We start from the raw sequence: 288,053 nt of genomic DNA on the forward strand, positions 1-288,053 counted from the left end.
TAATTTTAATTTTGCATTTTACTCCCTTTGTTTTATAATGTGCGTATTTTATGGCTTTTAGTTTTAGTGTGTTTTATATGTGTTTTGTTTTTATTGTAAAACATTTTGTAACTGTGTTTTGAAAGGTTGCTATATAAATAATGTGTATTATTATGATTACGATTATTAATATTTTTTTCATTGTTCCCTAAATGAGTGAAACAGCACTCCCCTAGGTTGTAATGGCTCTTGCATGTCAGTTAGTCTGTGGTCAAAAAAGGGTAGTGTATCCTTATACAGTTAGCAGGTGAAGCTGTAATCCGTCTATTAAATAAGATAGTAAGCGGCAAACAGACTGATGCAGTCATTGTCTATCATGCGACAGTGAAACTTAAAAGGACAAGCGTCTGTAAAACAAACTCTTAGCTAAGTTAACTGTGAAGCTTGCAGCACTGTGGCCTCACAACAAATAATATCTAGAAAGTTAGTAACGTCACTTAAGGCTGGAGTGCAGTGAAAGCAATTACAAAAACATTGTCGACACATGCCTGCGTCATAGGCTACCCCGTAGCCTACTCAGTCACTACTGTTGCGGCTGTAAAATGGTAGATAAACTGCGCGAGTGTCACACAGCCGCCGCGAAATGACTCGTTTCACTATCTGAAAATGATCCATTAGGTCCGATAACATTTGGAATGTCTAGAAGAGCCGCACGATTCAATTATTTTTATCCCCATTCAAGTTAGCAGAGGGCTAACCGGAAGTTAGCCAGCTTGGCCGGCGGAAGTCTCTGAGTGTACGTTTAAACAGTCAGCGCGGGAATGTCTTTCCCGACATGAGATTTAAAAACGCCATATACTGAGAAATACAGAGAGATTTATCTGGCCGTGGTATGCTTAATCTGCATTGTATGAACTCGTTTGGCAAGGGCTTGAATGTAACGGACGTTCATTCATAAGTAAAAGTTCTGCACTGCAGGTTTAAATGAAACACCCGGGAGACTAAGCTGGCTAACGTCATTTTTCCAGTGTTGCCGTATGATAACTAGCCAGCAACTGAGTTTTGTCAACAAACCAACCAAATGACCAACAGCAACAGTGCAGTTCTATGACATGGATACTTCATCTCCATGAAATTAAAGAAAGAAGAAAGCGGGCTTTGACATCAGATAACGTGAGTCAGATATATCCTCTCTCTCTGTCTGTCTGCCTGTCTGTCTATTTGTATTTATCCGTCTCTTTCTAGCTGGTTTCTTTCCTGATGATTAAATGTCCCGCAGTGTGTACTTAACTCCTTGCTGTCTGTCTTCTTGTTTATTATTGAGATTATATTCTTGTTTACCTGGGCACTGAGGCTGTTGTGTTACCTGCTGACTACATAGCCATACTGGCAGGGACAGAGCCTGCAGGGCTTTGAATAATTCAGAATTTCTCCAGTTTTGCACTTATTTGTAGTTCAGTCACCTATTGACCCTGTGTGTTGTGGATAAACCTGGCTGAAGCTCTGCTCGTTGCTTGGATTTAATCCTTCATTCTTGTTTTGTTTTAAAATGAGTTACAGTGTATATATTCCTTAGTGAAAAACTAACTAGAATACTGCCAACCATCTTGGCTATTTTTCTATTACAAAAGTTATTCAGTTTACTATGACCAAAGAAAACTGCAAAATGATCACATTTGAGAAGGTGGCACCACAAAATTTTTGCCCATTTTGTTTTGAAAATGACTACAACAATCGATTAATTCTCAATTTCTGTTGAGTGACTACACCTTTCAGCACTAAATGATGCATTGTCCTAGTTTACGGCATATTTATTTAGTTGACCTGTCTGACTCGGCATCTGAACATCTCCACTGCTAATAGTGTGTTTAGTATCTGAGTTAATTAAATTGGCCCCTCTAAAAGAACAGCTGGCCCCAGTCTGGCCCCTGAGGCTGACATGGGCTAGAACTGACATCACAGTTTACAGATTGACTGCCTGCTTTAACTTTGACCTACTGTTCTTGCTGTAGTTGTGTGCACCCACATGAGTGCACATTTTAGGTGCACTTCGGGTTTCCCTCAAAATAAAGTGGTTCCACTAGTGTTCTCAGATCACTGCAATTAACATAGTGAGTATAATGTTAGCCAAAACCCTCAAATTGAAATAAATCAGATTATCCTTTAATTGAAAGAAGGAAGGTGTTATTACTGAACTAACAGCTTAAAATAAAGGCGGATCATTAACATTGCTGTGGGCTGACACATTAGTGGATGAGTCAGTTTTGATGAGATACTTACATAAATTAAACATACGAGTTCCCCTTCGAGCTGTGATCTTTAAGAGTAATTATCAAACCAACATCACCATGATAAAAAGTTTTAGTGTCCTCTGTAGCCACTTCAAGAACAAGCTAACCCGTAATGGCCAATAGCTTTTAAAGAAGGTTGAGGATTAGCATTCATCTCCCTCTTTGCACAGAGTAATCCAGTGATAGGTGAGGGTGATCAGATTGTATCGCTCGGGCTGAGTAATCCACTTCACATGTTCCTTATAATAATTTTAGGCAGGTAATCAGCAATTTGCAATGGATTATCTTTTGAGAGTAACCTCGCCAACCCTGTTAATCTATTACGATTCACCCTCGTGTAATTTCATATTAAAGTGGGTGACAATTCATTAGGTGGGTGCAGCGGCTCCCAAGTGCTCAACGTGCTGCAATTACAGCCCATAGTGGAGGGCCCTGACCCTGGAATGGACCTGCAGTCACAATGACCAGTAATGATAATGGAAGTAGAGGACTGAGGGGACAAGATGGCGCTCATACTCTCAGCAAAGGGCCTGACTGCTCTGACTGGTGAGGACGGGGCCCCTTGTAATTATTTAGCAAGGACACAAACTGGAACATTAGGAATGACCAGAGGAAATGGAGATCAGATGAATACTGGTTGTAGACTGTACATCTTGTACAAGAGGACTTTTTTTTTTTTTTAAAGTCCAGGTGTTTAGTTTTGCTTGATTTTTTAACATAACAGCCTAATGACTTAACGGCCAAGATGAATGAGGCCAATACACGTTTTATAGCCCAATAAGATTAAGACATTACACCACCTAACATGTGATAATTTACTTTTAAGTATAGCAATATTCCATGAAGCCAACGTGTCATGTTTTTGTTTTTTTTTATGTGGACTGCAGCCTTTAATTTCAACAGCTGCCATTTTTTTTTCTCTGTTTTCTCAGCTGCATGACCACACAGTGTTGCATTTCACTCCAGAAAATTAAGTGAGATCAGTGTTTGGAGAACTGAATCCAACTCTTCAGTGATGAATTGCATACTCAGTGTTAAGCAGGAGACTTACTGAAATTAATAAACATAGGAATGTATTCAGAAGATTAGAGTTGTCATGACGCGAGAGCCTCGACCTGATCTGTCTGGTGTTTTTTTTTTTTATCATGATGCTATTTGATTTATTGATAGGGTTAGACATTCCACAAGATGGAACATCTACGCATCCCCCTAGACGGGGACACAGATGCACAGGCATTTACTTGCAGGATCAAGCCTTCTGTTAAAATACTGAGGGAATGTGATGCTGCATAGTCTACCAGCCAGAGAAGAGCTACAGAGTCTGTTGGTGTTTTGAATTGTGTCTCATGAGTGGAATATAGATGACATCCTTGGCATTATTCCAAAGTCAGACATAAGGAACCCCATTGAGGTGGGATGAAATGGGAAGGAAGTGGCCCAACACAGGCCTTGCAGGATGCTCTGTATATCATATCATCTTCGATCTGAATGGGATCTGTTTCTCTCTCTCGCCTTGTGGTTGCCACGTTGATCAGCTGGCTGTAGAGAGCAGTGACACACAGCAATATGTTCTCTCTATATATGTGTCTGAGGATATTTACAGGCACAAAAATAAACTGGAAAAGATCTCCATCTTATCAAGGCATATCTTTGATTGAGTCCTAAAGCCTTATTAACCAAGTGAGTGGTTTTAATCCACACTGAAACTTATTATTTTATTTTATAATGAATCATAAGTGTAATATCTGTGAATCAAATTCCAAAAATCCAAAATTCATTTAACAGCATAAATGTTGTAGACAATTGATTTTCCTAAAATAAGTTCACCTTGTCAGAACGTATTTGCATAAAACAGGAGCAAACAGCTGATGTTCCAGTTGGTTTTACCTCCTTGTTCTTCTTTTCCTTTAACTTGTTCCTCACTTCACAGTTTACATTCTCCTCAAAGCACATTTTCTCCTGCGGTGATTGTGACAGACCACATGATCAGAGCTGATACCATGTACACTCGGGTCTGTTCGGATCCACTCTGGTATTGGACATATTGACATACAGACCTGAGACCAGATCCGATTAGACTGAGTACAGACATTCATGTTCTCCTCAAGATGAATCGTCATTATGTTTGATAATTTGGTGATTTGGATAGTAAGCATGATTTGTGACATCTCAGATAATTTGGTAAAAAGTCCAGTATGAAATTTTGAAGTGTGATGTGTAAACTTGAAGCCTGTAGTGAACATACACTGATAATTGACTTTTGAGTGAAGATGGAGACGTCTCGTGTCCAGCAGTGAAACTTTTGAAACTAAATATATTAACATATTCATAAGTCCTGGATTTTTTTTAATGAGGAAGAAGGAATATATGTACTTAAAATAATTTTTAATCAGTGAACTGAATTTCTTTTTCTTTGGAAAACTCATATCAGACACAAATTATTATTCCAGTCAGAGTATTTTTATATTTCTGCAGTCTAACATTCATTTATATTCAATAATAATATACAATTCATGAACAAAAAAGACTAATTATCTTTTGCTATATTTCTCTTTTGATGTATTATATAAAGCACTATGAATTACGCGTTTGTGTGAAACGTGCTGTATCAGTAAACCTGCCTTGCATTGACTCTACATGATAGGATTTGCTCTGCTGTAGAGAAGTGAATTGTCTAACTTTCTGAAGACAATATCGCTGTAGCAAAAACGGATAAAATTATTCACCAAATAACATAATAAAAAAAAACAAAGAACTGAATTCTGAGAATATGGCATCGCCGACTACCAAGAGAATAGAGAAAGAACAAGAAAGCTGACTTCAGTCATATCGCTGATGGCAGCAGTTACTGACACAAGTTTAGTTTTCACCAAAGTTTAATTATACTCAAGCAGGCACCCATCGGGAGAGACGTGTCACAGCACCTCAGGGGGTGTTGAATCTCACAGGTTAAACATAGAGCGAGAAGCGTGGGCCGCCACTCCACCTGCTATTCTCCATCACGCTCAGCAGAATGTATCAGAGAGCGAGCGATGGACAGACACTGGCGCAGACAAGCATGTGTACATACTGTATATACAAACATTTACATAGACATATGAAGAAAAAAAAAGGATTTGTCTGGAAACAGGTGGGAGGCTGCAGCTCTCTGCTTTCATGTCGCTCCAGGATTCTCAGTGCTTAACATTCAGTGATGGAAAAGGATGAGATGTAACTGCCTTCCCTTCTGACACCCCAGACCTCTGATGCCTGTCACGACCACTGCATTGAACATAAGAGCAGAGAGAGCGGAGGAGGAGGAAAGAGAGACACAGAGCACAGCCATGTTTCCATCCGCTGTCAAGTAGATGTTATGTTGCAAAAACAAGCTAAAATGTACAATTTCTCCAGAGCTCAGTAGTGTTGTGACACTGCTGTCACTATATATCACATTTAGTATGTTGGTCAAATTCTATGCTACTATCTTAATGCAAAGCAGACTTGAAACTCTTTTGCTGTGAGAGGACTACCTAACCAGAGCTTTCTGGGGAACACATTCAAGGCAGGAGAACAATTAATGGCACTGAGTAGTCAGCGTGTATTGAACATTTTAACAAAGAGTAGAGGAATATTGGATTAACAGCAACACTTTTAGGGCTGCGGTCGATTTGTTGCTTACTGCCACTTCTGTCAGTTACTGAAGTTGTAAAACAGCGTCTGGGGCCTGGTGGAGCTGCTGTGGCTGGTTCAGTTAAGGCAAACGCTGCGATCCAGCTGTGATGGATTTCCTATGTTGCCAATATTGCACACATTAAAAGAGTAAACATTACTGAGATATAGAGGAAAAAACGAATTGATTACATTTCTGGAGAGAATTTGGGAATATTCTGATTCTCGCAAAAGCAGCAGGCATCGCAGTATTTATTTGCATCTAATTTGTCACAGAAACTCTCTGCCATTTTGGTTGCATGAACCAAATCCTGATTGGCTTACCCGCACCATGTCTGATTGGTCCTCTGTACCCGAAATCCTATCATGGATGCAGTGACATCACACTCTGGAAATGATGGGAGACAGCAGGAAGTAGCCAGGATAATTGGATTCACATACGCCTTTGGGCACAGTCTGGTTGACTGTGTCTACTTTATTACAGGTCAGTGATGGAAACCCAGCTGGTGGGACAGATAGAAGGCAAAGAGGAGAAGTTTCGGTGAGTTCACACCTAACACGTTCGGGGCAGTTTATTCAAACTCTGAGGCATTTACTCCTCCACTTGAGTTTGACTGTGCAGGTGACAACACTCAGGTGGCAGCCAATAACTGCATCAAGATGCGTGAAAATGCTTGCCAGGCTTTGCCCAAAAGAACTGTGCTGCAGTGAGGAGTGAGTGAGAAGCAAATCCGAGCCAGCTACAGGAAACAACCCAAAACACAAGTTTTTATGGGTGTGAGGAGACAGATGTTGCCATCTGAGCTAGCAGTTAGTTGTGTTTGGATAGTCTAGCATAACAAAATGGACTGAGGGAAAATCTTGACTCATGCTTAGTCTCAGTTACTTTCTTTCAAAAAAAAGCTAAATTACAGCAAAGAATGCAGGTAAGTCCATCATGCTTATAATCATGTGAGACAGATGGGGGGGGGGGGGGTTGAGACCGAAAGTGGGAGACACCGGAGCCGATGAAACTCCTTCTTCAGTGATTCTGAGCCGCACTTCGTCCAGACTAGGAGTCATGCGGAGGGCTTAAGGCTAGCTGCTGCAGCTAAGCTTCTACCGCTGTTGATCTGTCGAACAGAAACAAGACAGCTGCACGGAGAAAGAGAGAGAGAGAGAGAGTAGAGAGAGAGAGAGAGAGACGGAGTGGGGTGGCAGTGAGGGGGAGTGAGCCAGGATTAGGAAGATGGATTTGGATGCTGGTGAAGCGTAGCCAAATGGTGAGAATTAAGGGAAAACAGTGAGCAGTAAGGCTTATCAAGGCAAGTGAGATTTAGCAAGGCCTGAAAGCGGTCCTCTGCTGGATGCTGGGCAGTAAAACCTGGCTGCTGCTCCAGCTGAGGCCCAGTGTGCCTGACTGCGAAGAAGACTCACATCTAACCTCCCACTAAACACAGTATGCCTCAACATTTTGAAATCTGCTCAATTCAAGGCCCGTATTTGTTGAGAGCAGACAACTAGAGCTATAGGAGGAATCTGAGCTTCCTTTATAAGAAAACAGTGAAGTGGTGTGTTCATATGATGAAGGAACATCCTGAATATATATACAACCTTCCAAGGTTGTTTGCCTCCTTGTTCAAATCTGCCTTTAGTGCAGTTTGGCTCCATCTCTGAGTGTCCATGGTTACAGCAAGAAAATAATTGAACCTATGATTAAATAATCATGTCTGCCTATTGAGCACGTTGAGGGTTTATCTTGAGACATGGCACTCAATGAGATGCACATGGAAGTCTGTTTAGGGATTTCATTTTTTCATGTAAACAAACTAGCATTGAAAAAATATGTTTGTGATTCTGTCGCTGGCACGCACACAGACGGCTCACGAAGCGAAAAACACCCGGTGGAACACTTTTATAAATGTAATTTTAAACTGACAGCCCTCCTGCGCTCTTCAAAAGATTTGCTGAATTTCCAGACATCACTGTCAACCTCTGGGTATTAGTGTCAGGGCAGCACGATACGGAACACCGACCCATTCTTTCCTTTGGCATAAAAAATGGCAAACATGCAAGATTTGTCTCATTTTAATATTTAGCACATGCCCCGTCTCCTCATATGTGTGGCCAAAAACAAACGTTTTCCATAATTCAACCAAGCGTAACCGAGAAATGATCCGTGACCATGTTTCTTGTGAATCACCATAATACCACCCCAGAAAGTGGACTGATTTTCCAAGTCAAGTTAGAAGACTTTGCTTTTTCATCTGCAGTCTGAGTTCATCCCTCTTTACTGAATCACTGAATGTCCCCTCTCATTACTGTTATGTTTGTGAGATCAACAATGCAACGCAAAGCAATGCAAGTTTTATGTGTTGTACATTTATCGTTGCACAAATTTAAGTAAATGAGAGGTTAGTAACGAACATAAGCCGTCATACATATCATTCTTCTCATGCGAACCGGCATCCCTTTAATTTTCACCTCGCTTCTTTACTAAATAAAGAGTGTTAGCTAATACCTAGAGGCACGCCGCAGAATAATTTACACTAGTGAGATGAAAAGGGTGTCAGGGAATTAATTACAGCATTAAAGGTGCAGATAGCAACAGTCTCAATGCCTCTGAGAGACGAAAACAGAGACAGAGAAGAAGAAAGAAGAAGAGAGAACGGTGTGTCGAAAGTTATCTTTACCCTGCAGCATAATGGGAGTGTTAAACACAGCTAAACACTTCAAAGTGCGATTCGGTACACAGAAAAGAGCTCAGCGGAACGACCTCTCCTTTACGTCTGGATGCAAGTACGGTTATAGATCACCTCTGCTCTCTCCCTCTCTTGCTTTCTTTCTTTCAGTTCCAACTTCAGCAGATGTTGCAGAGTTTGAATTCTGTTTGTGTGTGTGTGTGTATATGTGTGTATGTGTGTGAAGGTACACAGGAAGCCAATGCTCTTTCATCTCCAGCTGATTGCTGGGACGTTATTGCTTTGACTGAGGGTGACAGTAGCTGTCACGGCTGTCAAACGGCTCGGCCTGCAGCATATCAAACCGCAGGTTATAGTGTGACTGGTGACATGCTCAATCAGCCATTAAAGAGAAATCACTGTCAGTGGTACATGGCTGCTGACAATCAGTCATCACAGGGAGGAGGCTCATAGGTCCAATTGGACTCAAGGTGATGGCAAGGAAAATTTGTGGTTTAGACAAATATATGAGTTTTCTGATGTGCAGGAAGAGTATTGGTCTCTTATTAAATATTGGATATCAGCCAACCATGCGGTCCACTCTCAACATGAAATTTTTTGATTTCTGTCTGGTTTGTGACAGCTCTCACTCTTTGAAGGTCACTGTACGTGTTCTATGTAGCTCTTCCCTATAGGATCCTGGGGGAGGAGTTCAGGGCCCTCTTAGGAGTATGTGACACCTGTTCTGGCTGGATTTCAACCTAAAGGGAGTCACCATACACAGTAAGTCGCTACGGTTACTTCCCCTGAGTGGCAAACATGCAACAGTCAAGTTTTGATGTTGATGCATGGAAATAAAAAAAAAAAACAACAACTGCTAAATGACACAGAGATCCTGCAATCTGATTGACTTTTTAATATATGTTGTCACATCAAAGATACATTTCCATCATGTTGTGTTGCAGTGGCAGTAATCTAAATCAATCCAAGAGACTGTGGTAGCAAAGGCTGGAGATCGTGCGTGGTGCGGCATTAATGGTTTGTACACACACTTTTACAGTGTTGTGGCCTAAGTGAAAAAATCACAATTTGACAGACTAAAGTGTAGAGATTTAATTTTACACCAAGATGGAACAAAAAGATGAAAAATAAAGGTTGTGACAAATTAAAGTGTTGATTTTTGTAGGCCTGTGATGACATGCTTATCTCCCCATTTGATACTATCATGATACTTGGGTGCCGATTTAATTCAGAATCAATTCAAAACCGATTCTTGATTGAATGCATAGAAAAGGGAGCTCTATTATCAGTCTCTTGCTCCAGTATACTGTGTGCCAAACCACTGACTGGTGTCCTCAGTACACTGGAATACAATATGAAACATAATTGGCAGATAAGATAAATGGTCTGCAGTCTTTTCATTTTAAAAAGTTAACTGCATTAATGAATGAATGAATTAATTTGAAAGCATCTCACAGTCTCCTGCCTGTATGAGAATAACAAACTGAGGGGGAGGCGGAGTGCTCCACTGTGTTGTTATTAATGTCATGTGTCCAGCAGTGGAGAGCAGCCTCTCTGCTGCACCGTTAGCTCCAGGGAAAGCCATCGCTGTCAAAGATTCTGAGCGGGCGCAGGGTTTTTGAGGTGAAACAGACTGAGCACTGAGTTATTTTCCTCACCTCAGAGTTGGTTTAAGTTGTTAAATGCTGCAGTCTGTGTTGGTCAGCGGGTCTTGTTTGTTACTGCTGATCGCTTCACAAGTTCACAATATACTTCACGTTCATCTCCCAAAGGTAATTATTTAGACAATCAAAAACCATGCTTGCAACCGCTGCATATTTTGAAGATGAACTACAAGATCAACTCTAGCGTGTTTGTGCTGTAGACTGTCTGGGTGCTGCACCGTCCTCGCAGCTGAGTTCTGCTTTTTTTGTTTCGTCAACAACATGTGCCAGAATTTTCAACAAAGGAGTTAGATTGGCAGGAAAAACTCATCATCACCCATCTGAGAAGTCATCCGTGGAAACTGTTTGGAAAAGGGCAGGCACTTTCAAAAAATACTTGGCAGGTGATTGGATGAACCATCTGTCCATCATGAGCTAACTTCAACCCATCAGATCAATGACACATATGACATTGTAGGAGAGCTTTTGCCAAAGCCAGTCAGGAGAAGAGTGAAAACATCTTTTCCATCGAGAAAAGCCCTCAGTTCTGTTCTTTGTATATAACTGATAGCAGCATCCACACTAACCTCTTTAAGAGTCGCCAAGTTGTTTTGAATGAACAGTTGCCTCTCGCTGTCGTCACACCTAAACCATGCCCGTAGTCACCAGTAGCTCCTCATAGGATCCTGATTGGGCTGAACCACTTGTGGTTTGGACACAAGTGCGAAACTTGAAGCCTGATGAGATGGATTCTTGTGTGGTCTTGTGATCTTGCGAATCCCGCTTCCTCGCAAGGTAATCTGCTACCCTCTATTACCCTGAATTGGAGAATATATGGAAAAACACATGAAAAAATAAGTAATCTTCTACTTTACTAAAACACAGTACTTAAGTAAATGCACTTAGTCACTTTCCACCACTGACCAGCCAAGTCTGATTTGTTGCTGTTTTCCTCCTGGTATCACAGCACAACCCATAAAGCACATAGTGACCCATTACTGTAAAGAGCTGATAAAGAAAAGTTACTCAAGAAGAAACAAAATAGTCTTAAATCCAATATATAAATGTCTTATCTAAAATGTTCCTTTGTAAAGCTAGCCCACTCTTGGTTTGGGAACAATAAACAAAACAATAAACTTTTCCATAAGCACTCCATAAAAGTTTTACATTGAAGGCGAAGTGAAAAACTTGGGGTCACACGTAAATCCAAACCAGTGCACACAAGACTGATGTAAGAGACTGAAATAGTCCCCAGAGAAATACCTTCAAATGCCAAGAGCTGTAGTCAGAGATTGAGTCCAGGTCTGTCCACAGTGGAATATTACAGTTATCCTGTAACACTGCACAGAGGGCCATGCTCCTCATAAAACATCAATTGAAACTTTCCGAATCACCCATGACTTACCCGATAGGTCAACTATAAACCAGCAGAGAGGGGCCTTTGAAATTGTGGGTTTGGTGTTTCAATTTAGGCCAGCCATCACGGAAACTTTTCAAACATGAAAGAGGTTGTGGATGGAGCCAGGTGGAGTGTCACGTACTGTTGCCGTGCCACTGGTCAGTGAAACACATGGAGGACGAGAGCTAATGTGGAAAACAAAAAAAAAAGTGTCCAGTACGATGGAAAAAAAAGAAAAAAGAGAAGAGTATGAACCCTAGGGTAAAAATACAAGGTGTCTGTCAAACATATTGCAAGGCTCATAAAAGCTCATTCCAGGGGTTAACAGCTGGCTGGTGGAGGAGGAAAGATGAGTTAAGGTGAGGGTGCAGGTGGAACAGAGGGGAAAAGCGACTAACCTTAATCCCCTAAACATTCTCCTGAAGGAAGCACTTTTTTAATTCCAGACTCATCCTTCCCTGGGGAGGGACTGTTATCAGCTGATTCTTTCTTCCTCCCCCTTCCCGTGTTTTCCTTTTCCTCTCCCCTCTCTGCGATGCATCTGCCAGGTGTGATAAGGCAGACAAACGTTACCTTTACAGGGCTATTAAAACCATTTCCCCCCGCAGTTTTGAAATGATTATCGCCTTAGGCCCACGGTTACAGGTTAGCTGATAGCTCACCTCCATCTGCCCATATCTGGGTGACTCTTTGAGGCTTAGGGCTGGCTGGGTGGTTGAAGATTATATGCGTTTCCTAAACCGCTTGAATACCAGGGGAAAACGGCAGAGGTGGGAGGGAGGAAAAGAAAAAAGGGGTGGAAGAAATGAAAAGAGCAGGAGTCCTGACATCCACAATGCTGTGGTGGATGATAAGGGATACAGTGACAGCTCTTCCTCCCTCTGTCTGGGGCTTGGACTGACTTTATGTGGGACACATTGTCAGATAAAGGGCAGTTGCAGTCATTCTTGAAGTAAGGCGGGTGATCTTGTTGGCTTTCAAGAATTTTCTACATTGTTCAAGGATATATCCTTAATTTGTTATAAATTGGATTACGGTAAAATATCAGTCTTGGTTCGAAACACCTCAGGCAGCAATTGTTACGCAGAAGAGTTTTTTTCATGCAAAAAAGAACCAAATTCCTCAAAAGACTGAAGCCGTCTCATTTACAGACACTTAAAAACTGCTTACAGTAGACATTTGTTAGCCGCTGAGACAGCTACAGTATCTATCCTCTAGTGTGGCTGCTTCCTGCCAGCCAGCACTGTCTCCCAAATCCTCTCAAGCATCACATCTGCTCCATAGAGATATCACCACCAACGCCAGCCACCGCTGGCTTCCTCCCATTACCTGCTCCTCACTTATCTGTCTGTGGTTGAGTGATGGTCCTCTTTATTTCTGCCTATTTCCTGCTGCTCATTAGAACATGTCATTTATTGGCAGTCGATCTGGGTCAAATCTGATCTTTTTTAGTATCATATTCAAAGATGCAGACACAGAGTGCAAAAAAGACAATGCCAGTTCAGATGTAATGAGGAACACTTTTCTTTTGAGCCATCAAGTGAGTGATTGATGCAGAGCTGAAGTGTTCATTTACTCTGTAAAGGTGCAAGCAGCCCTCTTGTAGCCACTCCGAAACCTTCCTAACAGACTAATCTGACAGCTGAGGCACTTAATTGAGGCAGCAACGACTATATATTAACATTAATTTAATTGCACTTAGAGAATTTCCTCTCTAATTGACCTTGGCCCCTTTACAGCATAATTACTAAGACCGTCACTTTTGCTCACCACAGCCAGACACGTTGTGTTAGGTCAGTGACCCTGCAATCTGCATAAAGAATTAAACAGGTGATAAAGCAGGGCTTACAACAGCCTAATGACGAATTATCAGCCGGTAGAACCTGCAAATTCATTTTTAATGTAAACCCTGATAACAAGTCATGTGGGAACCAGTAAGTATGTGGTTAATAAGACCAACTGGGAGGCATAAAGGTTACTGAAATAAAAACCAGCTGTCTTTTGTCTTTTTGCATTTGCACACACACATTATGCCAAATCGAAACTACCGAGAGCTGAAGCTGACATGAGTTATGGATACATGTTTTTATGGTCAATGCTAAATGCCAAAATCACTTGTTACTTTGGCATTTAAGATGAGAATAATCACTCTTTTGGGGGCAGCTAGTTTGCGCTTACGGAGGCATTTAAGACACCTAAATAAAGGCTTGGTTTATGATCCAAGACTCCAATTGTAAAAAGTATAATTTCAAAAATCAATCTGCTATTGAGCTAAGAATGGTTGAAGATGAAGAGTTGCTTCTTAGCAGTTTGAGGAGAATTATTTATCACTGGAGATGTCCACTGCTGTTTCCCTTGACCTTGCGGCAGACACTAACTTGTTATTCTATACAATAACATAACAAAGCACCTTTGACTCGAGTAGCTCCTTTAACCGGAGGTTCTTGCCAGTGGTTCACCGGAGGTGATTGGAACTGGTCAGCCATGCAGTCGAGAGCCTGCTGAGAGCTTTTCACCCCAGCGTTTAATGAGCTATGTTCAGGTCCACTCCACATCCATCCTAGTCCATTATTGGCTCCAAAAAGCTTTCAAAATGTCATTTGAGCACTCAGTCTACTTAACCAATAGCCTATTCATGAGAGTGCCAACGGTCCTTCTCAAAAGGGCCATTTGAATTGTGAATTCAGATTAAACAATAAAAAAAAAACTATATCTTGGCTTGGTAACTTGGCACACGGACTTGATTGATTGCTATGAATACTGGTGTCAATGTTCTTGTCACAAGTCAAAATATACTTCATAGGTGTTATTGTGACTGACCTGCTTTAAAAAACCTATAGGAAGATGACCAGGGCAATAACATGGCTGTAATTTAGCTCCCATCATCATTCTCAGTGCCCCACTTTTAGGTTGGACACTTTTTTTATTAAGAGAACAAAAACTGAATCGGTAACATGCTCTCAGGATTAATTGGAGGCCTCAAAGGTGTTTTAAAGCATCCGTTCTCCCCCGTCAGAGCCCCCAGGGGTGTTGTTTTCTCTGCCATGGTGTTATGAGGAAATTTCTGGTAATGAAAAAAACAACAGTGTGAACCTAGCCTGCAGTCCTGTGCTGCCTCCCTAGGGAGATGAGAACATCTTATGAGTGAGGCCTTTCAATAAAGGAGTTCACTATTAATCATCTCCCTCACATGTCCGCCCTGTCTTTCCTTTGTATTTCACTGAGTTGCCATTCTTTTCAGCCTGAAAAAAACCCTCTGCCACTACCATTCAAGTAATTCTCTTCCTTCCTGCCTCATAATATGGGATTATTGGCAAATGTATCTCTGCCCTGACTGTGAATGCCTTGAATACATGGAGTCCATCAACAATTAAACGGCAACATGGCACAGAATGGCTCTGTAGCCAAGCACTGATGCTTGCCTTGATACAATTATTTCATTTTGAAGAACCGATGCAATTAGATTTGGAACACGGTTTTCATGAAAATGGGAGAAATCAATGGCCTGGCCAAATGTTGGCTCTGATTCAGTCAGCGTAGTCCAATTATATACATCTTCATAGACATGATGTGTCAAACCTCATGTTTTCTAAGCAAACCAACAGAATTAGAGGGGAAGTGGTGAATGTTAAGTGGGGCTTTACACAAAATCATAGAAGCATTTACATATAAAGAGGAACACAAAGCTTAAACGCAAGAGTCATGACACTCTGATCTTAATCGGTTTAAAGATGTTTTACATTAAAACATTTATTAATGTTTTATTTTAATGTGAAAATGTAAGCAGAAGATGACAAAGAAGAAGTTTCAGTCATTAAATGTTGAAAATAGAGATGTACTGTACATCTAGTCTAATCAAATTTAGGGTGCTATTGTTGGTTTGTTCTGAATCAGTGGATGAGTTTGTAAAGCTGTATCCCGTTTTCTGTTGATTCAATTTCTTTTTACACAGAGAAAAATCCAAGCAAACCAAAATGCATCACTAAAAGACACGTGAGAACGTTCACTCCACTCATTGATTCGATGTGTCTGTGGCGGGAGCAAGAACATAAATACAGGAAGTAGGTCCTGAAGAAGGTCCTATCTGCCCAAATATCTGGAATGTAATGTACTTTGTTGAGCTAGTCCAGGCTGTATCTTAATTCACTCTGCAGCTAACTGCTAGGCTAGCAACGGTTGATTTCGCTCATCCACATTCCAGTATGCAAAGTACACCTGGATACAGGAGCATGTTTAGTAGTTGTAGTTTTGTTGGATCATGTTCCCAACACAAACAAACCGTTGCAGAATTCATTTGGGGCCGGACGACACCACTTCCTCAAAGGGTCTTGGTATGGTTGCTTTGGTCCACATTCAAATACAATTCCATTGTTCAGACCTGCCCAAATGAATCATACCAAGGGGAAAATGAATCAGAGGCTGACTAGACAATGCAGGTTTGGAAATGCCATTACTTGATTTGTAGATGTGAGAACTATGTGATGGCAGGTCTTTCTTTGTATTATGAATAGACATGAGCTCCCAATGAATTTGAAGAATTATGAATGAATTATATCCTTATTAGTAAATTTCACACTTCAGAATTCATGTCTAATGTAAACTTCAGTGCCAAAGCAGGTGACTGTGTGTCCTCTATGTTAGTGAGATTGGTGTGGAGGTTGGGGATAGGTGTGTAGAGCGTCAGACTTTCATGCAAGAGACCAGAGTTTGCATTCCATTACAGACCTGCAATTAATGTTAATCTTTGTATTAACTGTAACCACAATCTTTTTCTAATCTGAACCAAGTGTTTTAGTTGCCCAACCTGAACCATGGTTTGCCATAACCACAGTCTGTCCTTAACCTTAACAGTTGTTGCCAAGCACAGATATTGTAGAAAGTAAGAATTTTAAAAATGTTGGACATTTATAAAAAGATTTTTTTTTTTATTCATCAAGGGTTTTGCAGAATTGTCTAATATTGACGTTCTTGTCTGGTGATAGAGGTGGCTCCCAAACACAAGACAAATAGATGTGTCAGTGACAATAAAAGTCCTCTTGTGAGATTTCCTGTTTTTCACTGATCAATTCAAGCCATCAAACAAAAGATATTCAATCAGATAGATATATTAAACTGTGTTTTTAAGCAAAACTCAATCTGGCAGCACTTGAGTGGCAGCTTTGTAATTAGCAAGCATCCAACCTTGCTGTCTAAAGAAACCCAGAGGAAATATATTAACTTGTTTGCCTGAATATGATTGGAAATGAAACATAATGGATAAACACATCCACAAGAAGAAATCACAATCATTATCATTCACAATCATGTTTGACATGGACTATGGTTGATATTTGCCAATCTCAAGTGTGTTTGGAAATGGTCTTTATCTGGTGTGTCCTGGTGACCTACTGGTTAAGACGCATGCCACAAAACCGCAACATCCGCGTTTTGATTCCAGAAGTGGACCTTTGTTGCATGTCACCACCCCAGTCTCTTCCATCCCCCTGCTTCCTGTTGATTCTTTCTACTGTCGCTATTGTAAAGGCATGAAATGCCCCCAAAAATATATGCTAAAAAAATCTTATCTTACTCGCTTTAAACTACATAATAAAAGTAACAATATAAAAATCTTGAACTTACAGTTTACTCTTTCTCTTCTTAAACAAATCAGGAATGGTCATCATATTGACCTTGCTCTTAGTGATCAGTGGCAAAGTACTCACAAAAAGTACTGAATCCAGTCACTGTATCAGTTTCTAAGTGCCAACTGTTACGTGATCACTGTCTCCACTGCTAGACGGAGGTTTGCACTGAATCTTACACCGTGAGGGTGTTTGTGTGAGGGTGTGCCAACAAGTCCTGGTCATCATGACTTATTTACATTGTTTACTCTGGCTGTTCCCCAATGAGGCAAAGCAAGGGCACCACTGAAGGTGGAGGTGGGGGTGGCTGAGTGATTCAGAGGCCCGGAGCTCAACGGGGGCCCTGGAACATGCCAGGGATTTTACATATTTATAGAGTCAGAGGTGTTGCTTAGTGGTTGTGGTGCCCCAGAGGTCAAACTACAGTCAGATCATGGCATATAGTGTTACCTCATGCATGCTTTGTTAACCTCTACAAGTACTGAGAAGCAGAAACACATGAACGGCTCATGTCTTTGTTACACTGTCACCCATGCTGAATACATAATAGTGCATATGGATAGCATGTAAATCATTTTAGGATGTCTGTTTTGGGCTACTACTGTGGAAAGAAGAATATTTTTGTCAAGTGAAAATTCCTAATCTTTTCTTTGGAGGGTCAGACTTGGTTTTTGGAAAACTAAACCAAATCTAACTATATCTGCAAGAGCCAAAAGCATGTTTGTGCTGCCAAAATCTGAATGTTGTGCTATCACATTTAAGAGGTTACAACCACAGATACAGCAGTTTCACATATGCTCTTTATGTGTACAGTGCGTGCCAACAGTTAATCGCACTATTTCCTGTAATTCCAGTCCCCTGGTGAGCAGATGACTGGTGCCCGAACAGCAGACTTTTTAGAGAATGAAAAAAAAAAGAAAAGCAACACACAATATCCTAGGCTCCACTGATGAAGAGCACATTTTCAGAAAGATTGATCTTGGGAAGAGGACCCGACATCAAAAGCTTTACTTAATATTTTAGGAAGGAGGAGTTATATATGTAAGGATTTCAAAGTCCTATATGTCTTCCGAATATGTTTATCTGGTCACTGTCCAAAAAACTGGATTTCATCAGGAGTGATTGAGGTAATTTTGCACGAGCTGCTTGTATGGTTTTGCATGTCTTAGAAAGGAAGTCATCTGAGCAGATGCCCTTTGCGTGTTGCTTCTGCAGGCTTCAACTCAAGAAGAACAGAAGAACTTGCAATTTAAATCTATTTTCAGTTAAATAACTTCATTTGCATGTGAAATGATGTAGTGTTTCAATGCCTGAACAAGAGCTCTGCACAGTGTACCAGTAAAAACTTTGTTTGGTTTTATCAGCTGACGTCAGTCTACATTGGTATGTGTTTTTTACAATTTATTATGTGCTGAAGTGTGCTTTTACGTTGTGTTTTTTTTAATTGAATTTATTGTGTGTGTTTATCGTTAAACCATGACTGTGAGGCACATTTTCTTTACTGGAAAATAAAATTTGAATTAAATTTAATTCAAATGTTTTGTTTTGTTTTTAGGACGGCTAGCTTCAGAAGTTAAGTGACTATTACTTAATTCGTAAGGAGGCAACTTGAACAGACCTTTCCAAGCAAAGTTCTGTTCAGATCATATTTCCTAATTATCCTGACATACTCCAGACTACACGGTGCTAATCAGTAGTCGAGAGTGTTTGGGGCATGAAAGGGGCGGGAAAAGAGCATGGCGGATAATGCTCACCTTCTTAACCAAAGGTTTATTCTCAGTTGCTGTTGCCTTGGTGAGTCAACCCCTGCTGCGAGTAAAAGCGTGCTACATTATCAGTTCACCAGGCTTTGAGAAGCTGCAGCATCACACTGAGCTCAATGGGCTCCCCTCTTAGCGTACAGACGGCTGTGACGAGGCCCTGGTGGAAATAACACTAAATAAAATTCTTAGAAAAATTCTCTCTGAGGATGTGACAAAAGAAAGTGGGGCTACCTTGCCACCTGCAACGTCTGGCACCTCACTCTCATCTCTGCCAATTAAAAGGCTGAAAAAATAGCCAAGCCTCCAGGCTTAGTTTTGCATAATAACATTTGCATAAAATGAGACCATCTGTTTTGCAACCTTTAATTTTTTGACTGTGACTTTAATGTGTTAATGCTGTGAGCTCTGATTTGCTACGCTATTGATTTCCTTGTGGGCAAGGCTACTGAACAAAAAAATGAAAGAGGTCTAGATCCCTATTAAATAAAACACAGCCGATGCCACAGCTCAGTTTGCAACAGCATGACAGTTTGGCACATAATCCTAATAAGACAGTGACCTGATTACTTATATGCAAATTATGTATGTCAATATTGGCTGTGAGAAAATGACATGCAAGTCAAGATAATAGTTTTTTAAATTGGCTGCAGTTTTAATCTACTGTATGGTTAAAGGATAATTCTGGTTTATTACAATTTATGTTTGAAGCTTCGGGAACAATTTCAATTGGTTATGATAACATTGTACTAATCAAAGTAATTGTTGAGATCCGGGTCTTTGCTGTGTCCAATGGGGCAAGGTCAGGAAATCAGACCGGTTGGAAACAGGCCAACAGCTTAGCTTAGATGATCTAAAAGCACTTTATTTGGAGGCAAAACGAAAAATGACCACACAGAAAATTTGGGTAAAATCTTTCATTCCTCGTACCGTACAGTATATTATGTTTTTCTCATCCAAATATGAATGGTTAATGTGGCATTTATGTGGTGTCAATATAATTGGAAAAATGAGTTCCTGATTGGGAAAATTAACCTTAATGGTCCCTCAAGTCAGAACAATAACTCGGAAAGTCTAAAGTTGCTAAAGCAATATTTTAGTGGTTTTAGGGAATGTACTGGTGCAGCATCAAGTCTGAGACAAAATACAACACATCTTTCAGTGTAGCATCCATGTTGTTTCCACATTACGACTTAAAAGCTCATAAACCCACCTGAAGTAGGAAGAGCAACTTCCCAACTCTCGAAATGGGACCATCCGAGGAGCACATGAATGCAGCATCGCCTGAGGGCCTATTCAAAACCTGTTAAAATGTGTGACTGATCATGTTTCTTGCCCTGTCTGACTTCCTTTTAGCAACGTTACCACCTTCACAATTCTCAGCAATTCTTGCTTATGAGTGAAATGTTATTAGTATCAATAGGAATGACAGCCAAGACTATGTAAATGAGTTATCCTTTAGGAACATTCACAGTGAAGGGTCAGCCATATATAGCCAGTTTGTCTTTGCAAATGGCAAAGTGATGTAATACTACTTTGGCATTGTGTGTATGTGTGTGTGTGCATTCATTGTGTTTGTGCAGACTGGTATTTGTTGTCATGGCATGGAGTACATCCATACATCCATGGTGTTTCGTACAGTCTGCCTCAGATAGCGCGTCTGCTCTCTCCTCGTCTCGGCACCGCAGACTCGTGTTTAAAACCAGCCAGCACACCACTGGTGCAAAAGGGATGATAGATTCACAAAAAATGAGAAATTAAGCAAACGACAGAGCGTGAACACTTCCGCAGGGGCTCGATAGGAGCTGATGACCACTCAGCAGAAGCTCACTGCCATGCGTGTCTCTGCAACTGCCAGGCACTATCTAAATGTGCCTCGTAGGGATCTTCAACAGATGGTGGACATGCGGGACAACCCTGCCTCAGAATTTTATTTTTATTAAATGAAAGAAGGTTATAACTATTTAAAAATTTACTGCATCTCCAGGTTTTTGATACTCATTGTTTACTCTCCCCTGCTCCGATTCATAGTATGGTCCTGGTCCCTGGTGACCCAGCATGCACTTCACCTCAGGTTGCCATTACTACACATCCTACAGCAAGCTGCTCGGTTGATTAGAGAGGCTCACCTAATTAACAAAAGATCTGCAATGCCCGTCTCACAGTTTGCAGAGGAAGGATGAGGGACCATCTTCGCCTCTGAGGCAATCAAGCTGACAGCCTTCTTGGTGACTCCTCGACCACAAAGCTTGTTTTGAGATTTAACTTTGCATTTCTTTATTTATTTTTTTTATCACAACAAAGGCTCAAGTTAAGCTCTTTACTCAAGAAGAGGCATGATTTGAAATAGCTGGCGGTTGTCATCACCACATTTCCAGATCTGCAATCACTTTTCTTTTATCTTCTACGAAACGCTCCTTATAGGATTAAAGCACCATATATTTGAATACATTACTGTAAAAAGTCAGTCAGAATGATATGTTTAATCTCATAGCTGCCCCTTTATGTTCATATTGTTTTCTTTGCTATTACAGTTATTCATATTAATTTTGGACACCTCTCCAGATTCACACAATACTAAATTATAATAATCAGAGAAGTATAATTAGGCCTACTATAATTAGGAAATTAGAATTCAAATAGTAAACCCTACGGTTCTGTCTCTGCAGCTCCAGCCTGGTTGTACCGTCTCTATTATTGACACCGTTTACCACCGAGGTGTCTCACTTTTTTAATTCAATGGTGTAAAAACAGCTGCAACACATTGCTCATAGTCCCCTGCAAAACAATTGTTACCATTCCAGTAATTATAATAATAACAATTAGGCATGGGCTTACTGGGCAGAAAATAAGGATGCAGGCCATACGGTGAGACTTCATCAAAAATTCTGAATATGAGATTGACTTATCAGCTGGCCTGTTGGGTGCAATTCAATTATCTCTTTGTTTTGCTGCAGGGAATGAAGGGAGTAGATGGAAACGCAACACAGAGTGAAATAGTGGGAGACTGCTGGTACCGATAAAAGGTCACAGCGTGAAAGAGAAAAGTGATTAGCAGTAAAACTAATAGTTTGTGGAATATTGTACTAAGGGAGCTATTTGAGTTGTTTTGTTTCAGTTGGAAATGGGAGTTTTTAAAGTATTTCTTTACTAGTGTCTTTTGGAAACAACTTCTCTTCATTTCTAATGGGAAATTGTGGTCTCCCTGCTGTGTTTCCTGCATTTTGATGTTCCAGATCACATATCAGCAGTTTTTTTTCCCCCATTCTTTTTTTGCAAAAGCTTCTTTAGAAATTAGTTCCAAATTGTTTTGTCTACAGAACACTAGTGCTGAATCTGACTCATTTATCATATTGGTGTCCATACACAGGCGTAAATATAAAAAAATTTTCTCATGAAGCGCGGTGAGGAGTAGAAGTTGTTTGAAAACAGTGAGAGATTAACGAGGAGCTTCATTTTATTTTTTCTTTGCACTTCCCAGAATCCCGGTCATCTTCCAAGAACCTCTGATGTTATCTGAGTCCACTCTCCAAATGCAGATCTCATTCAATCACCCTGTGATCGTCTCCTCTCGCCTTATCTCCTAAAGCTTTTTCTCTCAGAAAACCCACAGGAGCCGACTCTGCAGCGCTCACAGTGATAACGGGGAATAGAAAAAGAAGGGGATGAGTTTACCTCCGCTGTATTGTGGCAGTGTAAGCGCATTCCAATTGATGTCTTGTCTGAGACTGGAAAAGGTGGGCATATGGGACACCCTCCTCTGCAATGCAATATTCAAAGAGATCTTACATAATTCATCTTTTTTTCCGTCTGTTTTTGGAGAGCCATCCTCAAAGTGTCACTGGTAGACCCTTTTAATTTGACAAGCCTGTGAAGCTGGAGTGCAAAATCTTGACGGCTTGGCTTCTCAACTTCTCGCGGGACGGGTTGATATTGGGATGATAATGAGGCACTCTTTTCAAAAGAATGGATGAATTAATAACCAGTCATCTGTCTGGGAGGAATAGTTCAAAGGCCGTCATAATCCAGTGGCTCATATAGCCTCGCTTCCAAATGAGAGGAACCATGATTTATTCAGGTCATGGACACTCTGTTAGTGAATAAATAGTCATATTTTTGTAGTCTGGAAACAAACAGAAAACAACATAACTCAGAATAAGTTCAGATGAGAGTCAACATTCAGCAGCTGTGATTGGCTTCAGTTAAGTGACAGCATATTTATGACCTCCAGGAGGAATGTGCACATGTATGTTGATTCTCTGTGTGTGTATTTCAGATGATTTAAGTCCCTTTCACACATGCAGTCTATCCCTGAAATGTTCAGGAACATTTCCTGCATGGGGTCATGTGTGAGCAGGGATTGGTATTCAGGGAATTCTGTGTCGCCAGTGTCCCACTTCAAGAACTAGTTACATTTCAGGGAAAATGCCGATACAGCTGTTGTGAATGAAAGTAACATTGCAGGAACAATCACATAAAAGGTTACGCCTGTCTGACAGAAGATGCTTTAACGTCGAGCGACACTACTGAATGTTTGTATCTGCGACTTGTTTATAGTTACCTTGCCAATGCTTTCATGGGAGATTTGTCTCTCAGACTTGTTGAATATTAAATACATCACAAGAACATTGGCGCTGGATAGAAACAGCTCCGCGCCCACCTTGTTCCTGAAAGTAATAAGAGATGTCTTCTGCCACATACATGGACATCCGGCCTTGCCCCATCTTCTTCTTCTGTTAAGTTTTATGGTGGTCGGCATCCATAAGTGTTGTATTATCTCCATCCGCTGCACTGTCCCTTGCCCTATCTATTCCATCATTGCCATGGCATGTGTGAGAAGATGCAAGACGGAAATGTTCCTGAATGTAGCTGCATGTGTGAATAGTGAAAATCACTAGCAGTGCCTGAAAGGTTATCCCAGTAATTTACTGGGAACTATGTGTGAAAGAGGCTTTAGATGCCATCATGCCCATGTGGCATTGTCATGCAATATGCAGATTTTTGCAGTAAATATAAGTGAGTCTGTGTTTTGGGAGGTAGATAAGATAGATGTTGACTTGTTAATTCTCAAGATTCTTCAACATGGTGCATTAGCATTATATGTGTTTAAAAGACGTGTTGACATGAGATTTCTATGTCTGTCACTGATTTGAAGTGGGCTCTGATGGAAAAAAATGTCATGCTTCCATGTACCAATCAGGATTTAGGAACATTTTAATCAAAACCTGATGCCAGCTGATGGCTTGTTTGACCACTGTCATTAAAATCTGATCAAACCATCCCCACATAGTCCTGATGAAGGAGCTTTTGAGTGTTTAACTCTTTATAAATAATTCCTAAGAATGTCTTTTTCCCAACTTTAAATTTGTGAATGAATATTTAATCTTACAGTCCATCTATTTGTAAGTCTTATTATTAAGACTTATTTGAACCTCACTGTTTCCATCTGTCTGGACAGTTCATGTGACTTATTTGAGAGGTAAAAATGTGGCACGTAGTAATGACACAAATGTCTTCTGGAAACTTGTAAGGCTTACAAAGCAATACATGTATACTGCTAGTTTCATTCTTTGTTTTTCAGATTGTTAGCACTGAGTTACTTTGGGTAGTGGTCCTCTATTTATATTATATTGTCAACCAGATAGAAATTCACTTTATATGAAATTATGGAGCCAGATCACTAGACAAGAATGTTTATTCTGCAAAATGCTTTAAGTTCAAGGCATTGTTGTTATTGTCCACTGTGATATTTATAATATCTGCAAATGTCAATGATATGGTCAAATATTTTTATGTAAACAATAGATCACATGACTACATGTGATGTGATGCAAGTTGCTTGCAGTCAGGAATCCATGTGAGAATAATCACCAAGTCTGCAGTTTTCCTCGGATCTGTTGAGTGTTTTAGTATCTTTCGGCTCATTGTTTTGGTTTTATGGCCAGTAACTTTACTGTTTTGGTTCACCCTCACCACTCTCATCAACTGCTTTTCCAGCCACAGCAGACAGCTGTTTTCAGTGAAAAAGGTCTGATAAACTCACTGTGTGTTACTGGCCCAGCATCATACAGCAGGCAGATAGAGTTAACAACCAGCTTGTGAACATAGCATTAAGCTGACAAAGAGCCAGACATTTCCCTCAGGAGTTGGTGGAGACCAAAACAGAGCTAAAAGAAGAGTGAATATTGGACTCACATTCATCGGGTGGCCACACACACAACTCCAAATGAATTACAAGGCTGCTTTCAGACTGAAATCCACTCTGCTTTAAAATGATGCAAGGGGCTGCATTGGTTGGGGTGTGTTGTTTAAGGTAGCTGCGAGATAGTGAAATACAATCCAGGGAGTCCAGTTGGAGCTACAGATTAATGATCAGATCGGTCTAATCAGATGCCAAAACACACAATGGTTTGTAATACTCACAGACAGGACTTTACAACTCTGGAAAGTTATCTCATTAACACATTAGCCATATTAACTTTATAACAAGACTATGTCAGTGTTTTCTACAACTTGTTGCACTGCCTCAGGGGGTGCCTTGGTAAGGTCAGGGAAAGACTGTGGGTTACAGCGTGAAAAAAGGCAAGAGAACATTAATTGCAGGGATGCAAACTTCGGCTCAACATGAAATTCGGACAGGCCTACGCACCCCAACCTCCAACATTATACATGATGGCCACACTTGCTGTGTTAGCACTGAATATTGAGACTAGATGTAAATTATGAGGTATTGGACCCACTTTGCCAAGCGGATTTAATTCGGATCATCTACAGTATTCTTTTACAGTATGCCAGAGTCCCATTCTACTGTCTTTCTAAATCCAGGCACTCTGGTTATAAGGATTGTGTTGGCCACAGCACTGATAAAGATGGTTGCAGATTTTTTTTCCTTTTGATGATCTAGCAGTGATATTTATTTTTTTATTACTAGCTTGGATGTGCTAGTTATCATTTTTATTCCCATCACCCATACACTCTCTCCCCTCTCCCTCCCAGTTTTTCACAGCTATAATTTCTAGGTCACATTGTGGTGAATTGCTTGTAACTGGAGCAAATATATTTTCAACTCACCCAACTTTTCAATCATGCATCTCCTTGATAGAGAAGGCTCAGCACACTGAAAATACATTACATGTTTGTTAGCCAACACCCAGCTGGATCCCGTTCCTTCCCGAGCGGTCCAAAATTAATTTGTTGTGGCCAAATAGTGTGCAAGGGAAAAATGTGAGCTGTTGTCTGGATGCTGTGGTCCCCACATGAGCCACCTCTATTTGTCTCAGCACCCCCAGACAGCTGCAGCTCTCTCACATCTGGGAGAGAGAGACCATTAGCAAGCAATTTCACCCCTCCACTCCCTCATGTCTATCCTCCATTAGACAACTTTCATGCTTTCCTGATGGACTTTTTTTAACTTGTGCGTCCCAGGTATGGAGAGATTTAAGCTGTTTGTTTTTCAGGTCAAGTGGTCCAATACAAATAAAAAAGAAGGTGATTAAACATACTTGGTGTGGAAAGGGTTTTATCCATAATCCATCCGCCCACTTGGAATTACTTCAACTGTATGAAGACATACTGTGGGACTGTTTTGAAGCTCAGGGAAGAATGGCATCTTCCTTATTAGACCACTTTAACAATTTACTCGCAGGCAGCAAACAATAAGCCAAAAATAAACAACCCAATAGGGAAGAGCGACAGCATTATGCGCACTAAGCCGTCATTCAATCCATCATAATTGAATATCTGCAATATCAAGCACATTCATCCCGCATTCTCATTGTTGACTTATTGTTAAACTCAGTGAATAAATGTTGTTGATACTGCTGAATTTTAATTCAGTGCCATGCTCATGTATAGCTCGTGGATAAAATTAAAATGGATGTGGCTTTGCGAGTTGTGAGATTTGGCTCCAAGCTCAGTGGCAATCATTGGGCCTCTCTTGGTTAATCATTTCCTTGGGTGTGAAGCAGGATACTTGGCCAAGTAGGCAATATGAATGGCTACTGGGAAGATAAGCTGGAAAGGCAGTTCCTCTGTCACTGTGTACAATAATCCCAGTACTGCATCTATCACGTCTGCTATTGAAATGAACAGATGGACTCCCACATATGCAGCACAGAGGGGATAGATAAAGCATTTTTCTACGTGCTGCGACAGTTATTTATTGACTGTTTGGTACACAAGAAGTGGCCTGTACAAACATGTAATAACTGTACATATTGTAGGAAGAATATGTCATAAAATATAAGTTACTATGAAATTTATTACATCATGTATTGATTATTACATTATGACTTTGGATGGTACAGTAGAACAGCAGCCAAGACGTTATTTGGATAAGGATGGTGGCTGTAAGGAAGTACCTGTTGAATTCTATTCAGTTAGTGTACGTGCAACCTTGTCGCCTACACAATATATATTGATATTTGCCTTGCTATGTCTAAGGAGAACTATGATTGTGATGATGATGTGATTGTGCTAGTTATGTTGGGTGTGCAGACCATACAAATATTAATTCTGTGCTAGTTGCCAGGAGCTGATATTGTAAGAGAAATGCATTGACAGTGAGCATTTTGTTCAATATGATTGTAAACAATTTGAATTTTGTGTTCAATAGAAAGATTTCCATCTTATGTGGTTTAACAAATGTAATCTGCATCAGAGAAAATGTACTTGCTAATGCAAATAAAACTTGATTGATGCAAGGGTATAACAGTAGTCCTGCTATCTATGTGTGGCGGCGTAGGTTTTAATTTACACAATAAAAGCACTCAATGGGTGTCTCATGCATCATCATGCCATATCATACTCTTAATTTTATGCCCCACAGTGACTGTTTATAGTCTCTTAATTCATTGTGTGATGTAGAGCAGTGATGTGAAGGTTCACTCTGTTTCATTACTCAACAGGAGACTATTCTAATTCAGACTGTATTTATTAACTGATAGAGAACAGAGATTGCTGTGAGCAGAGGGTTTGCGGTCGATGGCTTTGCTTGAAACGCGTCACTGAAAAGCAGATTACTGAACCACTCAGTTTATTTCATTTTGTCCACACTTACATCCACATCAACAATCTCTGGCTTGGAGACTTGTTGGAGAAAACACGAGTTGCACGAGCTGACCAGTCACAGTTTATGTTGTCTCCACATGGTTTGTTTGGAGCCATCATATCCCTGAAGCATTACTACATTTTTGAGGTGATGGACATCAGCTACAGTGTAACCTACAGAATAGCTACGACGGCCACATGTGTAGGCTCTGTAGCTTTGCTATTAACTCCTTAACTATGAATCCACCTTTAGCATATATTAGATTTATAATATGCACTTCAACATGATAGTGCAGCCATGATTGATCTAATACAAAAGTGCAGCTATGTATTGTGATATAATGGGAAACTGGCTGTAATTGCTAGGCTTAGTAAAAAGAGGAAAGTGTAGTGTAATTTCATTTATTTTTCTCCGTCTATATAGATTCTCTGGATTGAAGGCCAACAGCCACTCAGCCTTCCAACATATTTTATATGTGACCCATAAACACTATGTTGCTATGAATCACACCAAACAAAACAGAAAATCAAAGAGCAACATGTTTTCAGCCTCCATCTGTTCTGAAATTTTAAACATAAGTAGCATCTTCTCATCGCCACTTCAGCACGAACCTCAATGACTGAGAGTCTCTTTCACTGCTGTGCTTTTACTGTGGCCCAACCACCTTTTATACATGATGTTATGATGCAGTATTGCTTTGATGAAAGATGTCTTGCTGAATGCACTTTACCTCCAGATCAGCATTTCAATGGATAGATTCTCAATGTGCAATCTTTGACCAGTGTGCTTCTATTTAAATGGTGTTGAAATTACACATAAACAGATTTATGTTCAGATGGGAGGTTGATGGGGAAAAAAAGAGAATAATTATCTTCCTTGCTCTACTCAAATCTTAAATATGAAAAAAGACAGTTTAAAGAATATATATATGCATAGAGTATTACTGCCTGGAGGCATTAGCTAAATAACCATAACGCATTTTCTGCCATTTGTACTACATCTGAGTTGACCTCAGAGAAACACAGCTACTTTGCATATTGTGGTTGCAAAAACAAGTTATTGTTCTTTGGTCATTAACATCATAGACAATGCTGTCTGTGCATCAATGCAGAAAGATAAAATAATATGTTTCCAGATCATAGTTTGTATGATTCAGCAAATGTTTAGATGACTTTACCACATAGTAAACTCCTAGATATCACAGTTTTGTCATTTCCTCATCAGTCAAATGCAGTATATACACCAAAACAGAGACAGTAGACAGTCCCAAGTATCACAGCTGCATAACATAACAGTTGAATCTCCCCTACTATGTGATATTGTGGTGCGTTTAGTTGACGAAAACTGCGTTTAAGATGAAAATAAAAGTGCTTGCAGTCTTCTAACAGCTCTTAGATTATAGCTGGTAGTTTGCTATCAAACATTTTGCCAGAGCCTATTAGTGTAATTAGCTCCTGTGCTGATCTCCATTGAAGATAGGTCTTCAATGGAGCCATTGACCTAGAATAATGTGGATGTGCTGCAACATAATGAAGCCGAAAACACAGCGAAAGACTACAAGGCACTGAATTTGAAGAAGGATCTTACGGCTTCTGTTTCCTCTCAGCTCACAGCTACAAAAAGTCATAAAACCCTGTTTTTGTGTGTATCTGGATTGTTTGCCCTTTGATTTTTATTGCTAAATTAGATTCATTGTTTGGTAGTACCACCCTAGAGGTCATCTGAAGAAATAATTTAACAAATTATTCAATTAAACAATGCAATTGGCTCATATTTTTTAAAAATGGTGATGGCTCAGTGGGTAAAAAGGGACTAGTGATCACACAGTGACATATTATTCCTTCTCTGAATAAACAAGACTTGGAATCAGACACTCCACTTAAATAGCACAACTCTTCATTTCCTTGCGGAGGAGACACATGTCTTATAATCAGTGAGCAGCACACAATCCAGACATATGGCGCTTTCATTGCTCTGCTCTTGTGTCAGCACTCATGCAAGTGGTGATTTCATTGTTGTGTTTCCCTGTTATTTTTTTCTCCTTTTTTTTTTCTTCCTGCAAAAGAGAGAGTGGCTTATAACATGAATAATTAGTGACTGTGATAAATTGCAGAGAGCCTCATCCCAAGAGGCCAGACTAGAAGTCTTACTCAAAGAAGACAGCCTTCCACTGTCTTTAAATGAGCTATTTTTACTCTACCAGTCAACAGGCAGTTGGGGGATTTCACTATGTTCTGCTTAGTCTTTGGAAAATACTCTATAATTACTTTGTGGTACATCTGTGTGCAAATTAAGATATCATGTCTAATTAAACCTCGCAAAAGGCAGACGTTACAGTACAAGAGTTTGTAGTATCGCCTCCTAACTGCAGAAGTGTACATTCGCTGCTTTAATATTTCAGCTGTACTTCATCTCTGTATTCCTGCAGTACACACTCAATTATTTATTCAGTCTCTAAATGAGCTGCTCTTGATTTAATGCATAGAAGTGATGCAACACATTGACAGACATTGAACACTAATGATGACTGCAAGGATACAGATGATCATGATGGTGTATGGAATATAGAAACCACTCTGCTCAGCCCAAGTGCTCCACTGGATAGCTCAAGTTGTGACCTTAGGACAAAGTCAATCTTAAACCTAACTCTGCGCAGATATTTGTTGATGAGATACAAATTTTGTCCTGAATTTCAAAAACAACACACTCTTTAGTTAGGGGGTGGGCTGTGATTGGTTGGTCACGTTGGTGCATTGCAACATAGAAGAAAAAAATAAGGTACTTTTACATTTTCCAACCTTTGCTTCTTAAGGAAAAGCTGCACATCAAACATGTTTTTTTTCCTTTCAGATAGGAGTCAATAACGGTTGATGCAGACTTGCAGTGTCCAATATGTTTCAGCCACAAAATTAAGGGGAAACTTAATTATTTTCAGCCTGGATCCTATTTTCCCAGCTTTTTGTGTGTAAGTGACTAATGGGGACCCCCATGACTAATCGAATAGTTGAAGATTATATACGATTTTAGTCGACCAAGATTTTCTTTGGTTGACTACAGCCCTAGTTGAAATCAACCATGACTTTGGAAATCTTTTTGCTACGCTTTCTGTACTCCAACACAATAGACTGCTCTATCATGGCTAACTCTGTCATGGCTGAATATTTAGCTGATTTTGACAATAACTCACCTCTTGCAAGATTTCAGAATGAGGGTTCAGGTTTAAAAATCCCAAAGTATGTGGGGTAAGGGCCCAGCCATGACCCTGATGAAGGCCACAAGCCGAAAGGCGTCGGTCAACTAATAAAGTTGTTCTTCATACTACAAGTGTTGCTGGAGTTCTCATCTCTCTAAGGGCCCAGCCACACCAGCATCTACAAAAGCTGAATTTCAGACTCAAATCAGTTAATTTCAGTGGAAACATAGCGATCAGTGGATTTGCTAAATAAATATGCCCAGTGCTTTACATGTAGTCCAACTTTGGTGAATCATGATGTACAAATTCATACCATGGCCAATTGCAAACCATCATGACTGTACTGACCTTTGACGGAACGGAGACAAACAGACCAAAATAGAAGAAGCTCAAAGATGTGGTGATGGAACTATTCAAGCTCCTTCCTTGTACAGAGAAATAGTGCACCCATAACCTTTTCTTAGGGGTTTTTCACACCTAACCTGTGGTTGGTTGAAACAAACTCTGCTGCATTTGCCTGTTTAGCTTGGTTAATTAGATTTTGTTTGAAAGCTGTGAGTTGATCTCTGTTGCAGACTAAACAACTGGACAGAGACCGTGGGCCGGCTTCCAAGCGGCCTCTGCTGCGGTTTGTTTGTGGAGTGAAAGCAAAGCAGACCAAACATAGGCTTTTCAGATAGGGGATATATGATTCAAGCATAAACTCAAGAAACTGCAGTTGAAACCATGTGCTGATCGTAAGCTGTCAAGGATCTTAAAAGTGATCTTATTAGCAATCAGTATAAAAGGTGCATGTCCTACAAGATAATTTGTAAAGTTAGTAGCATGCGCTTCACTACAGGAATGCAGGAATTTTCCCCCATCAGTCAGAAAGTTAAAAGTAGATGAAACACAGGTGTGTTGTGTGATAATGGCCCAACAGTATACTGTATGAACAAATGTTTTGTTGAATGCAGTTCTGATGCGACCCACAAAACATCCAGCCGTGACGTCAGACTCTGTCTGGCTGTGAGTGTGCGATGACAAGCAGAAACTCTCAAACCGAGTCCAAAGGTTATGCAATGACTCATTGTCTCAGCGAATGTTATTCTAGTGGATGATTAGCTCCATCTGACGTTTGCAGTCAGTCCCCTTATGTTGACCAGCTAATTCTATTAATTCCCTCTTTGAAGTATGGTGAGAGGAACTCCAACGTAGCTCATCAGAGGGCCCCTTCATCCAGGCATTTTCATTAGTTCAACCCTTGATGGCTTAGTGAGCAACCCCTGGATGAAGAGAGGGGGGGGGGGGGTTATGTATGAGAAATATTTGTGAGAACTCACTTGCTTTTTTTTTTTTTTTTTGGAGTTCACAGGGGAGTTGAGCATGTTTGTCTGTAATGACAGGGTGGAGGCTGGATTGGATGTTTCCTAACCGCTTTCCTTTGCGTTTGCATCTGCAGTTTTGGGGATTTAGTGTGATTACAGGTATTCTATGCTGGATAGATTTGGATGTGACAGATGAAAACAAAGACAGTGAACACAAACATCACCGCGCCAAGCTGCGTGTGAAGGCCTGACTTTGTTGCCATTTATCACTTTAGCCTCGAAACAAAAGAAACAAAGCAACAACAAGGTTTATGCAGGTGTCAAAGAAAGAGAAATGTCAGGCTAATGTGCCAATGGCTCCAGGCTTTGTTTTGATTACTGCAATTATTTTTACCCTCTCGTAGTTTATGCCATGTATGTTTTTCTTTCCTTTTTTTTCCCCCCTCGGCTTTCACATTAGTCAATTATAGGCCAGGATTTCCTGGGCGACTCATTAATCATATAAGTATTTGCAGACTCAGTATTATGTTCCTTACAGTATGCCCTGCAAATGTGATCCGCACCATAATTGCATGCTAACAACATATTTAATCAGAGTGTGTCCATTTGCATTACCTCAGTTCATTCGGTTATCGCTACAATTCACCGATAAGCAGCACAAAGGAGATAAATCAGCCCAATCCCATTCACACCTGGGCACAGCAAGTAGGAAGAATAGGAGGGGGGGGAAAAAAGCCAGGCTAGTGCCACCTGACTGATGAATACACTCATGCATGTGGACACTTGGCTGGCGCACGGAGAATAACAGGGAGGATCTGGCACTTCATCAAGTAGACCTACTACTGGGAAATCGCTGTGCGAGAGCGATGAGGATGATGCGTTTATCTAGCTTCCTCTGTGATGCATAACTGGCTCTGCTGGCCTCGCTCTCACAGCGCACAGTATGCCTTCAAAACAGCAGCTCGCTTGCATCAAGATGCTTTTTATTCACTTGACATATTGCAGTAGTTTTTGTGTTTGGTTAAAGCAAACAAAAGCATGCTTTAACCATGACCCCTTTCTTTCTCCATCAGCAGGCTGGGCTTGTTTTTACAGACGTGTTGCAAGGTTCCTCCTCACTTAAGAAATAGTGTCAGAGTAATCCGCCTTAGGTGTGACATGACACTTTTTCCCTCAACCACCACAATCAGAGACAAATCTGTGTTTATGAAATGTCTTGGAAATCTGAAGGCAAACCATTAGAAGATGCACAGAAATGAGGCTTGTACACTCCAGTCTGTAATGAGATTACAGCTCAGGGCGCATGCGAGATCATTTGTGCGTGTGCGAGTTAATTGGCAGCCAAAGAGCCTAAGAGGGAATGTTCTGCGAGCCCAGCAAACAGTAACTCAGACCCAGGGCAACACTAATTATTCCAGGCTGCCCGCCAAACTCAAAATATTACAGCTTCACAAAGCCATCTAGTGCTTGCTTGTGTTACATGGTGTGACAGAGATTCTGTTTTGAGGATAAATTGTCCAGGAGAAGACAGTCTACTCAGGGTAGCAAGTGCATTAATAGAGCAGTACTAACCCACACACCTCTTGTAGATTAAGTGGTTTTAGCAGAGTTGTAGATATTCTTGACTTCATCTCTTCTTGACTGTTCACTGTGACTCAGTCTGTTTGGTACAATTGCTCGATGAGCAGAAAATGCAGCTGCATGTGGACAAAAGTCAAAATAATCACAGGAATTACAGATGCATGTTGAGACCTGGATCGAAATTGTAGTGAATAACTTTATCTCTAGTATCCTCAGTATTGTTAAACCTCTATTTCACTCCACTAAAGAACATATTTATTCCCATTTTATATTTTAAAATATCTCATTGTAAAGAAGCAAACTTCCTAACTGAACACTACTCACTCCGTTTGACCAAAAGCATGCTCCTCCTGCTCTCAAACTTAGTCACATGATGATATTTGTTATATTATTCTATCCATTTTAATCAAAAAAAGTCCTTTTAGTTCCTTTTTGATTGGCAGGGAACTGATGACAAATCTCCATCCCTTCAATTCTGCAAATGTCTGTGATCTTCAACTACAACAATCATTGTACACAGCCAAGCACCTAAAAGGCCCTTACTCATTGCATTAGCATGATTGCTGAGAGGAAATCTGGGTGAACAGACAATAGTGAGGAGAAAAATCATGAAAGGGGCATAAATATGGAGGTGGGGGATAAGGAGGGGAAGGGGGGGGGATTGAAAACCCAGTGAGGTAAATAAGATTTGCCTCTATTTCTGCTGATGGCTGTCAGAACACCAGCACTTTAAGCTGCAGATCCGGTGGCAGCTCGGGGTGTGTGTGTGTGCATATTTGTGTGTTTTGGTCTGTATATGGCAGGGGCTAATTATCATGGAGGAGGGAGGGCAGGGTGGGGTGCAGGGGGGGATGGGGGGGGTTCTGTTTTGTAAGGAGATGAGTGAGAAGAGAAGAGAGGGACGGGAACAACAACCCACCCACCCTCCATGCTCCCAGCTCCCCATCCCTCCTCACCCCACCCCTCCCCACCCCACCCCACCCCCCACCTCAGTCTGACATGCCTGCCTTACTAATAGAATAGCAGTGGAGCATGCTTGAAAAGGGGGCTGGTTAGAAAGCCTTTGATCAGCAGTCCCCTGTGACATCAATTAACCATTAATGTGCAGCCGCAGAGCAGGAAGATGGAGAGCTGTCCAGGGTCACCTCCATTCTACAGCCACCCAGCCTGCTAATGACGGCTATTTAACCCCAACGGTCTTACTGTACAGGGTTTTGTGTGTGTGTGTGTGTGTGTGTGTGTGCTATAAAAAGTCTGCATGAGAAGATTAACCCTGGATTATTGGGCTCTTATGAGTATGATGTACCATACTTCCAAAAGAGAAATTATTTTCAGAATTAAGTTTAGAATTAACCCGGGTCATGGAAAGTCTTGAACATACTGGAATGGATATTTACAAGGCTGTAATGATATGTTTGTCTATCTGTTATTGTCTCCCAGCTCCTCCCCACTAAATGACTGTATACTGTGTAAAGTAGCTAGCAAGGCTGACAGGGACAGGACTCAGCATTACCACAGACAAACAAACAATCACAACATTTCCTGTCTCACCCCTCGCTGTCTGCTGATGCATGCGTGACTGTTGACTCCCATCTTCAAGCACTCTCTGCAGCGTCAGCCCATGGGAGTGACATTAAAAAAAAAAGGCATGAAACCTTCCACAATGTGGCCAAAATCATAAATGGACAACTTTTCCTTGTGATAAATTGACATTTACATTCCATCCAAGCCTAATGAGCATTCCTTTTTTCTTTGTTTCTCATTACCCTCTTCCTACTCTCTATCATCTGTCTTACTTGTTTGGCATTGCCGTGTGACATCTGGCACTGGCCAGACATTCCCAAGCCGATGACCAGTGTCCTCCATAACAAGGATATATGGCTCCATTAGCCTGCAGCTGATTATTTAATCATTTCTTAGATGGCTTTAATTGAAATGGTATGATGAATGGTGCGGGGGTTCACTCCCCACAGAGAGGTCTAATTGAGCTTCTGTCCTGGGTGTCTCACCTTGGATCCTGTCACCCATTGGTCACTTCACTCAGGAAACAGGTAGGATAGAGTCTGAGCAAAAGATGTTTGGGTTTAGAACAGGACAGCATTTTATATTCAAGACTGACTGTTATGCATACTGTACATTGTCACATGAATAAGCATTCTGAATAATGACACATTTACTTTCAAGCTTTTCTCCTAGAAATGACGGTCATGTACTACAAATTTGTTTAGCCATTTATGTTTAGAGGGAAATGTAGTTTCAAGGGAACAAAGTACTACATTCTTGTACTGTTTGGAAGTAGTAGGGAGGTGGTTGAGGTTGATGGTGGGCATACAAGGTGTACAACTTGACACCTTACTTTGATTTCACATCCTGAGTCCCAACAAAAAAGTACTTCAATTGAGTTTAAGGAAATAAAGTACTTTTGGTTAAATGTTATAAGGGTCAACACGTCTTGTTTAGCAGATACGTTCAGCATCAACATTTTGTGACTTGCCACACACATGAATTAACGTTTTCCTAATTATGCTGATAAAAAGGTAACCTGGGCGGCATAACTTTCCTTTCAAAATGCCACTAATTCACTGTTTTGAATTAGTGGCATATAAACATAATTTCTAGGAGATAAGGTTGTTTTCAACCCATTCTATCTACTTTTCCTTTTGCTTTCAGTTTTGAAAAATGAATGTCCATCTCATATGAGATATCAGATTTGAGCTGTCCGTCAAAATATAGCCAAAATACCAGGAAACAATCAGATATGATACAAGAATGACATTTATAACCGTTTCAGGATAGCAACACTGATCTACAGTCTCAGACCATTACATTACAATCTAGAAGGGTATACCTTTTTATTATGTAGCCACAGTGGTTCCATAATAGCTGTACCGCAGTTTAAAAGATAATAGACACCCAATAAGACATTAAAAGGAAGACTTTAAGAGAAAAAAGCAATTAGAACCAAGTATGTTTTACTCCATGAGGGTCTCAGAGCTAAATGGTACTGATACCAAAACACATGGAAAACTGACACTATTAATTATGGTTACTCGTTCATGACCCATATTAGAGTGAGGAATAATTACAGTTGGAGGGCAGAGAGGAGTGATGGCGCACCATGTGCTACTGATATGACTGTCGTTTTGCCTTACGAGCGCTGCAATCTAGCTCACTAAGATTAGTTAGGTCTCTAATCTATTGATCCCATGGGAATGTTTCTCCATAAGTCTCTCAATGGCTTCCTACTTAAACCCTCATCAAAGGCAGAGGCAATGCGCCCGGCAAGCTGTTTATGTCAATACAGTTAATGTGATGCACTTCACGGCTTCCCTCTCAGACACCAATGGCGGCGCAAATGAATATATAAATATCCAGCTAGAGACCCAAATAAAAATGAAATAAATAGAAAATAAATTCTTCCCTCCAAGGATGATAACTGGGAGCGCTCAGGGACAAGATCAGGGAAATGTAAGACAAATCCCAGTGCTGAGCTTCAATTCTCTTGCTGTCATTTCATGATCCCCTCCCTCCCTTTCTTCTTCTTTCCCCCGTAAACACATTACCATCTCACCATTCAGACTGCCTCGTCTTTGTTGCCTGTCGTCTCTGTGTCTTCCGTTAATGGTATGGATAACCTATCATGGCATTGTGCATGTGTGATCCTAACTGACAGTAAAAAGGATAAATGCCATGAATAAGCACTCCGCTGAGCGTCAGCCATGACCTTTGCCACAAGAAGCTCACAGCGGTAGGTGGTTGGTACACATCAGTAAATGCAAACCTTCATCAAACACCCACACTGTGGACTTGATTCAGGGATGAAAGCGATGAAAATGAGACATGATGTCTGTGTATATTGTTTTCATAAAGGGAAGGTATGTGATGGTTGATCTCTAACTGTTGGTGCCATATTGTATCACATTGATAAATTGGCACCTTTGGTAGGAAAGCTTTGATAGTCCGATTGGAGCTACATAAATGCTAGCTAGCTGGTTAAAATAAAATGACAAGTAACGCAAGATGATAAAGCTGTTTTTTTTAGATGTTGACCATGACATTCATTATGTTAGAAAGTCAGCATTCTAGCTAACTACATTATGTATGCACTGTAGTACTTAGCTAGAATATGTATGTATGTTTATTCAAAGGCTAATGTGGCTAATTTGCATTTTGAAGTCTGCTAGTTAACCTAGATAATTTAGTGGTAACAATGTTTTTTTCTTTTAGTGAGCAGTATGGATACTAGACTGGATGCATCGAGCCATGTTTTTCAGTCACAGCAGTTAAACTTATTTAACTAATGAGGCTGTCTATAGTGGCCGTCTAATGGCTTGAACTTTACTTGCACTTGAACATGCATGTGAATTTGAGCCAAAGTTTCTTTTTACGCTCACATACACTGACTTCACTTTTTCAAAACTTCACAGTTCTCTTACTAACATGCAGTTCAACAGAACAGTAAATCTCTCATTCAAAATGAACTAATGCAACCAAAACACTTCATCCATATCTCAGGATCAACTCTCGTACAAAAACATTTGTCTCCCAACAAAGAAAGTTTGTCACTCGTGATGACACAGTGATTATTTCACATAAAGAATGGCACCTCACAGCATATGAAATGCTGCAATATGCTTCAGTAGGCTTCCGCATTTGGCCACAAGTTCTCATCCACATCACACTTTCTGTGCTTATGTCCTCTCTTGCCCCCTTTCCTCACCTTCACAAGTCTTTGCAAGTCTTTAAGTATTTTTATCTTTCAGATTTGCAGTAGATGTAGCAGAATGTAGCAAACCGCAGCTGGTATTTATTTTGAATGCATGTTTGTTAAATTGTTAAATTTGAAAGATGTGATCATTGAATGCATTTTGTGTCAAAAAGTGAAATATAATTAAATCCACACTGACTGCTGTTGTGCTGACTATGTGAAGAGTTTTGAAAATGTGAACTCAGCAATAAGTTGTTAAAAACAAACTGCAACAGAATGTTATGATCTTTAAAATCACTGCCAGAAACACACAAGGAGAAGTGAGCTTGCCATGCCATTGAGACAAATTTCTCAATGGCTTAAAAAAAGTGGATCTTATATTGTAAGAGAGAAGTTGGAGGTTTCACTTCCATACTGCCAGTGTCCGGTTGCCTCTGCATTAAGGAAGTTACATATTGACTTCATTCAGCTAGGCAAGTTACAGAATGGCTTTAATTTACTTTTTTTAAATGGTTCTGTGGTTCTACCGTTTGAGATTTACCACAACATTTAGATTGTTCCTGTCTGCTGAGCAGCTCTACAATACCTGTGAGATTTCTTCTTCTATGTGTCCTTGCCAGGGCTACTGTATCATGCAGTACTTTCCTTTGAGTCTCTGCATGTATTTCCATGTGTTTACTAGCGTGTTTGGGTGAAATCAGGTCAGAGAGGAAATAAGAAAGAAGACTGCCTGGGGATTTGGTGGAAGGGTGGTGGTCAGCATTGAAGTTATGAATCTCACTGGTTATGGAGAATCAGAATGAGTATCAAGACAGAAGGCAAGAGTGAAATAGAGAAATATGATGTATATTGGAATTCCCAGTTCAATGTAGTTTATTGTACCATACAGTACAAATCTGCTGTTAGCTAAGCCTCAATGGAAGCAGTGGGCTCACTGCTGCCTGAAGAAAAAAATCTACTTAAAGCCACTGAACCATGAGCCACAGTGTGTCCCACAGGTGGAAGCAATAACAGACTGAGGTCAAAGGGCCTGACAGTTATCATGTTGTATCTGACTGAATCAGTAACAGAATATTCCCTATAGAAAAATAAATGTAAAGCAGTATAAATCCTTATCATCCTTAAAGAGCATCTTAAAAGGTAGACACATCAGCGTATAGAATAACTTGATGAAAGTTTTTTTCTTTCTCCTTTTTCAGTGATGAACTTCTGATGAACTCTCATATTAAAAAAACAAAAAACTCACATCACAGTGTCAGGGACTACACATGTAACATTATTGTTGTTTATCTTGCCTTGTAGACAGAGCAAAGCAGAAAAGGGGAGAGACAGGACCTAGTAAATTGCCTGAGTTGCCTGAAACAGGTGTGAAGGTTTGGACAATTTCAGATGTTTGGTCAAGTGGAAAATGTAAGGTTAGACAAACCCTGGTGATTACTATTGTGCCTCCTCTCTCTTACCAGTGTGTTTACTCCAGCTTTTTCAGTGTCTGAGGTCCAAAACTTGAATTACACTCCAAAACACATTGCTAGTTAGGATTAATGGAAACCTTTGTGGGGGATAATATGTGATTGTTTACTGATCCGTAGAGGAGTATCCTTTTTTTTTTTTTTTGGCTGCCCCTGTTCACTGATTGGTTGAAAGTATATATAGAAAAGTGTCCTGTCAGCTGGTAGTGATTCAGTTTCTTGTCCAAGGACACTTCAACAGACCAAATGCTTGCCAGTATCCAGAATTTAAACCACGTAGTTGAGTTTAGCAATGCCTCCATGCCTATCACACCACCCTCCCGCATATTTTTTTTTTTCCCCTGCACTGACACTCCTTTTTGTAAAAAGAAGTCATGCTTTTATTGTTTGCTCACCTTTTTCTCCTGCCATTATTACTGTGTGTTTATGCTAATCATGAAATTATTTCTTTTATGATGTACTCCTCTGATGTGATGAAAGAATGTATAATCACACCCAATTTCATACCGTGGAAAAGTACATATTCCATCTCTGCCTACCTTAAATTGAAACCTCACCAATCAGAGATATGCCTAACAGAGTCCTGTTAATGCACAAAGCAATGGACGTCGTGGTCTTATCACAAGTGATACATGACTAGAATGAGAATGTTGAAATTAGATTACCTCTGTAAGCATTATCAACACTAATTCAAAATTATATACACTGTATTTTAGGGGTTTTGACTGAGCACCATTACCAGTCGTTCCACTTGAGCAGATGTGATTTATTTGGTCAAATTTAGTCTGAAACTGCACTGCACATATCGTTGAACTCATGCTGCCGGAGCTGTGCTATAGGGAAAACACATAAAAACACATTTCAATGTCACGTCAAAGCTAAATAATGAACATAATTCTCTGAACACAGCACTGACCTACATGATAATCTCAGTGCAAACACAATAATGATTACATTGTGATAAGCAACCTCGTGGACAAATTAGGCGGTGTTGTTATTTTAACGGATAGGAGTTTACGGCCCATTTATCAGCATGTTTGGTGACTGTAGGTTATCTCGGACGGAGAAAATGGCCCAATAGAGCCAGAAAACGATATCATTAATTGGGTTTGTTGTTCTTGGGAGTTAGATAATCAAAAGAATGAGGGCTGAAGTTTTGCTTGCATTCTGAGGCCTCACTATTGATTTTATGCTCTGTTTTTCGGTTGTTGTTGTTTTTGTTGCCTTTTTTTTTTGTGAATTTGCTTCAGGAGCAGATTTTTGTTTTCATTTCCTGGCTGCAGAGAGGTGGGCGTCTGGAAGCTACCTTGTAATTAATCTGGCTAATCAATGGTTTTTGCCTCGGGCACAAAGAGTCAGCTCTTTCACAATCACCTGTTGTCTTTCAGGAGGTGGTCATTTTCTTTGTGTGTTTGTGAGTGTAGGCATGTAATTGAAGCCATGACAAAGAAAAAGAGTGCATAAGTTTGACATTTGCATGTTCGTGTGTGTGTGTGTGTGTGTGTGTGTGTGTGTTAGTGCGCGCGCGCAGGCATAGTGAGATAAGAAGAGCAGAGAGTGTGAAACTCATTTTCCAAAAATCACACACTTTGATACAAATTCCTGTTGAGGACAGAAGATGAAGGTATTTCTGAGCTCTGTGATGAAAGTTGCCATGTATCAAAGCTGTTACTATGGTGACACCCCATTACTTTTGCTTTGCATAAATGAGTCAGGATAAATTAGAAATCCAATTTGTATTGTTTGCTATGCTCAGAATAGATTACAAATGTATCAGCCAGCTGATGCTAATTTGGTCGGCAGCCTGTGTTGTTCTGATGAGAAAGGAGAGGAGTGAGGGGGCGGTATTGGTAGTATGTGTTTGTCATCATCTTTATTTACCTTGCAGCTACTCCACAGGCTGCAGGCATATGGCTTATGATAATAAGAGTCCGTATCAGGGCACCCTGAGTCATTCTCACATCATCTGTGATCCAGAGCTCCTCTTTATTCACTTCACTTTCAGCCTGCACTTCCAAATCTGATACTAGTTAGATCATTCAAATTAGCATATAGCCCAAAGGTGAAAAATTCCTTTCTTTTCTTTGCCTGTTCTTATTTTTCTTCCAGCTCCACAGAGATGCTGTGTGGGGAAGAGGTGTTGTGGATGTACTGTTTGTAATGTTAATTTTATATCCCAGTGGAATGTGATACAGCAGTTTGATTGTTATTCCTCTCTACATCAAGGACTCACAGCAAGTGCAGTGATGTAGAGAGAAAACTCACTGTACCTTGCATGATTCTCAGGGCAAAACATGTTGACTGTCTACCTACCTCCAGCGCTTACATGACAGTATGGTAACACATGGCCAGCTAGTTTACAGAAGCCCACTCATCTAGCTATAAAGGAAGGAGTCTCTGTCTGTCTGTCTGTCTGTCTGCCTGTATGTGTGTCCTTCGCATATCTCGACAACCGTTCATCTGATCGACTTCACACTTTGCGGATGTATTGCTGAGGACCCAAGGAAGTGCAGTGTCGAGTGTGAAGTTGTTTGGATGAGCAGAAATATATAAAAATACCTCATAAACAACACTGCTTCTGCGTCTTCTTCTGCTTATGGAGTCAACAAACCGAAATACGCACAGCGCCACTCTGCCATTGCAACCCACACTGTGGTCGAATGTGGGGTTACATCCATAGTGTTAACGACGAAGCAAAAATTTAAGAGACTTAAGCTCTACTTTTTGAACTGTGTACTGTGAACGAAACTTGGCATGTACGTTCAAAACCTAGTGCTGGATGTCTCAAACATATTTTGAATGGGCACTGCAGTTCATCTAACTAAAAACCAAGGAATCTCTGTGTGTCCTATGCATATCTTGAGAACTGTTCTACTTCAATCCACTTCACACTTGACGGGTGTATTGCTGGGGACTCAAGGGCATGCAGTGTTGAATTTGATGCAGTTTGGACATGCAATGCGTTTAATATTAATATACTTTGAATAAACGAGCGAGCAGCGAGCCACTCAACTCCATGTCTGAGGGCAGCAGGGTCTGTTTGATATAAACACCCTCACATCACAGCGGGGCGGGGCTTCTGGGCTCTGACTCGACTTCACACTTGGTGGGTGTACTGCTGAGGACCCAAGGAAGTGCAGTGTCAAGTATGAAGTTGTTTGGACATGCGACACGTTTAATTAACTTTGAATAAACAAGCAAACGGTTAGGCACTCATCTCCATGTCTGAGTGCAGCAGAGGCTATTTGATATAAATACCGTCACATTATAGCGGGGTGGGGCTTCTGGGCTCTCATGTGCTGAGTGGGACAAAGACACGCACCCTGCTCAGTTAAACTGCCAGAGAGAGAAGAATGAGTGCACACAGGAAAAAAAAAAAACAGAGGAGGAGGCAGCAAAACTAGCCAATAGGAGTACAGACATGTTTGATTGGCGGCAGAATCAACCAATGGAAGGCCATAAACCGCTTCTACGGTTCGACCTCAGATTAGTCTCACTGGTGAAATTTTTGTCTGGATTTAATTTATTTAATTTATTAATTCCTTATCATTTCAATTATTTTTTTGTTAATCAGTTCATTTATATGTGGTTGCGTCTACGGTTCAACCTCAGTTTAGTCTCACTGGTTAAGTTTCCGTCTGGATTAAAACCATTTCATTCATTATTTCCTTATAGTTTCTATTGATATGTTGATACATATATATGCGGTTCTCAAGAAATAATAAGTGATCGGTCCTTTCCAAACAGGCATGTTTTGAATGTGCACTGCATTAGTTTGCACAAAATGGAAAAAAACTTAAACGAGGGATTAACAGGGCATCTCTCATAATTGGCTACAGTGCAACCTCATTTCCCCCAACCAAAGATCCCCACTTTCATTGTCCTGCTGGTTAAAAGAACACTAGTCTTTAGAGAGGCGGCTTTAAGGGAGAGGGACTGCACCTCCATGTCAGAAAGCTCTGTGTGGGCTGAGATCTCTGAGAGGAGACAAACAAATGCCGGGTTGGTAATTGGACTTCCCCAGAATTCCCACACCGTGAACAGCAGTGCTCATCAGGGGATGAGATCATTCACAGGTAGCAGTGGGACTCATGGTTTTTTTAGACTGCAGATCAGTTGAGGTTTTGCCAAATATATGGTAGTAGACAACACAACCCTTCACTAGAATTGCAAAACCTTTATTTTCACATACATTTTGATTAATCCAATGCTTTCTTTCCCAGATTGCGATGAGAAAATCAATATCAGTGTCATGTCTGATTGTCAACAAAATCATAAAATGCTCAAAATCAGCACCACAGTGATCTGACTAACAAGTATTGGCTGTGCAGCCAAAGCCTGATGTGTCTTATTCTTCTCTGCTAAAGAGCTCCATTGTTGTCCAAAAGCAATTAATAACACATTAATGAGCCACACTGTTGTGCAAGGCGACATTTTTCATCATTACCATGAACACACACTGTTATTTTGACCCAACAAATACACTATTTACTCCTGTTTGGGTAACATTTGTTAAAGTGTCCAGATGTTTTAGGAAATTATTTAGCCTATTGAAAAAATGACCTTTTCTTTAAGATTTCAATATGCAGTACAGTGTTTCCCCTGGGTTGACTGCTGTAGGGGTGTACTGAGCCAAACCTAGTAGAGACTTAGCAGCCAGACATTTCTCTGTTTTTTACAGTAGGAGCAGCTGAAATCGACACTAAAATGAGAATAGTTGGTCCACCTCAAGGTCGGTCCACCTGTGAGCGTGGTCAGGTTAGGCTAACCCATTGTTGCTAACTTTGGGGCTAACCCCTTCACTTTTCCAGCAGTTGGGGAAACAAAAGACGAGACTTTTCTTGGTCTGGAGAAGCTGCAGCATTTATTAACTGACACGCTGTACACTGGACTGTGTAAACAACTGATCTAGATGACCCTAAAGTGAAAAAATGTATCTATCAACAGCCCTAAAATGGATTTATTCATACATTGCTACTTGTTACTTTGATATGTGCATGAGCAGAAAATGACAATTTGTGATTGGAGGGAGAGTTAAATGTACTATTTCTTCACAAACATTATGTGTGGTTGATAATGTGTTTTACTGGTGTTATTGAAAGATGAATGGTCCACTTGTGTGCCTAGGAATTATGACTTAAGGTTATTTTCTCTATTTCACTACTCATGCTACTACTCCTCTTTGCCTTTGTAGCTTCTTTTTATTGTCCTTATTTAGACTGTACCGGCAGGGGTTTCTTTACACTGAACACTGGCATTAATATTTCACAAACCATCTTTTTCACTGCAGGTAGACATAAGCAAAGTACAGTGATGAAATTACCTGAGTGCATGACCCTTGTATGGTGTTCATCAAAGTATAGAACCAACCTTCTTATTCACACAGCCAGCCATGAGCAATTGCCAGCACTTATTTGGTGTGGTTTTTTCTTGCTTGTTTGTTTTGGGTTTTCACTTTTTTTGAAGCTGTAAACCTTCTGCCGACCATAAAAGCTGGTCCCAAAATTGCAAGGTTTCAAATCATTCTGACTGGAGAGAAAACTCTACAGCCACATTATCCCGTGGCCATAGCTCCTTCAGTGTGTCAAACAACAGGTCCTCTGTCAGTGCCGGCTGCCTGGTGGGGCAGGAAAACCACCGAGAAGATGTTAGGACCTGCTATCAGAGCAACTCGTGCTCTGCGGTCTGCTGTCTGGTCACATAAAAAACACCAGGGAAGCTGTGGATGAGCCTCTGGACAGGCGCCAGACTGAGGCGGGAAGCAGCATTTTCCTTGGTTTAGATCATAACCCAGCGACCTCGGAGGTTTCCTTACTCTGTGTCTCTCTCTTGTTAGTCTCTTGGTCTGTCTCTCTCTCTTTTTTCTCTGATTCTCTGTTTGCTTTTGTCTCCCTCTCCATTTTTTCTCAGTTTCTCTGACCTGGTTAGTCTTTCTACTGCAGAGATTTGAAATTTTCATATCAACCAGTGCAACCAGCGTTGACAATAACGTCTAGAATGGTTATTTTTAGATGAGGCATGACTTGCCACATGAATTGGCAAACGAGTTTAGCCGGGATCAAATTAGGACTTGGAATTGCACGCTAATTGGAAATTACGAAACCCAGTACAAGTGCTGGCTCCAGAAGCCTGTCTGAGCATGTGTCGCTCTGCTCAAGTGGGATTTCATAAGCATCGTATCAGGGTTTTTCATTTTTGATTCTATATGAGGGGAGCAGCCAGGCACTCTCACAATGGATTGGAATTTAGACTGAACCACATATGAAAACAATTCACAATGTGCCGCACATAGACACGTACAGAAAGTTATGAAAATTACATGGAATTGCACGCTAATGATATTTCCAGAATACTTGAAGTTTCCTGTCTTTAGTCTGCTTTGGTTTTCTTTAGTTGTGCTGTGTAAACCCAGATCTCAACACACCTTGACAAACATAAAATTTCCATTTAATCAGAGCAGCTGCACAAATGCCAAAATGAACTATGGGGCCAAACTCAAAACAGTTGTCAGTGGAGAAGTTACTCAGAAAACATACAGTATTGTGCAAGCATGTCTAATCAAAACAACCTTCAGGTATGGTTTCACAAATGTTGACCGGCCTTGCTTCATGACTAGGCTTTAAATTCAAGCCCCGGCTGTCTGAATGAATATCGGTCTTTAAATCCTGTATTAGTTCGCTATTTCTGAGAGAAAGAGTATATCTATATTTTAAGGGAATCCCCAATCACAGACTTCGGTCAGTGTGGATAAGTTACAGGAGGCAGGGGAACCATCGTGTGAAAACAACACCCTCATGATCTTAGTTGTGTGGGAAGCGTTTGCATTTCAAAACAATTTTAAAGTCTGTGTGATTTATATGAGCACTACTGACGCGTTGCTCCTCTAACCACATCACTCTGTTTTCCTCCCTCTCCCTAATGACATTTTTCTGAGGAGGAAAAAAAACTGTCCAGCGTAAATCTCTGTGCCATATGGGTGGACTGATAGAGGCTGTGATGCTAAGTGGCTCACTCAAACCGTGCTGGCACAAAATAATTATAATTTATGAGGCCAAACCTTCCGATTCATCACAGACCATGCCTTTTTAGGCAACCACGACACATCATTATGGGGTATCGCCTTTCCCTCTCATTGGCTTCCTAATCCAATAGAGGAGTGGTTTTAGCCAAACCTACCTCGACACATGCGATTGTCTTTGGTGATGCTGTGTAGTAATGGCTTTGACCTGCCAAGAGCCGCCATCGGGATGTAGACTGAGGAGGACTAATGAAGGTTTATGTGACATGGTGAAGACGTCAGTCAGACGCCATTAGGACATCTTTATGGCACCATTGCTATGGCTTAGCAGGAGACAACTTCCTGTGCTGTTAAGGCTACAGGATAAAAGTTTCTCTAATACAGAATTAGTTTCCATTTTTCACACTGCTTCATTTGAAAAGAAGATTCCAAGTCAATTTGCAGATAAATCAGTCCCAATTTAAAAAGTAACCATTAGCTCAGAAGCCATAAAATTAGAAGGACAATATTTCATCCTACAATCTTTGTGTACCACAAAGTGTAACAATGGTCTTTTGCCTCACAACAACAAATTTGTTCAAATATATTAACAAAAGGAATCTAATTTCCTATTAAACTATGTTTTTGTTGCCAATTATTCATCGTTTTTACAGCAATAAAGGCATATTATGCTAACTTGGATCTTTTTTTTTAAAACCATTATCTTTGTGTAACAGGACAACAGTTAGGATAAAACTAAAGTGACTGTGTTCATTACCCCATTTCCACTTTCTGATTAGTGCAGGATGCAACAGAAATGCTGCTAAACACTAGAATAACAACACTGATTTGTAATTTGTTTTTTGGCTTCAGAATGACTTTTTTGCTCCAAAACACAGTGTGGGCCAGAAAGTAAGTTAAGAAGGCCAGAAATCTGCAGTTGAAAAAGTATCTATTAAGTATGTTGATCACCAATCCTATCAGATCCTGCCAATATACTCTCTTATTGCTGCTTAGATTTTTAAACATTGCAGTAATCCAAAATGATCATAAACAATTAGATAAGTCAATTAGACAAGTCTCTATTGTAAAACCATAGCTTCAGTTAAAGCACTTTTTGACACACTACAGCCAGGATTCCAAGTCAGCTGAATATAGCAGGACAAGCAGAGGGCGCGTCAACACTCTATATTCAAAAGTCACTGTAGCATGCCAGCGACTGTCACTTATGAAGAGTGCAGGCGCTCTAAAGTGTTGGAGGACAGACCCTGCACTTGTTTGCCACTCTAACCAGCTGCCATGCAGGTGCCACAGACAGAAATAGCATCAGTTGGCAGGATATGTATGTCATGTACCAACCTGCTAACCTTCTAACCCAGCAGGGTGATGCCAAGGGAGAGTAACTCCACCTCTGTATGACCTCCATCACATAGTTAGTCATCCGGCCAAAAAAATTTTAAGTTGTGAGAGGCTGTAGAATATTCACAGAGGGAGGTTTCACATATTTGACTTTTATTTTATTTGTACTCTTTTCCGTGTTGCGTATGTTACGTATGAGCCGCTGCAGTGTCTGAATACATGATACCAGGGTGAGACCTGAGACCCCAGTGGGCTGCAAATAGCACATGTGGTGCAGACACGGTTCCAGTATTAAATTTCTTATAAAATTATGTTAATCATCTCTGAATTTTTGAAACCTTTTGCCCTTTGCAGGGTGCTGGTTTCACATTAGTTACAGCAGCACAGGAGCATGTACATATCTGTCCTGCTGCCACCGAGTTCAAACCTTTTTATCTTAACTTCCAGTCCATATAATATATGGAAAATATGCAGTTAAGGCAAAAAAAAAAAAAAAAAAAAGAAGTGCAGGGCTGGGACATCAGCATGAAAAAAAGCACTCACTAGTGTGTGTCCAATTCTGGGTCCCCTCTGAGCTTGATTATGTGCAACGCTCACTTTCATATTGAAATCAGACTTCATTTTAAGTGTGGGGGTTGCATGGGGTCCGGGGGCAATTGCATCAATTTGATTGAAGAGCTGTTGAGAATGCTGAAGGCTTCAGCCGTCAGCGTGCAGGCCGGTTTTACGCATCAGTACTTCTTGTATTGCCTCAGTCCACTGTGTTTTTAGCATTGATTACATGTTCCTCCCCAAACATCCAAAAAAGAATGAACCCAGACATCCGCGGCCGGGCCGTCCTCCATTTGGCTTGGAGTTGATGTGCTCGTGCTAATCTTCTTGAAGGACAGAAGGGTCAGCAGAGATGAACCGTGAATTGCCTCCGCCCCGTCCCACAGTGCTGCATGAAATAGGGCCTCTCTTTTTTGGAATGGCGGCTATATTTCCATGTTAGGGAGCACCTGTCTCCATGGTGCATTTATGAGGCGCTGCACAGCTGTTTCAGATGTTCCAACACACACGTTTTCTATATGATTCATGCCTCCCCTCTCTCTTCCTCTCTTCAGTGATCCCCTCTCCTCTCTGCTACCAGCACTTCCTACCTTAGCCTTTTAAATGGAATCAAACACTTTCTAACCTTATCTTGACCAATAAACCCAGATATAGACTTTGCTCTCTGCGCTCTCTGTGTGTCTCCTTGTTCTGCCAGATGGTTTTCAACCTGTAGTAACTGAGTGAGTGGAGTCATGTTCAAATGTAGGACAAGACAGGGGTGAGAGGTGGAACTTAGGTTAGTGTAGTCTGACACCGTCTGTGACTACTAGGATAATTGTCTCCTTAGGTTGGTGACATTATGATCCTTTCAACATTAAGACTCTCATACTCTTATCCAGGGGAGGAAATATTAAATATTAAAACTATTAAAGTAAAACACACGCTAGAGCGGTTACACCACAAAATCCCACTTTTTGACCACTAAAAGGAGAACGGTGCCAAGAAAAAACACAAAGGACATGAGAAAACGCTTAAAAGGTTGAAGAGAGCAATTGTTAGAAGCTCCAGAGCTTTGTAATTTCTTCCTGACTCTGTTATCTGACCTATTGTGTAGTCCAAGTGTGCCTTCATAGAAAAAAAAGCCATTAAAGCATAACTGCCCAAAGCTGTTCCGCATTCAGAGTGGTGCATATTCTTATATATTATTCCATAAATTTCACATTTCAACTCTTAAATGATAAAGATCTACATGGAATTGTCATGCTCACAAGAAAATACTCACAAGTGCCATTTTCACCGTTTTATCGGTCTTATTGGATGCATTGTTAATTATGAAAACAAGCGGTACTATATATACAAAAAGAATGCCTTTTGTCTCCACCTTTGAGAAATGTATGCCTGCCCAATTACAGAGGCTGTCCAAGCTGGGGCTGCAGTATTGTGATCAACAATTACTTACCTCCACCCCCTCCATCTCACCCCCAGCTCTCCTTCTGGTGTGTCCTTTCTCAGCTGTTTGAGGCTAATAGAAATTAGTTACCTTGGTAATATGGGGCCCGTTCTGCTTCAGAACAAACCCTGGCCAAATGAAGACTGATTGCATTAATGGAAAGGCCACTCTCAACTACGAAGTAACATTGGTTATGATTTGAACTCCTTTATTTCATGGTTATTTCCATTTTATCATGTGCTCCTTGTTTACTTCCTCCATCTTTTCCCATCTACTTGTAGGTACCTTTTCAGGGTTACATTAATGGGGTTCTGTTGTTATGGCTGCATGCCTCGTCTCATCTTGGAAATAGGCCTCATCAGAGATTTGATGAGACCATACTAATAGGACAGATGTTTGGAGAAAAAAAATCAATAGAGCTTAGCTATTAGGAGACGGAGGGATGAAAGATCGCTCAATGCCCGAAATAGCATGAGTGCATGGAAGTAGGCAACTCTTGTGTATGATTAGCTGCACACTTCTCTCAAAACCATTATTTTTTTCTGAAAAAATGATTTTCTAAATTTTTACTCTGTACTTTCACTCCAGTAGCAGTGTTTAACTTTTTCAACTTTTATAATCATCTCTGAAAACAATGAAAGATATCTTTAATTACAAAAATATCCAAGTTTGATTTCAATGTATATCTAGATCTATATAATAATAGGTTTAAGTTTCTGTGAAAAAAAAATCTTAGTCAAATCCAATTTTCATATTTGGCATCTGTGTCTGTGCACTGGCCTTATGTGACAGAGTTTGAAGTTGAGGCAAAAGGCCAAATCAGACAGCGTGTGACTCAACAGGTGCCTGTCTGATTCATAACCAGACAACAGCATAGAAAATCTGAAAGGATACTGCTAAAGATTTCCTGTGTGGGCTTAGCAAGCGGTAATCTTTTGGAACCAGATTTCAGACGCACAAAAAGAAAAGCCACAAAAAGCAAAAGAAGCAAGAGAGACAGAGAGATGACAACAGGTGACGACTTTGCTTTCTCATGAGAAGAGCGATCACACAGCCTGCACCTGCAGACAGCGTTGAGTGGGTGAGATGCACTACTTCATGCTACTGTATCTCCTCTGAACAAACTGAATAGACCTTTTAAGATTTAGAAAAACTGATGTTCTTAATTATTACAATGGAATTACATAGAGATAGAATCAGCCCAGGGTCCCATCAAGGCACAGTGTTCAGAACAAGTGTTAAGTAAGAGATAACTCACCACTGGTGATGCGAGTGGGGCTCATGAATAGACCAGAGGAGTAGGCTCAGATGTAAAATAATTGGCCTATTTTGAACCTTAATGTTACTTTTAGAGCACGGAGAAGTGACTCCTCTGCTGAAGTGCCTGAATTACAAGTCATGCAATTTTAATTCTTTTGAAATTCTTTCAGTTTACGCTGAAAGCCCCACGGACAGCATATTGTGTGACTGTTTATTGTGCCTGGCTTGCATAAAAGTACTTATGTTTTATCTGTCTGTTTATCTGCTATAGGTGAATTTCTTTACAGCACAAAATAAGTGAAAATTACAAGAAAACACCTAGATATGGTTGAGACTAACAGGCTGAGTAGCAACAATGTGCACCAAAGCCAAAAGTTCTGACAAAATAGGTATAAAACCTTCTGAAATGACCCATGTATGTATTTTATGATCTGACACCCGTATCAGCAAGATGACATTGTTTATCAGAGCCATCCAAAACCATTACAAATAATAAAAACAACTGTTTTCTCATCTGCTACTGCTATGGTTTGGTTATGGTTGGTATGTTGGTTAAGTATTTGGCACAAAAACTACCTGGTTGAGATTGAAAAAGCTATCTGGTTTAGGCAAACAGAAAATAACGGTCATGGTTTAAAGAAAGAAATAACAAAGAGCAACCTCTCCTGTCAGAGTCACATGCTTTGTTGATCCATGCTTCCAACCCAACCACCAACCACTACAAATTATGTTTTTCTTGTCAGGACAGTTTCAAACCTACATGTAACTGCAGTAAACAATCAGTGCTCTAGATTTTTGGTGAAGACAGTCTTTAACAGAGGCAGGAGAACATTTGAGAACTACCTTATCTACTAGCAATATTTGACTTGTTTATCATCAGCCATCCAGCACACTACATTATAACCTGTCCTAATCAAACCTTTTTCACAAAAACCCACAAACACAAATCTACAACATGCAGCTTTTACAATTTTCATTTCAACCTTTATAACCTCATTGCTTTTGAATCAAACATTTTTTCCCTGCAACAGCGTGGACTTATCACTGAGTCCATATCAGAACAAAAGAATAACTTTTACTCCTTACTTACCCAGCAGGAAGTTGCCTTTTTAGAAAATGGATTTAAATGACCCTTAATGTACTCAATATGACATCTAATTCTATGATTTTAGTTGCCAACGGTGATTGGGTTTAGCTGTTTGAAGGTCACTTGTGGGCCAGGGAGAGCAATGTCTATGGTGTGTTGAAGTGTACCTTTTGATTAGAACCCCAGAGCAAGTGCAATTTGAGAGTCCTCACTGCAAATTTAAGCAAAATTCCATTCTACTGAAATTACGCCGAAGAATGAATAGGACACTCAAGTCATTTTCTCCTTTTCTTCTTGCATGGAGGTAATTTTGTTATTTGGAACTTCTTGAAATTATGCACAGGACTAAATGAAGTGTGAGGTGGTGAATAAGGATAAATCAAAAAGTAAGTCAGCCTATTCTGTTCTTTTCATAAAACCAGGTAAAATGCTTGCTGCCACACACATTTCTCTTTCAAAGACTCATCTGCTTTTTAAATTCCCAAACACATTCTGTGATTACATTTTTGGTTTGATCAAGGTAAACCTCTGAACATACTGATTTCAAGGCTTAATAGATTGTAGATGTATAAAGGTTTGCCACTTTAGGAAGTCGTATCAAATTCAACTCCGTTGTGTTTGGCCAAATTGATCAGCAACTTCATGATGAATACCTTGAATCTATTAACTGAATGCAGCTGAAGAATTTCTCTCTACCACTAAAATAACTTAAATGGTTGTGTTACCATCAAAGTTATGAGTTATGTGTTTTCATTGGTCTGTTTTTTGCTGAATGGAAAATGTGCTGATTACTGTAAAGCATCAAAATCCATCTGAAATGGATTAAATCCATTGATTGATATGTTGTTATGCCTGCTGCAAATACCCAGTACAGGCACACACATAGAAGTGAATTTTCTTCCCTCTCTTTCTTCTTCCACATCATATTGTGTTTCCCTTTGTTCAGCTCCATGCTCCCTTTGTTCAGCGTTCATGGACCTTGGGTATTCAATCACCTTCTAGCATCCTACCCAACCCCCAGACTCTTTACCAATATCATCTAGAGCTAGTAACATCTCGCTAACAAACTCCGTCATTAACATGTTACATTCTGAGAGCCTGTCAGAGCCTGTTAGACTTGTGTCAGAAGACCTGAGAACATTGGGGGAAGGTACCTGGTGTCTGGTGTCAGACCTGTCAACTCAAACCAACCCCCAATCCGCTTCCATTCTTAATAAATGCGGACAACCTGGGCTTCAAGTACCCAAATCAATGGAGCATGGCAAGGTCAAGATGCAGACAGCTACTTCCAGTAACAAACTGGAAGAAGTGGTTTATGAGGGACTGGGTGAAAGGGTGGAGGAGGAGAGGGAGCTAACAGCCTCCACTTCACCTATTACCACTCTGATGTACAGGGTCATAGTGCAGTGATATGATAAGGTCAGTCAAGTAGTGAATTATTCAAACAATGGCATCCCAGGTTTGCTTTCAGTTCACCAACTCCAACATGGTTGGACCACAAGTTGTAATAAACTATAATTTTCCTATAAATATACAAGTTCAGCATTTGTTTCCAAACAGATCAATCTACTAATTTCTGGCGGATGCATATTCCTGTGAAATTTCCCATATTTTCTTTGATGTTTAAGTTGAATTTTAAATTTGTAGCTCATAGCTGTGTGATTTTTGTTGTGTGTGTGAGTCTTTGAGTGTGCGTCATCTCCAAGGCCCCATCCTCTTCTTCTCTCTGTCATCCCTGTCTGCATGGCATTTTCCATGGGCAAGGTCTCAAACTGTCAAATACTGGGAGAGGTGGTAAAAGGCAGTCAGACGCTCCTTTCTTTGGCTGTGGCCTCTTTGTTTCCCCAGTTGAAGCGGCTGAATAGGGATATGCACTGTGATACTGCAGAGCACACTGCCCCAAGGCAAGAGCATTATCATTCATTCTTGCATCAGTGTGCGTTTCTCAAATATGTAAAAAGAGAAATCGGGGTGCCCAGAGAACGGCCTCTCGCAGCGATGTTGTCATTTGTCAGCTACATATGGAAACCTGATGGAACAACATACAATGGCACATTGGAACATCTCATCATTTCAGCTTTGCTGGTACAAAAAAACACCACAATACAAGCAGTATTGTGTGCCTTGACAAAAGATGAAAGGCGTTTCTTTGCGCTCAGAGGAGGCACACAAGGCATTGGTATCAATAGAGCTATAATAGGCAAGGCTCTGTTTCCTCACTGTTTAGACACCTCTAGTCACTCATGCAAATTGGCAATCGCCACAGTTAATGCTTTCACATAGACCGGATGGGTGAACCATGTGGGTTTATTTGTCACACGATGATATATTTTTCAAAGGCAGTCAAATGGAAGGGTTTGTAAAATGTTTGTGTGCAGGCTGATTTGAAGTGAAATGGGTTTCCTTGGATAGCCAGTGGAATTGCTTTGATGCCTGACATGTTATTGTGCTGTGTTATTGTATGTAGGTTACAAAAAGCTGTTCAGTCCTCTCTGGCGACTCCATCTGACAAGTGTGAATATATATCACCCTTATGGATTCTTGGGTGTTGCATGACGGCGGCCTTATTGCGTGCACTGACAGCTTACATGTAAATTGAAAGATGTGGGAGAGGGATTTTATTCATAAATTAACAGTAGAATTGAAAGTTCACAGACAAATTATTTATCAGTGTGAAGACATGCAGCAAAACTAGGACTTCATGTCCCATGACTGTGACTGTCAACACAAGATTTTAATATGTATGGCATCTCATGAACTCATCCGTTGTCAGAAGTGTTGTTTAAATTCAAGACTTCTCTACTTTTGTTTATTTGGGACTTGCAATCTGTGCAAATGAAAACAGAGGAGGAGGGGGAGCTCGGAGGAAAAATAACAAATGAGAACAAGCGAGACGGCGAGCGATAAAGACTAAGGGACAGAGAGATGATAAACATGCAGAATGTCTATACGGTGAGTGCGAGATGACCGTGGGAATGGCAGCTGCGGCAGCAGAATAAATTTGAATGCTGATCTCGGTTAATAAATAACTTTGTGAACCAGAGCACCTGGCTCAGTCTCCAGTGCAATCCTGTGTCATGGCAGGCCTGTGCTTGATTATTCACTAACCTTCCCATCAAATGAATAGGACTCCCGCTTCTACACTTTGCTTAGATAGATGGAAGTATTCATATTCTATAGGCAAACAGACCAGGGCTAATTGAAAGATCCCATTCGAGCTGGATTTACAGCAGCATGTCTTGTGGGATACAAAATGGTCTCAGACTAAAAAGAAATGTGGAAGATAACAAGACTACAAAGCTGAATGCAAGAATGAAAGAAAGTATGCAGAAGCTAAATGAGATTTCCTTTAGAGCAGGACTCTGAAAGCATATGTTAGTGACAGGAAGTAGCACAAAAGCACGGAGACACATTGTTTTTGATTCAGATGGACCCCAGATGATATCATGCTGCTTGGGAATAAGATCTGAGCATAATGTCGTGCTTACGATTCTGGGTTAGACATTAACTATATAAATATCCCCCTAGCCTCACAATTAAACACGCCCCTCCTAAAACACAGCCTCTCATTTGTGCTTGATCCTGCGCTGACTCCACCTCATCTCTATTTGATTCTCTTGTTCTTCTTCCTCTCAATTATATTCCCAGTATGCTCTGTCACTTTCCCCAGGCCGCGACTCTTGCTCTCAGGGTAAACCGTGCCCCCACTGGGAAGGATGAAGACCGGAGGCCTCCCTGTCATTAAACTCATTTCCTAAAACAACAGGGTGCACTAGAAATTCTAATTAATATTCTAATTATTTTTATAATTGCCTGTGCCAAGTGATTATGTACAGGACCAATCCTTAATTCCGCCTGAGCTACAGATTGGCAATAAGAGCTAAAGTTCATATTCTTGGTGTTCTCCTCAACATGTTAAAACTATCAAGAGTAATTAGAAAGTCCTTTGATGATAAATAGTGCCCTCACAACTCATTTAGCTTAAGTCTACATGATGTTCTACCTCATTGTGCACATCATCATGCCTGAGGTCATGGTGGAGTGTTAAAGGGATTGAGTTGTTCTTCTATGTATATATGTTAATGATCAGGGTTGTTTATAGGGTCGGTTCACACTTAACTCTAGTAGTATCTAGCCAGTAGGTAGTTTTGATTTCATCTACTGTACTGAAGTTGTGAGATATCTGTCTCTATGGTGTCTGCCTCCACAAACACAATGAAGATGACTGTAATATTGTTTGTAGTGCTTACTGCATTGAAACACATACTGTAAATAGTTTTCATATAGGGACTATTTCTTAGAATAACTCCATTGCCGGTGGCTTCTTGACCTCTCCTGTCACAACCTTTTTATTTTTATTATCTGGATTTTATGCAGTCTTATGTGTGTGCATATAAAATAAAACAAAAAAAATCCAATCAAATCAAATAAAACTGTTTGCAGTGAGATTTGTGGATTTTCCAAAGTAACTAGGACATTGCTTCTGGAAAATCCCACTGCTGTGGAATTTTTTAAATATAATTCTTCAGTGCTGTGAGAACCGCATGTTAGAGGTCAGTTAGAAATCTGTGTGTACTTTTAATGAATCAGTCGGTCCTTTCATTCTGATTTATTTAAGTCACTGGATTTTCAACATTTGTGGTCAGATTCCCATGCTGCAAATCACAACTGGGTTTAGCCTTGGCTTTTCCCAGCTGCTTAAAGGATAGGTTCCATTTTTTTAAAAGTCTATCTTTTTATAATACTCACATGCCATATGTACATACTGTGCCAGGAAGTGATTCCTTTGAAACACAACTTCACTGTAAGAGATGAGGGACAAAATCTACAGACCTTGTTGTAAAAATATATACTAGAGTTGAGTTGAAACTAATATGAGGCTTCAGGAGTCTGACTTAGCAAGGAAACACTGTCAGGGGAAACAGGAAGAGGGAATTTCATGCTAAAAAAAGTAACTTTGTAAGATCAATTTGGCTTAAAACTGCTCAAGTCTAGCTACAGTGTAGTTACAGCAAAACAGGATCTCTTCACAGACAGTATAGAGACAACCATAGAGCTCTCAATGTACGTACATATGGCATTAGAGAATTGTATTAAGATTGACTTAAAAAGTCCAAACCTATCTTTAAAAACTGGTTCGAGTCAGGTGGTTTCATCAAGCAATTAGCTCGCTCGAATCTTAGGTTCACACAACGATTGTTGTTATTTAGGAGGTGTCCTCTGCGAACCTCTGTGATTTACACCCTAAAGAGACGTACATGTATCTTTGGAGAACCATCATATCCTAACCCAGCAGCTTTGCATCAGGGCTTGGTTTTGTGGTATGTTAAATAAAGAAATGATGTGTGCCACTATAGCATGTTATGCTACTGATCTGTATTCCTATTTATCTGTTTATGTGCATGTGTTTATCCATGTCTGTGAGTGTGTGGTACTATATAGAGGATGCTTTATCTGCTATTGCCATGTGCATGACTGCTGATAAGACCCACACTTATAAAGCCTCAGGGGACTTTGTTAAAAACAGTCAAAGACCTTAAAACCAGACTCAACTAAATGTGATGATTGGTCATTTTGCCCAAAGAGAAATACTGCATGACCATATTATCCACAGTCTGGAGCACTACAGTTAAAGCATATTTGCTTGGAGCAAATGGTAATGGTGAGTCGCTCGCCAGGCTGTGGTTGAATCACTGACAGCCATAGAAGCTCCCTGGAGCCATATAAGGCGTCCTACCAGGCAGTGTGTCCATGAAAGTCTTCTAGGCGTGGGCTGGGGGAGATCCGTAGCAGATGAGACCTTTGACCAATTCATCTGGGCATGGAGGGTGTAGAGAGGAGCCAGAGACAACCCAATACTCCCCTCTGGGAAAACATCATGGCTTGGCATGGATATGGCAAGAGCCGGGGCTATCTGACGCACAGTTTCCCCGGAGGAGATAAGATGAGATCAAAGGAAGGGAGAATATTTCAAATGGACCATTTCCTTGAGGGTTTTGTAGCATCACCTCATATTGACTGCTAGATTAGTTTATGCTGAGCTTGGAGGAGTAATCAGTCTTTGTTGAGTCCACTTGTTTTTACGTGCAGACAGACATAACGTATAATTTTGTGCTCGCTTAATGTGATTTAACACACTGCAATTTAACTAAGCTCTGGCCAGACTTGTGCATTACTTTGTCAACAAGCAGTGGTGAAAATGAACAGTAAAGATGTTGAACACATTTAACTTGCCCAGTGTGATAATTCCTCCCAGGGTCAACTCCGGCTATCTGCTTTCCCGCAAGCTGCAAACATTCCTTGCAGAATTTCACCTAATACTCTTATTTTCCCATTTCTGTTTTTTTCTTTTTTTCAACCATTCCTGTATTTTTTTGCATTTATCTGGGGCCCGTGTGTCTTGTTTGTTGGAGGCACAAACTGTTTTGCATTCGCAAAACATACACAGAGCATAAATATTGGATTAAGTAAACAAATCCGAGGGGCTCACTTCTGAATGATATCGCCGAGTCGGCCTTTGGAGCCAGCGGGAATGCCACGGTCGCAGTCTTTACTTGAGACTCGACACATGAAAAGAGAGAGAGAGGCAGAGAGAGGTAGAGGGAGAACGGGAGAGAGAGAGTCAAATGGCAGTTTAATCCTCCCTGAGTGTTATCTCGCAGGTGTTTTGCAGACTGTGCTCTCTTTGGAAACTTTGAAATCGGGCCAGGCTTTCATGTGCAGGATAAGGTAGAGAGTCTGTGCCTGGCTGTTTGTGGGCAATAAACATCAACACAACAGTGCAGGACTCTAGCTCACAACTCCACTTAACATGTTATTCCCCCAAGCTCCTTGTTAGGCGGTGGGCCATGTTGTTAACTTAAAAACAATCCCAGCAGTTTCCTTTGCTTTGTTCCTTTTGTAGTAAAACCGAAAGAGAAAAAAAAAAATAGCATCCTTTAATGGAGCTTCTGTTTTCCTCAAACAGGTAATTACAGTGTGCGATGAGTCGCACTAAAAGCTGCAGAGTTCTCTAAAGTAATTTGAATCGATGTCATTTTACCTTCAACAATTAGCTCACAGCAGTGTCCCACAACACCCATATGGATATAGAGTTACATTTCTCCAGCTCATTCACACACATGTTCCTGACTTCATTAGAATTGAACCCTGCACATAGATTTCCTCCCTAGAAATTAACCAGATTGTAAAAGCCGAGATGAGAACAGACCCCCGGCCCCCTGCAGGCATCCAGTATCGGGTGTCGCCGAGTTTTAATGGCTCAGTACATCACCGGGCTCCGGCGACGTCGGATGGCCTGGCAGCATTCGGTTCCCCCAAGACAGTGTGCTGTTTTATTGGCCTCCTCAGCGTTGAATTGTCCCCTGTGCCCATGTAATACAGCAGCTAACGTCAGAGAGGAGAAAGGCCCCCTCCCTGATTAATCGGCAGTGTATGTTTCTCAACGCTAGCTTAGTGCTCATATTCCATATTTTCTAATGGTAATGGGCACAGTCATTTAGAGTGCTGCTGAGGGAGCCATCAGTCAGGATGTTGCATGGCTGAAGTGGGCCCAGGCTTAGAGCTTTATCGAGCGAAGCATGTGCGTATGAGAGCATGTCTGGCAAGAAGAGGAAGAAGGATGAGGACAGAAAAACAGATGCATGGTGTTCATGTATCTGTGTTGTTCTGCATCCTTAAATAGTAAGCATCAGTTTCTGAAAGTCTTGTCTTTCAGCAGCATGAAGCAGCTCTACTGAGCCACCCCACTCACTGTCTGTTGTGAAAAAGCTGTTTAGTGACATTTAGCACCTCTCACCAGGTAACAGCTAAGTCATTCTGACAACAGCGTGGGGCACACATTAGATCCGAGGGAGAGGGCCATTCAGAGCACTTGACTCCCTGTGGCCCAGCATTATGGGAAACGGACGTGGGGGCCAAATGAGACAGACCATAGCGAGGCGCAGTTTTTTCATTACGTTATAAATCCCACAGAGCCTAGCAACTCCACTGTCTCAACATAATGCCCAAATTCAATGTGGCATTTCATAACCGTGCTCTCTTCACGGTACTGTAACTGTGCTGGTTCTGGCGGACAGAGCAGCTTACTGTCTGATAGGTTGGGGAGTTATACATATTAATCAGTGCCTTGAAGATGATGTTTTCTGGATAATATGCAGGCAATGTACCGGTGACACTGCAAGCAACAATTTGTGGGAATGTCAACATTAATGTTCTCATGCTAAAACCAATTTACTGTCAAAATGTTGATTTGAAACATATAAAAAGCACAGTCACACCAGCATTTAAACTGCAAAATTTTGCAGCAAAATCTATTTATTTCACTGGATCAGTCAATTTGATTGCAGGGGGAGTTAAACCATCTATGAACTTTGATAAGTTGACCAATAGCAAACCATGACAGTGCTGACCTTTGAGGTAACAGAGAGCTGGAGAGTCCATAACACAATCAGCTATTGTAGCTTTTTAACTGTGTTGCACAATCCACTTTTATTAAACCTCCTCTGGTGGAGTACAAACTGCTCTATGAAAGAACCATGGTTTGTAGACAGTTTTGAGACAGGAGTAGATTGTACAAATATGCTTTTTGAAAAAACTTTCTGAAGTTATTGTCCCACTAGCGACCAAGCTAACTGAGAGGTAAGAAGCTAGCGCGGAGAGCTAATGTGGCTGACTACTACTAGCATGTTCCTGGCTGGCTAGTGTTTTAGCAGTTAGCCTGACAGCTACATTAGGTCTTTCTTAAACTTTATTAACAGTAATATGTACAGTACCAGACCTGCCAACACTGCTGTTTTCTGGGGTTTCTCCTGCATTTTCATCCCGTGGGAAACTTCAGTAATTTGCCTGGCTCTCAACCTTTATTATGAATAATCGTCATAAACACGGATCCAAAATTTTTATATGTTTGTCTAATGTTACCCAAGTTGCCAGATCATTTATATACATAATCTGCACACACAATCGACAAACAATTTGACCACAGTCCAATTCAGCGGTCGTATGCACAGCTGCTCTCTGCGCAGGCAGTCTTTCCTCCTGTCCTCTGTCCTCCTGTCTCTGCTGCTGTTGTGATTCACTGCCTGTAGATACTGCTGGTAGAGAGGAGGGGCTGGTTTGTTTCAGCCCACAGCTAAGTTTACAAGAATTTGCCAAATTTTAAGATACGTGGCAAAGTTCAGATAAACAGGCTACACAAAGACGGCTTTCGTGTTATTAGCTTAACCAGTGTGCTGTGGTTGTGTAAAATATACTGGCGATGGATGGGACACTGCAGGCAAAGCAGTTGAAAATATCGCTTTTCTACATGTTTATGCTTGTTGAATAGGTGGTTTGATAAAGTATTTATCGGCTTTGTACTCGTGATGGTTTTGTTGTACTTATAATAACAAGTGTAGTTCTCATCAGCTCGTCAATTCGAGTAAATGTTATCTTTCACTTCATCCCCCCTCCGCTGAAAAAAAACCTCCTGTATTTTGAAACCTAAATGTTGGCATACAACATATGAACATTTAGAACATGAAACTAATGATAAAATCTATCAAAATAAACACATTATATTGGAACTTAATTTCTCATGAGCATGGTGAGCGAAAGAAAGAATGCAGTATATAGGCAGAGAGCAAGAGATAAAAATTGGCTGTTCTTGAAGGCAGCAGCTAGGTAAGAAAGAGGATGACTGAATAAGATTGAGAAAGGTGAGTGACAGACAACCAGGTGGGGCTTGTACTATACTGCATGTGCAAAAAATAATAACATTTGAACTGAGCAAAAAGGGTAGATTTGACATTTCAGTGGCGTAAGGGGCAAAGGCACAAGCACAGGTTGTACACCCTGGAGACCCAGCCTACCCGCTTCACCAGTCCTCGCAATCTCACCTTCCATCACCGAAAGCAGGTTTATACATTTCCCCGCTGCTGCCTTTTTTCTTTTTTTCCCCTTACTCAGATCAGCAGAAGCAGAGTCAATAGAATTCCAAAAACATTGGGTCCATCCAAGCAGAAAATGTGCTCCAAACACGGCCCTGCTTTGGCGAGCGGTGACATCGGGGCCCTGCTTTGTGAGAGGTTATCAGTCAGAGCAGAGATGGCCATAGTTGAGACCTGTTGGTCATCCAGGGGAGCAGCTCAGAGCGCCAGCGAGAGAAAATGTGGCTGATAGATATCTGTAAATTATATCTGGGAGACAGTACCTATGGCTGCTTCAGTGAATGTTACTGCTGGTGTCCAGTTGCAAGGAGCGGTCTTCACTACTGGTTTCTCATTTGTTACACTTAATAGATGTCTGTACTTTCATTAGTCGCGCTAGCGGTATGGCTCTAGGGATGGCAAGGTCAGTCCACCACTTTGGCTCAGACTGAAATATCTGGACAGCTATTGAATGGGTTCCCATTCAATATTGCACAGACATTTATGGTTCCCAGAGGATGTATCCAAATTACCTTTACCTTTAGCACCACCATGAGGTTGATGTTTTTTGTTAAGAGTGAAATGTTTAGACAACTATTTGATAAGTTGCCATGAAATTTGGTATAGACATTTGCATTTCCCACAGGAGTTGATGATCACTTGTAATAACTTTTGTGACCCCCCATGCAAAACTAATGACATTCCTATCAGCCTCAGCAAATGCATGCTAGCCGAAAGCACTGCTTTGCCTAAGTACAGCTTCACAGAGTTGCTAACATGGCTATAGACTATTGGTCTTGTATAAACTACAAATACTTACATTTGAATTTAAGCAAAATCATGAAATATTTGCTGGACACTTTGTTACTTCCCGCTTTTCACTGTTTTATTGCAAATTTAATATCTAAATTTTGAACTCTTAGTCGGACTCTGGGAAGTTGTAAGGCATTTTTCACCATTTTGTGACATTTTGCACATATAGCCAAAGTTAACTGACCATTCGCTAGATCCCGCAGTCGGCATTTTGATTTCTAGTGCACGTGTGAAATGACTCCATACTATGCACTGTGTTATATGTACTGAAATGCGTTTGTTGTCTCCTAGTTGCAAGTCCAATGCATGTATGTTTCAAATAGAAAATATTAATAATTTATTTTTGTCATCAAATAGCACAAACTTGCATTAATTTTAGGTTTACTGAAGTTAAATTCCAGGAAACAGTACTTCTTCTTAAGTAGGACATGTGGCTCATCTTTCCACTGCTGCTCTTCCCTCATTTCTTCTTCCCCCTTCGCCCCTCTCCCCCACTCTGTCTCTTGTTGTGATTGCTTTGCCTGCTATCTCTGGGCAGCAGTTCTGTTTGTGCAGTGCCTCTGTATGTCAAAAAAAAAGAGCAGGCTGTTAATTTTATGATCTGTCACACGTCTGCCTTTCTGCGACGGGCAGTGGGCGACAGGGTCTGGACTTCCTTATCACTCCGTTCATTCCTGTCCACCCCTGCCAGACTGGAGTCACATCACATATCAGGAAAGCAGGACTGAATTGGTTTCCACAAGCCATCGAGAATAGGTCAGCTCACAGTGGCGTAGATTATTTCGATACTTTGACTTTGAATGTAGTTCAAATTAGGTTTGGGGGCAATAGAATGCATGAGTAATGGCAGCCATTTAGGCTGAAACTTTAACAGCGAGAAATAGTTCAACTTTGGTTATTATATTCCTGCATAATCTAAATGCGTATTTGTATGCAGATGATGTTGATCATTCAGTTGCAATGTAATTCAGTTTAACAGTGGTCTAAGAAACAATTCAGAGAATGTAATATCGCCTTGACAGCTATGATATCCTGTTGAGCGTCTTCATTCACTCCAGTCACTTTAGTTTCTGCGTTCAGAGAGGGTGGGGGATTCTCAAAACAAGCTTTCATCAAAAGGAAAAATGAGAAAATGATCTACGTGACACTTCTTCAGTCACTAAGCCTCCCGGGAAATGTTTCATAAAGCCGGAGGAACTGTGTGTGTGTGTGTGTGTGTGTGTGTGTGTGTGTGTGTGTGTGTTTTAGCGTGTGTTTTTCACGTGCATGTATGTGAGTGTGTGCTTGTGTGTACTCTCAACAGGAAATGCTAACAGAAATTAAGATGAAAAACAATGAATAAAGAGCTCACATTTGGAGCAATAACAGGTCTCTCTACATTCAGAGCTGGGGAGCCAGATACTGGAGAAGCAAATTGTGCATTCCAGAGTTAATGGAGACCTTTCCATAACTTAAAGTATGTTTATTGGAAACTTATTGCAAATGTTTGTCTTGTGCTTCCTCTAATCATTATCCAGAGAAATCTACTGTAGCTTTTACAGATAGCTTTATTTACATTATGCTATCTACTTACATCAGCACAGGAATAGCAACTCAAGATCTTTATAAATCCAAAAACATGGAGCACTCAAGTAACCCAAGCTTTGTAAGGATGAATTAGTAATCTTCTAATCAAATCTACAATCTAAAACAAAGACACTGTATCCGTCTCTCTTCGCTTGACAAACACAGAGCAGGTGGGCCACTCCGCTATGTAAATCTTAAGGCTGTCTGCCAAAATTGCTCACAGACGCAGAAATTAGAGGGACGCTTTGTCTTGGAGGAACAGAGACATATTCAAAGCATACAGAACAGGGACTTCAAAGCCAATAGGCACACATAGAAAAACAATCTTCACTTAAATAACTGCAGATGAACGGGAACATGCGCACGGCAGTACAGGAACGTTTCTGGTGAATGTTAAGGCACTGGACAACTGCCAGGAAGCAGATTTTCAGGAGTAAATGGCGACTGTGGTATGTTGTTCTGGGTTGTGTTTGTGGAACAGGATGACGATCTATAGAGGATCGGATCAGAGCCTCTTGATGACTGCCTGGGGAGCCAGGGTGATGATGTATTATGGGACCTGAGTTTTTCTGAGATTGCTGAGCCGCAGTCACCAAGACAACAAAAGGACCTCCATGCCAGAAAGCATTCCTTCTTCCTCCCACTCTCATGGACTGCTAATAGGAGACAGTGAAAAAGCAAAGTAAGCTACAGAAGGAGAGATGGGAGGAAAGATGAGAGCTCTCCCACCCATTTTAGAACAGTTCCCACATACTGGGCTTTCAGTGGGAGGACTGGGCCATTACAGTAGTTTGCCAAGTGTTTTGTTTGGATCCATTATTGCATCTCGGTTTTCCCAAAACTGTCGAATTGTTGGAGAGCAATGAGACATGATTACAGAGAGTTCAACGCAGACACAATTGGAAAATTATTTTCAGGCTTTCATCAGGTGCTATAGACAGCTTCATTCTTTTCCAAATGAATTATAGACAGAAGTACAAGCTAATGGACTGGCATTGTTCAGTTGTTTAATGACCAACCACAAACTACACTATGGGCCTAATGTCTCCAATGGTTTCCAGCCTGGCAGGACTGAATATTTGCTTTTTCGCATTAGATGAGATGTCAAACCAAGAAGCCTCTATTTTGAAATCCGGCAGACAGTCATGGCAATCATAACCGAGGGTGTCCTTGCCCTTGGTGGCCTTATCTTGTTGCATAAGAATGGTAAACATGAGAAGCGCACAGGCCAGGTGTGTATCCTCGACACAACCTCACACATGAGAACAGGAAGGGAAAGTGATTGGAAGACTGGTGGAAAGAGTTGTTTGTCTGGGGCACTTCTTTAGACTCTGGACTGAGGGTGGCACACTATAGAGGCCAGATGGAAAAAAAAAAAGTCAGGCAAATAGAGCAGAAATTCTATTGTTGTGGGTAATGACTTTCTGCAGGATTCATGCTGAGAATATGAAAGGCAACCCCCACCCCTCCTCAAGAGCCACTCTCTTCTTCTCTCTCCTCTCCTGTCCTCTCCAGACAAAGCCTTCAAACTGCAATGCTCACAAACAAATAGCCTGAGCGCTGCACAGAAATTCACTGTAACATCCATTACATGTATATATACTGTGTATGGTTAACTTATATTAGCACCTACAGTGACTAAATATAGCCCTCAGTATGTAATAAGCAGGTGCTATCCCATTGGGGGTGGCATTAGGGCTTCTTATTATTCCATTATGCCCATGATGCACTTTTCCTGGGGCAAAGCAAACAATTAGCATCATTATGATGCTGCCTCACAATATTTCCACATTGGCTTTAATTAGGACTCCAGCCACAGTGGGTAACCATCAGTGGTTTGAGCACAGACTCCCACAACAGGTGACCATATGCAAGAGAGACTAAATAGTTGTAATAGCACTGGGATTAAGTCCATGTCATTTTTAAGCGGCCCAGTGGATAAATATCTGTTTTGTTCACCTCTATGAATTAATACAAACCAAAAAAGTAAAAAACAAACAAACTGCTCAATGATGACAGACTGGTGAAGCTAAAATGACCTCTAAACCAAAGGATTGTTGAATGTCAATGTCAGACTTAACTCTGAAGAAACAGTAAGAATCAGGGTTACATATAAAAGCATACAGACAGACCAAAACACAGACAAGGCTGTAGAAAATATGAGGAGAAAGTAAATATTAATTTAACATTTGATACACCTAAACATAAAACTCTAAAAAAAAAAAATGTTTTATGTTCCTAGCAGCAGCAGTATTTGGTTTGAAAGGAACTGTGTAGTTATTGAGCAGACACCAATGAGAGAAACTCCAAAAGTTCAAAGTGCAGTGCAAAACATCTCTCAATGGCTGCTTAGTGCCAAAGAAAAACAGAAGCAGATCTTATGAAATGCAACTGTAACATTCAATGTTTAGGTGTCCTATGAGAGTAATTTCTGCTGTTAAATCTAAGACAAACTATGGTTTAAAAGATTTTCATAGTCCATGCTGGTCATTTTACCATCTGGATTACAAGCATGTCCCTTTGCAATGTACTAGGAGTTCTGCATTGTCAATGGAAGGAAGCATCACTACACACATGCATATTGACTCTACACAATACTCCACTGTACAACCCAACCTTCATGACCTCCTTTCCTGTGATGAGTAAAAGCAAAGCACCAGAGGCAAGGATGGAAGAGGTTGTCATTACATTGGGTGGGGTGTTTCTTTTGATTCGGAAGAAATAGGTTCTGCATTAATGGAGTCATTCTCTGGCTCGTCTCCTGCTTCAAAAGGGGGAAAAACAAAGGCTGGGGAATGATAGCCGCGAGCACTGTCCTCACATAGGCAACGTGTGATGGCTATACATTATTCTACAGAGCGGTGTACATGATATAGAGGTACTTATTTTGCTATTCAAATGAGATTCCGGTGCCTTCTCCAAATTCAAAACACGAGTCAGTTGGTAACAATGCCATTAATGTTAGACATTCTTGCATGAATGTGAGGGGAACAATACGATGAAATATTTACAATGTTGCAGCCTCTGGTTGCTAGGCACCCCCTGGATACATTACAAGGGTTAGCATTGTATGAGAGAATTGCAAAATTTCTTAGTATTAGTATATTTTTACTGCACCAACTTAAAGTTTCTCTTCACAAACCTTTACTTGAAAGTGTGATCACATACAGCAGTTCAATCGAGTTCACACATATCTTCTTACTTTTACCAAATATACATTGAATTTGTAAAAAAATTGCTGTATAAAAATCCCACACTTGAGTAATTGTCCCTGCTGTATACACTGCTGTATACTTTGATTTAACGGCGCCCCAAGTCCTCTAATTGGAGGGTTTTTGAATGCAAGGAAACAGATGAGCGCTGATGATAATCAAGCTGAAATTAGTGTGGGGCTGCAGTCACAGGTGCTGAGCCCTCAAATGCAGGCACGAGGGCTAGCGGTGCTAACTGTATTGATTAGCTGCTACCACTTTTTGCCACACAATCAACATTCCATGCGCCATTGGAATTAGCCACATCTGCATCCACTCCTCGGCTCCGCAACGTGGTCAACTAATCATCATCACAAACCATTTAAACTTCTGGGAGAGGACTTTGATTGCTGTGGAGAGCGCGCCTTCGATTGCAGCGATTCTGTCAAGTTCGTAGAGTTTGAAGAGCGTCTTTGAGGACTAAGTTGTTTGAGATGTGCCATTCAAGTTTGTTTTCTTGCTGCATAGAGCACTTTGGTGTCTTACCAATATAGATTTTATTTTTTCATTTAGAAGCCTGTCGATCATTGAATTGAAGAGACATTTATTCTTCATATACTGAACATCCCTTCTAAATCAAACAGTGTGGCAGTACTGTGTATTTTTCTTTTGGTTTCTGTTGGTGGCACCCCTTTCTTTCTTTCTTCAGCCACTCTGGCTACAATGCAGGATTTCTTCTATTTCCTCCAAACAAATAGCGCCTGCTGCTGCTGCCAGCAGACACCCAAATGTCATTACAACCCAGCTGTGCTGAACTTGCTGCAAACCTATAGGTACCGAGTCAAAATTCTAGTATTATGACAATACTAGAAGCTTGACCTTTTTAAATTCATATGAGCTTCCTTGTCTCTTTATGGGAACGGCTTTCTGATACAAAAGAATGGAGGGGGTAAAAGGGAGAGAGACAAGGACCACCTGAGACAGGGAATCTCCTATGTGGGTCTGGGAAAGGACAACGTAGGTGTAATGAGGATCGAGATAGACATCAGGCCAGAGTCATGTTACATCAGTTGAGAGGCTGAGGAGAAGGCCTGAAACAAAGAATGGGGCATGAAATAGCCAGGGAAAAGCAAATCCTACACATGCTCTCTGTGGGTCTGATTTATTCCTTTCTTCCTCTTGTTTGTAGCAACACACATCTTTACCTGAAAGATGCAAAGCAGTCCAACAGCACATTGCACGCTGTTCAGTAACAACTGGGTATACAGGGCTGACAGCAGCAGACGGTGTAGCGGTAAGGCTATGCGACAAGAGCTGGTGAAACATGAGATCCTGCCACCTCCCCAGTGTACAAACAAGACATGGCTGCAAGGGAAGAGTGTGTACTCTGCAACAACTCTCTCTCTCGCTTACCTCTTTCTTGTGTTTCAAAGCGTCTGGCCGATGCTTATCTCCCACTGTCAAGATAGCTCTCCCCATGTAGAGAGGACAAAAGGGAGGGACATAGAGGTCGGCTGGAACGCAGAAAGAGCTGAAAGGTAGACATGTGTAGGCCTCTGAATGTCCCGAAGAGGTGGTAGTGCCTCAAATATGCACAGGGATGTTAAAGCTGAATTAATCAGTCTTTATATATGAACAATGGGTTGAATGACTGGGTAATGTGAAATGTGTCACTCAAAGTGACAAACCCACAGAGAATTATCACCCGAATCTGTAGTTCTCCTCAGCTCTACAGAGCTTTTTTTGGCATCTTTTAAGCTCATTGTTTAGTTTTTTACGACCCATACCTTTGCAGCTTCACTGCTCTGAGTCGTATTATTTCCATTTGCAGCAAGCAGCTGTTTTTAGCCGTACCTGCCCAGCTGCAAATGGCAGGCAAAGGGTTCTCTGCTAATGCTATTAAGCATTCCATAAGAATGCAATGTTTCCGTGTGTCTGCTTGATAAACAGTTACTGCTTGTAAACAGGCAACTGTTTGCTAATGTGTTCACAGCTTGTTGCCATGCACCCAGTGACCAAAAGAATCAGTTATACAACAAAACTGCACATCTACTGCAAGTATGGTAGATCAACGTTGAACCAAGAAACTGTTCTGTAAACTGTGATGGATGTTTACACCAGACAGTTTGTGTAAAAAAAAAAAAAAAAATTGACTGTTTGCCTTTGTTTACGCCTCCATAAAAACCTGTCTCATCATCTGGGTACTTTTGTTTCTCCTCTTTCTGGTGATATTCTTCCTATATCTTTGCACCTAGGTTGGCAAATTCTGTGTTATTGGAATTATGGCCAAAACTACACAAAACAAGACCTTAATTGTATGATAGCAAAGTTGCTCAGCTACCAGTAGATGTCTGGTTGCATTTCTACCTGCAGGTAATGGAATAATACAATTACATGAGCAACATTGACTCGTAGACTCCTTTTTTGTCTCTTTATAAACTCTCTGATGTTCAAGGATCTTAAAACTTTCGTCCCACTGTTTTAATAGTACTATTTTAGGTCATGTTTGTAATAATGAATATGTAAATGCTCAGTGTTTACTCTGATAATGCTTATGTGGTTTCATAGATGGTGGTAGGAAATCCACAGAGGGCTGGGAGTAACCCCATTAGCACACTGCAGGATAACCATGCAGAGACCCAGGGGAGGTCATTATGAAGAAGCTGTTTGCTATCTTCATATCTGTAATTAACATATGCAATGCTGATTACTTCTTTCAGCATTTAACCTAGATCTATATTTGAACCATACAGTCTATAACATGAAAAACCCAGAAACAAACAAAAGAATTCAGAATGGTGTTAAAACATCACTTACATTCAGACGCTGGTTTCGGTCAACAGGTTAAAAGCTGTAAAATAAAGAAATTTGGGGAAAAAAAGCACAATGCAGAATGGAGTATTTTTCTTTAGTTTTTTATGAGATCCTGTTCCTGTTTAGAACTGTTGTGACTGTTTAAAGGAGGTGTTTTGGGTTTTGAATGGCAGGAAAATGTGACAGGAACGAGTGTGGGATTGTGCGGTATCCCAACGGTATCCCACATCTCCATACGAGCTCTCTGTGACGACCAGCTGCATAATTCACTTGTTTACACTCGACGGCTCCATATTTACACGGGAAGACAGCATGAATAAAGAACAATTCAATCACCGGGTTTCACCTCTGTTTTCATTTCCCCGGCATGCAGAAAAGAGAATGAAAGGAAAGGGGGAAGAAAAATGAAAGAAAGAGAGGGAAGAAAATCATGTGAAAGAAATTACAGTAAAACAGAGGAATGTTTGATATACACGTGGGCTGTGAAGGTAGAGTGCAAAGCCAAATGTGTGTGTTTTTGTGATAAAAATGGGTACGAGTCTTTCATCTGAAGGAAAAATACAGGAGAAAGGGTTGATCTTCCACTGCAATCATTCTGTTTTACACTATGTTTTTATTCATGCTGAAGAACCACAAACAACAATTTCTCCCAGTTCCCTTTAGCTACTGCTTTGTCTCCATCCTTTGATAACATCATTTTGTTGGGAGACAGTCACTTTGATTTGCATTCTTTTGAAAAACGCATGAATTCAATGGAGGGAACAGGTGGGGAACTGGTTGTCTCTCTTTGTGGATTGCCTTGAGTCGATTCCCAGCCAGTGTTTAATTCAGCTGTTGGGAGGCAATGGGCAAATGTTCAAACAAATGCCAGCTTCGCTTATCAGGGTACTGCCTCATCTTTCGATATGTCAATCTCTTGCCAACTGGTTCACAGACTGGTGAGTACACAGAAGTTTGATTTCATGGGCCGCTAGCCGAACTTCTAAATAGACAGGCGGCAGCGTTCTCTGCCCTAGTTTGTTCAATCATATCATTAGGTAGATAGTACAAGTCCCAGCAGATGTTTCTCGTTGCATATTTAATGCAGTGATGAGCATGGTCAGATTTGCAAATTCAGCTTTATGTGCTGGTGACTACCATTTAGATGGTGCTTTGTAAAGAGAGGAAAGAGTTCTTGAGAGGTTGTATATTCTTTGTATTGACATTTGCTGAAATTTAACCGAGAGCAATTGTGCTCTTGTGTTTGCGTTTACTAATAAATTTCCATGTAAACAGGGTTGCGCAAAGTTCCCGGAATTACTTTATCAGGGTTCCCACATTCACTTCAATCATTATGTTCCATGATATCTGAAGGATATTTGCACTCCAGATTGGTAAGATTTGATAAAAACCAGACACACAAACCTTTTTAATTTGAATATTGTGACATGGTACGTCTGGCCATATACTGTATTTTTGTTACTATGAAAAATCCCATGAAAAGACCAAAAGCAACAATGCATTAGTCCATCTATCAATAAATTCCCCTTTTCCCCAGCCTGTCTCTGGTTCTCAGCTCCAGGCCTACGCCTTTCTACTGAAGAAGTAAACCTTTAAAAATGGGACATGAAAATATAATTAAATTTTGGTATAAATGTAAAGAAAAGGCAGAATAATTTCTAGGGATGCACCAATCCGACTTTTTCAGTCCTTATATCAATATGTTGACTTTGGGTATCGGCCGATACAGAGTACCAATCCAATACCAGTGTTTAATTAATAAGCTGTGTGCCTCGCTCTGTGGAAGAGACTGGCATCATTTTTTTATGTGTAAGGCAACATCAGGCTTGACTTTGCTTGCCTAAAATTGCTTTCCTAACTTTGTAAAACAAAATGTAACAAATAAATATTTATTTGTTTAAAATGATATAATATAATCACGAATTCATGAGTGAGTGATTTAATTAATTTGTTTGCAGGAAGAGTGGGATGTGTTCAAGACACACAACAAGTATACAGCTGACTGGTGTTGCTAACATTTAGCTGCAGTGATTCAACAACACTGGTCTTGGACTACAATCCAATATACATGGCTAACACTTAACGTTACTGCATGCAGCGCACACACACACACACACACATATAACGTTACTGTTTTGAAAAGAGGACAGCTATAATGATACATTCACTGAATGGAGCATGAGTCAAGTGAACCTACCATTAGGTGGTGTTGGCCGACTGCAGCAGGTTCTCCATCAGAGACATGAACACCAACTTTAAGGCAACTGACAGTAATGTTGAGACCTTGTATTTTTTACCGGAAGGCTCAGCAGTGCCGGAGTAACAGTACCCGAAGTGAGCCTGAGAAGCAGAGCTAATGCTAACTGCCAGTCATTGCTAAATAATCAAATGGAAACTCGACTTTTATTAGTTGCTTGCTTTAACAAAACTACTGCAGTTATAAAGTGGATAGTCAGAGGATTTTGTGAAGTTCTATGTTGCATTGGATTTAATTAGCGGAGGTGTTTTGTCGTTACATTTTATGCCACTTACAGCTGGTTTTCTATTTGCAAGATTAGGCACAATTGCCTGTCTTATTGAGGTTACATGGGTTCCTCGAGACAGCTGCTATTTACTAAAGATACAACAACTAACAACTAACTCAAAGTGTTAGAAGTTAGTGTACACTTTGTTCTAAGCCTTGTGCTTCACAACAGCAGCAACCCGGCTCCGACGGGAGAAAAGTATCTAACGGCACCACTGGACCCTCGGTGTGTCTCCTAGATAGGTCAGCCGAGATCGGCCCCATGTCGATACACGATCCAGCTATTTGAATCAGTATCGGACCCGATATCTGATATCAGTATTGTATCAGTGCATCCCTAATAATTTCCTGAAACAGCTGGTTACTGTAGTTTTTAGCAAAAAATTCTCAAACAGGAGTAAAAAGTGAATTTGTAGGGGACTGTTTTCAGTCGAGGATTAACACACATCTGGTGCTCCAGTAAGAATTTTCAGTAACAGTACAGTGTATGTATTTGACAAGAAATAAATTGCAATACAGATGTTCATCATAATGAAGAGACATGTCTCTCAATGCAACAGTGTGACTCACTGATGTGTTTTTAATAGTTTTTGGACAACAGTGGGGCTCTATGGCCGAGGAATAAGGCTAATATCAGGCTTTGGATATACACAATAATACACATAATACTTATTAGTAAGTAGGATCAATTCCATGTCTGGTTTGGTCTTTTATGGGATTTGTTGATAATAAGAAGAATATATAATATTACCAGACTTATGCTTTAAACCAAGAATTCAAGGTGAAACTCCAGTCAGTCAACACAAATTACTACAAATTATGCAGCAGTACTACTGTTTGAAGAGGATCAGGGTTTGAGGTGCTATATATTGCTGTAATCAAAGCCATACCTTTCTTTTTATTCAATACATGTTTGAACACATTCAGATAGCCTGTAGAGAGATAACAGGAACTGAGGGGAGATGGGGAATGATACACAACAAAGGTCCCCAGCTGGACGCAAACCTGGGATGTTGCGGTTCATGATCGGCTCCCCAAATATAATTACTTTCAAAGCTACTTGTTACTTCTCAAAGCCCTGTAAGGTTTTGTTTAAAACTTTCATAGAGATTCAAAACCTACTGCAAACCCTTTTTCAAAAGGACAATGGCCAAAAAGCATGGACATACCTACACATGTCACACTATGTTACATAAAGAAATCCTTGCATTGGATTTTTTTATTAGACAAAGCAGGAATAAGTCATTGCATGGTACTGGTTTTGTTGCACATGACACGAAGTGTAGGTCAAGCTGAACAGGTTATAATGGCCATAAGCAGGACAAGGTTGTGTAACCTGCTGTGCACAGACTAATATAGTCACTCTGAGCTGTTCAGCAAGAAAGAACCTTTATAAACAAATCTGGACACTTTAGCTATCCATGTTGTCCATTCACACAGCCTCCAATCTTGATGGCAACTTAAAAGTGAGTGGAGTTGAGTTAAAAATATGCATCATCACACCTCCTATCAAAACTGTATCCTCATGTGCATACGTTCGTTGCAGTGTGTAAATAACTGATATGAAATACCGACAAGAATTTTGGCTCCCTATTGTTGTTTGGTAATGTAAAACAGCAAACACTTGCCAGAGTTTCCTGCTGTTCGTCGTGTAACGAGCCAAGGCCCTGACAAACATAAGGTACCAGCTGGTCAGCACCCATTTCCACAGAAGTAATTTGTAAATGGAAAATGTTTTCATGCTTCACACTCTGATATGCACACACACATACACACACATATAACAGACGTATGAATGACCCCGAGGCTGTTTCGAGACATGCAAACCAGGGAGAACAGTTTTGAAGTTGTGCAGGTTAGAGATGTTAATGTTTTCCTGGGCTGAGTTTAGGTGTAACAGGGCTAGCCTGAAGTACATTGCATGCTCCTGATGATTCTGCACCTGATCCAAAGGATTCTGGTGCTCATGCAGGGCCCAGAGGATGAAGGGAAGCATAAAAAAGTATGAAGGGAGGAAAGTATTAGTTCAGTAGGACTTACAGACGTCCTAGTTCTCTAATCTTTGGACAAAATGTTTTTAAATTTAAGTTTTCTCATATCTTTTTCCATGCTTCAAAACTAGCTTGATAGAGGTGAAAAACTAACTTTCCTGTGCTGTAAGGATGAAAACGTATTTCTTTTTCCTGTGAGTTTCTCTACAGGTGCACGGCAGAAGTTGCATATTAACAAAAGAGACAATTGCTGACTGTTTCTTCAGGGATTCAAACAGAGCTTTGGGGCATCACAGTCTTTCATTAGAATGCTGATCCAGTCAAAATGCAAGCCTGGAAAACACAAACTTGGTAAAGAAGGGGAGGCTTGCCTTGTCAGGAATTTACATTGATACACCAAAGAGGGCAGTCTCTCCTCTTTCTCTTGCTCCCTTTCTCCCTTCCTTTTACTGTCTTCAATTGTTCTGTTGCACAGCTTCATCAGCATTTTCCCTCCATTTGAAAGCGTGGGATTATGCAAGAGAGGCAGCATCAACTGATAGGTAACTCACCCCCTCTCTCTTGTCTTTAAGTCTCCCGGCTGCTGAGCATGTAAATCTGTGAAGCCTCTAAAAACACAATTCAACAGTCAAGTCACTCACTGACAGGCAGCATTGTCAGCACACACACACAATGTTTTTTGAAGTCAAGGTCAAATGTATGAAAACATACATAGAGTATGTGTGTGCGTGTATGTGTGAAATATTGTACGTGGGTGAGCCGATACATAATTGAATGTCTCTAAGCTAGAGAAGAGCCTTCAGGATACAATTGTCAGTTTTACTGTAAGCAGCAACATTGGAGCTATTGTGCTGCGAGGTTCCAGTGTATGAAAGCTTGGATGAAGTCAACTGAGTGCTTGGTTATGAAGCCCTGCACTGCTTTTGTGTGGTAATGGCACTAAAATGTAAAAGACACACTAGTCCCACTTTGGTATATGCCATTGCAAAAATAGAAAGAATTCAGCTTCATTTCCAGAGTCTTTATCTAGTGACAATGAAGTACATTCATACAGACAAGTTGTGCTAATGCTTCATTGGCTGTCTTCGCTCTCCTTGCTAACTCCTTTTAGAACAAGATTAGAAAACGTTCAAACAATATGAAGATGGGCAAATTGTGCACAAATATCCATTTTATGCAAAGATGGAACAAAATAAATGGCTAAAATATTGCATTTTTGAGAAGAATAGCCTATTTATTTTGAATTAGATGGAAATATTGCAATAAAAAAACTCTCCAGCAGTCAAGAGACATAACATTTCTGTAAATGATTGCTAACACAGGATGTACTCTAGCAGGATTATCTAGCGTACTCTAGCAAAATGAAACCTTTGACGCACTGTTCTTTATTGACCTATGACAGAACTTGTGTGGATGAAGTAAAGTTGTTTTTATTGATGGAACGGGTCTTATGTGCAGTGCCCCAGAAACTCATCTGATGCTGTCAAGCTAAAGCACATTGATTATTGGGTGTCAGTGAGTGAACTGTCTCTGAACCTTTGTGTCTCATCTGAGGCGTTGAGTCGTCTTTTGAGTCATCATGCTGTTTCTATTTTCTTCAGGAACTCACACTGTCCTTTTAGTTGATGAAATCTCTCAATCTCTGGCCTTTAAAGGATTCGGTTCAATATCTGTTCTAGGCTGGGATTAAAGCTGTGTGCATTTCTGAACCTTACAACTCACAGATCCAACCAAACCTGTGTTTGTTTTTATTTTATTTTTCATAGAGAATCTAATGATTCATTTGAATAACACTAATATTGTACCATTACTGCTGATCTTATCTTGATAAGAATTAACTGTCTGACAAGGTTTCCCCATTCCACAATCAGTGTCTGTTCCCCTGACAGTATTTCCTGGCATCTGTGTGTTCTAATTAGTGATTGCTAGCATTGAACCTATTAGTGATACAATGCAGGACCTCTTGTTTCATTGACAGACCTGTTGATCATCCCCTTGGCATGCCAATAATCCATTAAACACACTGTTTACTTTGCCCATGCAAATAGATCCACTCTTACATCATATGCGTGCGGTGATATATTTCACCTCATTTAATAATGCTATTAAACTTTACTGTGCAATGAAAAGACTGTACTCAGAGCCATTAGGGGCAGTGCAGGAAACCAAGTGTGCTGTAATTTGCACTACATTATCGCCTCTGCTGCATTTTAATGTTAATATAATGACCCAATGTGGTGGACAGCTACTGTGGGTTTAGATACATTAAGCATTATTCAACCAGTGAGGTGTGAGTTTGGATTTATATATATATACACCTATGTGACAGATGCACAGAGTAAATATAAATAACCAAACAAGCTAAAGTCAAGCCTTGCAGCAAGCAATCTGCCCAGCAACATCTTATCCAAGGCATGACAGATAAGCATGGGGGAAGGGCTGGTGACTGGATGGGTGGGTGTGTGGGTGGTCTTCAGGGCATGGACGTCGAGGAAAGAGGGTTGAGGGGTGTGTGGTGGGATGGTAGCACGTGGCACTGGCTGGAGAATGAGGGCTTGAAATGTAGCCTAGCCATTAGACCAATGGCAGTGAAGCTGCCGACCTAATCTTACATGTCTAGGAGAATCTGGGAAGTAGCTGGGGAGATTTGGAGTTTTGGCTAGATTCATACTTTTACGTCCGGTTTTCATGGAGGCTGCAGTAATTGTGGTGAGGACTACAGGTGCGTGTGAATACCATGAGAATACTGACTGGTCAACTTGGTTGTGTTGTTGATAGATATTTGCTGTTGATACAGGTTGAAGAACAGCTTATTAACCAACTTCTTTTCAGTAATGCAAGATAAATGTATAGTTTATCATTCTAGCAAAGCCATCTCCAGTGCAAATCTACTCTTAACAATAATTACTTTCCGTTAAAAAGTAAATGAAAGAATAATTAATAAGGTAAGGTATTTTAGTAGTCTGAAAAAATTGTTTTGTACCAACTAGCTAGTAAAGCCATTTCTAGTACAAACCTTTACACCATCTTTCTATATCACAAACTGAATGACAGGATGTAAAAACAATTACTTTAGGTAGGATATATATAGGTTCCCCTAAGCAGCCTGATAACTACTAGAATGTGGCACAATACTATTTGTTCACAAGGCCTCATGAAAAAAGTGGTGCTGAAAGTCTGATGACATAGTGACTACATGTGTGTCATGCTGGAAAGCTAATATGAAAGCTTCCTTCATTTTGGACTTACCAGTGCCTTGACGGTTGCCTCAAAGGCAAGTTGCAATTGACATTTCAGAATTGTATTAATTTCAGCCCAAAAAATTTACTGTTATAAATGCTGATGTGATGGAATAATAAACTGCATCACATGAGTCTAGTGCTGGGATGATACCACAACAACCAATGGATTAAATCCTACACTGCATCCACAATTAATTCCTTGTGTGGCTGAATCTTATGTTGGAGCACTGGAACACCTGGATGGAGATATTCAGCTATAAGCTTGACTGTCAGACCCTAGACAAGGAAAGCCAAGACAAGGAGGGTGGGGGTTAGTCAGCGGTACTGTAGGGCATGAGGGGGCAAGCATTTGGTTCAGCCCCGATAAGGAAAGCCAATACTATAAGCGAGAGACAGAGAATATAAGAGAGATAAAGACCTGTGATGACTTATTCCATAAAGGGCAGACTGGGAGGAGGAAGAATCCATGAAAACACATGCGCGCACACACACACACACACACACATAGACACACAGATTTATTTGGGCGAGTAGTTGAAAGAGAAAGAGAGCAGTGGGTGAAAGGGAGAGAAGATGGGGTGTGGGGGTGATGGACGCTCATGGTGGATGTCCACATTATTGTTCTGGCAGAGCAATCTTCTCCAATCTTGGCAGTGTGTAATGGAGGCACGAGAGATACCAGGTGCTGTTCCCCTATCCATTCGAAAAGGCAGGACCACATGCCAGACTGAATTGGATGAACCTTTTATTGTTTGGCCTGCACTCGGCTGGGTTACCGCCGTAGGGCCCCACTGTTTGCAAAACCCCCCAAGGACAAACAGGAGGGGAAAAAAAAAAGCAAGAGTAGGGGGTATAGAAAAATAAATAACAGGAGAGACATGGCGACCTAACAAGGATGGAAAATGGGAGAAAATAAGAACCTTGTTTGCATGTTGTATTTAATAGAAAATTTTAAAGAATCTTGTCATAGTTTTGCCCACCATCTATTGGTAATAATATCACTGGAGCACTCATACAATCAGACAGGTTTTAAACAAACTCCAAGGTTAAACCAAACTTATTTATAAAAGAAAACAAATATGAACAGTAAATTTGTTAGAGTCTTCCTGCTTTAACGTTGACTTACTGTACTTAGTTTTGTTGTGCTTATACACTTTTCCAGCACTATCAGGGATTTATTAGTGACATATTAAGTAGGCTGACATTCAGTTTTAAGTTCAAAGTGTTGACTCTCCATATCTCTCTGTGAGGCTGTACTTAGACACAGTGGTGCTTTGAGATAAATGCTAACTTCAACATAATATCACGTTGGCATGATTAACATGTTTAGCAGGCAACTGAAATTATATTGCTTTTACTACAGGAGACACATCTGCTCTGTAAATCACTTGTCTTGTGTTCTCCTTCTCCCACATAGCTGGCATCCTTATTTTGATACAGCAAATCAAATCTTGCATAAAACAATTACGTGGCGTTCTGTCACAGGGAGAGCAGATGGTCACACTGAGCCTGATAGCATCCTGCTACACAACACTAGAGCCACAGACTCTGAACAACAACCCACATTAGTTTTCCTGCTAAGTCTCCTTTTTATCTAACTTAGAAACATTAACACAGGTCCTATCTTGAACCTTAGCTTGCTGAATGAGCCACCAAACAAACATTCACCATGGAAAAGTGCACCGCTAATGTCAGTTTGCAGGCTAGATAGCTAATAAGCAGCTCAGCTGCAGCACATTAAACAGCATGAAAACATACCTGCAGACGTCACTATGATCCCGTTAGATGCTGGTATTGTCATTGCTCCTAAAAATCCCAACTAACACACTGTCCATGAGTTGTAGCTACAGCAGTTTGTTTACTTTGTCTCCGTTCCATACAGTGTAACCTGTAGCCTGCCAGATAATGTCAATCAAACAAGACATGCGCCTTTTTCTTCATTTAAATCATTCAAAACTATTACCAATATATTTATGTTGACAATATCTTTGACTGCAAATAGTTGTGATTAAATGTGAGTTCAGTTGGACATTAAGAGTAAATATTTTGTCCTCAGTAACTTTCCCTGTCTCAATCAAGCATGTAGATGGCTCTTAATTTGGCGAAACACTATTTAATAATGCAGTGATTACTCACTCCTCATCACTCAGCCTGATTGCAAACAAGTCTCGACCATCCCATAACACACATACACACACACACAGACACACACATACACACACGCACACATACACAGACACACAAAAAGACAGTAAGATGGATAAAGAGATGTGAGGGGTGTTTATATGGCACATAGGGACCGGAGATCATCAGATTAATAACCTCCTCTTTTATTAAGAAAACAGTATTATTGTGTTTGGTCATCTGAGCATGACAAAACAAGCCAATACACTGACTGCTGTAGAGCTGATTATTCTCCATTATGTTTGTTTGGAGGACTTTGGTCAGACCCAAAAGGATTAGGGCTGATTTAGAGACTGAAAAGGGGGGATTTGGAGGAGTGTGTGTATGTATGTGTGTATGTACGTGTGTGTGTGTGTGTACAGAAACCGTTGCTGTGAAAGTGCGAAGCAAACACTTTAGAACAAGACCCAGAACAGTAAGCGTGTTGCCTTGTTGCCTGGTGACTCTGTTGCTAGCCGCATTGGCGATACAATAGGATAATGAAATCTCTTGCTGTTCCAACTCTCCAGGCTACAGCACAAACAGAAGAGAGGAAGAAATATACTTTAGTTCATTGTGGCTTATGGATTACGGCTCACTTAATAACGCCTTTTCTTTGTGAGAGAATAATAGCTTGGGACATTATACGTGAAGAAAGAGGGAATTGTTCCCACTGGCAACTCTTCCATTACCATAAAAGTTGTCAGCATTTTAGCTTGTCATCAGTTTATGATTGATCGTGTCAAAACCCAAACACGTCCACAGATGAATACAAGTGGTTGTGTTTTAAAAGAAAATGTATTATCGTCATAGCTCTGCAGTGCCAGAGGCCACGGTGAAGATGGTTCCCAGCATATGATAAGCCTCCGAAGGCCTCCTCCTCTTCGTTCTCACCTGTCATTAGTGAAGAGGCCTTCTCCCACAGGCAGGTCACCTCAAGGAAGGTGTGAGGAGAATCTATTAGAGCCACTGTCATGTTCCTTCTCAGGGACAATCAGAGCCTCTGACCCCCTCCTCCTCCTTCTCCCAGGCTGGCTTGCCGGCCAGCTGTGAACCATCTTTTTTCCTCATTTCTCCTCACCTTTCCGGTCTTAACTCTCCTCACCTCCACTCACTTTACTTTTTTTTTTTTTTGGTCTATTTTTCTTCCCGCCTACATTTCCTTTCCCTCACCTCCTACTGTCTTCCTCTCTTCCTCTCGTGCCTCATCTCACTTTTCCTTCACCTTTCTCCACTTGTGTAAGGTGTCACTAACGTATCAAATCGACTTTTTAGAAATGGGATTCAATCCCTTGCCATTTTTGGACACCAGGAGGCCCGATTTACCGCAGCAACCTGCAATCTTGACAATTACTGTGAGTGAGGAAAACAACAGCAACAAGAGAAAATACATGATTACCAATAACTGGGTCTGCAGGCTCTACAACAGAAGGGAGAAGAGATAGAGAGAGAAACAAAGATGGATAGCGTTGTTGTGTTCGGGAGGGTTGACAGGGAAGAGTGTGTGTCTTGTTAGTTGTGTGCGTGTGTGGGGGGTGCATGTAAAAGCACATTCCCAGCGCTTCTAATTAGCTGATATGTTCATTAGCTCTCTCAAGAGATTAGACGTTCAGTCAATCAGGGTTGCAGACTGAAACGTGGCTGTTTAACATTTCTTTCTCTTATGATTACACCAATGTTTAACTTGCGCGAGAAGCCTGAAATGTTCCTCTGATCATTGTTGCTGCTTCACTGTTTTCACCGCTTACCATTCTGAAATAAAAAGTCAAGGCTTAAAAATCTCTGTTTTCCTTCTTAACTTCACCAAAATCACCTTGGTGGCTTCTCTTTTTTTTCCCATTAAAGCCCACGGAGCATTGTTTCCTTCCCACACATCATTCATAACCTTGAGGAACCAGGGAGAAATAAGAGACTCCTACCACTTAAATTCAACAGAGGGATGTTTCAATAGCATTGGCAGAGAGGGAAAAAAAAAAGAGATGTGGCCCTCATGTATCCATGGTTACCTTGGCTTTATTGCTGTTTGTCTTGGGCAGCAGATGCAATAAAAGTGCTGGGAGAGAAATGACCGGGTAAGGGGTGTAATTGCAGAAGAAGGCACCACACACAGGTGTTGGGAGGCGGGAATTGACCCGAAACCTTCTCTGCTCTCCCTCCCTCTCAGAGCTATCTGGCTTACAAGGGTCTCATTAGGAATGATTGGACGGCCCCTGAATGTGCACCTACATCATATTTTAGTTTTCCAATTAAAATTCTGAGCTTCAGGACTCTCTGGTATGCTATTAAAAAAAAAAAAAAGCCGAATGGAAAATTAAGTGTCTCTCGCAGCAGGCTTGATCAGGCTTGGCCTCATTCGAGGAATAATGAAATATAGAGGTGGCAACTCATGCGTGCACAGAGGAGGAGGAGAGGGAAAAGTGAGTGTTGAGATACTAAACGCCTGCCCACATGCCGTTTTTTTAAGTGTGAGGAAATCGCGCATGTTGTCAGGTGTGTTGCATTTACCGCATGGTCCCCTTTTTGTCAGTGGACAAGAAAAAGGAAGTATAATTTCCACCCTTTGCCACTGTTTTTATTTTTTCTAGTCTTCCCTCTTTATAATCAGACCTCCGCCGGGGGTCGGAGTGTTAAATGAAATAAAGACAGAAATACATTCACACCTCTGGTCCTGGTGGGGCAGCTGGAAAGTAGAGGGAGGCACATTATCTCCTGCGGTGTGGCTGTCTCAGATAGATGGCCCACTGGGGCCTGGGACACACATACACACACACACAAGTTGACACAAACACAGGGGCATGGAAGGATTGAACACTCAGGTGTTGTTTGCCACTCAAATGACACTGCTTCGAAGAGACGTTTGGAGAAAATAGAGCCGAGAGGTGGAGTTGTATGGGTTGTGGGAGGGGAGCAATCAAAAGGGGTCCAGCAAATCTCCCCATACTTTTACTTTCTGCAAGGCTATAAATCACAGAAAAACTGCCAGAGCCCCACCTCCCCCTACATACACACACACACACACATGCACATACACACGCATTGACTCATATACACAGAGTGTGTTCCTATAGTTCAGAGCAGCAGGTGTGGTAGATGTGAGGTTAAGTTTGTGATATGTGCCATTATGTGCCAGTTTTGAACTGTATAATGCTATGCTTTATCACTCCAGCTTCTGCATGTCATTGACATTTCCAGCATTTTGAAATGGCAGATGAATAGTGATAACCTAACACTGGAGGGAAGAAGACAAAAAGAGTAAAATTTTTTAAAAAAAAACAAACAAACAAAAGTAGAAAGTGAAAAGTCAACGCTCACTGAAAGCTAGGCAGGTTCACATAATTAACACACAAGCAAGTAAAAGCCTCTACTGTTACCATTGGCTGGTAGCTAGTTATTGTTCTAGTGGGGGCTCATTAGGGAGAGTGTTGCCTTTGGGGAAGGACACCCATGAGAGCCTCAGGAGAAAGCATCATGATGACACACACGGTGCTCATCATTCAGGCACACCCCCCTGGGGCCCATAACTTCCTAATGTCACACCAACATATCTGCCACTTACCACATCTAATCCATGTGGTAAGGATGGCTGTCGAGGATTGAACTGTGATATTTTTAATTAAAAGGTGAAGAAGTGTAATTTAGGAGTGTTATTGTTAAAATATGCAATTAGAAAAGTGTCTTATATCATTCCCTGGTTCACTCATTCACTATTTTCTATTTAGCAGACATTTTACTCTATAGTGAGCATAGATTAAAAGGGATCTATTATGCTTTTCCTTATTTTCAGTCATATATATAATGTTACAATGCCGGATGTTCATATTAAATGTGTCCAAAGTGTCAAATAATGAGGTAAACGTATGTAGAGGTAATCCCTATGAGCGAACAGCACTGGCTCCAGACTGCTCTGAATGCTCAGTTTCCAACAAGTTTTTTCTACTTTCACCCTGAACCGACGGGAGGACTTTTACCTCCAGAACCCTAGACACTAGGGGTGTGCTCGAATACAAATACGTTATTCGGCAAAGCACAAATAATGGCTTTACAAATACTTGTTTCATACAAATATTTTAAAAATTATTTGTTTTCAGGAAGAAAAAAAACCCATGTCAAATACCAGCACGCAGGTCAGTTACATCGCTATCTCAGTCTCTCCGCTGTGACGTCTATCAGTAGGTGTCAACGAGGGGAGTCACATCCACCTGCTACATGACGCACATTTCGTAATTTGGGCATCACTCCCGGAGTTGGGGGTGTTCTCCAGAGATAAATCTGAACTACTGACACATGCGAAGTGCTCCCAAGGGACTCTCCATAACCTGTTGTTCCCCTTCTCCTTTCCACAAAGTTAGGTTGAAAAAAATAAGCAATAAATGATAAGTGCAAAACAATAATCACCTTTGAAGTTCTTCCCCACACATTAGACACGTTGTGCTGTCTCTGTGTTATGAGTGTATAAATAGGTAGAGGTCTGTCTGCAATGAGGTGATGAGTGCAGTTTAGCTCAGTAGTCAGCACAGTTGTCTATGATCTGGGAGACTCCAGTTCAAGACCCAGTGTGGGGACCTCTTTCATAAGGTAGTTTGTTCATGAACACTTACTGTAACGTTTAATTTTCTAAAATTAAAAGCGTAATAAAAACAAAAAAAGGATTTTTAAGCCTCTTTTCACTTTTACTCAGATACAAATACAAATAATTTTGCTGCCTCAACAAATATAGATACAAATACCGGGCTCTCTGCACATCACTACTAGACACCAAACACAGCTTCTGTAATAAAACATTATGACCACAGATAGCTGCAGCAGCATGCATCATTCATGTGGACATATTCTTATGTGAGCTGCATCTGACAATGCGACACTTATCAAGGCCTAACGTCTGTCATCTCAGTCTGAAGGAGTGTTCAACAAATTGGAGTGGAAAAGTGTCGGCCCAATTATTTAGCACAGTCTGAGCAGGTGTCATTACCACCGACTGCATTGATCGCTTGAGTTCTCTTGCAGATATCAATTCAGACAAACATGGGCATCGCAGGCATACAAATGAGATGATGAAATGTGTCTGTGCATCAAAATGTTTGAATGTGAACAATCGCACAAACTGCACAAAAATCACTCCGGGTCAATCCAAATAAGCTTTTGTCATTGATTGACCCAGGGAAAAATGGAGATTTTACTTTCAAATGAAATTGCAGACGGCGAGTGAAAGACACAAGATGCTTTAAAAACCTCTCTTGATTCATTAAAAAGTCTCTGTCACCAGAGACGAGGGGGAATAGGATTAATCTCTACTCTCAGTGTATGCGTGTGAGACACAGCTGAGTGATTCTCTTCATGTCTCTGAGGGGTAATTAGCTCTGGCGTGGCCTGTCGTTGCTCTACAGGCCTCTTCAGTCCCGGGACTCGGCTGGCAGTGTCATCAGAGTCGTAGAGCTCCGTCTGTGGGGAGAACAGCAAGCAGTGGACCTCTTTCTATGGAGCCCTGAGGGGTCACTCTCAAATAATCAGTCTGTCAGACTGCAGTCTTTGTGTTTCATAGTCCCCAGTGATGTTTTCAAGTGTCTCTGTTATATATTACAGTTCTTTGCCTTTCCTTTCCTTTTTTTCCCCTCTTCTGCATTTCTCTCATTTGTTAGGCTTTACTTTCCTTCCCTTCGTTCCCTTCCTTTCCTTTTCTCTCCTCTCCTTTTCTTCCTTCTTCTCTTAGTTCCTTCCCTTCATTTCCTATCCTTTCCTTTTCTCTCCTCTCTCTCTTCTTTCCTTCCCTTTTTTGCTCTTTCGTTTCCTATTATTTTCTCTCTTCCCCTTCCTTCTCTTCTTTCTTTTCTTTTCTTCCTCTCCTCTCCATCCATTTTCTTTCTTTCTATTCTCTCCTGTGCTTTGTCTTTTCCCTTTCTGTCCATTCCTTTTCCTTTTCTTACAATTTCTTTCCCTTTTCCGTTTTTCTTCTTTATCATCTCCTTTTGTCTCATTTTCTGTCTTATCCTCATTTGCTCTCCCTTTCTCTCCTTTGCTTAATTTCCTTTCCTCTTCTCTCTCTGCTTTCATTCCTTTTTGGCTCTTTTCCTTTTTCTCCTCTTTCCTCTCCTTTCTCTTCCTTTCCTTTCATGCATGTCCTTTCCCTTCCCTTTCCCCCCTTTCCTTCTCCCCTTTTATCTCCTTTAGTCTCCTTTTTTTCTTTTCTCTCCTCTCATTTTCTCTCCTTACATCTTCTCTCCCAGCTTTCATACTTCGTAATGTATTATTGTCCTCTGTAACACCACTGGACACCACTTTCTGTACATAACAAACCTTTTTGTTCTATCCCTCTCTCTGTCTTACTCTCTTTTTCCATCTCTGCGTATTCTTTTCCTTAGTCCTGGCATTGATTTTCCACAACAAGGAGCATGAAGCCTATCAATATTTCTAGCTGAAGAATGAAATCAATCGACAACGCCCCTCCACGAGTGGTTAAAAATGAGAGCCCACTGGTCTATTATTAAAAAGCCAGTAGCTAACGTTCACCCACCCATCTCCTCATGTTCTGCTCGAGCCCGTGTTCACTAATGGCTGGCCTGTGACCCGCCTCAATATACTCGGATCGATATGCGGCCTTATGTGCTTAAAGAGGCTATCTACAAGTGGAGAAAGTGCTGCAGCCATTGACATGCCATCCTTGCATGAGGTGTGGCTGCAGACAGTCAGTTCACTCAAAGCTTGATTTGTATATGTACAATATTTGGATGGCCACCAAAACATTAGCCAATTTGTCTCAGAACAGAGCCAGATCTCACTGACATTTGGTAGAATTTTCTCTATTTTTAGAAAGAAAATCAACCACAAAGATTCAGTTTGAACTTTTTCAGATATTTCTGGGAACTGATAATTGGCCTTGCAGAAGACAATGACGCCACTTTGCCCTCCCTGTCTCCAACCAGTCCACCCTCCACCCCCTCCAGTTATTTACAAAATTGGTTTAAGTTTTTGTTGGCATTTTCTTTCTCTTTTCATTTTCAAGAGCTTCAGGCTGTCTGCTCAATTGCTTTCACCTCATCAGACATTCTGACTGCCAACCACTGTACAGAGACTCACAGGGGGCAAAAGTTGTATTGTTGTGACATGTGTAACAGAGAAATGGAATGGTGACCTCTTCTTGATTTTAAAGGCATTTTATGAACTTTTAAAGACTTTTTTTCTTCCTCTTGTGGCCACAGTTCTATATCATTGATGTTGCCTGCTCTCAACCTCTCAAATGTTTATCACTCCTTCTATTCCATTCTGTAGGCGCTCTCTTGCTAGCCCATGGTATAGTTGTGGAGTGTTTCATACCGTTTCCTGCGGTTTTTTACCTGATAATGGCTGGATATGTTGAGCTAATGGTGATGAACACCCAAATGGAGCCCACTTTTTTTTACAGATGGAGGTCTGGCACTCACAGCCAGCAGTGCACAGGTCAGACACCCTGCTAGACAACAGAACAGATAGCTGGACATTTTGGGTTTGCCATGCTAAGTATTGTACCTCTGCACTGGCACCTGGCGTTTCCTGTCTCTGACGGTGATGCCAGTTGTGTTGCCAGTTGACGAGTGGAGATGGCAAACTGAATAATGGACACCTGCTGTACATTTCACAGTAAATAGTATTAGAAGGTGTTATTTCTATAGGGATTGAGCATTTAAGGAAACAGAAGTCTCAAAGGTCCCCAAACTTAGTACCATTACTCCCTAATGTGATGTGTCTTCACAATATCTGACCAATCAGACTTTATTGGTTGGATATTTGTTTAGTTACACCTATGATTCCACAGCATGAGGTCACAATTAAATATGCTGTGTTGGTAAATGCCTTTATCTTTCAACCTTCAGATCCCCTATTTGTAATGCAGGATTTCTGTTACACCATGGTAGTCTCCAAGCCCAAGCTGAGATAACCCTGATGACATAACTTGGGTTATTTTCTCAGACTTGACACTGCTCTTTTTTCTGAGGAACTGGTTATGCTACAAAAAATAAACAGTTACTGAATTAGACAGAAGCAGACTGATTGGAACACGAGACATTTTTGCTAAAATGTAAGTGTTTGAGTCTTGCTGCGCTGTCATTGCACTGTGTGAATATTAAGCCTCATTAAAAACATTTGAGACCTTTTCTGTGCCCCGCCCCTTTGGACAGATGGCGTGATCCACCATTAGAATGCTATTTAGCTAATTATCAGGGCAGCACCCACATCCATACCACCACCTAACTGCCAAACACACACACACACACACCATACTTTGCTCTGTGTGGGTGCCTGGAGGGGAAAAGCCAAAGCTGCGACTTTGCCAGTCAGAATCAGCAGGACACCACAGGGGGCTTCTTCCTCACTGGAGAGAGCTCAGAGGGCCCCAGGATGAATGATGATGGGAACAGGAAGTAAGGAGGTATCAGCCATCTGGTTGACCTTCCATGTGCTGCTATCAATACTCAAGAAGTTCACCGTATTGAACCAAGCTGAATCTGGGTTCTTCTGCTCTCCAGAGCACAGGGAGGTTAGTGTGATGATGAACTGGTGTGTGGTTAATTCAGCTGACATAAAGTGGATGGACATGTAGTGATGGACAAAGGAAATTATCCCCTCCACTGTGCAAAGGGCATTTAAAAAATATAAATATGCAAGTATGCAATCCATCATTACAAAGGAAACAGGAATAATTGGGCCAAATGCTGTGCATGTCAGCAGCACAGCATGAGAAATGAGAATGATATATGAGATTTCTTAATGGTTCCTGCTGAGAAGTGCTGCCGCATTGACAACATATAAACACCTTCACATAAACAAATGGAGAGGCTGTGAAATGATGGAGGGAAACCACGTCTGTCAAAATGACATGTCTCATACTGGCAGCTGACATTTCACACTGCAGTCAACAATCAAGTCATTGTTCATTAACTGCACAAGGCTGCAGAAAAAGGAAAAACTGTCTGCATAATCTTGATGCCAGCACACGCGCATTTTTACATCTCTGCATGGACACACACACACACATATAGACGGCTATGGTCCCGGCGGACGACCCCAGATTGGGGATCCCCCCCCGCCCGGTCCCCCTTCAGGCCTCCAGGCAGGAGCATGTTCACTCATCTACATCCACTGCAGAGACAGGAAGAAGGGCTGTCCCGCATCCAGACATTCCTTAATGAATGTGACATTTAGCTGATATTTACATGCCATGCATGATGCTGAATTAGCATGCCGAAACACTAAGCTTCAGATTAAACAAAGCTTAGCAATTGCACACAATCTATCATGCAAAGATTTACTACAGGTGACCCGTGCAGCTTAGCCAAGACATCCACTTAGTCCTGCTTCCCTCAAACCTTCATTAAAATGTTACACACATCTCTTATTTACATAGCAGTGAAGCGAAACACAGTGTCTCTGCAGGGGAAACTTTCAATCCCGTCCGTCTGCTCAGGTTGAAATTGCTCTGCTGACAAGAGGCAAAATATCAATCAGAAGTCATTTCTTCCTACTGCCTCGGCTGTCAGCGCTGCAGTCGAATGTCGACCCTCTGTCATAATACATTTGTTTACCATTTACACCACTCACTACACCGAGTCCAAAACGCTGAAAGATGTTATGGCACCAGCAGCAAGAGAATTTAAAACAGCAAGGCCATTTGTATGGTGGATCCCTCTCTGTGTCGCGCACGCTCAAAAATGATTTCACCTCAGCAAAACTGGCCCGAATAAACAGGGCTGCATACTGAAAGGGTGAATTATAAATGCCAGTTGAAAAGGCAGGCTGATATGTGAGGCGATAGTGAGTGCTTTTTACATTAATCACATGACAGTGACGGTAAGGTCTGCCATCAACACCCTTAATGGAGATGTTACCTGACTGGCAGACAACTACCAGCGACAGTAGTGCTTATATCAGCAGGTTAGCTCCCAGACAGCCTTGTGAGGCCTGTTGGAGTGCTTGTCAAGGCCTTAACTGATGTGAATTACTGGTTCCAGGAGAATTAATGTCATTGTCTTATGTATATGTGTCACTCGGCTTCTCTCCTGCAGACAACAACATTGGAGCCTTTCTCACCTCATTGCTAAACACTCCAGCAGTGGATTTGCATGGAGCTCGGATAGAAATGTCAAGCCATTAATTGCTAGTATCATGGCTATTTCGCATTCTCTATACCTGAGGCCCTGCAGGTCACGGTGACTTTAAATGATTTTCACAGGGTCACAAAGAAAGAGAAAGCTTAAGGCTGGATATGGGCCCGGGTGACATGAGTGACATTTGAAGTTAAAAGTCAAGCTCTGGTGGCAGCACATTCCACAGCAAAAAAGTTAATTCAGCCAGCACAACTGTGTTGTGAATGAGGAAACTGGTTGCCACACTGCAATAGTTAGCTTTGTAGGCAGCCTCCCCATAGCAAAATGCTGAAATAGCTGTTGTTATATCCTTTTATCAATTACAGAAAACAGACTTAGTAACGATTGGGGAAAAAAATATGAGGTTTCGTCAGCCTCCAGCCTTTCATTTTTCCAGCCAGTCCTCCTTCTTTTCTTCCAACTACACCTGTGACCATGCACTGTCACTTATTTGTCTGCTTTCACCTCGGCATCCCTCAGGTATATGTGTATGTGTGTGCATGTGTGTGTGTGTGTATCACCCCTTCCAAGGTGTCTGGGAGCTGAGGGCCCATCTGTGGGCTTCCTCCTGAGCCTCTTGAGAGGGCCACAAAGGCTTCTAATTATCCCTGACCTTCTGGCTCTCCCTCTCTCTGCCTCCCACTCCGGGCCCCTGTGGCTCACTCAGGTCTCCTCTCTCCCCATGCACTCCTTCCTCGCTCTGTTTGCCCCCTCGCACGTTCAAAATAACCCCTCCGCTTGGCTCCAGCCGCTAATTGCTGCCATTTCCTAGACAAAGACAGTGTTTGGTGCAAGGCAATCCTGAAGGTCATTCAAGGAGAAGGGTTCCAATAACACCTGCGTGTCTGTCGAAGCTTGGTGGGTGTTTGGAATCACATTGTTTTGACAGGCACAACTCTTTGTTTCAAGGTGTTCCATTTATGGAGAAAAGTGATGCTTCAAAACCAGTCATTAACAGCTAGCAAGACAGAGGACAGGCAGGAATGATGTGGTGCCTGACAGAATAGCTTTTATTGCTAAAAACGATGAAAAAAACGTTTTTTCAAGCTCAATTGAGTCTGTGTTTACTTGATATTTACTGTGGGACCACAAAACTTAATGGAATCAAATTAGGAATAGAAAATTGTGTACCTCATTTGTTGTAGAAATACGTGCTCATTTTTTATTTCTAGAATATCACCTTGGACCTAGTTTTTTGCACCTGGCATTGTCATGTTGAAACAGGAATGGCCTTCCTCAAACTGTTGTTGGAAACACATTTTCTAAAATAGGAATGTCAACAGTTAACTCTTACTCGGTCTATAGGTTAATTTGCATACAAGGGTTGGGTACTGAACACGTTACTTCACGTTAGATACATGTAGGGCCTACTTAAGCACAGAGATGTTTTGAGCTAAATGCTAACTTCAGTATGCTAACATGTCCACAATGACAACTACAACTTACCTTACCTGCTGTTATTAAGCAGTTATAATGTTAACCATGTTCACTATATTTGGTTTAACATGCTAGCATGCTAACATTTACTTTTTAGGAGAAAGTGAACATGAGTGGTAATAAAGACTCCAGTTTATTGAATTTCACACTTTTCAAAATTAGATTTATCACCCAGTAAAAGGTGGCCTTGCTGCCTGCCTTGCCTCATTGTGAGGACATTGAACCAACAAACAGTGACTAGCATGTAGAGTGGGTCTTCTAATTAGCCTTGAAGCACATATTTGGAAATTAACCTCAACAAGCTCTCGTTCTTCACAGTTTCAGAGCCCCCGTTAAACATGCAACATGAAAACACCTGCCACAAACAACAAACAATAAGGGACTTTTCTCTCTTTTTCATAATAGATAATTGCTGTATTCCAAAATGTCCAGTCAGTAACCTGACCAACATCATCGCCATGGAGACTGTAATTATGTATGTCCTGATGTGAGGGGTGGAAATAGACATGGGAGAAAGGGGGTGACACTGTAGAGCATGTCAGTGAATATCAGAGCTTGAGTCCTGCAGTAAATAATGACTCCACTGCCGCACTCTGTCTCCTGCTGAAACCTTGCTGGTCTCTGAGAGTTGCCAAGGAAACAGTGAATGAAATAAATTTACAATTTCATGTTAGAAGGTCGAGGGAGACTTAGAGAAGCAAGACAGGAGACCAGGAGGGATGATTTTAGAGAGCAAATATTCAATTATGTAATCATTTGTGTCCTGCATACAGTACATGTACAGTATACACAGAGAATAGTGATGGGTGGGAAAGGAGCTATGAGGCTTTCGTCTAGCAAAAAAATGAGAGATGTTTTTCTGTATAACTAGAACAGCTTGTTTCTGCTGTGTCATGGCATCAAGGAACAGGACATACAACTGTAATGAAAAGCAATTTTGGTTCACATTTTGAAAGGCGTTGGAGATGAAACTTAACTATTTTTTCTTGAAGTCTATCTGAAGGGGACTTCTTCTTCCCTGAAAACAAACTATCATGGCACAGGTACTAGATGAACTTGAATCGTGGCAGCAAAGCATGAAAACAACAAGCCGACTTTGACTACAAACCAGCAGCAGCAATGACAAACTGGGCTGCAGAGCCTTGTTAGCATCCTGTTTGTGTTCAGTCGGTGTATCTGTCAGTTGTCTGGCTCATGTTGTTTTACGTCCGTGTTTCTAATTGACAAGTTGAAAGCTGTTGCCCCCCTGTCCTTAATCCTCCCCACCAGCATTAATTAAACATCCCTCCCCTCTTCTAATTAACAGAGCATTACAAGAGCAACAAAATAAATCAGCACTCTGCATACATCCAACTGATAATGTATTCCAAAGTATTTATCAGGCAACACAATTCTCTCTCTCATGTAATTAGACACTGATCAAAGTTTTGCTTGATTTGATAGGATGCAAAAAAAAAGATTCACTGTATAAATTATCAACAAAATAAATGCAAGTCAGGGTTATAATTTGTCAATAGACGAAGAATGTGACAGAATTCCAAAACTCTAAATTTAGGTTATGAAACATTTTGAATGAATGGACCTTTCAGGACTTTTTTTTCATGTGTTTTTGTTGACTCTGGTGTTGTGTAAAAAAACTACTTGGAAACTGCCATAAACTCTTTTCTACCGGAGGACTTTTAGTTTTGAAGAATGGGTATTTGTGGCAAACAGCTCTGCAGTGATCAAAGGCAGGAGCTCCTTCACTGCAGTGATAGTTCTGCTGGATCACATTTGTAATTTGAGTGTTTGCGTAGGTGGGGAGCTCTCAAACACACAAGCATGAAGACACATATTTCTTTTCAAAGCCCATGATCCAGCTTTAAGAGCTGTAGACTTTTAGCCATAAACAGTATATGATGACAGAAGTATCACTTTCTGTCATCCACCCACCTATTCATGGGGTGGGTCCTCAGCAGCCAACCTGTTTTGCTGTCCAGACCTCTGCGATGATGTACTAAGATACTGCATTTTTCTTTGTGTATGAGTGTGTTTGTTTGTTAGTTTTTTTCAGGGTGTGAATGCACATGTTTGTGCATTTGGCATATGTTCAGCATGTATACGTGTTTGTTCTTTGTGCACCGATGTTGCCGCCTTGTTTCCTTCAATTACACGCGTACAACTTGCCAGCAAATTCCCAGGTTCATCTATAATGGATCAAGGGATGTTCTAGCTGTCGGTACTGGATCACCTCAGTAAGCAGGCCTCAAACAGCCCGGCATGTCCTGGCACTTGTCCCAGCGAGAGGAATGGGGACCCCAATGACACGGATGTGGAGCTCAGGCTGTGCTGAGCTCCTCAAATATTGATCAGTGGAGCTGTCTTTGAGCTGGTTAGTTTCAGCCAGTCAGTCGCCCGCGGGACTCGGTGGTGGGTGTAAAAGGCCACACAACAAAGAGGGAAAGAATTCACAGGCTTGTCTTACTCCATCCTCATTCCACTGGTAGATGCCGCGTCTCCTATCACAGCAGAAGTCCTCGGAGAGGGAGGGAGGAGAGCATCACCTTTGTATTGATGTTTTGCTCGACTCTGTTAGATGGTGCGTCCCCGGGGATGGAACCAGGGTGGATGGTTGATCAGTGGAGGTCAATAAGCCATACACGACGGTTGTGTCTGATTACAGTGTTATCATACAGCATATGGATTGTCCATAGACATAGATATAGTGAACTTGCCATGAATTCATCAAATGAAGAATTCTAGAAAGGAAAGGGCATTGATAAAACTGAAACATGTTGACATGTGCATTTTTAATTTGTGCATAAAAAAACATAGAATAAGCCAGAAATTCAAAGAAAAAAGTAGAAGTTTTGCAAATAAAAGTTTGGTTGAGGTGAAAAAGTTAGCATATTGAGATGATAAAATGTTTCAAATGCTTGATGTAGTACATGCTTCTGCTTTTTCTATTGTTAACAAAGCAGTCACAGAATGCTGCATGTAACCATCACATGCCTCGACTAAACCGGAGAGCCCAAGAGGTGGTTTACCACCGGCTCGCTCGCCGCACTTTCACTTCCTCAGGCACCGCTTTCGGCGCCCCCCTGGGCGGTCGTTCTCATGGGGTGAGAGAGAATGTCTGCGGCCTGGTGTCTGGAACAAGTCGAGGCAGTGCAGGTTCTCCAATGTATCTCTATCCAGTTGTGTTTGGCATTTGGGGAAAAAAATGCGATGATGATGGTAATGAGCTCAATAGGCATCACATGACTGCGGTAATGCGGTTATTATTACAGCCCTATTTCTGCCTTGTCATTGCATCCAGGAAAAGCGTACAAAACAATAGTGAAGAGTAATTTGGAGGCACAAGGATCAGAAAAATATTTTTAAAAAATAGAAATGCCATCTTAGATGAGAAGCAACATTGAAATGCCATTGATGTATCACTTACCTGTTGTTGATTAATTATATAATCATAGCACATACAGAGATATATATGAACCCACTGACATCAATCTATAAATACCCTTCTAGGAGTATTTCTTAATGCCAGACTCATGTGAGCTAAAAACCTCTCTGAGATTGAAGTTGGGCCATGCTCCACAGGACTGAATATTCAAAATATAACTTTTTTGGCACTGTAGCTCACCTGGCCGAGTCTGTAATTAAACTGAACTTTTTGATGAGCTCTAACTTTTACTTTACCTAGGTAAGCTGACCAGATGCCAAAGCCAATCTCACTCAGACTCCTGTCCATACTCTCAGATCCTATTTGGATGACTGCCACTGATTCCCTGCACGTCAACACAGCATCAGGTGCGTGGCTGTATTTCGACTCATCCCTTGCCCAACTTGAATTTTCATCCTCATGACTGCAGGCAGCTGAGTGGTGACGGCTGGCCATACATCGCCACCCTGCCAGAATCCTGACACAGGCTGCAGATGCACAGGGTCCCCTCACCCCGCTGGCAAGGGCCCCCGCCTGGCCATCTGGTGCCTCTAGAGCAGGTGCCAGTCAGTCATCACGCCCGCCCGCTCGCCTGCCTGCAAGACATGGCCCTCCACTGAGGCCTTCGGACCGGCTTCACAGCTCCCATTCCCACCTCCTCACCTCCCCCCCCCCCGCCAACAGTGAGTTATCTCCTGCCCAAGACCGAGCCCATGGGACCCCGAGGAGCCAACACGCTGTAGTTGTTCAGAATCAGTTCACATGCACGATGGGGAGCTAGTCACTTGGCTTGTGCAGAACAAACAAGGATGTTCAGAATACGTGATGTGCGCTTCGACAGATTGTCACTTTGCCTGTTCGAGACAAAGAGGAATGTCGGGGGAATGCACAACCAGGCAGCCAGTCACTTTGTCTTGTCTGCTCAGAGCAAACTGTTGAAGAGGAATAGATTTGTCGCCAGGGCATACAAGCTCATGTAGAAACCCTCATCAATCCTTCCTCTGTCAATCAATGTTGGGCTGAAAGAAATCTCCCGGTCGAAGCAGCTGGAAGCAGGAGATGAAGGCGCTGATTTGACTAATGACATTTCAGTGGACATTAGCACTTTTTCAGTAAAGCCCATCAATATGGCCGCTTCCTTCGTATAGACAGGCAGCACTTTGCTCCAACCCTAATTTTTTCTGTCTTTCATTTCATTAACTCAGATGTCGGCTGAAATGAGCAGCTGTTATTTGTTTGTTTGCTTGCTGACATTTCCTTTGACATGGACAATGCATCATGGCGGCCGTAATCTCTGCCCATCTAAATCACTTTTTTTTGAAAGGAGGCACTGCTCAGGAATTTACACAAGTTGCTTCTATCAAATCCATTACTCCAGCAACTTGTCAGTAAACATAAGTAACTACAGTCAAACTAAATTAAACTCACGTCTCCTAAATAAGGATGGATGACATTTGTGTAGGAAGGCTGAAATAATTCAGTTTGCGGTTGTTTGGGTTTTAAACAAGATACTTATATTTCACTTTCTGAAACTCCTTATGAAAGCGAATCACATCCTGTGCCGCTTCTGTTATTCATTGCTTTTCTTTAGAAAAAGAGGTTTGCTTAAAAGTCTTCCATCCACATCAAAACTTTCAAACAAACTTATTTGAAGCTCGAGTGTGAACCCGGTCTGTCTGTTACACTCGGCAGTGTGTTCTGGGGTTGCGGGGAGGAGGTTGACATGAAGACAGATGTTGTTTGGGCTATGTAAATGCTGGAGTTGTTTAAGGGGCGAGCAGGAAAGCAAAATGATAAATGTGTGTCAGTGAGGCACAGCATCCCTCACACACGTTTCCCTCGCGAGCAGGAACCTTGCTGTCTTTCACGGTCTTCAAAGGGCCGGACCGTGCTAGACAGCACGTTTTGCAAACCACAGTGGCTCTTATCTGGGAAGTCCTAAGCACTCCCAGAGGTCCGATCTGTTTTACTGTCATTGGTTTAATCATAAACTGGTGAATGCCTTTGTGGTTGATGGTGATCTCAGCTCTACATGAGGAACTTTACTTGTGCTGCATTATTTCAGGATGCTTTTCAGTCTCAAACTGGACTAAGCAGATGAACATCATAAAGCCTTTCAACACGTACGTGCAGATGCAGAAGCTTCCCCTACCGCGCTCAGCAGGAAACCCAGTGAGATACCAGCATTCCAGCACACATTACTATCTTCATCTTTCTGCTGCTCTTACACCCTGTGTATCTAACCCACTCTTCAGAGATAAAGAGAAAGGGACCGTATGCACGCACACACTTGCTGACATACCAACACCGAGATAAATGTCACAGCACTCCCTGTCCACCCCCCTCTTAGATAAAGGCAAGCACAGATGAAAGCCCCCAAGAAAATATAACAGAGGGAGGCATTTGTTGTGTTTGATAGCATCGGCATGGAGAGGACAATAGAGAGGCACGAGGAGGGCTCAAGAGGAGCATTCATGGCAAATGCATTACTTCAGAGGAAGCACAAACACACCACTTGATTCATCACACCAGCAGTGCCTGTGCTCCGGAGCTCTCCAATCGGAGGAAAAAAGTAATCTTGGTACAGTTTGGAGAGTGTTTGCATCATTGAGAAAACACTCAACAAACTGAATAATGTGGAACAGTCAGGGCGATTTACAGATTTTGCAGATCAAGGAGTTCAAAGTCAGATCAGGTTGAGCCACCCTAGAAGTATTTGAGAAGTTATCAGTTCACCATCACGAGGCACGTGATAAAATTGTTGATTCACTGTTACAGTTCAAAGCTACCAAATTGCAGGCAAGATTAAAGCAATTTTTCCTGGTTTCCTTTATTTCTTGGAAATGTCTGACCAGGAAAAAACAATGACCTAATAGAGAAACTTCAGCAATCATCAGCAAAAGGTTTCCTGTGTTCAGTACTGGGAGGTGATTTGTTACTCTCTTAATAAAGGCACTTAACTCAAAATCTGAAGGAAATAAACAGAAAGTGGGTTTGTGTGGTTGAAAGACTTCATGAATCATAGTGACACAGAGTCCCCCCCCCCCCCCCCCCCCCCACCACTCCACTCCGCCCATAGGTAGTTTATTGAGCGTTAGGCTATTACATTGTGGACACAGTGAAGGGCAACACTTTTGCAAGTCGGCCAAGTTGTTATCTTATCAGATGTGATTTGTGTGTTTGCGTCTGGTGAAACTTATTAAACGTTGTAAAGTCTTAATTAAAAGTAAGGAGCAAAAACTGAATACAGATTGCAGGTGCTCACAGTATGAGGAATAAGAAGTGTGTTTTTCTTACACTTGATTACTTCTAAATCTTCCATCTTTAAGAAAATGGATTCATTTTTTAAACCGTCACACTTTATCTACCAATTACTTAATAAAATTGTAGACATCAGCACTTTTATCCAAAAAAAAGAAAACTTTAAAAAGTTGTTTACATAAAACTTGTACTAGATTTTATTGTAAGGCTTACTGTTTTATTCACTACAGGTGCTGATGTAGTAGATTTTGTGTGTGCTGGAGGGGACACATTAATGTTTCTGTTTACGCTATCATGCATGTAGATTGTAGCAGATTAATTGATTTGGCAGTTTATATTTGTTAAAGGAATAGTTTGACATTTTGGGAAATGTGCTTTTTCACTTTCTTTTGAAGAATTAGATGATTATGTTGATTAGATTTGTTTAATAAGCTAACCAGCTCACAAAGCTATACTGAGCAACTTCCTGGAGTTATGTCGTCAACTTGAGTCATGTTGTCATGGTGAAGTTGCCAGGCAATGACTAGAGACTCAAGAAATAGCCATAACCCCCGTAAAACCACAACTTCTTGTTTTTAAACTTTGGTTTGGGTACTATGAGCAGAGCCTGGCTAGCTGTGTCTTCCAGTCTATGTGCTAAATCAAGCTAAATGGCTGCTAGCTTTAGTTTCATATTTATTGTATTATAAAGCATTATTGCCAAACGTTCACTAGTTCCAGCTCCTCTAATGTGAGGATTTGCTGTTTCTCTTTGTTTTCTTAATATCTTTTGATTTTGAATTTGAGGAAGGAAGTTGTGATGAGCATTTTTCATTATTTTATTAGACTAAAAGATTAATCAGGTGTGCAGTGTTTGGTTTATGTTTTCAGACAGATTGTTTTCACAGCCCTTATTCCAAGAAGCTTGACTGTGTATGAATGAAACATTTGCTTTGTTGAATGTATCTCTCTTTGCTACCTCAACTTGATCTATGGCTGTAATTGATGGAGAGAATTATGGTCGATGTTCTCAGTGTATTTGTTTTGAAAACAGATACCTGGGCTTGTGTTCTGTAGACTCTCAATCATTCGCAGAAAAATACCACTGTTGTAGCTGAAGATATCAGTTTGCAGTAAAGATAAGGCAGGAGGAAAGAAGAGTTCCTCCTGGCGTTACTAAAAACAAGTGACATCAACTAGTACACATTTCAATCCATTCTCAACGGAGTATTGTGCCAGGGTTTACAAGTTGATTTGTGTCCATGTAAAATGTGGTGCTTGTTATCATCGCTGTTCACTGTGACCTGTGATACAGAGAACCATAGATCACACTAAAAAGAGACACAGTGCATTCTTTTCCTTTACCTTTAACTCCTTTATGATGGATGTCCTCCACCTGCTTTTTGTTTTTGCTTCTTTCTGTCTCCACGGATACAGTGAAATATTGTGATTCAGTGACCACTGACCAGATAACCACATTCATACAGTCATTCACAGTTTCTCCCTGTACATTCCCTTGCATGGTCAGACATATCTTACATTGTTAGGGGGTCAACATTATCTGTGTGTGCAGCTGGAAATTCCAAAGAAAGCTTGTACGTTTGAGTAGTGCAAAACTATTAGTAAAAGCAATGTAGAAATACTCCATTACAAGTAAAAGTCCTGCATGAAAAAAATCCTACTTAAGTAAAACTGCATAAGTATTTGCAGCAAAATGTACTTAAAGTATTAAAGTAAAAGTCCTCATGTCATCCCTCTGACTGATATATTATTATACATGACATCATTAGATTATTAATACTGAAGCATCAGTGGAGCTAGTTTCATCTACTTTATATACAGTTAGCTAGTTTAGTCCAGTGGTTGCCAACCTAGAGGTCAGGCCCCTCCAAAAGGTCACCAGGTAAATCTGAGGGGTCGTGAGATGATTAATGGGAGGAGAAAGAGGAAAAAACAAAGTTTTGATACACAAATCTGTTTTCAGTTTGATTTGTGGTGAATTATTGGATCATTTGAACATTTATTGAAATGAAAGCATGTGAGAAGTTTAGAGGGAAAAATCACTATTTGGTGGAGCTGTTAACCACTCATAGACATCTGAAATGTGACCCCGACTACACACTGCTTTTTATAAGGTCTGAAACCACTGTTTAACAATGTGTTGCATTTTAAAAGCTTGTTATATTAACCATTGTGTCAAATCTTCATCTGAAAAATAACTAAAGCTGTCAAATAAATGTAGTGGAGTAAAAAATACAGTATTTCCCTCTGAAATATAGTGGATTGGAAGTATAAAAAAGTATAAAATGAAATACTCAAGTAAAGTACCTCAAAATTGTACTCAAGTACAGGACTTGGCTGAGAGAACTATCAAGCCAGAGACCATCTTTGAACAAAGACAGTGGTTATGAGACAACTTGAGTTATAGAAATGGTTTGAGTAATTTCTTAGATTTAGATGAAAAGATCATTACCACTATCAAACACAAGAGTGGTATCAATATTCTCATCAAACTTTTGGGAAGAAAGCCAATTCTCAAAATGCATATTTCAACAAAAAGTGTATTTCCTAAAACTACTCTTTTAAAGATCCCCTCTAGACATGTATTAAGATATATAAAATACTCTGCTTGTAACAATAATGTGTGCCTGATATGGTCTTTCCATAAAAAAGTATAAGTACCACTTTAAAGTCCTTGGCAATGGCGTCCACTTCTCCTTCATTAAAAATTTCAGAATCTGTGAATATGCAAATATATTTCATTTCAGAAGTTAATGTTGGACACAAGATGTCTCCAACTCCACTGTAAAGTCTATTTTCAGTGTTTTTGCACTGGAAGCTTCAAGTTTCAACATCACACTTCTTTAGTTTGAATATTGGACCGGGATTGTCTTCCAAACTAGTTGTGATGTCATAAATCCTGTTCATAGGCCCACCCCTTCAAATCAGATTTTTAATTAGCACAGAGAAACTTTGCTCCTTGAATGTAAAAACAGCTTTCTAGTGTCAAACTCTGCACATACATCAGTCTGCACAGCGAAGCTCAGACATCCAACTGTAGGAACAAGAAGAAAAAGATATTTTTGAGTAGATCTGACCTTTAAGATTTTGTGTGATACTATTTCCGAGATCAAAGATACTCAACAAAGCATGTTTCAAATTCAGTATATTCCAAAACGACTGTTACAAAAATTATTCATGGGAGCATTTCATGTTCAACCACCCCTATGGTTGAGGTGTAGGTTACTAAAACTACTTAGATGTTTGGAATCAGTCATGGTTAAATGCTAAGACATTATGCAATCGACTGCATATACGTCCATTCATCCACCCTTTTGCTGCATTTTAACAGCGTGATAATACTTCCAACTTTGCTTCTAAGAAAGAACAGTCTCCCGTCTTAAGCATTTGGATGATGCTCTTGTTTTTCTGGTGGGAAGACTCTCGTCCTGTCACAATCACATTTTGAATGAAATTCAGTAAAAAAAGAAAATAATAAAATCATGTTTGTGCATAGGTTTCTCCAAATGGGTGATTGTGGGTGTAACAGCAATCAGCTAAGAGTCTTCTGAGGGTTGTGTTCGTCAAAATCAGCTAGCCTATCACTTAGAATCCCTTTTATCCCTTTTTTGTATGACAAACATCATCTGCAGAAAACACACTCAGCAATCAGCTTTTTATAGCGTGATCTCTGAAATAGCCAATTTGCTTTTTGTTTTGCCTCTGCTGTATATCATTGGAGACAGGAGTCAATTTGGTTTTCCATTCTGATCATCTGCGGCAGTCAAGAACACTTGATTGAGCACGATGAATGAGTCACTTTGAATCATGATATTATACTCATATATCCCATGAATAAACATAAGTAATAAACACAAAGAGGGTGGTCTCTCCTCTCGCTGGGTTTAGCCTCGTATTATTTTAATTCTCACCTATTAAAATGCATAATCTCCTTTACCTCTTCACAATTGCAGAGAACAATTGCAGCCTGAGAGCCGTCTATTGTATCAACAGTATGATCGCGAGTAACAAAGGCCTAATTACTACCTGCTGGAAATGATGAGGAATAATTAGCTCGATCGTGGAGAGCCACTGACGACAAGCTCGCGAGGAGCTCACTGGTGCCCATTAATGGAGTGAAATAAATGCATTATCTGATGTTTTCACGTGAGTAGTCAGTTGGATGTAATAAAAGCAAATGTTATCAGTGTAGTAAGATTATTTCTCAGGTGTGGCACCATTCAAATCACTTGGAAAATAGTTTGATTCTTCCATAAGTTGCTGCTGAAATGAATTTTACTATGAAGCAACCCCAAAGAGGAAAAATAATGATGTGAGAGCTAAATAAACACCTCAGATAATTTGCCAGAGCCTCCCGCTCAGAGTCATGTTTAACAAGCTGCCATCCCGGCTGCCTCATGGTAAACTGATGAGTCCAGCTGAGATCTGACACTTACCCCCCCCCTGCGGCCTTTACGCTGGGTCATTAAACAACTATGCGCACCTCCTCAACCTGCAACTGAGAGTTTAGAGTATTTAGAGCTTCAAGCTTTGGGTCAAAGTTTAATCCAGTGTGGTGCTGTGTAAAAAGCTCCGCTTCCTCGGACCCTGCTGCCCTCTAGGCCCGGCCCCTCCAGGCTTTCCTTGCCGTTGGGGTGAGCTCTTCCCTCCCTGTCGGTCCGTGCAACATTCCTGCTTCTCGGGATAACCGAAAGTCGCCGTGGACCATTAGCATTGAACAAAAGGAAGTATACAAAAGAGAGCGACAGGGAGAGGGGGCAGAGTGGAGGCAGGTGCATTTTAATGACTGTGTGTGTGTGTGTGTGTGTGCGTGTGTTTTTGTGTATCCATGCATGTACAGCCCCTGAAATACACTGTTAACGACTGTGGGACACTGGTGTAGATGTGCTGCCACTTAGGAAAAAACCTCTTGTGTCTCTCTCCCTGCACAGTTTCTCTTCCCAGATTCTGTCATACTTTCACAAGCGCATTTGACAGATGCTGTGTAGTTACATGTCAGTGTGTGGCCAACTATTTGTTTTCCCCTCTGTATATGTGTGTGGCCACCTCTGTCTCTTACCCAAAACATTACAGATAGCTCCATAATTCAGTTGGGGCTTTAGCTTCTGTTTTTTCCACAGTGTAATTATACGCTAAAACACTTTCCTCTGTTCCTAATGGGAAGCAGTGATTATTTCACTCGAATTACCAAAATAAGTTATTGTAACTTACAGCTTGCACATTACTGCAAGAAAAATAAGAAGCGCAATTGAATTGTGAAGGGAGAGTAGCGCATGCAGATGAAATATGTTAATAAGCTGCCAAGGCATGAGCGCAACTTCTGGTTAATGGCACAACACTGCAATCTGGCCCTCCAGGGGAGAGAGAAATGAGCATCTTCATCACCACAAGTCCCCCGTCTGAGAGAGAGAGAGAGAGAGAGAGAGAGAGAGAGGAGAGTCAAGCAGACAGACAGCATTAAAAAGCCAACGAGAAAGACAGAGAGAGTGTTGTCTGTCCCTACCTCCCATGCACATTATCCCTTCAACCAGGGGAGAGGAAATCAGTAAAGAGAGGATAATTTCCTTGAAATATCAGAATAAAGAGGACATGAAAGGAAGAACAAGAACTAAAAAAAAAAAAAAAGAAAGAGGGAGAATTGTAACAAAAGTGGGCAAGAAATACAGGAGAGAGGATGTGAAGCATGAAGCAGCAGAGGGATGCAGGATGTTAGGGGAAACAGCAGGGGGTTGGTGTGAAAGTGGCGCATCAACACATCTCGGGGAACCCGGCCGACAGATCTCATCCCTCTCAGCGTTGCGTGTTGCATTACACACAGAAATGTTATGCTGTTTGAAACCCATCAGCCAACACTTCAAAGATTCATGGTCGCCCCACTTCCCCTCATGTCTCTGCAAGGGTGCAAACCAAGAAGAAATTTTGCTTTTTCTCCTCCTCCCATCAAAGGCATTACTGATACTGGAGCTATGCGAGTGGGCGTGACGGGCGTCTGACATCAATATCACAACACTGTCCTGGAATTATATCACACATGTGGGTGGGCTGATTGGGCCGCTGAAGGGTGAATCCCAGAGACGAGGCACCGCAAGGTCACGACGACAGCTCCGAGTATGATGTAAATAGAGGAGGCAAAGTTTCATGGCGCAATTGCAATCAACCAGCCAGTGTTGATTAAAACGACACGTTTGTTCTGCGTAGGGGTCCCAGCAAATGAAATGGCCTCGTTAAACTGTGGTCTGTGTGGAGCTATCAGGGGAGTGGGAGGAGGAGAAGAAGAGAGACAATTTGACTTCCGTGTTCTTTAATGAAACATTTCACAACAACAAAGTAGCGGTTTGAGCGGCAGGCTGTTTGTCAATTCAAATATTCCGACAATTCTAGTGGAGAGAATGAATTTCCCCTCAAATGTTCTGTCGAAGGATGAGGCTGGCAATGTTCCTGTTTTTCTTACTGTCAACAGATCACATGAAAAGCCTAAACTAACAAGGAACTGATTGTGTGTGTGTGTGTGTGCGTGTGTGTGTGTGTATCCAAAGTCTGATGTAGCTTATATTCTCACTCTGTGCAATAGACCTCCGTTATTGTAACTTCTGGGATGTTTTCCCGTGACGTTGACCCATAAGAGCACTGGACTTTCTCACACAACTTTACACTATAACTTTACACAAAAATGTAATGATGGTGTCGTTGTTGTCATTTGGAACACCGGTTTGAAAACTGATCTCTGACACCTTGTTCTCAATTACCTTTATACATCATGCAGGTTTTGAAAGACAGGAAACTATGGTTGGTAGTAGTCCAACTTGTGGTAACCATCTCTAAAGCCAGAAATATTGTGTAGTCTGATTCCAGCATTGTGTATTGTTGGTTTTGGTCTTTTTGTATGCTGACAATAGGGAAAAACATGAAATAACAATAGAAATATATTTCAGGCAGTCCCCAAACTTTCTGCTCTTACTCACAGTTTCTGGTTCTTTTTCTAGAAGACAGGGTGTGTTTATATCTAATTGAAATAAAGGTTTAACAAAACAAAAGAGATTATCACTTTAAAACTTGCCAGCTGCCACAAAAAGTAAAAACAACACAGACGTTGCACTCACATGATCTCACCCTTTAATTTCTGTTGTTTCTTTCCTCCTTCTATTTACAGCTTGTTTGCACTCTTACTCATTTGTGCGCTTTGTTTATTTCACCCTACAGCAGCCCTCAAGTCTGGCCCGAAAGCGTGTTGTTGCCTGCATGCGTTCCTACCCTGCACATGTGTGCATGTGATAGGGCGTAACTTTGACATGACTTTAAAGTGTTTCTTTCTGTCTTTCTCTTAAAGGCAGATGATCACATTGTATTCCTCCTCCACAAGATAGAAGAGGCGTACAGAATGATGATACACATCGAAGATTACAATTGCCCTGTGGATGCCTGTTTGTTTCTCCCCGCTTGATTGATAAGGGGTGTCACCTGTGTGCGTATGAGCGTGTGTGTGTGTGTGCAGGAGAGACTGAGAACCAGGGTAGTAAAATTCTAGGGGACAAATGACGCAGCTATTTAGCAGCAAGTTGTGCATAATTATGCTGCAAAAAATGTGTTCTGCACACTTAGGAGTTGGCATCATAGACAATCACTTATCCTTCTATTGCACACAAAGGATAACACACACACACACACACACTAATCATGATAATAGCATTTGTTAGCAGGCGCGGTTGAAAGCTCCAGTGCTGACAAGAAAATGTTTCGCAGGAGGTTTTTCCGAAAGACACGAGAATTCAGCCTTCATACACTTAACGATATTAGAATTTTACAAGAAAATATGAATTCAATGCACTATATGTCCTTAATAACCCTAATAACATTTCATGTACATGTTTTGCTACAAGGCACACAGTTGGAAGAGATGAAGGGGGAGCTTCACCACAAACCCTGGCTGGCTAATCAAAAGATTTAGCAGAGCACTGGAGTTGGAGACACACCACCATGTTGCTCTAGTTGGGATGGGGAAGTTTAATTATGTCCTGAGGGCCGAGAGGGGCTTCCCTCTTTACCTCTCTCCACTCTCACATACTTTTCTCTCCTTCCTTCACTAACACACATACTGAATCTTTCTGGTAATTATCACACACACACACACATACACAGGGGTTAGATGAGCTCTGGCCCTAGCTTGTTTACCATCTCCAGATCCTCTGACAGCTTCACTCTTACATCTTTACACAGGAGCCTGTTCAGCCATCGGGGCCAGGTGACAGATAAGCTGTTGGACAGTTCACATCCAGGGCTATAACGACGCTGACCTTTGTAAACACAGATAATCGGTGACTCATTCGGCCCTGAGTCCCAGGACCTCTGTTGTTTAGGAAGGTTATCTCCAACTAAAAGTGGAGTCTGGACCCTGCAGGCATGTGCACAGGATGTCAAGCTTATGTGACCTTGTTAGCCTTTGTGTATGCAGAAACCTCAAAGCTGCCCCTTGTTAAAGGTTAACACTCGACATAATAAAAGGGTCTTTGCAGTTTTGACGTCTGTGAACATGGATCTCATCACCCGTGTAAGTGTACAAGTATTTAAAGATATATATACATCACAGGGTTAAACAAAAGACTTGTTCTGTGCTTTTTCACTGGAGGCTGTGCAGTTTATATTTGACTCCCTTGTGTATGAAGTCATTATTAAAGTCCCCCTCCACTCAAAAATATATTTTTCTTCTTGTTCCTACAGTTGGCTGTTTGAGCTTCACCATACAAAATGATGTATGTGCAAAGTTAGTTATCACATTCATCTGCTGAAGACAGAAAGTTTCTCTGTGCTCATTAAAAATCTTATTTTAAGGAGGCGGGCCTATGAGCAGGAATTGTGACATCACACCTGATTTGGAAGCTGGTTCAATATTCAGCTTATACAAATATGATGTGGAAACTTGAAGCGTCCAGTGCACATATACTGAAAATGGACTTTACAGTGAAGTAGGAGACATCTTGTGTCCTGCAGTTAAACTTCTGAAATGAAATATATTTGCATATTTATAGATTTAGGAATTTTTAATGAGGGGGAGAAGAAGGAGATGCCATTTTATGGATTTTAAAGTGGTAATTATATGGAAAAACCATATCAGGCACAGCAGAATATTTTTATACATCTTAATACATGTCTGGAGGGTATCTTTAAGATTTCTCTCTAACCCTGCCCTTGGTAACTTATGCTTTCTGGTCTATCTTAATATAGTACGCACATGCCCATATGTACATTGAAAGTGTTACCGGTGGCTGTTATCATGCTGTCCATACTGACTATGAAAAGATGCCTTCCTAGCATGATTACACTATAAGTTATTGGGGACAAAATTCAGAGTCCTTGTTCTATGATGCATTCTTAACTTCATCTGAAAACAATAGGCCTCACAAGTCTGAGTTGGTCAAATCAAGTGGGTATTTTCCACAGTTATGGTCGTTGAGCACTGAATTCCCTGTTTGTGTTACTATCCCTCCACCGCAGGAAACCGTGCCTGGCAAACCACAGAAGACTTCAGCTGAATTTAAGAACGTGTTTTTGCAAAGAAAAAGGACTGTGGATTAGGGGCTTAGGTCTTGACAGTGCTGACCTTTGAGGGAATGGAGATCCGCAAAGTGCAAAACGGAGGAATCTATCATAGCTTAGCTGTGTTGCACCATCCTGTTAGAGTATAAACTGTTCTAAATAAAGGCATGGTTTGTAGACAGTTATGAGCCAGTGGTAGAAATATGTCTTTTGAGTAAACCTACAGTGCCTCCCGTTAACGACTGAACTAATTAGCTTGCTGTCACCCTAAAGAAATTAGATTTGCAGAAAAACATTAACCTTGTAACTTACTAAGTGCATGTAAACTCATAAATTGAAGATTATCCACAAAAATCTGTCACTGATGCCAAATATGTGGCCTCAGACAGGTACTAGGCAGCTTTTGCACATGTGTCTGTAACCTCCTGACATTTCAGCATGTTGTTCAACTCCCCCTGACTTAGTTTGAGTGCAATGTTTCAATATTTGCCCTGCCCCACAAGGCAGGCTAACTCTTTTTCAGAGCTCTGAATGAAATCGAGCACTCCAGATCCTATCTATTTGATTTCTCACAGTCCTAATATAACCTCTTCCACATGAGGCTTTTTATTACCGCTCAGGGAGACAAGCTTTATTTGCAAGCTGTTTGCTGTAGCAAATCGTTATTGCTCCATGGCATTTCAATTGAATAAGATATCAAGTTATTGTGTCATTCACTGGGCCCCAGACGTGACTCCAATAGAAAAATAAAATATTGAAATAGGGATTTTAATAAAGGGAGCTGAAGATATGATTCTACCTGAAGAGGGTAGGGAATATCCAACAATAGTGCGAGAAGAATAGTATTTCCAAACTGATAGTTGTTAATCTTAAGCACTCAAAGCATCCACATTCAGAGATACACACACACAAGCACTTTCAAAACTTGTTTCAGAGTATTGTTACAGTCAATCTTTCTGTCGTATCATGATTTGTGAAAATTTGGCAGAATTTCCACGCAAAGTAGTGCAACTTTAAGGTATGTGTGCACTATTTAATGGTTCAGTTTACCCAAATCACTCTCACATAACACACATTTTCTCACATAACCCTTTTAGTATCTAGCTTTGCAGTTAGTTTTTACCTCTGACATTACTCCAATATAATAGCAGTGAATGGAATTTCATTTGTGCTGCCCAAAGCATTGAAAACTGACCTTATGCAAGGACCAACTTGTACAAACTGATTTATTCTCAAGTGGCACACACAAGTGACTGCAGAGGACGTTTATTCAACAGAACAGTCCGAATTATCAGATGGTCTGCCTTTTCCACAGGAGTAAAAACACTTTGATTTACTATAATAATTATACTTCCTTAATAAATGAATAACTAGGATGGAACTGACAAATGTTTTAATTATCAGTTGTTTTTCGTTTGGCAGATTTATTTATAAGTCTATCAAATGTCTGAAAAATATCCATCACAATTTTCCAGAGCCCTAAGTGAATTCTTCACATTGCATGTTTTGTCCAATCAACAACCCAAGGCTCAGCAATATTTGTGATATAAGCAGCAAATCCTCACATTGGAGAAGCGGAATGCTTGTTATTTTGCTTGATAAATGACCTAAGATACAATTTAGCAGCAACACAAGATACAAACACTGTAAGAATAGAGTGTAAACAAGTGAACAAGTATGGAATATGAGCATATTACACGGTGAAGAGTTCAGTCATTGGGGGGAGCGGTATATGTATATATGTGTGTATGTATATGTTTTTGAGTGTGGTAGGGGGGCGGTGTGTCAGGCCATGTTCAACAATTTGACAGCTTTGGGGAAGGAGCTGTTTTTTAGTCTTGTGGTGCCTGCATGTATTGCATTGGTGGGCAGGGTGTGTTGGGTCACAGATGATGTTGTAGGCCCTACCCTGACATCGGGCATGATAGATGTCCTTGACTGCTGGCAGCTGTGTCCCAATGTTGTTTTGGGCCATCTTGATGACCCTCTGCAGACCTTTATGGTCCTCCCTGGTGCACGCTGTGATGCAGCACGTCAGGATGCTCTCCATTGTGCACCTGTAAAAGGTAACGTGAAGGTTCTGGCTTTCCTCATCTTCCTTAGAAAGTAGAGGCATTGCTGTACCTTCCCGATGACAGTGGAGGGGTGTATGGCCCAGGAGAAGTCGGTCAATGAACACTGGGCCAGGATTTGTTCTCCTTGTCTTCATTAAATCCACCACAGTCTCTTTAGTCTAGTCTGTCATTGACAGATGTAGTAATATTTTCTAATTTTGTAGAGTCCTCTAATTCCATGACTGACTTCAAACTCAGCAGTTTGTAGTTCTTTTAACTCTTGGAAACTTTCCCACAAATGGATTGAAACAGGAAGCCTTATATAGCAATTTGGGGGCATTGATTATGCAAGTGATGGATGAGTGTTTGTTGAATTCGATCTGGAATAGTTGTATGATAAAACCTTGCAGAAAAAAAATGTAAGAGGGATGTAGAATAAGAACATGAAAATGTTCTTGCATGAGGCCCAATGTCCCATTTATTCTGAGTAATCCACAGACCGCACACATTGACCTTTTAAGACCTATAAACAGTTTTCATATGCACTGTATTGTCAGAAGAAAGTAGTTGGAATGAAAACTGTTGACAGCAATGTCTATTTATTTCCACTGAATTGCTGGTGTCAGAGATGGATATTTTAAAACTTTAAATAAAATTAAAACTACATGCAAGTAGCCAAATACCAACAACATTATGTGAGAAATCAGTTTCTATTTGGTTGAACTGACCTTTTGAAGTGACAGACCTGGTTGTCACTGAATCTCAGCAATTAAAGACACAGTGGGAAAAGCCTGAAAGCCACAGGGCTTATCTTTGCAAGCCTGCTCCCGCTGCTGCCACGGAAGTCTTTCACCAAACCTGACCAAAATATGTCCACACTGGCCTGTGGTAGTTAAGATGTTTAGACACCCGCAGACACTTTTCTTTATCTGCTTGAAGTCAAAATTATTGTGGGACACCCAGCATGACAACACACACAAGCTCACAACCACACAAACAGACAAACAGATGCTATCCAACTGACAAACATTCATACACCTACAAACACACAAACACACACACACACCTTATCACAGCGATGGGAGGTGGTTTTGAAGCTGTGACAAACTGTCCAGCCAGCGGAAGCTATCCATGGAGAGCTTTTCTGTTCCGTTGTTTGATGCTGTTTTAGTAATTAACTCAGACAAAAGCTCCAGCAGCTCCCTTCTGATGTGCACTCAACACACATGCACACACTTATAAACACATTCCACATCTATCCTCCCCGATAAACAAGGAGTCTGGGGATATGCAGAATGTGTCGACAGTATGAACAGCGTCATTTAGAAATAGTTTTATAATGAACATGTGGGAATCTGGAGGAGTCTTTTGTTTGTGGATGTGTTGAAGAATGTGAGGTTTTCATTGTACTTACGGTACCAAATATGAAACATTTGCCTCGCATCCTTCAACAGATCCTGAAATGTGAGACTACACAGCAATAATTGGAGTTCTCTGCAATGTAAATATGTCAGCACATGATCATTCAGTGTAAACCGTTAAAAGCAGCAGTGGTAAAGTGAGAAACTGCAAAAGAAAAAAAATGCTGTAAGGAAAAGTTATCCAGTTCTTTTGGAGTGAATTGATTCACAATTTCCAAAATGGTTTAACTTTTTAAAGAATTATGCATTTGAAAATAAATACCAATTAAATATGCTGACTTGTGGAATCCAGTTTGACGATAGATGTTGGGGGTCAAAGTTCATTCCTGATCTTGGAAACAGCAGTTGAGAAAACAGTCTCACCATTAGGTTTATTTAGTAGCTGTTCCGGAAGTTTTGTAGAAGATCCCATGATCTTCATCAGCAGATAATGGTTTACAGTTGTTGTGGAACTGTAAATGTTCCAATTCAAATTCTATTCTGAGAACTTTAAACTTTAAATCTCAGCTTTTAGGCCAACATGCACAACATGGCAAGCTCCATTTGCTAATAAAGGTTATGTGTGATGGAAAGCTCCAGACCAGCCACTGAATGGACCTTGAAGAGAATGTTTAGTAAAATTAGATGTTCTTCTCTGAAGCAGTAGGCTTCCATGCTAATTTATAGAGATGAATAAAGGTACTATAAGATACAGCTAGTCACTGCTCTCTCCCTCTTGCAAACAAGCAGCGCCAATGACAGACTTTGTTGATCTTATAATGGACTGTAACTGTGCTTACAGTCACCACCTTGGTGCTCAGCAGCAATACACAAACTTGTACTTTTAAAACCAGAGTGCCGTGTTTAAGTCTGTGTCTCCCCTTGTCTTAAGTGTTTGATGTAATAAGAGAGCTATGTTTTCATGTTTGCAGAGAGGATTTCCTTAGCAAATAACTAAACACTCTTCTCATCTGGTGATGTTGGACTTGAGGAATAAGAACCTCAACCCATGTTGTTTAGTCTAGCTTTTATACCATTTTTTGTCCTCCTTTGGTTTCACATCCAACCCTCTACATATATAGGGGATTTAAAATGTTTATAGCGAAAGGCTTATGAAAAAGTTAACAATTTCTTGCTCACAGTAAACATTACCTTTTGTGGGTATATCAACCATGAAATCTTGTAACTGGTCTGGATGTGGGTAGCAGGAACGACGCCCCTTGAATCCTGGATTAAACAACCAATTAAAGGTCCAAGTATGCCACAAGTTTCCACAAATGTCTTATTGAATCAGCCAATTTCCGATCAAAACCCTCAGAGCCCACCTGGCGTTGTCAGCTGACCTTCAAACTGCCCTCTCCAAAGAAAAACCCTCACCCACATCGAAAACCCAAAGAAATTCCAAGCATTGTATCGTGTAGCCAGGCCAAATAAAACATTCCACATGTGTTGCTATCAGAACAGCTTTGGGAGAGTTGTGGGTTCACCAAGGCAGACTGTCAGAGCCATTTCCAAAGCAGCATCATATCTAAGTGAGGTCATTTTGTTGAATCACCCCCTGAAGCAAATTGCCTACAGTATGAGGTCCCCAATAACTTTATTACCACATATATCAAGGCCAGGCTTTGGTCTTGTTCGAATTTGTGGGAGACTTGGAAGCCATCTGCAAGCCGCTGTGCTTGCGCTCTTTCCTCGTTCATTTGACCTGCAGTCATCGCTGGCTTCTGTTCCTTTTTTTTTTCCCTCCTCTTTGTTTCCCTGCCTGTCTTCATTAAACTTGTCAAGTTCCTGCTGCAGCTATGCCAGCCTTGTATTATACTCTGCTGTTCTCATCACTGTGCCCTTCAGTTGCCTGGAAACCGAGTATGACGAAGACATGTGAAGAGGCAGAAAACACCTTCTGACACAAAGTAAACATCAAACCTCGTTTTATAAAGTACATGGAAACTTTTAGAATTAAATTGTTGATGAGCAATTAGAGTAAACTGTTGGGTAAATCAACATTTCCTTTGCAGTATGCATTGGAGTTACTGTGGCCTTCCTCATTTAGGTCTGCTGCAGATATCTGATTCCAGAGTATAAAAGACTGCGGACAGTTGAGATCCTTGATGTCTGAGGCAACTGAGAATAGTTAGACTTTTTCAGTTAAAATTAAACCCAAACACACATCACATCAAATCAGTACTGAAGACAAAAATCCTTCACAATATGGCTAAAGGAACATGAAACAAAAGTATGCGGGCATCCAAGAACTACACCCAAATGCCACGGGCATTAATCTGCTGCTCTAACAGCTTCCACTCTTCTGTTTTCAGGCTTTCAACCAGATGTTGGAGCCTGGCTGCAGGAATTTGCTCCCATTCAGCAACAAGAGCATCAATGAGGTCGGCCACTGATGCCGGGTGGTTGCATGGCTCGCAGTCGGTGTTCCAGTTCATCCCAAAGGTGTTGGATGAGGTTGAGGTCAGAGCTATGCAGAGGTCAGTCAAATACTTCCACACCAAACTGGGAAAACCATTTCTTTATGGACCTAGTTTTGTGCACAGCAGTATTGTTTTGTTGAAACAGGAAACTGTTGCCACAAAGTTAGAAGCGCACTATTGTCTAAAATATGATCATGTGCTGTAACAACAAGATTTGCCTTCATTGGAATGAAGGAGCCAAGACAAACAGCCCCAGACCAATAGTACACAAGGGTATGTGGACATAGTTTTTTTTTGTCTCTGTGTACTTTTACTTATGTCTTATTAACCACATCAATGTATCCCATAATGTAAAGGTCTAACATTCTTGATGGGTTTTGTGAAGAAGGCCGGAGAACTTGTGGGCATACACAGCCCTTTTGAATTTTTTTTGCACGTGATTGTGAGAAAGTTATTCAATGACCCTGACGAGTGAATTGCCTGGAGATTCAAAAATAGTAGCAGAAGCAGATAATTGTAATTGTTGGAGCTGCAGGGATCATAAGTGCACTAACAGTAGATGACGCTTTATTTTTAAACCAGTAAGTTTAAAACAGATAAACAAGAATGTGAATAATACTATTGATAATCATGTATTATATAGCTATATAAAGAGGGTCTGGTGTTTGTTATGAGGACCATGTGCTTCAACAAGCCAAGGGGCTGATTGTGCATGAATGTCTTGCTTTCAGACTGTAACGAGAGCCATACATCACCAAGCCCAGTTAGACACAACACTGTCAAACTATGCAAACAGTTATAAACAGCAAATCACTTTTATTCATTAAGTTAGAAGTTCAACAAAACATGAATGAATATGCTCTTAATCACAATTAAGCGTGTTTAATAGCAACAACATTAACACAATCGATCTGTCAGATAAATGCTCTGACATGAACAAGCATGTCCATCTGTCCTGTTTGCTAAAAAATATTTGCAAAAACACTGACAGGACTGAAAACTGGACGGTTGACGTAGCTGCAATTGTACAAACTGCACTGACTAACTGTCTAATTGGCTTATTATTAAAACCGGTCAACAAGTGAGCAATTTGTGGAAATGAGAGCGCACTACACATATACTCTCATACAATGACATTATGAATGTGATAATGATTAATAAATAGTCCTAACAAGAATACTTAAAAAGTACTTATTCCAGCTGTTGACAGCAAATAGTGACTTAAGATCTTTGTGTGTGTGTGTGTGTACTCACTAGTGACAAAAGAAGGATCCTCCTGTTTTTATGGTTAAAAGAAAAGCAGTCTGTCACTGTGTCAGTGTCCTTCCCTGTGGAACGGCAAATCGATCCATTTTGAAACACCACATCTGCTGATACTTAGCTAATGCGGCCAAACTTCCTCTCTTAAACATGCAAGTGTAGAGAAGCCAATGATAGCATAAGGTTTTTATAAATAATGCAATTATTTATAATTATCATACAAATTGACCATGTTATAGTCACATTTTTGTTCAAATTTTCTTTTTAAAGTAATTTTTTACCAAGGAACATTCTCAAGTAGTGTTTGGGGTCAGTTTGACACTTTCCAGAAGAAGCTCCTACATGCCTGAAACAAAATACTGTTACTATTTCAGGACCACAAAAAAAGAAAAATGCTCATTTTGCTTTCTTATGAATAATTTTGAAAAATTTTTTTAAAAAAAAGAATGACAGGGTTTAATCACAATAAATAAAAAAAACAAACTTTAAAATTAAATTAAATTCCTTGATCTCAAAATGACAAGCTGTCAATCAGAATAAATATTTGGTGATAAAACAATTTGGGTAAAATATCCTCCACTAAAGAAAGTACAGACTTGTCATCCTTGAATTTCATCAATATCAATATCAAGCATCATCTTCCTGTTTATAAATTGTAAACAATCTGATACTCAGGAGATATAAACTTTATAATCAGAGGAAGTGTCAGATAAGAAGCACGAGCATCGGACAGACAGGATTTCCTGCCCTTGGTGCATTGAGGCAGCCCTCCATCAGTTCATCATCGCAGACAGAGAGCCCTGCCGTATGTGTTGACTTTTCAAAGCAGTGAAGGAGCACTTTATCAAATGCCATCAGTCCTACTTGTCACCCCGTTGCCCATTGTATCTCGTCAATGTGTGACATACATTACAATGCGATGTCCCGTCAGTTTTTGTAAAAACCAAAGCGAGGGCGGACGATTCGTGCATCACTGCCATGCAGCGGGTGACATTAAATCAATACGGGGGGCATGTATTTGCGGGTCGCTCCGTGGCCACAGAGCTAATAACAAAACAAGACAAATTAAGTGTCTGCTTAGGCGCACTTCCTCAGCTTGACAGGGTGATTGGGCGGTGTAATGGGAAAAGAGGGCTAGAACAGACAAGAAACCATATAGCTGAGAAGAACACTTCATTTTATAGGCCTCATTTGGCGAGTTGTTGGATATGCTGCACACAATGTGATGTGACACTGATTACAACCAGCATGTCAAGGCAAGCTAACCTCTGTACGTATGTGTCATGGTGGGTGTATGTGTGCCTCAAGGGTCCATTGTGAGGCTGTGAGGGTGGCAGAGTTGGAGAGGCACCGACCAGGACTGATAAAACAGACAGAGGCATATCGCTACATCAGACGAGCTGGCAGTGAAACAAATGGGGTCGGAGAAGGTCAACAACATCACAATGTCAGTCTCAGTCTGCTGCTGGTATAACTGTTAGTCTTACAGAAACAAGGGAGCTGATAAACTGACATCTGAGCAGACACGCTATTGCAGAACAGCCACAGAATACTAGCTCATAGTGTGGCATTGGATTCATATCAGTGAAGCCGAGGAGAAGTGCGAGGGTGGGGGTGCATATGAAAAATCAACAGAGCCTGAAATGATTGTGTCCAATTGCAAATTAAAGTAACAGTTAACAAGAATGCAATGTGTTGGGAACAAGTGTGTTGTTTGTGTTGTTGTGTTCTCATGCCAGGCCTCCATTTTTTAAGCGCTCGCTGAAACCTTGTGGCGATTACACCCAGCCATATGTCTAGTCTGTGAACACTGTAGCTTCGCAGCCATCCAATCCATTTGGCCTTTTAAAAAACAGCCACTCTCATCAAACGCTTTATAATTAACCATAAAATATGACTGGAGGAACTGTGGTGAGCTGTCGCTTTTGTCCGCCGTCCAAAAAACGGGCCTGGCTTCCTCTAGCAGCATGATTTCATGAGGCTTTATAGCAAATTAAAACAGAGTAGCATGGCTGTGCGCATCTCTGTGCGAATGTGTGTTTATTTTGTCTCTATCTATCTGTCTTGAAAAAATGAAATACTTAATCATTTTGAGTGAATTATATATATGGGGGCGGGGGCATGTATTTGTGTTTTTAAGCCATGCTGCCCAGGCCTCTTGGTATCTTGAGAATCGTGTCAGGAAAAAGTGAAAAGACTATATTCGAGTTACTTATTAACTGCCACGACGTGTGTTAGAGGACTATACCAATAAACATGTACTTCTCCAGGCTCAGTGCTAAGAGTGCTGATGTTCACTAGGGACTGGGTTGGTTTTCTTTTTGATAACAGTGTTCTCTGTTTAAAAAGCCACTAAATCTGTGGAAGCAGTGGAACTAGAAGTTTCTATATTCCCAAGCTTCTCACTTTCTATTTCTCTTTCTGTTTGTCTGTCTTTCTGTCTCTGTCCTTCCCACTTTTCCCACTATATATATATATATATATATATACTCTGTATATACATAAAAGAATATATTTTGCTGGAGCAAAAAATACTGAAAGCAAAATACAGAATAGCAAATGACAATGTTATGAATTGAAAGTCAATGTAAATAGGAAATAGTGCATGAGAATAACAATAAAATGTATTCACGCTCTCGATACATATTTAAGAATGACCTGATAGAATAAATCATCATTTCTCAGTGACTAAACAAGCTAAAACAAACTTTCCAACCATCCGTATACAGTCTTCTCTGCATGTTTAGCAGTTACATTTCAGTGTAGTACAAGTTCAGACTATATTTTGTCATGTATTTTTAATCTATCAAGTTTATTGTCATTCAAACCATACATTCACATATAAAACAGAATGAAAAGATGTTTCTCTGGGGCCAAGGTGCTAGACGAGAATAAATGATAGTGATATGGCAAATATGTAAATTTTGTTTTCTACTGGGATTATTCTACATATTTATTATTGTCAACGAATCCCATAATAACCCCACAACCAGCCCCACCATGTGCTACTGGGTCTCTGTCAATACTTTCGGACCTCCGTATCCAAATTAATTTCTACCAACTGAAGACACAAATCTTTAAAAATTGCTCACAAATATATAGTTTCCCTTATGAAAAAATGGTGAGATAATTTCCTAAAACAGCTGGGCACTGTAGTTTTTAGCAAGTGTTACTCAAATACAAGTAAATAGTGCACTTGTTGGGACTGTTTTCAGTGTTTTTAGTACACAATGGTGCTCTAGTGAGTATTTACAGCAGCAGGACTGTGTGAAGGAACATGTTACGCAATGGTGTGGCTCACTGATGTGTTTTTTGGACAGCAATGCTGTATGTCACAGAGGAATAAGATATATCAGGCTTTGGATACACAGACAGTACTTGTCAGTGGGATCAATTCATTGTTGATTTTGGCCTTTTAATGGGATTTGTCACCAATAAGAAAAATATAGAGTATCATCAACCTTAACCTTTAATATAATTTGCACTGAAGATTATGCAGTATCCTTATTTTGCATCTTTTATAATATACAAAAATGTAAATACAGTATACTCCTCATTCACTTTCTCATCCTCTCTGTTTACGTCTCTACTTGACTCCCCTGCTCTATTTCACTGTCTGCTTCCAATTACATTTTTCTCCCTCGCTGTCAACCCCTATTTCTCTCTCCCTCTCTTTCTGTCTGCATTCAACTCCAAATCTCTTTATTTCTCACTCTCGCTGCCCTTCTTTCTATTTCCCTGTCTCTGCTGAGCACAATTTCTCTCTCCATCTCTCTTTCTACATCCAATTCCATTTCTCACTCTTGATGTTCATACATTTCTCACTCACTGTCCCCTTTCACTGCATCTGACTCCAAATATGTCTGTTCCTTTCTAGCTGGGCCTCTATTTGTCTACACCTGTCTCTTCTCTCTCTCAGTCTCTGTCCTGCTGCATCTCTTTCCCTTGCTGTCTGTCTCTATTTGTCTCCGTGGACAGGTTGGATTCTCTGAGGGCTGCACTCCGACATGGTGAAATGGAGTTAGTTTGTTCCTGCAGCGACGACGGCACTTTGCAGTCAGGATAACAACTCCAGATATTGACGGAGAGCAGGGAAAGGACTTCAGGGGTCACCGTGAGCTGTCAGGAAGGAGAGGTGAAGCTTTAAAGCACTGCACACAGTAGCTGTAGATACAGTAAGGGGAGAACACAACCATATCTGAGTGTGAGGTTAAAGTAAAGGCATCAGTATCTTCAGATGTCTTCAAACAAGGGGCTTGTTGGATATTGCTTAAATCTAGGAACTCAGTGAAATCACTACAGGAACGTCTATGTGGCAAGAAACTGATCAGACAAGTTGTAAACAAACTAACAGTTTATCTAAAACATTTTATTTAGAGGTAAAACAGAGAATGAGCAACACTGAAAAGTCTGTAATACGCAAAATAAAATATATACAGAGACATTGCAACTACAGCAGGTCAAAGCTGAATGAGGAAATTAATATGTTAACTGTGATCAAGATTCCAAACAGACAGATTAACTGATCATTTTACTGTTTGTCTTCTTTTCTTACTTCTTCTAGATAAATTAATAATCCCCATTGGACTTCCCTTTAGCAATGCTGAAGCATCTCGGTGAGTAGAGCTATGAAAGCTATGAAAATTAGTTGCCAAAAAATCCCAACCCACCCCAAAAATTATCCTTTTAGATGAGCTTTGAGGTTTATCTGTTCTGTATTTTTACTATAATTCCTGTCAAGTAACATACAAACAGTTAAAACTCAAATATTGTCTCCTCTTTGCAGCTCCACAGAGCCAGATACTTGATGCTACCTCATGAGAAATCAAACACTATTTGCATTTGTGTCCTTAAAGTTGTATGACTTGAAACATCTTCCAACAACTGTCCTGGTGGACAATTTAGTGTGGGACCTCAGAATCAGAGCGGTGTTCTAGGTCTGATTTCGGTGGATCATTCATCATGGATCTGGCACTCGGGCATGTTTGATTTAAGCTGCTATTACACAAAGTCATGTTGAGTATCTATGAGGCACTGAAAAAAATGTAAAAACTGCAGTTCTGAACCAGAAAGACTTACTGAAGACACAAAAGGACATTGTGGTCATTTAAAACTATTACCCTTAGAGTTTCTTTGTTAAATGTCATTATCAGTCTTTAAAGAGAGAGGAACGTTAGCCACAATTGAACAACATAGTCCACACTGTTGCTACACCTTAAAATCCCATTAAGCTGTGCTGACTAAAGAGACTGGAGAGCCTATTAGCTTTTAGAGTGGAAGTCAAATTTATTTAGAAAAATTAATTTAAAAGAGTCCTGCCCATGCACAGCCTGAGGAAGATGATATAACCTGAGCAGCATACAATGTGAAATGTCTATCAATTTGCTGCTGGAGGAATTTCAGTCTTATTGACAAGTGAATAATTTACCAAAACCTTGGCATTTTAATTTTGTGCTCTCATGGAAAATCAGAAAAACTTTTTTATGACTTTCAAATCAGTTTATTTGTGTCACATGGTCTGCGACATCAAAACATTTGATGTGAAAAGTCCCCTCAGTTGTTCTGTTTTCCCGAGCAAAATGTCCCTGATGATTCATTCACGAAAAGCAGTCATTCTACACATACCAAAAAATTTTCACTGCTCGTGACCATCTTTGGTCTTGTTGGGAAATGTGGTCGTGATGTGTGTGTTTATGTGTGTGTGTTAGATATCATAGTTCAACTATCACTTCCTGGCCAAGTAAGTCCGCATCAGACACAGCTTTATTCCTGTGATCTCAGTGGCTCAGATTCTTTAGTCACATCCTGTCAGTCTTCTGTAAATAATCCAAGACTAAATCACCAGTTTTGTCACATGATACAGTGTTTTGTTAGCAGCAGCTTCAAGACAAAAGTCAGACCTTGTGACAAACACAAAGACAGAAATACAATAGACACACCAAGATGGTAAAATACCAACATGAAAAATAATATATATATCAGCATGAAAGCCCACATACTGTATAAGTGCTCTGTACCGACTCACACAAACAGTTGTAACTAGTTAGACTAATAGAGGTACTGCCCACCCCTCCAGCAACACACACACACACTCACACAACACACACAGACATTAAAAAGGGCAGCGTCTCATCTTCCTCAGTAGCCCTTCTCACAGTTTCAGCTAATCTTTACCATCACAGGCTGGGCCGCCATTGTTGGGATTTCCTCTTCTTAATTACTGGGACACTGGGCTTTGTGCTTACTGTGCTGCTGTTTCAGGCTCCATTTCTAACCCTGTTGTGTGTCTTCAACCCTCCTATGAGGTTGGAGGGCCAGAGGGGCAGCTAGGTTTACCACCTGTTGGGGCAATTACTAACTGAACAAAGCATGAGTGGCAGGGAGGGGCTTTATTTCTCTGATCAGCATTTTTTTATCTTACAGAGGAAAGAGGCTTTGATGGCTTTATCATCAGAAGGCTATGTACCACCTTTTACTATGAATTATCACCTTTTTTTATTTAAAAGCAAAATAGCTTTTTTAAATATATTATTCATGCAAAGATCTATCTTAAACTTTATCAGAAAATGTGTCTATAACAAAGAAAAAGTGTCCAGTCAACACTAACTGAAGAGCTTTACATTTGCCATATTAACACAACGAAAATCTGATACATATGACAATGAAACTCCATCCACAGCAAGTGATCAGTCAACACTACTGAGAGAAATACAAACTACATAAACAGCATGGAGCAAGTGCTTCACAAAGGGGCACAATGACTTAATCTAGTACTCTTCATCACCCTCAACAAGCATAAATAAGAATGTGTAAAATAAAGATAGTTGGTTTGTTCATGAGACAGTTTTTTAATGGTTGGTTTCAACCTTAGTAGATCTTATCCAAATAAAATTTTATTCAATCACAACACACTCTTGAATTAATGGATAAAAAGGTCAGGGTGAGGTGTTTTCATATTTTTATCCCTGATGGAGACCCATAATTGTCACATGAACAAACAATTTAACTAACTTTTTACAATCATTTTTATATTGCAAGATAGCTGATAAGCTATGATAGCTCCCTCTGTTTTGGACCCAAAGGTCAGCACTGTCAAGACTGTTTCCTGTTGGTTAGCAGTACAAATTTGCAAAGTCAAAGTCCACTGTAGTTGAACTTGACGCAAAAGATTTGCCCATATTTATAACAACAAATGTACTGATTGTGGATATTCCTTTGAAATGAATGGATTTCATTGCAAATTTTCATAGTTTTAAATGCTGGTGTGCAGGCTTTAAGACTTTCTGTAGCCCTTGAGCACACCTCTGCTTCATGGGTACAATTTCTGAGTTTTGAATTCCTCAGATTTCAGCTACTTTATAATTATGTATTTCAGTATGAAAGTAGAAGTATGAATAAACAGAGTGAAGGGTAGTTCACTCCTCACCACATGCAGCTTGTATCTGAAGGACACATCTCTACAATATAGAACTGTATGACTAAGGGTTCTTTGAAGTTGGGCAGACTTTAAGTATATATCTTAGCCAATATACAGTATAGATCTCTATGTATAGATCCCCTTGAGAGCAGAGGCTTTCTACGGTAGTCACCAAGGTGATTTTAGGGAGGGTAATCTCTCATAATTCAAGTCGGATGGATTCACTGGAAATCAAATCAGCTTCCCAGACTGTGAGCTGAGGAGGCAATATCCCAGTGCAATTCTTCATTGACCTACATAGCATTTCTCCCTGACAGTTCCCTCCCGCTCTACACCTCCCTCCCCTCCATTGCCCTGATCTCTGGGGCTTCTCCCTGTGCTTTAGATGATGAGCAGCACAATATTCATCATCTCAGCCTGCGAACTGGAGGAAAAAAAATCGAGTGGAGAATAGAACATTAACTCAGATGAAAGGAAAAAAGGAAAAAATATATATTTGCACCAAAAATTGGAATTTGCCAGGCGGTTTGCTCCCTGGCTTTCCAGAAATGTAATTAAGCATCAGAGACAATCGCGAATCTGTGTGTCTCCAAAAAATGATCGCTTGATTAGGTATCGAGGATTGGGTAATTTCCATCAGTGATGATGTGAAATTGGGGTGCTGCAAGAGTGAGTTGGATATGTGTGCGTGTGCCCTAAGTTCACACACACACACCCATTTGCAGTTAAATGCTGTCACATGTGCAGACACTCATACAGACCCACATGAACACACAGAGAGAGACAGTGGGCTCCCTCATCATTAATTCAGGAGCCATCACTCTCACCCTCCTTCTACCCCTGAGAAGCTCTCCATGCTTCCCGGCAACATTATGCATATTTATTCATACATCCTCCCCGCTTCACTAAATGTCACTGTAAATGTTTCTACTTCCAATGAAGCCATTTCTTTATGTTTTTGTTCTATTCCCTACACCCCGCCCTCCTCCTCCTCCTCCTCCTCTTTCTCTGTGTTTCCCCCTGCCTCCATTTGATTGAGGAATATCCCTGAAAACGTTTCAGGTTCGTTGTTCTTTCTCTCTTAACATAATGTCTCTAAACTTAAGAAGCTCTTTATTCAGCCCTCTGTTAATTCCGTTCACACTTAGTTTCACCTCGCCCAAACGCCTCAGCGGAGAAACGCTGCCTTTGTAGCAATTACTCCAGGCCTTGATCTGACTGAGCACCCCCCCCTCCCACCGCACCACCCTGCCCCTCAAGAGTCAGCAGTGCAGGGATCTGTCAGGCTCTCCTCTGTTTCCCATGTCTTCACCCAGAGTCTCAGAAAGTGAATATAAGAGAGCCGGCTCACTTTGGCTGCTGTTTGTCTCTCTCTGTTTTGTCTTGGAATCCATTCACCTCTCTCTTTTTCCCTGCTTCCCCACCTCTTGTCTCACCCAAACACACAATAAAACACACACAAACATGCATTCCACATTCCTCTGAACAAAAAAAGCCCAGGGTTACGACACACTGACAGAGTTTGAAGGTGTGTCTATTGTGCCAGAAAGCCTGTTCAAGAGTGTGTGAAACGTTCTTTGGCCAGTAATTATCACTAGCTGCCGAAATTGTGAAACAGGTACAGCAGCCTCTATACTGTGGGAACCATATAGCCCCTATACACATACACAATAACCTCTCCGCCTGTAGATGTCTTTTATTGTCGTTGTCATGGAGAAGAAACTGGAACACAGTATGATTAGTAGGTAAAAAGGTCCCTTTAAAAGTTCATGGTCTGCACATCTAATCCATTTTGTAATGCAGTGGAACAAGAACATACGTTTGAATATTCCTGCTGGTGGAGGAAATGCCATATCTGTCATTTCATACTGAAGTTAAAAGTCCAGAGTATGTGCCGCGGTGATGTCCCTGATGTACTCCATGACAGTCAGAGTACTTGTTTTTACATAGGAAATGCTGCCAAGATGGATATGGTGCAGCATATATCAAAGGTTGGGGTTTTTAGCACATAAATCCAAGGGATTAAATGGTCCATATGATAGCAGCTAGCAAGAGCCAGCGTCTGACTGAGATCTGTACAACATACGTTGGATGATATGACATCAGGACTGGCATCCTGCACCCAGTCATTTAGGGCAGCAGGGCTGAAAATATCAGGCCTTGCTGTGCAGCTGCAATCGGAAAATGGATGAAATCTCTGAATGGGTGGCCCTGCTTATTTCCCTGAGGCTGCTAGCTGGCTTGATTCTCCTCCCCAATTTAACATTTTGGGTACTGTTATGAACTACAAGCCCATAAGGGTAACTAGGGTAGTGATCAATTTAGTTGTGATGGGTGCTATTGGTAGGTTTAGAGAAGTGTGTTTCAGGGATGGCAAAATGTCTTGTTGAATCTTATAGAGGAACTGTGGATCACAGGTTTCTGATGAGACCAGTTTAATAATTCCCAGTTCCTCTTGACATCCCCTCTGGAGTTTCCTCACAGCTTCTGGTAGTTTCTATACCCAATGATTTATGTCATTGCCAACATTCAGTGTGTACCCTTTATGCTAAGAGCTAGAAAGTAAGGTTGTGGAGGTCAGGGTGGTGGATGGGTGTAGCGCATCCAACTTTCATGCCAGGGGCTGTGGTTCACCTCCTATTACAGACCTACAATTAACATTTTTATTAACCATAACCACAATCTTTCCCTAAGTTCAACGAAGTTTTTACCATGCCATAATCATATTTTATTTGCCATAACAAAGATCTTTCCCTAACCTTAACGATACCATCGTTTTACATGTGCAGATATTGTAAAAAGCAAGAATTTGAAACTTGTTGACATTGAATGGAATCTGGTGTTTTGTAGAGTTAATATTGACGTTCTTGTCTGGCAGTAGAGTTGCTTTAATAAGGTGTTGGGCCAGCACGATCCTTCAGAATAACTTCAGTGCTACTTACCTTAGACTATTGAACTCTCCTGGAGGGTATACCTTTCTTCCAAAATATATTGATGATAGTGGTGGAGAGTGCTGTCTGACATGTCAGTGTATAATTTCCCGTAGGTGCACAGTCGGGTTGAGATCTGACTATGAAGGCTATAGCTTATGATTCACATATCAAACCATTCAGTCAGCCCTCGTGCCCCTGTCATGTTTTTCTTTTAATTTGTCTCCTGTCACTTCTCAACCCAAACAGTCCAAAATGTGTTAAATCATGTCCAGATTGTTGAATTGACTCCAAAGACAGATTTTTCAATCAGAAACTGGGGTGGAACCCTCAATCTGACTTTGTGCCAAATGGTTTGAACCTGCATGTTTCACTCTGACTCACTCACTTTGGTGAATAAAGGGCAGGCTAATGAAATCAAGTCCACTGCTCACAGGAGCCATAAAATGTCTGCTTTTGTATTGGAGCTAATTATTCATCAGGACTGTACTAAAGATTAGTGCGGATATACATATATGAAGAAGCAAATCCTTTAAATGGCTCTTTTATTGTTCCATTACAACTCCCCTCCCTCATTTTAGATACGGCACAGGCAGGCACCCTTGTGAAATGACTCTAAGCCATTGTTCCTGTGTTATCCGGACGACACGAAAGGCTAGTTAGTGCTGCCTTTGATAGAGATGCCCAGCACCATTTTAACATTTGTGTTATCAGCAAGCAGAGAATTACCAGGGCTGGGATGGGAATAAAGCCATTCGATCCTCTGTCTCTTGCTCTCTCTCTCTCTCTAGGAATAAAAAATAATAATGTGCAGGGATTCTAGGCTTATCTTGCTCTATTATGTCACAAAAACTTAATGCACTGTGTGCATAATGCATGTCAAGCTGCTTGTGTCTCTCATAGGGCAACACAAGTCTTAGAACAGAGAGATGACAATAAGTAACACACAGCAGTGTACCTCAGAATTATTTTTCCATCACTACTTCAAAGAAAAATAAGAGAACAGTGTTAATGCTGAATCCCATTCTGCAATGGGAAGTACGACTAAAATGTTGAATATAGTGATTAAGTCTGCAACAACCTTTAATCAGTGTATTTGTTTGTAAAGCCAGCAGTGCACAGGCAGTACAGTAAGGTGAGTCTGAGGAGCAGTGGGTGGCTCTCTGTGAGCTGCTCACCAGCTCTGATGCCCCCTACAGGGCACAAGGCTGCAGGGCACACGGGGAACTTTCAGCCACATGAGGAGCAGGGTGAATTCTGTTTTAGCTTTTGTTCCCCTTTCTGTAGAATTGCAAAATGAGAACGGAAGTAGGAACGGATGTTTTGACCAAAAGTTTCATTTTTCTCACTGTTCACTCAAAGGACCTATCCAGTTTTTGTAATTATTTATATCTTACAACAAACATCCAATACCAAATGAAGGTGTGTAAATGTGTTTATTAAGGGGTCCTTTTATAATTAAAACTTTTGGGGGTCCCGCCCTAAGATTGTCTCCGAGGGTCATCCTGTCTTTTCGACCTCCAGAATCCTCCCCTGTCTCCTCTGATGCTCACTCACGTGTTCATTTAAATGAAAACCTGCTGTTTGAATCATAAATAACACTATTTTTTCATTCCTTAATTTATTAATGATTTTGTGAATTGATGACCATGGTCTGTGTCACATTTCACACCTAAAATATCACCGGTGTCCAGATCATGTTCAAATTTACATGTGCATTCAGGAGTCTGTGTGTGGTTTTAGTATGGAGGATGAAGTGGGTGACAGACAGACTGTCCATACATACACCAACAGAGAACAGCTTCTTTGTTCACTGAAACACTGAGTCTCTTGGGCCCCTATAGGCTCCCAGAAAACATCATCAGACCATATAGTACCTCTATAATATTCCCATGATATTGCTATAGAGACTTGTAGTGCATGGTGCTCAATAGTGACCTTAGTGAACACTGCATTATATATAATCTTCACTTCAATAACCCTACAATACACATTGGGAGCTCCAGATTTACTGTGATGTTTATGTTGCACCCTTATAAAACTTATAAAAGGATTCTTGAAGTTTCTCATAAGGCCAGATAGAGATGAGAAGGAATGTGTGTGTGTGATCCAAAATAATAAATGAATCTCATTCAAGATGGCTTACAAGTGTGAGACGCCAGCGGGTTCGCGCATTTTATTTCTAATGTGGCTTTCTGATGCGTCCAATAAAGGCTACAGGCTGGTAGAGAGCAAGGAGAGAGAGAGAGAGAGAGAGAGAGACAGCTGGGTGAAATCTGCATCTCGATTGCGGAGACACACACCAACACGCACATGCACGCAAACAATCACGCGCGCCCGCGTACTCATCCCTCGTAAAGGGGCGTGTGGGGCTGGCAGGGACTCAAACCTTCTGCATTTGCGTCAGTGGAGCAGCCGAGAACGGTGGCGCACGGAGAGAGACGGACGGGGGGAAAAACTTATATTTGATCGACTAGGACTTTTCAGTTCCTCTACATTATTTCTCCCCCTGCCTCTACATTCTAGGGACTGTCTATATTCTCTCACACTGGCCGGATTTCACTTGTGACAGCACTGAACGAGAGGGAGCGAAAAAAGGAGAGAGAGAGAGAGAGAGAGAGACGTGGAGAGCTCAGCCGGGAGGAGAGCAGTCTGTACGCGGAGAGGAGAGTGAGTCTTCGGGCATCGGCTGTGCGTCTTTGCGCGGTGGGGACCCGGGACACAACCGGACTGCGCTGTGGTTCTCCCCCGGCGTAAATAAGGGGATTGGGGGGGAAATTAACTTAAAATCGCTTTTGTGGAGCTCTGGAGAAGATCTGGTATCATTTTGACAGAACAGGAGGAAGCCTATCGGATCGTACACTGTGCTCCACGCATGTTGGAAGTGGAGAGAGCAGGGCTGGATGCCTGCGGGTTTGCGAGTCCTCAAGACGCAGGTGAATGCAGCTGTTTTTTATTTGTCTTATGCACGTAGCGCTGACAGAAATATTAATGCGTTGGGGTGCACTGAAATGGTAATAATAGATTTTCCATCATTATTCCGTGATTTCACTCACAGTTTTAATGGCATATGACTGATAAAATCTGCTTGTTAGAGCTTAATTTTTTGGTTTTGAGATAGACTAATTGCACCACGCATATTTAAACGAATTATGTATAATGATGTATTTCCATGCTCTTATATTTTATGCAGAATTGTACAGATTGAGGTTGCTGAGTACAAGCCGGCTCCCTTCCTTTTTGTGCAGTGTGACCCAGTAAGGGCAGCCTTGAGTAAACGACTCGAGGCTACTATAATTTACGCTTTAATTGATTTCCCCTAAATTTCCAGAGTGCCAGATTAATGGTGTCACCGTTGTGGGGCAAGCTTTAACCATCGGCGCATCTGGATAGTTACTGGTGCATAAAAGAAAATCCACAAGGAATAAGGAGAAGATAAGAAAAAAAAAAAAAACACACTTTCTATTATTTAGCTCCCGAGCAGAAACTGGGCCTATAATAAGCACTGCAGTACAGATATGCTTCCATTTGAGCTGCAGAATCAGTCTTTTGAGGGACAGATGGATTGGAAGACACAGAAAGACAACTTGGAGATATTGTAGAGAGGATATCCGATAAGAAGCTGCAGTCTGGTTGATTATGTAGCTCAGTGTGTCACATTTAATCAGTCACAGAAAGGCATGGAAACGGACATCCTGAGGAAATACCCCAACACTATTCTAAATATAATAAAGATTTTTAAATGGTTGAAATCTAAGATGCTTTATGATATCCTGTTTTAACTTCTATTACATGTGGTGTATGGCAATATTGTTTTTGAATATTTCTGAAGGGAGTCATGTTGGAATAGGCCTACTACATCTTCCATCAATGCCTTGCTCCCTTTTGTAAGGGAAGTAAGAGGGAGGGAGAGAGAGGGTGAGTAAAAGAGAGAGAGGAGAAGAAAGAGAGAGAGAGAGTCATGTCACTTAACGGACTGCTGGTGCTCTGACTCAGTGTGCAGCTCCGCATACATATAAAAAGACACAGGGCTTTTCCCACATAGGTTGGTTATTTGCTATCAAGCCAATCATCAACCTCTCCGAGTCCCCTCTCTGAGCCTATAGAAGAGAGGTGGTCACAGTTTTAGGGAAGGGGTGTATCTGTACCTTTATAGTCCTTTTTGTATCAGCAAAGGCGCGTTTAGACAGATTCGGGAATGTCCAGAGCGCACGGCAGCGGCACCCATTCCTAACCTGCTCACACCTCCGTCTGTCTCTTTCCCCCTTCCACAGCCAAGGATTACCTCCCACCAGGGCTTCGTTTGACGGAGTAAGGACGTAAAGGGAGTGGGGTCGTTTCTTCATATATCGTGTGTGTGTGTGCTTTGGCTTCTTTGGAGAGGATATGGCACGGACGGCGCTTGAGAGAAGAGCGCAGCCGACAGAGGAGAGAGGAAACAGGAGCTGAATGACAGGATGCCAGCGACCTGAGCCCGCACTCAGCAGTTCCAAACTTCGTTAAAAGAGACACTTCTGCTTTATTTGCCGAGTTAAGAGGAGAAAAGAAGAATACTTACCAAAACCTTTTTTTTTGGAGGAGTTTAATTTCGAAGTTTTTTTTGTATGCGTAATTTTATTTTTTTTGGTGATAAAACAAGGATGCATTGTGGATTAGTCTTTATCCTGTTCATGGGAATCCTCTTGGTGGCCAAGGCTTTCAAAAACGGTAAGTGTGACATCTGATATCTATATAAATAATCCTTTTATGTACTCTGCAAGGTTAGTAATCCCAATATTTTTTTAAAAGATTAGCCCTCTCTGATCTCCGCTGATCTTTTGGCAAACTCGCAAGGCGCTCACCTGCCTGTTCTGCCAACACTTAAAGAAAATCCCTTTTACATTATTTTTACAGACTTGTCGAGACAGTTTGGCTTGATAGTGAGTTTACAGACTTTATTGTACCGCTCTTTTGATTATTTTTTATTCGTGTTTTATACGGTTTCTGATTGTGAGTTTATTGTTACCCTATTGCCCTTTATTGCTTTTAAGGCATTGTTTACCTCCCATACTATTAAAATGTTATTGTAAACCATTTTTTTATTGTTTTATTGGCTTTATTATACTTTCTTCTCATACTTGTAACCTATACTAGGCTCTTATTAAAAGAGTTTATTAAATTATTTTAATCCGTTTTTGTTTGTCAGTTACGGGCCAACTCCCACTTGCCAAACGGATCTGTATTTCGGAGTTATTACGGAGTTCAAAAAGTCAGCCCGAATCCTCGAATCACACATTTTCCCCATGCTGTCTCTCTTCTCACAGCAACGATTTCGTTTCTATTTTATTGAAGGTTTATTTTTCACTGATTTATTCCGATTTATGTGATTTTCAGGAGGCGTGCGTATAGGTTAGAGCAGCAGATGGTGGATGCTTTTATAATAAAATAATGAATACAAGCGCAAATGAAGAGAGACGTGAATAGCAGAAGCGGGCCCTCTGAAAAACAAAGGAATATTCCTTTTTAATGATGAAACACATGCTGTTTCGGGAAGTTTAAAGTAACAGACTGCAGAACGTTTGACTTCGGCAAAACAACAGTCTTCTTTTGAAGCTTCTAACCTCCATTCAGACTTTTGCGTTATTTGGATGGCTTTTATGTATCCAAACTGTCTGGAAAGCTGCTTCTGTTCTAATTTCAATGTGAGGCAGGAGGGTGAATCTTATCTATTATCTAGTCTATTTTATATTCATCTGTTCTACTCTATTCTATGGTATATTCTATACTATACAGCAGGCTATTTGTTGTGAAATAACATACTTTGTTCCAGTTAAACTGTAAAATTAGAGGAAGGGATCTCTTCTATAGATAGAGGTCTTTTGAACCAATACATCATAGAAATGTTGAACAGCCTCTTTAGTGCAAAATATTCAAATTTAACTTTAAAAGATTCTCAAAAAACATCAGATGTTCAGTTTAATCTTGATATGGAAATAAAACTGATAAAAAAATGAAAATATTAGATCATCATTTCAAGTTTGTATTCTAGCGGTGTGAGTCCTGTAAGCCCAACAGCTTGCCGAAGTGTCCTTGAGCAAGACAGAGATGAACTGATTTAGTCCAGCTGTTCTCTCGCTGTAAGCTGCTGTGCATCAGAGCATCAGCTAAGTGCCCGAATTTTGAAATGTGTTTCTTTTGTTTATATTCTGAAAGAACCCTCTTCACTCCCCCCTGCAGATAAATGTGGAGGCAACATCAGAATCTCAACCGCCAACTACCTCACCTCGCCCGGATACCCCGTATCTTATCCCCCTTCTCAGAGATGCGTGTGGGTGATAACGGCGCCTGGTCCTCACCAGCGGATCCTCATCAACTTCAATCCGCATTTCGATCTGGAGGACCGGGAGTGCAAGTAAGTACTGCACCAGTTAGCGATCTTGTCTATGAAGAACAGATGTGCTTTTGGACCCAAAAAGTAATTCATTCAATCCGATTTTTGTCCTTGAGGCCCCAATCTGATCTGAAGTGAGTTTGTAGTTGTGAATAAAGTGGACAGAGTGAAACATGCTCTCATTCTGCAAACATTAGGTGAGTTAAACAGTGAAATTAAACTGTCTGAAAACAATCTAAAACCTTTCAAGGTACCAATTTTTCTCCCAGACCTCACTTAGGGAACCAAGAAGGCTGCTCACACACACACACACATACTCCTACAGATTTATGTGAATTCATATCTGTGTGTCTGTTGAATGAGCGGTATAGCATTCATGTGTGTGTGTTACTCTCACTCTTCCCTCTCCCACATGCATATTGGACATGAAACTGCGCCATCTAGTGTCCGCAGGCTCACTGAAACAGTGTTCATGCAATGCTGCTCTGGCACCACATTGGGCAGCAGGAATGTCTCGCCCCGGCCGTTGGGTTTTGGAATGTCCTCACTTCTCGTCTTTGTGGAATGAAGTCACCAGAGTGTAATATTGATTTGAATCGCTGTTCTTTTACAGAGGGCTTCAAGGCAGATGTACGGGGCCAAAACCTCAGCAGAGGCCGTTAACCATGGCTACTTTAAACACTGCGAGAAAAAATGTCCATCTTAATGAGCCATTCATTTCATATTCCCTCTAAAAATCCCATTATTCCCCAAACAAGTGAGTATTTCCAAGATTGGATTACTCAAAAAAAAAAACAACAAGTCTCAGCTTATTTAAATTGAGCCGTCATGCTGTTAGTGTCAGAGTTGGAAACAAGGGAAGTTATCTTCCTCATCTCAGATTTTTTTCACTCATATTTTGACTCAATACTAAGTGAAATAACCTTTTTTAAGGTGGATCTCTCAGTGACAGTTACTAACAGATCCTCGTTTGACTTGTAAGCGCGAGCTGTCGCATCCAACAAAAGGCTAAGCGGCTAACCTGTTGTCAGATAGATAGTTTAAGCCGATGAAACCCGAGACAGACAGTAATGTGATGAGCCTGTGTCAGTGTGGCTGCCCCGAGGTGAGCCTTGCCTGGGCAGACTGCCTCACTCTGATTGCCTGCTGTCTGTGTGTGTGTGTGCGGTTTGGTGCGTGTGTCGGTGCCCCTGCCTTGCTCTGTCTCAGCTGTTTGTTTACGCTGCAGGGCTCGGGAGAGTACAGGGCTTTGCTGGATCCTGTTACTGTATCCCCACTCCACCCAAAACCTGGACCCTCCGCTCCCTTTGTGCTCTCTGAATGGTCTCTGTATCTGTTTGCAGGGTTTGGTTTTTTAATCCCGGATTTCAATCCCACTTTAACCTTTCCTTACTGCTGTCAGAGATTTATGTCTGGCTGAATGCTGCTGTCTTTCAGAGGCTGGATGCTCCTTGACACTTCTTTTGGGTCCGATTTCAGCACCAGAGGGACTATTAAACTGTTCAAGATAGTTCAGTTAGAAAGAGAGCAAAAAAGGGACAGGAGGAGGGGGGGTAGCGGTAACAATACTTGTGCTAATCAAATTAGTCAGGAATGAATTTCCTGTGTCTAAACACACACAGTAAAAAGAATTTAGTCCCTGCAGGCTGAAGGAAGGCAGCTTTTTTCCAGGTTGAAAGGAGGGCGGTCTTTGAGTTTAGCGATCCATCGATGTATCATTTACAAATTAGCTCTGCTCTTTCATTTACAGCCACTGAATTTGCAGATTGCGGATTGCCAGTTAATTGGCTGTTCATAAATTTGTTAGCAGATGAAGTTTATGTGGTGGATGTGTTCACATTTGTGAGCGTCTCCCCCCTCTCTCTACTCCTCATGATTTTTTTTTTTTTCTTTTTGCCTCTACCCTATGTGCTTATTTATTACATTGGAGCAGCAACCTATGTAATACCAATAGTGTGGTTAGAAGGTTGTACACCGCATGTCAAGAGGATATGCTAACACCCAAGCAGATGGCTGTGAAGCTTAAGGAAGGCTCCGATTCATGTGGGCCACTCAGAGATTGCGCTGGAAAACGGGTCGTCCTGACCTCCAATTTTGGTTTCTATTTTTAACGAGGTGTACTGTTTTATTTATTATGTTTTTAATGGAGTGGTTTTCATATGACTTAAGTTCCACTTCACAATATATTCCACCTTCACTTTGGCTTTAGCCAACAAAGACAAGCCATGAAGTGAAATCCATTTTCCTTTTTCCTCATTAATTTCAAATTATGTCACTATGTAGCATGCGGGTAAGTTATTGTGCTAATCGCTGACAAGGCATGTCATAGGTAACTCGATTATGAGCGGGGGAATAGTTACTTATGTAGCTGTAGACAGTATGTTGTGTGTGATTTGTGTTGGACCCATCAGACTCCCTGTCGCAGCTCCACTCACCAAATCAGCCCTTACATAATGGAAACTGATGAGAGCCAGAATGGTTTCCTTATCTGATGGACTGGCAGAGTGGGTGGAGGCGGAGGCGGCGGAGGCTACAATGCATGCTTCAGTGCACAGCCTTGCAATCTAATTAGTGGGCAAATGGAACACACATGCACCACATGTTCCCCAACATGGCTGTTATCAGCAAACCAAACAAGAAGCACTCAAAGTGGTACTCGTAAAAAGAAAAACAGCCTTTACTGAGTGGAGTCTGTCCGCGGTGGTGTTGTTGCACGTGTGCACTACCCTTGACAGGTTTGTTTGGGGAAGTGCAGAGGCCTGTATCCTGAGAGCTGGAGGAGGAAAACACTTCATCACAGAGATAAGGAGACTAAGTGAGCCCTGCGATTCTGAATGTAGAACGTGTTTACCTTTCACGCACCGTTGTAGACTTTCACAGAGTGGAGTTTCAGGGGCCGCCCTCGCCACTCTCACAGCTAATGAAGTTTGAGGCGAAGGCGCAGCCCGCATCTAGGCAAATATTTGAAGTCAATTCGCTCTGAAAATCAGTGGAATGAGCAAACTAAGCTCAAGTGAAAAAACTGAAGTAAATAGAAACGCTTTTGCCCCGCTCCCTCCCCGCGCACCCGTTCTCGTTTTCTCTGTGATCTGATAAGGGCTGTCAGGCTCGTCTGGCTGTGGCAGCTCTGCCATCTGACGGGAAAATGGAGGTTTCAGTGGATTTGAATCTAAACAAGTGACAGACAGGTTTCACATAAGGCGGATTGAAGGGCAATTTATCTAATTTGTAAGACAGGCCATAGCTCTTATTGTTCAAGTAAGATTTTCTGTTTAAAAGTCTGATAAAGTTAGAGTTTCCAGTTTTAAACTTACTTATACAAGACCTAAGAATCTTTCATCCGGAGCTGCAGGCTCTTCTCTGCTGACTGGAAGAGGAGAACCAACTTTCTATAGATATGATGTGCTCTTGACAACATTATGAATCATTGATGGCATCGGATTTGCTGACCAGACCGAAAAAACAGTTTCTTCTTCAGCACGCTGAAATCCCTTGCAGCCAGCCAGCCAGCCAGCCAGCCAGCCAGTCAGTCAAGGCTGCACTGTTTGTTTTGGAGGAGCAAAAGAGAGAGGGTTAAAAACAGAGGGAGAGAGAGAGACTGCCTCAACCCTCACTCATTTCTTTGCTTTTCTCTCTGTCTGGATGGTATTTTTCTGGACCTCACAGAAATTCCAGCGTGACAGTCAGTGTGTAGTAGATGGAGGGGAGGGTGCATGAGATGTATAGCAGGGTGGTAGAGGCAGCAGAGATATTTGAGGAATTCCTTCTCAAGCAACCCTTTGTGGGGGATATTGAGGGGAAAGTCGGTGAAGGCCTCCCGCCTCACCACGCTTCAAAAGTCTGCAAGAGCCCGCCTGCCTTCAGGTGCCTGTAACTCAAAGCTTGGAAAAGCACTCTTTTCCTCTTTTTAATTGCAGCCCTCTACTTTCTCTGTCCCTCTGCCCCTTGCACTCGGATCTCCCGCTGAGCTGCCCCTGTTGAGCTGCTCGGCCTGCTGGGAAGGCAAACATTCTCTGCTGTGTACCCTCTACAATAGACATCCTGTCCTTCCTGGCATTCCTGGCCAGGCCTGGACTCCAGAGATGACTAACAGGAGCTTGGGGAGAGGAGGAGCAGGGTATTACCATACCCTGGATCTATAGTTGGCTTTGCCTTTGTCATGTGGAATCCCACTAACTCCACTTATATGGTCATAGTGCCTAACAAAGACCGCCACCTGTTTCTAGGAAGTGAGAGTGGAGGACAGAAGGGGCTTTAGGAAAAAGATCTACTCTGCCACTTTCCCTAATGCCCCGTTACCCCTCCACCTGAATAGCATGCACATGCAGCGGCTCCACGATAAAAATCAACGGAGCTTCACAGCTGGGTAGTGAGGAGCAATAACTCCAGCTCCTTCTCCCCCCCGCCCCTCACTCCTCTCTCACGCTCCTCTGCAAGGCAACCATAGGCAAATAAGGAGAAGTGGGCTGTGTGACCGTTTATCAGCCGTTGTCATGGAGGAAAATAAATAAGGCAGGAACGCAACAGGAACCTTTTTTTAACAGGCCTCCGGCGGTAGAGGCTTTTAAAGAAGGGAAGTTCTGTGACCCCTGGGGCTGGGGGGGACAGGGTTTTGGAGTGACATGGATTGTTGTAGATACTTATTGCCTGTTAGGGGACATTTATTTCTGCGTGCTTCTTTTCAAAGTGCATGTCAGAGAAGCATCCGTGCTGGGGGAGTTCAAAGCGGCGGCGCAAAATAGGCACAGCAAAATAAAGAGTGCGTGGGGCGACGCTGCTTCTTTTAACTACCAGGTACGACAAAAGCAACTGAAATTATGCACCTGGTATTTTCTACAGCAGTGGACTCCCACAGTTCATAACAGTAGAAATCAAATTACACCTGAAATTACATTGAAACAGTGTACAATGAAAGTCTCAAAGAGCAATCTACTTTGAATATGTCTTGTTTGCACTTCAAAGCAATTATAGCAAACCTTATTTTGTCAGCGTGGTGAAACTTCCAGAGACAAGCATCTGCATCTTAAATTTCTATTCATCTTACATCATCCCATTTGCTACCTGCAAAATGTAACAGCTAATGAGGCAGGTGAGCCGTTCAAAGCAAATGAAAGCCACAATCCTGATAAATGTTAAGTGTTCACCTTGTTAATTAACCAGAGGGCAGAGAAGACAGGACGGCAGACAGGAATGTTGCATCGGAAAGCAGTTGACCTTCACTGTCATTACTCTCTTTCTTCTTCATCATCTCTTTTCAACATAAAGGGTTACTCCCTCGCTAATGAGCAGGATTAAAGTAGGTCTGTGCACATGTGTGCTAGCATGCATGCAATATATGCATGTATACGTGCGTGTGTGACCGTAGGGTTGAGGGTCTTTTTTTTTTTTCCATCCGCCGGTGAAGTGTTTCACCTTGGCCGCGGCTTGGAAGGGCAGCCTGATTGAAAAGCTTTCTGGCCGTGGCATCTGCCATCCTCCCCGCTGCTCTGTCACCACTTTGATTCATGCACAACCTGACCACAACCGGGAGGCGAGCCACTCTAGCTCACAGCGGGAGGGAGGTCCACTTCACAGCGGAGCAGTAGGAAAAGGAGGAATGAGGGAGGGAGAGGAAGAGAGGAAGAGACGAGACAAGGGCCATGTTCATAAATAACCTGCCGGATTTCAAGACACGGTCACATAACTGCGGCAGCACAAGAGCATCATACAATCTCACGTGTCTGCCTGTTTTGTTTTTCATCTCGATGTGGGAGTCAGCAACTCATGTTTGCCAGGGATTGAATGTCACTAAGCTTTTTCTGGCACACAGCTGATGAATTCTTCATCTTTTCCCTTCTTCTTCTTCTCTTTCTTCTTCTTCTTTCCAGCCCCAAACCAATACAAGCTTCCCTATATGGAAGTTTCTTGTGGAACGAAGCTGCAGCCCGCATAGCTTAGAGATGTCAGTCCTATCTCCTTTTACTTTTCATCTGAAACAGATTGCTAGAAAAGGAGCCGCATGTGAGAGACTCATGATTAGAGGACATACATTTTGTAATCTCAGCTCTTTATCTGGACACACATCTATTGACTGTAAGAAATTTCATACTCTTTTTCCTTCCAGCATCGATGAAAAAGCATTAAAAACTGAGGCTATAATTCAATTATGCGTTTCTGTTTCCAAAGGACAGTTGGCAATAAGTACCGTCTCCCCCTCGCTCTGCCTCATATAATATAATTAGCAACAGGTTTTCCTCTCTCGCCTTTTTCTCTTTCCATTAAATGCTGATTTCTTCATTTATGAGGCTGTGTGGAAAAAATCCAGGAGTGACAGGGAGGGTGAATGAATGAGGAATAATTTGAGTTCATAGTATGTGGGTGGTAGAGCAGTAGTCAGGGGTGGATTAGTTTGAAACCTCCCAATGTCTCACTTATCCACTGGTCCCAGAGGAGAAAGCAAAGAGAAGAGGCTCTCTAGTTGAATTGATGAGGGAGTTGTGAACACTTTAATACAGCGTGTCCAGGCTTGTCAGACATATTTCGTTCAGTGGTCTAACCTTGAATGGGGCTCATGATTTTGATTGATGTGGCCGTGGTCCTACGCGGCATGTTTGTTGCCCTAACGCCCCTGTGCTTACAGATCCACAAGCGGTGGCAGGTGGGAGGGGGGGCTTAGCAACCACAGGGTTCTTTATTCAAACAATCAAGCAAGTCCCCAGAGGGGCTCTGGGTGAAGTTAAGTTTGTTTGCAGTGGGTAAGAGGGTAGGTAGGTAGGAAGTTTAGCCCAGGACCCTCCTGTCTGAGCCCCAGATCCCCGGGGTCATTTTCGGTCACTGTGTTTGTGCACAGTGGGCTGTCGGCTCACTGGTGTTTCTCCAGCACTCAACTCGGCGTGATTTGGTCGGTACGGCAAGCAGACAGTGATTGATGGGGCGGTACCCCACTGCTCTCTGATTGAGTTAGAGCCAATCACAATCCCTCGCTTTGTTTGCTCTTTGCTTGATCTCTCCTCACTAAATTGGCAACATTAGTTGTGGTCTTTCTTTTTCATTGCAGTCACCGTTGCTTTTTTTTTTTCTCACGGCTTTATTTCTTTTGTTAGATGGCAGTAATTGTAAAAAAAGGATTGTAAATTCAGCCTCACAGCAACCTTTTGCAGCATTATCACAGTAGGGAAGTGCAGAAAGTGTTATTAGTGGCCTGTATATCTGGCGCCTGTCCAGCTTTTACAGGATGACCCCTGCCAAGGAATCAAGTGACAAGAAGGCCTTTCTTCCATGTATACTTACACAATCTCCCAGAGGATTTTGCCAGAATTTAGAGGGAAATGGTAATACTGGACAAACAGCCTCCAAGTTGGCAGGCAAGTTGATTGTGGGGCCAGTAAATGGAAGAGTCACCTTGCCCTCCAAATGCTGGCAAGAGATGGCTGGCCATCAGCCCTTAGATCGGCCCCGTAATGCCAAGCATTCAGCCTCACTGCCTGGCCCCATCGAAGAGATGCACGACTTGGCATGTGGCCCTCACAGCACGGCCTATTTGGCTTTTATAGTGCTGCGTCATTGGAAAACCTGAGTCTTTGCAAGCAGCGAGAACAATGCAGCCATCAGAATGAAATAAAGGATGTGGTTTTAAACATTAAATATAATATCCAAAAGCTGATCCACATTCAAAGTAAATTGTCCATATCTGGCAACAACTGATCAAACAGCCGTGCTAGCAAATATGTGGCTGATGTCAAAACACTCCCCTTATTTATTTTTATCATCATCCTTTTCCCCTTCCTGTTAAGAACCAAAAATAGCTTGTCTTGCCTCAAGGTTATTGTGTGGTTTAAGGTCAGGTGTGGTTGCTGCTGGCTATTTGTGCACATTGTATACACTGAAGAGGACAATTCTACTCCACCAAGACACTCTCTCAGACATTCGCTTCCCTGCTCCTGGCCAAGTGGCTAGTATGTCCAGCCAGATGACCGGGTCACAGAGCACCAAGCCCAGACTGCTCTCTGACACCCCCCCCCCCCCAACCCCTTGGCCCTTTCACAGGCTGCAGGGAGGACAGAGAAAAGACAGAGGAGGGAGGACGCTTGGGGGGACGGATGGGCCACTTAATTGAATAATTCCCAGTGCAGTTATTACCACCATCGCCCTCGAGCTTCCTAGCCGTTGCGGAGCCATGTAAAAGAATCTAAGAGAGAGAGAGAGAGAGCCTGCTTCATGCCGCTGAACCTTTCACTGGATTCGTGTTTGCACCCGTTTGCCAACTATCAGTTCTATCAGTTATTTGGACTATTTCTCTCTTTTGTTTCTCTTCCTTCGACCGCTCAACTTACATGCCTTCACACTCTTTCTCTATCTCCCTCACCAGTCAGTTTCCTTTTAAGCCACCAATGCCATCCCACCCACACCACACTCTTTCTCTCTTCCTGCCCATTGTGGAGAGGAGAGAGTTTTGAACAGCACCCAACGGCTTTACCTCTAGTTGACCTCAGCCTCAACTCCCCTCCCTCCTCCCTTCCTCCTCTCCTCTCCTCTCTGCTCCTACAGCCTTCTCTGAATGCGGCATGCTCCTTGCACACAGCTCATTACCCAGTGGGGAGCACCGCTAGCTTCCTGCAGCATCAAAAACACAGAAGGATGATCTGCTGTGTGTATCCAGCTCGATTTTGGCGAGCGCATATTGTTGCTGTTGTTTTTTCCTTCATGTACCACTCACTCTGGTAATTTTAGTCCCATGTTAAGTTCAGTAGGTCACTGGCTTAAGGTTGTTTACAATTATCTCCATGTTTCCTCTTGTCACATGGTTCCAGCATGCCAGACCTCAATCATGTACATCATATACATGTAGTCATGAACAGGATATCCAGTAGTAGTCTGTCCCCTAACAAGCACCCCCTTTTTTGTGACACACCCAAAATAAATGGGTTACTGTTTTTGATTTCTTTTGATTAGCGGTATAATCCTGAACTTTTCAGAGTTTCATGTCGAAAAGTAAGAATTTGCTGAAGTGATACTGAACCAAATTTACGGAGGCACAAACATGTTTTTGGGGTTTTTTTGTGCCTATTTGTTATTTCTAACATAGCTGTGTCTCGCTAACAACAGGCCCAAGACATCCATAAGACAAACAATCCTGGTAAAATGTGGCGATGATAGTATTTAAAATGAGCGTTGTATCTTGTTTTTTCCTGGTGATGGTCAATGGTTTACACAGATTGAATTGTGAAGCTTTATGCTTTCAAATTATTAAAAGTTTCACAATTCAACCGGATTCCCGCCCACAAAAACCCATATTTGGACTCCTGCTTAAGGGGTTACAATGCATTGAGAAACTTATACATTTTTAACCAAGTTGGGAGTTATGGGTCTTTGTATCTTTATTATACAGTAGGTTAAGATGAAGCAGCCTTGTGCTCCCTGCCTCCCTCCCCCCAGGGTGTGCGTGTATCTATGGCACTGAGTCCCGTAGGTGCTCCGGGGGGTGAGTAGGCGATGAGAGCAGGGCAGGGACAGTGTGTTTAAAAAAGCCCGTATACGTGTCAGCCCCGCTGTGCCACATCGCCCCCTTTCTCCCAGTGCCCTGTTATTTTTACCCTTGACTTCTCATTGTTGTAACGACGGCGTATCATCTGAGCCGTGCCACAGACCCCTGTGGAGGACTCTCTCTTCGCTCACCTCTGCCTGCCCCTCTCTCCTGTGTAATCAGAGATCCTCTCAAATGTCAAGGTGGGACAAATGGGAGCCATTCCCTCTTGTAATGGCCCCAGAAATGGGCTGGAGTGCTTCTCTTACCCTCCCTCTCTTTCTCTTTTCTCTCTTTGAGAAAACACACAGGCCTTTTCAACCTTTCTATCTTATTGGCTTGCTTTCTTTCCTCGTATTTTTTGAAGTTTTATACCAATTTCCCGTTTTTGTTTTTTTGTCCTCTGTAAAACATATCACAGAGTTCCTGGGTGTGTTGTGTTAACATGTTCAACCTTTTCAGGAGAGGGTGTATAACTGCCATATTGTATAACAGCTCTCTGTCAAAATGACTATATAATGAGGCCATTACTACACTGCGGTTTTACTTCTATGAGATGTTTCTTAGAAATTTACCCAAAGGGTCCGTCGCTTCATTTGCAAAAGTATACATTCAGATGATGAATATTCATATCGGCATACTAAGATGCATAGAGCGCTGCTGTATACTAAGCAATTTCATTTCCGAAACTCACTTAGCAGGGAAAAGTGCTAAATGTGTATTTCCATTTTGCTATGGGCAGTTTTCTAATTAATTGTACTTACTCATTCTTGCTGTATTCGTGATAACAAGATGTGCAATAGAAAAAGAAATGTAGGCTGGATGGATATTCTTAACCCTGCTCACAACCGCAGCGACTTATTATAGAGAATTTTCATAAAGTCTCGGACTTAACAAATCAGCAGTGCACTGCAGAGTGATGTACTTTCACAGAATGATTTGTGTTATTATAATGGTGGCTTGTATTTTTGTACCGCACTGATAGATGCGTTATTGAAAGGAATTTATTGGAACATTTGAAGATAGTTTGCAATAAATAAAAATACAAAAATATAGGTGAAAATAAGATTTGCAGTGTAACAGCTTTTTATTGTATACTTAGTTAATTTGGGGGAATTTTAGTGGGCACTGTTTATGTTAGTCAGATAGTTTTGATTGATATTTGTAAAAAAAAAAAAAAATCACAATCACTTAATCAAACTTAGTTATTGAGATCTAAGACAAAGGACTAAATAACAGCAAGGAGTAAATTTACTACTTCTTTTGTTTCAACTACTGACGCATATTCACATTTCTATAATCACGTTATTATGACCTATTTGTCATGCTTCATGCTTTTAATAAGGGGAGAAGGTCAAAGTGTGCATAACAGGATGACTGAAATATGCGCGGCTCTGCTTTGGCCCTGTAGGCATGTCACAGTCGCTCATGGGAATAGAGAACAAGTCAGCTGAACATACTTCAGTATTGCCAGGGTTCAAAGTGCAGTAGGCCTTACACATGAGGTGAGCAGGAGGGGCTTTGCATAGCCTGTTAACAGTGGGAGCTTTTGTGGTCAGTTTTATTTCCCGTGCTTGTTTTTAGCCACCACCGTCCACCCGCCCCCTCTCTCCAGTTCACAGAAGTGTGAGCCGGCTCTGTGCTGAGCAGAAAGGATCCCCCCCTTGGGGCAGAAATCTCCCTCTGTCAGTCTGTGCTCATATATCCAAATAAAGGATTATTGTGCATGTTGCAAAGGGAGGGGGGAGATGCAATAATTGTGTCTAAATAGCCAAATTCATTAATTTGATTGTTGGCGACAGCAGATCTCTCGACAGTGTAATTAGGAAAGCTAATGGATGGAGGCACGCTAAATCCATCAATGCTAATGATAATTGCTGTTTAGGAAAGCGAATATGCTTTACAAACGTGTGGCCGAGGCCGCCACCGAAACCAGAAACAGCCACGGCGTCTAAAAATATGACAGAGCTGAGTGTAACTGTGTGGGGGTGACACCCAAAGACGGCCGCCGGAGGGGTGCAGCTGGGCCGAATATCTTTTCATCCATCTTTTTTATCTTTCCATTCATCCATCCATGTGGTGGCGAGCAAAGCAATCATGCCCTTCTCCCCTCGCCGACAAGGAACCACTTCAGAACACATCAGCTCTGATTGGTTGGTGGTTTATCCCGCTGGTGGGTTGCCACATTCCGAGGCCTTCAACTTCTGCAATAATTTTCTGCGGAGTGGAGAAAGTGATTTTTTTTCACTCACCATGGTCTAGCTTCTGTTTTAACGATGAGATCCTTTTTTTTTTCAATAAAAACCTTAATGTCAGCAACTCAATTAGAGTTAATGTTTTTAGCTGAGAATATTAAGATGTAGACCTGGTTTACTGCCCTGGTTTTTTTTTGTATTTCCTTGTCTGTCCAGGCGAGTTGACGTAGGGGTTATTACAGCCACATTGGGCCCAGGGAAAGAGGGAACCTGTTATTCAAGTGCGGGTTAATGAATGTCACATGCAAGAGGGAGGTAGTACGGGATGGAAAGTAGAAAAAGAGAGACCATTTTTATTTCGGCAAGTTATGTCCCCTCCAGGCTCGGAAAAAGTAAGTTGGAGATCAGCTTTTCTTGGGGGCCCCTTGTACACACGTTAATGATGTTTTACCGGAGCCCCAAGTGACAGTTTGTTAGCCGGGACTAGTTAACACGTGAATTCTGTGGCCTGAGTTTTTCTGACAGCTGACAACAAAGTCCTTTTTCCTGCTAAGTCCCCCCTGGGCCTCACAGACCTGTCCCAAGTCTGTTGTTTAGGCCTTTCTACTTGTGTTACCCAGAGATGTTTTGACATGTTGTAGGTGACATGTTTTCGTGCAATAGCAAGTTATACTGTGACAGCCGCAGAAAGAGAAATGCCAGAGAAAAGTGCAGGGTATTTGTTCTATAAAGGGAGTAATAGCAAAGAAAGAGCTCTTGTTCTGGGGGTTTCCACAGCACGCTTGAGCTTATAAATGGTCTGATTAAGAAATCTAACCAATTGTACGAGGCTTATACAGTCTGTCATAGTGTTATTCCATTGCCTCAGATTGTATTGCTTTTGTAGAACCATATCAAGCGGACATTTAAAGAGGGAGGACAGATTATTTCCATGGGAAAGCTTCAGGCAATATAACTGTTATATTGTTAGGCCGGTGGTTTGTCGCCTTCTCTTTGGCTTTGCAAGGAGGGCTAATGTTCTCGTTTGACACTAGCGGATTGCTTTCTCTCTGTGCCTGAAGAAAGAAGGCAGGCTAATACATTTGAGTCGGTGAAGCGAAGGTCGTTGAGAATTACATTCACCCCCCCCCCCCCCCCCCATCCCCTCGCCCCCCTACCCCTCTCTTTTTTCCCTTTAATTTCCCCACTGGATTGGCAAACGGTTTTCACTATTAGCGCTGTGGTAGGCAGCTCACTGTGTGTGCGCGCGTGTGTGTCTGTGTAATCGTTTGTGTGAGTGTTGTGGTGTGCTGGCAGGCCCACCCAGACCCAAAGCAGAGTAGACAGATAAATAGGTGCAAGGCTCAACTGGATTGTATTGTCATGAGGAATAAGGACATCAACAACAGCAGTGATACGACATAACACATCACCACACAGGCCCCTCAGAGGAGGAATTTAAGTTTAACTTGACGGGTCAGGGGGACATAGATGAGAAGCAAACTCCAAAACTGTTGGACCATCTGGGGCATCATGCTCTTCTTTTATGATCCTAGATAGAGGATGTTAACCGTCCTCTGTCCTCCCTAAGGACTCTCAACCCTAGAAGCGAGTCCCCCCCAGGTATTTAGAGCTATGGATTAGAGCTACATTTAACACAACTGGCAAAAAGAGGAGCCTTTCGGAGGCATCAAACTGCCTCGCCAAGCGTTTCCCCCATAATGTCTTCCAGATGATAAGGGCCTGGATGGATCCGTGTTAGCAGAGCAGAGCGTGTGGACCCACTGGCGCAGAACCGCTGGAGTTCTGGCTGACACACCAGTCATTTAGGCACAAATAGAGACATTTTGGAGAAAGAGGTCTCTTCTTTCTTCCCTCGCACATCAAGCACAGCGAAGACCCCCAGGGTGTATTCTCTCTTCCATGTGCATCATCTCTCCCGCTGTGCCGCCTTTACGAGGGCCATCCAAGCTGATGATGTGCCAGGGTAAAAATACAATAAACAGCTTTCCTGAAGGTGTGAGGAGTTGAAATAGAAGCAAAAATAAGACTATTCCTCTTGTTTGGATGGTAAATAAGAAGCCTGTGAGGACAGGCAAACTGAAAACATTCATTTTCTAGCTTCTGTGCACAAATATGCTACACATGCCACACTGTGCACAATATGCACATACTGTGCACATACATACACTTGCTTGCACATATATCTTGCACGTGTAGACACAAACAAAACCACACAAACACTTGCTCAGATTCTTCAGCTTTACTGCAGCATGCTCTTCTCTCCTTCTTCATCTCAGTGATGCATCTCAGCATCAATTTTTTAGGCGTCTGGCAATGCTCAGCTTTTGGCGGTTGCAAAGGGGGTGGGGGGGGGGGGGAGTCAGATAGCTGCAGAGACATAGGCTCTGAGGTGAATTATAAGTCTGCTGATAGAACAGAGCAGGGCCACAGAAAGATTGATGCTCTCTGTTGTTAGCTGGGAACCAGAAGATGGAGAGGAGAGGAGAGGAGAGAAGAGAAGAGGAGAGGAGGGAAGAGGACCTCTAACTGAGAAATTGATTGCACAGATAGAAACAATTTGGGGGAAAAAACTCAGTGCTGCATCTTCTTGGAATATGCTTTCAGTTTATTTTTTTTTTTAGAACATTCTGCATTTCACTACAAGCAGACACATGACTTCAACTAACATTAAAATCATTGTTGACTGCAAAAAAAAAAAAAAAAATGTAACTTTGGTTCCACTTTAATCGTTTCACCATAAATATTTACTGTGTTGACTAAACTTGGCAAGAGGATGACATCATTACAACAGAAACCCGACCCCTGCTTCAGGAGAGCCCTTTAAACCAAATAATGAGTGACTCCCTGGCCTTTTAGCCACAAAGCAAGGGGGGGGGGGGGGGATAACATTGTAAACACCATGTGAAACTAGTATTTTTTACTGAGTTGCAGCTGATAGAGTAGCTGAAACAAAGTGGTATTTGTGTAAGCTGAGTGGAGCTGTTGCCACAGCTGGTGGGCCGGCGAGGAGAAGAAGATGTGGTCTGAAGAGAGGCCAAACAGCTCGATCAGGGGATTTAACACAGAAAGCGACAAAAAAAAGAAAATTAAGAAATAAACAGAGGAGCTCCGGAAAGATTTCAGAATATATGAAGAAGTCAAGTTTATGAAAGAAGATCTTTCCATTCAGTTTTTTAGTCAAGTGGCTGCTGGGGGAACTTTCATGCAAGGTGCCCTCTAACCCAGGAGACTAAAAATTTAAAATAGAGAAGAAGAAGAAGATAAGGAGGCACTTGATGCTTGCTGACAGCTCCATATCACCTCAGATTACTCCGTCCAAGCAGAAAGACAAGTGAAGTCATCCATCCCCCGCATCTCCTCATGGGACCCGATTTCGAGGAGCGCCACTCCTGTCCAGCTCTACATTTAGTTACATTCTGTCCTTCCCTCTCGCTAACAGATTCCCACTCCCAACTTTCCATAATATTTTACATAAGGGATGTGTGAAAACACAGTAGGCACCCCCCCCCCCCCCCCCCACACACACACACACATAAACACATGTCTCCCAAAACACCTCTGGTAACTTGATTTCTGTTTTACAAATATGTCTTTTTAAATTTGAGGCAGGTGAAGGAAACCTGCCTCACTGAAGATGGTAGCAAAAAGGTGCGTGTGGATACAAGTCTGGCGGCACCTGAGGGATTTAGCCCACCCTGAGCCATCATTCAAAGTGTAAATCGCCTTTTTGTATGAAATCCTGGGCATTAAGTGAATTCAGAATTACTAAGGAGGTCTGATGTTTTGACAGTAATTTGGGAATCAAGCAAAACTATGAAAATAGGCCCCTGTGCCCAGAAGGCAAATAGTTGCTAAGGAAGGGAGGAGGAGACAGAAAGAGCATGTGTGTGACTGAATGTGCCCACACACCTGCTGCACATTATACTTGCATACATAAAGATTCATTTCTGTATTTACCGTGTGTGTCATTTTCTTTCTCTCTGCTTGCTGATGAAGATGGAAGAGCGGTGCAGCAGGTCGTCAGGGTTTGGGCAGGAATATATTCGATAAGTGGCCTGCACAGCTGAAAACTTGGCGGGAATGGGCGTTATGGGCAATTAAGTACTGTGGAAATCTGAACCGAAATCTGCTTTTGGAGCAACGTTCGCCCTGTCACTCACAGTCAAAACACAGCATGGAGAAGTCATCTCAACCGTCATGCAAATCACACACACACACACACACACACACACACACACACACAGGCACTAGAGTAAAAACCACAACTCGATTGCATTTAATGTACACTCACTCAACAAGTGCCTGAAAACACACACACACACATACACACACTGATAACCTGAGGCTGTTAAGACCACCCTCGTCAGCCAGTCACCCTCATTGCTTCTCTACCAGCTTAAGTTCCGCATGCCAGATTCTGTGTGTGTGTGTGTGTGAGTGTGTGAGTCATGGCTCCTGTTCCCAGTCCTATTTCAAAGCTGTTTTCCTCTTTTGCTCCTAAACCCTGTGCCGACTCAATTAGGCGGCTGCTCCCTTCAATAGCCGTGGGTCTGAAATTCCATTTGAATGTGATGTTTGACTGTGTGTGTGTATGTGTGTATATTTAATAGCTTTAACACCTGCTCTTTCTATACACCAGCGTAAGCCAAAGGCCAAAATATAATCACTTTAAATTCCCATATTCTCATATAGAACAGGCACACACACACTGTCAGTGTTATCCTGTGGTTAAACAGGAGATAGACAAATGTTCAGATGAAGTTCGGTATTTAAAGCAGTTAAAGTTACGTAAACCTGACCTCAGTGCTGCTGGGAGCTCAAAACCTCTGCAGTGTGTGTGTGTGTGTGTGTGTGTGTGTGTGTGTGAGTGTGTGTGTGAGTGTGATATAATGAAAGTGCAGCCTGCACACCTGTTCTCTGAGTTTTAACCTGAGACCTCATTAGTACACAGTGTTTTATTTCCACTACATTACCTGCACAATATGCTGTGTTGCTCTGTGTATATGTGCTCCTCTGAGTATGAACGTGTGTGTGTGTGTGTGTGTGTGTGTGTGTGTCTACATACATGCACAGTATCAACTGAATAGCTGTTTAACACTAATCGCCTCTGAATTCAATTTACTTCTGCAGAACAAAGACAAGAACAACGTTAAACCCTGAAGGAGAACGTGTTTTTATAAAGCACAGTGTCACTAACACCGTCTCCCTCTCTCTCTCTTTGTTCAGGTATGACTATGTGGAGGTGCGAGACGGTGTGGATGAGAGCGGTCAGGTGGTGGGGAAGTACTGTGGGAAGATCGCCCCCTCTCCTGTCGTCTCCTCCGGAAACCAGCTCTTCATCAAGTTTGTGTCTGACTACGAGACCCATGGAGCAGGTTTCTCCATCCGATATGAGATCTTCAAGACAGGTGGGTGGGCCGACACAGCTGTAGCTTCACCTTATCCAAACTATATGAAACATGACCCAACATGTCACGTTAAGTATTATTAATATAGACCTACAACCATATGTTTAATATTGGATATTTAAAGGCGCCGTGTTGAACATTTTTCATCATTTTTATATTTTTATTAAATTAAGAGTTCCACCTGGGTTAATTATTGTAAGATGAAAACATTGTGGACACAGCTGGTGGTGTCTTGCTCAAGGTGTTACTTGTGCTATTACTGCATTTCTCTGATTGAGAGTCACATATCCCATGAACCTGTTTGTGTCTTGTTGCCAGGAAACAAGAGCTACAGAACCTGAGGATAAAAGTGGTTGACAAAAATTTTAGTAGCTTTTTTGGAGCTTTTGATCCATCACATCGTAACATTTGATTGAAAGCTCCAGAACAGCTCCTAAAGGGACCTTATGATGAGATTGTTTGGTCAACTACAGTTTCCAAGGTCAAAAATGGAAGTGATTTTTCCATAAGTCTTTCCCAACAGCTACTATCTGCCATTCCAGAAAAAGTTTCAGCAATTTGCACTTGAAGAATAACACCCTCCCCCTGTTTTGTGCTTTAAAGCGATCCAGCAGATTTCTTGCAAAATCAAAGTAAAGTGTTGTGTAGAGGCCTGCAGAGGCTCACAATTTACTATGTGATAATCTGATTAGTTAGCATGTTAATTGCATTAATTTCCCAAAACAAAAATAATTTATTTATATCAAAACAATACATATCTTGAAGTAACTTGTGACTTCTTGGTTTAAGGTTTAAGGAAAACACTGTTACAAGCGTCACATCATAATTTTAAACAATCTTTACTGAACTTTGCCTCTTGTTCAAACTATCACATGCCTCAGTAGGATACAGTATGAAAGCTTGAGGAATAATTCTGATAATGGGGCAAGAAAGAGCCTCTCTGTCTAATTTCATGGTTTGTTTGTGATTTAGTCAAGGCAACAGAGCATCAAATTATGCAATCACAATATGGCAAGCAATATGCTGCATTCAGAACCAATGAATCATAGTCCCATATGTTCCATAATTGTAGCACTTTTTATGTGGTGTGAATTATTGTACAATAAGCGAGAGCATAATTTGCTTACCATTGATTCAGCAAATGTTGTTTTTGTTGGTTTGCTGTCAGATGGCAATCATCGGCAATGGCGTGAACCTGCTATTATAAACAAAGACTAGCAGGTTGTGGAGAAAGTGCATTCAGTGCACTTAGCAGGGTTTCTGCAGGATGTGACCTTTCTCTGTTTCTGAGCACCACAGTTGTATCCAATTAGTTTTTGGTTCCTTCCTTAATATTAAATCTAAAAAAATACCTCAGGGTAATATTAGCGGGGAATCAGGTATGAGAAAACACAAATATCCTCAGGGGATGTTTATCTTATCAGAAAGGAACATAACAAGTGAGAGAATTTCCTGTTAGTCAGCTGCCTTCCTTTATTTGGATTGAAAGGAAGGAGGACAACACATATCTAGAGAGTGACTGGTGGGCAGACAGGTGCTACAGACTCCACTTTCATTAATTAACCTCAGCAGCAGTCTATGGGACAGCCCCCCGTGACCTCGGAGACATGATGAATGGCCCTGCAAGGTTCCTCCTTCCTTTTAATCTGGTCTAGTGTGTGTCTGTGCTTGTGTTTGTGTGTCTAGGCTTGTGCGTGTCACCATCACGGAAGGGCAGCTGGTGGAGTGTGGGTCCATTTACGAGATCAAAGCGACACTCCACCCCGACACACGCAAACTCATCTGCACACACTGCCTCATTCCCCTTGATAGGCTAGTTAAATCCACTACATTCTTCCATGATTAGCTTGGTATTTCCCAGTCTCATCTATTAGCCAGGACTGATTATAAATGAGCCGTGTTAGGGGCCCGGTGGCGATAGGAGGGAAACTGCTGAACACACTCTTAGAGAGCTAAGATATGAGGAAATACGGATCTAGCAAGAAATATGGATGTAAGCGTGGATAGAAGATAGAGTCAGGACTAGAGAGTTTGAGCTAGATCCAAATCTGTGCTTTTCTTGCTGATGGAATCCAAAAGGGAATCAGGGTTGGGGGAATAGTGCAGTGTTGCAGATTAAACCCAAGACAGAACTTTTTCATCTCGGTGTTTTGCACCCAGTGCCATTCCCCTGTGGAGAAGAGCTCCATGGGTGTGCCATTGCTTCCACAGTGGATCCAGACTTTCTTTATGCTTTGAATTTGCTCTGTGTTTTGACTACTGCGGCGCTGGCTGCCGCCAAGAGAAGGGCTCTGAGATCAATTAACAGCCCTGTTTGTTAGAGCGTGAGAGAGAACCGAGCAGAAAGAGAGATACAAAGCTAGCTGATTAGCCCATCTTATCAACAAGCAGGGTATTAGTTGGGAAAACATTGTGTTGGCTAACACATGTAATGTTAATGATGATACACAGATGCTCTGATAACGGATGAAGGAACGGGAGGCTCGCACTTGTGCATGCCAATGAAGGAAAATGCAAAGAATGCAGGCTGTTTATCACTGTGATTATAGGCCTGGAGATCACTGGAGGTCGACCTCTGGGACTGGTACTGCGTTTCATCCTGGGTTAAACACAAACAAAGGTCACATAGATGATAAAAATAAACCACAAAGCAAAGTTATGTAAACACACACCCCCCTCAGGAATCATATACCAGCCTACACGAGTGTGTTTGCATGTGCAGGTTCACCCACTTAAACTGTAAATTATTTAAATACACTTTCTCACACACCTCAAACATGCTGGCATTCATAGCCCTAGTTTTCATCAGCGGTAGACTGCGAAGTGTCTAATTGGAAGAGAACAGGTTGTTTTGCGGTTCTCTGTGGCTGCTTCCACATTAGTCTCTACCCCTCTCCACTCCTCAATCCCATCCAACCATCTTAATTAGCATGGGCTATTTATTTTATAGCCTGCAAATTGGCAGCCTCGCTCCGCTGGCTGAAGTCTGGCAAGAGACAGGAAGAGCAAGATGGTGGGGGAAAAAAAGCAAAAGATAGTGGGAAAGGATAAGTCAGAAACAGGAATATTTGAGCTAAAGGCAGCAGATTAGCAGGCTGGTTGTGTGTATGCCTCAACGGAGTCCTTCGACTTCAGACAGTAATAAAATGGTAAATAAAAAGGCTGGTAAAACTATGGCCTTGACTTTATAAACAATCACCAGCGTGCATAAAAATCACTTATATCAACCCCAAAAAGTTTAGTAAAGTTAGTTAAGGTGAGGTTACCCTCCACTGAAATCCTGGTCCTTCTGTAGATTATGGGAAGATCTATTAATCCTGCCATTCTGACAGTATCTCGCTTAAAATCCTCAAGTGCTTCTTAAGTATACGCGTGCATGCGTACATGCACAACATATGTTTTCCTTTAACAGCTCAGCAGTTTGGTTAGAACCACATCAAGGCTGGCCGAGGGCCCATTGAAGTGGGCGAGGAGGCAGAGATAGTGCCACTGGAAGTATCTAACCCCCTCCCCCACTCGCATACACACACAGTCTCATCTCCTCACAGTTACTAAGCAGGATGACTAAGTCTGTTGGAGGGAGCTGTAGCATGTCTGTTGCCCTTTCTTCACACTAAAAAAACTGCCATCTTCTCACCCTATAGCCTTGTTTATCATATCACCATGATGCGGGCACATTTAGTCCGAGCACACACCTGTATAAACACTTTCAAGGTACGTGTGTGTGTGGTTGTGTTGGGTGGGGCCTGGGGGGCACATTTAGCTTTCATGGACGGCACGCCCCGATGGCATAGGTCACATCTGGCACGGAGACATACTGTCATCACACATACTACCCTCATGGAAACGTAAGACAAGAAATTTCTTTAAGAAGAACCAGAGGGAGAATGTGGCCCCCCCTGCCCCCTCCCCCGACCTGAGCTACGTCACAGGCACAGTAGACACATAAATGCCGTGTCAATAGTGAAATGCCTCAGGGTGGGTGTGTGTGGTTTTTGGTAAGCATAAACCTGTCTTTCCATCTGTTTCAATGAGTGACGCTCCGCAGGCTACAGGTTAATGTTTGATTTAGTGTTGAATGAGTTTATTCTCCACCAGCGATTAACCCTTCTGTCAGACAGAATGGAGGGGGTGGGGGGCGGGGGTCTTGACAAAAGGGTGGTATGAAGGGAGGCAGTAACGGGGGTGGAGGGGAGAAGGGTTGGACTGGGCTAATGATTAGCGGGAGAGAAACATGGAACATAAACAGAGTTGATTTACGTAGCAGTCCAAAAACAACACCTTCAGCCCCAATGGCTCCGGCCACTAATAACCCTGACTAAGGAGGGAGAGAGTTAAATAGATGGGAAAAAAGAGGAGTGGATATGTGGAAAGAGAGAAAGAGAGAGACACGGGGAGAGATTTAAAAATGAAAATTGCGAGAGGCCGTCACATTTAACGCCTGTTCCTTGGCGCAATGTTGTTCTAATGATTAACGTGCAGCCTCTAGTCGGCTTTCAGCACTTACAGCAACTGCTTAATAGAGTATAGAGGACAAGTCATCAGGGAACTAACAGTTGAAAGGCTCCCTGCTCCCTTAATGCTGAAACCATATTTATTTAAGATTTATTATAAATCCCGAACACTTGTAAAGATTGAAATCAGATCTCCATTAAATATCATTTTGCCGGCAACGACTTGTCCAGTTAAACAAACTCTAATCACTCAGCCACCGAGCTGGAGTGACATTTGTTTACTCCCCCAACCAGAGGAGAAGGGCTCAATATGAACGAGAGCTAAAAGAATCCATTACTGCCGGCAGTAAACGTTGGAGCGCCTGGTTGAACGTTGCCGGTAAATGTCGCGTGTTCAAGGTTACTTCTTGTTCTCTCTCTTTACTTCCTGTCATAAAATTCTGCTGTTTGTTTAAAGGCAGCGGTTGAACTACTGGGTGCGCTGTGGCTGAACTATCTGCTTTATCTCAGATGGAGGGAAACATCTGAGTGTTCTGAGATGAGTTCCTGTGAGCTTTACCTGAGTCAAAACTTTCATATGTACAAAACCCTTTGTGTTTCCTATTTCAATCCCTTTCTCTCTCCCTGTTATTGCCCGGTAAACAAACAACTGCAGTGATAAAACAAGGAAGCAACACAGAGCGAGTAAGGGGCAGACAACAGGATATATTTGTCTACTTGTCAATACAGATGCATGCACACGCGCTGTACGTACAGACGCTGACACAGAGAAGCATGAGTGCTATCATCGAATGCCTCTCACGCAGACATCAACACAAAGCATCCTGGGTGTAGCGAGGGGAGCTGAGGACGTAAGCCCTCCCATGTGGAGGCACTAGATAAAAGAGATCTGTTGGATGATTATCTCGCCGGTGGTACCAACCAGAGTGCTCTGTCTCCTCTCACTACTCTATTTTGTTGTGATGTCTTTGCGCTGTCCTTTTCTTGGGGGGATATAAGCGCAGCCAGGCACAAAAAGGCTGACAATAGGGGAGTTTGTCCTTTGTTCGGCCTCAGTCATGATCATTCAGAAGGAAAACGGAGACAGAAAGATGGTTTCAATAAAATATTATGAGGAAATTAACAGTCCAGGCACCATATTTTTTTTTCAGTGCCAGTCTAGTGCTTGGATTTTGACAGGTTTTCAGAGTGAACCATTTCCGACAATCAAATCTGTTCTGGTCAACTCCTTAGCTGAGATAAGGGTCATGGTGGATGCTGATGAAATGGATGGAGAGTGGAGCTCTGAGCCAATATCCACAGGAAATTCAACACACTGACCTAAATTGCACTCCGGGTACTGCAGCTGTCTAGAGCACTCAGGGACCACGGTCGCCTTTTTCAAAAAAAGTGGCTTGCATCTATAGTTTTTCCCCAAAACTGCCTGACATTTCTCCCAAATATGGCGAGGTAAAGTGCAGATCTGCAGCATCCAGCCACCCTCTCATCCCAGGGAACGCTCTCTCTCAACAAAATCTCTCCATTTTCCAGGGGTAAATACGAGAGGAAGCTGTGAAATTAATGGTGCCCACTGTTCTCGAAAGCCACACTTTAGCTGCTGCACTAAATGTCAACTCTCTTTAGAGTCAAAACGCCGCTCACCGCGGCTTTCAACTTGGGGAGAAAGAAAATCAACATGGTTCTCCCTCCCTTCACTCACTCCACTGGTGGACAGGCTGAAGTGGGCCTGATGGTCCTGAATTAGGGGCCCAGCAAGATGCTTGAGTGACAGTGGAAAAAGCAGTTTGCCACATTCATTTAAGCTACAATGACTGTAGCGTGGAGGCTCTATCTAGCGATAACTCCCTGCAATTTTGGTTTCGATCAGCTCCATCTGCGCCCATCACGCGGGCTGTCAGACTAGCATGAAAATGACGTTATCCTGGGCACATTTCTGCCTCTAATGGCTCCAAATAATTGCCCTGGATGACAGTAGTCCTCTTTTTTTTCCTGATTTTGTATGTGTGTGTGCTTTGTGAAGTAGACTTGGTAACACTCTGGCCCAGTGCTTGAGCCTGCATAGCGAAAATGTCTTAACGTCTCTTTCTGTCACTCCCTTAAAAAATTCTCCTCCAACTCTTAGCATCACTTTTTTTATCTCACGTCACTCATTCTTAAATAATAATCTTGTGCTCATGATGCTCTGACAAGTGGCTAACATGGGAAATGTGTTAATGCTCCTCATCAGCTGAAAGGCAGCTCTCCGGGGAGCTGTGAATAAATATTTTGACTTTCCCTTGTGTAAAACCATGTGTTTAAGTGTGAGTGTGCGTGTTGATGTATGCGCAGTCATTGCCCTCGCCTTCCATCACTGACACTGTAATTTTTCCTGAGCACCTCTCATATGTTTCACAGACGTATCCTGATGAGGGCTTGTGTGTGTGTGTGTGTGTGTAAGTGTGTGCGAGAGAGGTTTTTGCAGCGTGAATCAAGCTGTTTATTCATCGCTCCCCGATTCTGATGATTGAGGCCTTTCACTATGTTTGCTCTTGCAGTCCAGATGTTCCAGGAGTTACAGATTTAACACACACAGACACACACACACACACACACACACACTCAATGATGAAGGAGTGTGACTTTTGTGACCATAAGGGAATGGAAAAGAGGCACAGAACCAGATGTAGCCTGCAGTGAACAAGAGAAACTATCAAGGTGGTCTGTCATCTATGGGCCATAAACTATCCTCCACTCAATAGACCGGCTGGGAGGCAGAGCTTTTCAATACCCACCACAAAAAGCCACCCGAAACACAGCACTTAACAAACAGTCGTTCAATAGAATCAATCCCACCTCTTTCTTTGTCCCCGTTTTGTTTCATCTTCTTATTCCCCATCTCGTTTCCTCCTTTCATCCTTCCTGTAGGTCCTGAATGCTCCAGGAACTTCACCTCCAACAGCGGTGTCATAAAGTCGCCCGGCTACCCTGAGAAGTACCCCAACAACCTGGACTGCACATTCATGATCTTCGCCCCGAAGATGTCCGAGATCATTTTGGAGTTCGAGAGCTTCGAATTGGAGCCTGACCCGACGCCTCCTACTGGCGTGTTCTGCCGCTACGACCGGCTGGAGATCTGGGATGGCTTCACAGGAGGTGAGCAAGCACTGACATTTATGAAAGCCCATCTTTTTATGTGCTTTTTCATTTCTGAAACTTCAAACAGTGTAGATTTGTCCATCTCTGTATTTGGACACAGAGGAGTCATTTCAAGGCCACTATAGGAAAGATGTAAAAATATGAATTATCCCACTGCTTAGAGATCTGCTATCCTGTACTGGCAGAGAAAGAATGTAAGTGGGTGGAGTGGGGGGTTTCAGTGTCACTTCTCACTGCTTTACCGGTGGAAATGAACAGCTTTACACAATATGATGGCATTATCCGGGCCAGTGGGCTAACTGCCTTAACCAGTCTTGGCGGGGGTCCAAGATTCTGTCGTCATGAGCGTAATGCTTCGTCATCGCTCAAAGCCAAACACTTCCTGATTACAAGAGCCTCCCACCCTTCCTCTCTCTGTCATAGGCTACATTGTGTTGCAGGATTTGTGAGTTTCTATACATCTGGGACTTCAGTGCCTGATCAAGGCTATGATATTTAAGTTGTTGCTTCTGCGAACCATAAAACATAAAGAACACAATTCAATCTTGCAGGAAATGATTCTTAAAGGAATTTCCTTTGGAAGTTTCTGTGTGTTTCCCACTAGAGGTAAAAAAGGCTCACTGAATTTGAATTGAAGCAGCTTAGTCTTGATAAGAGGCAACATCTCCTGGTTGTGAGGTTGAACAAAGGCTGTGGCATGTGCACATACTAAAATATTGCCTTAATGTTCAAATCCATCTAAAAAATCAGCAGGTGAGAGACGGAGTAAGAGAGGGCCAGCAGTGTTCAAAGCAATGCTTCCATAGCCTGAGATGAGGCTTTGAACTCGCTGAGCGAAATCACCTCTTGAAGTTTTCGGTTTTTCTTCTGGCTATTCCAACACAGGGATAAGATGAAAGCTTTTCTCACCCATCAGTGGCTGAAAATTGAAACAATTTTATCTAGTTCAACCTGGTACACATCAGTGTTCTGAGCTCTGGTGTTCCAAGTGTTAAGGTTGAAGCATAAATCACAGCGCCTTTTCAAGTGAGTTTACTTAAAGTTCAATATTCTCTCAGCTCACATCTCTTCAGATTTGAACTGTGCAGAGTTTACCTTTTATTCCACAAATTATTTCCATAACTCATTTGTACGTTCTTCCCAAGAGGTGAGACATGTTTAATTTTCAGGATCTTGTGTTGATTAAGCAGAACCTCAAAGGCTTCAAGAGCTGAGAATGTCACATTATTATCACCTTTGAATACATATTTTTACAAAAAAATCGGTCGGGAGAAGAAACATGTCCTGTGGTACTTCCGACTAAAAACACCTTTCCTCATGAAAATTCAAAGATTTCTAAGTTCACTCAGCTGAAAGTTTGACACAAAACAAGAAGAGGAAGACACATCCATGTCTCTTTTTGTCCAACACTGAGCCTTTTTCAGGGTAGAAACTGGACAACACCACTTGGAACTGACATGGCATCACACCCTTCAAGTGTTGTGTGTGATAGACAGCCTTGTATAGAAATAAGCCATGGGAGGAAAATAGTGTGTCGGCTTTTGCCAGGCGGTACCTGTGGTGCCTGCTGGATCGATAATGCATTAGCACAGAAGGCTGGAGGCATGCTAGCTGTCGGGGTGTGCAGAGGTGGGAGATGTCCGGGCAAATTCAGGCCACTGTGAAGCGCCGAGGGAGTAGCAAACCCCCTCCTCTCAAACCACACCTCGATAGCTAGGCGCTGCCGAAGAAGAACCTCCACTCCCTTACCCCACTTCCCTGAGGAACGGAGAGGCAGGCAGGATGCAGAGTTCATGGCTAGGTCCTTTAAAATTTCATAGGGCTTGGGGAGTCATGCGGATAATCCGGGAGATGGCATTTTTTTGTTCAGGCCCAGGCTTTAGCAGGTTTAAAAGCGCACACAGACACTCACGCCCATACACTAGCCACCTAGGTTATGAAGATTAATCTGAGCCATCACACCTCTGCCCCATAAGTCCCTGTGGCCTGGCCTTTGCCTTTCATGTAGGAGCTGGGCTGGAAGAGGCGTATTTTGATGACAGGAGGCCGCAGGGAGGTAGGGCTGTCACTCGCCACTGATCACAGCATTAGTAATCACAGATAAGCTGCATGTCCCTGCACACCAACAGGAGCACACATTCACAAATGTGCATGGATCATAGCACACATCAGAGGCACAGGGCAAGGTCATTGTGCTCTCTTGCTCTCCCGCTCGGTCCCTCCCTCGTTACCCCATCACTCTTTCCCCATGTTTCTCCGCCTCTCTGTCTCCCCCTAACGTTCCACCCTGCCGTTTCCTCATTCTACTCAGTTAGCGCAGTGGAACGTGTCCCTCTTGTGTTTTTATTGCTCTCTGTCTTTTACTGTCCCCCCTATTGTCTCTGCTCAGTCTTTACTTGTTTGGTCTCCTTCACAAAACTCACTCAGCCATGGCTGTGTCCGCCTCAGTGTGCACAACATTAAAAACCAGACTTGGGTATGGGAAGACGGGAGATCTGAGATATTTACGGCCAGCAAATAGACAGAGACCGTGACCTGCCCACACCACAGGTCCCTTTTCCGCCTTTCTCTTTTTTGTGCTCGATGGGCAAGCAGGCGTGGAATGTTGGGAGCCTTTTCTCACACGTCTTTATGGTGTCGAGTAGAAAAAAAATGCGGTGCCATACCTCACTGACACACTAGTTTCCACACCTCCACGGGGGAGGAGTTGGTAAACCCATGTGTGACATGGATGTGGCAAGCAAACAAATATTGAGTTAACCCAGCTCTAACCTGACTAACAATGTTTGTCCTTTCTCTCTACTTTCTCTCTCCATCTGTTTTGCCTTTTCCCTTCAGTCGGGCCATACATCGGGAGGTACTGTGGGCAGAACACACCGGGAAGGATCATCTCCTACACTGGCATCCTGGCACTGACAATCAACACTGACAGCGCCATCGCTAAGGAAGGCTTCTCTGCCAACTTCACCGTCATCGAAAGGACCGTTCCAGAGGGTGAGCTGGCATAAAAACAGAAATTCAGACAGATGGGGATGCCAGGGAGGCAGAAGCAGAAGAGGAGGCCAATGAACAGAGGCAAAAAATTCAGTATAATTGAGGTAGAAATCTAAATGAAATCAGAATCCAGAGAGATTTGTTCAGTGAAAGAGAGTTTGGATCACAGGAGACTGAATCCAAATTGGGTAGTTCCAGAAAACTTAGAGGGCAGTAAACTAAACACCCGAGGAATATTACTAAAAGTAAGAAACAGATGTTGTCTGCACCTGAAGCTTCACATGGTCCTATTATGACCAATTCCCACTCGTTTAACAGAGCTTAAGAGTTGTTAAATAAACACCTCCTGCTTCTTCATTTGGGGAATGTGTTACAGGGTACAAGTCTGCCTCCCATGGTTTACAAGACCTACATTTACACTCTTTGGGCCCAGACAGGCTCCAAAAGGCAGCTTCCCCACCAGTAACCACCCTAGACACACACACACCTCTAGGGCTTTAACATGCAGCATCGTCGTCACGGGGTTTGACCCCCCGACCCCATTTTGCAAAACGCTCCGACTAAACATTTCATTAAGGAAGACGAGCGCTGGTAGAAGTCATAAATCTGTCCAGAGGCCAGACCACCCCACACACACACACACACACACACACACACACACACACACACACACACACAGGCAGTCTTTGAATAGCAATAGAAATGGATGACATTCAACAAATCTACTAATCATCTCCAAAAGGATTTTGTCTTGCCCACAGGGAAGACAGACGTTAAGTACACACAATAAACAGAACAACCCCGCGTCACAGTAATGAGCATGGCGATGACTGCTGATGTCATTTTTCCTTAGTTTCCTCTGAGTTACTTTAATTGCCTTAATCACAAATCTAAGATCAGATTACGCAAATCAACTTTTCGCATTCACCATTGAGACGCGTGGTGAAATATCAGACGTGTGATCAGTAAAGACTTTAATTTACATGAGTTGCTTGGTCTTGCGTTACCAAGATAGAAATAAAATTTTCAAACTTTTTCCGTCCTCTTCCAGACTTGCACTACTTGAATCATTCATAATCCCCTTATGCATAATACAAAGTGGATTTTCTCGCTTCTACATGGCAAGGAGAACGGTACACTCCAGTTGAAAGCTACTGATGGGAGACGATAAGGTGATGAAAAGGAGGCCTTGTCTTTTGTTCTTGCCCCATTTCTCTCCCTTTCTCTCCCTCCGATCACCCTCCTCACCCGTTCATCCACGCTCACTATCTTCTCGGCTATCAATCCCGCTTTGGTCGGTAACCCACATGATCAGATAGCATCCTCAGCTGCAAACAAGAACTTCTTTATGTTTCTGTTGATCACTATCCGGTAATCTAGATGATTTGGGTCCGAGTGCAAAAGTTTGACAAGATCGGGCAGACTTCTCAAAGAAAGCCGACGATGAGAGTGGAGAGGTGTGAGACTGGTTTCTCGGTATCACACTGAGATTCAGACACACTTGTGTGTGTGTGTGTGAACACATATATATGCGACTGCGCATTGACACTGTAAAGCACAAACACACACGGTGACCCAGTGACTGAGGTGTGTTAGCAGTGTGGCAGATGGGGAGACCATCTGTGTTAGCTCATAGGCAGCAGCCACATAGCAGTTCCACACTGTTCCTTATCCTGCGCCCTCTGAGTGTAGGCGTCTGTGTCCACACAAGCACATGATTTCATTTTTTGGGCAAAGTATGTTGTGTTTATTGCAGCTATAGATTTGCATTAAGGGAAGTAGGCTTGTGACTGTAAGGTTAACAGCTCAAAACATTGTCAAGGTGTTTTATGACCAACTTTACCATTGATAGAAAAAAGAAGTAAGTAACCAATAAGAAGAAAGTCTGCCCTCATATACTGTAGCTCTGGGTTGGTGTGGTGACATTATACGACTCCTGCCCTGATCAAAAGGTCATATCGTTCATTCCAACCACTGTTGTTGCTCCATCGACAGCGGTGTCAGCTTGTCTGACCTCTGGGGGTTAGAGGAGCTGACCTGACCACAAAGCCCAGGATGCCTGAAAACTGCCCCATGACAATACAAACAAGGGAAGCCACCTCCCACCCTGGGTGGTGGGTCCATTGAGTGTGATATACGGCCCTAAATACAGATACTTAATGCACCTAAACTCCCCCAAGAGACCACGTTGGGGAAAATAGTCACTGTGAGCAAAATAGTCACTGTGTGCAAAAAAGATAAACTGCCCACTGGGAGGTGAGAGAAACAGATCCAGTCAGTGGAAAAAATATGTGGAGTGAAAGTCACTTCAACGCCTAATACAGGCGTAAACTTAGCCCACACTGAATGTTTTATGAAGACATTTTTACGTCTTAATGCGGAACACTTTCATCCTGCTTCCATTAAAAACTAGAGAGAGAAACAGAAAGGATTTACTGAGGCGTGGCTGATGTGCTGTTCTTTTCCGGCCAGCAGCGCTGAGTGCCTGTCGTGTGGCGTCCTCCTCCCCAGAGATGAGCTCTGATTCTGGGGGACACTGAAAGCACATGCTGGGTGCATTCTGGCGCTTTCAGTGCTCAGAATTCAACTAAACATTTGTTACTCTCTCCCTTTTCATCCTTTTCTGCTACCTCCTATCTCTCCTTTTCCTCACCCCTCCCTTCCCAGATTTTGACTGCAGCGACCCCTTGGGAATGGAATCAGGAGAGATAACATCAGACCAAATCATGGCTTCATCCCAGTACAACCCCAGCTGGTCCCCAGAGCGTTCCAGACTCAACTACTATGAAAATGCATGGACTCCAGCAGAGGATTCAAACAAGGAGTGGATACAGGTACCACATTACCTCACATGTATTTCTCAGATGCAAATATCACAGATAATTTCTCTAAAGGTAGTTTTGGCTCTTGAGGAAAGGTAGATAATGTCTGAAAAGTGAATCATGGCTGTGTAGAACAATTCACCAACTGTCTACAGTATGTTTTTGGAGGTGAGTCACAGTCTGAGGGTACATGCAGTATTAGAGGTGACTACTGCCTGTGTGAACACAGTAGAAGTGCTCTGTGTTTGTCCTTCAGTCTCTGAAGGTGCAATTTCTCCATAATACTTTGACAAAACCCAACAATTTCAAAGATGAATGTCAGCCGTCCTGATGGACTTCTGGGTAGTGGAGTCCATGCCTCATGAAAATTGCCCGGCATGACATTTGACATGTGTTGCCAAAGCACAATTATGAAAGACAATGTTAAGGAATGAAATTAACAAAAAATATGTAAATAATAAGTTAGTTAATAGAATAAAATATATAATGAAATAAATAAATGAATAATAAATAAATATACATACATACTATATATACATTATATAAGTACCTACCTACCTACCTATCTGTCTGTGTCTTTGTCTCCCTCTGTTTTCCTGTCTACCTACCTTCCTGATAACTTTCCTTTTCCTTGGTAACAGAGGCTGCCTCCAGGGATGCTGGGATTTAGTACAGGCATCCTGCCTAGTGCGCACCCCCCCCCCCCCCCTCCCACCCACACACACACACACACACACACACACACACAGAAACACTCTCACACACACAAACATGCTCTGTCATATTTTTCTGTCTGTCAGCTTATCTGCACAAAGCGATCATCACCCACCAGGGGAACTTTATGTGGAAAGATTAAGGATTTAGTTCTTCCATCCCCAGATGGGGATAAGTCACATATCCCAAGTCCACTCACAGCACAAACCCCCCTCGGTGACACAACAACTGAACACTACCTAGATGCATTTGAAGCATGTTTGATTTATTAACTGAAAGCCTGCAGGCCTTGTAAATGCCCAGACTGTTTTTCTTTTTCTACTGTTTTTCTACAGTCTTTGCTTCATTGCTGAAAAGTTTGGCCCCAGCATATTCCTCAGGGGATAAATAATAGAGCTGACCCAAAGCCAAATATTTGCTTGGGGAGGACCATAAGCAAGCTTTTCCTTTATTATTGCAATGAAAATATTGTCCTGAGGGCCCCTGTTGCTCCTTCAGACTAATTTAATCAGTGTGTGAATGAGTATGTGTACAGGTTTGTGTGTGTTCTCCCATGCTTGTGTGCGTCCAGTTGTGCATATTTGGCTCCGTGGGCGCGTAGGAGGGTCTGGCAGGGTCCATATTGTCCTGTAGAGGAACCCAGCATGCATCTGAGTGGATTTGGAAGAAACATGGCCTGCCTTACCACTTCCTCTAGCAGTTGGACAGTCTGTTGCATTAAAGCATTTGTCTCTCTGAAGGGGAAGTTCATTGTTCTTAGTAAGATATGTGTGTTAAGGGTAACAGCAAAGGCTTGAATGCTTCTCTACCCTGGTTTGCCTCTTTGTCAGCGGACATTACGAGTAAACACAATGATTTCTAGCCACTCAAGACTCTCCATGCTACAAAGTATTGATCACATTGAAGATTTGATTTAGCAGTAAAATCAGGATTTTAAAAGGGATGTGCTCTAATGGACATGCTGGTTTTCCAATACTAATCAGATCAAAACACTGAATGGGGCTCTTCTAATTTTTAATTTCAAAGCCAGCAAAAGAGCCAAGTCTGTGGTTGCCACATAATTTACGTTTTCTAAGGAGTGCTATGTACTTGTGGCGAGTACTCTGAAGAAGTAGAAGTCCAATTATCACAAGTGGTATTAAAAGAGTGGAATTCTTCATTCCTCTTTCATTAAGCCTGTCCGTGGTGCTGCAACAAGCTCAGGCCCCCTCGCGGCACGCACAAATCATCTCAGTACGCCGTCAGATGCATAGTAATCAATTCATTATTTATTTCATTATCATTCCCTGACTGCAGTTTGAGGCAGACAGTTTTATTATTCATGACAGGCGGCCTTTTGATTCTTGGGCATTTTCCTTCGCTCTGCTTTTCCTTCTTTTTGCTGAACATAATCCAGATTTGTCATCCATTTTAATGCTGCCTCATTCTGATGCATGGAGAGGAGGAGGGCAAGATGCTAGAGTCTGTGCGCTCTTCTCCGGGTAATTAGATTGGTGTGGTGTGGTTGAGCATTGACTGCTGGGTTAGCCAGGTCATTAATCAGCCCTTTGGTGTACACAGAGATGGACAGATGTCCTTTGAGGGGGTTTGTGGCTCGAGAAGGGAGTAAAGAAAGAGGCAATAATCCCTCAAAACAGGCCTTCATTTAATTTATTTTCCCTTGTTCCTTTCACATCTGTTCCTTTGCATCTCTCCTCTCTTTTTTTCCCCTGTTTTCTCATTCCTCTTGAAAATTCAGGTTGACAGATCTACATCAAGGTAGAGGGAGATTTGTGCATATTATCTGTCTGTATGAGCCATGGCTTTCTTTGAAGCTTAAGAGGATGAACAGCAGGGGTTTCTGCAGAAGGTTGCAGCAAAAATAAATGAGGGTACACCCTCAGACTACCAGGCTTAAGGCCTGATACTCGCCTTTATGAACTCAATCTAACTCCAGAAAGAAAACCTGAACGACACGTAGCACTGGCGAGGAAATACCTGCATCTGTACAACACATTCATCTCTGAGGGGAAAGTATATGTTTGCAGATTGGCACGTCACTGCCTGAAAAGTAAGAGCTCCTCAGGGACCATGATGGGGAAAATTTGCTAAGAAGCTGACATAGCGCGGCTTTGTTGAATATGTCGGAGGAAGGATCTGATGTCCACCCAGAGTCACCGCATTATCTGAATGATGCAATAAAAGCAGGACTGGGTCTCTGTCAGGCAGCTTCCATTGATTGCACATACACATGAACACATGAATAATTTACACTGTCTTGGAGAGAACCCAACTGCCAATACCTGAAAGCCTCTTTATTGAGCATGTCATAATGGCAATATACAGTACGTTATACACTAGGTTAGGGTTTTTTTATCTTTATGAGCTGAAGTAGATTTGCTCTCCATATCTATAATTTAGCCTCAATAGCTCCTGCTATTATCTTCAATCTTCTTGCCAGGATGCTTTATCCATGATTACTTTATTTGTATTTATGTATTTACCAGCCTGCATATGTCTCTGATAACCTAAATTGTTTAATCAAAAAAGGAGATAGTGAGTCTGACTCATGTCATGTCAGAAATGCTTTAATCTTGACTTTCTAATAGATGAAAGCACCAAGCATGGAAGCATATCAGTGTTTGTTTACACAATATGCTCCTTTATCTCCTCCATGTGATAGCGATCTCAAGGTAACATCAACCATTTACAGAGGAACTTGTCACGGGTTGACATGGGAGTTTGTAACATCAGTGGTGGTGGTGGGGGCCGTATTTCCTCATGCATATATTTTCCTCAAAGCAAACAGCGCTGTGAAACCTGGTCCACTTTGCAAAGATAACAGATTGAGTCCTACCGCCTGACCGACCAAACGACCACTAATTACCCACTTCCTCCATGTAAAAACACCGCTCTGGTCGCCGTAGTGTTGGTGTTTTCCACAGTGCCGAGTGCAGAGGCTAACTTCAGATGCTAAACCAGCACGGTCTGCTATATCCTGTTTTCTCATTTCATCCACATATGCTCTCAGTTACCTCAGGTCAATGAGTTGCAGAAATGCCCCCTTCATTGCCATTGTCTCTCTCTCCACTTCTGTCCGTGCTCCAGAGCTCACTACCGTGCTGAGTGATGAATAATTAGAATATGGACCGGTAATTAACAGCAGCATCTCAGTTGATGAAGTCTAGCGAGAGCAGAGGAGCAGAGGCTGGCTGCAGTGAGATCATCATCGCGCCGTACAAATGGAAACAATGGATGCTGTCTGTGCCTCGCTGTTCCCAGGACTCACTCTCAATTGGAAAATCAATGAGGGGATAGAGACCCACACTCGAGTGGAGTAGCCCAAAAGTGGGAAAAGAAATCGAAACATGAGGGATGGCATGATGTAATGAAATGAAACAGTGCTGTGTAAGTACTCCGGGACAAAAACTCAGCTCAGTGGTAATCAGTGTCATTTTCAGTGTCTGCGCTACAGACAAGGAAAACGCCTGGAAGCTTTGTAATCAGTCGTCATCACTAAACGCTCATCCGCAGCTGTATATCCTGGGATATGATTGTCAAGCAGCTTACAGACATGACAAGCATCCAGGTCACCTTTCTTTTCCATCCTGATCCCTGTTCCTTGGTTCCATAATCATTACTCAGAGCGTTAGTCATGTGTGTGTGGCAAGGGTGGGAATGACACCGGAGTCTTAAAGATGATTCACAAGGAAGGAGACCTGGAAACCAGACTGTTCAAATCCTTCCTCTAACAGCTGAAACCTTTAATCATGAAAAGCTACATAATACCCAAGCACACTTCACTCACAGCAAACCACACCACCTTTTTTTTTTTTTTTATTAAAGTTGTCGTCTAACCTATACGTACATGCTTCTTTGTCAGGAAAACAGATGATCAGCGCATGGGAAGACATGCATAATTTAATGCCACCAAAGAGGTGTCGGGGGCCAAAATTAAACTGAAATTCCGTCAGGTGAATATTGTGATAAATGGAAGGTCGTGAGTGGAGCTCATAGGTCCTGCAGCGTTTGAGTAATACAATTTTCATGAAAGGAGAATTAATTACACTTTCATATAATGGAGCTATTCCAAAAAGCTTCCGCTACCAACACCACGAGTACTGTGGGTGAAATTAGCGAACAGATTGCTAAAAGCTGGCTTAGGAATACTGCACATGAGGCTAGAAACACGTCTCTTAGCAAAATAGCTGTGCGTATGTCAGTTCACAATTCATCCTTCACTCATTACCATACAAAGGACATTATAATCAGATTTCATATGCAGGTGACTAGAGGCTTTGCATGTACTTGACGGCTCAGAAAGATTCCAGGCTATCTTTCTTCTGACTATACCATCCTTTGAGATCCATAAAGCATTTCCAGTGGTTGTTTTTTGGATGAGGGCTTCTGTCTATGTCTACCAGCTGCTCTTTGACTTCGGAACACTCCCTCCTTTTTCACCCTCGGCATTTCTCCTTTTGTTATTTTTTGGTGAGGGAAAATGAATAAACTCATTCCCCAGAGGCCTCGGTTATTCAGTCAGCAGCCCACACACACACACAGATGGGAAGCTACCCCCCCCCCCTTTTTTCTGTTGAGGAAGCAGAGAAATGGATTTAAAAAAAAGTATTTGGTAAACTTCTCTCCGAGTACAGATTGCTGCATACAACTTCTTGGCAACTCAATTATAAGCCAATCAAGCAGTGAGAGATAGAGCTTTTGAGCCTTTGCTGTTTGTTGTCTCTCCCTCACCAGCCTTATAAACCGCATGTCTCCTCGCTGCACCCACACAACAATGACTGGGCTTAGCCTCAAATACATATCATGTGGCCTTGCTGCACATCTGAGTCATACAGCACACAGACAATACACTGAGTAACGGATAGACCTAATGATCACGCCTACTGCTGCCAGTACTGTGGAGGGATAATTGGGAAATTATCTTTTCAAATTTGTACAAACACACATAAATACGTAAATATACTTTCTGTCTGTCATTCCCCATCATTTATTTCCACACACACACACGTGTACATGCAACTCATTCAAATGCCTGATGTGTATTTCAGTATGTTGATCTAATTGCATGCACACCAGGCTTTAACTGGCTGATGTTACAAGCCCGAGCACGACTAATTCTTTTTCTGCCTTTCTGGTTTCATTAGTCTGTGAAACGACTGGAGCCGTCTACACTGGCTGTTGTGAGGCAAGAGGCTTTGAGTTATCAGTTTGCCTCACAACAGGAAGGTAGAGAACACCCAAAACACACACACACTCAAGTGAGTCAAACATATTTTGGACCACACTGGAGCGTGAAGAAACTCCTCGGAGACAAGGACACATTGAAGTCCTGCCCACATATCAGCCTGCCGTCGCTTTATGGAAAGATTCTGAGAAGTCTGGATGATTTCTTACCCAGCCTGGCATGTTTATGGCTTAGAGTGTGTATGTGTCCCTCCAGATATGAGTTACTGTGTACCAGCATGCCCAGAATGTATAGTGTCATTTGTCTATAGGTGGGTCCAAACACTACACTCTCACGGGAGAAATAACAATATGGTGAATGTGGAGCAGACACAAGCTTCATCTCCTAAGATTAGCAAAGTCTCCGAATGCAGCACCTCCCTATACATGCGAGATTAGGAGTCATTATTCACCTTTCTGCGCAGTGATTACATCACCCATTAAGCATGATTCAGCCTTTCAGGGCTAGATGACAAACAGTTTATCATCTGAGAGTGATATATTTACCCAACATCCACTGTGCACTGTATGTAATTTCTAAATGTTGGTTATTGTTTTATGTATATAGGTCAGTTAGTGCTAGTGGCTCTGGGCTAAAAGCAGTCCCACTAGTAATCATTATCGAGGCCTGTTTGTTTTCACTGTGGCTTCTGCGGGGTGGAACAGACTGTGCTTTACATTCAAGCATCCTGGCAACCCGTCTTCTCTCCCTGACCCGCATAACCTCAGTCTGTTAGCGCAGCTTCGGCCTCGTTCCTCTGCCTCTAACAAGCAGCCATTAATAAATCATGCTTTGCTTATTACCCAGGCCCTGTTATCAGCCCGTGTCTGTGAAATTGATCTAGTCTGTGCACTTCTTCACTGGAGACCCCATGCTTCTGTCCTTCACATCTTCCGAGGCATCACTGTCAGCGGCTGGTTTGCCCTCCCAACCTTGCCCTCTTTCACTCTTCTCTACTTCCTCATCACTTTTTAGCGCTTCATCTTTCCCCTTTCCATCTTTTCTGCTCTCTTTCACGTCCTGTCACAGGTTACCGTGAGCTTTTGTGTCAAAAACTTACTTGATTATTCAGTTTTCCTCAACATTATATTCTTGTCAGGGTGGTATACTTTCTCAATCTGTATGATTCATGGACCTTAAAAGTATTGGACCACAAAGGGATAAAAGTAAGTGACTGTTTGCAGCGCTTTAAAACAGGGCAAACTACCACACCCCTCAAATGGCAGGGAACCAGCTGGATGAATGACTGCCTTTTCAATGAAAGCAATAATTTACAAAAACAAAAAAAAAATCCCATTGGCCCAGACTATTGATTAAACTGATATATCCATCCAGCCCTCTTCAAACTAGTCATATTTCAGCATGCTGAGATTGTTTGAGTCTGAGCACCCATGAGTGTTCCCAATTAGCCCCGCCACTCATTTCACTCCCAGAGGCTCTTCTTCTCCATTACACCTAATGAGATCCTTTCAGAGAAAACATCCCAAGGCCAAGTCTTCCTATTAGACCTTTTTTAGGTAAGCCTTTTCAGTAAGCCGCTTTGCCATTGGTCCAGATTGGAAATGAGTCAGACTGGCCGTTTGAACGCAGATGTTAAAGACCTGCCCGGGCTAATATACGCCAGCTCAGGCCTCACTGCCATCCCCTATTCTTTCTCCATCCATCGCTGGCACATATGGCTGTTTAACCAACAGAGAGAAATTCAGCTCCTGCGTTATTAAATGGGAACCATCTGAAGCTGGAGGGATTTGATTTTGTCTCTATTTGTGGACCCAAAAGAAATCTGGGACTTACTGAGTAAGCTCCTTGAGCCTGTAGACAGGAACAAAAGTATTCTGTCTCTGTATATGTGACTGTCTTTTTTGTTAGTCTCCATCCATCCAAATCCTTTGAGTGGCCAAGTGAGAGTGAGAGAATAGCATGTTGGAACTTCATTTATTGCTCCCATCTGCTTATGTCTTTTTACTTCTGGAAGTGAAATGTGAATTTGAGGAGTGACCAGTACTCTGTGGCATGCAGATGTTCCTCTCCTGCTCTTTACTCCGAGTCATTAAGTGTGGTACAGTACTGTATATAAGGCTGGCAGACAAAGCTAGCTGGCACTGAGTGAGTATATGATTTTAACATCCTGGAGCTCCATTGAGCTTTTTGGAGGCAGATCTCCCTGGCTTTGTGTCTGTCTGCTCACTCTCACATAAGGGATTTCGCTGTTGTCGCCCTTTCTTACACACCCTTGCACATGCACATACCGATGAACTCCTCTGCGTCGATTCAGTAATCTAATCAAGACTCTGGTCGCCATCCATCAGAGCCCCAGCCCATCGCATGTCAACATCAAAGCCCTCATCTCTCATCATGATCTTGAAAACCTGTTCCACCAACACCCTAGCTTCCTGCATCACTCCCATGTTTTTAGTGGCGTCTGCACGCAACACCATTACTCCTCATTAATGTCAGCTCAGCCTGTCAGAGACGGTGTTAACGCTTGTTCAAATTAAGCGTGCTGCTTCATATGCTGAGGAGTTAGCATTCTTTGAAAGCCCTCCAGTTTCACACCGCAACTACTTTTTTTTTCCTCTGTTATGGATGAAGGGATGGTGCGGTGGGGTTAAGTAGCCTCCACAGAGGTCAGGAGCAGCTGATCCGTTACTACTGGTGACTGAAAAATTGTGTGTGTGTGTGTGTGTGTGTGTGTGTGTGTGTGTGTGTGTGCCAGTTCTAGAAGCAGCAATAGCAGTTCTCCTGCAGGCTCCCAGTTCAGTTAGACAGGCAATGGACAGAAACATTAACAGGATCATAGGCCAGTCTGAAGGCTATTCTTACCACAGAAACAGACGCCAGTGTGACATCCAGAAAGGTGTGTGTGCTTTTGTGTGTTCTCCCTTTCCTGTCAGCGATGGTCATGGTTGTAAGCAGACATGATGGTTGGCAGACAGACAGTGTGCTCCTTTACCAGGTCTGGTTTAAACCAGTGGCTTTCTCTGCTCAACATCAGCTGAACACAGCACACACGTACAGATCATATGAAAATATATACATGCGAGTACAGAACAGACATGCACTCAGACGCTCAGTGACCCTACTGCTGCTGGCTGTCTCCTTGTGAAAATATAATAGCCCTCCAGTAATGTACCGCAGTTCATGATTACTTTATAAAGCCCTGCATATTTTAAAGGCACAATATTTGATATTCAATCTCTATCTCTCTTTCCTCTTGGCTGATTTTGATAATGTGATTGCGGACCCCTCGATCTATTCAACATTCACTTTTATCCAATAAGCTCTTGTCTCCCATCTCAGGAAATTAAGTTGTCATCCTATGTCTCTTTCATTAGTGTGAATATCATTTCATTGCTGTTTATTAAATTCCAGGTAGCGGCTGATGAGACCATGGCTAGAGGTGATTCTAATAGCGGAGTTATATTTTTAACTCTCCAGCGTGTCAGTGCATTATTAATACAGACATGTGCATTAAAAACCTTTCCTCAAAAATTAGTCATGCATGTGAACAGGCAGTGTATTGTATTTCAGCTGTATCTGCTCCAGTTAATCAGCGCTACCAAACGCTGAAAGAGAAAATACTGTCATGCTTACAGCTCCTGTGGAATTTTCTCATGATAGATGAGATGCAAAATGATTTTAAGCAGCTTTTGTTCAGTTGTCTCTTCTCTCTTTGCCCTCCACAGGTGGACCTTGGGTTCTTGCGGTTCGTTTCAGCCATTGGTACCCAGGGCGCCATTTCCCAGGAGACCCGGAGGGTTTACTTTGTCAAATCCTACAAAGTGGACGTCAGCTCTAACGGAGAGGACTGGATCACTCTGAAGGAGGGCTCCAAACAAAAGGTAGCTAATACTCTAAGCTTCACTTCAGCTAGTGGTGGTCTAATGACATCATCTCTACACTCTAACTTATGAGGCTAACTGACTTAGCAGTGAAAAAAGTTTCATTATCTGATACTTTTCTAGGTACTTGCACCCTACAGCTCTACATAAGACTATAAGTCCAGACTAGATAGTGAAAATAGTCTATTTTTGTGTCTGCTTGCCCTGTGTCATAGAAACCAACCCCTACACATGTAATGCACTTGGAATAACCCATCTCAAAGAAGCCAGCTGACTTGAATTGTGGTCTGCTCCAAGTCGTCTTTGATTTCAACAACAGGGGGAATACCCAGCTATATGTACTTGTCTCCCAACATGCAATTACACTCACCATTTGTGTAAGTGAATGGTATTTACAGCACAGACTGCAGTGCTAATACAGCACTGCAGTAGCTAAAGGGAGGATTTTGTAAGGAATGTAGCCTCTGTTTTATGTCAGGCACCCGTCAGCTTGTCGTAAAAAAGAAGCAGGGATGACAAAAGACTCGACAAACAAGAGTTAAAGGGGATAGGGATAGAAGGAAACAGGAGAGGCTGTCATGTTTGAGCAGCTGGTAGAGGTGGGTCCAGGCGTGAGGGAAAAGAAGAAGCGAGGGATGGCATGCTTGACCGGAGCGTGACAGGCTGTAACTATCGATTGCTGATCAGCCTGTCAACAGACCAGGTTTTGTCCATCTGGAGGCAAACACACCTTCCACTGTGGGTGTCCAGAGGCTGAGGGAGCCATTTGTGTGTCTGACAGTCCTCACATTGTGTGACATGTAAATACCACAAGGCATTTTTGAGTGTGAGGCCAAAAGTGGAACAAAAAAATTTCTCAACAGCAACACAGCATCCAAACAAGCGTGTTTGTGCTGCTGTGTACACATGCCCCCGGGCCTGATTCTTTATAGTCTCTCCAAAGTACATAGTCCCTTCTGTAAAGTGGAGGCTTAAAGGTGCCGTGGCAAGCTCGGCCTGTGTTTTTCCGGACTCTAAAGTGCTTTTGTGCGGAGGGGCACCATTTGCTACATGCTGAGCCTGCAATTTAGCGTCTCAACGCAGCTCTGGAAAAAGCCACTTTACAGTTAGCTTGCAGAGGGGAGACTCGGCGTGACATTTAAGAGAGTGGATGAATTTGTTGCTGAGTCCCTTAGTGGCGTGGTTGACAGGTATTGCTCAGGGACTGGATTACAGTGGGGTAGGCAGGCAGTATGGACTAATGGCTCAGCCCTGGTGGTGTTGTAGTTCAGCCTAGATAAGCCGAACTGCTATCTTTCTATCTATCTAGCTTTCCAATCCTGCTCCTCTCAGCTGGATTCCTCTCGGCCCCATAGCCACTCAGTCAGACAGGTCAGGAGGCCTTATGGTCACCGGTGTGATTCAATTACCCAGAATGAACCGTGATGGACTGTTGGGAGTTGTTTTGCTGGGTGGCCGGCCTCCACGTATGGTGCTAGTAAACTGTCAACCGACCCCAGGGGAGAACAGTGACATCTCTGACCTTTAAACAAGACACTGCAGTAAAACATCCACCAGATCTGGAACCAGAGGACAGAAAAAGGGCATCTTGAGCCAATCTGGTCCTGTCCTTGTTACAGATACTGCCTCAAGTTTCACAGGCCATGGCCTGTTTGGACTGCTATGTGGTGCAAGAGGAAGTGCAGGAGCAACTTTAAGAGTCAGTCTAAAGCAAAGTCTAACGCGACTTTGTTTTATGTATAAAAGTTACACAGCATAGCACCACACGGTAAAGTTGGTCCTTTTAAATGTGTCTTTTTGATTTCAAGGTTTTATGTGTCATTACTTTCACTCACAATAAAATCAATCTCTCAGCTCCGGCGGCTTTATTGTTTATTTTCAGATATGACAAAACTTTCAGCTCCTTTAAAACAAATGCAAATCCTTCCCCTGCTTTGGCTCTCCTTTCTGAATGTAATGCAGCCAAGGTTTCAGAAAAATATCCACCCTGCATCTCAACTTTCTGTCAATAATTTACTTTTCTCCTGCCTCGCTCACAGGTTTTCCAAGGCAACACCAACCCAACAGACGTTGCCAAGACAATGCTGCCCAAACCCACACTGACACGCTTCATCCGAATCCGTCCTGTTACCTGGGAAACAGGCATCGCATTGCGCTTCGAGGTGTATGGATGTAAGATATCAGGTTGGTATTACTGAGATCCACGTTGAGCCGCATGCATACATACAGACACGTCAGCTCTGTCTTTGCTTAAACCCGCAACTGAAAACACACAACACATTACACCAGTTATATTCTAATGAAATACTGAACAGTTTCAAAAATATTCATGAGATGATGTCATAATTTAGGATTTCTGCATGTTCCAGTGTTGGTTTAGGTCTTCCCATCCTGGCCTCTGTTGCACAAACACCTCACCTCTGCCAGGTGTGAGAAGAAGCTATCTATCTGTGAGAGTCCTCCTCTACGGCTAAAGAAAGCTGCTGCATAATAGAGGAGTGGCGCATGAAGGAGGATTACCTATTTATGTTACCCCATGTTTAGATGTACCTCATTCAATATAAATGGAGCCAACAGCTGGCAGGCAGAAGGAGCCGGAGCTGGATGGGCGCTATATGGTCCCATCCCTCCTGCTGGTCTGGTCTCAGCCTCCTCTTTAGCCACAGCCTGTCGTTTGCTTACAGAGCTTTGATTCTGGCAAAGCTCTTCTCATCTTTGCCTTTTCGTCGATGTTATTTTAATGAGACTGGTGTGTGTGCGCGTGTGTGTGTGTGTGTATATGTGTGGCTTGCTTTCATATGGTTTTCGCGCATCTGCCTGCATCTCTATGGGTTTATGAGCATATGTATTGAATGTTAATTAGTGCTTGCCTTTGTGTGTACTTCACTCGGATAAGTAGTATATCTTACAAGGACAGAATAAAACAGAGTGGATTTGTTTTGTCACTGTTGTTAGTTCAGGATTAAGGCTTGGATTAAAGTTAGGGTTCGGATTAGTAGTAGTCGGCCAAATGTCCTCATAGAAGAAGTGTGTTAGTGTGCTGTGTGTATGCTGTTATGCATTTATGCATCACATACAGTACGTGTGGCTGTCCATGTAATAGCAGAGGGCACTGTGGGTACAGCAGGGTTACAGCTGGGGCGTGTGTTCCTGGCACGCGACCAGACCGCTGCACAGAGCGTAAACACATCACAAGATCGAAGTCACCACAGGGCCTCCGTGATGACGTCAGCACCCCTGGGTGCTCTGAAGACACTGCCAGTTCCACTGGATGCTAGCAACACAGCCAGAAAGAGAGAAACTGTGAGGCTCTTGAGGGCTGCATAAACTCGGTGACTCAGTCCATTCTATCTTGAGTTATGAATCCCTGATAGCAGAAATTTCAGAATTTCTATAGGAAGGATTATGGAGAGCCCCTGAGTGCATACTCATTTTTCCGAAAAGTGCTGCCGTGATAGCAGCCAAAACATGCTATATAAAACTATTCAAAGGTGCCTGCTGTCCACTTAAGATGTCATTCAGGCATCAGAGGAGGGGAGGAGTTGGACCCCAGAATGCTGCAAGATGTTACTCCTAAATCATTATGGTCGTGTGCCCCTTCTGATACACATAGCTACTCATTAATAAAAAGATCCACTGCCCTGTTGTTTGTAAATAGGCCATGGTGTATAAATATCTGTGATGAACCACTGATGCTCCACCCAAACCCTAAATGTGGGCCACACACCCATGTATCACCAACTACACACTCGGAGTCCAAAAACGCGTACACCCGTGTTTGTTCCTCTGGGTGTGTCATTGCGTGCTTGCCATCTTGGAAGCTTCTGTGATTGCAGCTGAAGTCGATTAACAGCTCCAGATGACCTGGGGAGTTCACCAAGTGTCTAAACTCAGATCAGTCACACACACACACACACACACACACACACACACACATACACACACACACAGACTCTCAATCACACTCTCATACCTTTCTCTCATATCCTCCCACTTCAAAGGCGGTCAGTGTACAGTGCTTTAGCTTTGCTCTGGCAGAGGTTGGCTCCTGTGATCACTCTCAAACAAATCTTGGCCAAAGACGAAAGAAAGAAAGAGAAAAACTCTAAAAACAAATCGAGAGGCTTCCGCACCGCCAGCGTTTGTTCCTTGAGCTCCGGTTTTGGACTTTCCTAGTCCCGGAGTTCAGGACCAGGATTCGTCTCACGGGTTTGCATAGGAGGCGCTTTAGATAACCGGAGAGAGAAAGACACGTCTGAATGAAGCCTTGTTCTCAAAGTCTTCGCTCACTTTTCCCAGAAGCAGCTATGCCATTTAGTCCTGCAGCGGTACAGTGCACACTTTGTCTCATACAGACACAGAAGATGTAATAATGCCTGGATTTATCCCTCCGTGGGAGCCAGATAGTAAATATGTTATTGCTTACCGCAGGTCCCTGACTCAGTGTCTTGGTATTAAAGTGCTGGAGGAAGACTTGGAAGGGACAGATAGGGAGATTATTTACCCCTAATACAAGGTGCTAAGTATCAGCTTTATGAGCTTCAGTGTATTCTGCTTGGTCTCACAATTGTGAAGGGTTGTGTGAAGATTGGAAAAACATTATGGCAAACATTCCACAAATGACTGTATATTAAACTCCTTGAGGGAATTTTATATTTATTGATGATATCCATCTTGAACTAAAGTTAAAATGTTCTCTGAAACATGGAACTACTGTAAGTAGAACCTTTACAAACTGCTACTACTAAGATAAATTACATAACTATGGACATTTAATGTATGTGGTGATAAATTAGACTCATCTTTTCTGTCATTGTGGTCATTTTTAAAAAGTATGTCCTGGCGTTAAATAATCCTGAGATTATAATAATCCTTCCAATTCATGTACAGTCAATAGCATTTCACTAGATAGGATACCAACAACAACTTAGCATGGACAAGACTGGATATTATTGGATATTCCCCATCTTTGTCGTAGTATGAAGGCGACAACGTGTTAAAAATTTCAGGTTTAAACAAATGCAAATGCTTCCAAGCTGTAGCAACAAGTTGTTATATTGCTTTTGATATTGAGGGATGTTATAAAGACAAAAGGGTGAGAAAAATAAAAACAGATGGATGGGAGATAGATCCAAAGATGGTAAAATCGCAGAGTTAGGATAGGATAAGAAGAAGAATAAAAAGGAGAAGAAGAAAGTTTAAAAAATGTGGACAGGAAACGACGAGGTGTTAAAAGACACAGTCCCACAGATGTTGACAGCTGTGGAGCAGAAGGTAGATGAGTGCAGCACTAGATAAAACACAAAGAGAATGTGTTTTTTGTGTGTGAGTATATGTGAGCCTATGGAGGGAGGAGGAGGGATAAGGGAGATGAAAAGAAAAAGCGCTTCCAGAATGCAGGAGGTGGAAGCACCAACCGAGAGGAGGGTTTTAATTGGCTGCCTGGAGACAAGCGCTTCAGGCAGAGGAATTAGTATGCATGAGATCTGTGGACAGAAAGAGAAAGAGAATAGAGGGAGAGATCACAGTAACATCACAAAGAGTTTGAGGAATTGTCCTCTTCACTTTGACTTTCACTATCCCCATTGCCCCTATATGAACCTCAAACTCACCAAGCTAGACTTGTGGCACGGTAAATGATGTTGAACATCAAGCTTTTAGATATAGATCAATCCTTTGGTTTCCTATGTATCTCTGCAGGTTTCCATTAGTTTATATCAAAAAGCTAAGCACCTTTTCCTTTCCCTTTTGTTTTTCAGAGTACCCATGCTCGGGCATGCTGGGCATGGTATCAGGCTTGATCACTGACAACCAGATCACTGCGTCCTCCCACACCGACCGGAGCTGGGTACCGGAGAATGCTCGCCTGCTGACCAGCCGGACAGGGTGGACCCTGCTGCCTCAGCCCCAGCCCTTTGTCAATGAATGGCTGCAGGTGGATTTGGGTGAGGAGAAGCTGGTGAAGGGGTTGATCATCCAGGGAGGGAAGCACCGTGAGAACAAGGTCTTCATGAAGAAGTTCCGCCTCGGCTACAGCAACAACGGCTCCGACTGGCGGATGGTTTTGGACACCAGCGGGAACAAGCCAAAGGTGAGAGGTTTTCTTTGCAAGTCTTTTGTTGGCTATATACGACAATACCCTTGAGCAATGCTTTAAGATGTCTAAAACCACTGGGATATCTGCTAACAAATCAGAAGCATAACCCAACTAACCAAAGAATGACAATTCTTTATGCGTTGGCAAAGTTCCTTCTTCTGTTTGAATTGATGGTTTGATTTCTAACACAAACCAAAAGATAGGTTTTACCTTCAGCATTGTGGAAAATTATTGGAATACATGCTTCTAAAAATGTTTCTCGGATACATCAGAGCATCAGTTCAAGATTATGACGCGTTTAGTCAATTTTCACCAGAGCCTGGCAGTTGTGAGTCACTCAGCAATCCTTGCGAGTCAATTTCAGCAGTGCTTTGAATCACATTAGGATAAGCATCTCAAGTCTTTTAGAGTCTTTTCCCAGTTCCCTCTCCCTGCTCTGCATTCTGCACAACACGCACAGTTCGACCCTTTCAATGGAATAGTGAAACCTCTCCTGAGAGGAAGGAGGGGTGAGGGAGTGAGGATGGGGGGAAAAGAAAGGAGGAAAGAGGAGGAGGAAAGAGGAAAGAACATGCAACATAGAGAAGTGACCTAAGATTTATCTGCCAGTGTCACTGCACGCACACAGAAGACACACGCCAACACTTTGCTCAATGCATGCACACGCTTACACACAAAGAATATATATGAGCACATACACAACCACACACACCTCCAGGAGGAGCTGCAGCAGCCCGTCCCCAATTACAAGCGTCCCTGACAGGGCATAAATCTGATCCAGATGGGCTGATGGTTGATTTATGAAGGGAGTGAGGAGGATCCATATCCCCCCTGTCCTAGTTAGCTGCCTCTCTCCCCTCGCCTAAGAGGTTCCCAACATCTAAGGCGCACCATGCTTCTTCACGTGATCACACCCATTAATCCACTTCCATCAATCCTCTATCTCCTCCTTTGCTTGCTTCTCTCACACCCCACATCCTCCTTTTTCCCTCCTTTATTCTTTCACCGGTGGAGGATCTGAGTTGAAGGAGCTGAAAGTTGCCTTTGACAGAGGTGTGTGTCATGCTGTCTTTGCCACTGGCCCCCTTCGTCACCCATCTAAGCTGTTCTTTAGATGTCAGCAAGATGAGAGAGTTCTGGTCATCTTCTGTTGTTTCCCATCATCTTTCCGTCTTCCCAGAATCTACCCGCCACCCCTCCTCTGGTTTTCAGAAGGCAGGAATAAGTCTGCCTCGGGTTGTCTGCGTTCGCAGAGCTGAATCAGTCAAACAGCCAGCAGTGATATTATCAGCAATATTGTGCTTTATGTCTTTTTTCACTCACTCACTCCGTCTCTGTCTATGTCCCTCTTCCTTCCACATTCTCTCCTTTTCCCCACCAGATATTTGAAGGGAACAGCAACTACGACACTCCGGAGCTGAGGACGGTGGAGCCCCTGCTGACCCGTTTCATCAGAATTTACCCTGAGAGGGCCACCCCTGCTGGGATGGGCCTGCGACTTGAGCTCCTGGGTTGCGAGATTGAAGGTAAACTGGAACCCCAGTTATTACTTCTATTGAAATACATTGCATCCATTCCATTCCATCTAAATGATCACTTCTTGGTTTCGGTACAAAAATTGCAAAGAAGGCAAGTAGCAATGGCAATCCTCCCCATTCAAGCTGCACCTTTCTACCTATAGTGATGATTTCTCTATCAGCACTAATGACATTTCTACCAAAGTTACTATCCAGAGTGAAACCTTTTTTTTCCCCATGCTGATGACATTTCCATCTGTGGGAAGGTTTTAAACCTTGGTGATGACATTTTCCATCTTCTTCTGCACATATATGAATTCACATCTAACATGTCTTGACGCACACTAGTACAGGTGAGCCATCTATCATCCTAGCTAATGACGTGGCTGTAAGTGGCTTGCGCCTCATGCCTTTGCCACAGTCCTGGTTATTTAAAGATGTGCGTGAGGGCTCCCTGTGTTGAGCCCACAGCTGTCCAGCTCTTGCTCTTTATCCCTACAAGGGACAGTTGTCTTGTCTCCCTGTTACATCAAAGCTGCCCCCATAGCTAGCCACTTCTAGAGAGGATCAAATGAAAACCCACCTGGCCCAGTAGGATTATTGCAGCATGGCCCCCATCGCACTCCTCTCAACCCCTGCATGTCTCTCGTCTTTCAAAGGGCTGCACACACTTTGCTATCTTTAAAATTACACTTTTTTCTAGCTCTTTATCTGTCTCTCTCAAAGCTGATGTAGCGCAGAAAAAGCTCAGCGATGTAAGAGTGTGTAGCGGGCTAGCCCTAAGTGGATTTACATATTGGATTTCAGGGAGGCCCATTCCGTTGTAAGCCTCATGGACTCCCACCGGGAGCTTTAGTCAGATGATAATGCTTGTTTTCAGTGTTAATGCCAAACACACACATATTCACACAGACACATACACACAGAGAGAAACCGCAATCACCCTGCCAAACATGTGGTTACAGGCATGTATACACAGTCACACACACACACACAGGTGCTTGTACTTGTGTGTACCAGTAGGTGTGTGTGTGTGTGTGTGTAGCAAGCCATAGAAGGAGGGCTAAATCCTCATTTCTGTGAGAGGCTCCCCTGACGCAGTGCTGACCCCATCCCTGACCTTCCCCACCCTGAATCTGACAGGGGCTGATCTGCCTCATATTTCATCTTCAGGGAGAGAGCGCGAGCATTGCCTCACACACATGCACACACACTCACAATCTCACACACTCGCACAGATACTGTACACATACATTTTTCAGGCCGTTTGCCTCTATCTATCTATGCCTCTCTCACTCTCCTCTTCCTTTTTCCTCCCTCTGCACTGGGGAAGCCCGTTCACTCACTCAGTGTAAACACACAAACGTGCACACACTGCGGGATGGCTAGCTGTGCGGCAGCGGAGCGTGGAGTGGATCTTGGGCCTTGCCCACATCCAAGTGTAGCCGGGCCATAATGATAGGCTGTTATGGCAGCCAGAGGCCCTGCCTATAGCCAATCCCAAGCCCTGTTTCGGCAACTTTGAGCTTCAGCCGCCCAAGCCCTAAAAGCACCATGCTTTAGATTCAACTCTATTTATACACCAACACCTCCACAGCTTGATAAAAAGAGGGGTGCTAATAGCTTGAGGAAAGTAGTCATTTTAAAACCTAGACCACTTTCCCTTTTAAGCTGAGTTTGTCATTTGAAGTGCAGATGGTCCATGTTTTCTTACATTTTCTGAACAATAAAGAAAAGACATTTAACAGAAACTCTGACATGTGAACTAAATAATGTAGTAACGCCCAGCACCTGCACCAGTGAATTCTTATTGTTTAAACTGAAATCTAACCTATATGTTATCTGTTGTCTGTCTTCTTCTTCGCTGCAGCTCCCACATTCCCTCCTACCACAATAGTCCCGAGACCTACTCCATCTGATGATTGTGATGACGACCAGGCGAGCTGCCACAGCGGCACAGGTGATGACTACGATGTGACAGGTGCTAACATCGCCCTCATGAGACTGCAACCAAACCCCTTTCTGCCCCTCCTCTCCCCCTCATCCCCCTTCTTCTGCTATGGCTCCCCTCAATTCAGTGCCACAGCCACTTTCCCAGCTTTCAGCACTCTCTGCCACAGTTCGATTTGACACCGCAGCTAATCTCCCATCCACCGTGCACACTCCCAAACACGAACGCATGCGCTCACATGTCAATTAGCTGCACCTGTTGCTCCCTCCTCAGTCTTACTTCCACCTCTGCAAACTCACAGGAGAGAATTATTGCACTTGCACATCCATACACACGCGCTTTTAAATCTGCCTACAGCCAGCTCTACCTCCTCCCCTATCCTGCCGTCTCTCACCTTGCTTGTCCTCATCCAGCCCTTTTTCCACTAACTCCTCTTGACCTCATTGCCCACTAACCCATTAACTCTCTGTGCCTGCACTGCTACCTGCACTCCCCATTAACCAGCAGTCTCCAATGATGAGCATGGCACCGTCTCAGTCACATGTTCTATACTGTTACATAAGTGCCACATGGTAGATATATCAACAGAGGAGGGTGAGAAAAAGACGAGGCATGTGTTGGTGAGCTAGATTTAGCTAGCATGGATACATTCAGTGCATGTGTGCAGCATTTTGAAAGGAAGTTTAAATCTTTGCCAGGCTAGGCTAACTGTGCTAATGCCTTGTGTTGTGGCAGGTGGTACCACGATGCCAGACACCACTACCGCTGAAGTGGATACCATCCCAGGTGAGCAGGAAATTGAAATATTTGACTTTCCCATCAAAGATCACACGTCTTACTAAGATCAGAACATGATGTCTTTTATGATTGCTACATGCCGGACTGTTGAAATGCAGAGTAAATATTTAACTGCTCAAGGTTTGTTTTGAATATATTTCCATAGATTTATCAAGAAGCTAATGATTGCCAGCTTGAGGCAGCCTCTCTCCTCTGATGTGTGTCTGTTATTAAAGCTGATGATATGGCCCTGAGAGGCTCCTGCTGACAGGGTGAGAGAGGTTGTGTGATGCAGGGCTAGCTGATGATTAGCACTGGTGCTCTGCTGCTGCCTTCTCAGCATAATCACTAATCACTGAGCCGACACAGACATGCACTTAACGCACACACACAACAAAAACAACACAAAACAGGAAGGCAGGATGCAAATGACCACAGGAAATTGGGTGTGCTTTGGGGCCACATGCACGGACACACACACACATAGCGCTGTCTCCTATAGCAGGTTGATGAGGCAGCAGCCAGCTGAGAGGCTGTGCCCCAGTCTGACCTTGGCTAATGGGCCATACTGTAGGCTCCACCCAGCCCCCTTCACTCTATCAGCTGGCTCTGCGGTCTGTCTGCCGGGGCACTAGCTATGATAATAGATGAGAGTCAAGGTACAGGGGTGTGTATGCACATTTGTGTGTGTATAAACATAACTAAGTGTCTGTGGGTAAACACTTATCTGTCTGACTTTTCATTTCAAGACTCTCAAAGCATGCATGCTAATCAGCTCTTGAGTATGTGTGTGGGTGTATATGTGCTGTGCACCCTAATCTCAGAGGATGTAGTTTCTGTTGGCGTTCTACAAGTAAAAGTCTCTTTTTCTTTTTATCAAATGGCCAAGTGACTCATGTGGCTGCTCATCTTAGATCCAGAGCTTGTTGGTAGCTGAAGTCAAAGCCTCCCATGAATGGAACAAAAAAGAAAAAAAAAAAAGCCAAAGCCATTTTAATTGGGAATGGGATTTCTCAACAAAAAAAGTGGCTTGGCGTCTGAAATGCGGCTCCACAAGGAAATTCCATCCTTCGCGTTTAATTGGTAAATAGAGTTGTTGCCTGCAGAAGCTAGTTAAAACCTTCCCATTATTAAAGGGAATATTGGCTCGGACTGTATATTTTGTCATTTGGAGATCCGCCTCATTGTATCTCTAAAGGCATCTCATGCTGGAGTTTAAGGCCATGGCTAACATCCCAAACGTCTCACTCCCTGGTGTTCCTTGGAAGTCTTTCTTTATCCAATTTGAAGAGCACTAAAACCTGCTCTCCCACACATTTTCTGGCCCCTACAGAGCCTTCTTCACTGCGGCGTGTGTCCGTGGGGGACTGCATTGTTGGAATGGGGCCCCGGCACTGTAACCATAGCTGTCTTCAAACCTCCAGTCCCAGCTCTCATTAAAAATCCTGAGCTCTCTATGGGTTGCTATGAATGTTGCTTTCTCAACTGGACACCATGACCAAATCTTTCTCTTCCTCTGTCCCCGTCTTTGTGCTGTGCCCATTCTTAGTTCCCCTCTACACCTTTCTTTATATGTTATATTCATTAAAAGAGATCATTAACTGTAGCCAAGATGAGGTTTATACTGGCAGTTCACTTTCTTCTATCCCAGTACGTTTCTGCCTCTTGAGTGAGCTGTTTTTATCCCCCAGCTGTGGAACTCTAAGCTTACATCCCACAGTTCTTTGCTGCCCTCTAGTGCTTGTAGCTAATCAGGATGAGTAGATGAAGCCCCAAAGTGTAGCCTGCAGTCATATCATGACAGGCCCTCAGGTCATTGTCCGGGGAAAAGCCCAGAGCTATTTGCAATTTCTCCTTTTGTAATAAGGAGGATGATGAAATGTGATTTCCTCTGACAACTGATTGACATCTTTCTTCATCACATTTGCAGCATTTCTGTGGTTTGCCTGTGACTTCGGCTGGGCCACTGACCCGTCCTTCTGCAGCTGGACATCAGAGGACACTGGCTCAAGGTGGCAGATCCAGTCCAGCGGTACCCCCACCCTCAACACTGGACCCAACATGGACCACACAGGTGAGAGACCTGTAGGATACTGCTCAATTGGGCCATACAAGTAATGTGCGACCTCCTGCTGCAGTAAACGCTGTGCTGAGTTGTTGTCTGTCAGTGATTGAAGTTCTTTTATCCACCAGGTGGATCAGGGAACTTCATCTACACTTTGGCAACGGGTCCCCAGGAGACGGAGGTGGCTCGACTGGTTAGCCCCATGGTCAACTCCCCTGACTCGGATTTATGTGTGTCCTTTTGGTACCACATGTTTGGGGCGCACATTGGCACGCTGCATATCAAACAGCGCAAACAGACAGTTGATGGACTGGCTGACATCTTGCTGTGGACAGTCAGTGGTCACCAAGGGAACCGCTGGAGGGAAGGTCGTGTCCCTGTGCCACGCACGAACAAACCCTATCAGGTAAATTAGAATTGTTTTGGACTTGCCTTTCATTCTGTAACTTGTTTGAGCTTTTACCACTACAGTATACCTTTGCTGTTTATTTTTCCACTGCGGCATTTAAGAAAAGGGTAGATGAAAAGTTACTCTGTGCTTTTTTTAAGGTGGTGATTGAAGGGCTGGTGGAGAGAAAGAGCTGGGGAGACATTGCTGTGGATGACATTAAGGTTCTCAATGGCCTCAGCATGACGGACTGTAAAGGTGAGGTTTTTAGTGTTCATTGTTACAATGCCTCCATTCACTCCTCTATGACTGCACAGTTTGGACTGCAGTTTATTTTCTTCCACCATTGGATTTAATTAGAATTTCTGTTTGAACAGATCCAGACGTACCCACTGAGCCAATGTTACCAGAGGATCACTTCAATGAAATCAGTAAGTCATTTCACATGGAGGGTTTATTTAGCAGTATCCCTTTTAAGGAACCATTTTCGCTTCTCCGGTCCTTTATGGTTCATATCTCACATCTCACTCTCCTCTTCTGCTTTTGTCTCTACCCCCCAGTTGAGGAGATCACTGAATACCCAGACTTTGTGGAGACCAACCAGATCAGCGGAGCAGGCAACATGCTTAAGACGCTCGACCCAATCCTTATTACTATCATCGCCATGTCCGCCCTGGGGGTTTTCTTGGGCGCCATCTGCGGCGTGGTCCTGTACTGTGCCTGCTCACACGGAGGCATGTCGGACAGGAACCTATCAGCGCTGGAGAACTATAACTTTGAACTGGTGGACGGTGTCAAGCTAAAGAAAGACAAACTAAATGTACAGAGCTCATACTCAGAGGCGTGAGGTGGGACTGAGTGCATTCGTGTGACTGTATGATGTGCAGAGCTCGCAGAGCGTGCACAAGACTGGCTGTAGGCATATCCTCTCATATATCCGTGAGTAGGCGGACTCAAAGGACTGCCAACGCCCTCAACTCGCTTGATGAGGGACAGGTTCAGGAAACAATGGGAGGTTTGGACTGATCCACGCTTTTCTCAGGAGCTGCAGTAAAAAGAACCTACCAGTAGGGGACACTGTGTACAAAACAAATACAGAAAAAATATGTACAGATGATTTAGATGATATTTTAATTTTCTATTTTGATTTTCATTAATTTTTACAATCGGATGCTGGTGTTGAGACCAATTTATTAATAATGTTTAAAGTATTTATCATTTTCTGGGAAAGAAATGTTTTTTTTATCATCAGTTCATGAAGGCTATTGTTTATTTTCAAGTTTTGAAAGAGACGTATCAAAATCCTAAATGAACCATATCCGGCAAAACTGTAGATTTGCCTCATGGCGTGGCATACAGGGTGTGCCCATAACCCATCTCCCTGATACATGTACCCTTTCCCTTTTGACCCCTATCACTCTAAAGTGAGGGTCCCATTCATGGCAATGTATGGTTCTGACAGTGCCTTTAGTACATCTTGGTTGGCCTCCTCTGTTGATCTGGGTGTTTTTTACTGTACTTGGCTTAAGTTATGATGACAGAAAACAGGGGCACATTATCTTATAAATACCTGCAAAACAGGATCCAATCTATCACAGCGCTTTGTTTTTTTTTCGTTGTTTTCTGTCCAAAATCCACACACTGTAAATAAGTTTTAATATATTTTATTGCCCTTTTTAAAGAAAGTAAAAAGGAAAAAAGCTGCAGTATCCCTTTTTTCATGGGTTGTGTGTGTGTAAATACAATCTTCTGACTGTTTTGTGCAAGGTGCAGTGTTACGGTTTTTTAATTTTACATTATGTTGCTCAGACGAGCAAACTTTTGTGTGATGCTGATGTTACAGCGATTTCAATGTGCATTCAAGCCATCTGTCATCAAAACACCCACTTCATGAAAACCACCGAAGGATGAATTAAGAGGTAACAAAAAAAAAAACAGCCAACATGATGAACTCTTGGCTTTTTCTCAGCCGATCTCTCATTTCTGCATCTGCATCTCTGCCGTGAGTTTAACTGGTCACCACAATTTTTTCACATAGCTTCAAACAGTCATTTTGATGGCAGAGCAGGTAGTAAAATATGTAAAACATCTGCCAACGTACCAAAAAAATCCAACAATCGTCATTGCTTTGCTTAGACTAACTCATCACCTCCAAAAATCACTGTGGATTGTTCACTGAAGAAATGCTATCTGGACAATGCAGCTTGAATGCACTTTGTTACTGATTCCCTCCTGATAGAAGTCTATTAAATGAGGGGTTAACACACTAACTGAAGAATGGTGCTATCATTACTTTAGCCAGACACATGTGTCTCATGATAAACCCAGTTTGTAGTGTTCACATGCTGTATTGTAGCATAAGAATGGCCTGTCGGGCCGCAAAGAGTTTTACGTGTTTCACGTTTAGCAGCCATAACATTGTGATGTCAGAGCTGATGTCATTAGGACAGAACACTGGTACAGCGGAGGATCGAGGGGCGTCACCTGAATCAGGTCACCTGGCCTCCCTCCGTGGCTTTACCAAAGGATGGTTGCCCCCTCGTTGCTTGCTGGGGGATCTCACCAACACACAACTACTATAAGACCACAGTTCACCAAATGGTCATCACTCACAAAAAGAACTGACTACTTGCTTTGCCCTGTCAGAGCCCTGGGAGAGAAAATCAACAGGGGAAATGACAGGACTCCTGTAGAGAGGAGCAGTGTCTGTTTTTCTATGTCTTTTTAAGCTTAAAAGAAGTGCAAACGTCACCTTGATGTGAACTCTTCAAAATCTCTATTGACTCTTGTTTTTGCAGATGGATGGTTGGGACAATGCCACCGCTAAACACAACAAGGGGAAGTGAACTCTGTATGAGATTGACAGTATCAGGACACAAGGTCCAATGGGACCCGGAACTCAGTGGTTTTCGTACCACAATCAAACAATCAAAAACTTGATCCTGAGATGGGTGACGTCTTTTACATCTGTGTGCTTTGTATGTCGTGCCGTGGTGAACACATGCTCAGCTTGTTCATTTCAGATTTGACGTCCCACTCTCCTCAACCTCTACACCGTACCATCTGCGCTTTCAGCTATAGAGGACCGTAGCTCCAGCAACGTCTGCTAAACTAGAGAAAAAGGATACTGTAGCGTGGACTCAAAAGAAACAATGTTGCACTGATAAATATATTTAAGAGGTTTATGTGTTTATAGCGTTCATTTGCAAAAAAAAAACTGAAGAAAGTCAAAAACACAAAAAACACATGTTCATTTCTTTCATCATTTTTATATATATAGTTTCAGATTATGTGATATAATTCTGAAATGTAAAAAATATTGAGATGTTTTCATTATTGAAAAAGGCATAATAGATTTTCCAACAGTAATGTCCCTCCCCCTTCATTTACATGGCATATTAACGCTCCGTTTTGTACTGTCATTCAAATTTTGTGCAGATTTTGTTTTTGTTTTTTTTTTACAAAAACAAGAAAATAAGACTTTTATTTTCAATACTGCTTCTGTAATTTGCTGTTGTAGGAAAAAAAAATGAATAAACAGCAAGGCCTTAAAAAGAAAAGGGAATATTTGTATTGTGATCCAGAACACTCATCACACATCATCAAACTGTGAGCTCCAACATTTCTCTGCATCACCGCCTTGCTATAAAGGGTTAACTTCGCATCCTCACAAGGAGCTCTTTTAAATAACATCTGTTCTTTCCATCAACGTAATGTGGAAGCACTATTACAGCAAGATGGTGATGTAAACAAGAACGCTCTGTGTAGTCTTTGTCTCTCAGCCATCACTTTCCAAAGATACAAATAAAAGGCGTCTTCATATGAAGGATTGATCATTTATTCAAGGTTTGGTTATTTATCGATCGCAGTGCAATAAAGTTGCTTTGGTAAGTTTAACAGTGGAGAAAAAGCAACTGATGAAGTTGAAGCTGAGCCACTCAGTAATAAATGGTGAATATTTATGCCCAGATTTCCAAGCAGATGGAAACAACTCCAGTGAAGTCTCTGATGTGAGGACTCTCCACCTATTGGAGTAGTAAACAGTGGTGAAAATAATGGCATAGAGCGAAGGGCGGGTGCTGACCACTAATGAGAAGCTGATGTGAGCTGCACTCATTCGCTCAGCTGGTTTTCGTGTTGGTCTATCATTAGGGGAAATTAGGTACAGTCTTCATTTTCACTGTTTTTTTTTTTTTCTTCTCTGAGGAGGTAAAACCACATCCCAAAGTGTTGGTGTGTTAGTTTGGCAGGATATTGACATTAAATCTAAATATAGGACAATATGAATGGAAATCAGTCTATTTATAGTTTAAATTATATTCCAATTTAAAATGTGAGGAAAAAAGCATTCATTTAAATGTTGATTAATGTGTTTGAACAATAACACATCTTAGATAAATAGCAGCAATGCTTAGTCCTCATTATCATAAACAAGCAAATTAGACTCATAACATCATTTGGCTTCATATCCTTCACACACAATTAACTAAAAGAGATTTATAACACAGTATTCCCACTGGAACATTTTTTATCTCTCCTAAAACGACTCAAACCAATGATTTTGCATAACACTACCAAGCATTCATTAATCAGTCAAGCAACAAAGCATCATCGATCATTCATGTGTGTACAATACTTCTTGTGGAATCGCTACTTATAGGACAGGTTCACAATTTTTCAAGTCTGTCTTAAAATAACAGTCAGATGTCCATATGAACAGTGAAAAAGGTTTTCCTTGTTATAATCATTCCTCCTGTTCATACTGGCTATTAAAAGAGCCCCTTCAAATGTCACATAGCAAGATAAGTGATGGAGGCCAAAATCCACAGTGTCCACACAGTCATTTTGAGGAAAATGCATTTAAAAGTGTATCTGAAGCTTATATGAGGCTTCAGCAGTCGGACAGTGTTTCCCTGTTGAGCTGTGGTGGAAGTATAGTAACAAAAAGAGGGACTTTGGCACTAAAAAGACTGTAACGTTGAATGATATCTACTTGATTTGATTCACATTAACTTCAGATAAACTTTCAAATACATTTTTGCACAGTAGGAGGACTGTGGATTTTGTGCCCCATTACTTACATTGTAAGTGCATTATGAAAGGATCATCTAATAGTCAGTATGAACAGGAGGAATGATTACAGCAAGAAAAACATGTTTCATTGTTCATTTGGGCTCCTGACTGTTGTTTTAAGACAGACTTGAAAAATTGTGAACCTATCCTTTAAAGTTAACTATCGTTACAGTCAAACCATTTAAAAAGATGAAATAGAACAGTTTTTAATCACTCCTGTCAGTGGTGTAAGATCAGATATTTATATGAAATGAATTCGCTCGGCAGATAAAAAGATTGTGTTTGTTTGTCCTGTGAAAACACAGTCATCAAACGGCAGACATCCTCAAGTCTAAACTGTAACTGTAGTTTTCCATTTTGCCACTAGATGGCTCAGTAGAGTGAGAATTTATTTATTTATTTATTTTTATTTTTAGAATGGTTCTTCACAGACAACAAAGTGTCATATTTTGCACATACAGGGCACGTAGCTTTGCTAAATAGTTCTCATGAAACAATATGCAATGTATCAATCATACTTTATTTGTATAGCTCCTTTCATACAGCAATCTAAAACAGTACAAATATAAAGAATCAGTTTGAGACAACTGGAAATTATGAAATGAGAAAACAGATAAAAGACAATAAAATATAAATTAGATACAAATATTTAAAACAATAGTAATACAGTAAAATAAATGATTAAATAGAAATTAAATAATAACCATTAAACATTCTACTTAAAGCCAGGCTAAACAGGTAGGTTTTAAGTTTACCTTTAAAGATATGAACACTTTGAGTTGCTCTCAGATCCTCAAGCAGATGGCTCCAGTGACACAAGACTTGTGAGGGGCCCTCCTGGTTCATACATTGCAAACATGTCAGAAAAAGACAACAAAGTTCTTCATGAAGAAGTAAAATAATTTGAAATCAATATGAATTCTGACTGGCAACCAGAATAAGGATTTTATGGTATAATATGATCTTTCCTTCTGGTCCTAGACAGCTATTATTCTAGTTATATCTAAGATATATTATCCACAGAAATGGCAGTAAGTCCTTTAGCAAACACATTCAATATACAACACATACCAGTAATAATTACCAAAATAAAATTAAGTCACATAGTAAACAGCTGTATTGCCCTTTGTCATGACAGTGACAGTTGTTTGTTCAAAATAAGAAAAAAATGGATGCTCTGAGAGAAAAAAAAGAAAATGTAAACAAACTATCACTGCATTTTTTTGACATTGGACCCTGTTTCCATGCAGTGACTAAAACAGACCACAGGGAGGCTCCAGAATTGATGGATTCACTAATATTTAAGGTAAACTGCATCTCTTAAAATCCTTATGATAAGAAGAAAAATAGATTATCACGGTTTATATCTGTATATGGGATGTTCCAGTCACTACTGAACATATTGGAATCAAAACATGCATATTTGACGAGATTGTACAGCTCTTGATTCGTTTTCCTTTTTTCTTGATTCTTAAAAGTGACATGATAAATTGCTCTCCCCCTTTGTTTTTTTGTTTTTTTACATTCGAGCAGCCTGAGCTTTTTCAGTTAGAGGAAATCAGATGTTGAAGCCGGAAGAGAGACAGTTAATCATATGAAGTCAATTTCCATGACGTCCACTCCATCTGGGTCACATACAGTCTGTCTGAGCCTCTGCTATGCTCCATATCTCTTCTGACAGCGTATGTCAAATATTTGGCAATCGTCTTCTACCTCATCACTTCCACTTCTTGTTACTGAGTCTAAACAAAGCTCTCTTTTTTTGGTAATTTTTGCACACTCTGAGGTATGATTCTCAAGAATGTTGCAGTTCCTCCTCCTTGTGTATGATTCATATCAGTGAAATTATTGTTTCAACTCTGGGCCTTCTGAATGGATATGACCCATCCTGTGAGTCATGACATATTACAATTAATCCCTCCCTGGACTCTTATAGAACAAGAAAGTGTACTTGTCAGCAGAAGCTGTAGATTTCTGTCTGTACATTTAATACCAGACATATGAACTATATGGAAAAGACATTATAGTAACTGTGGAGTTAACGCAGATTCAACTTTTCACTCATCTCGAGGGGCCGCAGGGAGATTTTTAAAAAAAAAAAGCTGCATTCCATGGTAAACACTCCCTGGAGACTAAACAGGATTCAAGGATCTTCCGGGCTTGATAGTTTGTTTTCTCTGACATTTTCCACTATGTCCCCGGCACTGAGACAGAAATATCTTTCCACTAAGTTTAAAACAAATAAATAGACGGGTAAGATGATTATTTTCACTGAAACTGATCCAGAACTGTGCAATATCTCTGAATACTTTGTGGGACATCTAATGCTGTGGAAAAATCTTTAAACAAAACTGTTACTATTATTTATTCATATTTATTTATTGTGATTATTATGCATTTAACAGGTTTTTAAATACCACTGTTCAATGTACCTTCCTCTTCTTGTTTCTTTTTCTCTTTTGTATCGGTAACTTGTATTTATCTAGACTATATTCACAGAGAACAACACTATCATACATCTCAGAAGGTAAAGGGTGAAAGGGGGAATCATTCATTTAGGGGACACAGGTTTTATGTATGATGTTTTCATTCTTCAGTTACCAGAGGTCACGAGGAAACCATACAGTCATGACACCTCAAAGTACTTAAAAGGTCTTAAGCTGAACCAGTCATGTGAAATGACACTTCATTAGCAAAGTCTACCATGACAATTTACCATCAGATTCATTGTGATGATAACTGCTGACTTCAATAATCACAAATTAAGTTGGTAATCAAACTTGTGATTTACTTATCACATTACTTGTTTATGTATGTTATGATTTTACACTGCTAGGTTTGATTTCAGGACAAAAATCTATTCATTAATTCTATTTCATGGTAACAATGTGTAAAAATATATATCTGGAATTATCTCTTCAGTAACCTTGTTTTTGTTTTTGGTGTAATAAATCATATAATTTATAAGGGCGTAAAACAGTGATGATGACGATGATGATGATGATGATGTTGATGTTGATGATGTTGATGACGATGATGTCCACATCCTTCTAATATTAAATAGACATGTTGGCAGCATCTGTATAAATAGGCAATTATGTGAATGGGGTTGTTCTCTAACAGTGACGTAAGCAGGAGGGCCAGACTGGAGCTAAGTCAGCAAAATAAAACCGGAATACAGACTTAGGCGCCTTCAAAATAAAAGTAGATGAACTTATAAATATAATAATTATAATAAATTAATACATTTTCTTTTTTCCAACTGGGGACAAAAGCTGTGTCCCCAAATGGTTAAACGTTGACTTTTGGGTCAGTGGTTATGGTCAGGGTTAGATTAAGTCTCTAGGAAATTAATGTAAGTCTATGTAATGTCCCCAAAAGTACCCTGGGACAACACCCTGGGACAAAGTGTGTGTGTGAGAGAGAGAGAGAGAGAGAGAGAGAGAGAGAGAGAAAGAAAGAATGACTTATTTTGCATGCATTAAGTCTCAGTTGTCTCACTCACTCTACTGTTCATGCATGACAGATTAATTGTGCCACTGTTGTGATAGTGCAGTGAGATTTCTAAACCTTTGTGTGCGTGTGTGTGTGTGTGTGTGTGTGTATGTGTGTGTGTGTGTCTAACGGAATTGTAGCCTTGCCTTTTTAAATTTATAGTCAGTGATGCTTATTTGTGACAGTGGGTTTATCATTGTGGACAAGGTTTAATTTACAATATAAGCACAACGCTTTAAGTCCATCATCGTAAACATGCTTATAATAGAATCAAGTCTAGTGAGTTTAAAAATACTAGCGTGTAAGTTTGTGTTTTATCTTGAAATCGTAACCGGAAACTCCTCATGTTACACTGTGCGTGTTGACGTCAGTGTGGGTCGGACAGGAGGAGCAGAGTTCTGCAGGCTTGCTTCTCCGCTTTCCCCACAGATTCAGACCGAGGAGACGAGCTCCACACGGGCTGCAGGGACGCTGTTTGTTTTCCAGCCATCGAGCTGCTCCCCCGTTTGGCTTTCAGTATAAACTGCACACATCTTCTGTGAGGAGGGAATGAGCAGCGGGGGAAATCTGCGGTGACTTGTTGGGAGGAGAAAGTGGCCCCCGGTGCCAGCAGGGCAGCGCAGCGGATCATCCCTGGGATCTGGAGAGGAAAGCGAGCTTACTTCTTTATGCTGCCTCGGAAATAACACCACAGCGCCAAGGTAAACAAGATCAGTCATCTGTTCATGTTATCTTCATTTGTCAAAGAATCACATCATCATTGTTGATATATGTTTGAACTTGTATGTTTGAAGCCCTCAATACCAACTTTATACGGATGTTACAGCACTTAGGGGCATTTCTGTATAATTTCAAGGTCCTATAGGGATTGATAGTTGTCTAGAGCTGTCTAAAATGTGTTTATAGTGACCATAATGTAGTTTAGGGTATTTTAGACAGTAAAATATCACTAAAGCAATTCTCTAGTATTCAAATTTGAATAGGTGAAAGCTTCGAGCTTGTCTTTCAAAAAGGATTTTTAGGTGATTGGATGTTGTTTGGTCTCAGAAATGTCTGTTTAAATGTGTGTGAGTGTGATGTGAGGGGGGTCTTCCTCTATGCTCCCTGTATGACAATATAATTAATAAACTAATCCGCTTGATGGATGTTGTGATCTCCAGTACACCGGTCATCCATCATTTGTGGATCAGATGCAACAGGCTGCTGTTGCACCTCTCTCCATTAATGTGGACGGTCATATGAAAGAGCTTCAACAAGTCATCTCACATGATCTATTTAAATTACTCAGGGATCACTTCACAGCAGATGCTGACAGCCCAGAGGGAGACAGACGGCAGAAGTTTCAAACCGTTGAAAGCATAAATCAATGAAGTCCCAAAGAGACAGAAAGAGCTGAATCTGTGTATCACAGTCACAGCCAAACGGGAAACAGAAGCGTTGATATGCCGACTTATCACACACAACACAGACGTCAGATAACATACAGTTGCTTTCTGACACGACATGCAAATACACAACTCGCTGCTTGTTTTTCCCCGTGCTGTGTATGATTGACAGGCTGCACAGCATCCACTGATTGGATCAAGCACAGATGCAGCATTTCATCTTAAGGAGAGCAGGAGGATGGAGGCCTTACGAATACGGCTGACTGCGCTGACTCCACATTAGGCGCTCAGTTTAATCAGGGAAGTGGAGCCAGGGAGGCGGGCGGACAAGGACGGAGGGAACGAGGGGATGTCATGAGGAGATATGGAAGGCAGAGCGGGTGGAGGAGGGCTAATTGAGGAAGAGGAGGAGGGTAAATGTAGGACAGTGGGGGGCAGGGGAGGAGAGGGGCAGTTGAAAGACAGTAGCCAGTAGCCACCAGCTGAATGGATGTGACCTCAGGCCCCCGGGGGAACAGCTGCTGCTGCAGGGGCCGGGCTCCCACCTGATTTACGAGGCCCCTTACTGCACACAGACAGCCACACCCAGGGCTTTCTTCTGGACATGTGACACTTCCTGTGTGTGTGTGTGTGTGTTTGTTTCTTTGTCAGTGAGTGACGAACACCTAATGTGCAAACTTGTCCCCTTGAGACGGAAGTGATGAATGTGCACTCTGTGTGTGTGTGTGTGTGTGTGTGTGTGTGTGTGTGTGTGAGAGAGAGAGAGAGAGAGAGAGAGAGAGAGAGAGAGAGAGAGAGAGAGAGAGAGAGAGAGAGAGAGAGAGAGAGAGAGAGAGAGAGACATGGATCCTATGTACTGCTCTGTTCCTGCGGGACGGAAGTGATGAATGTGTGCGATTGCCTTGCGCGACACATGCTTTGCGCCAGAGGGGGAGATCTCAGGCTCAGAAGCGTAAAGTGGTACGAATAATCGCCTGTTACAGCCATTTACCTCGACCACACACACACACACACACACACACACACACACACACAGATACACACAGATACGCACACCGTCCGAGTTTGAAAGCGGGTCTACAACTGATGATCCCAGAAGAGCAGTTTCTATGATTTGTTAGGCAGCAAATCACATGCCTGACCAACAAGCTTAAACCTCAACAGTCTTTCCTACATTCTGAAGGTTTCTCAAGACATTTGGAATTTTAAAGTCCAGTTTGAATAAAAATTAAAGTAAATTTAAGACTCTCAAGTCTTCTCTCTGTGGTACAATAACTTTCTCTCCTGCTTTTGTTCAATTCCATTCCTCTGAAAGTCGTTTTTGGCGCAGATTTTTCTATTTTTGCAGCTAGATTGCGGGGTGGGCCCTACTTTTGGTTTTTGGTGCGCAACCTCTAAAGCTTCATGTAGCCAACACTTTTGCCTCTTCTCTCATACTCCACTCTTTCTTCCCACATTGAACTCAAATGCAGTCTCGGGCCTTTTCTGGGAGAGGGGGGGGTGGCCTTCTGCTTCTAAAAACAGTCTCCGAAACACAGTGAGGAATGGCGTAGTTAAAGCTGACCTCTGCTTGCCAAGGTCTGCTGTGAAAATGAGGCCAAACATGTTATGTTGGTAGTAATAGTAGCGGACTGTTGCGGGCTGCGTTCAGTACAGTCGTACTGTGTTTATTATTGTGACAGGCTGGTCTGTGAGAGGGAAAAGTAATGTTTATGTGCCTTTCTCACAGCACGACTCAGTTGAAGGGTATAAAAGAGTTTGTGTTTAGAAGTGTGGCTTCATTCAATAACATGAACACTGGTTTGTCTTTCACCAACACTATAATATGACTGTGATGAAGAAATGGACATTCTATTCAAACTGATAGTCAAGGCCAGGAATCAAACTTCAGTACTTTGTTGGTACCAACCAAAATATGACCGTTTCACCCAGCACCAAACACTGTCAAGCGCTGGGAGTTGGCATCAAAAATATAGTCATATTTGTAGTCTTTCTTATATTTTGGGGCATTTTTTCCATTATCAGTAGAGATGTGGCAGGAAATGAGAGATGGAGAATGACATGCAGCTAACCCTGCTGGTCTTGAACTTATGATACTGCAGTTACATGATCAGTGTCACCTTCGTGCCCCAAGATCAACTTTTTCTTTGATGCAAGAGTGACTGATTTAAATCAGGATTTTGTCATTTTCAGACTTTATATAAACGGTGTAATACAGCTGCTTTTGTTCTTTTGTTAAATGAAGAAAAGGGTTTTGTTTTTTTTCTAGCTGTATCAGACTCTTGTTTGTTTCCCCCCATGGTATGATTCATTTGGGCAGATCTGAACATAGCAGTCATACTCAGACTGAAACAACCACACCGAGACCGTTTAGAGGACGTGATCTCACTCCAGTCACAAACGAATTCTGGAGCGGTTCCTTTGTGGTGGTCAACCTGTAGTTTGTTTGCTGTGGTCTGAATCATTGGAGGAGTTGGTAAACTTGTTGCATTGGTTCAGTTTCTTTTCACACAGAAAGACAAAACGGAAAGAAATTCAATTGAACCAAAGTGCATCACTGAAAGCATAGGAATGAGGAAGAAGTTCCTGCAGGAAGAAGGCTCTCTCTGCTCACATATCAGGAAGGCAACGTGTTTCATTATTAGTCTAGGTTGGACCTCCGTTCACTCTCTGGCTAGCTGCTAGCAACTCTGGAAAGCTCACCTGGCTACAGGAGCTGTGTAGCTCAAACTTGCAGAGTATGCCTTGAAATTGGGTCAGATCGAGGTCAGATCACATTCCCACCACAAATGAACCACTCTGGAATTTGTTTGTGACCGGACAGAGATCGCTTCCTTTAAAGAGTCTGGGTGTAGTTGTTTTGGTCCGTTCCTGAATACAATTGCTGTGGTCAGATCTGTCCAAACAAATCATACCAAAAAGAAAACAAACAAGAGTTTGATTCAGTCGGACTAAACAAGACAGGTTTGAAAGCACTCAAGTATAATTCTAGTATCAGTACTGAAACTCACATATCGTGACCTAACAACGGTCCAAAAGCCAAATATATTCAGTTAACAATGATATAAAACAGAGAAAAACAGTAAATCCTCACAAATGAGAAGCTGAAAGTAATTGTTTGCCTCAAAAATAACTTAAATCATTGATCAATTATCAAAATAGTTGAAGATTAGTTTTCTGTTGATTGATTAATCGACTAATCATTTCCGCTGTAATTAAAAGTTCATAGGTGGGACACCCTGTTGGCCTATGGTTGAGGCTCACCAAAAACCACAATCTGGCTTGGGACTTCTGTACAATGTCATTCCCCATATCTCTACTGGCATAAAATGTTCCAATAATAATGATAACAAAAAAGCAAATATTTCTAAAATTGGTCTTATTAATAATTTGCAGTTAGAATTTATCTTCATACGTTTGATCATTTACTGACCATTGATCAGTTCTTACGCACCACCCTTCAGTGACGTATATGCACAAATATGTAGAACCAAAACAATGCAAGCACTGTTCTGTCTTTGTGAATGTGGTCTGTAGATGCTGATTTGTCAGGCGTGTTAATTGAGTTACCAACAATCTGCCGGATCAAAGACAGAAACACAGTACAGCAGTGTAGCTTCATAGACGGGGTCTTATCTCAAGCTACTTGGGAAATTTCTTGACTTGCAGCTTTGCATATCTGATCTGATACCATCAAAATGTCACGCAACATTCCATAATGGACTGTAGATACACCAACAATACAACCACTTTGTAACATAATAGACATTTAATACTTAAAAGAATCAACTATTCCCATTTAAGTTGCTAAGGACCATACCATACCTGACTAACATATGAGAAATGTGTTCAACTTTGCTACTTTCCATAAAGACTAGGCTTCACACCAACTACTACTGGAAAGTATTTAAATGAATTATATATATACAGCAGTGACTGAGGAACTAAGGACATAAGTGTAAGTACCTTAAAAGGATGCAGATCGCTTGCCAGAAAAAATGTAACAACTTGATGTCTAGCTGTATATTAAGGACCATTAAGCTTGAAAGCTGTGTAGCAGGGAAGGTTGTATAAGTCAAGCCTTTTTACTTGTAGTCTGCTGCTCTGATTAAGTGGTACAACAGAGCTCAAACACAGTTTCAGAACGTGATGTTCATTTAGAGTCCTCTAGAAACGCCTTGAGTATTAAACATGACAGCTATTCCTCTACTGTTCCCAAGAGGAAATACGTGTAACTGTGGAGTGCTTACTGTTTCAAGTCTGCATATTTTTCACTCTCCCACGGTAGCGGAAATGGAGGCCTTCTAGTTCAAGTGTCAACTCTGGGGCTTAATGAAAGACATCTGAGTGTCATTAATGTGCCAGTTTCTGAGCGTTAAGGGTCTCAGCAGAAATACAGTGGAGGTGTCCACAGCTGGCCTGCTTCAGGGTTAAAATTGGATTAAGACCAAACTTTAATATAATTGTCTGTGTAGAGAAAAACAGAGCAGCACAAGACTTAATGCTGCAATTTTCATACAGTCTTTGTGACGTGTTAGCTTCTGTTGGACAGCTCGTATAATGCTTTAAATCATGGGCGGTTTTGCGCAGGCGTGTGTGCTTGCGTTTAAACAAAATGCACACATGTAGACTTGTTTTTAGCAGATATAGTTTGTTTCCCAGTTGTTCTCCAGCAGACAGACAGTAGGGACCAGTAGCTCTGGAGAAAAGGTTATCCTTGTCTCAGCCCCCACTGTCTGTTGAATAATCACTTAATAGCTGTAAATATTTCTTTGAGACTGCAGACTGCTGTTGTGTATCTCAATGATTCCTCTAACTGTCAGTTGCAGTGCTCATTTTTGTACATTGTCCCAGAGAATTAATATCTGTGACAAGCCATTTGTTAATTTCCAGTAAGGTCTGCCTTGGCTGTGTTGCTGACATTGTCTGAATCAGTTTCCAGGCTTGTTTAGCTTTTCCCAGAGCTTAGATTACATTGATGGCCTGGTTTAGGTTTAGGAATCAGACACGCTTGATTCATAAAGACAATATGCTGCCGTTCTGGCAGCTCACAACATTTTCAACTCTCTGTAACAAGGCAGTCTGGTCCCCTGTCTCTGTCTCTCTGCCTTTCTTTTCCTTCCTTTCTCCATTGAATGCAAAATATGTTGTCTTCATGGCTTCCAGGGAGGAGATGTGGCTGGTCCTCAGGCAGCATGATACAGGCTTCCTGTGTGATCTAGCTGAGCTTCCTGTGTTTCAGCAAAGGAAGGGCCGACTCAGCAAAGTCAGGGACTTTGGGGAGGCTTACTGTACAGCAGCTCGCAGCACCACAGGCTGAGCCCTGGGCTCACACTGTCACAGCCAGGCAACTCCACCAGATCCCCACAACTAGCCAGTATTTTCTCCTGGTGGTTGGTGGTGAGAATTGGATGGTCTGCCTTTGTCTAGATCTGCTTTCAGAGGATCACCATAAACGGTAAAACAGATGGGCCCCTAAAAATGTCCAATTTTACAGATGCTTGAGCAAACCAAGCACAGCTACTGTCAGGCTTCTGTCTTGTACTTCAAAAATGCAGTAGTATAACAGCATTTGAGCTGCAGTTTGATTTTGTGTCTCCTGTGATTTAGTCTACCTTTTAGAGTGATTGCAGAGGCCAGGTGGGGAGGACAAGTCAGAAATAACTTGTTAGCACTGCATAGCTATTTTCAACACAGAGATTGAGCCATGAATAGTGATATGGATTTGGCCGTCCTCCAAAGGCTGTGGTTTTGCCTCAGTTGTTCCCACTGAACTGCTGTGGGAAGACACGTTGTGATTAGATGTGAACTCTGTTCAATACCAATGTATTTTGCAGAAAAGAAACCAGAACTAACTGCTTAAGTGTTATTGATTGTCTGACTGGAAAAAGTAAAGTCTTTCCAAGGCAGTATCCCCCCCCCCACCACCACCACTAGAAGTGTATCTTTAGCCTCTGTCACGTACAAGGGGAATGTTGGCAGGCTTCAAGCCAACATATGTGGCTAAGTGTTTTGTGTGAAATACAGAGCAGAAGTTTCAAGATCAGCAGCAAGCTGTCTTTTAAGCTAGCTGGTATGTAGACTGTAGCTACTACCCCTATTATTCTATTAAACTATTACAGAGTGGATAATTATGGGTCTCAGTTCGGGTTAGATTAACTAATTTGGAAACTGACAATTACCTCATTCTCTTGTGGCTGTCACTTCACATACTGTAGGCTGGGAATAAAAAAAAGCAACATCTTGCTCATTTGCACTATAAGTCACCTAGCTACACCTTTGATCAGCTACAGTTAAAGCCCTTAAACAGTCATGGTCCACCTACACATGTGTTTTCACTTAATCCACCTGATTTGAACTGCTCTCAGGACTGTGTGTGTACAGACTCTGCTCGATTGACATCTCCCTCACTGTCCTGTTAGCCTTGTTGAATCTGTTACAGCGAGACAACTAACACCTTAATCATTCTAATTGGTACATGGAGTTTGGTGACCCCGCGTAATTCCCTGCATAGCTGCACCCTACATCAACCTGAGCAGAGGTGTAATCAGCTAGAAAACACCTGTGTGATTGTTCATTAAGTACATTTAATTCAGCTGCAGTTCAGGTCACGCCAGCATTTAAAGTGGCAACATTTCACAGCAAAAATAATTAATTTCCATGAAATTATGGTGATCTGTGAATGTGGTTGTGAGGGTAATGCAAATCTTTCCCGTCAAGTTCAACTCTGGTGAACTTTTATGTGTGAATTTGCGCCATTGACCAATGGCAAACCCCCTTGACAGTGCTGACCTTAGAGGGAAAAGGAGAAGCTATCGTAGCTTATAAACTGTGTTGCACCATCTGGTTTTATTTAACCTTCCTGTGTCAAAGGTGTTTGCCCCACAAAAGAGAAATAGTTTGCAGACAGTTATCAAGACAATAGTCAATGGCACAACCATGTCTCTTGAATATACTGTGTGAATGTATTGTCCTGTTAGTGACTAAGCTAACTAGCTTGCCAACTGATAAATTATCAACCTAGCTCAGAGAGCTATTGTGATGGACAGTTAGCGGTTAGCTTGTCAGCTACAGTAGTTTGTCGTCAACAAGGTTATAGAAGCACATATTTCGCAAAGACATGCAGGGGAACTTTGCTGTGCCACTTTCTGGTATGTCTGTAAAGACTTTTCTGTGCTAGCTATGTATTTTTGCTGTTGAGGTTTTGTGTTCGCTCCCGCTGGGTTGCCATATAGCAAGTTTGGCGAAGAGACCTCAACTTTTAGCAACCACTTCTTTATTTTTCTTTAACCAATGCTAAAAGTGGAAGTCCACCAACCAAACAAGCTGCAGAAACACATAACAAACAGAGAAGTATCTTTATATAATTAGGCTAACTCATTGTGGCTCATGTTAAGAAAGAAAATGTTGTGTAACACAACTGAAATCAGTTTTGTTGCCTTTATGATTCTTCTACTTGTGCTTTTATATGCTATCTTTTAACATGTCAATGATAAACATTTGATCAGTTAATTAATCATTGCTACCTCTGGACATTGTGGCTACTGTTCAACAAAAGTTACATACGCAATGCAGTGAATCATTCAGTGTATGACTTTAAAGCTACCTTGGGGATATTACTTTGCACATCTTAGCTATGGTAACAATTGATGCTTTGGACATTATCTTGTTAGCTATTGTTACAACTGTGTCATGCAATTTTTATCATTCTGTGGGCCCTAAATCATTAAACTATTTCTCAAAATGTGAAAACAGAAATAGAAGCTGATGTCATTAATACATACAGTACCTGCATTTTTCTTTGAAGCTAAAAATAAGACAGACTGAGGAAATCAGACGTGATGGAAACTCCTTGGCATTTCTTCTCCCTACTCACAAGTTCCACTCCGATTCGAGCTGTTCAGCACCAGTTATTTTCATGTTTCTTTCTATCTGAAGAGTCCTCTATTAAGGAACAGTTTGAAAACTGGAATGCGCATGTAATGTGGAAACTATGATGACATCTAGGCATTTGTGCCTTCATCCCTATCATCTAGAGTGTTTTTTTCTTTTTTTTTTCTGTGGAAATATTGCATTGGAAACCACAGTGGATTGTCTGCCCATATCACTGCCCTGGAAGCAAAGAAGCAGCAAAAGATTAAAGACATCAGCATCTGTCTCATTAGTATTATTTATCACACAGAAGCTCTTTTAGCAAAGAGTGGACGGTGAGTGGGAACACTTTAAGGATCAGACTCTCTGTCATGGTTTCAGAGGGCAGCCTGATTCATTGCTTTTGTCTGCTATGAGAGGGTCCTCCGGATGGTGGTGGGAGGTGGTGGCGGTGGGGGAGGAGGACAGAGACACAGACGGACACTGTTTGGTATTCTCCTTCGGTTCTGTCGGGCGGCTTGTACATCTCAGAGCTCAGACATGTTCGCCTGCTCTGCGCTGTTTGAAGGGTATGTGAAGTTAAGGGAACATCGGTTTGGTTTGGCTCACAGTGGAGGGAGTGAACTGAGCAATTGTGTGGGTGGTATGAGGGAGGACGGAGACAGAGTGAGGGAGGGAGGAAGGAAATGGGGGGGGGGGGGCGAGAGAGGAGGATGGGAATGAAGGATGCCGGAGATATGCCACAGACAACACTGGAGTGGCTAAATGCATCTTGGTATGTTTTAATGAAATATTAACTAAACTCAAGACCCTTAAAGAATATGAGGACTGAAATACTTGAGCCACGCAGACCTGTTCACTTTCATTTAGTTGCCTTCACCAACTGACATTAAACAGGCCTTAACAAATATATAGACAAATAGAGGAACGAGGATTAGGAAAGACTAAAGGGCTAACTCAGCAGAGGCGAAGAAAGTCTGTGAGATCCTTTCCTTTGGACTAGAGGCAACCCCTTTCCCTCCGAGTTGGGAAATGTGCACCGCCCTTTCCTGTTTTCCCTTCTTTTCCATTCCTCCTTTTCACAGCTTGAGAAGAACAGCCATTCTCAGTGAGGGAAGCCCAGTCCTTCTCCCACAAAGAGCACACTGACTCTGAGCAGCCACCAGTTCTTTACTACTGCGGTGTATGCTTCACTGTGTGGAGCTGTTTCACTCGCTGCCTCCCTGACTCTGCTGGTCATTATTCATGGCAGTGCTTGCTGAAGTAAGTACTTCTAAGCACTTGCAAATGCGGCTCAATTTAAGGGAAAGTAAGTCCACTCATTCATGGCTAAGTTTTGTGTGGCTCAATTAAGCTGGGTTTTCTACAACAGGGATTTTCACACTGCAGTCCTAGAACCTCTAGGGGACCTCCTCTAGGGGAGTGGACACCAGGAATGCCCCCGACACAATGAGGAGATGTTAAAGTTATTAATTCTGTTGGTTATTTTTGAATGAATTAATCTTCTGAATTATTTTTTTCTTGTTTTGTCTTTCCAACTGTCCAAAACCCAAATTTTTACAATGATATAATACAAAGAGAAGCAGCAAATCTTGAACATGCAAAAGGTTGTAATTTTTTATCTTGATAAATTAATTTAAACAGTCAATCGATTATCGGACATGTTGTTGGTTAAAGCCACTTATGTAGAATTTGCACATTTTTTTTAATGAAAAAAAAACACACACAACACAAAAAGACAGCAGACAGTATTAAAATAGAGGTAACAATCTCTGGGACAGAAATCTCCAAACCTGGACAAATAAACCTAAAACTTTCTGACTGGAGAGATACTACTAGAGGTATTGGGGGAAAAATGGTGAACTAACCCTTTAAATGGAATGGCAGTAAGTAAGAAAGTAAGTAAGTAGTAAGTAAGTAAGTAAAGGGTTAGGGTTTATTTATATAGCACCTTTATAGGCACCAGTTACAAAGTGCTTCTTACAGGATGTGAAGAGGTACAAGCATGTATTATTATCTTGACACAACAGACCTGAGTTTGGCTATGTTTCTTAAGTTAAAGAAACATGATCAAGTCAGCGTCCTAATATAAGCATCGAAACTCACGGATTGGTCTAAAGTCTCCACATTTCCATCCTTTAAAACGATATTACTGTCAAACATAATAGAAAAGCACTGAAATTCCATTCTGTGCATAATGAAGCTTATCTTGGACTTTTAGTTTAAAACAAAAATATCCTGGAACTCGAGTGTCATTCAGAGAACAGCTGCTTTATTACAAACAATCCCACTGTATAAACCTGGAATCAGTGTGTCACAGCTGGCTTGTCAGATGTGTAGCAGAACACAGAACAATAATTACCATCAGATCCTGACCAATCCTGACCGATCCTGTGTTAATAATGTTACTGCTGCTGTGCCACATGCGTACATGTGCACATCACTCTTAATTTAAAGACACACTTATCATTTCTGCTGCTGTGTGATGCTGCCAGTGTTTCATAAAGTCAAAGGAAATAATCTGTCTGACACTTCCAGAGATTGCTCCACAGACACTCTATAATTAGCACAAGTGCTTTCAATGCATATTATTATATTATTTCATTATGTATGATATATTGAAGGGGACAACTCTCTGTTTTTCCCAGGAAGTGGGGGCCCGGACCCCTCTGTCCCCCCTGAAATTTCCTTTAAGGATTGATATCAGGGCAGATCTAGGCATATTTTAAAAGATCAGCATTAGCTAAAATAAATCCACTCAAATTATGTTTTCACTACTTTACTGTTTTGTCCTTCTCAGCCTGCTAGTGTTTGCAGTGCTGCTCTACTTTACAACAACATACAGTGTGAGTGTTTCACTAATATGCAAGTGAAAATTAAAGTGTATGATTGTAAAAATGTATTTGGGCTCACCGGGGAGAGTGACTCTAAATTCTGACACCCTGGTTGGAAAAATACACAAATTTGTGAAACTCACAAAACTCCAACCTTATTGCTGTCTGTGTCATTAGCAAATTTAATAGTGTTGAACCAGGACAGTATTTGGATGAAGTAGCTTGTGAAAAATTTAAATACATTTTCTACAAACAAAAACCTCTGTGCCTTTGAATAATTTTAAAGATGCTATAAACACACAGAAAAAATCAGTCAGCTAATCAATTGTTAGTCTAATGATTTTAACACTAGTTAAATATTAAATTAATAGCAACAAACTGGGGAACATTTGTCTCATATGTTTGAGTAGCCTAGGATTTATACACGTTATATTTGTGTTTCCCATCTCCTCTGTTATTAAAAGCACATGATGAACGTTACAAATTTGGTAGAACGAGAAGTTGTAAGAAATAGAAATAGGCTGCAAACATAGCATCTCCGCAACATGGGTGTTGTGGCTCACATTTCACCAAAGTGCAGTAACAGTGTTGTAGGTTACTATCCTGGTCAGGCAGCATTCAGTCCCTCAGGAATGCCTGAGAGGCTTGGCCCATTTTAGTTACGCACCACAGTGTCTGCCATGCATCACCTCCTCCTGCCAACTGATAGAGCTTTGGGAAGCCCATAAAACACTGGGCTGCCTTTAGTCACAGCTCAGGTGCGTGTGACAAGTGGACAGGCAATGAGGAATGAAATATGCTTGTATGTGTATTGATGTCAGAGTGAGAGATACAGGAAGAGTGTGGGAGCTAAATAAACTAGTTCCTGTCAGAGAATAACCAGCGCTGCTCTGTCTTGCTGCAGTCAGTCATATCTTTATTTTTATACTCACCCATGGACAAATACTGTTGAACTTTATTTTTGTCATGCAAACATCTCTTAATAATCATCCCTCCCTCACGCACAATTTTGATGAATTTCTCTGTCACAATCACCAATCACCAAAGTATTCCAGCAGGTGTTTGTTTATGAAAATGTACTTATAGAAGTAAAGCCAATAAATCAAACTGACTGTATTATTTATAGTGATGTTGCTCAATGATACATGATAATGTTTTCTTGGCTTTATCTTGCCTGTTCAGAAAAGGTATGTGGGTATGGCTTCTCAGCATCATGGTTCATGGAACTCAGCTTTCCCACTGAGGAGTGCAGTTTGACAGTTGTTAGGCAGTGTTGGAAATATTATTCTTAGCAACTAAGCATTTATGAAAATATCAAAACCTGGTCAAAACATCTCGGGTAGTCAGAACTATTATGATGTGTATAGTACGTAATGTACGGCCAGGAATTTCTCTCTTATGTTTAAATGGCTTTTAATTCATTAAGTTTTAAGCCCTTGTTGCATTTATGTTTAACAGTACATTATTGTGAATTACTGCTCTTTTTACATAATATATTTTATGTAATGGTTCTCCAATGCGTTTGGGTCATGGAGGATACACTCACATATTTACCACATGGCTGCAGCTTCTCACTGGGCTGAAACTCGGTCCAGTAGAGAAATCACACAGGCATTCAAAAACCAAGACAAATATTATTTTAAAGTGCACAAAGCCCACAGGATAGTCAGCCACATTTCTACTTATCTACCATAAAAAACAGGTTGCAAATCATTATTTTCTATAAACTTTTATTTGCTTTCTTTGGCTACCCAAGAGACCTAATTTTCAAAATACATAAGGTCTATAGTACTTAATAGAAAGCATGGTTTGGAGGTCATTATCAGACACATTACAACAACACATGTCTGATTCTGCTGTGAGCCCCCAGTTTTTGATTAAAAATGCATGTAGATCATGGCTTTTGAAAGCCTAACATCTGTCCTGTTGATCTCTCTGTGTAAAGCCAAGAGAAGATGAAGTGGTACATCTCTCAAAAGTAAAGCAATTGCAAATATGAATGTGGAAAGCAACATTTTAATAAAGTCTGGGGTAAACACTAGTAAATGTAACCCTTCAGACTTTGATGGACCATCTGACAAGCACTTCGGTTGGAGCATACTGACGCCTTTAATGATAAAGGACAGTCCTGTGGCTACACTAGTTAAAAACATTGGTTTAGGTTATATGTTTAAGATACAGAAATGGCAAATTGAAGCCATTCTTGACTTTAGAACACACCTCAAGCATCGACCATATCTCATCTTTGTCATCAGCTCTGATGGGTGTTTTTGGGAGTTTTTTTGCAAATGTATCATGTAAATGTATTATAACGGAAGGAAATGCTTTCAACATGCTTAGACCTCAATGATACACACAGTGAGTTTTGGTTAGTAGCATTGAATGTAAACAGGAACTTGGTTTACAAGAAAACTCTGCAGGACATCTTTACATCTATATCATTTTCATGTATGATTAGTGTTTTTTCATCTTTATTTTGTCTTTTTACTTCTAAGATGGAACAGACAAAAAGCTACATTTGTTATAGTGTCCATGTTAACCCAAACCACCTTGAAATGCTGACAAGTCATATTTATGACTTCTGAACTTAAAGGTTTCGAAGAGTACTTGAAGGCAGCATAACATCCTGCTCCAAGCCCTTTCTTGGCCTGCTCTCTGTTGTCTGCGCTATATTTTACCATAGTTTTTTACTGAACATTCCTCTGTGCAGCTGCCAAGCTTCACGGGCTGAAAGACAACATGGTTATTTTTCTAACTTGACACCTCACTGGCGTTTTATAGACGTAGTTTGCATTTGAATGATTCCTTGGAGCAAACTGGAGCTGAGGATTAAAACACCAGTAATAATAAAAAGGAACTATCTGACTGTGATTTTGTTATGAAAGGAATGTGAATTTAACCTCCCTTATTGCAAGCTCGGTGCTCACTGAAATCACTTCATCATCGTGCATAAAGCTATCGTACTTTTACATTCACAAAATAACTCACAATATGAAACCTGTTGATCATAAATCAGATAAATCTCTTATTTTTGGGTGTCACTTAAGGCTTCAATATGGCGGTGGTGATGGTGTAACAGTGGCCGAGCCAGGTTAAATGTGGTATTTAGGTCACGTGGAAACACAACACAGATACTAACACACACACACACACACACACCCCCATGTACAGCAGTGGAGATTCAAACCAGCTGATCTAATCTGGGGGGCCGCAGACAGGACGTCTACACTTCTGTGTCTATATAAACGCACACGCACACGCACACGCACACGCACACACACACACACACACACACACATACACACACTCACTCAGGAATGCATCACTCAACACTGCGCACACTAGACATCAGAGCTTCAGTGTAAGAGAATGCACTCTTTTAATGTATGAATAGCCAGCAACAGTCACTGGTCTAAAAAAGAAAAAAAGTTTTTGTCACTTTATCACCGTCTGTCTAGCTCTAATTTGAACCTCATGCTATTATATCCAGTGTGGTAGACATGAGCTACTGTGGAGACTCTCTTAGAAATGGCTCCCATGAGTTTGTGATTTATGGCCAGGCGAGCTATTGGTTTTACATTCCACATGTTAATTAGATTCGGCAGAAGGTGATCCCTTGCTGGCCAGCACACCTCAGTACAACACAGGACCATTGATTTGGTCCGTCCCTGCCAATAAAGAGTTGGTGAGAATCCCAAAAGCATTTCAATGCTAACTAAATCTTTTGAGACAGCAGCAATCATGTAAAATTTACCATGGTAGTAAGGTAGTATATTTAAACTCTGTACATACAGTACAGAGTTTAAATAGGTCTGTACATACAGTACAGAGTTTAAATATAGCTTCAGCTCTGTTCTCACGATTATTTATTGTCAAAAAGGCTGTAACCTCAAACTTAAGGAAATCTTCCCACACGATTTTGTCCATACTAGCAGCGTGGCTCTAGGGATGGCAATGTCAGTCTGTCATTCTTTGGTAGACTGAAATATCTTAGCTACTATTGGATGGATAGCCATTGAATTTTGTGATCTTTCATGGTCCCCGTAGGATGAATCCTAATGACTTTGATAATCTAACTTTTACTTTAGCGCCACCAGCAAGTTGATGGTTTTCATCTACTGCCTGGATAGGCACAAAATTTGGAACAGACATTCACGGTTACCAGATGATGTATCCAGTTGACTTTGTTGATTCCCGGGCTTTTTCTGTAGCACCAGCATGAGGTTAAGATTTGTAATTTTTGGTGAAATACTTGGGCAACATAAAGTCAGTCTACCACTCTGGTCCAGACTGATATATCTCAGCAACTATTGGATGGAATTGCCATGAAATTTGATTTGTGTTCCCCACAGCATGATGTAGAATAACTTTGGTGACCCCCAAATTTTCCTGTTTTGCCATGATAAAGCCAAAATTTAACTCCCATCAGCTGTTTCATGTGTTTAGCGATGACTGTCAAAATGCTAACACTGCAAAGTAAGATGGTGAACATGGTAAACATTACACCTGCTATACATCAGTATGTGAGCATTGTCATTGTGAGCATGTTAGCATGCTCATGTTAGCATTTAGCTCAATGCACCATTGTAGTACAGCCTCGCAGAGCTGCTAGCGTAGCAGGAGACTGTTCACAAATCAGCTGTAAAGTGCAGAGAAAGGTCCTGTCCTGTTATCATTAGTAAGTAAAGAGCTTTGCATTAAGAGTAGGACAAGATGCATCAATATGGCAGATCAAAGGGCCTGCCCAGAGACAAGGGATCAATATACATGACAAGAGAGGGACTCTAGGGAGACGATGCTATTTACAGCAAAAGGGATTATGGGAAAAGCAAGGCCGCAGTCCAAGCTGGGGGAAAGTGTGTGTGACAGTATGTGTGTATGTGTGTATATGTTTGTGTGTGAAAGTGGTCTGAATTGAATTAGCCGCCTGTTGCCCTATGACCGACTGAGAATAGCCAAGCCTCTGCCACTGGATAATTTATCACCTCCAATTATATCCAAGCCATTTAGAGATTGAATCTGTCATCTCTGGGAGACTCTTGCTCTTCAGGATCCTTTTGTCCAGGAAATTATGAATTGAAGCATTCAGGCCAGCAAGCACACCAGTTATTATTGCTAACAAAGAGATATTCACAAATGACTTTTCAAAACAGCACTAACTCAAACGCATGGGTGAAAAAGAGACCACAACATGTTTGAAAGATTTTACTCTATCAGGCTAAATATCTTTTTTTGTGTGTGTTTTCAGATGGACCTGAAGCTGCTCTTAATATCTGCATTGTTAGGAGTCTTCTGTAATGCTCAGAAAGGTAAGATTTCTCTGTCAGTTCTCATTTTTTTAAACAGGATTGGCTTACAGATTGCTATAATGTCATTATCCTGTCATATCATGTCATTTTGTTGATGTCAGCTTGCATAGTAGACGCACATTTCATAATGATGATTCCCTCTCTGGAGAAAGAGGCAGGCTACTTTAGCTTAATGATGTCATTGACCAGAGCCAAAGCTCTACCTTAGCATCACGGAGAGTAGAGGATAATGGAAAAGACGGAATATTCCGTCTCTGTCTCCAATTACCACCGAGCCACACAGTGTTCCAGATGAACTGATGTGTAAACACGGGGGCTTAACAGGCTGCTTACTTTGCAGGGACTGTGCTGTACCCTCTGACTCTGCCTCCTCTTCTCTTCTCTCTTTGTTTTCCATCCAGAGGGGAACGAGTGCATCAATGCCAACGCCAAATTCTGCGGGGAGTGCATCCAGGCTGGAGCCAAATGTGGCTGGTGTACAGACCCAGTATGTGAATTGAAGCTGTCAGCTATATTCAGTGCTGAGAAATGCAGTATGATGCCATTATGATGCCATAAGGAATATATTTATCATAAACATGTAATTTTGGATAGTGCCTAATGTAGGGCTACAGCTAAGGACTGTTTTTGATCATTTTTTTGGAGTCACTGATTAATCGTTTAGCCCATAAAATATCAGAAAATAAGGAAAACACAATTTCACAGAGCCCAAGATGACGTCTTTCAATAGTTTTTAGTTTTAGTTTTTTTATTTAGTTTTTTGTTTGTTTTGTTGAACTATCTATCTATTTACAATGATACATTGGAAAAGCAGAAAATCCTCACTGGAGCTGAAAAGATTAGTCAGTTACTTGATTAGTTGATTGACAGAAATAAATCAGCAACTATTTTGATAATTTCTTCATTGTTTTCAGTCAAAATTTCCAAATATTTGATAGTTCCAGCTTCTCAAATTTGAAGAAGAAGCTATCTTTCTTTGCTTTTGATTTTTGTAAATTGAATATCTTTGGTGTTTGGACAGTTGGTCGAACAAAACAAGCAATTTAAAGATGTCCCCATTGCTTTGGAAAGGTGTGATGTGGATTTTTAACTGTTTTATATACCATATGATTGATCCATTAATCAAGAAAATCGGTAGATTAATCAATAATGAAAAAAATCATTAGTTGCAGCCCTCATCTTTGGAGACACATTGGAGGCAGTTGAACTAGCCAAGTTTTTTGCTCAATAAATAACTTAAATGATTAATGATTTCAGAATGAATATGGACAATAAACTCAATGCCATTGATGTTGCTGGCAGGTTTAGTCCAGTGTGTCTATCTGAATTTAAAGGGATGATCAGGCAATCGAAGCAGCAGAGGCCAAGATATCCTGACTTTTAGTCTTTTGATGATAGATAAATTCCTCAGAATCTATTCTATATGGATTGCAGACTATTTCTTCATGAACTGGATCAAATATACAGTGTTTGGCACTATGGATGTAGATGTAGATTTTGTCTTGTTTGGATTTGTATATTGTGTCTTGTGCTTATGGGGCTGTGTTTGTGTGTTTGAATATTTGTTGTTTTGTCATCGTGGGATATCTCCTGAGAGGTTTATGCTTATGTTTCTGTTTGGATGATATTTATGTGTTGTGCTGTTAGATGATGGTGGGTTAACATGTCGGAATGTTTGGTTTGTTTTCAGTTAATGTGTCTGAATAATTTCATGAGGGATGACCAGACATGAAAATAAAGATATTCATTCATTCATTCATTCATTTAGTGCCAGTTATAGGTAAAAAACTGGATCCTACATTTCCCATAATTCAACTTGATAGTGACTTCCATTAGATCCTCTGCCTGGTAAATGCCACATCTTTCAAACTCCTTGCTTCCAGTTTGTAATGTTTCTCTTTTTAAATTTGTAGTTTCCAAGCCCAACCCGAGAAATAATGATGTCATAACTGATGACATCAAAGAGTGACAAAAGACATTATATCATACAAAATGTGTCCACAGGATAAATAAGTAGATTCTCATAATACTTTCTCTCGTTACTGCTTCTCTTAGGACTTCCTGAAACAAGGAGAAACTGTGTCGACCCGATGTGATGAGCTGCAGTCTCTGAGGAAAAGAGGCTGTAAAGATGATATGATTGAGAACCCACGTGGAGAGCAAAGGATCCTTAGGAACAAAATGGTGACAAATCGCAAAAAGGGAGCAGAGAAACTGAAGCCAGAGGAAATCACTCAGATCCAGCCCCAGAAGCTCAGCCTCACCCTCCGATCTGGTGAGGAATCGTTTTAGGATAGTTTTTTCTCAGGCTTTTCTCAGCTTGTTTTGGTTTTTAAGAATGATTACTCCACACCTGGTAACATCTGTAAATGTATAACATGTGTGTACAGGCGAGCCACAATCTTTCAACTTGAAGTTTAAACGAGCGGAAGATTATCCCATTGACCTGTACTACTTGATGGACCTCTCCTACTCCATGAAGGACGATCTGGAGAATGTCAAGAACCTGGGAACCAGTTTGATGCTGGAGATGTCAAAGATCACTTCTGACTTCAGGATAGGTGAGGATTTTTACTCTGATGTGTGAGTACACTGACAGTTTGTTTCCTTTTAGGGGCATAGAGAATGACAAGCAAGAGCTTTAACCAAAACTCACATTTTTTGAAAAACCACCATTAAAAACAGATTACAGTTTTGGAAGCCAAGAATATTTATTTATATATTTCATTTTAAAAAATAGTGAAAAAATAAACTACATAAAATGATTTGTAGTCATTTCCTATTGCTGGTACAGACATGTAATCCTAATGAACTGCACAGTTCTCTGAGTAGACTGACAGACATGTGTTATCAGGTGTCCTGCTGTAGGTATTTAGTGCCACCCAAGTCTGAACAACCTTGTTCTGACCTGCATAAACAAACCAAAGGAGTAAACACTCAAGAGTTCAGTGACCTCCTCTGAATTCATTTAGTGTCAACTTACCACTAGACTCAAGCACCCTAGTAAGTTGAAATGAAACACGGAATCAAACTATTTTTCCTTGTTTTTGTTTTCCAAAGGCTTTGGCTCCTTTGTGGAGAAGACAGTCATGCCATACATCAGCACCACCCCAGCCAAGCTGTTGAACCCGTGCACGGGCGACCAGAACTGCACCAGCCCGTTCAGCTACAAGAACGTCCTGAAGCTGACAAGCGACGGCACGAAATTCAACACCCTGGTGGGTCAGCAGCACATCTCTGGAAACCTGGACTCTCCTGAGGGGGGCTTCGATGCCATCATGCAAGTGGCTGTGTGTGGGGTAAGCAGTAAAAAAAGAAAACTGCTGTTACTATTCAGTGATCCGGAGGGAAATAATCACACTCAGGTTCACAATTTGAAGTTATTTTCCTACAATTATGGCACTTGCTTAGAGGGATCCAGCACCAATAAATGTGTTTATGTGGAGATGTGTGAAAAGGTATTTTATGAGTCCCTGGTGTTTACAAGGAAATTTTTGGATGCAGGGATAATCAAAAGAGGATGTGTCACATGCTGAGCTGCTCAGATACCCCCTTAGGTTTTTATGGAGGGCATTTATAGCTGGTAGCAGACTATTTTTACTGATTTGATTATTTCTTTCTTATCTCTCAGGAACAGATTGGTTGGAGGAATGTGACTCGCCTGCTGGTGTTCTCCACTGATGCTGGCTTCCACTTTGCTGGAGATGGCAAACTGGGTGGCATCGTACTGCCCAATGATGGAAAATGTCACTTGGAGAACAATGTGTACACCATGAGCCACTACTATGTAAGTAGCTCAGTATAGTTCAACCTGCTTTGAAAGGTTTCTAGAAGGATTGTCTCCTTCAGCTGGCATCTCTTCCTATGTTGACTTGCGATTTTATTGTGTAAATCTGATTTTTCTCCTCTGTCTTATTTTTAAGGACTATCCCTCCATTGCTCACCTGGTTCAGAAGCTGAGCGACAACAACATTCAGACCATCTTTGCAGTCACAGAGGAGTTCCAACCTGTTTACCAAGTGAGTTCTTTTAGGGCTGAAATTAGTAAATTAGTCTACCAAAAGGAAATGAACTAGTTAATCTTTTAAGTCTTTTTTTAAACAAAAATGCCAAATATTCATTGGTTCCAGCTTCCCAGATGTGAGAAAGAAAACTGGTTTTCTTAGTCTTCTAAAATAGTAAACTGATTATCTTTAGATTTTTGTCTCTGGTTGTACAAAACAAGCAATTTAATCACTGATATGTCAAATTTGGCCATGGGAAGCAAAATATTAATTAATTAATTGAGAATATAATCAACAGATTAATCAGTAATAAAAATAATCCTTGCAGCCCTTATCTCCTCTTTTACCTTGTCTTTTTAAATCCCTTTCTCTTGCATGTGTATGTTTGGAAGATGCCCAGTTCGTAAAAAAGTATCCACCTGGGTTGATACATCTGCTGCAAGTTAATGGCAGCATCCCCTTGAAGCTCTGATTATTTCCTTCTGCCATGCTGTTGCTTCTCAGGCCCCTTCAACCCAGTTCCATCTGAGTTTGATCAAAGTTTTTTTCATTACGTAGCCTGACAGTAAATTCAGTTTGCTTTAGAGCAATAAGAACCTAATAATTTCAGGGTTGAAATCAGCATTGTGTTCATCTAAATCTGGAATGAAATGGTTAAAACTGCATATTTTGGGGCTTTGTAACTCTACTGTGATGCGTTTGTGTGCTGCAGCTGGAACAACAGTCTTTAAAAGTTCATGGAGAAGTATTCCTTATCCTATGTTTTTGCTCATTGGGATTCCAGAGATCACAAGATTAACAGAACTTTAACAAATGCTTTGCCCTTAACTTCTCTCTCCTCAGGAGCTGAAAAATCTGATACCAAAATCTGCAGTGGGCACCCTGTCTGCCAACTCAAGCAATGTTATCAACCTTATTATAGATGCTTACAATGTAAGTATACTCTTGAGATTGTCCATATCAAGCATTCTTTTAAAAAACTTTGATTAAGTTATCGTTTGCTCACATGGGCCACATTAAAGCATTCTGACTGAGTTGGAACAGTCAGAAGCTTTCTCCAAACACGTCTTCTCATTTAATACTTAGCTAAGCCTTTGTGTATTGTACACTGTCAAAACAAAGCTACCAGATGACATTCCAGTGCAGGAAATAACAACATTCATTCAACATTGTTGTTATCTCCTGGTTTTTGGCAGTCTCTCTCCTCCGAGGTTATTCTGGAGAACAGCAAGCTTCCAGAGGGAGTGACCATTGCTTACACATCCCGCTGTAAGAACGGAGTGGTTAGTGAAGGTGAAAGTGGACGGAAGTGCTCCAATATCTCCATTGGAGATGAGGTGAGAATTAGAAAATGTTTCTTGGTAAAGCCTGTCAGTTTTTAAATCACACAAGGCACCCACAGGCCATTAAAAGGCTGAAAATGTCAAATTAAATGTTTCCCCTAAAAGTATTGCATGCTTTTATGTCAGTTCCGTGCAATGGCAGTGAATGGTTTCACAGTAATAAACAACAGGGTCCATAGGCTCTTGTATTAAAAAAAGAATGGTCTTAGTGACACAGATACACTTTATACTGGGCATTTTTCAGTTTCAAACCTTTAAGTCAAATCATAAATAGCGTATTTCTCCTATTTTGTTTCCTTATTTCATTTTTGGATTGATCATAAACTCAACTCCATGTAAAATTACAATAGTCTTCATACGTTTGAAATTTGACTTTGAAAACCTGCAGATCCCAACTATTGTCTTTGACCTTGGCTTTAACAATAAATGCATTTCCCATTTGCAAACAATGGAAGATGTGCACATAGCTTTTGGGCAGAAAACGCATTGCCATGATGTCATTATAGTATAGACAGTTCATGGATAGTTTGAGAATTTAGAAATGCTGGGAACTAGAAAAAAAGTACTTTTTAGAGGTAAATTTGTATGTGAGATAACAAGCAAAACGTTTTTGCAACACACCACATGTTTAGATTCCTGCGAGAAATAAATAATTATAGAAAATAAGCAAAAAAATATAAAAATAGAATGTGATCAAATAAAATAAGTAAATAAGTAAGTAGTAATAGAAACGTGGAAGTCTGCTCCTGCTAAATATCAGTAACATTAGCATGATTAAAATTCTTGCTGTGTGCTTTCAGAATATCCCAGACTCTAGATAAATACCAGATGTCTAACATTTGTGTACAATCCCATAATAATACATGGCTGCAATATGCAAAGATTCACTCTCACAAAACTACATCAATATAGGATTTAACAATCATCAGACTCGCCAGTGATGCAGTAACAGAGTGAGCTGTCTGACCTTAAACCAGATATTTCTTTCTCACTAGCTTTTTAGAGAAACCATCCAGCATGTTATTAAAATGCAGAGCTCTGACCAGATAACTAGATGCAAACAAATTATGCCCTCTGTGTTTTAAGGGAGATTTCCCATCCATCACTTTCGCAATGTGTAGCGCACAAAAACATTTCTGGTGTCGATCTGCCCTCAAGCTCTCATTAATTCTAGTTTGTTTCAACATTAATACTGTGTGGAAACCTCGCTGTCGATTGACCTTTACAACTAAAAGGCAAAGTGTAAAGATATTTCGCTCTCTGACTCTGGTTTTCTCCTTAATTCCTTCACTACTAGGTCACATTTACCATCAGCGTGACATCTAAGGGCTGTCCAAAGCAAGGCAAGTCTGAGACCATCAAGATAAAACCGCTGGGATTTACGGAGGAGGTGGAGATTATTCTCAACTTCACCTGTGAGTGTGAATGCCACAAAGATGGTATCGAGAACAGTGACCTCTGCCACTTTGGCAATGGGACCTATGAATGTGGAGCCTGCAAGTAAGTCTATGAACATTTCTACAAGCTTTATTGTATATACAGAAAAACATTCATATTTCAAGTCTTATATCCAGTAAGGCACAGAAATGATTAGAAGCACAACCTCACACGTCCCTCCTTTCTTTCCCTTTATCTCAGGTGTAATGAGGGACGTGTGGGTAGACAGTGTGAATGCAGCAGCAATGACGTAGCAACAGAGGATATGGACCGGACCTGCCGTAAAGACAACGGCACCGACATCTGCAGCAACAACGGAGACTGTGTGTGCGGCACGTGTGAGTGCAAGAAGAGAGACAATCCCGAGGAGAGGTACAGCGGCCTGTACTGCGAGTGTGACAACTTCAACTGTGACCGCTCTGGAAACAAGCTGTGTGGAGGTGAGCTCCACAGAGAATAAAAAGCTATTTGGAAGATCTCCTCTAAGAATATAGGATGATGTTTAGGAAGAGAAAAACCTCATCACCTGTCTTTTTTTTTTTTAGGACATGGACGCTGTGAGTGCAGGGTGTGTGTTTGTGACCCCATGTGGACCGGCAGTGCTTGTGACTGTTCTCTGGACACCAGCACATGTCTGGCTGGTAACAAGCAGATCTGTAATGGCAGAGGGACGTGTGAGTGTGGCACTTGTAAGTGCACTGACCCCAAATTCCAGGGTCCCACCTGTGAAACCTGCCCTACCTGTCCAGGAGTGTGTACTGAACACAAGTAAGTCCAACATGAAGACCTGTCAATGAACAAATACTTTAGGTTGGTCATATACATATGTATTTTAGGCGTATTTTCAGATGTTAAATGTTCAGATATGTTTCAACTCTATCTTATACATACAATACTCACATGCTAGAGTGTATATACCTTGAAGAGTTATTGGTTGCTCTAGATACTAGACTCTAAGAAATGGGGCACAAAATTTGCAGTCCTTTTTTGATGCAAAAATACATTCCAAAGCTCATGTGAAACTAATAAGCAGGAGTCTGAGTTCAGCTAAATTAAGTGCATATTTTCCAAAGTTAAGGTCTGTTTAGTGCAAAATTCCCTCATTGTTTTTCTCTGAACTGTTTCCTTGCTGAGGCTCAGTGGAGGGATACTTCCCAGCAGTCGCATTTAGGTTTGTTGCCGAGTCACAATACCAGCAATAAACCATTGCCAGGTCATAGATACCAACTCGATTTAGCTAAATCAAGACGACTGCTAAAGCCTCACATTAGCTTTGGCTGAATTTAAGAATGTGTTTTCACACAGAACAAGGACTGTGGATTCCACCCCCCACAGAGACCAGTTACTCATTCAACCTACTTATGGCATCTGAGCATTGTACTAGGACAGACTTGAAAAAATCAGAAACTATCCTTCAACACTTTAAGGAACCAGATGATCCTCTGCTTTCATTGTTTTGTATTGATAGGAAGAAACTATACAAAGGCAAATTTTAAAAAGTGCAATACTGGAAGAGACCAAGAAGTCCCATAATATACAGTGATATAAAATATACTTCCATTGGTATCCAGCCATGCAGATGGTTTGGGTTTTATTTGCCTAAGTTTTAATGTATCTACCTGAGGTAAAATGGAGGTAAATGGAATTTTGTTTATGATGCTCACGGCACTGAAAAATGCATTTTTTGCATGTTTTTATTACTTTGGATAATCTACAGTCCACATTGTGAACATTTTCAACTACTTTCTCTCAAAGATCTTGTCCTTATGAAAACTTTTGACAGCGTGTTCTGTGGATTACCCGGTGTAACAAGGCCAGAAGCAATGAAACACACTGAAGTCATTCTTCAGTGCTTTGCTTTGGCACATATATAATTCCAGAAATCTCAGAGACCAATATCTCAAAACCTGGACAAATAAAGCCAAAACTCTTTGCATGCTTACACACAACTAAAGGTAAGTCTTTTTTATATGGCAAAAACCAACCTCGCTGCTCATCACTAACGGCAACACTCCGCTCCCTCCAGAGAGTGCGTCCAGTGTCGGGCGTTCGGCACCGGCGAGAAGAAGGACACATGTGAACGTGACTGTAGCTACTTCAAACTGATTAAAGTGAAAGACAGAGACAAGCTGCCTCAGCCCAACGATGCCTCCTACCCTGTGATGCACTGTAAGGAGAGAGACGCTAACGACTGCTGGTTCTACTACACGTATGCTGTCAACAACAACACAGAGAAGGAGGTCCATGTGGTCGACACTCTGGGTAAGGAGGAAACTGGCCTAACATGAGGCAGGGTGTGGAAGGTTTTTGTTACAGAGGAAGCTAATTACAGGGGTGGTGGTGGTTGGGTTGCGAAAATAGGTTATTTGTTTATTCACATACAGCCGTGTGATGGTATGTTTTCGCCATGGTCTTGTTATTTTTGCACTGTTATTTTAAGCTGCCTAAACACTCCACTGCACCCTGCTGTGTTTCAGACTGCCCCGCTGGTCCTGACATCATCCCCATTGTGGCAGGCGTGGTTGCCGGCATCGTCCTGATTGGCTTAGCCCTGCTGCTCATCTGGAAGCTGTTGATGATCATCCACGATAGAAGAGAGTTTGCCAAGTTCGAGAAGGAGAAGATGAACGCCAAATGGGATACGGTGAGTGTCTGGAAGTGTACCGGGCTCTGTGAAATATGAGCAGGATAATATTTTTTGATTTTTGGCAAATGTTTGAGTTCCCCCATTGTTGAGTAACTTAAATGTAGAAAACAGGTGTTGTTTGGCCGCTCTGCAAAGCTAGTCACTGTTACGGAATTAACTTGTGAAGATCATTTGTTGTTCTAGGCAGCAGATGAGATTTTCAGACCTGTTGATATCATTATGAAGTACCTCAGTCCCATTCTCAACAGTCTCACAGCTGCAGAAACAGATCCAATGTGTTGCTTTTGAATGACGCTCAAAATAAAAGGAAAAATGTCGGAGGCTGTGTGGACTTTTTTGGGAATGTTATGCACTCTCAGCGTAGCCAGACCTTTTTCCGGGGAGTGGCCACAGCTCCTCCCCTCCCTGCTTCCTCCCCTCTGCAGAATCATCAGCCAACATCAATATGACAGAAGACTGGGGTTCAGCATAACTTCATGTGCAGGGATCTGCCTCCACCTAGTGGTAGGATTATGTCATACCCACAGTATATGTGGGTTTGATGACGCATGTGTCCCTGATCAGCACTGTGGCAGCTCAGTATGTTGGGGTCTTTCTTATTACCATGGGCAGGGCGGCCTATGGCTCCAGATCCCTGTAATTTTGAAAAATTAGAGACTGTTTGTGGAAATCTGACTGACCTGGGTTTTCTGACAACAGTAACAAGAAGGCAAAGACACTGCATAAGCTCCTTCCTGCCCTCTCTTATGGATGCAGTCCCACCATCCTGGTCCATAATATGGTTTAGTAAATTACTTAATCAGTGATCACACAACAATAAAAAGTAGGCAAGGCAAGTTTATTGGTATAGCACCTTCAACAACAAGGTAGCAACAAAGTAAAAAATGTCTGCAACAGTGTGAATGGGCACAAAACCATAGCTTTTGTTTGAATTGACTGTTTTTAACATTTCTTGTGAGACGATCACACTCCTTCATTTTTCCCTACAGCTACACAGTGAAGACTTACAGTAAAGCTACACTGAAATGAGAACAGAAATTTCAGTATGTCTGACAGCTGAGTAGCTTGATAAGAACATAAGCTGCATCACTGGTTTCTGTTGATGGTTTTCTATAATATTTTTTATAGTATTTTGTATGATATGAGTGTAGAGTTGTGACAGTATTGATCTGCTGTGGCAGGAAGCTTTTGGGAAGATTTATGCAGGTTCTCTTCAAACTTCTGCATAAACAAACTAATGCTGGTCAGGATATTTTTCAACCAACAGCAGAACTTTAGAGTTAAGGTTGAGCCTTGTGAAAATAGCTAAACAGAACTTTATTTAATGGGAGCCCTATGGTGTTATGGACATCTTTTATGTTTTAATTCTTCTATCTCTCATCCTGTGTTTCTCCTATTGCCTTCCTGTCATCACTCCCACTGCCTTGTTATTCTTTTTTTCTATGCTACTGTTACTTTCTTCACTGTTGAACTCTATTCTGTCCTCATTTTCTACTGTAGCAAGAAAACCCCATATACAAGAGTCCTATCAATCAGTTCCAGAACCCAAACTATGGACATAAAGCCGCTGCCCTTTAAGTTTGTATTTCTTTTCCTTTCCACTGTTTTCCTGCATGGACTGTCTATGTACGTGCACCTCCTGCTTTCACTCAGTTTTACTTTCAACCTTTTTTAAAAAAAAAAGAATCACCTGTTTTTCAAAACCTCAAAGAAAGCTTAAATGGACAAGTGGAACCATAAGAAGAGTAATACTGCTTTCATAGTTAGGAAACGACTGCATGAGTGTGCTGTGACAAACAAACAGCTGTAAGTTATAAAACAGTTTGATTTTGAAGGATAAAAACTGTCTTCAGGCAACAAATACAAAAACCTTTTCTGGTAAGTATATTATTTGATTAAATGTGAGGTCTTATTTGTATCCTCTGATATTTTTATGTTATTATGAAGGCATGTTGTGATGGTGTGTTGAGTGGGATCTAAATTGATGACATGCACAGTGAATGATGATGAAACATTCAGAGTTAAATATTGTTTTCTTGTGTGTAAAGGTAACCCAGTTTTTACTGTGTGATTTGAACATATCATAAAACACTAACAAAACTGTTCCATATTGCTTCACTGAGTAATAATAACATGACTTCAATCTTTTCTTTCCAGGGTGAAAATCCCATCTACAAAAGCGCCGTCACGACTGTGGTCAATCCCAAATATGAAGGCAAATGATGGCACCGTAGTTTTCGAATGAACTCTGCTATCAAGTGTTTGACATCTGCAGTATGTACCGTAGGTTTGGGTTCTGAGGGGAACTCATTGTGGCATTTATGTCATTTCCTCTTGTCGCTTTGTCATTATAATGTACCATTCTGCCACTGCATCTGTATTTTTACTAACACATATGATTTATATGCTTTTGTTGTATTTTAGATGTACAGTATACAATATGTGTATATACTTTTAAGTTGCATATTTGCAGAAGTTGAAGGAGTTTGTTTTCCTGCCACAGGACTGGTATGGGCAGAGGATTTAGCTTTTTTTTTTTTTTTTTTTTTTTTTTTACAACACAATGTGGAAACCATGGATATACAGTACAATATATGTCCAAGAATTCTTGAGCTTCTGTCTCTTCCTCGGACACTTTCTGTTTTTTGTCTTTCGCCTCTTGTTTTCTCTCCTCGTGTCTCTCTGTGCACTGACTTCCTGTGTGTTTCTGTGTGTTCCAGACAGGACCTGAGTTTAATATGTAAATTGTCAGCCATAGCAGCACATTATGTCAAAGTGTGTGTATATATAGAAAGCAACTGCAATAGGAAGTACTGAATTATATTTACCTTTCAACTCAGATTGGACAGCTATGTTGAATCACAATAGATTATGCAGTGGTGACTAGTTGTAAATGTAGTTTTGAACTGCAGCTTAGAAACATCCATTGTTAAGGATTTATTGCACTCTTATTGAGTACTGTTGTTTATCTTGGAGTTAATACACAAGATGAAGGTAAATATCAACTGTCATTATTTGTATTGTTGATATGCTATCACAAAGGGACTGTATACCACTTGTTGAAATTATGAAATTACAGCGATGTTGAACAATCAAAGGATTTGTTATGATATCAGTTGCAATTGACTAATGAGATATTGTATTTTCTAACTACAGTGACTTTATTACTCATTCTCAGGTCCTCTCCTGTGTCTCGTCAAGCACGCCAAAAATATGCCATTATGTTTTCTGTCAGCTTGTTCAGTGATCTCATTTGTGAGTCAATATGAGATGTTTTGTTTGTTACATTTTTTTTTTTTAGTACGTAAGACTCAAACAAAAGAATTTGTTCAGACGTCATATGAATCACCTCCGAAATGTTCTCACACCCAAATGCCTCTGAAGTACCACACACAATCCTTTACAGTATTGTTTTCAAAGTGCCTTTTATTTCAATACCATGTTCTCTCCCGATGCTGTTATGAGTTATTTATTAAATAAAGTACAAAAACTGTGTGTTTCATTCTGACATCACTGAAACATAAACCCATTGTGAAAGATTTTGTGTTGTTTTTTTTTTAATAGGGTGTGGATCTTAAATTATTTCATTATAGTGGGCCATAACGGAGTAATGACATTAAATCTGAAGGCTGAAGCCATGCTTCAGTATTTTAAGATCATTTCTAAAGAACCTGAGGAGCAGTTATTTAAATATACAAATGTGTATACACACGACTCACATATACAGTGTATAGCTGTGTTCACAATACACTGTTTATTTGTACTTAAACATATGGAGCATAACATCCAGTTTATTTATAGCAGCTCATACAGAGGAGGACTGAGTGTTGAGCTTTGTTCATCTGAAGAGAAAATCCTGGCTAACATGCCAAAAGTAATAATTAAAAAGGGTAAAATAAGTGGGTGTTCTCTGTTTGTTTGTTTTTTTATCAGAGTTTGTATGGATAATGCATAAGATAATAAATCATTTGGAAAAGAAATAAAATGGGCACCTCTAAATATTTTATTTGGTATTATTTAACTTAGTTCATGTAGTTAACAATCTCCTACAAATCACATAACTTAATAACTGTGATTACAAAATATGTATTGGAAATGACTTATGAAAATTAATAAAATGCAAATAAATAATGCAGGGATAAGAACCACAGACACTGAAGGACTACATTTGCACAGAATATCACACACATTTACTTTTATACGATACAATGCAATGGAAATAATGTCATTAATATACAGATTATTTCTATTATGTTCGAATCGCGTCTGCCATTGCTTTGTTATATAATCATCAAAATAAATTAATTAGATATTCGTGTACAAATTCCAACCGGATGTGCCAACACGTCATTCCGGATATGGTTGGAGAAAACGTCATACCGGAAATGGTTGGAGTGAGACTTCTTCCCAAAACGCTGTCAAACTATCTCTGCTGCAAGCTGTAAACAAGAGCGCAAGTTACTTAGAAACGTCGTTTTATACGGTCTGTTTTAATTATCTAGAGTGAGACAGCTCATTGTAAGAGGAAAATGGAGGATGATACACTAACGACGTTGAAAATATTGATAATAGGAGAAAGTGGTGTTGGAAAGTCCAGGTAAGCTAAAGTTATCGTGAAGAAATTGATGTCGTGGCTGACTGCTAACTGTTAGCCGAGCAGCTAATAACATATTGTTGCGTTTTAAGACTATACCAGCGTTTTAAAATAACGAAGATGGCTCTGCTGTGGTTGCCCTCTTCGTTATTAGGAAACAGGTCACGCCGTCTGTCTTACATAAGCTAATATAAGGCTTGAAGTGTGCTGGCTGTCTAGCTAACCTCAGCTAGCTGAGGTTAGCTGTATGTGACATCATCTTTGTTCACGTCTGACAGAGTTGGTTGAAGATGTTGCAATCGAGAGACCTGTTTTCTGCCTAGACATCGTGGCTTTGCTACCAGAGACATGGACAGCTATTTAAGACAACTAACGTCACATTTAAGCAAATCTAGCGTTAAGTGAAGACATGATTAGTAGCAAGTCACTGGTTTTGTTGTAGAAAATTGAACAGCAATTCAAAAAACATTCCCAGTTTGTAATCTTGAACCTTAAATTCATTGTAACGTTATAAGACCAGGTGGTTCACATGCAGTAGCTTGATTTAAGAGTTCATGTCTGAGTCTTGTTCTCTACAGTTGATTTTGCCATTATATGGTAATCAGAGGTGCTTGTTACCAACCACAAATGCACCTAATAGGCAGAGACCCAGTGTAATGTTTTTACCAACATTCGTCTGGCAGTCTGTAATTTGTGCCACTGCCAACAATGAGCTTGGTCAGGTTTTCTGGCCTTCATGACTGTGGTCCAGACTGCATGAAAGAATCCTGATAGCCAGCCTGAGCCATCAACCATCACATTTAAAACTATGGTATCAAGTACAGCGTGTCTTCCAGAGTCGTAGCACGGTACACAGATAATGAGCTGCCCAAAGCTTTGTGGCAAGCCCTCTTACAAATGAACTATCTGGCCAAAAAAAATCATCTTTAAGTGCAGGCCGATGACCAAGCCTCAGGTTCTCTAAATAACAAACCATAACATGAATCATAAAAAGGTAAAAGGCCTTTGTGTATAGTAATCACAAGACTGGCATCTTCAGCATGATCAACAAGGGATTGAATGTTCTGTAAAAGGGATATGAGGCTATCCTACATTTAGGATCAGCTGATTGTCAGGCCCAAACGGTTGTATTTATCTGGTGTTGGAAAGTCCAGTCTCAAATGTTTGTACTAATTCATGCTCTTTACATCAGCTAATGTCAGCACAAAATGTTTCCACAGTATAGGTAGCAGTTGTAATTCTGGTATTAGTACTTTTTGGCGTTATGCGTTTTTATTGATTTGACATGCTACTGTAATTTAGATCTTGGGTGTGTGCCTGTTTTAGTTGATGGGTAGACATGTCTTTTTTTTTCTGGCAGTGCTGGTAGTTTGCTTACTGTGATTGCAGGTCCGTATGGACTGAACACAGACATGAGTTTATGCCAACATCATAACATGACTTATGTTTCCAGAAAACAGACAAGCTTGTGGCCAGCTGTACTGTTCACTTCCTGCTTGTGCACCATCGAGGCCAAGGGTTTCCAGAAAGCAATTTTGTATTATTATTAAATAGGCTTTTGCTTAATACAATAAACTAGCTCAGACTATGATTAGTTTCAAATGTCAGTATTTGAATCATCTTGAGCCAGTAGTGCTATCATCATGTACATGGATTAGCCTCATTTTTGAATAGCATACAGATATTTAATTTGTTTCCTTGCAATCTGTAGAGGTTCTCAAATCATCAGATATCTGCCTGGCAAGGAATAGGTTTCATTTTACCTGAACAAATGACCTACACAGAATACATTTCTAACTTGGCTGTCTCCAAGTGTAGCTCATCAGCTGCATGGACCTCAAACAATAAACACTCATTGCTCCAGCATCCCTCCGGATGGCCGATGAGGAAAAATAAGAGAGTTGTGCTTTGGTCAAGGGAAAGCAGTGAGCTTATCCACATCATCAGCACTGTGATTAAGGCATTTGCACTTGATTAGTCATAGTTAAGAATTGAACCCCGTACTCCTTACCACAATCTAACAATGTCATCTGAACTTTGTGCCAGTAATGCATGTGGAGGACAAAATGATCAATAGAAAGAGATAGAGATACAGGATTAGATGGATGGGTTATGTCAGCGAGGCAAATGGAAACCTGATCCCAGACCAAAAGCTCACTCAACCTAAGTAGAATCAAATAACTGAAAAAAAAAAGCCATTCTGCTGTGTTGGTTAGTGATTCATTATGTCTCAATCTGATTATTTCCTTCTTCCTGTCAACAGCCTCCTCTTAAGATTCACAGACGACACCTTTGACCCAGAACAATCAGCAACAATAGGTGAGTAACACATACGAGCTCAGCTGATGAAAGAGTAAAGTAAAAATAAAGCTGAGTGTACAACATGTGCTGTGAATCAGAAGGCGGCGGCGGCTGCAAGACGGTCATCAGCAGAGTCAAAATGAAACTTTTCTGGTAGTAAACACTCACTCAGACCCGAAGGAGGTTAGTACAAACAAGGATCTGAAATCTGAATAATTAGGTATGCAGTTGCAGTTGTTTACCCCTGTGTACGAACACATATAAACACGGAATTGATAAGGAATTACATATTTCAACAAAGCCGAACACTTTGGAAATTGTAGACGACTACTGTCAACAACAATGACTACCACATTCAGTCAAGTGGACATGAAACTGTTATGAACTTAATTCTCCTCCCTAGTCTGTAGTCAGTGTTGAGGTTGCTGGCAGACGCTGTACATTGTACTGAACAACAATCCACAAAATGACAGAACCCTCGTTATCTGCTCCAGCACCAGAATTGGCTCAATCACCACGTTGGCCCCATGTGTCTGTTGCACACCCAGTATTTCTTACAAATAATTCAAAACAGAAATTAAACGTCAAACTATTTTTTTTTAATAGTGAAATCAAAGTCAAGTTGAGGTCACCACGCAGAAATTTGGCCTGTTAGAATTTCTGCTAACAGGAGGTTTGAGCACTTTGCAAGCTGGAAGTAAAAATCACCACGATACCACACAACCACAGACCTCACAGCCACAGAGCCATTTGATTTATTATAAACCAATGAGGAGTGTGAAAATAATTTTAGAACAGACCAGGCTATCCATCTTATTTGGTGAAATGGCAAATTTTATACGTGGAGTTTCTTCCAGATTCTGGTGGATCCTTAAATTTATATTAGATCAAGGACACACCTGCTATATTTTGACGTGTCCTTGGTGCTGTAACTACCCTAATGGGATAATGTTCACTTAACAACTCAAGATTCATAATCCTGTTTATGGGTCCACATGTATTTTCTATTCTAACTAATGTGACTCTTTGAAGAGCTAATAGCTCACAATGCTGCCTTTGTTAAAACAACCAAAGGAACTGATTCCAAGAAATGTTGCAGCCTTAAAAATACTTTTTTTTTTTTTTCAAGGTCAAAGCAATGATCGCTACTGTTTTACTTGGCCAGCCGGGATTTTTTTTGCCAAACAGATGTCTTCTTTGGATAAAGCCTCACTTATTAACTGAAATCCCCTTAGATCCAATCAAAATCACTTTGAATCTATTGTCACTCTTTCTCAATCATAGTATTGTCATCCTCACCATCTGAAGCAGTTACTGAGGTCGTTTATCATACATTATCACATTAGCTTATAGATTATTGATCTAAAGGTAGTTATAATAGTCTGAATGAGTTTACAGATGAGCAGCCCTCCTGTCATGACGCTTTTTAATAGATGAATTTAGCAGCCAGTAAATTGTGGGAACAGTCATTTTAAAAGATTAAAAAAGAGACAATACAGCAACTCATAGTGTTTTGAATGTAGTAGAGTATGTTGTGGTGTTCCCAGCGTATTTATATCCTATGATGAATGGCTGTTTTGAGGTCCACCATGAACCAGTTTGCCTGCAGAGATCAGCTCAGCCTTGACTTCCAGTGGTAGTGGCATCTTGTTGCAGTTGGATATTACAAACAGATACCGTATGTTCTCTGGGAAAGGTCTGTCTGAATTTTTAGTAAATTAAAGCAGGATATACCGGTCAGGGTTCAGGGAAATGTTTAGTGTAAACTCGTCTCCACATGTATCCAGCAACAGTATCTAAGCGACCCGGCCTGACTCGAGGAGGAGCAGCTAGTTGTTGTGATTGACTGTGTGAACAGACCGTATATTTGTGTGTAAGCGTATGCGGCACACGCAGTGTATGTCATATATCCTCACTCTGTCTTGTCTGTCTTCATGTCCCTTTTCTTCTCCTCTGTTTTTGCTCTGAACTGAACTCCCTACCTCAGTCCCAGATGTAAAAACAACCCCATCACAAGTGTACGTTTCCCTGGTAAATCTGTCAGTATACGCTAAAACTCAAGCAGATATGTCATCCAGTCACTGCACGCCCTGCACACCAAGACACTACACAAAGGCAATAGAGGAGATTTACTTGTTGAGGGCAAGGGGGACAGTATTGTTATTTTGATGTAAATGTCTGGTCCTTTGGGATTTGGCAGGGGGTTTTAAGGGGTGAATAATGGCTTTCTGAGCCATTTCACAGGTGGTGGATTTATATATTTTTTTTCTTTTTTCATAAAGAATATTGGTTTCAGTTTAGGGCACTAAACCAACCTTTTTGTGGTGGATATGAATATACAATCACACCATAATTTAAATACAGGACATAGGATGGGCATAATGCCAGTCTGGATAGCTGGGGTTAGCAGAAGTTCAGGGACATTGCGTGGTATGTATGTTTTGACAATTCATCATCAATAATTATAGTCTGTCGCCATAATATAGTATTCTTGGCAGTAATTGGTGAAACCTGTAGGACTCATCATATTGCGACTGAAGCAGAATGAGGTAATCATGACAGATGGATTGATCGACTGGTTTTTCATTGTCTAGGTGTTGACTTCAAAGTGAAGACCATTACTGTGGACGGTAACAAGGCAAAGCTGGCAATATGGGTAAGTAACAGACTCGGTAATGATTGCAATATTTCAGTAACACTCATTTCAACACAACATGTGGCTCTTGTCTGTTAGCCAGAGCAGATCAAACTCCCCCAACAGTCTCACAGTTCTCTCATGTCCCCAGAAGATGGCGCTAATGTAACACCATTTCCGCCCAAACACGCCTTGAGAAACAGAAGAGTTGCTCTTGTTGTTTATGTCAGTCTGCCCTGGTTTTCCAGATTGAGCCACTAGTTTTTCCTCTGAGCGTGTCCAGTAGTGCTGAGCTGGTTTTGTTTTGCAGGACACTGCAGGACAGGAGCGTTTCCGAACCCTGACGCCTAGTTACTACCGCGGTGCCCAGGGAGTCATCCTCGGTAAGCCAAGCTGTTGGCGCCATCATTGCTCAAGCACCTGTGTCTTTGTGTGTGTGTGTGTGTGTGTGTGTGTGTGTGCCATCTCCACTTCAGAGTCAGGCCCCTGGTTGTAAAGGGAGTGATGGCTTTTCATCCTGTGACCCACACACACGCACACACACACACACACACACACACACATACTCTGGCCTCTTTCCCTGGAAGTCAGTTTATACCCTTAAGTCAGACTCCTCATATGGACATGCATGTACAGCATGTATATGCGCACACACACACACACACAGGAACTAAGTTAAAACTCTTAAACAGACTTCCTCTTCAGCCCATGGTTTTTGACCACTCTAATGATATATAGAAACAGAAGGCGCCTCGCTGTAGCACTGGGATTATGAGTGTCCAGTGTGATTCTGTCTGACTTCAATCCCTTTGTTTTCATGTGTTATTACTTGATACTTTATTTTTTTAAATTTTAACTTAATTTGTTTTGTTTGGTTTTTCTTTGTTAAAGTAACTCAATCATGGGGGAATATGGTTTCATATTATTATCAATGCAAGATGCTACCACGATTATGCTGATATAATTACCATTTTTCAATATGAACACATTGCTGTATTCAGAGGTCAAAAGCAATGCCCTCAGTCTTACTTTTGACTAACAGGTTGGTCAAGCACTCATGTAAACATGTGTCTGTGTCCGTGTGTATGTGTCTGTTTTGTTCATTCGGTTTACCACAGTGTATGATGTCACACGACGAGAAACCTTTACCAAGCTGGACAACTGGCTCAATGAACTGGAAACGTACTGCACAAGGAACGACATCGTGAAAATGCTCGTTGGAAACAAAATCGATAAGGTGAGCGGGTTTGCGGTTGTGTATAAAACTGTTGGCGCTCAGGTAAACAAGGCTGTTTGATTAGAGATCAGCAAAACATTAAGATTTTTCAATTCAGTTTGTCACACTCACGGGACAACTTAATGTAAAGTGTAGTATTTCTGACCTTGGCTTGAGTTCTTATGAGCAAAGACATTCCCAGTCATCCAGCAATCATTTAAGGTTGAATCGAATAAAAACATGTTATGTTAAAAACAGTTTTTCTATATCTTGATTCGCATTTTAACTTTCCCAAAACACATACAATAAGTATCTTTTAAATGGTCAACTCACAGCCACTTGACCCACTTCCATATTTTTGGCAGCTCGTCCTTTATCAAGATACCAGAATCAGTCACTGTTGGATAAAAATAGGGGTGGGACAAAAAAATTTATATTGCAACATATCGTGATATTTCCACTTGCGATATGTTATTGATACTCTGGTGCCAAATATAAAATATCAGCACGTTCATGGTCCTTTGTGAAAGTTTCTGTGTGGTACTTTTGTTGTAGCTGAGCTAGCAGCTCTACGTCAGGCTCTCTGGTGTGTGTGGGTGTGTGTGTGGGGGTGTGTGGGTGGGTGGCTGTTTATCATGTTACGTTTAGCCTACTTGTCACCTCTCTGTTGTCTCTCATCAGACTTGCTAATCTACCAGCAGCTCTGTGAGAGGCACAAACTGAGGCCACATTTCTTTTCTGTGAAACAGTAATATACTGTTAATAAACATTGTACATTATCTGACTATTTCCTGCTCTTTGAAATAGTTTTTTCCGTCTTCAGTTACAGATACTGTGATATATCTTAGATTATTTCTTCTATTAATCTGTGATATATTGTGTATCACAGAATGGCCTTTGTTGTCATATAACATTATTATGGGAAGAATAATGTGATAGTATCATGTCGTGAGTTCATCCGTGACACACACCCCTAGATAAAAATACCCACTAAGTAGAGCATTATGAATTTATTGTGTCCTGTTCTTTGTCTGTGAAAATCACTTTTCCTCTCCGCCCTGTGATGACCACAGTAGCTGACAGCTCCGCCCGGCAGACCTCAAATAAGCCATTACCTCTCCTTTGTTTTAGGAAAACCACGAACTAGACCGGGCCGAAGGGCTGAAGTTTGCAAGAAAACATTCCATGCTTTTTATAGGTAAGTCAGGAGGATTCCCTACTCTCAAAGACCTGCTGGGCATGAGTTACAGCAGACTATTACACAGGGGAAACAGCTTTTGAAATAACTCTCATACTTGCCGAGGAATGCTTGCATAGTACTATTTATAAAACAGGCTTCATGTATCATCTTCCATGCGCTCTTGTTTTTCCCCTGTACTTTTATTTTTCAGTAAAGTAAAACTACTTTAAGCAGTTGAAGTGACTTCAAGTTAAACACCCAGTTTTTATCTTCATTAAATACTGAAAAATGTTCTGTTTGTTGAAATGGAAACATTTCCAGGGCAGTTCCAAATATTATTAACTCTGATTTGGCTTTCTAAATTAGATTTATTTCTTTATCCTTCGATTATTACTATTATAATGTTTCTGGATCTTTTCAAGTTGTGGAGTGGGTATTGCCTATATCCCCTAATAACCTGCGAAGGTCTACTATTAATGTCTGGACTTGACAGTTATTGTTGAGACATTTTCCACCACTTGCCGCTCCAGTCTGGGAGCCCAATAGATGATGACATCAAGGTGCAGACATTAACAGTTGTTGTAGCTGTATCTCATCTTCCTTTCTCCCCTTTTTTTTTTTTGTCCTTTTTCTCTTGTCACCCTCCTCTTACTCTTTCTGCACTTCGTTTTATTTCTCCGTGTGTCACTGTTCCTTCACTCCTCTGCTCTCTACTTCTGTTCCTCTTAACTCTGTCCTCCCAGAGGCGAGTGCTAAGACCAGGGACGGGGTTCAGTGTGCATTTGAGGAGCTGGTAGAGAAGATCATCCAGACTCCGGGATTATGGCAGAGTGAGAACCACGGCCGAGGAGTGCAGCTCACCGACGAAGACGCGGGAGGCGGATCCTGCGGTGGCTACTGCTCTCTGGTCTAGACGACACACGTGCATATATATACACACATGATCAAACATACATGTGTGAATACCACACACAGTATCACACACTCAAACACAAGCATACACACACACACACACACACTCACACACACACTTGAAAGAACAGCCTCCGTCTTCAGACATGAAGGCAGTGGAGGTCTGGCTGTCTCCCCTCCGCTGAGCTGAGATGTACGGGTTGACCGTCCACACTCTCTACCTGTGTTCACACAGACACTACTTTTTGCACACTTTCTAAAAACAACGCTGCGCTAAAACGCAAAAGCAGCTCAGCCTGCCTCTTAATGACATTTGAGTGAGTTTCTCTCTCTCTCTCTCTTTCTGTTTATGTTTTGTTTTGAGTTACAGTTTTGTGCAGTTTCAGGACCTTGGTCAAAGTAATAACCATTTCTCAGTTTATACTCTGCAATTTAATTTTAACAAGGCAGTGAAGTCCAGTAGTGTAAACCAAAGTTTGTCAGACATATGGCTAAATCTGTGAAGTATGATAATGAGAATGGAAACAGTTTTGACCAAGGTTTCTTTCTTGTCTCCAGCATGCTTTTTGTCCTCGGAGCACCTTGCCTTAGCAAGCACATCTGTATCAATGCAGGGCCGACTTTTTTCCAGTGTTTGTCTTTCCTCCGCACCGTCCTGTGCTTGATCCTACCCCCCCTTCCCCCCCCCCGTAGCACAGCACCTATGAACTGTATGCTGCTTATAGAGAAGCTTATCAAGCCAAGCCATCTTATACTCCCTCTCAACAGTCTCAGTTAAAGGCTTGGATCACGTGTCTATGTTGTCCATACAACTGCCTCGTTTGTTCAGAATATAATAGAGTTACCAAGTGTTTGGAATGAGATTTTACTACTTTTATTGACTTTGACTTCAAACCTTTAGTGTGTTTTGAAGAGTGCATAAATCCAAGAGATTGGCACCAGTGAGCTTTCCACTGGGTGCCGAAGAAGAGGGAGCCTCTTAAAATTGCACGCCTTTTTTGTAACGAGTTGCTTTAATGGAGTGCGACCTACTGGCACTCCCCCACTCAGACAGATAATATCAGTAATATCACTAGTACTGCTGCAGTCTTTCATATAGATCCCTTTGACTGGACAGAGACAAAGGAAAAGTGTTCAATATTAAACAGGGCAGTGAGTCATAAGGGTGTTTCCACTAAATTTGGAAAATCAAAGAAAAGGCTGTGTGCTCCACATTGCTAATGGATTTCACAGTACTCCTATCTCTGTGTTTGTATCTGAGAAGCAGTTATAAATGTACTGTACCCTTGATCTCTGACCATGTTTGTAGTATTCGAATGCTGGTGTGTGATCTTTTAACAGGGGTGATGAAAATGACATGGATGCTACCAATGTGTTATGATAGATGGGAATTTTATTTTTTTTTTAATGTTTTTTTTTTTTTTTTAATTGCATGGGAAACTCTGCGTGCCATTCTTTGTGTTTGTTTGTCCAGTGAAAGACCTTCAGAGACTATTTGCTATAAACACCTTAACTTATATTTAGCTGAAAATAAAGCATTACATACAGGTTTACCATTTGAATTTAATGGTACAAAAAGGAAGAATGCTTTTACTTATCAAACTGGTATAGCTGTCTTTTTTGTGTTCAAAAATATGTTTGGAACATGTATACTTTGTAAATTGTGTGTATTTTTTGGAATTTGGTGGGATAATTCCTGTATGAATTGTAAAGCTGAATGTATACATATTTCACTACAAACCGCCCTATGTATTAAACTGAATAAAATTCTTTTTTAAGTGAAAATGTTGATGTTAATGCAGTCTACAGGCTTTGTTGTGGAGCTGTTTCTGACATCTGTTACTTGGAGAGCTACGTTGAATAATAATGAAGAATAGGTATTTTCTAGTAATCGCTTACATTTGCAAGTCTTCAGCAGAGATGGCCAATAACACTGCTGTCATGGTTGCCGTGTTGGAAATGTCACTGTTAGGTGAGGGGTTTTTCACTCAGCGCCCTTCACATTCCTCTTGTCCTCAGAATAAAGACTTGTGTTTAAACAGTGTCCGAGGAACCCTCAGACCCCAGACGTGTGATCTATCTAAATCATCTTTTTGGCAGACTTGTCAGGAAACACCACTGCAGTCATAACTCACTCTACCAGTGCTTTAACTGGGATGTGTATAATTCCTGGGCGATTATGAAAGGGTTGGGGCTGGCAGCGAGAGCGAGGACTCTTCCCTTGTAGCGTATCCCTCATCTCCTGCCACAGTCCAGGCAGCCGTCTGGAAATATGTCTCAGTCAAACAACAACGGAGGCATACAGCATAATAATGCCTTCATGTGGTCCAACAATATGCTGAGCTGTAGCACTGCTGTTTCCTCATGCCTAAACTGGAAAGACATCAGCTACTCAAGGGGCTGAGATGAGAGATTCTATAGTTTTTGAGAATAATTTACAAAGTTGGTTGATTCATTCCTTTTACTGCAACGTCATGGGAAATAGGACAGTGTGTAGCCTTTCTAAAATCCACCTTCAAAAGGACCTCACTGCCCTTTAAAAACTGAGTACGCCTTTTTATTTGGTGCACTGCAAATGTCAGAAATGTAATTTAACCCAGATTGGGTTCTTCTACTACTACTACTACTGCATGACAACAATATGTCATATTGGTGCAAAAACACCAAGAAAAGTCAGATCTTTGTAGAACAACTATTAGGTGAAAACATGCAACACATACATCAGAAATTATATTAGAACATACATGAAACATGGTATTGTCTTAACAGTAATCTAAAGGGCCACTTAATAAAAACAGTTTAGGAGTATTTATGACTTTAAACCATCAGTTATACAGATTCATGCACATACTTTCAAACAAGTAATCTTGATTTAAAGATGTCAGATTAATCTTAGCTTTTTCTGGCACTAATCAACATGTGGCTGCACTTTCTAAAGAAGTGTTCTTATCACAAAATGCAACATTACATCAACTTCAGATTTTCATTATATTAATCAGAAACATGTCATCAGATATTACAATGTGTAAGCAAATAATGTCTTTATAAATGTAAGGAATGTGAGAGTCAGGCTGTTGCCTTAGGACAACAGTATGCAGTCGAGGGTTAAATTAAGGCTGCAGCCTAGTTGTTTCACATATCAAACATTCTTTTTAAACTAACTCAGAAAATAGTGAAAACGCTCATTTGCCAGTACAATTTTGTAGAGCCCAAGGTGATATCAAATTGCTTGTTTTGTCTGACCAACAGCCCAAAACTAGATTTGACTCACATTTGACAAGCTGGAGCAAGTTAGTAGTTGTCGTTTTTGCTTAACAAAGTACATACATGATTAATCACTTATTAAAATTGTGGCAGATGAATACTTTCTGTTCATCAAACATCAACATTACAACAAATATGTCAAAATAACTGAATATTCTTTGCACTGGTGGAGTGTCTACTATCAACATGTCAGGGGTCAGGAGCCGGGGGGGATGCAAAGTTACCAGGATGGTTAAGTATGAAAAAAACATACATGCTCCACAAAATTATATTAATTTTTCATGCATTCTTCTAATATTATGTTTTTCTTACACTTGTAAATTACTGGTGAGTTTGTCCTCTGCAAACATCTAAAACCTTGGTTGCATATCTTTCTCCATCTCTCCTCTCATTTCCTCTCACTCCTTGAAGGAGTCCAAGAAATGCCCCTAAAAACTTAAAATAAAACAGAATGTAATAAGGCAGGGAAAACCACTCTTTGGTTGACCTGGTCATACCTCAAAGACGTATGCAACCAGTGCAATGGGTCAAAAACAATTTCAATGTATGAGGTCACAAGGTTTGGAACAACTGACAAAGTAGTATGGTTTCTCGGCCATATACTTCTTTTGGCTGCACATTGACAACAAAAAACTGCAAAAGGGTAAGGCTGTTGTGGAGATGGGAAGGAGTACTAATGGCACACCCAGGTTTAGTAATATGCTAGACTCCCAGAATCCTCTGGTCCTGCCCCACCTTGTTGCCTCAGAAGCCTGAGAGCAGCTCTGCAGGGACAGCTTGATGGACTGCTTTCTGTCCTGCTGTCTGTGTCTGAACATACAGCCAGCCACTAAGCTAACAGAGCAGATCTGGCTCTCATTAACACAGTCTTGTCTCCCTGTTCCTCCTCTGCCTGCCACAGCGGCGGTCCGTATGGATTAGTGCTCAGACGAGCCCCTCAGGAGAGCAGTCATGCTGTCATGTGTAAAAATGTTACGAGGCGTTGGGCATCGTTTCATAAGGTGTTGGGTTCCCAGACGTCACTCACTTTGTCATGCTCATTGCTGCTTTGCTATCAGGTAATTGTTTTGCCATGCTGACTTATACTGTACAAGAAAATAAGAGAATGACAGAATAATTGGAAAGATCATCCTCTGCTTCAACCACCTGAATTGTATATTGCAGTGAGGACCTAATATATGTTCACCATAAGGACATTTTCATACTCTGTGATAATGAGAAAGTGATAGGAGTGGGTGACAGTAGACCTTCTCTACGTTCACTTTTACAGAGTTCTTTGACAAAAGTTCAGGGCCCTCAGGTCTTAGAGTTTAACCTTAACAAACAAAATCAAACCCTTTTCCCTCCAGACAACCGTCCTTGTTCTGGGCAAAAAGACTTCTGTAGCCACCTGTAGGTCTGCAGACTGTTTCACTGTTTATATTCTGAGGTGAGGTAGAGGAAAATGCCCCTTTGCTCCCACTCTTTCCTTCCTCTGAAGTCAGCCAAAGCCTAGCTCTGGCCTCTCTTAGGTTACCCTCCGAGCACCAGAAGACTGTGAGGTAATGACCGGCATGCTCAGAACTGATGGCTCTGTCACTGCAGGTGGAAACACTTTGATTATGTGGAACCTTGTGTTTACATTGTTGCACCCGTTTACATTTAGACCCTTTGACATTTCATCAGGCAACGGGAGCGTCCCATTTCAGAGCTGATCTGTTTTGAGCTGTGTGACCTGCTGTAGGCCTCGAAGTCCTTTAGGTTACAGATAATATGCCCCCCCTATTCCTGACTTACTCGGGTGATCCTTGAACCTCCTTGTGTGGGCCTAGTATAAGGATTTTTTATATTGAGTAGTATTTCAGCTAAGAAGACTACCTGAATGGTCATAGTGTTTAATATACAGAGTAAAAACATATTTGGGAAGCAGTCCTATCAAGAACTAATATGGATTCTGTCAACACAAAGGCTTACCCACATCCTTAGAGGCAGCAGGCCTGTATGTCTGCCCATCAATCACACCAGGCCCCCCATAACTTAATAAGAACAGGCCTCGGGTAAGCAGGAAACTTCTATCATTGTTTGGTGTGAACCTCTGGCCTCGGATACATGTAAGTCAATTCAGCTAGTAATAGGGCTGTAATTGAGTTTCCTCATATTTGACACTCTGTCAATCTAATTTAAACCTAAATGATTGTATTGTAACCCACTCTTGTTATTTTCAAAAACACAGTGCCCTGTGTACAGGCCCTAAAGAAAGCAGGAGATGGGGACTCCTCACCCTCGAAGAGAAAACTCCTCTCGCAGTGGGGGATGCTTTCATCCCGGCCTCAAGTTACTGTAGCAATAAGCACATGGTCTGAGGACAGGCCAGCAACGGGGGGCACTGCCGCCTTGTAGAAACAAAATGTAAGGATGAGTAACTTCATTCATCATCCCACCACCCATATTTCCCCTTGTTCACGGTGCTCCCGTCCCGTGTGGCATATCCCTGGCCACACGCCGCCTCTCCATCTCAGATTCCGCGGCCGTGTCGTCATTCAATGTGTCAGGACGACCATCCGGATCTCACTCATGCTACCGCTACAACATAGAAGCAAATACCCATGTACTCAGGCCTTGGCTTCTATAATAAACTAATCACTTTGTATCAACATGGACTGGGTGTAAGCTTTCCACATGCCTCAAACATTGTCATGGACTGGACACATGCTCTACTAGAGCACTCTACTCCCCCAAAAAAATCCACATTAATAAACTCCCTTTTGGGTGAAATGATTGGCATGTATAGAAACAAATCCATTATTTTGTATAAATAATCTGGCCCCTGTGTTGTAATTGCACTGCTTATTTTTCTTTACCAAGCTGATCTCCATTCTGGGGTTGGAGCAGAGAATTTGTTGTAAACCACCAAGACCAAGAGACCCCAATTTCACTTACTTTGAAGAAAAAAGGAGGTCTGGAAGGCCCTGGAAGATCCACTGTTGCTTCATGGAAGCTGTTTTTCCACCAGGCCAGACCTCAGCCAAGCAGAGCAGAGGGATAAAGTTCAGAGGTTGAAACCTTTTCGCACTTTTTCTAGTTCTTGCAAGGTTTGGTGTTTGGGGCCTTACCTTATTACAGGTCCACATCACTGTGTTTTTTGTTTTTTTTCTGACCATTTGCAGTTCTTTGTGCCTTCGATGTAACCCGAGTTTAGGTTTATTACTGCAAACCACAGGAAGCTCAGGCTCTTTGACTGCATAGTGGACAATTGAATTTGAAAAAGCAAAGCCAACCTCTACCTCTCCCACCCTCCCACCAGCAAGTTAAAGTCAAATAAAACTCTCTCTAAGGAAATCATAGCCAGGTCACACAAACATGAGATACCTCACATGTACGTGGGTTTCATTTAATTCAGACTGTGTGTTTCCACTATCCACTTTGTCGCAGGATTTCCTTTCAATCAGATTATGTGGAATAACAGAGGCGCGACAAGTGTTTTGTAACCACATAGCTCGCAAGAGTCATTTAGTGGGGTTCATGCACAGGTACTTCTGTCTGTCTAATGGGCTGAGAGAGGACATTGTTTGATCTCTGGTTACTCAAAGCTACTTACAGATCATGAAATTGGGTAGCAGGGTGTTTGTCAGGGCAGTCCTTGTGAGAATTGTCCAAAGTACAGCAGTTCACCTTTGTTTTCATGTGCTGAAGTGATGAAAACTGGCTAAATCAAAAGAAACTACATATCTGGATTCAGAGAACATAAAATGAACAGTCTAAATATCCAGTTGTCTCATGATGTTATGTAGGCTTTAATATAAATCTGCAGTTCACTGCTCTGTCCTACACATATAGTTTGCAGTATTACAAATATAACTGTTTTCTTTAAGCTCTCTTATCGATTTGAACTAATTAATTAAGTATAAAAAGCAAATAAATATATAATTTTATACATTCTACTATGTAATTTAAAATAGTTACACCAAATCAAACAAGTTCCACCACACTCAGGCTAAGATATTGGTCACTGCTACCCTGTTAAACTAGTTACCCTTTAGCAATTGCCTCTTTTATAAGGCATATCAACCAAAATTACATACATGTTAGATCATCAAAATAGGTTTTTGAATTTACATATACATTTACATTTACATCTGTTACATTGTAGCAACGAGCCAACAAGATATACCTTCATTCTCTTGTTTTAGCCATCTGGTGAGATAAAGCCAGAGCCTTGCTGGTGTAACTGCGGTTTTCAAATTGTACCATATAAATCTAACTCAGTTTTGACCAAATATGTAGTTGTGTTTTGGTTTGTTGAGCAGTGCTGTTCTTGGAATTTAGCGGAGCACTGTTTTTGATTGTTTGTTTCAGATGTCAGAGGAAACTGACACCTTCATACTTGCTAACCAGATGTGAATCCATGTGGGCATTCCTTTATGCCTCCCTGCATGCAATGTCTTTGTGACTGTGTCTGTGTGTGTGAGAGTGGGAGCAGTGGGGTGTAATGGTTACTACAGTACTGGGGCGGCTATTTTGTCTACACCTCACCACCTTCAGTTGCAATATGGCTCATGTTATTACCCTGCTGAGCTCCACCTTGTCTTAACGCAGAGCGGTGGTGACTCCAGACTCCCTCTCCCATGTCTTACTTTACATCAGCTTTCACAAACACTGTGCCCAGAGTGGGCTTGTAATAAAAGACCGACTCCCCCCACCCCACTGCTGCCTTGTGGCCTCCTGGGGCTGTGAACAGATAAAATAACAGTGTTGTGTGGGTGTAGGTTCTGCTTCCCCACAGTTCCAACCTTGGCTTCTTGCTCACAGGGCCCAGAGCAGCTCCCAAATTCACTTACAGTGCTGGATGCCTGGGCTCGGCTTCCCAGCAAGCAGCAGTACTGTGCTTAAATATTTACATTCATCGAATCAAGCAGCAGGCAATGCTGATTCTTGAATTTGATGATAGCACATAGGCCTATATATATTTCTGAGGTCATGAGCCATTACCACCGCCACTGTGTGGATATCAAGGACTAACTCCTGTCTTCAGAATGGACCAGATTTCAAGGCGAAAAACTCTGAGGAGGTTCCTCTGCTTAAAATTCATGTTTCTTTGTCTCTTCCTCTCTGGTCTTACATTAACACCACTTGAGTTCCTGCTGTGTTCTCCAATTCTTAAAGAAATAGGTGCACATTTTGGAAAATACACTTCTTTACTTCACTTTCTTGCCGAGAGTTAGATGAGAAGATTGATAACTCTTTCTGTCTGAAGCTACAGCCAGTAGCCGGTTAGCTTAACTTAGCATAAACACTGGGAGCAGGAAAAAACAGCTAACCTGGCTTTGTTTGACGGTAGCAAAATCAGTCTACCAGTGATCTGAAGCTCACTAATAAACATGATACACCATGTTAGTTTAATCTGTATAAAAACTAAAGCATCAAGAAAATGTTGGTGCTGTGAGGTTTACAGAATAAACATACAAGATTTAATGTGTTAATTAGTGAGTTAGAGGTGCTGGTGGGTGGAACAGTGGGAAAACAGAGCCAAGCTAGCTGTTTTCCTCTGTTTCTAGTCTTTATGCTTAGCTAAAATAAGATATCTGGCTGCTGGCTGTAGCCTTACATTTACCATACAGATATATTAAAGTCGTATAGAGCTTTTCATCTAACTCTCAGCCCAAGATGTCAAACTATTCTTTTAAATCAGATATTTCTATTGTTGGATGAAATATCTGATACCAGTATGAACTGAGTCAAAAAGACAGGCTCTCACACACTGGTAATGACAGAAGACAAACCATTTATTATTGTTCCTGTACTTCTCCCACTTGTTTCAGACACATTTTTGTTTCAGTACATATGTTTTGACTGAACTGATTTGTCTCCCCAAATACAAACCAAATGGGCCATTAGGCTTTCTTTCAATTGCTATATCTCACTGGTCTCCATACTAACTCTGACTCAGCCAAGCTGCTGCGGGTGCAAAAGTTATGACAGTTGTCTCAGGTGAATGGTGTAATATTTACTTTCTGTTATGGCAACAGTGACAAATTCTAAGCTACATGTACTATTTGTTTGTTGGATGCTTCAGGATGTGATCTGGTACCACTGGAACAAAATGCAACTCCATGCAGTCATATTGAGCAGTTAGGTCTGTCTCACATGCACTTTCTGCTGTAGTGTGAATACAACTTACTAACTTGCCATCTCTGCATGCCACTTATTGGTAATGCTGATTCACAGAATAGCCTCCTCTCCATCCTTCCACCAGCTCTGAAACGCAGCCCACAATGGTCACAGCCAGGCGACTCTGAATGAAAAGCATACTGTATGTGACCATATATGTCCTCATGAGGTGGTCCCACAGCCATCTGCACCCAAAAATGGTATAAGGCGTAATGATTGAACTTAGAGGAAGAATTCAGACTGTTGCACAATGTGTGCTCTGTAGGCAGTGAAAGGACTATATTTTTCAAAGGCCTCAGGAGGTCTCATGCGGTCCTTGCCAAATGGTGCTAAAGTCACGCAGCAGGCTGTAAAGCGCTACTGTACACATCACTGAAGTCTCCTCCAAGGCAGATGAACCACGGCTGAAGATGAGCGTGCTGCGTATCCAAAAGAGGAAACCATGCAGGGTCCACTATAAAAATGTAACTTATTTTTGGAATTGCTTCGGTCAACACTGATGTCCATATGTGTATCAAGTAGGTCCAGGATTAAGAAGGAACATCATTTTTTAAATTAAATTTCCCCAACAATAATCAATGAAAAGCAACTTAAGTCCAGAAATCTCTAAATTCCTGTAAAATGACACCAGTTCCTTCTGTCTGGTTCCTCTTCCACAGTATACCAAAGGTTTATGCAACCTAAAACAGTGCTTAACTTGTTATAATCAAACCCACAAGTATTAGAAATCTAGCTTTTAGAGGTCTTATTTTCACTGTACAATTATGATCTTTTGCAGCTTAGGTTCACAGTCATTTCATGTTGATTTATTTTAGATTTTTAGAATGGTCTAAAATGGTCTGGACTCCAGATGGATTTTGCAGTATAAAGCTGGTATTCCTCATTGCCGCACCAACTTTTTTGACATGATGAAATTGCATAATTTGAACAACTGAACTACATCTTGCTGTCACACCTGACAATAAATAATATTCAGTCTCTAACATTTAGGGTAATTTAGGGTACATCAACAGAGGGATGGTAGGTGGGTCCAGCATTACTAACAGCCAGTCAGTGTAGTTTGTCATGAGTTATGATATTGTTGCGTTAATAAGGGCCAAACAGACGGTTTTAATTGAGGGTGTGGTGGAGCTTCGAAGCGCAATGAGTTTTTTGAAACTCAACAACATTTGGTGTAAAAAATATCACCAGTGCCACAAAAATAGGAAAATATCAGCAATTAAAACAGTCTGGCGAAGTCATTTATATTGTATGCAATTTATACTTCTAGCAGTGGAAGAATATTCAGATCCTTTATTTGAGTAAAACCACAGTATAAAAATACTCCATTAAAAGTCCTCAAATCAATATATTACTGATAATAAGTAAAAGTATTATTGGTAAAATGTACTCAAAAATCAAAAGTAAAAGTTCTCAAAATGGAGAATGGCTTACAGAATGTTATATTATTATGTTGTTATGTTACTTTGTATTATATTAATGTTGTATTGTTATTTATGATTATGAGCTGCTTTTACACTGAAGCTGGTCCAAGTGGAGATCATTTTAACAACTTTATCACTGTTGGGTAGTTTAATCTATACAATGCTTCATATTTGATGAGCTGATCATACATATTATATATAAAATCTGTCTGACTTTCAGTATGTTATATACTTATTTGTTATTTCATATCACCTAAATACATGTTGTTAGAGAGCATTGATTTATAACGTTAATGGGCTTTGACGTAGACAGAAAAAAAACATCCTGCACAAATTGCACACGTTTTGTTTTGCACTGTCTGTAACTCTCCCTTGTATATTCAACAGCATATCAGAAATGTTACAAGCATGGTTTAACAGTTAACACCATCAGGATTAAGCACTAACATCTGGCCTAGCTGATAATCAATAACAATTGCTTTCCATTGTGGTTTGCACACCGTGAAAACACAACACTACTCTGATTACAGATGGCTTAAAAAAATGTGACTAATAGTTCACTCCAAAAGGTTTTGTAAAATACATGAAATTTGGTACCAACAGGCCATTTTTTAACAATTTCTAATTGCAGTCAGTGACTATAGATAAATTGTTGCTATGGAAGCAGCATAAATATAACTGAAACAAAGTCTAATTTTATTCTTTGTATTTGAGTAGAAGCTTATAAAGCAAATAATCACTCCTCCCAACACTAATGGGCTGTATGTGAAGACAGATTGATGCAGCAGGTAGTCAAACCAGCCTTCCTAACAGTATATATACCTACACTTTTTGGCCAGAATTAGATGTCTGATGACTTTCAGTCCAATAGGACAAAATGTTTTCTGTGAATAAAATCATAACCTGACTTCATCAAACTGTGAATCACCCGTGGCGCGATTGTGAATCCAGACAGCTCCACTCCACAATTTTACACCTAACATGTGTATATATTTGCTTGCCAGATCTACAGCCTCTCACTCTCTCTCTATGTCTCTTTCCCTGCATGTTTAAATATCACAATATGCTCTTATAAAACGGTAAAATGTGTGTGTGCATCTGTATTTAATACCTTTTAAATACCAATATGACAGTTCTGTAATGCCATCCTTTTAAAATATGTCCTGGGAGTTTCACTGGGCCTGGACACATGGAGGCCCACTTTGCGTGGGATATTTCCATATGACGATCAAGGAGATCGGATCCACCACTCTGTCCCTTTCACACATGTATGCACACACACACACACACACACACACACACACACACACACACACACACACACACGGCACAGGCAGAGTTGCGATTGAATCACGCTCAGTCCGTCAACAATGTATCTTTGTGTTCCCAAACACAAAGTGTTAACGTGAGAGGACCATTCCAGACTCCCTCCAGGCCTTGTGCGCTGCCAAACCACATTCCTCCAGCAGCTGCCATTTCTTACATCTGCTGCATTTACGTGGTTTCACTTGACTGTACTGAGGAATTTATTTAGCTTTTCTGTGATGAAATATTACACAGAGACACCAGGCCCCACTCTCCTGTATGTCTTATTTGTGATCCCCCGGCTGTCATTATGTTATGAGTAGTTGTGGCTTCTGTTTTACTCTGCAGTCTGCCCGCTAGCTGCTGCTGCTGCTGCTGCTGCTGCTGGAAAAACTCTTTCTGCCCTCAAAGGACTTCAAACTGTGTTCTAATGTGGACATGGGGTCCGAAATACTGCGTGAAAGTTGATCAATCAGAGGTGAAATCCATCAATGAAATTGCCCACTTTAACTCCTAACATGCATTTATACTGTAGATGGTTATGTTTATAATCAGTCAATAATTAAGTACATAAAAAATTATTGAAAGCAGTTTTTAACAAAGGTTGCAAATTGTTCAAAGTTAAGATATGTATAAAATAAACAGAAAGGATAGTAACACTTATAAAACAACAAAATAGAATGAACATAATCCAAAAGAGCAAAAACATCAGTTATAGCTGCACCAATCTATACTTTTCATATTACCACTGTAAAAAATGACTACATTATGTATGTATGTAATATAAGATTCATAGTGATGAGCCCACAGAGAATTATTGCCAGACTTCCCTCAACTCAACCGAGCATTTTAGCTTCTTTCAGCTCATTGTTTTTATTTTACAGCCCACAACTGTAATGTTTTTGATCAGTCTCATGGCTCTCATCAGCCAAGTTTTCAGATACAAGAGGCAGCTGTTTTCGGCAAAAATGCTCCAATAAACCCACTTCACTTCACAGACCAACACAGATGATACAGTAATGGAGAATTTAGCAGCTAAAGAGCCAGATTATCTTCCCAGGAGTTTTTGGAGATAAAAAACAGAGCTAAAAGAGACGTGACTATTGTACTTAAAATTTGTGACTTTTGTCCAGAAATATGAAATGAATGTTCATGTTTCTCCATGTCTGCTGGATGTGTAAATGATTTGCTAACACGTTCGCCATATTAACTCATATAATGGTAATATGACAGTGTTGTATTTACAGGTAGCTGCACTGCCCCAAAGTGGCCACAAAATGCAGGTTATTAAGAACAGCAAGGAATAAGCAAGAAATTGTTCAATGGCTTTTGAATTGGATGATCTAAAAGAAAGAGATAAACTATCCCCATCGTATTTGTACCTTACCATTACATTTAATAGCATTTTGTAAAGTATTTATTAATGGTTTACACCACTTACATGTGCTTCAGGGGACTGAATGTTTTATACATGTATGAGTAAACGACTGAGAATGCACCTCTATGTGTGTACAAGTATGTAAGTAATGATGAAGACCATGAGATGTGGTTGAAAGAGCTGAGAATATTTTGTCATCCACACTAATCCCAAGGTCAAGAGTGAACCTTCCATGCGTGATGCTGCGGTAATGTTATAAAGCAATTATTGACTGTTTGTACACCACTTGTAATTGCCTCATGGGAAGGATAACATGCTACTCCCTTTTGAGGTGAAAATACAAGCATTTCTTCTTAAGTGGGTTTGCAAATGTGGAAGGACGATACAGCCACCTCTATGAGGCACTGTCTGTGCAAATTGCAAACCTTGCAAGATTCCACTTTCCTTAAAAGCACGATCCATCAGGCTAAAACCAACGTTTCAGTAGTTGAGGGCAAACCCCACATGGAATGGGCTGTCCTATCGGCTTTGGAGGATGAACTCTGGAGGGCAAAGTGGCTCTGTTGGTGACACCACAGAATGTGAAAACAGCAATCATGCAATCATGGCATATGGTGCTGCCGTGAGTGTTATTTTTGAATTATGCTGCCTCAGCGACTGACAACACCCAAGGTTCATTCACAGCAGCAGAAATAAGACTGCAATAAGAGGTTTCCGCCAATGGATAGAGACCATGACTTCGGTCTGTACACCAAGTCTTGTAGAACAGTACATCCTAAGATGCCTTCCTAAGGTGCCATGTGCCATACTAAGTGCTCCACTATCCTGTGGTTCCCAATTTATTTGGCTTGTGACCCATTAAAATGAAGCAATGTCTGCTTGTGACCCCTCATCACCGCTAACAGCCTTAGTGAGGGCATGAATTGTGAGCAGTTCAATCAAAAGAGTGAATTTTCCTTCTAACCATTTTTCATTTGAATGATTTTAATAAGCGGTGAAAGAATCCACTATTGCACATGAAAAGAGAAAATCAGAAAAAATGTTTTTCATTTTCAGCCTTTATTGATGATGTGACAGTGGCATGACACATTGCACAACTACTTTGCCACCAAGATGCCCCGAATAAACATAGTTTTGACAAAATAATTTTAACTCAAGGTCTACTTACTCAGCATTTTCTGGCACTTGCTACCATTTGCTTTGTTTTTGTTTCAGGTATTTCATCTGTTTGGTCATGAGTTGTAACCAAAGTTCCATACTTAGATCATAAGATGACAACTGAGCAAATTCCATTCACTAATGAAGACCATCATGATGGTCAAAACAATCGCAAAAAGGTACTAATTGGTCCTTGAATTGAGATTTGTTATTTTGTCAAACTACTGGTCCTAAGCTCAGAAAAATACTTGCATGCTCAAAATATTTTGTGTTACAGAAATTTATGTTCATTCCTAACCCCTTAATCATCTTGTGAACCCCTCAGATTTGACCCATTGCAGGTTCCTGACCCCAAGTTGGTAAAAACTGCACTAGACCTCATACCTTAGACCAACAGCAATATGTCAGGATATGGTTAATTCAAAACTGTGCTACCCATGGCGGGACAGAGTAAAAGAAAACATTGTTTACTAACAATTTGCAAATGTTGGCAATGAAACTTTGAATAATTAATACAAAATTTGGGAGGAAAGGAGCCAAATAAGCCCAGATCTGAGGTGACATTTCACATCTGAGGCACTGACTATCCTCAGTCCTCCTTTGGACCTAAAATGAGATGCATGTAGTTTGGCAGGACTGCATGTTTCTAAGCCAGCAATGTGTTTTGTCAGTTCCAAACACTGACTGTGAATAAGCTTATGTCTGAAATCAAAGAATAGGAGTTCAAAACTTTCTCAGGGTAATTTTGAGCACTGAAATGCCGTGATGCTCATTGGGGGGATTTCATGTGTATATGAAAATAGATATGTCATCTTAACTTTTGTTTGCACCAATATAAGTGAAAGTACCAGTTCTCACCCTTCATCTTACATGTCGTTCTGCTCTCCACAGGTTCTTGTGCTTTCTCTTGATCCCGTGTTGGCAGCCGTGCGTTGGCTCGGACCCACAGCACCTCTGGAATGGGGTCTCATTGTTTGAAGCAGCTGTTTAGTTTGTCTGTCTCAGGAGCTCAGAGAACGGCCAATTACCAGGATTTAGGCTGTTTGGAAACAGCTGAGGTGCAGGCAGCTAAACCGTCTGCTTGTCCAGCCCTGTTACTGTTACTATGTGCGTGTGTGTGTGTTTGTGTGTGTGTGTGTGTGTGTACGAATGACTCTTGGATGTACTGAGACGTGGGATTCAGGGAGGAAATACTCAGGCATTATCCTCCAATAAACAATCAGGGAGATCCACTGCATGCGGCTGTGCATGGTGGGCCTGTTTGGATGTTGGAGGCAAATGGAAATGGACTGGACAAATCTCTGTACAACAGTCTTGAACATGAGACCTGTTGTGTTGCACTGCTTTGTGGTGAGACTGTGACTGGGATTAAGTCAGTTTACAGCAAAAAGGAAGAAATGTTTTGCGTGGTTGGAGTTTGTGTAAGCGGTGTTTCGCCGACAACAGACAGCAGCGCATGTACTGTATGACCAACTGCGGTTGATGAAATCATGTGAAAGCAAAAACTTGACACCAGGTATCAAAGCAGAGATTTCCTGCGTTCCTGCCTCCCCACCAGAGACCCATTCTTGTTCCATTTCATGAAAAGTGTGTCTCCCTTTCTGTGAGAGCAGTTTACTCTGGCAACTGAGCAGAGTGTTTCTAAACCAGCTACGTTTATCCATTTCACAATGTTCTCAGGTCAGAACAATGTGCATGCCTCCACAGTCTGTTCTTACAAGTGCAATTGACCCTTTTTGTTTAAAACTGGCATGTGTCACGTTTTTTCCTCTGTTTCAAACCCAGATCCTCTCACAAAACAAAATGGAGATGATGTCCACCTGGAATAACACCCGGAGTGTCCTCATTTGGCCAAATGCAGCGTTTACTTGCGGTTCCATGTAAGCAAAGCTCTCTCTCTCTCTTGTTTCTGGAGGTTTCTGAATATGTTTATTATGAAAAATGAAGACAGGAATTCTTTTTTTTTTCAACTGCCTTAAGGTTAGCTCAACAAGGAGGAGACTTGCAACAGAGCTGGATCCAGAAGAAGAGCTGGAAAATGTGGATTTAATACAATAATGGAACCGAGAAGACAAACCCAAACGGCACTGATGATTTTAAAATGACTGGTTCGAGGAAATGATACATCAAAGAATAGAATATGAGACAACAAAAATTCCTTGTCTGTCATTAAATGTTCATTCTAGCAAGGAAATGATTAAGGATCTAATTCTTACTTGGGTGAGAACAGCTTGGATTATATTGAACATATGTATGAGCAACTAATTCAAAGAATTATAAATGTCTGCATGAAATCCAGAAATCACAGCTAATACTGAAATAACACATTGTTCCCAGCGCATACCTCCTTCATTAACGTAATTCATTTAGTCAGTAATCTGTGTAAGCTCTGTGCAGTGTAATTCCTCTTCAGTGTTAGCTAATGTTTCCTAGTATCATCCAGTATCATGCCAACTCAAATTGCACTCATCTACAGACATACCCTTTGAGAAAATATGTTAATTTGTGTAGTGTAATTTGTCTGCAAAGCACTAATGCTTCTCTGACCCTTTGTCTCCCGTGTGATTAGCTCTGGTTCATACAATGTCCATGATCTGAACAATGGCCTGCGTGCATCACCTCCTCAAACACCCATGAAGTTACAGCTGATCCAAAACAGCCCTTGTCCCGAAATGATTGCAAGGTCGGACCAAGTTTTTAATCAGTCAATTCTTTCAGGAATCTAACAATTAGGCCTAGCAATTTTTCTCATATTTGTGTCCAAGGGCAGGAATAAGCAAAAGACAAAGTCCTGGCTCTAATGAACGGGGGCTCCTTGGAGCATCCTTCGCAGCAAGGTAACTAATTACTTCAGCATGCCACGGGAATCATATTTCCTCATCAAATGGGAAATGATTTTCAGAACGTCTGTTCTTGGATTTCATTTCGTGTGGTTTCACCCGCTGATGGTGAAGTTGAGTTTCTGGCGGACTAAATAGCCAAGGTGAAGTCTGGAGTCTGTCAAGTTACATGCCGCGCCAAGCGAGAATCTCCACTTGTCCGTCTCCTGCGCCGAGATAACCGTGCAGCTCCGCGACTCCTTTCAAATCTTTCAGCAGCACAGAGAGAGGAGGCATGAATGAAAAAAAATGAAGCAGGGAGCTGTAGGCAGCATGGAATATCACTTAGTTTTTCAATGGAAAATGTGGCTTAGTGAAGGTGGGGTTTGGCCCACTCAGTGCAGCGAGGGATGAGAGGTCAAAAAACCTGATAGGATTATTTCAGGAAGTGTCAGGGTGAGCCATCTCACAGGGCCATGCTGAAGCCCAGAGGCAGAAGGAAAAGCAACAGGGCATCTTGCTGGGTGTTTAGCCACTGTGCAGGTTGTTTTTATTGGGTCTGACTGACAACGGAACCACAGGACACAAGGCCTTCCAGCATTGGTCAGCATTTACAGTTTGTGGCATTTGCTGCTACCAGCTTGGCAACAACTGCTGTCAACATCTTTATTCCTGTCTCTTAAATCTTTCCTGCTATCTTTTTTTCTCCTCCAGTATATTTCTCATTCTGTCTCTCCTGACGTGAAAGGGGTCCTGGCCTTATGGCTCCGTGGCAGAGCTCAGGTTCAGGACGAGCGGTAGCATGGTAGAGCCATTAATACACAGGAAAGAGAAGGGAGACTGAGCCCTGAGCAAAAGGGCACACCTAGGAAGTGTGAGACATAAATTCAGTCTTCCCCCTGGCCTCCCTGAGATGCCTTCAGACTCAGACGCTGCACAAAGACTCGGTTGTCTATTGACGGTATCATACAGGATCCACAATACCACAAGAGTTCAAATTATATGTCCAGACTTCCTTAGGTATCCACACCACGACAGCGGATATAGAAAACCCAAACTTTATGAAATCTTTATTTAAAGACATTTATCTTTTGCCGCTTCTGCCCTCTTGAACTCCTGCGAGACAGATTTTGATCGGGTCAAATAAACAAATATAGTGAAACGCCCAACATCCTTCTGAAGGTAGCAAAAATACACAGGGGATAGCAAACGCTGGGGCCCAAACCACTAATGTGTGGTATGTGGTTGACGCAGCTCGCTGCTGTATACATTCAGCTCTTCCAATGGTTTGTCATGATTAGTTTGTTTAGCTCTTTAAAACCACCCCGCCTTGTGTGTCATAAACAAACATCTCCTGTATTGTGATTTGTGTGGAGCTGTGGCCCATTGTTAGAATTAAGAGTTTAGCCTGGTGACATCAACAAAGGAAAACTAAAATTGCCTAAAGTCACCATATAAAGACCAGAATTTGTATGACTTTGTTCCTTCTTCTGGGAAGACTGTGCAATAATGTCTGTGGATGGCTTTCAAACTAAAAATATACCTCTAGACATATTATGAGGCTACTTGCAGAAGATGATAATAATGATTAAGTGATATGTCTTATATTCATCTTTAAAGCTGCACTAATCAATCTTTTTTATATTAACATTGGATCAAATAACTATATGTAATATAAAAGGGGTCGCTAGTAGTGACAAACCCACATAGAGTCAGATCACCAGACACCCGACAGTTGTCAGTTGCTTTAAGATTGAGCTTTTAATTATTTTTGATTTAAGCATAGATTTGACCTGCAAATTTATTGTTTTGGTTCAGTCTCTCTACCCTCATCAACTTTATTTCCAGATGCAGCAGACATCTGTTTCAAGTGAAAAAGCTCTGACAAACCCACTGTATGTTAAATGAAACATTAAACTACTAAAAAGCTAGACATTTACCTCAGGAGTTGATGGAGGCCAAAACAATGCTAACAGGAGTTTGAAAACTGGACTTTCATTTGTCATGTGTTCAGAAACACGACTCCAAATGGATTCTGTGGATATGTGAAAAGGCACATTTTGGATAGTTATTTTAAAGTGATGTCTTGTTCCACTCCCCCCGTGTTGCCAAAAAAAACAAAACAGAAAAAACAACAAAAAAACAGCTGTATTGCAGTTTTAACAAAAACATGAGGGAATACAAATACAAAAACAAACCATGATGATTAACATTAACAAATTAAAAAACACAAGATGCCTTTCATTTCATTCAGAGGTTTATTCATTGCTTTGACCAAGTAACAACTGTTTTATAAAAGAAAATTTACATGAGAGCAAATTGGACAATACAAGGAGATATGCATTTGGTCATTGGATTGGAAATCCAGTCTCTATCAAAACAACAAACAAAAAAAATCTCAATTTATATAACTTAACAATAAAAAAACAAACTATGGTCACAATTTTCTTTGTCTTTTACAAAGTCCGTAATAATAATTTATAGGCTTTAATACATACCGTTGCTTTCCATTTGTCGGCATGGTTGTGAAAGCAGGGTTTGTGCTGGAGAAAGGCATGTACAGTACCAAAGTCTTGGCCGTAGAAACCCCTTTGTTAGTATTTGTCTTGTTGTTGGGGAGTGATTGCAGGTAGCAACAACAAAGGCTGCTCTGTTGTCTCTGAAACCTCCTTCACTCGCTCTGTCTCTTCCCAGCGAGCGGGTATCGTGTGAGGTGTGAGGGTCCCGAGTGGTCCAGAGGTTCAGAGGTGCGATTAGAAACACAAGGAGCGGGCCCAGCACTACCCCGCAGCTACCCTGCCTGGATCAGGTGTATAAAAAACACATGTGGGAGCCCACAACCCCCACTGCATAAGCAAATAGTGCCTGGGGATTGGCTAGTGCGATTCATTTCATTATACTTCCATAGGCACGGTAACGGGAATAATAAAGGGTTGTCCTTCATTTCTTTTACTTCTCTTCAACTTCACGTAAAAACAGGCTGTGTTTTCTGATTTAAAACCAAGAACTGTAAGTGCAGCTTTTTTTTTTAAACAGTTTGCACATTCAAGACACACAAAAAAGGTCAAAAAGTCATTTTGTGCAGCTTCACTCCTTCCCCAAGTCCTTGACCATAAGCATAGTCTGGGTTGTCAAAAAATTAAAACTGCACAATTTATGAAGGAGTGTACATTTTGACACACATAAACAGTACCTTGAAGATATACATAAAATTAAAAAGTCAGCACAGAGAGCCAACTTCAGTTTCTCCCATAAGTCCAACTTGATTTCCCCAGTTTGTGAACTTGGCATCTGTCGCCGCAAACGTTTATAACATATGCACCGTACAAAAGTACTTTCTATAAAAAAAAAAAAAAAAAAAAAAAAAAAAAAAAGACTCTTTCCACTGGATGACAAAAGAAGCTCTTAATGCGGTACGGTTAAGTGAAACCAAGTACAAAAGTTTGATCAAAAACAATTGGCCACACATATACAGACTGACAATAACAAATACTTTGAACACTTGCTTGGCCGACAAAGAGATAATACTGAAATGTATTTTTGAAGACACACGAAAAAAAAAAAGCTAGGGGTAGAAAGTCAAACTTTTAAGTCTATCCTCTGGCTTCTTGTAAACAGCAATTTGAATGTAATGCTAAACAGCTGAGAGGGCTGAGGATCAAAAGGCTGGGGGAGCTGGTGGTGGATTTTTTTTTTTTTTTTTTTTTTTTGTTCACTCCGGACTATCTTGTTCTGAGCACAAACATGTGAAAAGGCAACACTGTCCACATAAAACACTGATAATGCAAAGCAAAAACATCCCTTTTAGGTCATGTCATTCTCCTGCTGGAACAGATACTGTACTGAACCTTAAAGCATGCCTGTGGATCTACGTACATCTGTGTCACCGCCTGAGTGAACGTGACTTCATTTGAGTCCAGCTTTGTGCACGTTTCAACAACTAAAAGCCCCGATAAGAAAGGAATCCTTCACTCGTTAATGAAATCCAAGGCCGAGATGTGGACAAGGTGGAGAACGCTGGCTGCTTATCGATCTTCTGCTCACGTTAGAGCAATTTATCCAACAGTTATTGTTGGCCTGCCAGCATCGAGAGTCTGACTGAGACAAAACATTGTTCCGTTTACAGTCAAAATGAAGAGTCCAGTCAAAATAAGCACAATGCCTTCAAGGAATTACGGCTGGGCATTTTGAAAGAGCGTGTCTCTGCGTGTGTGTGCTATTTGAGTTCATCAGTGCCTCGGATGGTGAGCTCATTCAGTCTTTAAGGCACATGCTGTTGTGGGGAGTTTTTCATTCACAAAACACATCCTGAATCATGACTGTGACTCTAAACTTAGTAAAATAATCCTTCACAAATTCCAAAGAGGCACCTCAGTATCTGTACTTTGCATTGACCACAGTCGGTGAGTTATTCGTCTGAAGAACGAAGGCACTTTGGCAAAATACAAATTTTGTAGCATAAAAAAAGAGGAAATAAAAAAATCAGACTCATCAAAAATAAGTTAATATTACAAAAGTGTCTTGTTTTAGGAAATACTGCAGTGAAACTATCATCAACACTTGTCTGTCGCACATCAACCCAGCAGAGAAAAGGATGATCGAGGCCTCTTTTGCACTTTTTAGACACCAATAACAACCAAAAAGAATGAGTTCTCTTTTTGTTCCACACTTCCTCGCCTCAAACACCCCCCATCCTAAAACAACAGTCCTCTTTTTATTTCAGGGGGAGTTTATTTGGACTCCGGCGAGTTTGCTGAAACAGGAATGTTTGCTGGTTTGCATAGAGAGACGGGAGGATGACGTCAGGGCTAATATTTCTGCATCAGCGGCACTTTAACAGTCTTGATCTCTGCTATATGGGAGGACTTTTGGATGATGCAGCTGGTGGTCCCGGAGACGCTGTCCTTCCCCTGCGCCAAGTTGGTCAAGGCCATGGCGGCGTTGATCTCCTTCCAGTACGTCTCGTCTTTGCCCTTCACCTTCTCTTTCTGCGCAGCTCCGACGCCACCGCTGCCACTGATGATCAGAGGAACACGCAAACATGCACACAAAAGAACAAAACAGAGGAGAGTTAGAGGTCAGGTTTAACTTGTTACAAATGAAAAAAGAGGATTTGATCTGGCACTGCAAGGTAAGGGAATGTAGGAAAATTATTAGGTGGGGAGGGAGGGTCAGAAAAGGGGGAGGGTTATGTACTTTTTCTTTTTGTTGAAGGGAGAGTGGTCTGAAATTTTTTTGGGGAAAAGGGAAAGTCTGCTCAATCAGTGAAAGTTACTATGACAGTTGTTGGGCTTAACATTTTTCACAATTGCTAATTCCACTGCTAATGTGAAATTTGAGTCAAGTAAAAAAATATTTTTGCATTGACAATTTAATCTTGATACCAGGTTTGAGTTGAAAAATTAGGGAGGAGGGTGTTGCAAATTTTTCTGAGTCAAGGAGAGGGTCCAAAGTAAATATTAAAGGAAAATTCCAGTTTATTTGAACCTGATGTATTTCCCATAAATGTGGCAGTTGTGACTCAATATGTCCTGCTAACTTTGTTCTCTACAGCTCCATTATTGAAATTCCAGAGATTCAGATTGAGTTTCGGGCGAACGTGGCCCCGCGTATATCGACGTTTATCAGGGCAAAACTCCGTCAGCCTCCTACAGCTTTAGAAATAAACATAATTTTTACATGAAACACTTCAAAAGTTTGTGCGTCTGAATAAAAGAAAACACAGGAACTAGCTGCCTGTAGCAGCGTTTTGGCTAGCTGCATCCGGGGCAGTTTGCACGTCGGTTTGTTTACATCTGAGGCTGTGGATAGCTCAGTGTCTGTTCATGCTAGAAAAGTAGTAACTTAGTAGATGAAATAAAACGGTTCATGTCTGCAAGTTTCCACATTGCAAGGATTAAATGACCAGATTAACACTGTGCAGTTTTCATGGACTACCGCCGGATGATAGAGACTTTCATACTGTAATTCCTCACACAGTCACATGTTGTAATCGCATTTTTCTTACGATGTGGAGCTGAGCGTTTGATCCAGCAGGCCTCGCTCTTTTCACCCAGTTGATTCTGTGGAGGTGTAACAGTCTCCAGGACGACAACGTTGATAAACGCTGTAAATCCATGTGTACTGTAGTAGTTACACAGCTGGGATTACTCTCATCCGTGGACACTTGTAGATTTTCCGAGTCTGGCAGCAACAGGTCTGACTTCAGAAAGAGGTTTCTTCTTCACTCGTCAGCAGAGCAGTTGCCGCAGGAACACCAGCAGTTTCTCTGAGGTAACCGTTACTGTATTGTCCTCTTGCCTTTCTGCTTCCATTCTTCGTTTTTCTTCTTCCACTTACTTCATCTCCTCCCTGTGTACTCCCGCTCAGATAAATAAGCTTGGCCAGTCAAAGTGAAATGACTCACGATCATCCTCATAATAGTCCATAATCCGTCATTGCACTTAGTTTTTTTAGTTTCCTTACTGTCTGACCGTGATGAAAGTCAGCCTCATACATGTAAGCAAACCGGCGTGCGCGGATGGATATGTGGGTGGATCGGTTAGCCGGCAAACTGCCCCAGATGTAGGCGACTAGTTCCTGTGTTTACTATCATTCAGACTCAGAAACAAACTTTTGAAGCGATTCATGTAAAAATCATGTTTATTAAATAGCAGTGGGAGGCTGACGGAGGTTGCCCCGATAATCGTCATTACATGCAAGGCCTTGTTCGCCAAAGTCTCAATCTGAATCTCCGGAAATACATTTTATTTAATTTATGGGAAATACATCAGGTTCAAATAAAGCAGAATTTTCCTTTAATAACCTCGAGGAAAATCTTGCTTTTTTCAAAAGTCACACATGCGATTCAGCTCCCCTCCCCATCCCGATAATATTCGTACAGTCCCTAAGAGAGAAAGTCCACTCACTTGTCACATTTACTTGATCCATGGTCCGTGGTTTCTGAAAGTACAAGAAAAAAAAAAAAAAAAGGTTAATTTTGCAGAGTTCTCTGGGGTCAATGAGGATTTATTGAAACCTAGCTGAACATGCAGGCTCAGGAGACGTGTGTGTGTGAGTGTGTGTGAGTGTGTGAGTATGTGTGTGTGTGTGTGCATAATTTTGTGTGAGGTCTGTATGTGTACACTCTGTCCTGTGCAAACATATGTTGCTCTGTTTTCTCTCTTTATTCAGATTCTGGACAAAAAGGACATTTTGCAAGAAGCCGTCAAGAAACAAGGTGACTAATAGGATCGAGTTGAAAGATGCTGCTTATGACTCATAAACTCCATTCCCTAATATTTTGTTCGAAAACAAATGGGCCTCAGCCAACGTAATTGAGTTGTCTGAAGAAATCAGATTGAAAATGACTGAGCGTAAAAGATTTGAGTGGGAATGAAAAGGCAGAAAGTGAGTCAGTGAGAGAAAGATGGATGCCTGCTCTCTTTTTTTCTCTTCAAATGGGAGCAATCTTTATCTCATATGTAAAACATTAGCGGGGAATAGCAAAGTCATTAAACAATGAAACCAAACTTCTCTTCAGGGCAACTAGTGTGTTTACTTCAGTATGCTCTGAGAGAAAGACCATGTGCACGTCGGTGTGTGAGTATATGTGTGTGTGTGTGTGTGTATGGGTGGGTGAAGGAGGGGTTCATTGGTGTGTGTTTGTGCTGAACCTGTCTTCTGTCTTGGGTCCAGCTCTAGGTGAGTTTTGCCCAGCAGTGAATATGATGACACAGGCTTGGCGTTTCATGAGGCATTAAAAGAGAGCAGAGCATCTGGATTTCCTAGCTGTGCAGCCTCCAGGCGCTCTCTTTAAGTTAACTAAACACACAGCTAAGGCCCTGCGAGCTTTAAGAAGTTCAGTCGTGACCAGGTATAGATGACTTCCCGACCTAAGAACATTCAAAAGACGGCGAATTCTATTGAAATTTCCATTTAATCCAAAGGTACCAAAGAGTTCATCATACCTACAGTATGTAGTTCTAAAATGAAACAATAAGTCTCTGCTCTCTTGCATGTGATTTTTTCATCACCCTTCCAGATGTCCCACCACAAACACATCACCCAGGGACACCCAGTCGCCTGCACCCCCCACACCACATTCCCAAGTTAAAGCAAATGTCTAAACCTGAACTGCCGTTTTTTAACGAGCCCTTCCTTACGCCACCGTCACCGCAACACAACAATCGACGGGCGTTCCTGAGCGTTCCCTCCTGCTAATGAAAATCTGCACCCTTCATTTTCACTGGAATTCATTCCCATGATTGTTAGAAGGGACTGGAAAAGGTTGCGCAAGGACACTGTGTCCGGGGTTTAGCATCGTCACAGACAGCCACAGAGACGGAAAGCCAAAACTCCAAACTCCTCCAGCGTCGGAGAAAGAACACACATGATTTTACCGTTCTGCTTTGTCACCTCTAACCTCGCCAAAGCCCTCCATAGACTTTCCAAAGATCTGGATCCAGAGTTCAGGCTTTTGCAAGCCGCCATAAGTGCCTAATTATTCCCACCGCCTTGCTCTGTTCCTGCCTTGTTTTCCAAAAATGTTCCCATGTAGCGTGACCCACGCTGACAGTACCGGGTTTGCAAGGCCTGGGGCCCGATTATGAAATTTCCTGTAGTTTTCCCCTTCGTTCTGTAATAGGTGTATTCCACAGAGAGCGATAGACTTCACTCCTCACAATTTTTCTTCTGTTGATCGTTCTTAGACAGAAGAAGAGAGGAATGTGTGCGCACGTGTGAGAGGGAGATGAGGACATGATAACCCAGAAGTACAAACCACAGAATGAGATTTTAGGTTTTAGTCTGTCAAAGCGTTCCAACAAAATCCTCACATTCCCGTCTGGCCACAACTCCCTGCTGTCCTATCTTTCTCTCAGTCTTTATCTCCCTTTATCAGCGAGTCCTTCTCCTTTATTGATATTCCTCAACTCCCTCATCCTCTGTCCTCCACTTGTTCACCTCTTGCTGCAACGATTTGCTGTAATACCCCCTGATCCAGGTACTCGAGACTGACCATTCTCAGGCAACACAGCCAAAACAAATGCAATATTTCCCGTCTGTTTTAATAAAGGGTAACTCTGTGCTATGTCAAGAATAAGCACTTCGTCCACAATTTCAAAGGCTGTTTTTGAAAGCCTTTGATATTATCCATCGCTTTCATCATCTCTACTTTTTTCATTTTTCAAATTTTGATATTTTGCAGTTGTTTTTGCCTAAACTGTGAAACCCAGGCAGATACTTGAAGGGTGTGAAGGCATCCTCTCTGCACTCTATCTGCATCTACTCTCTTGATTGTTGCCAGTGCTCGAAAGCAGATTGGTCCTGATTGAAAATATGCACCATTCTCCATAATCACAGCACTGTAATTACAGGCTAATTACACTGTTTTCATGTGTTGTTTATGTTCCCCCAAGATATATTTACTGCTACGGTGCTTAGTGTATAAATTGGTTGGTGACAGCAGCAAGAAGGTCAATTGTAGAGACATCAAAGACAAACATGCAGAGGAAAGTGTCTTTTTGTGTGTTGTGAAGTCACTGTGGGCTGTGGAGTGCAATGTGTGAGTCTTTCCATCCACAGCTTTAAGTGTTTCCAGTGTGTGTGAGGCAGCCACTGTCCAGATGCTCCGTTTAGAACATACAAAACTATTTTTTGTGGTGTCTAGCAGGTGGAGAAGCCACCTGAATGCCCAGAACCCTCTCTTGGACTGGGACACCTCCCCTTGCTGCTAGGAACCCCGGACCCCCAGGATCTGGAAATGCACCACTCCTCACAAAAACTCAATTTCCAAAGCTCTGTGCCTAAAACATCTAAAACTCAGATTTTTTAAAACAAGGGTTTTGCCAAGGACTCTATTAATCGCCAATAAATCACGGAGGACTTTTTATTATTTTCTCATTCTTTTTTCCGTATTTTTTCTTTTTTTTTTTTTTTACCTTACTATTTCGCTACTGAACACTCAGTCCACTTTGCTGTTGCCTTTGGGCTTCACTGACAGTGGGGTTTCACGGACCGCCAAACGGGAAAGCTAAGAAGTCTGATGGTTTCTGGAGTCATACTGGAAGTCCAAAAATACTAGCTCACTTAACATCACCGCGGGGTAATGGAGGGAGAGCAAAAAGAGGGCAAAAAAAGAGAGGAAAAAACCCTGACTAGTCTTAACAAAACTTGGTGAAAATGAGGGAAAACAAGCAGGGGCTGACAAATTAGAAAGGGAATGAGGTTACACCTGTTAAGATGACTGCGGAGTAGAGTGGTTGACTATCATCATTACCATCTGGTGCTGTTGTTAGCAACATATAACAATAAACAGGGCAGGCCCGATTGTACAAACCAAGGGCTGGGCTAAATTACGCAGACAAATAAACACACAAACACGCACACATTTTATATTACATTTACAGTACGTGGCAGGCTTGTAGCTGGTGGTCTCATCTAACGTTACTTAAAGTGTCAGTTCTCCACACATTGCCATGTTGAAAAAAAGAAACATTTAGTGGCTTTACAACATTCCCACAACCTTAAAAAAATAAAATGATATAATAATAATAATAATAATAAAAATGGAAGAAAGTGCTTCAAAAATGAAACAATAAGAGGTAAGGGGAAGGAACAGAAAAAATTCAAAGGAATATTTGTGTTTTCTTGAGAAGTTCTCATCTGAACTAACTCTAAGCAAGAAAGGCGGTAAGACTGTTTCCCAAAATGTCAAACTATTCCTTTAAGAACTTGAACGTGAAAGTTCAGTCCTAATCTTGGGATTAGCAGTTTGACAAAATAATCTTAAATCAAGGTCCACTTACTAGCTTCTTCCAGAATTTAACAACATTATGACCAACAACCACCTGTTATCAAGAGACCAAATTTACATATTTAGGTCAGGTGATGACAACTAAGCCAATTCCATCTGCTGATGAAGACCATGAGATGCAGTTGAAAGCTCCAGAAAAAAGCTAGCAAGTGCACCTTGAGTTGAGTTAAGATTATCGATTAAAAAAGTTTTTGTCACCATTTTCTCATAAGGCACCCTTTATAAGGGGTTTACTATTTACTATTATGGCTTTATTAATGCTTAATAAACCATTTATTGATGCTTTATAGATCAGTTAGAAGCCATTAATAAGAATACCCAATGGGTTGTCAGGTTGTAAAGAATATCTCTTGCTAGTGAGTCATTAATAGTCAAGTTATTATTGCTAACAAGCCATCAGGTTTACAGTTATAAATGTTATTAAGTCATTGACAAATGGTAAAAAACCATCAAGTCTGTTAAACGTGTTGATAAAATCCTCACTTTCTAATAAGTCAATAAGCAAAAATTAGTAGCCACCCACAATTATACAAGTTAATAAGTCACTGAAAAAAGGTTTTTACAATAAACGATCAAGTCCACAGATGTAAATGTTAATAAATAGTTGAATGGTCCAGATACCCTGCAGCTAAAAAACCCATAATAAAAGTGATAAATAGTTCTCAAAAATGCTCTACAAAGCATCAGTAAATTAGTTATTTACCCTTCATTAAATCCTTAGTTACAACTTATAAACCCTTTTTAAAGGACGACTTGTTAGAAGGTGGTATTAAAAAGTTTTATGTTTCTGGGCTGAAGGTGTAATGAGGACTTTGTGGAGTTCACTCTGACTGGAATAAGAATATTATCACACCAATGGAGGAAAACCAATAGTTGGAAACACTCACAAGCACACAGAAAGATCCAAATTCAATTGTTGAAATAAGGAAATGAGCTAAGCTGATTTTCGCTGAGGCACCTGATGAAAACCAGAGTGGTGTTGCAGACTCGACAATCTGCTCACCGCTGACCTGTGCAACCGCAGTCCAGGTCAAGAACAGATCATCATACCATTATGAGGCCCCAGTCAAGATCTATGGATGAGTCAGGAGTTACAGTCATCACAGATGAGTCATAACGCTGCGCTGGACAGAAAATGTGTCATCCAATTTTACCTCCAGCAACATCTGCCTCTTGAGGCGCAATTTCAAGATGTAAAGTCAGATTGAAACTACTGAATGTGCAGAAATGTGAGTGCATGGACCAATTTCTTTTAGCCAAGTCTTTTGGTCCCAACCAAACAGGAAGTGACGAATGTTTCGGGCGATATACGGCGACATCTATTGATGATATCTTTGATTTAAAACCCAAGCCGCAGTCTTGAGCACGAGGTGCAACACAGAGCAAACACTCTGAGCACGGCTTTTTTTCCCCAGATCTATGTTTTATATATTTCTCAAATGATCTGTGCCTTTTATAATGTCAAGAAGAGTCTGTAAATGAAGTTAGAGATGCCTTGGCACTCCTTTGGCCTGCCCTCTGCCAACACTACTTTTATATTACCCCTCCCAGCCATTTCTCTCTCTCTCTGTCTCTACGGGTGGTGAATATGTCTGAGTCTGAGGCTCCAACGAACCAAACTGTCAATTCCACTCAGTTAGCCAAAGACATCATACACGGCGTGAATTTAATGTCTTCTCCGTTTGCCCTGACAACACTTTCATCACTTAAAAAAATATTGAATAATTAGCTCTTACACTATTAAATAGTACACACACAGGCTGACACAGCCAGATACTGAACCACTGCCCAAAAATGATCCACTGCATTTCTTTTTCTGTGCTGCTTTTTTTCCGTGTCTGCCCGGCAGATGACACACTGGTGTGGCTGCGGTCGGGGCAGATAACCACGATCCGGCAATGAGGATTACGCTTTTTGTCTTCTTGCTAGATGAAGAAATAATAACAGTGTTTCAAATGTTTAAACACTGCCAGGTTGTCATTGTGTTTACGAGTGCCAGTAAACAGAGTGTAATCAGGGCCCCCGTAAATCAGCCAAAATGAGAAGAGCGTCTTGACGAAGAAGTAAATACATTGTCGAGGCGAGTGTGTGTGTTCTTTATGTGTGTGTGCGGGTGTGTGCACAGACTGCCAGGGTGTCATGGACAAACAAAAAAAAAAAAAAAAAAAAAAAGCCAACCAACAACATCATCATCATGAGCAAAGATCGGGGTTTGGGATTTGGCGTGACAACAGATGATTCACACGAAAACGATCATCACAAAAGATTGAAAAGGAGACAGTGATAGTATCTGAGGATCAGCGGGCTCATACTGCAAATGCTGACTTCATCACAACAGGGACGCATCGCTGGAGGAAAAACACCCCTGATGACGAACAGATGAGCCTGTTATCACTGCTTTGATACTAGAACAGGTACGAAAGAGACAAAACAGTGCTGATTCTTCTCTGCTGGGCCGATTCATCACAGGTTTCCCAGTAACATCCTCTGGGATGAATGACTGTTGTTTGCGATGCGCAAAATACACACATTAGTAAAAAAAGCAGAAACCACGAGTAAACATTATTTGGATTTTTAAATGTTTTCATGTGCCCAAAAATATCCTTTTTTGGGAGCTGGAGGCCAAATGATATGTTTGCGCTGCACTCACTGCATCATTATGTTGCAATTTTTCACAGTGGTAGGTTGAATTGCCCTCTCACACTCTTCGGGGATTTCTGTGTGTGCGTGTTCTCTGTCCTCGCAAGGTCACACCTCTGCTCTCTCATTAAACCTCTCTCCCTCCTCCGTCCCGTGGGAACACAATAGCAGCCTATTGTTCTAGACACGGCTCGCTTTTTAAAATGGAAACAATTTGTGTTTTATACAGAGCAGGGCAGTGCGGCTTGGTTTCCCTGACTAGGCAGGCAGCTGTGTTTTCTGAATCTGATGACCTGTGTGTGCGTGTGTCTGTGTGTGTGTCCCAAAAAGCTTTGGCCTGCTGATGATTTTAAAAACGATCAGGTTGAGAGGGCTCATTATTCCGTACTCTTCCAGTTCTATGTTAGGGAGTTACGTATAAACAGTGTCTGTGCCGATGTTTGTCTGTTAACACTTCTCCGCAGAATGACGGCTAGAATGAACAGTGTCCCAGTCTGCTGCTGTCTTCTCTGTTTGCCTCACACCCAGCCTCTGTTTAGTGGTCGGAAGCCAATAACCCATCTTCCAATGACAGAGGTTCACCATCAGGGTTTTTTTCTCTTCCTCCCTCTCTCTTTCTGTCTTTTTATCCACCTTTCCATTCGCATGAAGCTGCACCACAGTTTAATGCCAGGATTATACCTCACCTCTGCCAACTCCCAGTCGTTCCCACCGTTGGACCTGCCACACCCTTAAGGACACTTCACAGTCTTTCTTATACATTGCTAAAAACTCCACACTGAGTGTAAAAAATGACTTTAGAGTATATTTGTGGTAGAAAATAGTTTCACATATGGATTCATGGTACAAATCATATTCAAAGGTAACCTGTGGACTCTACTGTCTCCATGCATAAGGCTGTAATACACACACACCAACACACATGAATACTGTAGTACTACAGTTGTTCAAACTGTCACTGACTAACTTATTATACCTAATACCTAATCTTTTTCAAATCTGTTTCAATTTCGTTTGCTGAGGTTTTGATGCGTCACCTATCTAGACACAACACCCCTGTTATTCTGAACAATCCACAGACCTCACTGTCTACAGGGTGCCTTACGGGAAGGCCAAGGGTGCCACAGTCAATATTGTGTATATACAGACGGGTGACAAAGGAAAAACCAACACAAAGTGGCTTCAATGTGCCTTGGAGTTGAGTCTACAAGTCTCTGGAACTCTACTGGAGGGATGAACATCATTCTTCCTAAAGATGTTCCCTCATTTGGTGTTTTGATGATGGTGGTGAAGAGCGCTGTCTAACATGTCAGTCCAAAATCTCCCATAGGTTTCAACTGGGTTGAGATCTGGTGACTATGGAGGCCATAGTATATGATTTACATCATTTTCATACTCATCAAATCATTCAGTGAACCCTCATGCCCTGTGAATTGGGGCATTGTCATCCTGGAAGAGACCATTCCCATCAGGATAGAAATGTTTCATCATAGGATAAAAGTGATCACCCAGAACAACTTTGTGTTGATTTGCAGTGATCCTTGCCTCTAAGGGGACAAGTGGACCCAAACCATGCCAGCAAAATGCCCCCCAAAAGCATAACAGAGCCACCACATCCCCTCACTGTAGGGGTCAAACATTCAGACCTGAACCAGTTTTTACTTTAATTTGTCACCCATCTGTATATATATACTGTACCAATCAAAAGTTCTTTTTTAAAGAGCTCTTAAATGGACTGTAAGTTAATATTTTTTTGTCAAACAAATGTTTTTTGAGGGTTTTTTTGTAATTTGGCCCTTTAACCTTTACCCTCACCCAAATTTATCCTGTTCCTAAAATAGCTTCTCATTAAAGTGAGGCCTGGCCAACTGTCTTCACTTTGGTGGATCTCCCTATCTTTGTGAGAAGAAATACAACAACACACACACGGACACATGCACACACTCTCATTTCTTCCAACCACAGCCTCTGTGTCTCTTAGTCACTGCCACCATGCTGTCTTTCTTCTCCCAACAGGCCACTGCTGGAGAAACTCAACTCTAGATCTGGATGGAACAAGTGCCTCCCTCTCCTCCTCTCATCCCTTCCACACTGATTCCTAAAGCCCAATCTGAACCCAGTGAGTCTTGGCAAAAGCTGCTGCCTTGGAACAACATCTCCCCCACTCCCCCTCTCTCTGTCTTGCCTTTCTCCCTTCCTATGAAACTGTGGAAAGAGCTAATCGTAGCCAGTCTATCCACATCTCTGGATTCCTAAGATGAGGAGTCCTCATCAATCACTGTCCGGGAGTGGCTCATTGTCACAGAGCGACTCGCGTCGAGCACTGTCTCTCCCGTTGCTCTGTGGTGTACAGTAAATTACACAGTTGCTCATCAGCCAGTGAATGCTACATCATAGTCTTAAATCAGACACTACATACACCATCCCTCAACAACACTGCTGTATAAATCATCACAGTTGGGTTTCTCTTTGGAGACGACACAGGAGAAACATTAATGGTGAAGGAAATCCAGTTAAGTATATCTTGTTAGTCGAAAATATGAAAACAGCCATGATAGAAATCTCTCCCTGTATCATTCACCACCATCAGACCTTTCTACCTTCCTAGTTCAAGACAAGAAATCCAAACATTCTTTTTTTTTTCCACAGTAAGATTACTTTTCTTCCATTCACCTGGACGACTCCACAGCTCCTTAAGTGCCACTGAACTCTCCAGGATTCAATAACTGTCTGGCAATCACTGTGGCCTAATTTGAAAGGCCCTTAGGATCTCAGCGGCTGCTGTCAAACACTGCTGTTTTCATTGAACGTATTTAAAAGAAAACTGTGTGTTAAACTGCACCTGACTTAGAAATAAGTCACTTTAGTGCTATAAAATAAAGGCAACTTTGCCGTTTTGTATGGCCAAAAAGTTCTAAATCAGATACTGGTTGATGGAAAAATTTAAAAGTAGACAGCATTTGTGCCTATACAGCCTCTCAGGACTGCTAGCATGGCTGTCGACAATCAACAGTCATAATAATAATTAAAATATTAAGGGAGCAATATGTAGCACGAAGAACAATGTCAAAACAACTTTTTTGACATGGCTGTAGGGACGGCAATGAGGATGCTGAGGCAGTAAAGGTTAAAAACATTACCTGCTAAACATCAGCATGCTATCATTGTCATCGCGAGCATGTTAGCATACTGACAATACGCATTTAGCTCAGAGCACTACTGTGACTAAGCGCAGCCTCACAACCGTCCTTTGTCTTGTTTATTATAAAAATATCCATTATCTTAATTTAATAGGAGCCGTTTTCGAAAGAGTAACGAAATCTGCTGGTGGCCACTGGCTTGCTTCCACTTATCGCTACTTTTCCACATCAATAGAAGCGCTGGCAGGATCTCTACATTCACCATCAGGCTACTGTGCTCAGCTGCAACCAGAATCCATAAAGGAGAGAACCTGAGTAAACGTACCACTGTCAACCTCGTGTAAAATGTCTGACCGAGATCTCTCAGTCTCCATCCACAGAAACATTGGGACTTATTTGGCGTATAATGATCTATATGATATTGGACGGGGCGAAATCTGGTACCGAGCAAGAAGAAAAACATTCAGCCACATTCCTGCCATTTAATATCCCATTAAAGGGTAATTTGGCATGAAACGCCTGGCATGTGTGATGGAATTCTACTGCTCCTTGTGTTCAATGAAATTCCCCACAGGCTTTGGACTGTAGGTGTGTGTGCTTGCATGTGTTTGTACTGGACGTGTGTGTGCATGTGCTTGTATGAGGCCTGTGAATGGTACATTCGTGCATGTGTGTGTGTGTGTGTGTGTGCAAGTGAGTCCTTTCAAGCCAACACAAGTTTAGTTTTCCACTGGGGTAAATCTACACTCTCCATCTCCTGCCACGTCTGACTGCCCTCTGTAGTCACAGATAACACTGTGGGCTCAGGCCACGGCCACAACAGCCAACTGGCCCATTAATGGACTTTTAGCCAATGGGATGATGGTTGCCAGGCACGCCACTTTTTCTTTGACCAATCACAATTGTTTTACAGGCAGGAATTCGGCAAAAGAATGTGCCAAGAGACACCGTTTGTATTCTTTCTCTCAAGTTCAAATTCTTTTCCTCCCTACTGACTGAAAATGTCAGACATTTTGTCATTGTCAAACAGAAAGTGGGGGGAACATAGAGAGAGTTTAAATCTGATTTATTCAGTCTTTTTTCTCTGTATAACTGATAAAAGTACAGATTTATGTGAAATCTGCTACTCAGGGAAACATTTTTCTTTGATTATAAAAACACTATAAAACTATTTGTAGAAAAAGTAAGAGGAATGTCTTCACTACAAAAATATCTGGAATGTGCAGCACACAGAAGAGAAAAACTGCAGAGGAAATGATGCAAACCCGAGCTTAAAATTATTTCTCTCTGCCTCCTTCTTTCATTTGTTCTGTCTGTATCGGCGAGATCAGATGTGGAATTAAAATTTCATTTTCTCGACTTTTCTTTGTTCGTTTCTGTGACGAACGATCGGATCGGAGGGCCCAACAGGTGTTCTTTCCCATGAGTCAACATCGCCTCGGAGAACTTTCCATGTGTGGATTCAAAAGCTTCTCTTGCATGTAACAGAGTAACACTTCTGTAAAGGTGCCAGAGCCCAAGAAATCCAAGAGGGAGACGTCAGAGCCAAGAAATTATATTAACCATAGAGATAAAATAGTTACTCTCTATTAAAAACAGCAGGCCAGCCAGGTGAATTAATCCTTTTTTTTGGGGATTTCTCTTATTAAAGTCTGGTAGAGAGGGAGTTACAAGTCTCACTAGGTCTATCCATCTCTTTCTTTCTTTCTCCATCTGTGAGTCCCAGCAGGTGCTTCAATGTGAAATAAGCCTGACGTTCGTTCAGGTCACAGGGTTTTAAGTTTTTCGATCAGGAGGATTGTAACTGTCGCAGTCGTTGATGCATTTCATATGAACCCACGCACACACCCCCACCCTCCGGCGGAGACGACTTCACGCTCAGATAATATGAAACACATTTGTCCGTGAAGAGGAGCTTTGAATGAAACACAATAAAACCTGCTCTTCCCCCCACAAAGCCCTCGTCCTCCGTCACTCCATCACCTACACCTTCAAATCCGCCCCCTCCGGGTGCAGTCCGTGCCGAACTGAAAGTGAAAACATTACTATATGGGTTATGAAGTCCGCCTGAACAAAGGCTCAGTGTTCTCAGCTGAAGAAGAACACTCTGACAGATCTGACCTTGATTGTTCACAGCTCAGACGAGTTGCGAGCTGAAACACTGTGAAAGCCTCGCAGTGTTGTGTGATTTGCAAGGGCCTGACACTAAATTCTGCACAGTTAGGAGAACACTGGTGTCAATTAGATCACTGCAAAACATTTTAAGCTGGTTCAACTGCTGCCTAAAAAATGTGGGTTAGCTGAACTCAATGTGAATAACATGGTTATTGTAATGTAAATGTGTTGTATTGTAATGCAAAACAACAAAGGCAACATATGACTTTTGTTCAAGTGTAAATGTGAGTGTAGAGGGGCACGAAATGAAGTGAATACTAACTTCCATCATGGTTAGCAATGTTTTCATTATTATCATAGGAAACAACTGTGACTTAATTTAACACATATTTCAAAAGACACAGTAAGTTTCCATCATATCTTTTTTCTTCAAACTACAAAAACAGAAGTATCTCTGGAGAGTTTCAACATTCAAGCAATGCATGCTGGGAAGTCTGCTGACATAGTAAACATGCTTATTTACAAACTTAATATATTAAGTGAGGCGAACACTCAGCAGCACATTCACTTAATTTATCTTATTAAGACACAAGATTTGAGGTCAGAAGAGCTCATTTGTTTCTGAAATAGCTCTGAAAATGAAAATGAAATTTCAAGTTGAATAGACTTGAAATAAAAAAAAGAGTTAATGATAAAAGATTAGTTGATTCCACTAAATTCCTGTGTGATGTTTTATAGTGATTACATCCCATTATTTCTGTCTACATCTAATCTACATTTTCTCAAATCATTTTGCAATTCGTGCCGTATTAAACTTTTTTCCTGTAGTGGTTTTTTTTTTTTTCATTGATTTTCAAAGCTTGCAGTCTAGCTTGAAATGAACTGCTGTCTAACAAAGATGACCTAAATAAAAACACGTGAAAGTAACAAAGTCTGTAAGGCGACATTTTTTAAAGGATTATTTCCTTGTGAAGACTTCCATTTGTGCCAGAACACAGTAACAGAGCGGAACACATTGAGCTGACCGATATGAAAACACTAAAAGAGGCAGAAAGAAAAAGAATAAAACAGGAGGTCTGATGAAACCTTCGAGTAATGCTCTGGAAGATGTTTTTCATTCTGCGGAAAATTAATGGCAGCAAGTGTCTTTTTCTGAAAGGAGGAAAACAAGCCGGGATACTTCAAACTCCACCGAGTGGAAAGACATCAGCAACAATAATGTAAAGTAGATATGCAACCCAGATCACTGGCATTCACTTATTTAAGTTCTGCTACCTTTGAAGGAGAAACTCATGTTTTAATCTAAGATTCAACTTTGTTCTGAATCATTTTACATTTTTTTTTATTTTCCTTCTCTTTAAAGGTGAAATCCACTTTGTCTGAAAAAAAAAAAAAAGAAATGTGTGCTTTTATGTATCATACACACACAGTCTGCCAACACATAAACACACATCCCGTTTGCCCTGCTCTCTCAGCAGGACCTCATGGCAGGATCAAAGGCATGCCAAACAGTAGTCTGAAAGTGAGCATGCTCCACATGGTCTTGTTGTGTCTGGCCTGTTAAAGCCTGGTCAGAGGAGCTGGCTGGGGGGAATTCCTTCTCTACTTGGCTGGAGTGGGTGAGAGACAGCCGCTGTGTTTGTGTGTGTATGTGTGTCCAAGTGTGTGAATATGACAGTACATGGTTTCCTGTGCTGTGTATATATGAATGTATGAGTGTTACTGTGTTTTTGACACACTTGGGGCTTAAATCTAATAGAGCACTTTTTAAGGCTCTGGACCCTCTTGACTGTATCTCCATTTCAACATACACAAGAATAACATCCATCCATACAAACGCCAAATAAAAGTAGTGAGGTGAGAGAGAACAGTGTGAGATGGCAGCAGCAATGTAATATCAAGACAGGCAGGAAGACAGGCAGCAAGGAGACAGTTGGAAATAATGGACCAGCTGCAGGAATTAAAACAAAATGTGCAGATGGAGGGGGACAAAAAAAGAACAAAAGTGAAGGATGTCGTGTGTGTGAGGGAGACTCTTGAAGGGAAAGAATGCAAGAAATGTGGCTCCTTACCAGCCCGATAAACAAAATTTGCTTCAGCCTCAGAGGAGGACGGCGAGAGCAGCTCATCGTCGTACTCGTTGGAACTGAAGGAGCCGGAGTGGTTCCTCTTGCGAGCGTCCATGACAGCGTTGGCCACCATGACGTGGCGCAGCGAGTCGTTCAGGTAGCGGTGCAACAGGCTGCTCTTGTACTTGGGCGGAGACACGTAGTCCTCGGCCAGTGAGGCGGCTTCGGCGGCCGAGCGCAGCCCCGCTCCCATACCCATAGCCATGCCCACCATGGAGGAGCCTTCCTTCTTGATGACACTCTGGTACATGGGCTTGTTGAGCTCCTCGGGGCGGCTCTGTGTCCTCTGAGGGTTGTCCCCATCTGAGCCATCATGGGGCAAAATCCATGGAAAAAAAAAAAGGGTTTAGATTTTTAGGTTTTATTCAAAGAATAATAGCAGTGCATAAATATTTTGTATTTTTACTCATCTGCACTGTACTGCACACTGCACCCTATTTTACTTTTTCACTGTCCTTTTTTTGCTCACCTGTGACTCAAAAACAATGTATGCTACATATTGTATATACACATATAGTGATACATGCATAATTCAATGTAGTTTCCTGTGTTTTCATTTAAAAAAAAAAAAAAAAAATTGCCAAAATTTGCATATTTAATGTGGTATTCCTGAAAAACAAGATCTTCAATACTCTCATTTTATTTCAAGTTCAAGACCTTTATTTGTCCCTGAGGGGCAATTGGTTCTGCTGCAGTAGCAATAAAAACAACAACACAGGACAAGACTCACAAGATAAAAACCACACATACATAACCACACATAATAAAAAACACATATAAATACAGGAATAAAAAATTACAGTACTGGTGAATAAAAAAGAGGAGAATCAGGCAGGGTTAGAGATGTGCTGATGCTACCTGTACTTTACAGAGTTCAGCAGTGAAATGGAAGAGGGTAAAAGAGAAGTTATATCTGTTAGTTTTGACTGATGGCTGTGCGAGGTGGGAAACAGATGTCAGAAACTTAAATTCTAAGTGCAGGGGGCTGGTACTGTCAGATATGATGGGTTCTGCTTCCTTTAACAGCTGTTTGTTGTATAGTTTGGATAGATTTTTATGCTGAGTGCCAATAACTTTTGCAACAATTTTTAAAATTATTGGCACTCTTAAAAGAAATCTATCTGAACTGTACAACACATAGTTGTTAAAGAAAGCAGAACCCATCATATCTGACAGTACCAACCCCCTGCACTTAGAATTTAAGTCTGGATTTCTATCTCCTCATACAGTTTTAATGCTACCAAGATGATTAATATGTCAAATCATGTATAATTCTTTGTTAATGTGTGCTATGACTTTTCTTATTAACTTACACATTTCTAATATTTAAAAGAAGTCTCCATAGCCATCTGCTGTATTTATAACACAGCACCATTATACACTAAAAAACTCCATTCAAATTTCAAAGTTCTCTCTATTGCACTGATTAACTGTGAATAGCTTCATTGTGATGACAGTTTAATGCTGTACTGCATAAAATTCCTCTCCCATTACATCTATAACTCAGCCAATACCTTCATTTCAATTAGTCTTTGATGTCTATAATGTCATCCAAAGCATCAATACACACAGCAATCACATGCATTTTCTTCAGGAAGTGCCTCTGTAGTTTCGATTATTTTCTAACTTCTGCGCGTTCCATGTTCATCCCCACTGACTGAGAGTCTGGTTAGTATGAGCTAATCTTGAATCTAAATTCCAGGGCAGAGAGATTTCACCCTGGCGCTCCTGCCCTCCTGCTGGCATCGCCTCAAGAGTAGAAAGCCCAGCCGAGACTTAAGACGCATTACCAAACCATAACGGATGGTAGTCTACTTCCTCTCCATCCAAAGCACATTACCCTTCTATTCCCCTGCAGAAATAAATAATATCCAGGGCGCTCTGCACTGCCGAAGAGATTGAATTAAAGCACGGGTCCCTACCTGATGAAAGAAGCGGGGGTGGGGTGGGGGGGGGAGATAAAACACCGTACTGAAAAACCAGATATCCTCTGGCAGGAGGGAAATCAAGGAGAAGTTCACTCTAGATACTGTCTCTGCCAAGACTGTAATTTTGTAATTTGGGCAGGTTGGACTTTTGATTCAGTCTGGGCCAAATTAAAATTACGGCTCCCACATATCAGAAACACATGGAGGTAGCGTACTTTCTCTCCTTCCCCTGTGCTGTCTGAGGAAGAATTCAGAGAGTGCTGTGTCTCAATGTCCAGTTCAACATCCTCTCTAAAAACACACAAGCGATAATAAATCTGACCCGTCTACCACCTCTCTTAATGATCCTATGGCAGTGTTGTTTTACATCCACCGCCATCCTCCTGTCCCATGACAGCGTGTCCTCTCTAGATCCCATGCAGAAAACAACATTTTCTCTTGGGTTTGCTACTGTAGATACAAAACAAGTTGGACCATTTCAGGATAGTAAGAAGAATGTATGCTGGGTCAGTGGGGTCAGGTCTGGCCCCATAAATAGCCTCTGGAACAAAAGCATAGGCTTTAAAAATAATGGAGGGCCTTTTAGTGTATGGGTCAGAAGTGGGAGCAGGCTGCGGACAGCTTCATAACCATAATGTGACAGGGAGAAGAGTCAGGGAGATATACACAGCCTCCGGTGGTACAGTGGCCTGTGGCGGACACAGTGCAAACACCATGCACACATTCCTCTCTCAGCCGCACGTTTGGCCTCTCCTCCTCAAAAATTTAATTAGAGATCACTGACACCACAGCACTCTTCCTTTCTGTTCGTTCTTTCACTACGTGAGTATGTATGTTTTATGATTTTTTTTTTTTTTTGTTTCCTGACCATGTTTTCTGTGCTGTCAGAGAGTAGAAAAAGGCAGTCGCTCCCTTGAGAATCAGCATGTGTTTGCAATAAATACATGGCTGACAGAGAGCTACTCATTTACAATTGTAGGCTGGGAGACAGAGGTTGGCTCAGCGGGGTGTCTTAATGACAGCGTGCCGCAGCCCGCCGGCCTCGGCGTCTCTCGGCTGAGTTGCACACTCACCATTTACTGTATATACACCCAGAACACGGCTCTGCATAGCATCAGGCAGCTTTAGGATAGCCAGAGGGGGAGATTGCCTGGCCTTTGGCCTGTTTTCATGTTATTATGCTAGATTTAAATTTCAGGGACGCATAAAGTATGATGTAAGGCGATTTTCCCGGTCACTCTGTACAAAGAGCATCTGTTTCATGCAAGGGTATGTGACCAATCTATAATAGTAGCCTGAGCCATTATGATGTGATATCTTTGAACTGATCATCCATCAAACTGATGGAGGGAGCAGTTTTCCATCATGCTTTAATATACTGTATACCTATGTTAAATACTGCCAATCAAATGCTCTTTTAATTTGACATATAGATTCAGCAACAGCAACTTACAATAGAACAGATAAGTAAGCCCAAACTTCCTGGGTCACCATTAAAAGCAACATTAAATAAAGGTAACTGACAGAAATCTGATAACAAACACTGCTGTTGTACAGAACATGAGGCTCCACTAACCCACCCTGTTCATCCTGCTCTCTGTACATGTGTACTGTTTGTACTGTACACAGTCACCTTCAAGTGTCCATCATGTACGGTGCACACAGCAGACTAAAATAGCAGCTAATTAAATTTTGCCTCGAGAACCAGATACCAACCAGTGCTCCTAATTAGACAGGTTTGTGTCAAATTAATTTGTTGTAGAAAAATGTGTGTAGGAATAAGTAGACACAATATCAACTGAATTAATAAAGGTCTTAAAACTATATTTTGACACAGAGCCCCTCTACAACACAGGCCCTCAAGAGTAGGTAATTATCACCACCATAAAGCCTTTATTATTTCAGTTAATACTGTTATTTATATCAAGGCCACTGAAAATTCTCAATTTGCCAAATTAAGAGGTATCAAGAGGTACAGCTACTATCTCTCATTATATTTGACACAGAAAAGCAAGATCAAAATTAGTAAAATAATTCAATTTGATTACATGTGGCATTTTGTTGGCAGGTGGCCATGAGATAAATGAGATAATAACCTCCAAGTTGTTGTTTTGGTTCTTGCTCCTGCATCATTCAATCTTTGAATGTAAAAACTGTACCCAAAAATCTGTACTTAGTTAAATGACCACTAACTCTCTGACACACAGTGAATGTTAAGCTCTGTAGCCCCAGGGCAGCTGCACATGCTGGTAGTTCAGGTTTGATCATTGAGGGAAAGATTGTGAATTCTCTACTTTTAACAACACAAACTCAGAACGGAAAGTAAAGAGTGAAGATGCTGTTAAGGTCGTGCCGAGCCGTACCGTCTGAGCAGCTGTCGTCGCTGCTGACGCTCAGCCTCTCTGCGTTGCCCTGCACATATTTGTTGTAGAGCTTGATCCTGAGCGCCCAGCTCAGGTCTGGCTGCCTCACTGTGTTCTTCAGTCGCCTCCTGGCATTGGCAAACCAGTTGGAGACCTGAGAGAAATAGAAAGAGGGAGAAGAGAGGGAAGCGGTAAGACCAGGCAAATAGGAACACATTATTGTTTTGATTCCAAACACCTCCACATCCATAGCAAAACAAAGACTATCCTTTATGAAAACGTCTGCTTTCTGCCTGCAATTACTCTCATTCAGAAAAACCAAGAGAGACCAAAGCAAAGACAGAAACAGAGTCAGGTTGCAGAGCAGCTCGCTTTAAGAAACATCCCAGACGCTCCAGAGAGACACCCCAGCATGCATCTTTTCTGTGTCAACGCCATGTAGAAACATTTAACACCCTCCATACGCCGGACGGCCAGCGAACGCAACGTTTCATTAACTAATGTTCCAACCGAGATGTACGTCCCCGGTGCTTATTCTGGACTCACAAAGCCTCCCTTCAATAATAAATTTTTTCCAACACTGTCTTCAAGATGCAATAAAAAAGACACTTGAGCCGGCGCTCTTCCTTTCACTGGGAAAGGAGACCATTAGATGTTATACTAGAATAACTTTTCATGCTCAATAGACTTCAAGCGGCTTATGAAGGGGCTGGGACAGGGGCCTTATGCTAGAGTACTTATTTTTCTGATCCTCTCTTTCAGTATCGTGTTTCTCGTTAACTGAGACCATCCCACATCCCTTTGTCTAAAGCCCAGCGCTGTGGCACACCAGGGGGAAGGCGGCATCTAGTACATGTGGCTTGGACAGAGGGGAGGGGAGGCGAGGCGAGGTGAGGCGAGGCGAGGCGTAGGACGGCTCGCTAATGAGGGCTGGAGGAACGATGGCTGTCAATGGGGTGAGAGAAAAGAGAAGGAGGGAGGAGGGAGGAGGAGGATGGCAGATGACACCCCAAGAGATTAAAAAAAAGGGGGGGGGGGGGGAGACACAGCAGCCAAACCGGCTCTTTCACCCATAGCCTGTCTGCACTGTATGTACCGTAGAAGAGACGGCACGCAGGCACAGCATGCGTGCTAGCCTGGAGGGATTTCAGTGATGATGGAGAGATGGCACCGTGTTATTAGCATAAACTTTAAAGAAATAATTCACAACATTTACATGGAAAAAGGAGCTGTTTTGCTTACACGTGATAGATTTAGTTGCTTTAAACATCTGGTGCCAGGTAAGTGTTTCCAGGGGAAAATTATCTGATGCAAAGGAAGTGATATGTGCTACATTGCTGGCAGCAACAACAGTGGTTTGTCTGGATTAAACAGTGGAATAACTGGGTAGTTCTGAGTAACTGTGAATGGATGGGCAAAGAAAAGAGTGCCACCTATCTGTCGATTATTATTTTTAATTGACTTGTCAATTAGTCTGTGAAGTAAAATATATCTGAAGATAGTAAAAAAACACCTTTGACCTCACCTGTTTTGTCTATTTGATGGAGCAAAACCTTCAGATATTCAGCTTTTCATAAATTAGAATCAGGAAATGTTAGACATTTTACTTCAGTGGTGATTCATTCTCTGTTTCAACACTAGTGCCACTTTCAGCAACACAAACAAAAAAATCTAAAATAAACTGAGTAAAACTTGCAGATTTACTCACAGATCTCTGTAACAACCTCCCTCATGTCATAAACTGCAACGAAATTAATTTACCTGCCTGTCATCAGCCTCGCTCAATTTCAAGAAATCTTCAGTCGACCTTTGACACCCCTGCTGGTATTTGGGTGTCAGCTTAAATGTATGCGTGTGTGAGGCTGTGTGTGTGTGTGTGTGTGTGTGTGTGTGTTCAAAGCATCCCGGTGTCCAACACAAAGCATTCCTCTGCACTCTGCTCACCCTCACCAAAACAAACAGCTCCATCAGGCCCCAAAATGAGAACCAGATTAAGCATCGTGGCTGGCGGCCCGAAAAAGCTGCCGCAGACTTTCTGAGGCCGTATCAGTGACCTTGTCAGCCAGATGATACTGTACATACACAGCTGCACGTGCCAGACACAGAACACACTCATATTCACCACTGGGTTATCCTCTCAGTGGTCAGTTTTTCAGTCGCCAAAGTCACGTTACTCCTGTATTATCAGTAGAGGGTGCAATAGAACTGAGAGCATATGAGAAACCTTTATATTTATAACACCAAGATCTGCAGTTCGCAACCTGTGGGTTGGGACCTTCAAGAGGTTGCGTGATAAATATGAGAGGCTGCGAGGTGAAGAAAGGAAAAAGGAAAAAGAAAATACATTCTTCAGAAAAATCAGCTTTATTTTTTGTTTTTTGTGTGGAAAACTAAATAGTGTAACCATTTTAGCTCTCTCCAATGTATTTAAATGAAACAATACAAGAAAAGAAAATCACTTTTTGGGTTGGATCGCTTACAAGTTGTAAACATATCTATGACATGGGTCAGCCAGTGCTTTTTTAAAGCCAAAAATGTCAGCAACCACTGACCTAGATGACTCCAAATTTTATTCATGACTTGTGATATTTTTGTATTTGTGTGAATAAAAAAAGAACACTACTGCCAACTGTAGCATTTAGAAGAAGGTAGAAATAACAATATTCCCCGCTGCATGAGTGTTATAAAATAAACAGCTCAAGATGTAAAAACACTTTCTCCTCACAGCCTCCTAATTGCAAATTCAAGTTCAAATCCAGCTTTTCAGAGCCGATTAGACGCTCGACCACAGAAATCTAATTTCTCTTTTCCCCCTCGCTGCACTCACGACTACTTGATGAATTCTCTCACTTATTCAGTGTCACTTTTTCTTCAGCACCTGACTGGCAGCTTGAGAGAGTCTAGCAAAAGTGTGAGCTCACCTGCACCAGGGTCATTTGTGAGCCGAGGGCTAGCAGGATTTTCTCCGTCTTGGTGGGGTAGGGGTTGTCTCTGTGCTTGTAGAGCCACTGCTTGAGCGGCCGCGCCATATCCTGCAGGGCCTGGCGCTTGTGTCGCACTTTACCGCCGCTGGGCCGACCTCTGTGGAGGAATAGGGAGAATAATGTCAGCCAGATACCACGTTGTAGGTAGAATACACTACAGGACAAAAAGTAATTTATTTGGACACATTTTTAAAAGCAATTTTAATCCAAACCTCTCCTATTTGTCCTTTTCTATCTATAACAATTATTATTTTTATTTTCACTCCTTTTTAACTAATAATCTGACACAGCAACAAATATATATGCAGGATAGAGCTGTTCTTTGAGTCTAAGAAGGATGGTTTGACATGTGCACACATTTTGCATTTGTCAGTAACATCATGCTCAGCATCAGATGTCCTACAGACAAAATTTAAACATAAAATTGAAGGAAATCTGGTCTAAAACTCATAAAAGAGAATTAGGATTATGTTGCTTATTAAATGGAACCAAATAATGTTACACAGCTGCATGTGGAGTCCAAAGTGGACCGGCATGTTGTCTGAATTAGTTAGTCATGGCACATAAAGTGAACACTATACGGTATGCAATTTTCACACCCAAAGCATTGCAGAGATGTTGGATTAAAAGAGAGAGAGACATAGAGACATAGTAAGAGGCAGAGCCCAGAGAGAGAGAGAGAGAGAGAGAGAGCGAGAGAGAGAGACAGAGAGAGAGAGAGAGACTACGGCCACTTGCACTTTATTTTTCATTGCGTGTCCCACAAACCGCAAACACGTTGCAATGATACAAACAAAAGTATTTTGCTCAGAACCGCATTTTTGCCAGATTAACATTTTACACCCAGGAGGAGTGGATCAAGAACAATGTAGCAGGGTCAAAATCACACACAAGCCACCACACAAGCTGACAAAAAAAAAAAATGAAATTATACTTCTGGTTTCCCCTTACAGAAAAGAACTATGATACACGTCAAGAGGATGCTACAAAAAGATCACACCAGGAGTGCAGTGATAAGAATACACCATGGAGCCTCTCATTAAAAATACATATCCTGAAGTCCCAGTTCAGCAAGCGTGGTGAGTACAGCTCCTATCAGCTCTTGTATATGATATTGTGAGAGAGAAACAACCGAAAAAGATCAAATCTACTATAAATTCATTATCTGGAAACACAAGACACCCTGTAAATCCATATAGACGTATCAAAATGATTTCTCATTGAAGTGCGTCTGTTGTTTTTCCTGAGCTGTGAGGGATTCAGTCTCACCTGTAGCTTCAGGTTTTATGAACCTGTAGATGTCAGTATGGTGCTGTGCTCCGCTTCTCCCTTTATCTCTCCAAAAAAGCTCCACTGACTGCAGATGTAACATATTTTAGTCTAGCCTCAAGTCTGCCTGAGGTTCATGTTCTACAAATATTTTCCTTGTAATCTAGATCGGTATGAACATCCTAAAGTACATTTTACTCCCTGTTCTTCCCGCTACACACACACACACACCTCTGTTTGATAATTAATGTTCGTCATTAGCACTGATGCTGCCCTCAAGGCGGCACCTTACAGTCACGTAAATTCACTTACTCATAATATTCTTCCTTATTACTGAAGGTTCCTCCTTGAGGAGGCTTTTTAAGGTCACTGCTATCCCTCTGTTCTCTCATATGCTCCCAATAAACATGCAACTAATACATAAACAAAAAATAGTTGAACTTGATGTTTTCTTACACCTGTTCTCTGTCACTGAAAAATAAAACTAAAGTAAATAAAACACTTAAGAAAAATAACACTAGACCTGTATGTGATTGACTAGACCACACAGAAAGTTGAAGGGCGAATTTATTTATTGGAAACAGATGGAGACCTCTATAAGACACGCTACTGAACAGGACTGACCTACTTATTAATTTCAAGATTAGCTGTGAACATCAACACCTAAATTAAGACCAGATTAGGAAACGACAAATATTAATTCTCTGATCCATCAGATCTTGTTGGATTATAGAGACATGAAAAAAGGTCAGACTAGATTATCAAATTGTTGTTTCAACTTCAAGATATAAAAGCATAAGTAGTTATAGTTTTCCTCCTATACAAGAGGTTCCTTGAGGATATTTAACCGCGCGTAAATTTATGACTTTTGGGAGCAAATGCATAATTACGCACCAACTGAAACAATTGTATCAATTCAATGTTTAACCAATAGTAATCTATAATAACTCAAGAAGGCTCGTGCTCATATAAACAGATCAACAAAATTATTTTATAGGAATTTGACCCAAGGAGCTTTATCTGAGCTTGATTTTTTTTTTCATATCTTAATTTTGCGCAGAAGGTGGAGAGATAATCTCCGGGGGGAGAGCTGAAGCTCTGATAACAAGTCCATTATTGTTGTTCACTCTCTCGCTGTGCTAACTTGTGCTGGGTGAAATAACCGTGAAATAGAAGTACTCCTCATCAGTAACCCCCCGGGGGCTTCCCGGACTCCAGTTAATCCACATGTTAACACAAGCCACACATGCTGACCAGCAGCGTAAAACACAGCAGAATGCTCCACATACCCGCTCCGCCTGTGTCTGATGGCCTGGTTGTCTCTGATGGTCTGGTTGCTGGAGAGGAGGTCTGGATGTTGCCCGTCGATGACTTCTAGGTAATTTCTGCTGCTCATTTCGACCTCCTTCGCCTTCTCCTCAAATAGGACCTGGCTGCTCAACTTGTTAAACACAATGGTGTTCATCTTTGGCCAGATATTCCCCCGATTTCTCTGTTGCGCAAAAATAAAAAATAAAACAAATCTCCTCGGGTGTGTCACAGTGTCCCCGTGTCTCTCCTGTGGAAGAAATGTGTATATTTTACAAAATGATACACACATTTACTAAACTTTGACTTGGTGATGATCTGAGGAAAATATGTCTTGATTATCAGTAAAAATCATTTCCAGATAAGCATTTTATATTTGTCCTGGAAAACACGCACTTCTCGGATAAATTATAATATGATAGCTTCAAGGGTTAGGTTACTCTCCACCATATGCCTGCTCGTACAATACACTGATGAAACTGCCTGCAGACTGTCTTGAGTTAAAGCGGACTGTGCGTAACTGCGCTGTTGTGATGCGTCATTATAGGGTCGTTCTATGTAAACATTTGCATCTGCGAGTCCAGTTCATAACAAAGTATTAATGTGAAATTATAAAGCCTAAAAAATCCAAAGAGGTGCTATCAGCTAGGTGTGCATCTTATGGAACATATATTTTTGGAAACAAGTAAATCATAAAATTAAGAAGAATAGTGATTATGAATAATATGACTAAATAAATTTAATTTTAGTCATGCGCGATAATACAGCGTTACAATAAATCTCTTTTCACAAGTTAAGCCGTTTCTTCTCTTATTCGCCCGCTTTTTCTTACAAGTGACATAATTTCACTCAATTATGTTTAATGAACTTTCACTTTATTTTCTGGAAAACCAGAGAAGTCACCGCAGGACAATCTGCAGAGCATGCTCTGCGGTTTGGACCGTAAACGCTTAATTTGTTGCTGTTTTTTAAAAGTGTTTTATAATTCCATTTCAAGCAACTTGAATATTTCTGCAGTGCCTCCTCTGCACTGCGGTCGCATGTCGCTATAAGCCTTGAATGGTTTATTTTGGTTGGTGCTCTCCACTTTTTTAATGCAAAACAAACAACTCTGCAGGCTGAAGAAATAGATGACATTTTGTTTTTCTGCTCGGTTTTAATTTTGGATTTCTCTGTACAGGTTGAGATTATTGAAAGTGTCACGGGGTGAGACGCACCGTGATGTGGTGCCGTCACCAGCAGTAAGCTGCCAAATGTGTATAGTACCATGCAAGCAGAGATGTCCAGTAAATAAAGCAAAACGTCTTGGCACTGCAGCCTCTTATGTCTGATTATTTTGGTTTCTGTATGAATTCAAGTCATGGAGACTAACAGTCTATCAGCGTGAACAGTATAAACTCGGTCCTGTCCATTCAAAGTTGACTAAACTGGCTTAAAGTTTATCCTCCACTACATCCCAAACATTAATAACCTAAGAATCATATCAAAGCGCAACGTTTCGGTCCATTAAAGCAATAACGTGCTGGTGAATCTCGGTCAGTTACCTGTCCCGCGCCCCTCCTGCGTCTCTCTGCTGTGTATAACAATAATCCTGTTTCCAGTCGCCCATTCCCTGCTCACATGTTCCCGTCCTGAGATCCTGAGCTCAAACCACACGGACCGCCGTCTCCTCCTCCGCTTTATCCAGCGGCCTGCTCCGCGCAGCCCGGGACTCTGAATATCTCACCCTGCTCATGTTTCCTAGTACACAGCCTGAGCCTGCGAACATACTGTTGATGGTTTACGCCGGTTCTGGGGCCCAAGCCAGCAGAGGGAAGGAGAGGGAGGGAGGCATCACACTGCAAAAAGTAGACTGTCTAAGACTGAGTTGATGGAACAGTTTAAAAATGTAACTTTTCTCAAATTAAATGAATCCTCTTCAGTGTTAATGCTGCTGGCAGGAATTTTAATGAAGCAAATTTAACTTTCTTGCGTATAAATCATGTTCTGTCTTATTTTAAATTTTGGTACTGATGTCTAATAAGGCGCCTTATATCAAAAGTTTATAACTTATGACTTCATTAATGGTTAAAACATTCACTAATGCTTTATAGATCAGTTAATGGACATTAATAAGCCAATTCGGTCAGAGGGTAAATGGAGAAAGACATTTGAACAACCTGGCAACACAGAAATTGCTGTAATTGTCTTATAAACAACTATAAATGGTTTAATGACATTTAAAAGCCCCTAATTTCAATTTATACACAATTTATAAAGGGTGTATTAAAAACAGTGCCCAACATGGCCAGAGTAACCTGCTAGGGGGGCCCAGAGCAAAAATTTGCTGTTTGGCCCCTACTGACCCCTCACCTACTGCCCTCCATACAATACATGTGTACCCCGTCGCCTCAAAGTTTCATTTTAATTCAGTGCACCTTTTACTCATACGATGGAATAATACATCATTTGTATTAGTTTGTAATAATGCAGGTGTGAATATTACCACATTTTCAATTAATCAAACAACAGAAACGTATTGACATGCAGGGACCATAGGGCTTTTGGGGCCACTCAGGGTTCCATGCCCCTAAGCAGTTGCCCGATTTGCCCAGTTGGTAATCCATCCTTATTTTGTACCCAAGTATTTAATCTTGTGTGTGAGAAATTCCCCAGACAAGTGAAACAGTAGAACCAAGCAGTATTAGCTCAACACAGTTGTGGAATTTGTGACATTGCAGAAGAAGAAAAGCAGAAGAAAAGCTTTCAGTACTAAATTTAAGTTGCTTGGTGGAAGTGACATTTTTTACAGCCCCTGCATTGTGTTTGAGTTTAACTTGTAACCAACTGTCTGCTACAGACAGACTTTACAGTGCAGTAAACCTGTTTTGGATGCTTGTAAAAACTGTATCATGTTCCCTCACTGTAAGATCACACCTTGTCCTAAATGGTCCTGTTCAGTTTTTGCCTTGCCACATTACTTTTTAGAACACCATCAGAGTATTTTTCTCAGAATTACATACTTAAGTTAAGATGATCATATTCTTTTTGTCAGTTTTCAGATGATCTTCATCTACAAGCTGCCTGAAGCCAAAACTGATATTAGATACAGTCCTGATACGTTTCCTGCAATGATAATTATTCCATCAGAATCAAACCAAACGCTATCCAAGCTGTTTTTGCTAACATTCAGGGAAAAACGTCATTCTTACTGTATGTAGTCATGCCACTGCTGATTACCTCTGATGAACCCTCTCATTGACTTCCATTATAAAACCTGTCACATAATGGGTTTATGAGTCATAGATTCTGAGGTCCTCAGCTGTGTGTTCCTTTGGGGTTTATCCAACGTAGTGATTCGAGGGACGTGACTAAGCAGCAAGACCCATATGAAGGGTTAGGGATCCGTGTAATTATTGTTTATTTGTGCTTATTTTCATTTAACGGGGGAAGTTAACTTTCACTAACAACTTGTGCAAACATGCTCTGAATGGCCCAGTCATGTAATCACTTTAATTAAGGTTGGGGAGGGTTTATTTGCTCAAGTTATACACAATATGTAAGTTTTGCTTCTCGCCTGAAGTGAACTTCTGTTACCTGCCATGACCTTGTTACCTAAACCTGTGAGGTCAGCACGACTTTCCCTGGAGACAAGAAATCATAGAGGCTTGTCACCAGCATCTCTTTAATCTTCATCCACCGGTTCTCCAAAGCCTCTACTTTGGCTCACTATATCCCTGTTTCAGACTCCTGCCTGATGTCTAGTGTGGGCGTACAAAACGATTCAGCAGGTAGGAGTACAACATTAATCAAGATGTCCTGCCTCGTAGGGGTTGGTGGCAGCAACTCTGCAGACAATCCCTGTACTCGGCTCTGTTTCATCTCAGGCTGGGGTTCCTGCATTACACTGGCAACTGCTTTCTTTGTTGCCTAATGTTGTGGCTCTACTGGTCACTTGGGTTTGACCAGTAATTCATTTTGAAGCCTGGCACCAAAACCAATATAAAACAATATTTTTAGTCCCAAGTCACAGACAGCTAAGACATTGTGCAGATATTCAATATCTTTCACCACTTTTATGCTCAAATGTTACGGGAATTCAGTGTTTTCCCGAATAAATTATTTAAATTCTTGTGGCTAAATAAGAGACTTTCATTTGACACCTGACTCTCTCTAACACCTATTTCATCGTACATGACAAGGCAACGAAAAGTAAACGAGATGAATAAGGGCGGATTCAGACTGGCTCTGTTTAAAAAACAGCGTCTGGCAAAAAGTTGCATCTGGCTCAACATTTGCTGCAACGCAAGCAAACTTCATCCACGTCACACATTCCTGGTAGATTACTTTGCAACAAGAACACTGTTTTTCTACTGTTTACCTTACACGGAAAGATAAAACAGTTGCCGCCATTATAGCTGAGTAGTAAAATCCTAGCTATGAGTATTACAAACCGCTGTGCAGTGTTTTGATATCGGAGAAGTCTTCAAGTTCCAAGATCTGTTACTCAAACTGGACTTCCTGGAATATATCTCATGTCATTTGTCTTTATTTCATGAAAACAACCTGTCATCAGGGTTGTATTGGACTTAAAGACTAGAAATTCGGAACAGCCAGACAGCTTGCTAACTGTCAGTTAGCAAGCTAGCTTACTGAAAACAAATTTTAGGACTAAGAATTTGAATAAAAGCCCAAATTCCAGTATTTCACTATACTGATGTGTATCCGACACACTATATCCCAACATCTGGAGCCTCGTTCACATAAAATGCGGGGAAGGAAACCTTAGTTTAACGTCACCCTACCTCACCAGAGACAATTTAATTTAAATGTCAGTATAATTTTGGGAACATTTACCTCAGGTTTTTTGCGTCTAATGTCTCTACATGTTTTATATACATATGTCACTCACTCCTCAATTGTTTTATATCACATCTACTGGAGTCCATGTATGTGGGTTTGGCCTGGCCTGCCAGAGGGGTGATGGTAGTGAAAGTTTTATTTCCTTGCGCTCATAACATTTGTTTTTTTCCTTAAAGATCCAATGTAAGTCAGATCCCTTTACAGAAAACATGCCACTTAAGGAGGGAATCAAATGTTTCTGCCCTTTAGTAAATAAAATACTGCACTAGAGAATGTGTCCCATATGAAGATCCACATTTTACCCTTCCACTGCCTCAAATGTAAAACGTGTATCTTTTTTTTTTTGAGTCAGTGAATGTAAAAGTGAAAAGCAGACATTCATTAGACATCATGGATTCAGCAGGGAACACCCTGTTTTTGCCTTTGGGGTACTTCATCATTCAACGTGTATTAAAGGAACTGGCTATGAAAGGTGGTCATTACTAGAAATCAGTGTTAGCTCTATGTCAACACCTTACGCCATTACAATCCAAATTATTTTTTAAAACCCCAGTCTCTGCAACTATAATCTGCCCCTCGTTTAAGATGATGTTTTCACTCCAGACTTGGACTTAATTTCGCCATGTAAACCAAGTTGGAATTACATACTGCAGCACACGGACTACTTGTAAAGCCACAGACATATTTGTTCAATAGTTTGCCAGCTTTGGTGGAAAATGTGACTGAGGAGAAAATTTGCAGGTTGTTTAAAATGACCCAATTACTGTTTTCAGAGGGGTTTTAAACATTCGGGACACTAATCAGTGAGTTGAAACGTGTGTTGTCTGTCCATGCCTACTGAAAGCAATCAAGAGTCAAAACCAAATGCCATTA

The 288,053-nt window shown here is 41.4% G+C and overlaps 4 protein-coding genes across 18 annotated transcripts; 3 read left to right on the forward strand and 1 right to left on the reverse strand.

The window, feature by feature from the left end:
- Positions 1-354: 354 nt before the first annotated feature.
- On the forward strand, positions 355-189,775 carry nrp1a (neuropilin 1a). Of its 12 annotated transcripts, none has more exons than XM_044339007.1 (23): positions 355-1,152; positions 6,374-6,459; positions 9,261-9,361; positions 114,763-114,927; positions 120,008-120,265; positions 120,695-120,746; positions 130,752-131,184; positions 132,694-132,868; positions 149,774-149,955; positions 157,314-157,541; positions 160,383-160,538; positions 163,206-163,372; positions 172,985-173,140; positions 175,180-175,324; positions 178,900-179,231; positions 180,619-180,763; positions 182,625-182,735; positions 183,441-183,491; positions 185,413-185,556; positions 185,676-185,953; positions 186,097-186,193; positions 186,313-186,366; positions 186,496-189,775. In XM_044339007.1, the coding sequence occupies exons 7-23, from the start codon at positions 131,082-131,084 to the stop codon at positions 186,780-186,782; spliced, it is 2,811 nt and encodes a 936-aa protein (XP_044194942.1). In that variant the 5' UTR covers positions 355-1,152; positions 6,374-6,459; positions 9,261-9,361; positions 114,763-114,927; positions 120,008-120,265; positions 120,695-120,746; positions 130,752-131,081; the 3' UTR covers positions 186,783-189,775. The 12 variants fall into 12 exon arrangements, with proteins under 12 accessions (XP_044194942.1, XP_044194941.1, XP_044194939.1 ...); XM_044339006.1 differs by having other exon boundaries at positions 6,403-6,459; XM_044339004.1 differs by lacking the exon at positions 6,374-6,459.
- A 5,082-nt stretch (positions 189,776-194,857) lies between these two features.
- On the forward strand, positions 194,858-224,873 carry itgb1a (integrin, beta 1a). 4 transcript variants are annotated; one of them, XM_044339532.1, is made up of 17 exons: positions 194,858-195,204; positions 211,843-211,903; positions 212,305-212,390; positions 213,959-214,178; positions 214,294-214,464; positions 214,964-215,202; positions 215,535-215,690; positions 215,827-215,922; positions 216,751-216,840; positions 217,104-217,244; positions 218,548-218,750; positions 218,889-219,127; positions 219,233-219,455; positions 220,714-220,949; positions 221,165-221,331; positions 222,835-222,912; positions 223,492-224,873. In XM_044339532.1, exons 2-16 carry the CDS (start codon positions 211,843-211,845, stop codon positions 222,910-222,912), a joined length of 2,406 nt encoding a protein of 801 aa, XP_044195467.1. In that variant the 5' UTR covers positions 194,858-195,204; the 3' UTR covers positions 223,492-224,873. The 4 variants fall into 4 exon arrangements, with proteins under 4 accessions (XP_044195467.1, XP_044195469.1, XP_044195468.1 ...); XM_044339534.1 differs by lacking the exon at positions 222,835-222,912; XM_044339533.1 differs by lacking the exon at positions 223,492-224,873 and having other exon boundaries at positions 222,835-223,003.
- An 836-nt stretch (positions 224,874-225,709) lies between these two features.
- On the forward strand, positions 225,710-235,957 carry rab18a (RAB18A, member RAS oncogene family). Its single transcript, XM_044340052.1, has 7 exons — positions 225,710-225,931; positions 228,192-228,247; positions 230,824-230,885; positions 231,175-231,247; positions 231,983-232,101; positions 233,212-233,278; positions 234,004-235,957. Exons 1-7 carry the CDS (start codon positions 225,864-225,866, stop codon positions 234,171-234,173), a joined length of 615 nt encoding a protein of 204 aa, XP_044195987.1. The 5' UTR covers positions 225,710-225,863; the 3' UTR covers positions 234,174-235,957.
- A 17,960-nt stretch (positions 235,958-253,917) lies between these two features.
- On the reverse strand, positions 253,918-284,178 carry mkxa (mohawk homeobox a). The gene is made up of 7 exons (XM_044340397.1): positions 283,883-284,178; positions 282,320-282,588; positions 279,699-279,858; positions 276,778-276,931; positions 272,430-272,789; positions 258,576-258,609; positions 253,918-256,683 (listed from the first exon to the last, which is right to left on the reverse strand). The coding sequence occupies exons 2-7, from the start codon at positions 282,493-282,495 to the stop codon at positions 256,476-256,478; spliced, it is 1,092 nt and encodes a 363-aa protein (XP_044196332.1). The 5' UTR covers positions 282,496-282,588; positions 283,883-284,178; the 3' UTR covers positions 253,918-256,475.
- Positions 284,179-288,053: the final 3,875 nt, after the last annotated feature.

This window comes from Thunnus albacares, chromosome 21 (genome assembly GCF_914725855.1).
Source record: "Thunnus albacares chromosome 21, fThuAlb1.1, whole genome shotgun sequence".
NCBI classification, from domain to species: Eukaryota; Metazoa; Chordata; class Actinopteri; order Scombriformes; family Scombridae; genus Thunnus; species Thunnus albacares.

Excerpts from the sequence above, each read along its gene's own strand:
- mkxa (XM_044340397.1), bottom strand. The coding sequence starts at position 282,495 with ATGAACACCATTGTGTTTAACAAGTTGAGCAGCCAGGTCCTATTTGAG. Across the intron at positions 276,932-279,698 it reads CACAAATGACCCTGGTGCAG|GTCTCCAACTGGTTTGCCAA; the intron begins GTGAGCTCACAC and ends TATTTCTCTCAG. Across the intron at positions 256,684-258,575 it reads GGATCAAGTAAATGTGACAA|TGGCAGCGGTGGCGTCGGAG; the intron begins GTGAGTGGACTT and ends TCTGATCATCAG.
- itgb1a (XM_044339532.1), top strand. The coding sequence starts at position 211,843 with ATGGACCTGAAGCTGCTCTTAATATCTGCATTGTTAGGAGTCTTCTGT. Across the intron at positions 212,391-213,958 it reads GTGGCTGGTGTACAGACCCA|GACTTCCTGAAACAAGGAGA; the intron begins GTATGTGAATTG and ends TGCTTCTCTTAG. Across the intron at positions 220,950-221,164 it reads CCATGTGGTCGACACTCTGG|ACTGCCCCGCTGGTCCTGAC; the intron begins GTAAGGAGGAAA and ends GCTGTGTTTCAG.
- rab18a (XM_044340052.1), top strand. The coding sequence starts at position 225,864 with ATGGAGGATGATACACTAACGACGTTGAAAATATTGATAATAGGAGAA. Across the intron at positions 230,886-231,174 it reads AGGCAAAGCTGGCAATATGG|GACACTGCAGGACAGGAGCG; the intron begins GTAAGTAACAGA and ends TTTGTTTTGCAG. Across the intron at positions 233,279-234,003 it reads ACATTCCATGCTTTTTATAG|AGGCGAGTGCTAAGACCAGG; the intron begins GTAAGTCAGGAG and ends CTGTCCTCCCAG.
- nrp1a (XM_044339007.1), top strand. The coding sequence starts at position 131,082 with ATGCGTAATTTTATTTTTTTTGGTGATAAAACAAGGATGCATTGTGGA. Across the intron at positions 157,542-160,382 it reads CTGGGATGGCTTCACAGGAG|TCGGGCCATACATCGGGAGG; the intron begins GTGAGCAAGCAC and ends TTTTCCCTTCAG. Across the intron at positions 186,367-186,495 it reads GGATCACTTCAATGAAATCA|TTGAGGAGATCACTGAATAC; the intron begins GTAAGTCATTTC and ends TCTACCCCCCAG.